General features: G+C 41.3%; 3 protein-coding genes across 5 annotated transcripts; all 3 read right to left on the bottom strand.

Annotated features, from left to right (window-relative positions):
- Positions 1-33185: 33185 nt before the first annotated feature.
- CCDC34 (coiled-coil domain containing 34) lies at positions 33186-73294 on the bottom strand. Of its 2 annotated transcripts, none has more exons than XM_048854618.2 (8): positions 73093-73149; positions 72463-72701; positions 64255-64384; positions 60729-60836; positions 53073-53231; positions 50562-50703; positions 48474-48628; positions 33186-35870 (listed from the first exon to the last, which is right to left on the bottom strand). In XM_048854618.2, exons 1-8 carry the CDS (start codon positions 73102-73104, stop codon positions 35589-35591), a joined length of 1227 nt encoding a protein of 408 aa, XP_048710575.2. In that variant the 5' UTR covers positions 73105-73149; the 3' UTR covers positions 33186-35588. The 2 variants fall into 2 exon arrangements, with proteins under 2 accessions (XP_048710575.2, XP_048710576.2); XM_048854619.2 differs by lacking the exon at positions 73093-73149 and adding an exon at positions 73160-73294 and having other exon boundaries at positions 33187-35870.
- A 14163-nt stretch (positions 73295-87457) lies between these two features.
- On the bottom strand, positions 87458-210693 carry LGR4 (leucine rich repeat containing G protein-coupled receptor 4). 2 transcript variants are annotated; one of them, XM_048853995.2, is made up of 18 exons: positions 209820-210693; positions 152301-152372; positions 127530-127601; positions 125262-125333; positions 108995-109210; positions 107958-108029; positions 105791-105859; positions 105131-105202; positions 104967-105038; positions 103863-103931; positions 102979-103050; positions 100740-100805; positions 98707-98778; positions 97127-97198; positions 96714-96839; positions 94584-94705; positions 93407-93481; positions 87458-90247 (listed from the first exon to the last, which is right to left on the bottom strand). In XM_048853995.2, the coding sequence occupies exons 1-18, from the start codon at positions 210002-210004 to the stop codon at positions 88971-88973; spliced, it is 2853 nt and encodes a 950-aa protein (XP_048709952.1). In that variant the 5' UTR covers positions 210005-210693; the 3' UTR covers positions 87458-88970. The 2 variants fall into 2 exon arrangements, with proteins under 2 accessions (XP_048709952.1, XP_048709950.1); XM_048853993.2 differs by having other exon boundaries at positions 93407-93487; positions 209820-210692.
- Positions 210694-227961: 17268 nt separating this feature from the next.
- LIN7C (lin-7 cell polarity scaffold C) lies at positions 227962-250711 on the bottom strand. The gene is made up of 5 exons (XM_048854183.2): positions 250580-250711; positions 236544-236662; positions 235019-235090; positions 234489-234698; positions 227962-230740 (listed from the first exon to the last, which is right to left on the bottom strand). Exons 1-5 carry the CDS (start codon positions 250614-250616, stop codon positions 230585-230587), a joined length of 594 nt encoding a protein of 197 aa, XP_048710140.2. The 5' UTR covers positions 250617-250711; the 3' UTR covers positions 227962-230584.
- Between the last annotated feature and the right edge of the window lie 25385 nt (positions 250712-276096).

Below are 276096 nucleotides of genomic sequence, written 5' to 3'. Positions count from 1 at the left end.
CTAAATTGAATTGGAATGTCAAAATATTGAGATTTTTCATCCAACAGAAAGTTTTAGATTTCAAAATTTAGATTTTGAAATGTTGAAATGTTTAATTTTGTGTCAGTTTGACACTGGATGTGTCCACTTGAGCTGCTACAGTGCCTCACTGGAGTTGTAGTCTGGGTGCCTCAGGACCATTATCCTCTAGGGCAGGGCTCCTTGGCCAGACTACATCTCCCATGATGCATCAGAATGCATCATAGTGGTCCAAAAAGTGGGGTAACTGTATTGCATCATGAGAGATGTAGTCTGACCAGGAAGCCCAGCCCACTGAGGCACCCAAACTTAAAACTCCTTTAGGGCACTATAATCTGTGTACACCTGAGCTGTTAATGTCAAACTGAGCTGGAATGAAACATTTTTATTTGATTCAAGATGACCCACCCCAAAAAGGCACATTGGTGAATATTTTCAACAAAATCAAAATTTGAAAGTTTTCAAAGTTTTTATGAAGTTTTTAAGGTCATATTTCCACATGAAAACTTTGATTTTGTGTAAACTGCACTTTCAGTTAAAAAAAAAAAAGAAAGAAAAAAAGAGTGACAGAAAATTCCTGACCAACCATTTAAAATAATGTAAGAGGCAATATTCTGATCCAGCATCTTCTCAACCATAAAGTGTTTTATGCGATAAACTTGTCAACTTTTAAGTGACAGCTGGAGGTGGGCTAAGCTAGTATTTGAATGGGAGACATCCAAGAATCACTTCAGTGGTGGTGTTCATCAGTAGGTGGTGATTTTCTAAGGTCCCAATCCTGCAAGGAGCTCTGCCCAGTTAGATCTCTGGCTACAAAATGAATCCAAATATTCAGAAATGGAAAAATACTACACAAGCATCTTTTTATGATGCTTTTCACTTGCAGATCATGAAAATATCATTGCTTTGACTTTACTGAAGCATGCAGCATCTGCATGTAGTCCCTGGTGTAGTCAGGGAGCAAATCAGTATTGATTATAATGCCATCAGGAATCACTGATGACTCAGTGTGGTGTTTGGAGTCACTGTGCTGCTGGAGAAGATATGAGTCCATAGTCCATTTTGAAAGAAAATCTTAGGTTAGATGTTCAGGCCAAATTCAAGCTTTGGTAACTACTTTCTTCCAACCTAACTCATCCCTGGAGTTGGATAAAATCTTCTTCACTTGCTTTGGTAAAATGTTGGGTTGGATTGCTGTGAGCTGTTAAACAGCTGCTGCAGTCCATCAGGAGGTGGTTGCATTTCAGTGGTGGATAAAGTGATTCTTGTAAGTGGAAGGAAGGAAGGAAGGAAATCCTGGCTTTATTGCTGTCTATGGAGTTTTGCCATTGACCTCAAAGGGATCAGGATTTCACTCTAGGTTTCTAAAGTGAAACCTTTGCAATAAAAAATTATGTTACAAATTTCCCACATGAATGTAAGGTGTTGTAAATGAAGAGCACTTTCTTCAAAAGCACTTTAGAACTGAAGTTCATCATGGGTTAGTTTACAGTACAAGGGCTTGATCAGTACAGTCTGACAATTTGACCAAGTGCTTGATTTGTAGTTTAAAAAGTGTGAATTGGGAGTGCTTTGTTCCAGGTGAGCCTTAAGGGGGCCTGACTGTTATAAAAAGCCAATCAGCTGCGAACAGCTGAGCGGCAAACAGCAGAGAGGCTAACAGAGGGAGTTTGCCTGGGAGTTTGCCCAGGGAGAGCCCACCGAGGCTTACATCTTGCCGGCTTCTCTGAGTAGTTACTACAACTCCTGAGGAAGCTCGTAGAAGGAAGGTAATATGGATGGGGAGCGTTCAGCTGTTGTGACCTGCACTGGATGTGCAATGTTTGTCTTTCTTCCACAGGACAGAAGCGACTTTGTCTGTACAAAGTGCAAGCTGGTCTCCATATTGGAAGAGAAGGTTCAAGGTCTGGAGAAACAAGTATCGACCCTGCGTTGCATAAGAGAAACTGAAGATTTCTTGGACTGATGTCAGGATATGCTTCTACGGGTACAATGTTCTGAAGATTCAGAGCAGGCTGCACAGCGGGGACAGGAGGACGGTGAAGAAATTTGGCAGCATGTGACCTCCAGAAGAAGAAAGGGGAGCGTCCATGTACCAGCAGCACAGATACAGGTAAGCAACCGTTTTCATATTCTCTCCACAGGTACCATTGCGGAGAGTGGACCAGATGATACATCTGAGGGAAGGGAACAGAAGGAGACTCTGCCGATTGGAAGGCATGAGATGCACTGTCCTAGGGATGGGGGTTCCACGACCACCGCTCCCAAGAGGAGGTGGTGGTGGTTGGGGACTCTCTTCTCAGGGGGACTGAGTCATCTATCTGCCGCCCTGATCAGGAAAACCAAGAAGTCTGCTGCTTGCCAGGAGCTAGGATTCACGATGTGACGGAGAGATTGCCGAGACTCATCAAGCTCTCGGATCGCTACCCCTTCCTGCTTCTCCACGTGGGCACCAATGATTCTGCCAACAATGACCTTGAGCAGATCACTGTGGACTACGTGGCTCTGGAAAGAAGGATAAAGGAGTGTGAGGCACAAGTGGTGTTCTCGTCAATCCTCCCCGTAGAAGGAAAAGGCCTGGGTAGAGACCGTCAAATCGTGAAGTCAACGAATGGCTACACAGGTGGTGTCAGAGAGAAGGCTTTGGATTCTTTGACCATGGGACAGTGTTCCAAGAAGGAGGAGTGCTAGGCAGAGACAGGCTCCATCTAACGAAGAGAGGGAAGAGCATCTTCGCAAGCAGGCTGGCTAACCTAGTGAGGAGGGCTTTAAACTAGGTTCACCGGGGGAAGGAGACCAAAGCCCTGTGGGAAGTGGGATACCAGGAGGAAGCACGAGCAGGAAAGTGCAAGAGGGGAGGGCTCCTGCCTCATACTGAGAAAGAGGGACGATCAGCGAGTTATCTCAAGTGTCTATACACAAATGTAAGAAGCCTGGGAAACAAGCAGGGAGAACTGGAAGACCTGGCACAGTCAAGGAATTATGATGTGATTGGAATAACAGAGACTTGGTGGGATAACTCACATGACTGGAGTACTGTCATGGATGGATATAAACTGTTCAGGAAGGACAGGCAGGGCAGAAAAGGTGGGGGAGTTGCATTGTATGCAAGAGAGCAGTATGACTGCTCAGAGCTCCGATCCCTGCAGAAAACTGCAGAAAAACCTGAGTGTCTCTGGATTAAGTTTAGAAGCGTGAGCAACAAGGTTGATGTCGTGGTGGGAGTCTGCTATAGACCACCGGATCGGGGGATGAGGTGGACGAGGCTTTCTTCCGGCAACTAACAGAATTTACTAGATCGCAGGCCCTGGTTCTTATGGGAGACTTCAATCACCCTGATATCTGCTAGGAGAGCAATACAGCAGTGCACAGACAATCCAGGAAGTTTTTGGAAAGTGTAGGGGACAATTTCCTGGTGCAAGTGCTGGAGGAACCAACTAGGAGCAGAGCTCTTCTTGACCTGCTGCTCACAAACTGGGAAGAATTAGTAGGGGAAGCAAAAGTGGATGGGAACCTGGGAGGCAGTGACCATGAGATGGTAAAGTTCAGGATCCTGACACAAGGAAAGAAAGGAGAGCAGCAGAATACGGACCCTGGACTTCACAAAAGCAGACTTTTACAACCTGAGGGAACTGATGGGCAGGATCCCCTGGGAGTATAACATGAGGGGGAAAGGAGTCCAGAAGAGCTGGCTGTATTTTAAAGAATCCTTATTGAGGTTACAGGGACAAACCATCCCGATCTGTAGAAAGAATAGTAAATATGGCAGGTGACCAGCTTGGCTTAACAGTGAAATCCTTGCTGATCTTAAACACAAAAAAGAAGCTGACAAGAAGTGGAAGACTGGACAAATGATCAGGGAAGAGTATAAAAATATTGCTCAGGCATGCAGGAGTGAAATCAGGAAGGCCAAATCACACTTGGAGTTGCAGCTAGCAAGAGATGTTAAGAGTAACAAGAAGGGTTTCTTCAGGTATGTTAGCAATAAGAAGAAAGTCAGGGAAAGTGTGGGTCCCTTACTGAATGAGGGAGGCAACCTAGTGACAGAGGATGTGGAAAAAGCTAATGTACTCAATGCTTTTTTTGCCTCTGTCTTCACGAACAAGGTCAGCTCCCAGACTACTGCACTGGGCAGCACAGCATGGGGAGGAGCTGACCAGCCCTCTGTGAAGAAAGAAGTGGTTCGGGACTATTTAGAAAAGCTGGATGAGCACAAGTCCATGGGGCCAGATGCGCTGCATCCGAGAGTGCTAAAGGAGTTGGCGGATGTGATTGCAGAGCCATTGCCCATTATCTTTGAAAACTCATGGCGATCGGGGGAGGTCCCGGATGACTGGAAAACAGCTAATGTAGTGCCCATCTCTAAAAAAGGGAAGGAGGAGGATCCTGGGAACTACAGGCCAGTCAGCCTCACCTCAGTCCCTGAAAAAATCATGGAGCAGGTCCTCAAGGAATCAATTCTGAAGCACTTAGAGGAGAGGAAAGTGATCAGGAACAGTCAGCATGGATTCACCAAGGGCAAGTCATGCCTGACTAATCTAATTGCCTTCTATGATGAGATAACTGGCTCTGTGGTTGAGGGGAAAGCAGTGGATGTGTTGTTCCTTGACTTTAGCAAAGCTTTTGACATGGTCTCCCACAGTATTCTTGCCAGCAAGTTAAAGAAGTATGGGCTGGATGAATGGACTATAAGGTGGATAGAAAGCTGGCTAGATTGTCAGGCTCAACGGGTAGTGATCAATGGCTCCATGTCTAGTTGGCAGCCGGTATTAAGTGGAGTGCTTCAAGGGTTGGTCCTGGGGCTGGTTTTGTTCAATATCTTCATTAATGATCTGGAGGATGGTGTGGATCGCACCCTCAGCAAGTTTGCAGATGACACTAAACTGGGAGGAGAGGTAGATATGCTGGAGGGTAGGGATAGGATACAGATGGCCTGAGACAAATTAGAGGATTGGGCCAAAAGAAATCTGATGAGGATCAACAAGGACAAGTGCAGAGTCCTGCACTTAGGATAGAAGAATCCCATGCACCGCTACAGACTAGGGAGCGAATGGCTAGACAGCAGTTCTGCAGAAAAGGACCTAGGGGTTACAGTGGACGAGAAGCTGGATATGAGTCAGTGTGCCCTTGTTGCCAAGAAGGCCAATGGCATTTTGGGATGTATAAGTAGGGGCAATGCCAGCAGATCGAGGGACATGATCGTTCCCCTCTATTCGACATTGGTGAGGCCTCATCTGAAGTACTATGTCCAGTTTTGAGCCCCACACTACAAGAAGGATGTGGAAAAACTGGAAAACGTCCAGCGGAGGGCAACAAAAATGATTAGGGGACTGGAACACATGACTTATGAAGAGAGGCTGAGGGAACTGGGATTGTTTAATCTGTGGAAGAGAAGAATGAGGGGGGATTTGGTAGCTGCTTTCAACTACCTGAAAGTGGGTTCCAAAGAGGATGGATCTAGACCATTCTCAGTGGTAGCAGATGACAGAACAAGGAGTAATGGTCTCAAGTTGCGGTGGGGGAGGTTTAGGTTGGATATTAGGAAAAACTTTTTCACTAGGAGAGTGGTGAAACACTGGAATCCGTTACCTAGGGAGGTGGTGGAATCTCCTTCCTTAGAAGTTTTTAAGGTCAGGCTTGACAAAGCCCTCGCTGGGATGATTTAGTTGGGGATTGGTCCTGCTTTGAGCAGAGGGTTGGACTAGATGACCTCCTGTGGTCCCTTCCAACCCTGATATTCTATGATTCTATGATCCTGCTCCCTCTGAAGTCAATGGCAAAATTCCCATAGACTTTAATGGAAACAGAAACTTGTCTTAAATGTGCCCTTTAAAAAAAAATTAACACAAAACTAGCTTCTACTGTATTTAGCTCTGTATTCATAATGCACTCATGGCTATGGTATCATAGTGCCTAAAGCTTTATTTTGAAGGCTTCCACTTAATTTTCAGTATGGGTGAACTAGAATGGTATCTAATATTTACCCCAAAAAAGAGAGTTTGGGAGGCAAATACGTTGCTTTGAGGCAGTTCGGAATTTAACATTTTATACTAGTTGAAGGATAGTTGGTACTGGATTATTTCTCTACCATGTGATATTTAGTAACACAACTGAGAAAAACTAAGTAATTAAACATTTCCTCTGCCTGGAGAAGTGAAGCATACACTGTACATTTAAGCCAAAATTTTCAAATTTGGGTGCCTACATTTAGACTCTTAAGTCTATATTTAAGTGGCTAAAAATAAGTGGTCTGATTTTCAGAAGTGCTGAGAACCTACAAACCCCTCTGACATCAGTGGGAGTGGCAGGTGCCCAACAACATTGCAAATGAGGTCACTTATTTAGATGCCTTTATAGGAACTTAGGAGCCTAACTTTAGCCACCCACATTGGGCAATCTTGGCCTAAATGTACAAAGCTACCTGATACTTCTAGAGTAAGTAAATTTATTTGCCTCTTTGTCTTACTGCAGGCCTGATCCAACACCTACTGAAATCAATGACAATCTTTCTACTGGCAATGAAGGAGACCCTGTAAGTGCATAACACTCATTGACATGGGTGAAAATTATACATAAGCAACACAGGGAGAATAAACCTCAAAGTGTTTCAGTGAATCATTGTTAGAAACCCTAAGAGGACGTCATATTAAAACATGGCCTTTGGAAAACAGTGAATAAGAAATCAAACAATGCAACTATCTCCCTTTTAAAATCAAATCTCCAAAGGGTTAATTACAGATCCGGTATAGGACTAACAAAATAAAATAGAAGCATGTGGAAGGCATCAAGCTTACAATTTTCAACATGAGCAGCACTAATAGACCTTTTCTAGTGCCAGGCACAACCCCTGTAATTCTACAAATTAGGCTGAGCCCCGGGGAAATGTGTGCCTGCAGCTGCTACACAGATGTGTGGATGAAAAATGAGGCAGATTCATCCAAATAAAACTGGATGGTTTTGCAGTTAATAAAATTACCACTAATCTAGTGTTAACTGACTTGAGTCCCACATAAAAAAGCCATGCATTTCTTTTTAAGGCAAAACATATACAAGGTTGAAAGGCAATGTAGCATGAATGGGAAGAGAATTCAATTCTTCTAATTTCCATCTTCTAATTATTGATTCGCTGCTTAACTCCTCTCCTTCGGGAAAGTAAGGAAAGCTGCTGCTTATCATGCTCTTTGGGAATCATGTCCACTTTATAGAAATCCAACTCCTAGCCAGGCAGTGCATGTCTAGTAAGATAAATGCAAACACTTTCCTGAAGTAATTTATTCAAGATACAAACACAAACATAGATAGATTAGCACTCTTTATCCATGTGTGCTGAACAGAATGTCCCCTGCCAGCCTATGCTGCTAGCTAAGCATAAAGGCCAGACATTATGCTTTTGATAATGGAAATGATTGCTACACTTTACTGACCACCAGGTAAGGGTTTTGTTTTGTTTTTTCTTATAAATTCTGAGCTTTTCACTGGTACACAAGACAAAACTTTGATCCTGCAGTGCGTGTGCGCGCGCACACACACACACACACACACACACACACACACACAGAGGCTGGGATTTTCAAAGGAGCCATAGGCATCCGAAACCCATTAAATTTCAATAGAATTTCAGTGTCTTTTAGGCTCTTTTGAAGAACCCAGTCATGAGGACTGCAGCATGTGACTATTACATGTACACATTTTTAGCAGGGATTCAAGATAGTGAGTAATCATAGCATCTTTTATTCAGATGGATCGCAAAACAGCTCTCCACATTCTACCAATTTGAAAGTGTATATAGGTCAGATAAATGTATACACTGCTGAGGTCCAGGCATCACTAAGATGGAACTAAGAGTTTAGGACATCACGTGAAGAAGACTCCAGTATCCAGTTGTATCTGGAATACTTAGCCCATTCAAATAGCTTATGTTTGAAATTCCCAAACTGAATAGAACATCCCCTCTCTGCTGTAAAGAAGGTAGAATCAAACTAAGACAAGGCAGAAAAAAACAAGACCGGACAATAGTTTAGAAGAACCCGAGTGGGGATTAAGTTGAGGATGGAGGGGGTAAAGTGGTGAGTTCAGAGGTAGCAAGGGAGTTGGAGGACAAAGGGAGCTAGACAGGAGATGAAGTAATGTCTTCTCACTCCCTTTGAAGCATCTGGCACTGGTCACTGTCAGAAGACAGGATGCGGGCCAGATGGACTATTGGTCTGACCAAGTATGGCTGTTCTTATGCTCCTCTTAAGAAAGAGGGTGTGGGTATGAAAGATGACCTTGGCAAGCAATAATTATTTCAATTTTGTTTTCACCTTCACTGAATATACTGATCTATTCTGTTGAATCAAATCTGATCTTATTTGCATTCCTTGGAGCTTCATCAACATGACTGGTCAAAACAAGCCTCACATGTGTACATCTACACAGCCCAGGACAGTGACTCTCAGTGCCCAGGGCAGCAGACTCAGGTTCACGCTACTGTCCTAAAAATAGCTTTGAAGACATTGTTTTGAGCCCTGAAGCCCACTTCCCTCCCTAGGTGTCAGAGCCCAAGCTGCAATGTCTACACAGCTATTTTTTTAACTCAGTAGTGTGAGCCCAAGTCTGTCCACCCAGGCTCTGAGATTCACTGCCACTCACTGAATGGACATATCCTTAAAGCTCAAAAGCTATTACCTAGAAGGCTCACTCTTGGTCTTGAAATAATTCTAATGGCCTGCAGACTTATGTTAGGTTGGGATCTTATTAGCTGTCATGAATTAAGCAGTGCCTTGCCTGGTATATAGCTGGATGGAAACCTCCAAGAATACCCCAGGGGCTGCAGGGAGAGAGATGGGTGTTTCTGTAGTTGGCACTCCTCCCTGTGAGTTGGTACTGAGTTAATGCTCCTTCAAGCAGTTGGGGGACACTTCTTCTTCTTCTTCTTTCATATGGCTTGGGTAGGTAGCAATAACTACAAATTTATATCTAAGTTTGATAGCCAGCACATTGCCGCAGCGGTGAGCTGGTGAATGTCCTTCAGGCCCCCGGCAAAAGAACAAAGGGAACATTCAGATATGATGTGCTCTATCGTTTGTGACTGGTGACCACAGTTGCATACAGGTGTTTTCCTCATTTTCCATTTAAAGAGGTTGTGACAGATTCGTCACAGAGACCCCCTTGGGACTGTCACCTGACGTGCTGAAACTACCTCTGAGCCTGTTTTCCTTATCTGCTTGGGACTCCAGAACCCTGTCTTATTGAGCCAGACACACAAGCCTGCTGCAACACAGACCCAAGGTCTAAACCATGTCCCCAAAGCTTCAGGCTTTAACTGAAAACAGCTTAGCAGGTACTCCTGTCTCCAGCATCCAGACACCCAGCTCCCAATGGGATCCAAACCCCAGATAAATCCTTTTCAGTCTGTATAAAACTTATACAAGGGAAACTCATAAATTGTCCGCCCTTTATAACACTGATAGAGAGTTATGCGCAACTGTTTGTTCCCCCTGGTATTAATTACTTACTCTGGGATAATTAATACGAAAAGTGATTTTAATAAGTATAAAAAGTAGGATTGAAGTGGTTCCAAGTAATAGACAGAACAAAGTAAGTTATTTAGATTATTAAGATAATCAAAATCAAACAAAACACGCAAGTCTAAGCCGAATACATTAAGAAACTGAATACAGGTAAATCACACACTCTGAGATGTTCCAATAAGCTTATTTCACAGACTGGACTCCTTCCTAGTGTGGACCCAATCCTTTTCAGACCAAAGTTATAGTTTATGGCCTGGGTCCAGCAATCATTCACACCTCCATAGTTACTGTCCTTTGTTCCAGTTCCTTTCAGGCATCTCTTTGGGGTGGAGAGGCCATCTCTTGAGCCAGCTGAAGACAAAAAGGAGACGCTTCCAGGGCCTTTTAATTCTCTCTCTTGTGGGAGGAAACCCCTTTGTTCTTCTGTGAAAAATCACAGCAACAGGATGGAGTTTGTAGCCACCTGGGCAAGTCACATGTCCGTGAATGATTCAGCTTTTTGCAGGCCGACACGATTGTTTACATGTTAGTTTGAATGTTCCCAGGAAAGCTCAGATGTGGATTGGCGTCTCCCAAAGTCCATTGTCAGCTGTTTTCTTGATTGGGCACTTACTCAGAATAGTCCTTTCTCAAGAAGCTGACCAAATGCTTCACTGATGCTACTTAGAATCAAACACACTGAGATACAAGTACATAGCCAATATTCATAACTTAAAATACAAAAATTATACACACATACAGACAGCATAATCATAACCAGCAAACTACAACCTTTCCATATACACCTTACTTGACCTCCTTTGTACAAGATTCGGTGCAACTATAGAACCTTCATTGCAACAATGATCTATACGGTCACAGTTCATGCCAATAACATCATAGAGGGTTTGTACACATCTCCCATGAGGTGTCCTGATGTGATTCAATCTGCACCAGTCTTTCCAACATAAATCAAAACCCAGTAGTTCCTCAACAGGATCAACGATGAGCTGCTTGTTTTGAGCAGTCAAAGTGCTCCATGTGACTCTCCATTGAGCCTCAGCATCAAAGTTGGGTGTAAGGATCTTCATATGGTTCCATAGAGGGTTGCGGGATTTTAATCTCGTCTTTGGCAGGTTCTACAGGTCATGGTTCAGTGGGATCCTCGTATTTGCATTGACATGTTTAAGAAAGCGAGATGTCTGAGCAGCATTTCTTATCTGTGGAGGCCGGATGTGTGGTAGGACCAGGAGCCAGTCATCTGGAGTAGATTTGAGCATTCCCGACACTATGCACATAGCATTATTGAGTTGAATGTCAAGGAGTTCAGCGTGACTGCTATAAGACCACATTGGTGCAAAATATTCAGTTGAGGAATATACCAAGGCAATTGTTGTGGTTCGTAAGGTCGGTAGACTGGAGCCCCAAGATGTTCCGATTTTCTGATAAGTGCGACACAAGACCTGACCTTATGACAGGTGTTCTCGAGGTGTTGTCTAAAGGTCAAACTCCAGTCCAGTGTAACACCAAGATACTTTGGAGTAGCTTCATGGCTGAAGTTCTCACCACAGAACTGCTCATCAAGTTTGGTATTAGCCATTTTATTGTTCAGATGCAAAGCAGTTACCACGTTTGTTTGTTTTTTTTACTAAGCCTAAGTTTCCAGCATTGGAAATAATCAGCCATTGTGCTAGGATCTCAGGTTCGGGTGCAGCTGATGGTATGGAGGTTTGTAAGCTGAACAGCTAGGGCAATATCATCCGTATAGATGAATTTCCTTGACTCTGTCGCTGGTATATCCGTGGTGTATAAATTAAAAAGTATTGGGGCCAGGACAGACCCCTGAGGGATGCCTGAGTTAAGAGTTCTTGGTCTACTGATCTGGCCATGAAGATATACCTTAAAGTGGTAGTCCCCAGTCATCTCCACCAAGAGGCGGATCTTTGCCGGCACTGAATGATGCGGAAGACCTTGAAGTGGAGGCCCTGTCTCCAGACAGTGTCGTATGCCGAGGACAGATCAACAAGGGTGATTCCTGTCTTCAACTTACATTGGAATCCTGCCTCAATGTGGCTGGTAAGTGAAGCTACTTGGTCACAGTAGTTCCTCTTCAGGCGAATCCTGCCTGCTCCACTGGAAGGATGTCTTCAATAATATCAGACAGATGGTGGAGCAGCGCCCATTCCATAAGCTTGCTAGTGGTTGAGAAGAGAGAGATGGGGCGGTAGCTGGTTGTGTCCTCTGGGGGTTTCCCAGGCTTCAGTAGGGCAACCACTGTTGCCTGTCGCCAGCTTGTTGGCACTTTTCCGGTTCTATGCACGGCAGTAAAAAGCACTGCCAGCCATTTCCGTCCCCATCTCCCCAGATTCTTGAGAAACTCTGGAGGAATGTCATCAACCCCTGCAGCTTTCTGACTTTTGGTTTCCAACAGTGCAACATTGATCTCCTCAACAGAAAATGGGGAAGAGAGTGGGGATTCCTCTGGGCATTGTTGAAGGTTTCTGCGGAGTTCCCGCTGGACCTCTTGGCATGTAATCTTGTCTGTTGGCATCTTGCTGTTAGAAAGAAGATGAGAGGCAACAGCATTTGCTGTCACCTTTGCTTAGCATTGTGTTACTGGTTGGGATAACTCCAAGTTGCCACAAAAGGGCCCATGCCTTACGGCTCGAATGGGTGAAATCAAGGCTTTCAACGGTATCTTTCCACCTTTCCAGGTGCACTGAATTCAAGGACTCAAGCAGCGCAGTGGCTTTATCTGGGTTGCCGCTCTTTTCATATTCCCTCCGGAGAGGCTCGGATTCTTTTGTCCAGCAGGGAGTGAAAGTCTTGTGGTGACCACGTGGGATGTACTTCTTAGCGGACGATTTTAGTATGTTTGTAAAATGACCAAAGTTTCTAGGTATTGGTTCGAGCCATGGGATCAGAGATTCTGTTTCTGAAGTGTAGGCGGGCCAGTCAGCCTTATGGAAACTCCAACGCGGCTTTGGCACAGACTGCAGAAGAGGCACTTCCAGGGCAATCTGGAGGATGACTGGGCAATGTTGGCTATGCAGGAATTGGCTTAGGATGGTTCTGGTTGTGGCCAGTGGGACACCTGCACTATTACGGGTCACAAAACACAGGTCAGAGTTGCGATCCATTGTCCACCTCCCAGACCAAAAAGATCCAGATTGCTTCAGATCATAGAGCAGGTGGAGGTCTTCAAGGGAGGCCCATTCTGTGATCTGCCTCCCGGCTGTCTCATTTGAGTAGTATCCCCAGTCTTCATGATGACTGTTAAAGTCACCTATGTAGATGGCCAGTTGAGGAACGGAAGGGAAGATGGGATCAGGCCACACGATGTTAGGTGGCTTGTATATGTTTACTATAATGATGTCTCTAAATCTAACCATGTTGATCTCTCTTCTACTAGTCGAGAATTCTTCCAAAACTTCCACATCCTCTAATCCATTTCGCATGTACTCTGCTAGCCCATGTTTTGTATGGTTGACAGCAGCAATTTTGGTATAGCCATAGATTTTATGTCTGACAGCTTTATCTTCTTCTTTCATGTGTGTTTCTTGGTGGGCCATAATGTCAATGTGATGGTCTTTGAGGACCCTCGAGAGATCATCCGCTTTTTCCCTGGACATCCCTTCTACATTAAGTTGGTATATTCAGAGGACTGGCCCAACTGTTCTCTTTTGGTCCTGGAAAGGGCGATTTGAGGAAGTATAATCATTGCTACGTTCACTGGGAGGTTGGTAAAATGACATCCAGTGGTCAATTGACAACACTGGTATGTTGGTGGATTTGCACAAAACAAAGCACAAAAAAATCAGCACTTAACAGAAGCAACACGTAAAGATTGTCGCCTTGCTCCCTTGGGGGACACGGGGATGCTAAATGTGACTGCCTTGGGGCTTAGTTGCATGGTTGTAGCTATCCTAACATAGCTACACCACTGCAAGCCCCTAGCATGGTTGCACTGCACCAGAGTGAAATGACCCGCACTAGTACAGGCTTATCCTGGTTTCAGAGATCCCATAGCACCTTTTACTAGTGTAAGATTTTAACTGTGGTGTCCTAGCCACCTCCAAATTTGTATAATTAAATCCTTCCTACCTTCAGTTCCTTGTATTAAGCTGCTGTTGTGCACTGGCATATTCTACCCCAGAGGGGCCACATTCGTTCCATTGATAGGTGAAAGTAAGCCAGCTGGAGCCCCAGGCCCTTTAAATTGCCTCCAGAGCCCCGCTGCTGCAGCCCTGGGGTGCAGGGCTCCGGCAGCTATTTAAAGGGCCTGGGGCTCCCCTGCTTCTACCTCCCGGGCCCTTTAAATAGCCACTGGAGCCCCACCGCGCTACTCCAGCGGCTATTTAAAGGGCCCGGGAGGTAGAAGCAGGGGAGCCACGGGCCCTTTAAATAGTCCCCGGAGCCCTGGGGCAGTGGGGGCTCCAGGGGCTATTTAAAGGGCTGGGGTTCCAGCTGCCTGTGCCGCCCCGGTCCTTTAAATAGCAGCTGGAGCCCCGCTGCTTCCCCAGGGCTCCCGCAGCTATTTAAAGGGCCAGGGCGGTAGAAGGGGGAGCCCCGGGCCCTTTAAATAGCCCCTGGAGCCCTGGGCTGCTGCTGCTACCGGGGGGGGAGGGCACTTACCTTACAGGGTGGGCTGTGGCTGGCTCTGACCCCCTCAACTCCACCCCTTCCACCCTAGGCCCCGCCCCTTCCAGGGGCCAGAGATGGCCCCAGAGTACCAGTAAGTCACTCGACTTACTTTCACCCCTGGTGAAAGGATTCATATATCACATGTTGGTTGTAAAGCTCTCTGGAATAAATAGAAGACGGGATCATTAATTATTAAACTCTCAAGGAAAGCAAGCCTGAAACCAAAACATTACAAATTCTGACACCTAGCTCACGGGAAATGCATGCACAGCTGAAACCTAAGGCAGTGTTCAGAATGATATTGTAAGAGATGATGCTGTTGCTAACCTGAGCCCTGGAGACCACCACAGACACATGTGTATCTGCTTCTGTATGCACTCCACAGCAGGCTTAGGTTTGAAGGAACCTATTATTGTGCTTGTTACCCTACTTTTTATGGCAGAGACTTTGGCTTTAAGCTTAGGCCTGGCTGCCACTCCCACTTCTTCTATTTCCTCTCCACAGAAACCACAATCACTAGGCTGACCCAGGCATAAATAGGACTCCAAAACACATGGTGCAGCTGTTGATTCTCCACACACCCAATCCCAGCAGTGCAGGAAGAATGTTGTAGTAGCCACTGCTGGTGTTTCGGCTGTGTCTGCCTCTTTTACAAGAGGAAAGTCTGGAAGGCTAGATGACTCGGGGAAATGGTAATAGGATATAAAACACTGTCTCAAAATCACTTTTCTACGTGCTTCTAACTGAGCTTCCCACTTCCCTTGACATCAGTCCAGGGCTGCAATAATTGCAGAACAAGGCTGGCTGCTTTATTATTATTTGCTTGTAATGTAGTAACATCTAGAAGCCCCAGCCAAAACCAGGACCCAATTGTGGTGGTCACAGTTTTAATACATACTAAGAGACAGCCTCTGCCACCAAAAACTTATCATCTAAATAGAGAAGACTGATGGTGAGATTAAAAATAGAGATAATTTCCTATTATGGGAAATAAGAAACTTGCCCAACATCAGACAAGGAGTCTGTGGAAAAGCCAGGATTTGAATCTGTATCTCCTGCATCCCAGTCCCATGCGTTCATCACAAGCCCCTCCTTCCCTTCAAACCTTTGTATTATGACCTCTACCACAGGTGTCCAGTAGGGTTTGAACCCAAGAACTTCAGCACGAAAACATAGGCCTCAAACACTTACACTGAAGAAGTGACTTCATTAGCTTGCAGCAGTAGTGGACTCTTATCCTCTGTGCAGACTAGCCATAGCACAGGGCATATGCTTCATTGGTGCTTCAGCTGAGTGATTTGAGTTAGTTCAATTCCTAAGGTAGCGATATCCACATCACACCTGGCACTCTTATTGGAAGTTTCAGCAAAGACTGAAACTGCACTGGGGCCCAGCCAAAAAATGCAGAGCCAGCAGAGCTCAGGTGCAGTCATGAATCAGGTCCTCTATGTCTGTACAAGATCCCTAGGCAGGATAGAAGGTAACAGCTAAAAACATCGTGCCATTTTCTGAGCCAATTCCCCATCAGAATACCCAGTACCACCTTACCAGAATACCAGTCCCAGGGAAAACCCACCAATAGGCTCAACTTCCCAGGGTTATAACACACACTGGGCCAAATTCTGAGAGGCGGTGAGTACTTGCAGCCCCTATTGATTTCAATACGGGTGCTCAGCGCAAAGTTAAGAGAAAGCTCCAACAAAGACATTTATTTTTTTACCACTCCCTAAACAAGACAATACTGGCACTCTAAACAGGTCCCTCTCAAGAGTTCATTCCTACGGTCGGTACCTTCTCTAGAGAACTCACACAACTCTCTTCCTAGCCCATATTAAATCAGAGGACCTAACAGCCACAGGGTCCCATTAATCACAACTCCTATGGTATGTAATCTAAAGCAAATCTACACTCCCTTCATTTTAGAGTTTAAGCAAAATAATTAGATATCTGTGCTTCTTTCTAGAAACTGAGAAGAAAGAATGGAATTCCCCCCCCCTTCTTTTTTTCTTTTGAAGGTTAAGAAGAGCCCTATCATTTCTTTTGCAGTCAATAGGAAGTGATGTCATTTTGCAACAAATGCTGAAGAAAAACTAGGTTGAGTTCTCAGATCTTTCATATAGTCAAGCAGCTCAGGATCATGGTGCAAATGTTATAAAACGAGGACAGTGCTACTTTTGCATCCCAGTTCCCCCTGGAGCCTTGTACATTCTTTTCAGTTTTGTTGAAGATATACTAAATAATACCTTTCCTCCCATTAGCTACACTGTCTCCCCCCATGTAACTGATTCTGTCCAACAAGTCCGGCCCTTAGTGTACAATAACTCATTTACTGCCGAGCCCAGGCAGTGGCCTGCTGAAAGCACATAGCAAAATATTTCTTCTGCTCTCTTCCCGGACTTCTTAAACTTTAGGTGACCCAGAGTAAAATCCATTTTAATGGGGCCTCAGTTAAACTACTCAACTGAGTCCTTGTTGAACTGGGCAACATCATGCAGAAATTAAAAGCACACATCTTTGTTTTCTCCTTAGAGTCTGGATTCTTAACTTTACCTTCCTTAGACAGCTAGGAAAGAGGAAATAATTTTATCACCTCTAATCCTCGCTTCATAATAGAGCTGCCCAAAGATTATTCAAATAATAATGCCGTTATTCATTAAATAGTATTGCCATTAAATAATGGTTAGTTGTCAGCTTGTCTCATATTCAGTATTCAGCCTGTGTCATAGCTGGTCAGATCCTGTTAGTCAACTGACTAAATTATTCAACAAATTCCTGTGATATTGGCTGAATAATTTATTTAATGAATAATTTATTCTGATATTGAACCAAATCCAGGTGGCAGCAACTGGGGTTGAGAGATTATTAAACCCTCTCTTCACTCTCGTTTGAACACCAATCGTAGCATATTTTAATGTTGTTTTATTACAATGGCTTTCATGCAAGCCGTATCCCAACATGCGTCACAGAGGTGAATGATTCAGTCACAAAGTTAAAGAATATCAGGGGGAGAGAGAAATTCAGAAGTACACGCAAGGGGGAAGAGATGTTTTAAACTGAGATGCAGTTTAGAATCAATGAGGAATCTGGGTGGTTGTTCCAGAGAGCAGGAGCCAAGGGGAAGTCACACCGCTGGTGAGGCTGAGGCCTTGTCTACACTAGAAAGTTTTCCAGCTTTAACTACGCTGGTGTAGTTAAATAAAATTATCCTAATGCATATTCTGTTACATTGCTATAAAAGTGCTTATAGCAGTCTAGCTTATGATGGCCTGAAAAACAACAAACTATTTCAATCTAAGGCACAGTTATACCAGTAAAAAGAAAAGGAGTACTTGTGGCACCCTAGAGACTAGCAAATTTATTTGACCATAAGCTTTCATGAGCTACAGCTCACTTCATCGGATGCATGCAGTGGAAAATACAGTGGGGAGATTTATACACAGGGAACATGAAACAATGGGTGTTACCATACACACTGTAACGAGAGTGATCAGGTAAGGTGAGCTATTACCAGCAGGAGAGCTGGGGATGGTGGGGGGTAACCTTTTGTAGTGATAATCAAGGTGGGCCATTTCCAGCAGTTGACAAGAACCTCTGAGGAACAGTGTGTGTGTGTGGTGATGGCATTGTGTTCTGCACGGCTGAGGTTATAGGGTAAGTGATGCTGCTTTTCCACAATTTCAGCCCTTGCACGTCAGCAGAAGCACTCTATGTAGAGGTCCACTCTGTTGTTTCGACCTTCAGGAGGAGTCCACCCAGAATCCTTCTTTTTGTAGTCTTGGTAGGAAGGTCTCTGTGGGTTAGTATGTTGTTCAGAGGTATGTTGGAAATATTCCTTGAGTCGGAGACGTCGAAAATAGGATTCTAGGTCACCACAGGACTGTTTCATGTTCGTGGGGGTGGAGTGGCAGAAGGAGAGGCCCCGAGATAGGACAGATTCTTCTGCTGGGCTAAGAGTATAGTTGGATAGATTAACAATATTGCTGGGTGAGTTAAGGGAACCACTGTTGTGGCCCGTTGTGGCATGTAGTAGTTTAGATAGTTTAGTGTTCTTTTTCTTTTGTAGAGAAGCAAAGTGTGTGTTGTAAATGGCTTGTCTAGTTTTTGTAAAGTCCAGCCATGAGGAAGTTTGTGTGGAAGGTTGGTTTTTTATGAGAGTATCCAGTTTTGAGAGCTCATTCTTAATCTTTCCCTGTTCGGTGTAGAGGATGTTGATTAGGTGATTCCGCAGTTTCTTTGAGAGCGTGTGGCACAAACTGTCAGCATAGTCTGTGTGGTATGTAGATTGTAATGGATTTTTTACCTTCAGTCCTTTTGGTATGATGTCCAACTGTTTGCATTTGGAAAGGAAGATGATGTCTGTCTGTATCTGTACGAGTTTTTCCATGAAGTTGATAAATTTCCACTCCGTACAGCTAAATTCAGTGCCTTGCATAATGACAGGTTTCAGAGTAGCAGCCGTGTTAGCCTGTATCCACAAAAAGAAAAGGAGGACTTGTGGCACCTTAGAGACTAACACATTTATTTGATCATAAGCTTTTGTGAGCTACAGCTCACTTCATCGGATGCATGCAGTGGAAAATACACATCTACCAATGTGATATATGCCATCATGTGCCAGCAATGCCCCTCTGCCATGTACATTGGTCAAACTGGACACTCTCTACGTAAAAGAATAAATGGACACAAATCAGACGTCAAGAATTATAACATTCAAAAAACAGTCGGAGAACACTTCAGTCTCTTTGGTCACTTGATTACAGACCTAAAAGTGGCAATTCTTCAACAAAAAACCTTCAAAAACAGACTCCAATGAGAGACTGCTGAATTGGAATTAATTTGCAAACTGGATACAATTAACTTAGGCTTGAATAAAGACTGGGAGTGGATGTGTCATTACACAAAGTAAAACTATTTCTCCCCCCCCCCACACACACACACACTGTTCCTCAGAGGTTCTTGTCAACTGCTGGAAATGGCCCACCTTGATTATCACTACAAAAGGTTTCCCCCCCGCACCCCTTGCTCTCCTGCTGGTAATAGCTCACCTTACCTGATCACTCTTGTTACAGTGTGTATGGTAACACCCATTGTTTCATGTTCCCTGTGTATATAAATTTCCCCACTGTATTTTCCACTGCATGCATCCGATGAAGTGAGCTGTAGCTCACGAAAGCTTATGCTCAAATAAATGTGTTAGTCTCTAAGGTGCCACAAGTCCTCCTTTTCTTTTTGCGGATATAGGCTAACACGGCTGCTACTCTGAAACCTGTCATTATGCAAGGCACTGAATTTAGCCGTATGGAGTGGAAATTTATCAACTTCATGGAAAAAACTCGTACAGATACAGACAGACATCATCTTCCTTTCCAAATGCAAACAGATGGACATCATACCAAAAGGACTGAAGGTAAAAAATCTATTACAATCTACATACCACACAGACTATGCTGACAGTTTGTGCCACACGCTCTCAAAGAAACTGCGGAATCACCTGATCAACATCCTCTACAATAGGGCTTATGCCAGTATATCATGGGGGGGGAGGGGGGGGTGAATAGCTCAGTGGTTTGAGCATTGGCCTGCTAAACCCAGGGTTGTGAGTTCAATCCTTGAGGGGGCCATTTCGGGATACGGGGCAAAAATTGGGGATTGGTCCTGCTTTGAGCAGGGGGTTGGACTAGATGACCTCCTGAGGTCCCTTCTAACCCTGATATTCTATGATATCTGTACTGATAAAAAAAATTACCCTCTAATGACATAGCTATATTGATACAGCTTTTCTGAGTGAAGAGACAGTGAAAGGAGGAGAAAGACAAGTTCCATGAGGTCAGTTGGAGGACATCCATGAGGATTTTTAAAAACAGGAAGGTCAACATTTAACGGTATTCTCTAATGCGCAGGGAACCATCACCAATTTTCCACAGGTTACTGTGAGCTTCATGTTCTATCCATGACCCTGGTGACCCTCCACAGATAGTTAAAGGAGAAAATCTCTTTTCCTGAAAACACAAGAGAGCCTTAACCAGTTCCTCACCCCTTACTTAGACTCAAATCCAGTGTGTTTTGTCCATATGATGATAACAAGCATGTCCAAGTTGTTCTTAATACCAGTGGAAAGTAGAAGTTCTCTCTCTTTCTGCACAGAAGTCCCAGCATCTTTTATTTAATCTCTTCTTTCAGCCTGATGTTTTGCTGAGACAAACCAGAGATATTATAGTAGATTAATTTATTGTTTTGTCTAAACTGCGTTTTCCCTGGGCAACTGAGCTAAATCCTGCTCAACCGTATTGCTGATCTAGTAAGTTTGAGGCCAAGCTGTGGGATGAATGTATGTGGGATAGATAAATCCTCTTCAGAAATCTGTAGCATTATTAGGATCATGAGGTCTATCTTTCACAATCAGCTTCCTGTGACTGTGGGGTGTGTAGTACATTGGTGAAAAGCTCTCCTTCCCCTCATCATCTTCTGTAGCTTCTATGAAAATTCTTCAGCCTTTCACCAGTTATTAGACATATTCACGTGAGGGGGGTGGATTTGCAAGATTGGACTTTAGAACTTCTGTAGATACTAGTCTGTCAGTGAAGTATGAAGAGATTAAATCACTCCTTTTCTACTCATTAGTGTGGTCTTTCTTCCAGGGCATCACACCCAGTTGCTTACAGGAGGCTGTAGAATTATGGCGTTTAAAGTAATAAATTGCATTGTACGCTGACCAGTCATGCCATGTGGCCCCCCACTCATCTCCTGGGTTTCAAGGAAAGATTAGCAGGTAGATTATGTACCAATTCACAGCTACATAAAACATACTTCCTTTATTCTAAAATGCATATATTTGGCCCCATTTTCAAAAGAATTCAGCTTCCACATAGGCATCTAAATGAAGTGGCCAGATTTTCAGAAGTGCCCAGCAGCTTAGTTTTGAAAATCTGACCACTTTGTTTAGGTGCCTAAATGTCAGGTCAGCTCTTCTGAAAATTTGGCTGCTCTGCATAAGCCCTCAGGCAAATTTTCTATGGATGGACAACAGACACAGAGCTCCCTTTAATAGGACTTGCGAATTTAAACCACCATATATGTTGCTGAAATTTAGTCCTGCTTGGTATGTTTACTGTATCCCCCTGGAGCCGCGATTTTAATCACCTTTTACACAGTTATTCTAGATTTGCTGTATAGATTTTACCTAGGGGTCAGAAACTACTTCATAACAACCACCCCAGCAACAAGACAAACACCATTTTGAATGATGAGCTTTAATTGGGGCTTGAAGGGTCAGCATTTTCACCAACAAGGACTCCCTTTCACACTCCTTGTATTTATTTATCAAACTAATTACTGGACTTTGCTTCAACAAAGGGCACTGTGTTCCCCCACTCCTGCCTGTGTTTTGAATCCTGGCCACTATGAAATTTGATGTCATACAGAAACAACTGGCTCCACTTAAGAAAATGCAGGGTTACTGCAACACTAGCTGGGCTGTGTTTTCTGTTTCTTCCCCCCTCCACCCCCGCATAACTTAGATTTATTATATTTAGGTTAAACAGCCACAGTCCTTAAAATAAAATAAGACGCTTGTCTCCTTCTACATGCTTTGTCTAAAACTGATCACAGTCCTCCATCTTTGTGAACTTTACAACTTGTTGGATTTTTCTTGAAATGTGTCTTTCTATTCTTAAAAGCCAAAGCCATGAAAAAATAACTGAAACCAAATGCCATGTCATCGGGGCCAACCATAACACATGGGAGCCCTAAAACAACAGGAGAGATACTGCGGTAATGCCTGACCTTCTGAACTGTACATATGGGTTGAAGCAGAACAGCCTATATTCATTTCTTAAATGGGGCATACTAATAGTTTATTTGTAATGCAGAAGAACCAAGTTTACAGAGTCATGATTTTAAAACTGCAGGGACTTGCTTTAGGTGCCAGAAATGACATCACCTTTTGGAATAAACTTAAACAGGGTCACAGTTGAACTTTATTAACTTATATGGTCAGAAAGCAAACCTCTTCAGCAGTATGACAGGCATGTTTAATGGTTCCACTCATCCCCTCTTTCTTCTCTCACATTTTTGCTTCAGAAAGGAAGGTGTATTGACTGACTTGCAACTCTGACCATCTTTGAAAAATGGAGCCATTTTGGCCAGCCTGACTACCTGTTCTAGGCTTCCATTTAAACCCACATAAGCAACCCAGTTCCAGCAAGAAATGTCTTCTGCAGGTATGCCCTCAACTGTGCTCAATGCTGTGGACCTAATCCTTGCTAGGGAAAACTCCTATTTTTAAGGGTCTGATCCTCCAGATGGGAGGCAGGTGACTATATCAGGCCAGATGTGTCAATTTGCTTCCAGTGGCTTAAGCAGGAAAATGATATTATTGTTATTGGCAAAGATCACAGTAGCCTTCATTACAGCATGCAAATGATAGAGCAATTAGAAAGCTTACTGATGTGAAACAATGAGGATACAGTAAGAATCAATGTTGTTGACAAAAATCAACAATTTTAGCCAACAAAAGAATGACAATGTGTCAAAACAATGATCATGGCTATTTTTTTTGGAAACAGGAAATCAGGCTATGAATTAGATCAATAATAAGGCTCGATAAATGTTACTATAGACTAACTATACTGGGTATGAAAACAACCAACAGCTTTCCTTTACACTAAGCACTTAGGGTGAAATTTTGACCCAACTGAAGTCAATAAGAGTTTTGCTATTTTCTTTACCGGGGTTATGATTTCACTCCTTATATAGGATTTGCATCATTATATATTAATTGCTTAAGAGTTTGATACAAAAATAAAACTATGGAAAGTATTCTCTTCACCCAGCACACACACACACACACACACACAATTGGGCAGATTTGAACCAGCAGAAGCTGGCAGACTCGAAAAGTCAATGGCTGAAAGACTTCCAAAGGTGCTCACATCTCTGTTACCAGCCAGTCTGCAGCTGAGCATGGGTCTCAGAAGTGAGTGGTGTTGACAGGAGAGAAGATATGACTAGGGCAGCCAAGGGGCAAACTAAGTGCATCTTCCCTGCAGCCTCTGTTGGCAAGGCTCTCAGTCCTAAAATGCCACCTGTAGAAACCCATCTGCCATTCCCGAGAAAGTGAGAGGGCAAGTCCCCTGTGCAGCACTGCAGGCCACACTGACTCAGGAAAGTGCAGCTGAAACCCCACTGTACCAGCACATATAAGTCTGGCCCCAAACATTTCCCACATTCCATGCACACCCTTTTGCTCTGTAGGTAATGGGTCACTTGTAAATTATACACAGAGAGCCTGATTCCCTTTTACACTAAGGTCCTTTACATCACTCAGACAGTATAAAGGGGCCTTAACGTGGAGGCCCCTTTACACTGTCAGGGCTGTATAAAGGGGCCTTAGTGTAAATGAAAATCAACCCAAGAAAGAACACCAAGTTTAAAGGGAGCAAAAAGAAAGGAAGAAGGGTAAAAAAAAAAAAACCCGAATAGGTGCAGGAGTAAAAAATGGAAGCACTGTGTATAGGTCAGTGCAGCTAAAGGGCGACAGGAATTTATACAATTCTTCTCTACAGAATATAACAGCTTTCTTTGGTTGGGATTTTACTTCAACGTACTATTTCCTTCAGCGCCTGGGTGTTGAGGGTCACCGCCAGCCTTAAGTCAAATTACTAGATGAGAGTCAGAGCAATCACCTGACCAGAATAGCCTAGCACAAGAAACCTTTCAAATTGAACTGCAGGCCTCAAGTTTGATTACAGGCTCCATAGGTCTCCTGTGTGGAAGTGAAAGAAATCTCACATGTTACTATGGTTTTGTCAGATAATCATGCTTAGAGGGCCTGATCCAAAACTCACTGAAGTCAAGGACAGGATTCCCATTGACTTGAATGGGCTTTGGATCAGGGCTGTACTGATCAAGTTTTCATTATAAATATACTTTTGCTTTGTTTCATTTTTACTTTCTGGCATCACCATTCAGTAATTTTCATTCTTTTCTTCTGTCTTTTGGGCAAAACTCCTTAAGAATTATGGTCAAAACTCACAGCCAACAGCCTGGTTCAGTCTGAAAAGTAGAGTGCTTTTCTACCTCCTAGTACAAATAAGCAGTATGACAGAAAAATATTAACGGGATGATTTCTCTTTTCTAGGCTTTCAGGCATTCTCTGTACCTTATGCCAAACTGTCCTATTCACAGTGCTCCTAATGCATTCAGTATGACTCTGTAAAAGAGAGGAATGACTCAGCAGCAAAAAAAAAAAAAAAAAAAAAACAGACAGGTGAAAGGTCTCTTCCTTTAGGGTCTGTGATTATAACAATAAAGTGAAATTATTTAATATGACCAAAAGACAAAGGAGAAATCCTCCAGCTTTGGGGGTCTGCCCAATCCTATGAAGCTGAGTATGGAGCTTGATCTTCACAAAAGCATATTCTCTCCCAGCCCCAATCTGTTCGAGCCCTTCCCCTAAGTACTTGTACAATAGAAACAGAAAAGTAAGTTGAGGTGATATTAACCTCTTGTTCACTGCGCACCAAGTAATCCCCCTATATCCTGTCATATATTTTTATAAATATATGTAATAAAATAGCTACTTAATTCTTACCAATTATATGTAGTCTATAGCTTCATTCAAAATAACTAGAGTGACTAAGGCCTCTGATTTCAGAACTTCTCATTGTCACCTGCACAAGATTTAAAGATTTCCTTATTTCTAATTTCAACCAAATCTTTTGGTGTACCTGTATCCTGTATCCCTCTTGTCTCTAGGAACAGCTTCAACTCAGTGCCTCAGAGGTCAGTCACAGAAACAGGGGTGGTTCTGAAAATGTTTCACCTCCTGACCTCACCGCACTCTCAGTCCTTTCTGGTGCTGGAATAGCGCTCAGACAATGGTGAAATTCCTCTTTATGCCACCAGCATGGTACATCATTACAGATTTTCCACTTTAGAGCACCCATGGTATCTTTGGCTACAGCAGTGTCCTATACTTTAAGATATAATGTACACCAGAGTGGTTCAAAGCAGCCTTAGCAAGGACCAGAATGTGACCCTCTATGTTTAAAATAGCTCATCAAGCTCTTTCCCATCACATACTGTACCTACCAGGATGGAAATTAGTATTAAAAAATTATTTATACTTGCTACCTGATCCTGCTGAATACCCTTGCAGCATCATGTCCACCTTTTCTATGCTTCAAGAAATAAACAGGTACGTTAAGAGACTATTAAAAATAGTCTGGGATCATAATAGCTCATGGGTATGCCCGTGGTATTAGCAATTTTTAGTAAGCTCCTTTTTAAAGCAAGCTCTACCTGCCTGGTTGACATGTCCATATTTCATGTGGGTTGGCAGAGTTGGCTGTCTATTCTGACCAAAATCAGCTGGGTTTTTTTCTGTAGTTTGTTATTAAACTTCTCAAGAATGGAGCCCAAGCGGGAAACCTACAACAAATAGCCCCACTAAGAGAGGCTGCTGCAGAGCATCTGGTTCTCATAAAATGCAGAGAAGGAGCAAAAGTCTCCTGGCCCTCCCTTACCTGCATCCTACTGCCTCACTAACATAATTTATTCTCAACTAGTCTGTCTTTGTTCCTTGTGAAGAGATTGAGTCGGAGAAATTATTGACAGCTCAGTGATTGGAGATTTTTTTAATCACTCTGTAGAAGTTAAAACATCCCCCCAAGTTTGATACATTAAATGGTGAGAAAGAGGCACTGCTTCCTATCACTCTTTATATATGTTCAGTAGTGGAGGAGCTATTGTCTGGTGTCTGAGTATCAGGAGTCGGGACTCCTGTCCTGGGTTCTATTTCTGATTCTTCCATTTAGTTGCTGTTTGACCGTGGGCCAGTGCAAATTTTCAAAAATTTCCATTAATTTTGGGTCCCCAACCTGAGATAGTTGGGAACCTAAAGTTAGACACCTATCTCCATATCTAGGCTCCTGAATAAAAGTAATAAGTCCCTACAACTCAAGTTGATGGGAGCTGCCACTTTTCAACATCTTTAAAAAACAGGTCAAGTCCCAAAGTGTGGATTTAAGAACCTGCACGCATATGCCCAAGTTTGAATCTGTATACTTGGTCTTTGGCTATAAAAGTAAAATGTTCAGATATGAGATTAGACATTTTCATAGGCATTATACAGATTATATAAACATTTTATCTTATTTAAATTTGGAAAACAAAGCAGGCTTCCTTGCCAGCTACTGAACTCATCTGCTTTTAATTTGTGATACCTCTTTAAAATGTGCAGATGAACTGTTTTGTACAGTACTGTATCCTAGCACCAATATTCAGAACTGCAATGGAAACAAAGGACATTGAGATCAACTCCTCTTTCTTTCTTTTTTTCCTTTCAGCAACAGTTCAAGTTCTTTCAGCATTCAATGAAATATTTTTACCACTGAAAATCTAACGTCTGGGACTCTAATTGGGCAGCGAGCCTTTTGATCCCCTGCTGTTCACGTAGAGCTAGGTTAAATCAACGAGATCCATCTTTGTGCTAGTGATGAAAAGAAACACAAATGCAAAATTGCAGTGTTTGCCTTATTGCTCTGATAGGTTCAGAGTGTTCAGATATTTTACATATGTCAGTGATACCACCCTCCAATATTGAACATAGCTTAAAAAATACTGCATGACTGTCCAATCTCATGTATGGTTTTCATATGTTATAGATATGTATTAAATTGTTTGTTTGAACTGTCTGGATAAATCTAGACTATGAATTCTTTTGGCCAGGGCCACTCAGTTTTGTACCTTGTTTAGGACGCTGATGACTCACCTCAAACAATGTATAAATAAGATATTTAGACCTGTTGAAACACAACTACTGCACATTCATGAGTCCAGGGCTAGATACCACACAGTGAGGTTAATTCACAGATACTCCTCTGTGTGGGCTAAGTGTGTTACTTATACCCAACCCCGCCCTGCTCTGCTGTGTGGTAACACAGCTGGGGTCACTCTCTGAGCCTTAGTCACTAGGATCAGTGGAGTTGGGAGGGGGTTAGAATGAGCTCCCCAGGATAAGTGCTGGAAGGCATGCAAACTAGTGCATTTTAAAGGCAAAACATTTGCTCTTCAAAGTATAGTCAGGAGGCAAAGATAAACATCACCACTGACAGAAGATTTTAGAGAGGAATAAGCTTCCCCACATACAGGGAAATCCCACTCATTCCCATCATCACCTTAAGTCCAAGCCAATTGTATGAGGAATAAATTAGTTTGGAGCCTTCATTTTCCTATTACATGTTTTCATTTTTATTTTCAATTGACTCATGTGTTTTGGAAACACTTTACAAGACAATATTGATATAAATCAGCTCCAAAATGTACAATATATTCACTTCTTCACACTCATGAGCAAAAAGCTATCCATTTTATCCACAGAACATCACCTCTTTTCAGATCATGCACTGACAGATCTTTGAAAAGGATCAAACAAAACACTCACGTTACCTTCTCCAGACCTGGAGCAGAGCTCCATCTAGTTGGAAAACTTGTCCCTTCCACCAACAGAAGTTGGTCCAATAAAGGTGTTACCTCGTCTACCTTGTCTCTTTCATATCCTGGGACCAACACAGCTAAAACAACACTGCAAACAACTAAATATCTACCGACATGAGAAGAGTTAAACCAAAGCAAGAAAGCAATAACCATCGGAGATCATTGGGAGCCTATTCCCAGGCATTTTATCACTCGTTCATGAACACTTGGTGCCAACTACAGTATGTTTTTAAGAGAAACAAATCTAAAGCCATTTTCTTACTCAATCATATTTCTAGCCATGTTTTCTCAGATTGAAAAGACGAGAAATCTGTAGCACAATAACCCAATCTAAATATTAGACAATATTAGACTTTTGCTTCCACTTTGTATGACAAATGGGATACATTTTGCAAAATCTTCATCAATAACTAGCAACTACTGCTTCATATTTTCACCAAAAACAGTGCAATTTCTTATAGCAATTTTCAGATTCAAAGTATTCCAAAACCCTGTTAGAAATGCAACATTAGCAGAGGTGGTGGGTGCCAGGTGGAATTCCAGTCATCCTTAAACAGGAGGCATTTATTAGGAGGAAACAATGAAACTATACATAACAACCATGTTGCCTACTGTCATGATTTTATTGTGCATCTTGAGACATTTGATGTTTTTCTTAAAGCCCTAGCTTCTGGAAGCATTTGACTAGGTGAGAATCTCAGCACCTATTCTCTCACTCTCTTTTTTCATTATTATTATTATTATTATTTATAGAGAAATAGTTATAGAGAAAAGCTAGCCCTCATAAGGACTCAAAAACCAGAAGGCAAAAAAAAAAAAAAAATCATGATTTTTAAGCCAATGTTTTTTTGAAGCCTGATTCTTGAATGCTTGGGGTTCGCATTATTTATTATAATAAACAAATAGGCTTCCACACAACTTGTGTTTCAGTTTTGTCTTCCCTTTTTACCAAGAGCCACACGCAGTCTACCAGGAACTGTCCATTGTCTGGAATGGAACATACCACAGAGTTATCTAGTTGCAGAATAATATATTGCAAGTACACAGATCATTGCAATATGTAAATAAACCTAAGTATGATTGTAGCTGAGCATTGGGGTCTAGAATACTATGGTTACACAATATTCTTTTCAAATTGCACCATGCAATCCTTAGCTTTCATGTGGACAAGAAATAGGCAACAAGGACTTGTGCTGAAAGGGACCACGGCTGGATCTCTAACCCTGTAATTCATGCTAGCACTGTATTTCAGGCTCAGCGCTAGATGTAAAGCCCAATTTCTGCTACAGAAGATAACCATTAACTGGGCACTAATGACACGCTTCTGCAGAATAGTCTTCTCCTACAGCTTGTCTGAAATGGCTACTCCATTCTTCAGTGTCTCTGAATTTTGTTGCATGCCTCGGTCAGGAATGTTCTTTCACTTGGCTTTCTGTTTATATATTCTTCTTGTTGTTTAGCTGAACCTGGCTTCCTTCAAGCCCCTGCTGCTCAAGGATTCAGAGCAATGGTGTTCATTTATGTTTAAGTCAGTACACGAGTATTAAATAGATGATTAGTGGCCCCATCCTCATAGCCCAGATTTGTTTAAACTGAACACAAAAATTAACGTTCAGACAGGGTGGCAATATACCCGACACAGGGCACTTAAAGCCTCCATTCCTCACAGGAAAGAAGTGTTTTCCCAGCCTCATTGGTCATAAAGAGACATAGCAAAAATCCAGACTTTGGGCTTCATTATGATGAAAAGATCAAATTCACTAGTTTCATGTTGGGTCTGTCACACACAGTTCACGCAAGCTACACACTTCAGCCACAGATACACCAAACCATCAGCCACATCAAGGTGCCAATAAAATATTCAACATGCAACAGGATAATTAATCCACAGGTCACAGAAACAGCATCCTCTGTGCACTACAAGCAAGACTAGAGGAACAGGAAGGATTCATGTTAAATCTGCAACAATTAAATATAACCTAATATTGCCAACCCCACATGTTCAAAAATCATGAGGATTTTTTTAAATGATAATTTTTGGGTTCTTTCTTTTTGTTTCTGAGCTTTTGAGGTGCACTCAGGTACGTTTTCAAGCTTTTCTCTGTAACTATGAGGGCTAGAAACTTACCTTTTTAAAAAAATAAAAACTGAGATTCTCATGTAACCGCTTGACTCCAGGAGATGGGGCTTTATGAAAAACACCAGATATTGCAAAGTTCACAATAAAATCACAACACTGGCAACCACTGAGAATCATCCAAGCTCTCCATTATTGAAAATTGGGTTATATTCTCTGATTTACATTATTTGCACAGACAAGCTCCTCTTTTATCTATTTATCCCAGTAAATTCCACATCCACCTTCCTGTTCAGGTACATAGGAATTTTTCTGTAGATGGCCTCCATGTAGAAAGCATATCCTTTGGCCACAAAACTGTTTCGAAAATATTTTTCCCCAAGGACAAAAAAACTTGAAGCAACATCTTTAAATCTTTCCACTCCACTGGATACCAAACCCTGGTTAATGTTCAGAACAAGCAATCCCAGGAAGGACTTTGTGGGGATCTCTGCCTTATCAGGACTCCCTGATGGGAGAACCCTTCCCTGCTCATTCCTGCACAACAGGCAAAAAGGTCTAGCAGTGCTCAGCTGAGGTGAAGCCTGCCCCCTCACAGCAATGGCCTGAGCCTCGGTTCAGCAATAGGGGTTTGTGACATTCCCCAGGATGCAACCTGGGCTGTGTCCCCTTAGCTTACTACTCTGGGATGCTTTTTACACAGCTTTGCTAGTGAACTGGGGCTCAGCACTTTCTGAAAACCAGGCCCCTTTAAGATGTGTCAAGCTGGGCACCCAGAAATGGAGGCACTCACAACCCCTAGCTATGTTTGAAAACACTGATTGGTATGGCCAATGCTAGATGTTGAACAAAGCAAGTGCCTTGAAATCCAGGACATGGACTTCACTTTATATTAGTTTTTCATCCTTCCCCTCCCTCTGTCAATAGCAGGAAGAACTTGCCTTTCCAAAAAAGCTGGATTTTAGACTACGCCTCAGGTTGCAGTGAGTCAGGTTTTCATACTGTGTTGGTGATGTTAGGTTTTGTTTGTTTTTTGTTTTTTTCTCTTTCCCTGTCTTGTGGTTTCTTTTCTTTTTGATTTCCTTATGGGATTTTTTTTGGAATTTAAAACAGACAAGTTATCACGATTTTCTCTGGGGCGGGGAGAGAGTGTGGGTAGGAAGCTTGAATAAATAATACCTTCATACATACTACATGTTTGTGCAGAAATTATACTTTACAATTGGTTATGGTTTGCCTTGTAATGCCAAAGATTCTTTCTTTAAAAAAAAAAAAAAAGAGGAGACAAGCCCTTTTGGCTTAGAGCACCAGTTCCAAACATTCCTTGGCCTGTTTATGCTCAACAATGAATCAGAAATATCTTTCCCTATATGTTGTTTCAGTCTTTTAAAAGCCTTGATTGCCAAAGACAAACTAGCTACCTAGCAATACGTCTCTTAAAACTCATTTTTCTTGGAATTATGAATACAGATTTCACAGCAAAAGTTAGAAACACAATTAAAGTTCAACCGTGGAGAAGCATTCAATGATCTGGTGTCAGAAATATAAAGGGAAGGGTAACCACCTTTCTGTATACAGTGCTATAAAATCCCTCCTGGCCAGAGGCAACATCCTGTTACCTGTAAAGGGTTAAGAAGCTCAGCTAACCTGGCTGGCACCTGACCCAAAGGACCAATAAGGAGACAAGATACTTTCAAATCTTGGTTGCGGGGGGGGGGAGGTTTGTTTGTGCTCTTTGTTTAGGTGGTTGATCTCTCTTGGGACTGAGAGAGGCCAGACAGAAATCCATCTTCTCCAACCCATCCTAATCCAAGTCTCCAATATTGCAACCAGCATAGGTAAGCCAGGCAAGGTGGATTAGTTTATCTTTTGTTTTATGTGAATTTTCCCTGTGTTAAGAGGGAGGTTTATTCCTGTTTTCTGTAACTTTAAGATTTTGCCCAGAGGGAGATCCTCTGTGTTTTGAATCTGAACACCCTGTAAAGTATTTTCCATCCTGATTTTACAGAGATGATTTTTACCTTTCTTTTAAAAAAAAAAAAATCCTTCTTTTAAGAACCTGACTGATTTTTCCATTGTTCCAAGATCCAGGGGTTTGGGTCTTTGATGATTTTGTAATAAATTGGTTAGGATATTATTCTCAAGCCTCCCCAGGAAAGGGGAAGGGATATTTTGGGGGAAGATATCTCCAAATGGTCTCTTTCCCTGTTCTTTGTTTAAAACGCTTGGTGGTGGCAGCATACTGTTCAAGGACAAGGCAAAGTTTGTACCTTTGGGAAGTTTTTAACCTAAGCTGGTAAGAATAAGCTTAGGGGGTCTTTTATGCAGGTCCCCACATCTGTACCCTAGAGTTCAGAGTGGGGAAGGAACCCTGACATCTGGTTACTATTAATAATCTGTAATGGCATCTGTGTAAATGTGAGAGTGTACTTCTCACGGTAACATCACTGGAGTTGAAGCAGGTAAGGGAACTCTCTAGGTTACAAGAAACCTAACAAATTGGCCTTTATATTTGAAATTCTCCCTCATCACTCTACTGTTTAACATTCTGAACCCATTATCTGCTCTATCCACTGTGTGGCTTATGTGGTAACCAAAAAAGTGTAGATTTATAAAAGCCACCGTCTTTCAGAAATAACTAGGTTCCAGTGTCATCAGCCAATGAGAGCTTGTTTTGTTGATTCAATGCTTCTGTCTTGTATTTCACTGGTTGAATTCCTAATCGGTCTATCGTCTGACAGTGTGTCGTTCCTGAATTAGCAGGAACTTTCACATTCTATCTTGCTCTCGTAGTTCATAATTTTCTCTTATGAAAGTTGTTTTTAATTCATTATTCCAAACACACACTTCCAATCAATGAAGAGTAAAATTCTAGAGCTGTGGTTATTTTATTCAGTTCTGTATTTGTATTGATATTGGATTTTGCATTAAAGCCATTCTATTTATTATGAGAAAAGAAAATATTAACGCCATTAGAATACTCTGAACTAAAATAGTCCCTTTCATGATAACAAAGCACCTGAAAAATATTCAGCCTTAATATCTGGAAGCAAATCCAATTTGTTTCTTCTGTTTTGTGGGCACAAGTTTCTATTGGCACATTTTACAATGTTTAACTATTTAAACTACCAAATGGTGTGAAATTGGTTTTTAAAAAATAGGTTTGTAGCTCATAGGAAGCCAAGTTGTGCATAGTAGATCTGTGGACTGTTTGCATACCAATTATATGTGGGTGCAAAACCTCAGAGATGAAGCTGGAAATCCTTCTGGAAACCTCTGCTTAAGTCTTAGAATATCTCTGTAATAGGCGTTATTATTCTTCTCACTTAAAAAATGGGTCAGCTTTGGCACAGGGAGTTTAGGTGACCTGTCCAGTGGCAGAGCTGAAAATACAAGCCAGGAATTCTAGAGCCAAGGTCCATGATTTAATCACAAGACAACATTCTTTACCAATTACATTATTCTCTGCAAGTTAATTAAAAAGTACATTCTGTAGTGCGGCAGATTTAGCTTCACAAGCACAAAGCCCAGACACAAGAGTTATTTCTTGAGATGGTCACGCAAACAAGTTTCATAACTACATGCAGTGCTCATGCTTCTTTATTTTCCTCCCCATTTGTTCTGTTTGAGAAACAGAAGCAACATTAAAGCATTGCCAACTGTTTTATTAAAATATATTTTTAGACATTTTTTAAAACTCCTGGAAAAGTAATGTTCCTAGTGTTTACACAATAAAAATTCAGAGTCATATGCACCCTTCAAAAAGGTCATTAAATAAACCAAAACCAAGTGTGGCCTGGTACTAGGGGCAGGGGAGAGAAACCTTGATAAACTTTGTTGTAGGCCCAGCTGTGAGAAGAGTCTTTTCTCTATGGTTTGGTTAGGGAGTTTTTGAAGGTTGAGCAGTTCAATATTTTAACTGACCATTGTCAATTAGGGCTGCCCAGAGATGTATGTTTGTGTTTAGTGAAAAATGTTGAGGTTTTGAGATTTGTTTCTGTTCAAAACTGCATTAATGCAGAACTCACCAGTGACTGCCTGTAGTCCTTCCTTTACCCTAGCCACCTATCCTGCAATGCAGCCAACCAGAATCCCAATCCCTCAAAACCCACCCACTTTGTATTTGTACAATCATTAGATTACACACAATTAGCAGTCAATTCAAATTCCACACCTCACCACCAGCATGCACAAAATCTGAAACTGATCATTCTAACCACCTTGCAGAAAGGGCACCAGACATGATGGACCCTGGTCATGCTCTTTTAAAGACATAAATAACTTTTTCTCCTCCTGCTAGTAGCCCAATGTGCAGCAAAGCACCCGATGAACTAAGGTCTAAGGTAAGGCTAGTAGCTACAGTGGAAGGTTCTCCATTGTGCTATTGCATTCTTACAACTGCACCATATTGTTTCTTTGTAAATCAGTCAGATTTAATTTAGATAATTGTGTGATCGCTCTAGCAACTGTTAACACTCTGACATTGCTGAGTTACTCATTAATGCAGTGTTTACATTAATCCTAGGACACACAAACTTACATTGTTTAAATTCATTACTTATGAAAGCCAAACATCACCTTCTATTGAATGCACACAATAGCAACTAGTACTATAACTTTCCAGCTGTAGTAACCACTAATCATAATTTGGCACTAATGATGCTGCAGTCATTCTGGCTGTGACTTCAATCCGAGAGAAAAATCAAGGTATCACTTCATGTAATTATATCCCCATCATTAACTTAATTCAGTCTTCCACTGATTTGACACCACAGTGTATAAATTCTGAAATTTAAAATCTGTAAGCCTCCCACCTTTTTGAGTCATCCACCTTGTAAATTTGACATATTCATGTATTTGCTTACAATCCAATGTGCAAACTTTTGCTTGACTTGCTGCTTTGTTATATCTTCAAGTGAACATTTAAGTCCAAATATGAAAAAAAAATTATATACATAGGGGAAATTTTGCAAATGCAAACGTTTACAATTACATAGGATGGTAGATGTCTAACTCCTATTTCAAAGCAGAATTAATTACAATTGCAAAAAAAGTGGGCACAATTTATATGTACAAAACAGAGGCCATTCTACCAGCAAATCTGTCCCAAAGCCAGCAAAGCAGGAGCGTACCCATAGTCCTATTGAAGTCAATGAGACTATTCATGTGCTTAAGTGATTTACTAGATCAGGGCCTTAGTTTCCATTTTCTTTAATTGGCATAACACTCATTATTTTGCTCAAGGGAACTCAGCCTTGGATTCTCACTTATATTTTGTCCAGCCTCCTGTAATTATATAAAGCATGGAATCATCCATATTTACAAAGAAGAATCTCTTCCTTCAAGTGTATTCAGGACCAAATTTGCTTTAATAAGTTGACTGATTACATACAGAAATTCATATGCAATTATTAAACATTACTTGTTAAGGGCCAGATTCTGACAATCTTATACACACTGAATGAAATTGTGGCTCCACTGAAGTCAAGAGCAAAACTCCCATTGATTTCAACAAGGCCAGCACGTCAAGGATCGTGTATTGCCTTTCTCTGCCTTTTGTGGGACTACTCCCAGGATTAGATGTCGTAGCCTGCTTGCAAGTTTGGCTTATGAATAATACTTTGTTCTTCTATAGCATTTTTCAAAGTACTTTACAACAGTTGGACTTATTCAGCCTTCAGGCAACCGGATGAAACTCCATTATTAAAGACCCTTGTGCAGTCATGCTATCATATTCTGCAGCTAATGAGCAATTTTCAAGAGTAACCAAATAAAAGACAGAATAATGCATTGGCTTCAGTGGCGTTTGTACCCACTTACAGCAGGATTGAATGTGAGCCCCGTAATTAGGTATCCCCATTTCACAGATACGGGGAAAAAAAAAGAGAAGTAACAGGACTTGGCCAAGGACACAAAGAATCAGTGTCCAATATCTTGAAAATTATATATGACCTTAACAAACGTAACGTCAGCAATTCTAGACAAACAAGTAGGTGGGAAAGAGTAAAGGAAGAAGAGGCCTCACATATGGTTATTTTAGTAGCATGTAAATGAAGATGCACTCTCCCAGGTTGAGTGATTGCTTCTAAGGGTTCTGCACAATATCTTGCTATGAGATTCCAGGAGCAGAGAACTTTGGAGGGCTGTTAATGAGAAAACACACAACATTCTTTAAATTATACCAGAGTTTTCTGATTTTATCTTTTTAAAACTTGAGAAAAATGTAGTGTAAAAAAATTATTTTTCACAGCAGCATGAAATTATAGCTTTCTTCAGTGTACAATCTTAAATTATGCTACAAGGCCAAAGCGTTTTTCTCTGTGGTTTGTATCCTGTTGGAATCAATCCAAACAATACTTTTCTTCTCTGCTCAGCAAAACCATTATGTTGATTGAATTGAAGCCAACATGCACACTCATGACCTATCTTGCCATAACCTTATTCATAATTTAGTTGGAACAGAACTGAGTTTATAACAATATTGATAAACTAGTGCAAGGGCTTTACTTGTAAAACTTCTATTTTCAGGGATTTATAAACCCATTTAAAGTTGTCTCTTTCTAGATTAAATATGTTGTGCGGATTCTTAAAAAATGATAAATTTTCACTCAGAAAATTTGGGGGAGGAAAAACTATATTAAGTCAAACCCTTGTGGTGGGAGAGAAGAGAGAATAAATGTAATGGCTTTTTGATTTTTTTGCATATTGATAAAACCAGAAAGCTGCCAGGTCTTTTAACGCCTACTTTTCAGCTCAATTATTTCAGCTGAGGAATTTGTTTCCAAAAGGTTCAGAGTAGCAGCCCTGTTAGTCTGTATTCGCAAAAAGAAAAGGAGTACTTGTGGCACCTTAGGGTGCCACAAGTACTCCTTTTCTTTTTTCCAAAGGGTGCTACTGTACACTTCAACAATCTCTGGTGTATTGAATGAGATCGGCCTGTACCAAAATCTCCTACCCATACACATTCAAATTTCATACATCTCTTCCACTCATGTACACTCTAGAATTGCCTGGATCCAGGATACAACTCCATTTATATTAGTGGAAGAACCCAAAGGAGCAATTTGTTCCATGTTATGTCAATAGGAATTTTGCCATTGACTTAAATGAGAGCAGGATTGAACCCTGAATCTGTTTAGGGAACTGCTAACATATTTCCTATCAACCCATATTCCTGCTTCAGTATATGAGCGATGATGTACTGCTACAGAAGAGTAAACAGTATAATGAATGCAAGATATTTCTTACAATGTTACACAAGAATTCAAACAGATTGGAACAGATTGTTTTACTAACATCCAGGTGCTATTTCCATAAAATTGCATGGAGAAAAAGCTGCCATTTGGGGTGTATCCCACAGAGTTACATCAATGTCCTAATCAAGATCTGTCTATTAATACAGTTTCAACATCGACTTCAGTGTAAATACAACCTCTTCCCTTAATATGAACAGGGGCAGAATTCTACTAGGCCATACAGATGGCAAACAATGCAGCACAGAGACAGTTCTTCCACAAGGTATCTTAGGGGTGAGGAGACGCCGTATATCAATGAGTACACTGATCCACCAGCTATCCCTCATATGGGTGCAGTCTAGTGCAGCCCTGAAACTTCATGCAGAGTTTCCTTCTGCCAAGCTCACCTACTCATGCTTGTTAAAAAGAACAAGCACTGACCCTTAATGCGTATGTGTGGAATGCAGATTTCTCCTAACCCTTTATAGCCAAACTAACGTCAGATACACAGCAGGGAATTTTTCAAGACACGAGAGAAGAATCTGGCTTTATAAAACTCACTCGCAACGAACCAGAAGTTTCTCACACCTAAAAATATGAAAACCTACACAAAACATTAAGAGAACATTCTAACAGGTCAGGTCAGTGACATTGTTAGGGCTCCTTACTCCCTTGCAGGAGACCTGGGTTAGACCCCTCAATTTATTTATTTATTTTTAAATGTTAGTTTGGGTTGCAAAGAAAAGTCTTAATCAGCATTATGTAAAAAGCCTAGCAATTCTTACCCTATGGGTTCTATAACATACATTAAAAAGGCACAGGGTTGTATTTGCTCAACAGACAAACATTCATTAACACATGGATTAAATACACACCCACACACACACGTTAATTAATTTTAGCCGATTTGTTCTATTACAGTGGTGTCTATGGGCCAACAGGGAACAGTGCCTTCTGGTGAGAGTATGGCCCATATAACCCAATTACAGTAAACATGAAACGTATCAGAGCAACCTATGTGCACAGACTATATCATCAGCTAGTGTACGTACATATATATTTTGCTCATACAAAACAGAGAGGAGCTCAGAGGGAGATGATTGCACTTCCCAGATTCAGGGCTACTTGGCCCCGCAGGAGTATCCCTAATTTATGTCACTTTTCCCCTGGAACGCCGAGACAATGCCCTTTCCTCCCCTTTTGCTGGAGATGAAGATGGGAAAAATGCAGAGGAGGTATTAGAGCAGCCTCTGCCAGCTTTACACCTGGGGAGAGCTCCCCTGTCGGGGAGACATTCTCCACTGACTGTCTCTGAGGCCACTTTGCACCACACCTCAGTGAACTGGCAAATGCAGCCCACAGTAGCCAGGCAGTGAAATGGTTATTCTACTTCCTAACGTTAGAAAGTTGTAATTGTTAGCCTTTATAAATGCACAGGGCCAAATTCAGAGAAAAGAAGAATCAGAAGTGAGCACACATGCCTGCAGTGAGAGCTCCATGTTTGTAAATGCATGTGTAGATAAGTAGTTGATCTGTCCCTATAACAACCTGTGAGGTAGTGAGTGTGTGCACCCAACTGCAGGTAGATGTCAGCATTTAAAAAAAAAGTGTCACAGTTGTATTTAGGGTGCATACTATTAGAGTTGGCATTTGTAACAGTGATATACTTTGTACCATATCCCAATTAAAATTAGGTGAGATTTAAAATAGTAAAGGAATTATATTTTACAAATAGTAAGAGGAAGAAAGCGATTAGCAACTAGGATCGTTGCTTGAGGATTACACAAGTTTAAGAACAGATCATATCTGACTGAATACAAAGACCACATAAGGGGTTTTTACTTCATTCTCCCCCAGACTAATAGGTTTAAATTATATCTTGAGCATAAGTATAGTGCCATGTATCTATATCCCATTAATATCACTAATTGCAATATTTAGTGTGGCTTTTTTATTTCATATAAGGTGCTTTATGGGAGGCAGAGGCGTTAGATTATTAGTGACTACCTTCCTTTTGATTCTCGTCTTTTTTTCCATTATAGATTAAGTGTGACACTCTGTACCTCAGAATGGCACCCTGGCTGCCTTGGGAGCTGAACTCCCCCTTGACACACTTTTTATAGCACAAATTAATAAGCATTAATTAGCTACAACATATGAACTTGCATTTTTCAGTCTGAACAATAAGTCAAGAGCATTTCTATTCACATGATTTTTTTTTTAAAAGCCATACAGACCAAACTGATAGTTGAGCCAAGTTTCAAGCTCACACGAAATCCATAAAATGCAGTTCCACTTATACAACATTCCTTATATTCAAGCAGAATTAGCAGTGCATAACTATAAATTCAAAAACTTTGGGTTTTTTTTTTAAAGCACTCAGATTGGTCCTAAATCTGCACCTATTAAAATCAATGGGAGTTTTGGGAACAAAGTTAGGCCAGTGCTGACTGAGTGCTTTTGAAAAATTCAATCCTTCAGTTAAAATTGAAAGCAAAACAATCATGTTTCTTGACTTCCCTGGTCTAATTTTATTCTTCATGAAGGGGTTCATTTTGTTTGCTTGGGATTTTTTAATATTTCTTTGTGCATATGAACACATCAAATCATATGAGCATAAGACACTACATAAGCACATTTTAACATGGCATATAAAGAAATAAACTGCATATGAAATCATCTGAAACTCAGTTTTACAGAACTCCCATATATTATCCCTGATTCACCTCTCACACTAGTTTTGCACTAGTCTAACACCATTGACTTCTGTGGACTTACACACTTATAATTGGAAAATCAGGCCCAATGTGCTCACAAGCCGGCCTGTTGAGAAAGAGGAGGTTACTCACCCTGTGCAGTAACTGACGTTCTTCGAGAGAGGTGTCCCTGTGGGTGCTCCACTTCAGGTCAAGGTGTGTCCCAGAGCCTTTGATTGGAGATTTCTACAGCAGTACCCCTATGGGCTGTGCATGCCCTGTGCCTGCCTCTCAAGCAGTCAGCGTTCTAATAGCGCATGCACAGCCCGCGCTCCTAAGTTCCTTCTCTACAATGGAGTGTTACAAATTCTGAAGTAGAGGGGAGGAGGGCAGGCAGTGGAGCATCCACAGGGACACTCATCTCGAAGAATGTCAGTTACTGCACAGGGTGAGTAACCTCCTCTTCTTTGAGAGAGATATCCCTGTGGGTGCTCCACTTCAGGTGACTGAAAAGCTGTATCCCTTAGGGTGGTAGGGACTTCGGATGAGGCAAGAAGGCTGTTGACAAGACAGCTCTACCCAATCTGCTGTCAGACGCTGCAGTGTGATTGGCAAAGGTAAGGTTCAATGCCCAGGTAGCTGCTTTGCATATGTCAGACAGTGGGACACTATGGAGAAAGGCCGTGGAGGTGGAGACAGCTCTGGTAGAGTGTGTTCTAATTGATGTAGGAGGGTATATTTGCCTGAGTTGGTAACAAAGGCGTATGCAGTCAGCAATCCATTTGGAAAGTCTCTGTGTAGAGATAGCGCTCACAAGGAAATGCTGAGTAGTAGAAACAAAGTCTGGGTTTTTTTCTAAATGGTTTTGTTCTATCCAGGTAAAAGGATAATGCTCTGTGAACATCAAGAGTGTGCACTGCTGTTTCAAAGGCGTTAGCATGAGGTTTGGGAAAAATGTTGGGAGCTGTATAGGCTCATTGAGATGAAAGTGTATCTTAGGTAAGAATTTTGGATGAGTGTGGAGTGTGACCTTGTCGCAGAAGAACGTGATATATGGAGGGTCCACCATAAGCGCCCCCATTTCTCCTACTTGTCTGGCAGACATGATTGCTATGAGGAAGGCGGTCTTCATGGATAGGTGAAGAAGGGAGCAGGTAGCCATTGGTTCAAAGGGTTTATCCATCAGGGCTTTGAGGACTAGGTGTAAATCGCAAGTGCAGCAGGCAGTGTCACATCTGGGTATAATGTCTGGATACCCTTCAGGAACCTTTTGGTGATTGGATGGGCAAAGACTGTAACGTTGTCAATCTTATGGTGGAAGGCGGTGATTGCCGCGAGGTGGACCTTGAGTGAGCTCACAGAGAGGCCAGATGTTTTAAGGTGTAACAGGTAATCCAGTATCAGTGGGAGTGAAGCAGAAACTGGAGAGGTCTGTTTGCCAGCGCACCAAGATGTGAACTATTTCCATTTATGCAGGTAGGTGGTGCACGTGTTGCGCGTTCTCCTGTGTAGCAAGGCAGTGCGCACTCAGTCCGAACATGTTAACGCCTCATTACAGAGCCATTAATCAGCCAGGCCCTCAGGTGGAGACGTTGTACGTCGGGGTGAAATAGTTGTCCCTGGCATTGATAGGAGGTTGCTCAGTGGGGGAAGGGGAATGGGTGGCTTGACCGACAGGCGCAGGAGAAAGGGGTACCACGGTTGTCTTGGCCATGCTGGGGCTATGAGAATGATGTTGGCTCTGTCTGTTTGTATCTTCTGAATGACTGTGTAATAGAGACATTGGTGGGAAGGCATACGTAAGAGTTTCAGTCCAAGGGAGCATAAAGGCGTCTCCCCCTGAGTGTTTTCCCAGGCCTGCTCTGGAGCAGAATGTCGGGCTTTTTTTGTTTGTTGCTGGGGCAAATAGATCCAGTTGGGGATAACCCCAGGTCTGGAAAATGTTGGAAAGAATGGTGTCATTGAGTTCCCACTTGTACTGTATGGGGAAGGATTGACTGAGCTTGTCTGCGGTGGTATTCTGAGAACCTGGCAGGTATGAGGCAGAGATATGTATATTGTGTTGAAGGCACCTGTTCCAAAGTTTTACCGCCTCTGTGCGGAGGGAGTGGGACCGGGCTCCCCCATGTCTATTGACATAAAACACGCACGCGATGTTGTCGGTCATGATTTGAATTCAATAGTTTTGGATGATGGGAAGGAAATGGAGGCAGGCATTGCATACGGCCCTGAGCTCTAGCAAATTTATGTCAAGCTTGGTTGCCGAAGCAGACCAGAGTGTTTCTGAAGCAGTCCTGAGTGGTGAAGTGGCCCATGTGTGCTCCCCATCCTGCGAGGGATGCATCTGTGGTGATGGTAATTGAAGGGGGATCTTGTCAGAAGGGAATCCCTGTGCAGAGGTTGATGGGAGAGGTCCACCACAGAAGTGAGTCCTTGACTTTCTGGGGCATAGTTAGTAACTTGTTTAGCCTGTGCTTGTTTGGTTTGTATACCGTGGCTAGCCAACCCTAAAGGCATTGAATGTACAGGCGAGCATTTGCAACCACAAATGTGCAAGTGGCCATATGTCCTAAGAGCTGCAGGGAGTCTCTGACTATAGTCTGTGGGCTGGCACATAACGGGGTAATAAGGTGGCCCATTGCGTGGAATCTGTCCTGGGGAAGAGATGCAAGACCAGTGGTGGAATCGAGGTGGGCGCCGATGAAGTCGATTTGTTGGGTAGGTTGTAAGGTAGATTTGTTTTTGTTTATTTGCAGGCGCAAGGTGCGGAAGCAGTGAAGGGTTGCAAGAGTTGCGTGGTTCACTTCTAACTGAGTGGGAGACTTGAAGAGACAATCATCCAGTAAGGAAATATGAGGATCCCTTTTTTTCTGAGATGTGCTATCACAACTGCTAGCACCTTGGAGAAGACACGTGGTATGGTGGAGAGGCCAAATGGGAGTACTCTGTATTGGTAGTGGTGCGCTCCAACAGCAAACATTAGGAAACGTCGATGGGCAGGGTGGATAGAGACATGAAAATATGCATCTTGGAGATCAAGGGTTGAAAAACCACTCTCCTTGCTCCAGCATCGGAATTATTATTGGGAGAGTAACCATCCAGAATTTCTGTTTCTTGATGAACTTGTTCAAACATCGAAGATAGAGGATAGGGCGCCAACTGCCATTTTTCTTTTCCATCAAGAAGTAGTGGGAGTAAAACCCTTTCCCTCTGCGTTGAGGGGGTACCTCCTCTATTACTCCAAGATGTAGGAGATGTTGTACCTTCTGACAGAGCAGTTGTTCGTGAGGGGGGTCCCTGAAGAGGGACGGTGTGGGAGGGACGTAAGGAGGAGAGGAAGGGGATGGCATAAGCCGATCTGATAATTTCCAGGACCCATCTGTCCAGGGTGATGGTCTTCCAGTTGGCTGGGAACGGATGCAAACGGTGTCCAAAGAAATGGTTGGCTGGAGTTGGCATTGGAGAGGGTGCGAGGTTTTCTATACCCTGGACCAAGACTTCAAATTGTTTATTTGGGTTAGGAGGGTGGGTCACCATTGCTTGCAGAGGGCGAAGTCATCGGTTCCTGGGCCTATGTCGCTGTTGTTGTTGCGTCTCATATGGTCTTAAAGGTAGATGTTGCGCAAAGGTATGGTAACACGGTCATTGGCATGGCTGATATCTATATTGTCTTTTCTTTGAGGCAAGTGTTTGGATGCCTAAGGATTGGAGTGTGGCCTGGGAGTCCTTTATGGAGTGAAGGACCTCATTGGTCATAGAGGCAAAGAGCTTGTCTCCATACAAGGGAAGATCTTCAACCGTATTCTGTATCTCCTTTGGAAAGGAGGAAGTAGTAAACCATGAGCCCCACCGCATGACGATGGCCATGGATCTGGCCACTGCGTCCGCAGCATCAAGGGTGGCTTGAAGAGCTGTCCTGGAGATCAATTGGCCCTCGAACACTACTGCTTTAAACTGTTGTCGTTTATTGTCCGACACATCATCAATAAATTGCATTACCTTAGCATAATTTTTGTGGTCATATTTTGCTAAGAGCGCCGCATAGTTCGCTACTCTAAATTGCAAAGTGGAAGAAGAATACACTTCGCGGCCCAAGAAGTCCAGACTCTTGTTATCTTTGTCCGATGGAGTGGACTGGAAGTGCCAATATTTGTTTTTCTGATTGGCCACGTTGACCACTAGCGAATTAGGTGAGGGGTGCATAAATAGAAACTCAGAATCCTTAGATGGGACAAAATATTTGTGGTCCAGTCTCTTGTTAGTGGGGGTTATTGTGGGTGGGGTCTGCCAAATAGTTTTAGCAGGTTCCATAATGGCCCCATTAATTGGTAGGGCTATTTTGGAGGAGATCGTAGCTTGCAGGATGTCCTTAAGCTCGTGGTGTATTTCAGGTACCTCCTCCAGGGTAATCTTGAGCTCCTCTACTACTCTCAAACAACTCTTGAAAGTGAGTGAGCTCATCAGTAATGGCGGTGGTGGTGGGGGTACCATGGTCTTGTGCTGTTATGGCAGTAAAGGTGTGCGGTGCAGTATCCTCTGCAGGGGTGGCGACCACTTCAGGTCTTATCTGGGTTTCAGTGTAAACCGGCAGTGTGGAGGGTCTGACAGCTTTCCTCCCGAGAGCCCGCAGAACACCCGAGTATGGTGTGTTGTAGGTCCATGAGCCCCAGTGTGGCCATTGCCCTGGCGGGGTGGTGGTGGGGGGCATAGGTGGTCCCATCCAGGGATTGTCATACCAGTGTGGATAGCCATGAGGATATGGAGATCATGCTGTAACGCATCTCCCAGTTGCGGGTAACTGAATCTGGGGAGAGTATTGAGAGGAAAGCATCTGTTCATCGTATTCCTCTTCCTCCCACACTTCACTGGAGGGGCTTGAAGTAGTAGAGGAGTATTGAAGGTAGGATGCTAAAGGTCTCGGTGAGAGACTGGCGCCGAGGAGAGTCAGGAGCATGAGTCACCCTTAATTCCTCTGGCTGTAAAAACTGTGGTGGAGTTGACTGACCAGGAGTCAGTGCCGGTGTAGGAGCCCCTGAGGTAGGCACTGCAAGGGAGGCTGGAGAGCTCAGGGCGGTTGGTGCTGAGAGCGGCTGCTGGAAAAGTGGAGCCACAAGATCAAAGGATGGTGCAGCAGCCGCCACTTGTACTGTCGGCACCGTAGTAACAGAGATGGCCGAAGGAGAGCTGAAGAGGCGGGCAACTGGAAACCCTGAACCTTGGCACTGTGTAGTGGGGCAGCCGACTCACGGTCGGTACCTGAGGAGCCTGCCGCATTGAAGGTGCTCAGCCAGAGTTAGCAGAGACCGGACAGCCAGTTTTAATTTTTCCCTGAGGAACAGCTGCTGAGGGGAGAGGAAGCTAGCTGTTTTTTTGCTTTCTCTTTGCCTCTGGAGGGTGTCACAGAGGTTTGCTGGCCAAGGTCAGACGCAGGTCTGAGGGAGTTTTCCAGAAGCAACATTTTAACTCTGAGCTCCCTGTCCTTGAGAGTTCGTGCTTTCAATTTGTTACAGTGGACACATTTTGGGGGTACATGAGACTCCCCCAAACAGCATACACACTGTGAATGCCCATCCAAGATGGGGGATGGCATCCTTACAGGAGATGCTTCTCTTGAAGCCTGGGGAACCAGGCATGTCCGAAACCACAGAGGGTCGTCTCCCACCCCCACAAATAAATAAATGTAACAGTTAAATGTGACTTATCTAAGTAGTAACTCGAATGACAAACTATCTAACTAAACTGAGAAACAAACTAACTAGCTAATCTCAGAGAGCACTGCTGAACTCCGTCTCTAGCCAGGGATGGTAGAGAAGGAACTTAGGAGCGTGGGCTGTGCACGTGCTATTAGAACACTGACAGCTCGAGAGGCAGGCAAAGCGCATGCACAGCCCGTAGGGGTCCTGCTGTAGAAATCTCCAGTCGAAGGCACTGGGACGCACCTTGACCTGAAGTGGAGCTCCCACAGAGACATCTCTCGAAGAAGAATACTAAGTTTAGTCATAGATCTGTATTGATATTATTAATAATGCTGTTGCACAAGGGAAACAGAATTTTTAAAATCTTAGAGGCATGTTCTTTTTAGCTGCCTGGTTAAAAATGGAGTTGGTAAAATAAACCACTGCTGATTTATCAGAAGGAAATATTTTATTTTTAGAAAAATTATTGGGAGGCAGGATAGTCTAGTGCAGAGGTTTCCAAACTTTTCTTCTTGTGTATCCCCTTCTGGATCTATCAGCTGCCTGGGTAACCTTACCCTTCTCATCACAGATACTTTGTGTGTTCTTCTTAACACTACCTTCTTAACACCATCTGTTCATATTTCACAGTTTCATACAGATGTAGTTATAGTGTGATGTTTACAAGCGAAAAAACCACATAAGTTCTGAGCTCAGTTAAACTGGACAGCTGGTGGGCAACCGAACCTGCTCTATATGGTGATTGTACACGAGGGCTCTAGTCAGCATCTCTGTGTTCTCACTGGTACATCTTAAAGTAAATTAACCACCATATTTTATATAACAGAGTTTTAAAGCTTTGTCTGAGTAGCCTATTATGAAAATGCAATAAATAATAAATAAAATCCACCATTTTACACTTTCTCCCACATACCCCTCAGAGGTACACGTACCACAGTTTGGGAGCCCTTGGTCTAGTGGACAGAGGTCTGGGCTGGGAGTCAGTCCTGTCTCAGACTCTGTCTGACTTTGGATAAATCACTTCACCTTCTCTGAGCCTTTGTTTCCTTTCCTACCTTTTATCTGGTTTGTCAATTTAGATGATAAATCCTCAGGGCAAGGATAGGCTCGTACCATGTACAGTGCCTAGCCTAAGGGGGCCCCCCCAATCCTCCAGATGCCACGGTAATACAAATATATGTTTCCAGTGTTGTTGTAGCCATGTTGGTCCCAGGATACTAGAGAGACAAGGTAATATCTTTTATTGGACACAATCTAATCCTCAGTTGCCCATTTCATTTCAAATGACCGCCTACAACATGCATTACCCATAATCCTTAACGATCCGTCCCAACATGTATTTAGCTCAGATACTCTGATTTCTTTCCCCAGACTTGAAGAACTCTGTGAAGCTCAAAATATTATCCCTTCCACAAACAAACTGTTTCAATAAAAGGTATTACCCTTACCCATCTTGTCTCTCCCATACAAAAAACAGCATTTATTCCCTAAAATAAAAGTCATTGCACTCTATAGCAATTCATTTTTAAAATTTTGATTTTTTGTAAAGAAAAACTTATGTCCACGATTCTATTTAAGTTTCACAGACAAATTAAATGGGTTTCAGGAAAACTTTCCACACTGTTTAAAAAACAAATGAACAAGAAGGAGTTTGTGAACATTTGTTTTAGACATCATACAAAGAAACAAGTTTACACATGTTAAATCATTTGACAAACTGTAACAAAATATCTATTTGCTCTAGCAACAGCTTACTGTCCTAAAGCATGTATCTTTCACAAAGCCATCAGACACCACTCTTTAAGGCTATGGCAACACTAGAAAGCTTACAGTGGTGCAGCTGCACTGCTGTAAGCCCTGTAGTGCAGCCACTCAAAGCCAACAGGAGAGAGCTCTCCTGTCAACTTAATTAATCCACTCCCAATGAGTGGCAGGGCTCTCCTGCCGACATAGTGCTGTCCACACCAGCGCTTAGTTGATGTAACTTATGTCACTGGGGGGCAGGGCACTATTCACACCCCTGAGCACCGTAAACTATACCGATATAAGTGGCAGTGTAGACATTGCCGACAGTGGAATGCAGCATCTTAGGCTGTTGGCCTTATCTAGAAAATATTATCTTACAAGTATACTGTATAAACTAACTTCTTTAAAAGGCAAAAAAACCCAAAACCTCTCAGTTCATTGTAAACTACAACTTGTGTGTTCTCCAAATAAAAGTTTAAAAAGCTTTCTTTCCCTCCATCAGCTAGAAAGGAGCTGAAGTTGACTACTATTCTTACAATTACGATCCACAAAGAATAATTTTACTTTAAAAGAAGCAGAATTATTATGTGGGGGTAGCGCAATTGTTTTTTTTTTTGGCAATCAATCAAAGAGTCTAGGGAAGTATAACTCATATAATACATTTACTGGTTAACACAACACTGAATTTGTAATATGTGTAATGGGTCCCATGTTGGTTCTGTAATACTTACTGTTTAGTTTGTAAATAAGTACTGGTATATTTCCTACTGTAGCATAAAGTTTGAGTCTCGGAAATGAAGTTTCGTTCCATTCCCCCTTATCTCTTCCCTCCCCCCCCCCCCGCCTACTCCTCCCCCAATAAACCACCTGTCAAAATTTGCTGCACCTGGCATGTTTAAAACAATGAGCATAATAGCCCAACTAACCACTGAAAACACATTTTAAAAAAACAAACAAAAAAAACACCCCACCACACCCTCTATGAAGACTCTCAAAAACTAATCACTAATGTTTTATTGATATCAAAGAGTGGTTTCAATATAACTGGCTACATATATATTTTTTAAAAATAAACTAAAAAAACTGGTTCACAAATTTTTGGAAGATAGTTTTCTAAGTGTTAAAATAACAGTTTAAAAGTCTTTGGAAAAGATATTCCTTAGCTAACATTAAATGATAACTATTAAAAGATGATAAAATTTTGTCTTTCAACACTGTATTTTTAACATTTAAAGAAACACTTAACCAAGAAATAACTTTTGTACTTTAAAACCTAGTTAAATCAAGCTAATAAAGTTATTTTGCTTCCTACACTATCTTTGTTTTCTGTGCAATGATCCAATACAAAGATTGTTCTTGGGCTTATGGATTACCATAGATGAGGATCTATATGACTGACTGGATATAGGTCTCTTATATTTTTTCACTGTAACATTCTGGTCTTCCTTAGGAGGTGGCACATGAATTGGTTTCCAGGGAATAGGGTTACAATAGGCTGGAGCTGGATATGAATTTCCATCAGGGTATCCTAAAATATTTAGAAAACACAAACAATTAGAAAAAGAAGAAATATTTATACTGAAAACACAATAAAAAATTGAAGTGTATTGGATAACTTTTGGATTAACCAGAGGCATTTCCTGACTAGCAATTCTTTCTTGGGCTAAATTAAATAACTTGATTATAAACAGTATCATTTAGAATAGCTTTAAGATCTTTAATGGAACATGGCAAGTAACAGTTTAGCACAATTTATCAGTCTCTACTGATGGCTATCAGTCATCCACTCCTGAATTCATCCAGTCAGTACATCCCCCGTTTGTATTTTTAAAGAACAGCAACATAAATATGTCAAATACTGTATAACGAAAACAATGCTTGTCAAGGCAAACATTAAAGGAGCATGTACACGGTTAGGAAGTTACCATTTGGTATTATTTTCAAACTTATAAATTAAGTGTTTCCCACAGCCTTGTCTCTGGAATTCACCTTTCTATTTCAATCTTTGCTTAATTGTTACCCTTCTTCAAACAAGTGAAAAAACATTCACTATCTGCAATTAATGATCTATGTGCCAAACCATGAAGCCTGAACCATGACAACAGGAATGTATTACCCTTGCAATGGCAAGCCACTTTGTCTGTAATGAAATTTCAACACATACATCACCAGGGTGGTCAAAACAAAGTCTGGAACATGTTCTTTTGTGTGAACTAAACTGGGTATAGAATTATTTTTAATAAATCACTTAGACAAGGGATGGCAGCTGTCAGCAAGTTATGAGATTCCAACACAAAGCTTGAAAGCAGTATGTATTACCATCTAAAAATCAGACTTAGCCAAAGAGCAACTGGTTGTGTGTCTGGTGTGTGAGCTGTTTTGTGTTCATATCTTAGAGACCGGTAGTCTCCCTGTCAAAAAATATTTTAAGTTTTAAAATATATCGTCAGTGATTTATAATTTAAGGAAAAATGCACACAATTAAGAAAAAGGAAGTATATATTCAATATCCATTAAGGCCTCACATTTATAATACAACATCCCCATTTGTAACAGTTTTCCATTTTGTCCTTCCTCCTGCCCCCACAACCCCACAGAAACTGAAGACAGAGGCCCAGGAAACTCCATGTTGTGATTATCATGGACATTCCTCTTATACTTCCCTCAGAGCAGGAAGACAATGAAGAATAGGGCTGTGGAGGTGGACAAGAGCATGGGCTCCATGTGGATCTCCGGACTTGTAAAGAAGGGCTGGCTCTGCGTGGGGATGACCTGCCAGGTTTCTGCCAGACCTCCTTTAGGAGTTATACTCCCACTGGCTCCACCACCTCCACAAAACACCCTTCTCTGAGAAGGCTGCATATGCAGTGAGAACATTAAGCTGCTTTTTGCACCATTAACTTTGGGAGGTTGTCCACATAGGATATCTACCCAGCAGAGCATGCTGGACTGTGGTGATGCCACTCTATGCCTCACAGTCCATCTAGGAACCATGAAGTGGGCACAAAGGGGTACCATCAGGAAGGTTCTCTCAATAAGAAGCCTCAAACTTTTCCTTTTCTGATTTTCATTCCATTACCCTTAATTGTGTCCCACTCTCTTCTCCTTTCTCCATCTCTCATGACATCACTGAATTCCACTATCCAAAGTGGATGAAAATGCACAGTAACCAAAAACAAAACAAAAAACCCCACAAGATCCTTGTTGTCTAATAATTCTGAATGAGTATAAAATGCATATTTCAATACAGTCCTTATAGTGCAAAAAGGTATTACATTTGCAATATATCTGTAATATACTGTATCTGTTATCTACTCACTAATGTGACAATATTAGATTCAGGATGAGAATGTCAAATTAAACTTCCATTTAAATAAACTGGAAAAAAGATACTATGAAGCCTGACATTGCCACAATATTTACATAGACACCATGGTATGTGTCTAGTACCAAGTACAAACCTGAAAGTTTCCCATTGGTATAGCCATAACTGTGTAAAACTGGGCGGGGTTTACTTCTGGCACGCTGTAGCCACTCTCTAAAGATCTTCTCTGATTTCTCTTTTTTCTCCTGTAATTCAGCTACCCTTTTTTGTTCCTTTTCCTAAAAGTGAAGAAAAATAAAATGTCCAGAGACAGAATTCTGTAGAAGATATGCAAAAGTTCTTTACTACTACAAGTCATTTCCCTACAACCAAACTTCTATCATAATGTTCAGCAGCTACTTGTAACAGATCACTTCACTTTTAAAAGGTTTCAAGTTTTTTGGCTAATGAAGTTATGTGTATTTTGTCATGATTTGCAACAGCATCAGTGTTTGCTACTTAGTCACATTCAGGATAAAACTGTCGTCATCGTGTAGAAAGATATCTGTTGTGTATTCATTTGCCGTAGCACAGTCAACAAGCAAATACCCTAAGGTTCAGAGACTGAAAAAAATGATAATTTCCCAAATGATATGGCCAATGTTAAGTAGCTTTTGTGCAAGTTAAATACTTGTGCAAGTGAAACCTGTAGAACATGTCTGCTTTATGACTGTTGTCCAAAAATAAACTTGATCATTGAATGAATATGCACATACACACAAACACTACTATTTCTATGCAGCTGCTAATAAATCATTGTCCCATGGATATCATTTGGGGTGGGCAAGTGCAAAGGGGGAAAATATGCCATCCAACAAGGCTCACTGTGGTAGAAAGACTAATTTGCTCCATCATCCAGCTGCATAAAATAATTTAACATGAGACCTAGGCCTTGTACTCCCATCCAATTAGAAGTCTCTAATATTTAAAATGATTTAGTATCAAATTACTATTCAGTCTGGGTTCACCGATGACCAAGATACAACAGTAAACATAGCAGTACTGCAAATGGATTGACTATATTTGTCCACCCCAAAGACAATGAGCAAGTCTTTACTCTAACACGTTAAAGAATGGAAACATTTACCATCAAGTGAGCCAGGGTGAGATCCTTACCTTCCTTCAACTCCTTTACACTGGGTAGAAGGGTTCAGCAGTGTAAAGAGATCTTAAAAGCCCATAAGCAGCTGAGGGAAGATTTCCCCCAACGTAAGTATTGTAGAAGAAAGCCATAAACTACCTTCTCAGGACCTTTTTACAAACCCTAGTGTAGTGGGGCATAACTCACAGCACCACAGATATTCTGGATAGTACTGCAGCCCAGAGAGGCTCCCAAACTTAGATCAGTCCCCAGCAATATTTAAGTTACTCCAAGGTACTCTCTAACACCTGGAGAAGTCCAGGATTAGGACAGTGCAAAGATGATTTCCTACAAGTTCCGTGCTGTGCCTCTGCGCTAAGCCGCTAAGAATCTCACCCACAGCTGCATAGGTTGCTGCCATAAATAAGTCTAGAAGAAATTACTTGGTAGGCAGAGGGTTTACAAGTTTGTTATAATAAAAAACCCACCGCACTCATTAAGTCAAGTGCCTTTTGTTTAAGTATAAATCAAATTTTTATAAACAAATTATTTTTCTCCTTCTTGCTATGAGCTCTCAGTTTTCTCAAGTATCTCTGACATCAATCCTGCAAATCACTAAAAGATTAACTGGAATATTTCAAGTTTTCAAAAGTACTTGGCTCTGAAATAGTTGTAAAAATCTCCCCCAGAGATTTTTGCTGGTATTTGCAGTCTGTAGCTTTGCACCTTATTAAAAATGACAGAACCACAAAGCTCTGCCAGCCTTAAGATGTACTCAAGGAGACTGTTGTCCCTGAAAGTAAGGGTGACACTACCTTCCTTGAAGGTAGCTTGACTTCATTCCTACTGGGAACAACTGGAGATGGTGGCCATTTCAAAGAGGGCCCTTTTTTTGTTTGTTTTTTGTTGTTGATGATTTCTAATAAAGATAGTGACAGCTCAGTTGCATTGTTCCCAGTGAGAATAATAGGAAATTGCTGACATTTTGAAAGAGGGCATTTCTTTGTGGAATTTTCTGTAGAAGAATATTTATCAGGCCCTGCTGAAGGAGAAATTTTCAGTTACAAAGAGTGGCAAGAAAATGACCATTTATCCTTAAAAAAAAAAAAAAAGTCTTGAAACTTTGCCAATGCACAAGATTTCAATGAGTTTTAATTATGTGAGAAGTTGGACGGGGCTGCATTATTAAGATCATTCAGGTCATAAAAGTGCTCTGACACAGGCTATAAATTTCTTAAAGAACCAATTTTTTAAATTAAGTCAACTAATTAACAGCTTTATTTATAAATTCTCAGAAAATTCATTCAGTGGCAAAGACTAAGTGTTGTAATTTCAAGAATATGTTGTATTAAAGTAGTTAAATTCCTGCTTTAAACTGAAACTCATCTCAGTCTTAAGTATGGAACCACAAGAAGGGCTTCCATACTGTGTGTATAAATTTTTTTACTAATGTTAATTTAATCAAAACAAGGCCACTCCATGTGTAACAGGCCTAACAAGCTGGTATCAAAGATGAATGATTTCTACCTCCTCTTTCTTCTTCTTCTCAGACTCTTCAGCTCTTTTCCTCTTTAGCCATTCTTTATACTTTCCTTTAGCTCTTTCCTGCAATTGGATTCTCTCTAGATCTCTCACTGCTTTTTCTGCCATCTTTTTGATGAGCTTTCGTTCCTTTTCCCTTCTTTCCTACATGAAACAGGTCAAAGAAACAGTCTTTTCAGTATTTTCAAAAGGTCATTATTGGCTCCTCATTATAATGAAAAGGGGTTAGCTAACTGTGTAGGAATTAACTCCAAGTAGAATTGGTACAAGCTGGAGAAATCACTGTTGCAACAGTTTAGAATTTTGGTTTGAGAAAAGCAGCTGGACATCACCTTTTGGAGATAAAATAGTGTTAAAGCATAAGGTTGGCATAAAATATAAGTGAAATCCAACTTCAACACTCACTGTAATATTTTATGTTTACTATAGAAGAAAACTAAACAAATAAAACACACATTCCAAACATAACATTACACTGAATAATAAATAAAGAATAAATGGCACATTTAAAACTGTATAATAGTTATTAATGAAGTAGCAATTTTATCAGTGAATCTCCTAGACCCAAATCTTTACCATTTTGACTTGGAGCCACAGAGATTTGTGGTTTGTCTGAATGCCAGAGTGTGAACTGATGTGGAAATCTAATTTCTTTTTTAAAGAACATGGCTCTAATGAGAACAGACTGATATTTCATGACACTTCATGATTTTTCATATGCAAAATGTACTTGTGAACCAGACTGACAATTGATAAGAAATCTATATTCCTTCTAAGGGATCATGAGTTTAAAGAGAGAGAGAGGCATTCTTTGGTCTGTAAACTGAAGATCAGATTGATCAATGTTAAAAGTATCCATGGATGAAATAGTGAAGGGAAATTTACTTCCCTTGTAATGCTCCTTCTCTGGAGAGACTTTTACTGGATTCTTACTCCCTTCCCACCTCCCCTTAAAGTTTGCAGATTTGGGAGGTTAACACTGATGAGTGATTGTCAGAAATATAAAAGGGAAGGGTAACCACCTTTAAATCCCTCCTGGCCAGAGGAAAAACCCTTTCACCTGTAAAAGGTTAAGAAGCTAAGATAACCTCACTGGCACCTGACCAAAATGACCAATGGGGAGACAAGATACTTTCAAAGCTGGAGCCGGGGGGGAACAAAGGGTCCGTCTGTCTGTGTGATGCTTTTGCCGGGAACAGAGCAGGAATGCAGGTCAGAACTCCTGTAAAAAGTTAGTAAGTAATCTAGCTAGAAATGCATTAGATTTCCTTTTGTTTAATGGCTGGTAAAATAGGCTGTGCTGAATGGAATGTATATTCCTGTTTTTGTGTCTTTTTGTAACTTAAGGTTTTGCCTAGAGGGATTCTCTATGTTTTGAATCCAATTACCCTGTAAGGTATTTACCATCCTGATTTTACAGAGGTGATTCTTTTACCTTTTCTTTCATTAAAATTCTTCTTTTAAGAACCTGATTGCTTTTGCATTGTTCTTAAGATCCAAGGGTCTGGGTCTGTGTTCACCTGTACCAATTGGTGAGGATTTTTATCAAACCTTCCACAGGAAAGGGGGTGTAGTGCTTGGGGGGGTATATTGGGGGAAGACTTCTCCAAGTGGGCTCTTTCCCTGTTCTTTGTTTAACACGCTTGGTGGCAGCAGCATAGGGGTCAAGGATAAGACAAAATTTGTACATTGGGGAAGTTTTTAACCTAAGCTGGTAAGAATAAGCTTAGGGGTTCTTTCATGCAGGTCCCCACATCTGTACCCTAGAGTTCAGAGTGGGGAAGGAACCTTAACAGTGACAAAGAAATAATTAGGAAACTGCATGCTAAAGAGGTCATGAGCCATTGAACAAGATTTAACAGGTTTCCCCATTGAAAATGAATGCAAAGTGCCACAAAGGCAGTACCAGCCTCCAAACTCTTCACTGGCTGACTTCATATAATCAGCTTTACACATGAAGCACTAAGCCCAAGGATAAGCCATCTACTTTCCCTATCTTATTGCCGTAAACATTGACTCTCACTCATCTGAGAGGAGTACTGCGCAAGATGGCATGAAGTTAACTAATGAACGCTTTATGTTGCATAAGTATCTGATTAAACATCTGATTAAAAGTGAGCTGCTGTGAGTCAATATTCATCAACAAAGTCCAGGTCCAATGTATTTAAATGTAAATGAAAAGTTTCTAAGTTAAATACAGAGTATGGTGGGAAACAGAGAATATATAACTTGTTCATACTAGGTGTAGTCAGATTCCTGTCACAGTTTCCTTGGATTCACGTTCGTGATCAGATTGTGTCTGTTCAAACTGCTGGGGGGGGGGAGGGAGAAGGGGCATGAAAGGTATTTCGTGTGGGTGTCAGACTCATAAAATCCCAGGGGGGTAGGTGCATTTCTTAAATCACTTCCTCTGCTCCTGGATGAGCACCATCACAACAGAGTCCCCATAAAACCTAGCATCACACACACACACCTTAAACCCTTCCTCCACCCAAAAATGATGAATATCAAAAACTAACTAAAAACTATCCTAACACTAAAAATGAACACCATTAGAAATTAATTAAAATCTATCTAGAGATAAAGTCTGACCAATTCAGACCTGAGTACTGCCTGCAGTTATTACACTGTCTATGAAAGTAAGAAAGGAACTGAAGTGGTTAGGGCTGCACCTCTCTTATGTAACAATAAGGACTGGAAAGTTCAGTGTTACAAAACAATAATGCTGCCCCCGCAAGAGATACTGCTTTGTAAAATGTTTCTAAAAACACACCATTGATCCCAGTGGGAATATGCAGAGGCCACCTCAAAGAAGTTAAAAACTATTTAAAATATCACTTCTTGTACATAAATCAGAAAGTAAAATGAAGAGGAAAAGTGTGTGTTACACACACAGAGATCATGCTCTCAGATGCTAATTTATGCTTGGTCATAGCAGAATTGATCTGAGAATCTAATCCTTTTGGACAATTTCTGAACATAGTTTTCTCCTCATATTATAAAAAGATGGTTAGCTATGAATGAGAACTTACTAAGTCTTTGTTGATGCACATGAACTCCCCAACACAGGCTGGTACTCTCATCTCTGTTGACAGAACAAGATCCCTGGAAGGAACTATCCACCAAAGGAGGTGTTCTTGAACTTCCTGAAGCAGTGCCAACCCTATTTGCAGGATACCCCTCTCATAACTGTTAGTTAATCAAGTCTGCGCCTGGTAAGTCACAAACGCAAAATGCCATCTTCTATGCAAGTCACAAAGAAGAATGGAGTCTCTGCATTTATGGAGTGCTTTTCATCTTCAACACACAAATCACTAAAGTGGGTTCATTAATCCTCCAAATAGTCCTGACAGGTAGAACAACAATGGAAATAAACAGTGTACATAGTTGTTAGATCACTACAAGCTATTTAAAGAATCTAAAAGTTGGATGTTGGACAGTGACTTCTTAATACATTATATCGACTGTTACAATTTAAGTGAGGGTTGATTTAAGAACAGTGGCATAAACTTGAATGAAAAAAGCTGACAATTATTATAGCAATTTAGAAGCCAATACAATTTACACACACACACACTTTATATAAGTTTACCATATCCTTGCTTGAAACTAAATTGAGTCCCAAATTCACTTCATAAAACATGCCTTACTTCCGCAAGTTTTAATAATTTCCTTATATGGATGGTGCAATACATTCTGAACAAACAGTGGTCTGAGTTACATTGGTTTCAAGCCAAAATAAATTATTCTCTATGCCAGCAAACTTTACCCTTTTAAAAGTTGTTAGAATTATCAGAAAGAATAAAGTTAATAGATTCATAACCTTTAAAATTAAGGAAAAACTTTTTAATAAAAGGGAATTTGAGACCCATGAAAAGGGCCCAACTCAAGTTCTCTATTTACAAAAACAAATTAGATAAAACACAAATAACTGTACAGCAAGGCAAGTTTCCCCACAAATTAACTCTGACCAGGAGAGATAAGACAGTAGTTTGTTTTCCACACCCTGTCAAGTCTTAGGCCTCTCTAATGAGATGGCAAACAAGAATGTCTTTAAAAAATGCACATGTCCACTAAGTACTGCCTTCAGAGAGCTCTATTTGAGACTGGGGGTTATATACAGTACTGGACTTGACAAACGCATACCTAACATAAACCAGAAAGAAACTGTAGCAAAAAGTGCTCTCTAATTACCTGCATCAGATTTTAATGGCTGTGTTAACCTATTTCCAATTCCTGTGCCAGTCAGTTCCCCCTAAAGTAAAGGCTATTTTAACACTGAAATGGCTTGTTGAGTGTGTACAATCATAACTAATCTGCTTATACATGGAAATCCACAATACCTTATGGTATTTTTATACATAAATCAGAAAGTAAAACAAGATGAAAAGTGTGTGTTACACACACAGAGATCTAAAACAAGACGAAAAGTGTGTCTGTTACACACACAGAGATCATGCTATTCTCCATTTCAATCAAATGTTTCCACTGGATTCAAAATAGTATTCTGTTGGTTTTTGAGGCTAGTGTGTTTTGATCTGTGTTCTTTCGACTTTGTAAGCAGTAGAGACATACTACAGCTTAACCAACACAAGTTAAATAGATAATCTGTCTGCCCACAAATGACTCAGTACTAACTTGACAGAAAAACAAGTCTCCATTTTAGCTCGATGGAGAGTTTTAGACGCACCCACTGGCCAAGCCCAGAGGGGATCTCAAAGCCCAGGCTCCAGCCCAAGCGTTTATACTGCAATTTTATAGCCCAGAAAGCCCAAGTCACCTGACCGACACCAGCCATGGCCAAGTCGCAGGTCTTTTATCACAGTATCCTACGAGTACTGTATACTAAGCATTTGTTCCTACTGAAATACAAAATTTCATGTCAATATAAATATCTTTCACAACTGAACACAGTGCTTTTTGACAGCTCAGTGCCATAAAGCGTTATTTTTAAACCCACAAACTACCTCTAAAAATTGCAAATTATGTTTACACAGAAGCATGCCAACTGGTGAAGTTAACTTTATTTATTTTCCTATAGTAATTTAAACAAGATGACTAAGAATGTCTAGAAGTCTCCATTGAGTAAGGTATTATATATCATTTTAAAACAGGAAAAAAAAAATCCCTCACTGCCAGCTAGCAAAAGTCTCCAAATTTCACCTTCTAGCCATTTCACCAGAGTGCTACATTTCACACGTGGGACATCATAACTGATATGTATTGTATATTAAAATGCAAGAAAAAAAACAAACTGTGGTTCTTCGAGATGTGTTATATACATGTATTCCACTTCTGGAGTGTATGTGCTCCATGTCCCTGAGATCAGAATCTTTTGTCCAGCAGTGTCCATTGGGGCGACGCATATGCCACAAGTCCTTCATGCCCAGTACTGAGGGCACAAAGCGGGAGACCAGGCCCAACTAGTTCCTTCACCAACACAAAATTCAGATGTTCTAGGATTCCATGGTAGCAGGAAAGGAGGACAGGTATTGGAATGTATGTTGACAACACATATTAGAGAGCCACAGTTACAGTAAGGTAAGTAAGTTTTCTTCTAGTCATTGTCAACATGTATTCTACTTCTGGTGACTCACAAGCACTAACCGGATGTGAAGTAGGTGGGTGTTTGAAGTCTATTTAAAAGATTTCAGGACAGAGGCATCAGACCTCAGTGCCTCACAAAGATATAGACCAGGGGTAGGCAACTGATGGCATGCGTGCCAAAGGCAGCACATGAGCTGATTTTCAGTGGCACTCACACTGCCCGGGTCCTGGCCATCGGTCCCGGGGGCTCTACATTTTAATTTAAATTTTAAATGAAGCTTCTTAAACATTTTTAAAACCTTATTTAACTTACATACAATAGTTTAGTTATATATTATAGACTTATAGAAAGAGACCTTCTAAAAACGTTAAAATGTATTACTGGCACACAAAACCTTAAATTAGAGTGAATAAATGAAGACTCGGCACACCACTTCTGAAAGGTTGCCGACCCCTGATATAGACCAAGCCCCACACAGAGCTTTCTCATGCATGTCACAGAAGCTGCCTGAGCCCTTGTGTAGTAAACCCTAATCTGTGCTGGGGAATCTAAACTGGCCTGCTTATAACAGAACTTGATGCAGTTAGACATCAACTTAGTCTCTGGGTTAAAAAAAAAAAAAAACAACGACACTTTAACCTGTTTGTAAATGCCACAATCTTGAAGAGTCTCTAAGTAGAAAGGACATCTAGAGAATGTAGTCTAGTCTCTCCTTGACTGGAGTGTAATATAGGAAAAAAGTTTGACAAATGATTCATCTGAATGAAAATCAGACTACTTTTGTAAAAATCTGGGTGGGGGCTTAAGGGTGACTTTATATCCTTAGGTAATATGGCCACAAGTGCTTATATTTCCCCTATTCTCCAGGATGATGTGACTGCCACCAAAAAAGCCATTTTCATGGATAAGTGATGAAAGGAGCGAGTTGCCAAGAACTTAAGAGTGTGTCCCGCATTAAAAGCGCCAGGACTACATTAAAGGTCCCCATGTAGGAGCAGGCTGGGGGAAGAATGCTTCTGGCAGCCTACCTATTGTTGCTTAGGGAGGTGAAGTTCTGACAGCAATAGAAAAACCCCTCTGTTGCTGTAGTCCGCGCCCATGCTATGCGCGTTAAACGGCTATGCCGCTGTAGTAGTGTAGATAAGCCATAAATCCTGGTACTGCGGAAAATTTACTCCCAGAGTCAGAGAAAAAAAAAAATTACACTTAAAATTGCCAACAGGCACACTATACTACACATTACTAATCCTAACATTATTTACTTAACAAACGTATACACAAAAGTTTTGGAAACATGTTGAAACATGGACATTGCAGTGGCGCCATCTTGCAGCCATGGGCAGCGAGAAGGGACTGTGGGATGGATGGGCCTGATCTGCCCTTTATACCTTCTGTACGGGGCCTCTGGACATAAGCACATCCACAATGGATGCTAAAGACAATTTAATGGACAAAGACAAAAATATATTTTTAAACTCAGCACTGGCCATACCTGTGGATACCCAGAAGTCCAGAAAAATAAAGTTTAATTACTGGTCACTGGACAAGCTAATGACTCCATCACAAATTGACTTACTGTTGATTCACTTCAAGATTCAGGTCAGGTGTAAGTGGCCTCCTATAAATTCCACAAGGCAGAACAAACATATGATTTGCCTGGTTGCCCTGATACTTATCTAAATCTTTCTTGGCTCTGCTCTACTAACTGCACCATATATTGCATATAATTAACGCATATGCTCTCCCGAAGTTCTTTTGTAATGGGGTCCTAGACACTCAGCAAGTGAGACACTTTATCAAAAAAACAAAACACAGGGACAGAGCAGGGTAATGTGCCAGAACAGTCAGGTTAGCCATTAATCTTCTGAGTTTTCAAATACAAATTTCCCTTATCAATTACAGCAAGAGTGAGCCACAGAACATTTTGGGATACAGTCTTGAACTTCAGGGGGGTGGGGCTTTTTTTAAGTTTCCTATTAAAATGTGTGCTCAATTAGTGAAAGAAATATGGATGCTTGAAGAGTCTGAGAAAAAAGGACCGATTTAATTAAATTACTGGATATTTGAGTATTTTGAATTAATGCAGTATTTACCTCTTCATTCTTTTGCTGCACCCATTCCTTGTGTTTCTCTTCAGCAATCTTTTTTTTCCTTTCAAGCTCCTGCTTTTCTTTTCTTTTCTCCAGTTGTAAATTCATTTCCTAATTAAAACAAATTTACACACATAAGTTATTTTCAAATATAAGCCAAAGTCATTTGAAATGTATAAAATTCAGATTTAACAAAATCATTAAGCTGCAGTGATTCCCAGAACTAGCTTATCATAAAGAATTTCAGTTCCTTTTATATAATATAAAATTTAAAGTGACAAGCAATTCTTTAAAAAAAAAATATTTTTTTTTTAAGGAGGTGCAGAAAATAGTTTTTCAGATATGCACATTACTGGTTGACAATAAGACACTAGTCACTGCTAAGCACCACTTTCTGAAATCAATTCTTTCATATGTATGCCTTGGCACCATTGAAAGTCACTGGTACCAGTTCAAGAGTTCTAGTGATTTTTTCCCCAGTAGAAACTGCTTCAAATTTCTTGCAGTTACAAAGGCTGTCAAATATATAATTTCTACATGACCAATTCCGTAATGTTTACAGAAGACATAGGGCCAATGTAAATCTGCACAAAAATGCACCAGCAGTGGATGGCCTAACGCAGACAGGGTGCTGGTTGATGCTAACATTTTAAACATCATTTCAGTTACAGCTGTTCTGAGCAGAATTAGGTGGGCTAGAATTTAAAACAGTCGTGACAGCCCATTTACACTAGCACTTTCAAAGCTGCTAATGTTGGTGGTGTTAAATATGGTAGGAAATTCCCAAAAGTTTTCCATAGTTCAGAGAGGGTTAAAAGTCAGGGAGGAGGGAGAGCAAGCAAAGAAGGAAAAATCCTTGAGGAATATTTCAGTTTCTATGAGCTGAAAATGTTTCCATTAATTTAGAGTCAAACAGCAAAATGAACTCTGCTATCTCAGCTTATTTAACTGCCTCTTCATCCATCTGCACACATTGTGGCAGGACTTTCATGGTAAAGGAACATACATGGTAAACCTAACTGCAAAAACCAAGGCGATTCAGAGGTAGATGGCATGTCGCTCAGCAGTTGTGCGTTTCTATCAGTGATAGCATTACAGGAATGTAAGGGCCTCGTGGAAGCCCAAAGCCCACTGAAGTTATTGGAAGGATTTGTTGATTTCAATACACTTTGGATCAAGCCCATACTCATGTGGAAGTAGGTGTTCTGAGTCTCTCTCCTCAGGACACAAGTTGGTGGGAGTTACTCATATCCTGCCAGGAGGACTGAGTAGGAGTAGTGTGGGGACAGGTTGGGGGTGGAAAAGGAGGTTTATAATCAAGTCCAAAGAGTTTATTCTGCAGTCAGATTGCAGCAAGTCAGATCAGGAGGTGTGAACAAGATTTCAGTGTAAATTTGTCAAGTTTATTGTCATCGCCAGAAAGGCTAGAATGAAACTTCATGTTTTTAAATGAATTGTTTATATTATGGAAAATATTACAGAGTCTGTATTATTCTTTCTATATAGTTATTTCCCCAACACAAATTTTTATGGTCCATATATTACAATCAATTTTCAAGTGAGAATTTCAATTTCCAGTGGCAATTCTTGGGTTTGAAGTTAATACAGATAAAAAATAATTTGCCCCTAACTTTTGTAAGAGCCCCAAAGAAAAAACAATATAGTCATTGTTTAAAAAATTAATTAGCGATGTATTTTAACAAGAGCCAGGCAATTACCACCTCATTAAGGACCTGAGGAATCTGCGCTGCAGGCATGTTCCTCTGTTAGAGTGATACCCAAAAGAGTCCTAGGACAGTGGTTATCAACCAGGGGTCCACACAGCCCCTGGGGGAGCCATAAGGCCACTCGGCTGAAGCCCAGCTTCCTGCGGGACTAAAGCCCTGAACCCTGGTGCCCCCCAGGGGGTCTTGGAGTTTTTATATCATGCTGGGCGGGCCTCCGAAAGAAAAAGGCTGAGAACCTCTGTCCTAGAAGATATATGCTGAAAGAAACATCCATTCCAAATCACTTTCTACATATTCCCTTTGTTTAGGATAGTTTTAATGTCACTCATTCTAGAAAAAAAAAAAAAACACGGACGCTTCTCAGGATCTTAGTCTAACACTATTAAAAAAATCTAATGTGAGATTTTAAAAACAGATGTGCTTTTCTCTTCTTACAAAGAAGTTTTTAATCAAAATCATTGCAAGTGTTAGGAAAATGAAGGTTCCTAATGTCTAATATTTATAGAACTATTAAATTAATTAAATTCAGAATTTTGTTTTTTCCCGTGCTATTGTTTTCTTTGTTGCTATGTACTATTTTTACCAGGTCACTAATTTTTAAAATCCATTTAAAACACAGTGAGACATTCCAAGTTGTGTACTATATAAACATTCCATTGTTTCAAGCATATAGAAGTAAACTACTTTGGTTCTGATCCAGTCTTGATGAGTAAAGGTTATATATGAATCACATTTTTCCTACATACTACCAGAAATTAGCTTGGATCAAAAATTTTTTTTTTGGGGAGGGGGGGGAATGGAGTGGGGAGAAGAGAGGAGTGCCAACTTAAAATCTAAAAGGAAGTCCAAAATATGTGCTGAAAGTTAGGGAAGTTAGAACACATTCCTGGAGTTTACCAAGTGATTTTAGGTTTCCATTGACCTTTAACACAACACAGAACACTTCTCTAGAGCTTTCCAGCTGAAGACTGCAAGTACTTCACAAACACCAATGAGTTAAGCCACAAAAAAACCACCTGTGGTGAATGTTACTCATTTTACAGATGGAGAAAATGTAGCACAGGGAGGTTGACATTTGCTCAAGGTACGTGACTAGCCAGTGGCACACGTTAGAAATGAACCCAGTGATCCAGCTTTGATTCTATTGCTTTAACCATTATGATATGCTTCCCCAACGTGATTGTAAATGCTAATAAAGCTTAACCAACAGGACTGCACACACACCAATTAGGAAAAGGTGGCTCACTTAATTCTGCCACAGTCCTACTATTCAGGAGTAGGTTATTTATAAGAAAACAACAGATGGATAAAGGAAAAGAAATTCTGGGGTGGGAAGCACTTATTGTGAATACTCTGGGAAGAGGTATCAAACAGTTGTATAACAACATACCTAGGTGGCTGTCAACAACATGCCTCATGTCTAACCATGTACCTTGGCGTTCCTATACACAACACACGCCCTGTCGTGTTTTATTGCTTAAATGCAGGCATATGTAACCATGAGGAAAATCAAGGTACCAATTACACAGATATGTTTTAATCCTTTAAACCTGAACCATTACCAGTTGGATAAGCAAAATATATACACCACATTTCCAATTAAGCATAACATTTAGCAAAAGAGAAATGCATGGGACATGAATCACACTGGTTTACCCAAACACAAAAGCTAAGCATGTCTAAAGACATTAAAGATAAAGAACAAATATATCTTGTTTTCACAATAAATAGAAAAAAACCCTGCAATTCAGTGTCTGTTAATCTGCTGTCAAATCTAAGGGAAAATAGTCAGAAATATTCACCTCTAAAGCTCTGGCTTGTAAGCGGACACGTAGCTCTCTCTCTTTGCAAATGAACCATTCTTCCCATGGTGAGAGATTATCTGTCGGAGGCGACTGCTTTTTCTTTTCTGTTACATTACAGCTTTCAGCACTACAGAATTACAAATGAGAAATATAAAGGGAAGAATGTTTGGTGGATACTATTTTCAAATCAAATTTATTTCAAAATTAACCAGTGCAACTGACATTAAATAATGACATGTATTTATACCGTGGGTATTCATGACAACCATGAAATAAACTCCTTTACTTCTGCAACTCTGTGATAACCTGTAGACCCAAGTGATAAATTGGGTTTTTTAGCACTTGCCCATCTTCTTAAGGACTAATTTTAATGTTCCAAACAGCTACCATTTAACAATAAAACAAAAAACCTGTTCAAGTGTTTCCTTCCTTCTCCTGAAGTAGGGAAAAGCAGGGAGTTAAAATTACATTTGGTATATTCCATCAGTAACAAGTCCAGTATCTCACATCGCTTCACAGCTAGTAACAGATTTTCATGTCCCTTCAAATCCTGGTTTCATAGTACCAAGGCACCTGAACTTTGAGGAGACACACAAACAGTCCTAATAGGATTTTTTTTTTTTTTTTTAAAATCCTTTCTAAAACCTTTAATAGTTTATTAGAACGTATTTGGGATGCCTCATATAACTCATCCCCACTCATGAGTTAGGTAGCCATCCCAACCTCATGCCAATAAAACCTTTATGATAATACCACCATATACACACACTAGCTCATGTGTGAAAATATATGTATGTTAGTTTTGATCAGAACGGAACCTAACTTATAAAATACCAGTGGGCTCATATGTGAGTTTTCTATGTATTTTTCTAATTAATGTGACTGATCCTCCGCTGGTGTCAATCAGTCTAGCTCTGTTGAAGTCAGTGGAGCATGTTTATTTACAACAGCTGATGATCTAGCCCTCTCTTTGGATTCACATTTACTTTGTTTCTAGCATGAAACATGGGAGAATAAAGGCAGAATTACATAAACTAGGATGCATAAATATTGAATAGTACAAGAATGCAAAAAAGTGATCATATAATCATAGAATGTTAGTTCAATAGTACCGGTGCTTTAAACCAACTGAATACTTCTCAAAAACTCTCTTCCATTCATACATACAAGTCTCTTCCACACATTTGAAAACTTACAGTAGCACAATAAGTTTATAAAGAGCTTTGTGTATTTTTATAAAATAGAAAATATGTAACTGTCTCCCAATTATACAGAAACTTCTCTTCTTTCAGCCAATAAAAAGGGAAAATACCCCCCCCCCCAGCAATTTATGCCAGATTTCTTCGGTGTCTTGCAGACACTTACCTATATTCTTAACATTACTACTGTGAGCAGTCCCACTGATTTATTAGAATGGACATCCAGAAATGCATGCTATAGTAACATTATAAAATAAATTTACTCTATTTAAATAAAGTATAAACAGAGCATTCCCCCCCCCAATATAAAACGCACTGAAGGTTCAGCTACTTCAGTACTTGTTCTTCATATCTAACAGAATCCTGCCTCATTTATCATCATTAATAATCAAATGGTAAACATAAGTATCATTCACAGACAATACTAAACTGAGAATTGTTGTAAACATTAGTGAAAGCAGAGAAATATTATAAAGGGAACAGAGTGATTAAACATACGGGTAGAAAATAATGTGAGATTTAACTTGAAAAATGCAAGCTAATACAATTGGAAGAAAATCTAAAATTTAACTATTCAGTTGAGGGGGGCAACCTGAGGAGTCATAGTGAAAGAGACCAGGATAATAGTGGCTGTCATTTGATACAGCAGGAAGAGAGTCCAACAAAATTCTGTGCAGACATTCTGTGAAAGGTGGCAGGGACAATTCTTCAATATAGGACTCTGGTTAGACTGCATCTGCATTATTGCACTCAATATCAGAAAAAGACTGAAAAATTAGAGGAAGTTTAGAGAGGAGCTACAAAACTGAAGTGTCATTAGAGGAGGTTTTAGAACAAATTAATAAACTGAACAGTAATAAGTCACCAAGACCAGATGCTATTCACCCAAGAGTTCTAAATGAACTCAAATGTGAAATTGCAGAACTACTAACTGTAGTTTGTAACCTATCATTTAAATCAGCTTCTGTACCAAATGACTGGAGAATAGCTTATGTATCACCAATTTTTGAAAGGGGCTCCAGAGGCGATCCCAGCAATTACAGGTGGTAAGCCTGACTTCAGTACCAGGCAAACTGGTTGAAACTATAGTAAAGAACAAAATTGTCAGACACATAGATGGACATAAATTGTTGGCGGAAGAGTCAACATGTTTTTTGTAAAAGGGAAATCATGCCTCATCAATCTACTAGAATTCTTTGAGGGGATCAACAAGCATGTGGACAAGGGGGATCCAGTGGATATAGTGTACTTAGATTTTCAGAAAGCCTTTGACAAGATCCCTCACCAAAGGGTCTTAAGTAAAGTAAGCTGCCATGGGATAAGAGGGAAGGTGCTCTCATGGATTGGTAACTGGTTGAAAGACAGTAAACAAAGGGTAGGAATAAATGGTCAGTTTTCAGAATGGAAAGAGATAAATAGTGGTGTCCCCAAAGGGTCTGTACCGGGCCCAGTCCTATTCAACATATTCATAAATGATCTGGAAAAAGGAGTAAACAATGAAGTGGCAAAATTTGCAGATGATACAAAACTACTCAAGATAATTAAGTCCCAAGCAGACTGCGAAGAGCTACAAAGGAATCTCACAAAACTGGGTGACTGGCCAACAAAATGGCAAATGAAATTCAATGTTGATAAACGCAAAGTAATGCATTGGAAAACATAATCCCAACTATACATATAAAATGATGGGGTCTAAATTAGCTGTTACCGCTCAAGAAAAACCTTAGAGTCATTGTGGATAGTTCTCTGAAAACATCCACTCAATATGCAACAGCAATCAAAAAAGCTAACAGAATGTTGGGAATCATTAAGAAAGGGATAGATAGATAAAGATAATAAGTCAGAAAATATCATATTGCCTCTATATAAATCCATGGTACACCCACATCTTGAATACTGAGTGCAGATGTGGTCGCCTCATCTCAAAAACGATATATTGAAATTGTAAGAGATTCAGAAAAGGGCAACAAAAATGATCAAGGCTATGGAACAGCTGCCGTAACAGGAGAGATAAATAAGACTGGGACTTTTCAGCTTGGAAAAGAGACGATTAAGGGGGGGATATGATAGTGGTCTAGAAAATCATGACTGATGTAGAGAAAGTAAATAAGGAAGTGTTATTTACTCATTCTCATAACACAAAAACTAGGGGGTCACCAAATAAAATTAATAGGCAGCAGGTTTAAAAACCAAACAAAAAGAAGTGTTTTTTCACACAACACAGTGTCAACCTGTGGAACTCCTTGCCAGAGGATGTTGTGAAGGCCAAGACTACAACAGGATTCAAAAAAGAACTAGATAAGTTCATGGTCCATCAATGGCTATTAGCCAGGATGGGCAAGGAGAGTGTCCCTAGCCTCTGTTTGACAGAAGCTGGGATTACCTGTTCTGTTCATTCCCTCTGGGGCACGTGGCATTGGCCACTGTCGGAAGAAAGGATACTGAGCTAGATGGACCTTTGGTCTGACCCAGTATGGCCGTTCTTATGTTACAGGAAAAGTAACATGAAGGAAAGATATAGCTTGGTGAATTAAGGAAATAGATATAAGTATTTAAAGGGTGTAAAAACCAAATCAAAAATTATTTAGGGTGGTAAGAGAGAGTAACTATGAGTAAATCAGATCAAGTTAAGCACAGGAAAATATAGGCTGAATATGATCATGAGCCATTATACTGGTAAGATAGGACTTTCAAAAGATCTCAAAGGCATTAGCCTAATTCTACTCCTATTGACTTCAACTCTCCATAGGAGATGGGGTAGAAGCCATATCTGGGATCTTAAGACTATTATAGACCGGATAAAACATATTGGCTGAAAGAAGGGAAGTTTCTCTATAGCCTAGAAAAATACGTAGAAAATTCACAGATGAACCCACTGGAATTTTATAAGTTAATTTTGATCATAAGCAAGAACAGTTTGGCAAGCACTTTTGCACTGGCAAGGACAGAGTCTTTTCCATCTTTTAGATTCACAAACAAAGAATTCCCAAAACTTCAGCCACTAATGTATCAAATCCAGAGCAATTTTGGGTAGCGTATTTTGTTAAATCACAGAGCTTTTGCCTGAAAACATCAGGCTCATCTTACAAAAACACCCTTTGTAACAAAACAAATTGTTGTAATGGAATCTGAAACAGGGATGCGGTAATCTTAAAATTCAATTATTTTTATTTTATATTGCCACCTAAACATGCTGTATTCTGTACTGTCTACCAGTTGCGATTCATTATCAGCTAATGATTTTGTGATACGGATGAGCTGAATACTGCTTGCCGATGTCTGAATAACGTAAACGTTTGGTAGAAAGTCATAGGCCCACTTTCTGAAGTAACAGAACAGTGGTTTTCAACCTGTGGTCTGCAGGCCTATGGGGGTCGGCAGAATTATGTGAAAGGGGTATGCGAACGGTGATTATGAATTAAGTCTCAGATCCCAGAAAAGGCATTCCATTTTCTCTGATCAAAAGTATGCGAATATCCCCACCTATAGGTCAAAACCTGGAAATGTTGTCGTTACTATAAAAGTCCATAGTTTAGCGCCTTTTCTCACACTGCATCAAATGCCATGCTGGGCATGTGCAACTTTTATAGTTGAATTCTATTCAGCCAGTTTTCAGTGTAAGAATTCTATGGTTGGCGTCCATGGACCATAGACTGAATTTCCAAAATTTGTATTAGATTAATTCCCTAACTCAAGTTATATGTATTGAGACAGAAGAACTGAAATTTGATTAAATAAAAGTCACTAAGCTTTCTATAACAGTACATTCACTAAGTCAGTATATCAGAGTAAATCTATCAAGATGCATGCAGAGTGTAAGTGGCCCAGGATCATAGGTGGAGCTAGCAGTAAAACCTATAACTAAGGTTGCCTAACATTTTCCATTATAAGACCATTTTCAGTTGTTTATAAAACTTTGCCAAGCTTTAATTGTTTCAGCTGAAATATCCAATGATGAATGTCTCCCCCCCTTTTTTTAAAAAAAAATTCAAAACAAAGATTCACCTGTTAAAGAAATTGAGATTAGAGAAAAATACATTGTTTTACCAATGTTTAAAGATTCTTAAACGTTTCATTCAGAAGTTCCAGAAACACCATGCTTTGGATCAGAGATCTGAAATTTGGCCAAGTTGGCAGGAGGCTAAAGAGGTGCCTTTTGCAGTTCCTGTAATAATACACCCAAATTTCGTGGAGTTGTAAGTGTCTGAAAATTGTCATATATACATGCTCAGTAGAGGTATGTTAGAGTTTGACAGCAAAATTATCCAAAAGTTCTGTCAGTAGCGAGTATACTCTATCCCCAGGGAGCTAACCAAGCATATTCCAGAATGGGACTGAGCAGGGACTCTGATGGGATGTCTCTGCCCCACACTAACAAGCAGAGGTTGAGGACACAGACAGACCCTTTGTGGCAATAAGAGGGTTAAAGAAGCTTGTGGATCCAGCTGACCCCACCCTGCTATATTTGCAGCTATCAGGCATGGAAAGGGGAACTAAAAGAGGGAGAGCTAGGCCACTCCAGGGCTGACCAGGAAGGAGAGAAGAACTATGCTACTTCTTTGACAAGGGAAGCCTGGGTCCAGCCAAGAGCCTAAGGCAGCTTGCTTCCTGGGTGAACCATTTGGTGGATAGGATGACTAAGATCAGGAAGACCAATCAAAAGGGATTAGATGCTGTCATAAATATAAAGGGAAGGGTAAACACCTTTAAATCCCTCCTGGCCAGAGGAAAAACCCTTTCACCTGTAAAAGGTTAAGAAGCTAAGATAACCTCACTGGCACCTGACCAAAATGACCAATGAGGAGACAAGATATCTTCAAAGCTGGAGGGGGGGGGAAGGGAACAAAGAGTTCTCTCTGTCTGTGTGTTGCTTTTGCCGGGAACAGAGCAGGAATGCAGGTCAGAACTCCTGTAAAGCGTTAATAAGCAATCTAGTTAGATATGCGTTAGATTCTGTTTTGTTTAAATGGCTGATAAAATAAATTGTGCTGAATGGAATGTATATTCCTGTTTTTGTGTCTTTTTGTAACTTAAGGTTTTGCCTACAGGGATTCTCTGTGTTTTGAATCTGATTACCCTGTAAGGTATTTACCATCCTGATCTTACAGAGGTGATTCTTTTACTTTTTCTTTGATTAAAATTCTTCTTTTAAGAACCTGATTGCTTTTTCATTGTTCTTAAGATCCAAGGGTTTGGGTCTGTGTTCACCTGTACAAATTGGTGAAGATTTTTATCAAGCCTTCCCCAGGAAAGGGGGTGTAGGGCTTGGGGGGATTTTGGGGGAAAGACGTTTCCAAGTAGGCTTTTTCCCTGTTATTTTTGTTAGACACTTGGTGGTGGCAGCAATAAGGTCCAGGGACAAAAGGTAAAATAGTTTGTACCTTGGGGAAGTTTTAACCTAAGCTGGTAAAAATAAACCTAGGGGTTTTTTCATGCAGGTCCCCACATTTGTACCTTAGAGTTCAGAGTGGGGAAGGAACCTTGACAGATGCCCAGAAACAAGGTCTGAAGCAGACAAGCAAGAGTCCTTTCAAGAAACCTACAGATGACACTGATTCTGAAGCTTAGGGGTTCTTAAGTTTTTGGACTCTGACACCCTAGAAGGGGCAAGAGCATGCCACAGCCAGAGAGCTAAGGGGCACCAAGCTCCATAATCTGCAAGGGGTGACACACAGGGACCCACAGTCGGGTGAGTCATGCTCTGACCAGCCACAAAAGGGTGCTGCTCAGACAATGTGGTTACAAGGACTTTTTCTGCATCGGCATTCACAGCTACCAGGGATTGCTGTAGTAATGGAGCATCAGAACTGAGACCTATAGAACGGTTTCTTTTGCGCTCTCAGTATTCCCCCAGCTGGTGTTCAGGCAGCATGGAGGAAGAGACAGTAGCTTGCCATGAAGGCTGAGGAACAGAGTGCTTGGACAAGCTGGTGGGTGGGTAGTGAAAAGAGGAACAAGGACAGGAGTAAAGTGAAACAGGGACCTGACAATTTCCCTCAGGGCTCTACAGATGCCTGGAAGGGGGACTGGGCCAAGCTTTATCAAGTAAAGTGCTACGTTTACCATTCTTTTTGGCTCAGTCCTCTCGAACCTGGAGAAGTTTTCCTGGAGTCATCATCTTATAGATAAAGCAGGATGAAAGTTCTATGCAGAAATTCATAATAATGAGATGTGTAATGCTTCCTTGCCAAGTACTTTATATTTTCATCTCTCAAGTGGAAATGCTTATTGGTATCCAAGCAAGCTTTTGAGACCCATGCATAAGAGCTGAAGAGACTCATTTATTTGAAAGAGAGTCCCAAATTTTACAGAACCATGCTGTCTAGCACACACATTTTGACTAGTGTCTCGCTAACTGTGCCTATTCTTAGCCAAGGTGTAGATATGGTATGCTTTTCATTGGAAAGTGTCCTGGCTGCTAGGTCTTGTCAGCCACCTTTTGAGGAATGCATCAGATTATTCAACACAACCCTGTTCCCAACCATTGGAGTGGGGAGAGGAAAGAAAAACAGAGGGGGAGGGAAGAATTATTTGAAGAAAGGGAGCAATTAAAGAATGAGAAATGGGAAGTCCAAAACCCTAGAAGCCAACGCTGGTACAATTAATACACCTCAAATCCCTGTGTTGGAAGTAATTTTATGTATTTGAGAGAAAATAACTTCTAACCCTCAACGCACATTTGAAAAGTAGGCAAGTATTATCGTTCCCTTTTAATAGGGGAGGAAACTGAGGCACTTAGACATAAATAACATTTTCAAATCTTGGATGTTTTCAGTCCCAAATCCATTGTCTAGGCACCTACAGTAGTGATCTGATATTCAGAGATGAAAAACCGAGGACCCGAGACTCCCACTGACCTGAACAAAATGGAAATTATAACTCCTCACTAACTCAAAGTTAGATTGCCTTCATTAGGTGACCACATAAGCATTTAGCTGTCTAACTACCTACTGGGCCCTTCTATTTTAGCAAAGACAGCCAGGGAATGGGAGTGCATGAAGATTACCTATTGTGTTTATTCCTCTTGAAGGTTCTTTTCCCCCTAGCTGACGGTGCAGCGTCCTCCCTATCCTCCTCCTCTTCCTCCTCATTGCAGCTCTGGAAGCTCTGATGGTAAATGGGGGAGAGCAAGGAATAAGTGGAGGAGCTCAAAGGCTGCTCATCCTCAGAGGTGGTTGGGGACGAAGGGGTGGAGCAGGCCACCCTACTCCTGGGCCGAGCACTGAGCATGGAGGCAGTAAGTACCTGTCAGGAGAAATTAATAGGATAAGGGCAGTACCCTTTCATAGGTCTCTCACCAATGCATCTTACCCTCAAGCTACACCCCCTCCATTAGCCAAAATCCTCAGCCCTGCCATCCTCATCTCCTACTCTGCCAAGCCACAGGCCCCCGCCCCCAGCTTCCAACCCACAGGCCACCCCTCCCAGACCTCACCCCCTTTCCCCAGCTTCCAACCCACAGGCCCCCCCACCCCCAGCTTCCAACCCGAGGCCACCACCCCCTAGTCCCCATACCCAGTCCCCCCCTTCTAGGCCCGCCCCCAGCTTCCAACCCCTCTGCCCCGCCCCCAGCTTCCAACCCACAGGCCTTCGCCATCCCCGGCCTCTCAAACCACCCCCCAGCCCATATTCCTGCCTCCAGTCCCATCAGCGCCCTCCCCGAGCCCCGCCATAGTCGCGAGGCGAGGACAGGGCCGCTCTACCTAGTTGCCGCTTTGAAACTCGCAGCGTCGGCTCCGCGCTCCCATGGGCCCCCGGGGCACCGCCCGCTCCGCCAATCACCGCCCGCAGCGGGTTCCATGGCAACGGGGACGCTTTGACCCTGCGCAACGTCTCCTGCCGCCCTACCTCCCGCCAGCCAATCCCCTTCTCCCGCAGCTCCCCTCTCTTCCGCCCCCCCTCCCCCGCGCTGCCTCCTTGCAGCCGTGGTGCCTCCCGGGTGGGCACTGACCCGTGCCAGCGGCAGCCCCCCCGTCCCCATGCGCGCAGGGGCAGGTCGCTCTGTCACGGCGGGGCTGGGTTAGTGGGGACGGAGGCTGGGGCGTGACTGAGCGGGACCAGACACGAGAAGGGCTCAGCATCGTTGCCAGCCCCGCTGGGCGACGAGGGTGCAGGGGGCTCATTACCCGAGCCCAGACAGAACTAGAACCAGGGGCTGGAACCAGACCGGAAACCCCGTGGAAAGTTTTTCCCCACTGTGACAGGAATTAGCCCTTGGAACAGCTGCTGAGGCTTGATGAAACTCTCTTCCCTGTGTTATGCGGGAGGTCCAATTAAATGACCATAATGATCTCGTCAAGCCTTAAAATCCATGATATTATACCCAGCAGTGATCTGACACGTATGTGATGCCTGAGATGTAACTGGGTCCTCAAGTACTGCAGTCACCTTGGGTGGAATCCACAAAGGTACCTAGAGACCAAAGTCCTGTTTTTAGGCACCAGGGTACACCACAAAACTCAGCTCAGCAGCCACCCAACCAGGCAGGCACCTAAATTTTTTGCTTCTGGGCTCTAAGTGCCTGGGCACCGGCTCCTGCTCGATCAGACATTCTACTGCCTCCTCATATGCAGCTGCCTGCCACCCAAGTCCTGGAGCAATTCACAAATTGCCCACATGTGGGGCCCTAATCCAGTAGCTGCCCTCTGAGCATAGCTACCACATCAGGCCCTTCACCTTAGAAGTGGCAGGTCCCTCTTCAAATTCCTTCACCCCTTACATGCTGTGTGAGAACTGTATCCACCAGGCTGAAAGTTATAAGGGAGCTGCTTTCTTTCAGGCCCTACATGAGACTGATGCAGCTGAACACATCTTCATGGACCGCTGGCAGAGCTAGGCACCTAGGGGGCAGGGCTTCCTGTGATTTTCTAGGCACTTAAAAGCTAGGTACTTTGACACTCAATATTGCAATGCGTACATCCTTTTGTGGATCCCATCCTCTAAGTAGAAGGGTAGGTATTAAATATGTACAAATCACTTTATCCACCACTGAAATGCAGCCAAATCTGGACTGGAATGCTACATCCACTTAACAGCAAAAAAAATTTGTCAAATTTTAATGACAAATGCCCTGATCTTGAAAAAGCTTACTTCACATGTGCATAAATGTTTGCAGGAATGGGGCTAAAGATAGTATTAATCTGAAATAGGGGGAATTTAGAAAAAGTAATTTTCAAAATTAAGAGTTTGACAAAGATATGGGAGTTATACTGCCAGGATTTACTCCCTCTACCTCTACATAGTCCTGGAATGTGTTCTAGTAGATGCTCCCCTTGTATATCAATTTCTCTGAAGAATCCCACAGGAGTTGGTGGTGCGATTTTGTATATTCAGCGTGACCTGACCCCGTCTCATGACTACCTACAATTGGCAATTGTAAAGCCTGAGATTTTCCTCTTGAGCCACCCCATCATTATGCTTAGCTTTCCCTTTGCCTTTTGAAAAATAGTTGGCATGTCAAATACATTTTTATATCAGGAAAATAAAACCACTGCTTTCTCAAAAGGAATCTACACTATAATGAAAACTGTCCCCTTTGGGCCTATCTGGACAGGACCCCTCTCTCTTGCTGCTTTAGTCTATTTCAGTGAAAATTCCAGGTTGCAATGCATTTGGACTTTCAACTCATACCACTTCCAGCCACATCACCATTAAAAATTCTGAGATTTTGGGGTAGTTGTGAAATCCCTTAGAAGCCCAATTCTTAAACCAAAAGCCCTTCCTGCCTGAAGATTCCCATCACTTCCCGGTACAGAACTCTCCAAGGGGGCCCAGATTACCTCAAAGGCAACTCATCTCCCTTCCACATTGGCATGGGCAGATCTGGGCACAGAGCACTCCCTCTATGTATGGATCTGTGGAACCTGAACTGTTTTCTCTCTCTTTTAAATGTTTATACCCCTTTCTAGTGTCATTTGATCTCAAAATGAAAGAGAATGTGCAGGAAAAAAATGAAGTAATTCCTTACCAATTTCTTTAGACATATTTCTGCATTAGTACTGCTCTGCCATGTGCTTACCAGAGAATTGGAAACTGAGTAACAGTTGCAGGATAATGACAGGTTTCAGAGTAACAGCCGTGTTAGTCTGTATTTGCAAAAAGAAAAGGAGTACTTGTGGCACCTTAGAGACTAACCAATTTATTTGAGCATAAGCTTTCGTGAGCTACAGCTCACTTCATCGGATGCATACTGTGGAAACAGCAGAAGACATTATATACACAGAGACCATGAAACAATATCTCCTCCCACCCCACTGGCCTGCTGGTAATAGCTTATCTAAAGTGATCACTCTCCTTACAATGTGTATGATAATCAAGTTGTGCCATTTCCAGCACAAATCCAGGTTTTCTCACACACACCCTTGTTTTTTCCTACCCCCCCCCCCCCCCCAACCCAGACGTTCTGGTTAAACTTGGATTTATGCTGGAAATGGCCCACCTTGGTTATCATACACATTGTAAGGAGAGTGGTCAGTTTGGATGAGCTATTACCAGCAGGAGAGTGAGTTTGTGTGTGGGGGGGGGGGTGAGAAAACCTGGATTTGTGCTGGAAATGGCCCACCTTGATTATCATGCACATTGTAGGGAGAGTGGTCACTTTGGATGAACTATTACCAGCAGGAGAGTGAGTTTGTGTGTGTATGGGGGTGGGGGGTGAGAAAACCTGGATTTGTGCTGGAAATGGCCCACCTTGATTTTCATACACATTGTAAGGAGAGTGATCACTTTAGATAAGCTATTACCAGCAGGAGAGTGGGGTGGGAGGAGGCATTGTTTCATGGTCTTTGTGTATATAATGTCTTCTGCAGTTTCCACAGTATGCATCCAATGAAGTGAGCTGTAGCTCACGAAAGCTTATGCTCGAATAAATTGGTTAGTCTCTAAGGTGCCACAAGTACTCCTTTTCTAGTTGCAGGATAATGGTATTCTTTGCAGTCTGTTTAGTCCACGGGTAATACAAAAGAGCCAGAATCTTCAGCTGGTGTAAATCAGCACAGCTCTACTGAAGTCAGTGATGATCTGGTCCAAGATATTCATTACGGGCGGGGCAGAGTTTCACGATCTGGTTTGATCCTGCAATACACTGAGACATTTTTCCTGCACAAGGACTGTAGGAGTGGGCCCCTACGTATTTTAACTTGAACTCGACGATAACAGAATGTCAATAAATAGGACTTCTTGGCATTGGTAGGGTACCACCACATTCAAAACATCACAAGTGGGATATTAAACTAGGGTTGCCCTCCATTTCTTCTTTATTGTTAAAATATATTTTTCATAGAAACAGAGTTTATGCAATTTTTGGTCCCCCTGTCCCTCTGTCAATGCAAGATTGTTCCATACAATGTATTTTCTAGTGATTTATGCAATTTAGTTTTAAATATGTCACACACTTCCACCTCTTCCCTTGGGAGACTATTTTACACTCGAGCAGATCTAATTCTCAAGAATAATTTTTCCTAATATGCAGATTTTATTTTCCCTTTCTTAATTACATCCCTTTACTTCCAGCTATACATCCTTTGGACTACCTTAAATAATTCCTCTCTTCTCATGATGTTTTTACCCATTATACAATTAGGGTCCAGTTGTATTCCCAGGTACTCCACTGAGACAGGATTGGCCACTTACACTTACATTGGGCACTTACAATTTCAGCATAATTGTCTCTTAGTCACACTATACATATATAGCACTTTAATCTTTCCTCATCAATCAGTCCTTCCTTGTTGCTTTTCTGTGGATTCTTCAGTTTGTCAATATATTTACTGTATTCATGTGTCAAGAATTAAGTGTAATATTTTTAGATAAAATTGTTCTCTCTCTACTCCATGAGATATATTCCTCTATATATGCAGGAAAATATTCCAATGGCCCTTTCTGCTGCCAACCATCAGACGTAGTTTTTTCAACATTACTGCTTTCCACATGTCCACCTCCAACTGAATCTGTTTCAGCTATTTCCCCCCAAATTTACTAACAAGGTGAATTTTCTGTCATTGTGTCTGTGTTTCTAATCTCATTGTCACTTTGTTGTTTAGCAAATTTCAGAGTATGAATTTAACAGGCCTATAATTGAAGGAAGTGGTAGGAAACAAGCATTTGAATGGCCTAATAGTGATGGTTCCAAGGGTACCCAGGACTGAGAGTCACCTTGTTAGGTACCTGCCTGCAGTAAGAGGGAGATTTAACTGGGTGTCAGCAACCTAACACCACCAGCCTTTCACCCACCAAAAACATCTCCTCTGGACTCTACCAGCCCTTAGTTTTCTTTGCAGGTTAACGATATAGTTACATCCCATTCCCCAAGCCCCTTTGAAGTGTCCTTGTGACAGGGGACACTTCACCTCTTGTGAGTGTCTCCAGTGGGCAGGGTGTGATACTGCACTCTTACCTGGTCCTCGCAAAAAGAAAAGGAGTACTTGTGGCACTTTAGAGACTAACCAATTTATTTGAGCATGAGCTTTCGTGAGCTACAGCTCACTTCATCGGATGCATCCCCCGATTTCTTTTTGCGAATACAGACTAACATGGCTGTTACTCTGTTACCTGGTCCTGGCACCCGTTGTAGGTTGTTGATCCTGCTAGGTGGGTCTTGGGTGCTTTTCCCTCAATTTGCTCATAAAACTTACCTCCATTGTCTTAATGCAGAGCTGCAATTAAATCTCATGCTTCAGGGCTACAGCCAGCATTCTGCAGGGATCAGGAAGGAATCTTTTTCCCCCAAAGAACAATTGACCAGATGTATTGTGGATTGTGCTTTGGTGTTTTTTCACCTTCCACTGAAGCATCAGAGATTTGCCACAGCTGGAGATGGGACATTGGACAGGGTGGGCCACTTGTCTGAAATGGTGGAGAGAATTCTCTTTTTTAGAAGCTTGGCTGATATATCTTGCTCACAAGTTCAGGATCAAACTGGTTGCCCAATTTGGGATTGTGAAGGAATTTTCCTCCAAGTCAGATTGGCTAGGACCTTGGAGGGTTTTTCACCATCTTCTGTAGCATGCAGTGAGAATCGCATGCTAGGATCATCCAGACATTTTACCTTGTCTATTCTCTGCCATTGCAGGGGACTTGGGTATTGGTGACACCTTGGTCTCTCCTGTTCTCTGCGTATGGCACACAGCAGTTTAGACTCCTGAGGACTGAAATGCTTTAGTCTACCTAAAGTCATTGGGCTCAATATTGAGATATTTGGTGAAATTTAATGGCCTGTGATATAAAAGGTGGCCAGACTAGGCCAATAGAAGATAGGGTTGAAACAGACCTCAGGAGGTCATTTAGTCCAACCCCCTGCTCAAAGAAGGACGAACACCAACTAAATCATCCCAGCCAAGGCTTTGTCAAGCCATGCCTTAAAAACCTCTAAGGATGGCGATTCCACCATCTCTCTAGATAACCCAGTCCAGTGCTTCGCCACCCTCCTAGTGAAATAGTTTTTCCTAATATCCAACCTAGACCTCCCACACTGCAACTTGACACCATTGCTTCTTGTTCTATTTTCTACCACCACTGAGAACAGCCGAGCTCCATCCTCTTTAGAACCCCCCCCTTCAGGTAGTTGAAGGCTGCTATCAAATAACTCTTCAAATAACCCCCTAACTCTTCTCTTCTGCAGACTAAATAACCCCAGTTCCCTGAGCCTCTCCTCGTAAGTCATGTGCCCCAGCCCCCTAATCATTTTCGTTGCCCTCTGCTGGACTCTCTCCACTTTGTCCACATCCCTTCTGTAGTAGGGGGACCAAAACTGGACACAATACTCCGCGTGTGGCCTCACCAATGCCGATTAGAGGGGAATAATCATTTCCCTCGATCTGCTGGCAATGCTCCTACTAATACAGCCCAATATGCCATTGGCCTTCTTGGCAACGAGGGCACATTGCTGAATCATATCCAGCTTCTGGTCCACTGTAATCCCCAAGTCCTTTTCTGCAGAACTGCTGCTCAGACAATCAGTCCGCAGCAGTGCATGGGATTCTTCCTTCCTAAATGCAGGACTCTGCATTTGTCCTTACTGAACCTCATCAGATTTCTTTTGGCCCAATCCTCCAATTTGTCTAGGTCACTCTGGACCCTATCCCTACCCTCCAGCATATCTACCTCTCCCCCCAGTTTAGTGTCATCTGTGAACTTGCTGAGGGTGCAATTAATCCCATCATCCAGATAATTTATAAAGATGTTGAACAAAACGGGACCCAGGGCTGACCCCTGGGGCATTCCGCTTGATACCAGCTGCCAATCACTACCCGTTGAGCCCGACAATCTAGTCAGCTTTCTAGCCACCTTATTGTCCATTCTTCCAATCCATACTTTTTTAACTTGCTGGTAAGAATACTGTGGGAGACCATATCAAAAGGTTTGCTAAAGTCAAGATATATCACATCCATTGCTTTCCCCATATCCACAGAGCCAGTTATCTCATCATAGAAGGCAATCAGGTTGGTCAGGCATGACTTGACCTTGGTGAATCCATGTTGACTGTTCCCGATCACCTTGCTCTCCTCCAAGTGCTTCAAAATGGATTCCTTGAGGACCTGCTCCATGATCTTGCTGGGGACTGAAATGAGGCTGACCGGTCTATAGTTCCCCGGGTTCTCTTTCTTCCCTTTTTAAAATATGGGCACTACATTTGCCTTTTTCCAATCGTCCGGGACCTCCCGCAACTGCCACGAATTTTCAGAGATAATGGCCAATGGCTCTACAATCACATCAGCCAACTCCCTCAACACCCTTGGATGCACTAGATCTGGACCCATGGACTTGTGCACGTCCAGCTTTTCTAAATAGTCCTTAACCTTTCCCTAACCTGTTCTTTCACCACTGAGGGCTGCTCACCTCCTCCCCATAATGTGTTGTCCAGTGCAGCAGTCTGGGAGCTGACCTTGTCTGTGAAGACCCAGGCAAAAAAAGCATTGAGTACTTCAGCTTTTTCTACATCCTCTGTCACTATGTTGCCTCATCAATTCTGTAAGGGTCCCACACTTTCCCTGACCACCTTGTTGCTAACATACCTGTAGAAACCCTTCTTGTTACTCTTCACATCCCTTGCTTGCTTCAACTCCAACTGTGCCTTGGCCTTCCTGATTGGACCCCTGCATGCTCTAGCAATATTTTTATACTCCTCCCTAGTCATCTGTTCAAATTTTCACTTCTCGTAAGCTTCCTTTTTGAGTTTAAGCTCACTGAAGATTTCACTATTAAGCCAAGCTGGTCGCCTGCCATATTTGCTATTCTTTCTGCACTTTCATATTCTCTGTGTGTATATAAAGTCTGCTGCAGTTTCCACGGTATACATCTGATGAAGTGAGCTGTACCTCACGAAAGCTCATGCTCAAATAAATTGGTTAGTCTCTAAGGTGCCACAAGTACTCCTTTTCTTTCTGCACTTTGGAATGGTTTGTTCCTGTGCCCTCAGTAAGTCTTCTTTAAAATACAGCCAGCTCTCCTGGACTCCTTGCCCCCTCATATTAGCTTTCCAAGGGATCCTGCCCATCAGTTCCCTAAGGGAGTCTAAGTCTGCTTTTCTTTAATCCAGGGTCCGTATTTTGCTACTCTCCTTTCTTCCTTTTGTGAGGAATCTGAACTCAACCATCTCATGGTCACTGCTGCCTAGATTGCCACCCACTTCTATTTCCCATACCACTTCTTCCCTGTTTGTAAGCAACAGGTCAAGAGGAGCATAGTCCGTAGTCGGTTGCTCCAGCACTTGCACCAGGAAGTTGTCCACAACTCTCTTCAAAAACTTCCTGGATTGTCTGTGCATTGCTGTATTGCTCTCCCCGCAGATGTCAGGGTGATTGAAATCCCCCATTAGTACCAGGGTCTGTGATCTGGAAACTTCAGTTGTCCGAAGAAAGCCTTGTCTACCTCATCCTTCTGATCCAGTGGTCTATAGCACACGCCCACCACAACATCAACCTTGTAGCTCTCACCTCTAAACTTAACCCAAAGACTCTCAACAGGCTTTTCTCCAGTTTCAAACTGGCGCTCTGAGCAATCATACTGCTCTTTTACATACAATGCAACACCTTCACCTTTCCTCCCGTACCTGCCCTTCCTGAACAGTTTATACCCAGCCATGACAGCGCTCCAGTCATGTGAACTGCCCCACCAAGCTTCTGTTATTCCAATCACTTTATAGTTCCTTGACTGTGCCAGGACTTCCAATTCTTCCTGCTTGTTTCCCAGGCTTCTTGCATTCATGTTCATACACCTAAGATAACTAGCCAATTGCCCTACTTTCTCAGTATGAATGAGGAGGCTTCCCGTCTTGTACCCTCCTCTTTGTCCTTGTGTTTCCTCCCGGTATCCCACTCCCCACTTACCTCTGGGTTTAGGTCACCATCTAATGGTTCCTTCTGGCCTGCAGTTCTATGAAATGTATGAAATCATCATTGAAATGTAGCTGTAATGATAATTTAAGGCCTGGTCTTCATCTAAAACTCATGTCCAACCTAGGTACGTCACTTGGGTGTGTGAAAAATTCACACCCTGGGAAAGAGACAGATAGGTCGACCCAAGTCCCAGTACAGACACTGCTAGAATTCTTCTGTTGACCTAGCTACTGCCTGCCGAGGGCATAGTTTAATTACAGTGATGGAAAAACCCTTCTCTGTGCTGTATCAAGTATCTACACTCAGGCACTACAGCGCTGTTGCATCTGTGATGTAGACATACCCTAAATCCCTGTTCCAGGAGGCATTCACTAAGGAGACATCTCTTTTGGTGATTTGATTATGCTATGTCTTTCTGTTGACTAGTGGGCTTTGGCTCAAACCCTCTAAGATCAGGCTACTTATTAGTTACATATCTTTTCTATTGCTTATTTTTTAAAACTATTTACAAATTTTTAATTACAACTACTCAAAGTTACCCATAGAAAAACTGAAAAAGTCCTTATTAGATACTAGAAAATATATGCTACTAAATAATCGTACACAAAATAACAATTAAGAAAAAAACCCTCCTATAAATAAGGGAAGAAAGGGGGAAAAAAGGCGACTAAAATATTTATGAACAACAGCATTTATTACCATGTTGACATTTGGAATGATAATAAAGATATTTAGATTGTTATAAAAAATAAACCCTTTCATTATATTCTTATTCTCTTAATAGCATAAAAATTTAAAAATAGGGTAAGTAGGCATTAATCTCATTCCTAGAAGATCATGATGATTTACACACAGCAGAAGTAGTCAATTTAGACTAAAAATTTCTTTCGGCGGAGTTTCAGATGTATTAATCCTTATTTAAATGTGCAATTTTGCAGATGAAAAAAACATGTTCTCTGTATACCACTTCAAGGCTCAGACGTTATAGCATTCATATTTTCTTTCTGTGGATCTGTCTGATGTGAAGAATCTAGAAATATAAAGACTTCCCAATTCACCAAAATCTTGTTTCTGAATTCTCATGCAAGTTAACAAAAATGGAGGGAAAGATATCATCATAGTTCATCATATTTCACCAGAAGCAGCATCAAATTAAAATAATGTAGACAACTTATTCGTAACTGTATCTAATAAAAGGAAACATTAAATTAATATTTTATATTTTTTTCATAGATTCTCAATACCAGGAAGTATGTCTAAATCTTGAAAATCTTCTTTTAATACCACATCTAAAAATTTTAGATTCTATATATTCCATTTTTTTGACTGTCCATATATTTTGGTATAAAATTATGCTGTCTAATCTGTTCATTTTCACCACCCTCAGACAAATCCACAGATTTAGTATTTGGTCTTTAAATCTTCAGAGTTTCCAGCAAAGGGAGGAATAGCAGTCCTTTGAGCTAGGGAGAAAGCCACTTGGCCTCATACTCATTACCCCAGCAGACCAGGCTCTGATGGGCCCACTCTGCAAGTGTCTACCTTTGTGAAGATGTATTGGCTGCTTTTAGTTCTTTTGGGTCATATTTTTTCAGAGGCTGTGGAGTTTTGGGGACCTTAATTATAGCGTGTTTTAGCATCTCCTCATATCTGGTATATTTAAAACTTCTTTCCACTGCAATGGGAGTAGCCAAAAGATGGGGACAATTTCTTTCTTCTGTGGGAAAATTCTGAAGGAATCTGTATGGATTATTCAGAGTGAAATCCATGGCAAGACTCCCATTGACTTCAGTGGGTCAGGATTTCACCCCGAGGGTACCTCTACACTGCAGTAAAAAAAATCCATGGCACCAAGTCTAAGAGCCCAGGTCAATTGACTTGTACTGGGTTGTGGGGCTAAAAATTGCAGTGTAGACATTCAGGCTTAGGCTGGATCCTGGCTCTGAGAGCCACCCCCCTTGTGGGCTCCAGCCTGAGCCTCAATGTCTATGCTGAAATTTTTAGCTGCACAGTCTAAGTCCAAGTTGGCTGACCCCCAGTTGTCGCCATGCCCCAGGTCTTTTATTACAATGTAGATGTACCCTCAGTCTATATGCTCATGCTAAATTAGTCTCATTGTTTTTAGCATTATTTACAGGTCACTATCAATCAGTCAACCTTGTGGACCTTTTTTCCCTTTGCAACAAGTCTTCACTTGAATGATCATCTAATTGGAGTAAAAACTCCAATTAACAATACGATTCCTTTTTTTAGAACTGATCATATGGTTAGATTGAGCATTTCAGAAGAAAATGCAGGTAGTGCCTTGTGGCTTTGCAACCCAATGACACACCATATTTTGATATAGTAGAACTCTGCTTATCTACCTAGAAACAAGATAGTCTACTCTATCCCCAACTCAAAAGAAAGATTTTATAGTAAATGCAGCAGTATACTTCATTTACAAAATCTATTACCTCTCATTTCATATTATAAAATACCTTTAATACATTAAAACAAACTCGTCCATATCTAAGTTGTTATGGTATGTGAATGCCTCTACAATTTACAAAAAACAATATGATGCAATATCTTCTCTTTTCAATTTTTTTCATTTACTCAATTAATTGTATAAAATTCAGTCATTAGCAACAGGTGTCCCAGTCTTTAGTGGAAATTAATAAGATTCTACCGTGTATAACAGTGACTAAAAAAACCTCCAGCCAAAAAAGAAATCGAAACTTGGAATCTAGCAGTAAGAGATCAAAAGCACCTAGATAATTAACAATATATAATTATATTGAGAGTATGATATTTGAGATATGGATAAGCTTCTGAAGAAAACTAGACATGTTTTGATTAATTAAAAAGTACTAGCCTGCAAATTAGAACAGAAGGCTGGTAAAAAACTGTTCAATAAAAGTCAAAAGAAAGTGAGAGAAGTTAGACATAAAAGGATTTGTGTGCAATTTTGAAAAACCTATTTATAATTACAAAATTGAACACAGGAGATTCAGCTGGAACGGTGCAGCTTGAACTGAAAACTTAAGGGATGTAATTGACAACTTGAGACTTTTATGTAGAAAAATGTACATCACTTAAACTGCAAAAATGGCCCTACATCAGATTAAGAAAACAACATTTGTACATGATAGATTTAATTCTGCAGGTTAAACTAGTGTTTGAGTTTAATTTTTTTTAAAAGCAGAATACAAAACCCCATTTTTGTCTTTGATCTATGTTAATATTTTAAATGTTCTTATAAAAGCATGGGCTTGCAGACGTTACTTGTGTAAAACTTCCATTGAAGGAATAACTGCATGAAGTCTGCAGGAATGGACTCCCAATTACAGATTTTAAACTCCAGGGGATCACTCAGGCACAACAGCAAACTGCCGAAATATTTGAAGTAGCTGATTTCAGTAAGCATCCAAAATGGGAATGCCTATTTTTTGTGCCTTATAATACATTTCTTTTTAAAACAAATAAAATTAACTAAAAAGTGAACATAAAAGGTTATTTCTAAGTGGAGACCTTATTACACAAAAGGTTTAGCAGTTTCTGTCTTCAGTATCCTATGACAATCTAAACAAAGGTACCCCCCACCAGCAGGAGACAAGAAAAATAGCCAAAGTTCTCGTAGTGTCACTACACCTATAGAATGTGATGGATAGATGACCCGGCTCAATTGTTTTCCTGCATCTCGCATATTGGGTAAGTTCTTTCTGACAGGCTAGGTTCCATTTTCTTTGTGGGACTTCTCTCCAGCGCTTGTATTTGGCAGGATTTAGAAAAAAGCTCATCCTTATCCTTGCTGTGTGGATGGTTTTAAGTCTGTCCTAAAGTAACGGGAAGGGTTAGAAAATCAGGTGATCTGTTTGTTCTGTTTCCTGCAGAAACCAAGAAGAGTTTAATTTCGTACGATTTCAATTACTTTAAGTTCAAAACTGCAGTCAGGAAACTATTGTTATCAGAAGAAAAGAGGTTCAGCCTTCAGTGAACATTAATTCTGTAAATAAAGTTTTACTTGACTGAAAAAAGGTTACGCGCTAAAACTATGTAAGACACCTCTGTGTCCTTATTATATTCACCTCTTCATATCATTATGGGGGATAGGGGAGCCACAAGATGACACTTTTGAAGGGTGGATGCTGACAGCTGTATGCTTTGTTGGTGATTTTTCCTGTACCTACCCTGTGGTTGTTCTAGCATTGAGGATTACTACTTCAACTAACTTGTGAGGCATAGGACATTGTTGGCAGACCTTTCCTAGCATTTAACTGGATTTCTCCAAGTTCTCCTGTGCAAGCCCATACCTGCCACCTTTATCTTGTGTTGGTGGAGTTGGGCCCCAGCTCAGTTTTGCAGCCCTCTTTCTCAAGGGAGTGGCTTCAGGGGACTATTGCTTGTATTTCCCACCCACCCCCCCTTCTACCTGATGGTAGAAAGAACCTAATTCATGTTGGCTAGCTTTGGAAGAAACTGGGAGGAATACAATTAACAAGCATCCATTAAGTCACAGTCACAATTAACAAGCACATTACAAACCAATATTTTCCAGGGTTGAAAATGGAAATCTTAACGTATCAACTGAACAGTATCTGACAATTTTACTAACACTATAAAGAAAGCTATCAATATTTAATAAAGACTGATTTTTTAAAATAAAAAACACTTTGTTGCTCTATACCCTATTTCAGAGGTTCTCAAACTGGGTGTCTGGAACCCTCAGGGGGTCGCGAGGTTATTACATGGGGGGTCGAGAGCTGTCAGCCTCCATCCCAAACCCCGCTTTGTCTCCAGCATTTATCATGGTGTTAAATTTATAAAAAAGTGTTTTTAATGTATAAGGGGGGGTCGCACTCAGAGGCTTGTTATGTGAAAGGGGTCACTGGTACAAAAATTTGAGAACCACTGCCCTATTGGAAGCTTGATAGTTTTTCCTTCCCTACTGACTGTATTTTTCCATTTTCCTCTTTTCAAATAGAGCTGAAAGTAGCTACATATACATCAAACAGTTATTTAACTGCTGCTACATTGCCAACAGAAGGAATGTTAAACAGATTGTGCATCTCTCACATAATAGTGGTTCAAAAAAAGTGCATCTTGGCAATGAAATGATGGGTTTTAAAAAAACAAATATTTAGCATCTGGATGACCTTCCAAGTCATACTAAAAATGTACAGGTACCTTTGGGCTTAAATTCTGTACTTCACAATGAGGAGTGCTTTGTAAACATCCAGAGAAGTGTTTGGCTTTTTTAACTTACTGCAAGTCTACAGCATTAAGTTTAGTTCATAAATTCACATTTAAACCGGCAACTCTGTTGTTCTGTTGGCACATCTCTTTCCAAAACTCCCACCATATGTAATGCACTGTATCTGACACCGTATTTATGAGCATAATTTCCCATGCTGATTTTGTGCATCTGGAACATTTCCAAGATCTTAAGCATTTTTGAAGAAGTGTCATTTCTAGAAATATCCATGTACACTTTATCTGCTTTTACTGAGACACTCCATGCCAACTTAAGATGAAATATTTATGAGTATAACTATAAGAAAGCTAAAACTCTGGGACGGTTTACTTCTCTATGCTTTTGTTTGTTTTTACTTGATTAGTTTGGCTTACAAAAATTACAGCATACAGTAAATGAAACCCTCCCAATATTTTGTACAAACTACATGATTTGATATACAAGGATTCTGTTTTATTACAGTGACAATGTACAACCATGTCTATTTACAATGCAAAAAAGTATATAAACCACAATTACTGGCAGCCACTATAGTTTAGGAGGTAGCTTTAATTAACAAAATGAACTGAAGCCATATTTCCCATCATGTGTTCTATCAAATAATTTACAATACAAAGATAAAAATTCATTATATGCACAGTATGTACAGTTTAATTCTCAAAACAGCAATCTAGCTTAAATCTTAACAAGAACATTTCCAGAGTAACTGGTACGGCAGTGGATTTGCTATTGATTCAGCATATTGTTCAAGAAACTTCTATAATTACTTTGATCATGCATTCATAACTTCATGTTGATCAAACTTCAAACTAAGTACAGATAAAAGGATAATTGATGGTAATTAAGCGATACATGGGCTTAGATGCTTAAGAAAAAATTTAAATTACCGGTAATTTACCAATTCACATGAAAATTAGTCCGTCTCACCACACTGTACTTTACTCGGAGAAAAATAATTGGCAGAGATGAAGAAGTTTCTATATTGAAAACTGCTTTTCATTGCCACCCCTTCTGGTAAAGTCTCAAGATGATCAGAGACATCATTGTGTGTATAAGCACTGTTGCAAACAGTGAATAGGGCTGGAAAATATTTTAGCTTCCCTCTCTCTCTCTCTTTCTAAATAAGCATGCTAACCTCACACACAGACAGCACTGATGATATACACTGTCTAGCCCATGGAAATTCCTTCTGGTAGTATGATCTTACATAATACTGAAGAATGGTACTATGGTTTTCACCTGAAGCAGTGTGTCTCCACTGAAAACCATGTTCAGTTCTACCGACAACTGTTAATATTCTTATTTCATACAGTCTGCAGATCTTGACGGATGACAAAAGATTTTTTTAAATAAAAATAGTTATCTTATTAAGATCAAATCTTAGTTTGAAATATAAAAAACAAAAACGTTATACCTATATTGCTCTCACAGTTCTGTATGGGAGACTTAGTCCCTTCTTTTGGCCCTGCAGTAAGTCATCCTGAGATTAATGCTGAAAATACTATACAAAGCTAGCAACAATTTTTTCTTAATTATAGAAAATCACATTTAAAAATTATTTCTTAATATTAACAGCTGTCCCTTATATTGTGCTTAACCAGAAAAATTGACAGAACTTGCCTCACACAACAGTAGAAGCAAAATACAATGGGAGTTCAACATGGAAACAGACCTTTAGCACATAAAAACTGTATAAAAGAAACCACTATTGCTTGGAAAGAATAAAAATATTGGTTACAAGTTTTAGTTTACCAATTATTTACAGTTGGCAACTTTCCCCCCCCCTCAAATGTATGGCTCAAGAAATTTACTGCCCACTTCCCTTCTTTACAAGTGACACCACACAATGATTACAAAAGTGCTTCCTGGTTGAAAGGTCAGAACAGGTATGGTCTATGAAACATTGTACTTCTTCCTTATGAGAACAGCTTACAGCAAAGCCTCTCAGTCTTTAATTCTTGGTATATTGTAGGCATAACGAACCAAAGGGAATCCTCTGCTTTGATAGAAACATGCGCGACCACAGGCCTGCACTTGGTCTGAACTGTCCGACACAAAAGAGTCGTCCTCATCCGCATAATCAGAATGGGCAGACTGCGTGCCACAGTCTGACCAATACCCATCTGGCCGTTGGCAAGGCACCACTGCCAGTGTAGGACAACTGTGTGATTTTATTAAGTGTTTGCATGGTACAGGTTTGGATAAAAGAAGTGATTCACAACATTCACACATGGTAAGGTTACCCTGCAAATGTGAATACATGCCACAGTCATAGTAGAAATCCTGTGTCACACAGCCACCTTGTGTATTGACAGCAATTGCCACTGCTCCATTTTTTTTGGTGATACGCCGTCTGAGTAATTTCCAGTCTTCCTTGAACATTGGGTTGAAAAAAACGTACAGGACTGGATTCAGACAAGCAGGTAATGGGAAAAATATTAGAGTAACAGACTTCATTATTTCAGGGCTGATAGAGATTGCAGTTATCAGTGGTGCAAATGAGAAAAATGCAACAGGACAGAAAAAGATGCAGTTGGTGAAGATTAGCCAAGCGACATGCTTAATCATGCTGGATTGTGTGTTTTCTGAGAGGTCCTCTTTTTCCAAGTTGCAGTAAAGTTTAGTATAAATAATAGCCATTAGCAAAAACGCTAATGAGTTTAGGAGCACTAAAGTTACTGTAAACCCTAGTGAAGGTGTTTCTCCAGTGGGGAAGGGCAAGCAGAGGGGTGAGGCTGAATACTCCCCTTTATGGAAAAGTGGTAAGCATCCAGCTACCATAGCACACAGGAAAGCAAAAATTGCAGCAATTTGGAATTGTTTTACGTGATTGCTTTTCCCATTTTTAATTATCTCTTTTGCAGAGAAGCTTCGTTCAACAGCTGCCAACATCAGGAAAAAAATGGCACTCTCTGATGAAAAGATTGCAAGAAACCCAGCAACTTTACAACCACGGCCAGTCTCCCACCATATGCCAAATTCAGCAAATCTTCCCCAAGAGATCGCATCCAGGAAAGTTAATATACCGGTATAGATGCCCATAAATAAATTAGAGACAGAAATCAGGCCTATAAACAGTTTGGAGGAAGACAATGGAGTACAAGATGCAAATATCGTTAACATGACAAGCAGGTTGAAGAACAAGGCAACCAAAAAAATAAACCAGACAGTAAGTCGAATCATCCAACTTCCCAGTAAATATTCACAGGGCTTAAAAGCACCTAGAAGAAACACAACAAAAAGGACACGGGAATAAGAAAAATAAAATAGCATTGAAAATCTTGCATAATTAAGCACTATTACAAGCACAGAACTCATTATTTCTAGAATAACAGCACTCATCTGAAATCCTAAATAGGTCAGTTGAAAGTAAACTGTGCTGCTGAAGCTATTTACAAATTAATTAAGCCTAAAGAGATAATTACTAGGAAGAATGGTCATTCAGGAATAGTTTGTGTAAACAAAATAATTAATTAAACCCTAATTGTCTTTCTGCTACTCAACAGAGCTTTTATTAAGGTCACCTACATAACTTTTATTTTTACCTCCATACTTTTTATAAACACATTGGTACAAAGAAATAGAAACACTTTACTGTTCAAATTAATCCTGAAAAATTTGCCCCACTCCTTTTTTTAAAAAAAAACCAAAAACCAAGTTCCCAAAATATGCGGTTCACAAACAGTCCCTTTGGAGTAGCTCTGGGTTATTTTAAGTTGTCAGTGTTTCTTCTTTAAAAAAAAAAAAGTTACAAGGAAACACTTTTCTAAAAAGCCTGCAAACTCAATTTATTTACTTAAACAGGGGCAGGATTTCACCACAAGTTTTCTGTTCTCAGCCCTGCCAGTAACACACTGTGTTACCTTGGGGAAGTCACAGAAGAAAATTATACTCTACATTTTTTGCCATGGAGATGAAGAAATGAGAGATAAATCAACTTAAACCATAAATCTGTCACAAGAAAGGGATTGATCTTAAGCAGCACCATTGCTCCCACACTCCCTTAAATCCCCTCCAGATGAACTCCTATAGGAGATCACATGGATGTCATGAAGGTTATTTAATGAATCTATCTAGTGCATTTTGAAAGTCAATGATAGATGTGCACGCTCTCTCTCTCTCTCTATTTATTTACCTATATATCTACATATGCAAAGTAATACTCTTGAGAGTCCTCAAAAACGTTGTGATAGGCCTTGGCCCTTGCTGTGTCCCAAGCACTGAAAGCTATACTAAACGTCGTAAGTGGCAATCCCTCTTGCATATGAGGAATCTCAGACGGCCCCAGCTCTATGCCACGTGCCAGTGGCCATTGGGTGCAGTGACTCTTTTAGGGCAAGGGGGAGCCTGGGCAGAAGGTGCTACCATCTTGAGCTGGTGAAAAGCTGCTGGAGGCTGATCCAGCCAGCACAAGATAACCCCAATTTAGAGCGTCAAGGGCCACAAATGGCCCCAGGACCACACAGTAGATACAGTCTACTCCAAACTCTGAGTGAAAGAGTTATTGTGGAAAAGCATCAAAAGGTCAGTGCTAAAATCCCTCAAGGTCTTAACTGCCTTTTTGAACTCTGTTTCAGAACCCAGTAGAATTTAATCTTGCCTCTAGTTTATAGCCAAGACAAATGTTCTTCTGCATTAAGGAAAATCAGTTTACATAATGGTACAGTTGGATCATTAGATAATAGACCAACCAAAACAGATGACAAATTTAACTTTCTTGCAGGCATACCCAAGTAGTAGATTCCTCACTGAATAATTATTTTCAAACCATATTTTTTTCATATCACATGAACATACTAATGTTAATCAGAATACTACTTTAAAGCAAAAACTGCATACTATTTAGGAAAATAAAAAGGGAACAAACAGTGTTTACGGAAAGGGAATTCAATATTTCCAAAACCAAATTGCAAATCACTTTCTAACAGCTGTAGGATATGCTAGCGGCTATCTCTACCACTTAGACAGAAAAAATCCCCTTCAGCCTTCAACCACCTTCATCCGCTGCCTTCTCTGCCACCTCATGCTTCTCATTCCCCCAGGAAAAGTCTTCCTTTTCCCAGTCTCAGTGCAAGCACATGGGTAATGTGGGGAGGGACGTGTTGTTGATGCTTCTTATTGCTGGCTCCATTAGTTAAGTGACTGGCAATCTATTCTCTGCAGCTAGGCAAAGTGAGGAGTGGACCTGGCGTATGAACAGTGATTCTGAATTTACACAGAGGGCAGGTGTCCTTGAGATCAGAGCAACATCTTGAACTGGGAAGAGATTATGAGCTGGGGGGGCTGGAGGTATGCAGTAAGCTTAAAAAACAAGTAGCTGTGCTTAGCTCCTTAAAGAGCCAAAGCATCACCAGCATGTGCAAAATGAGAGAGCTAAAGGCTGTAAAGCTTTTACCAGAGCACATGAATTAGAATTCCTTTGAGCAACCTAATAATCTAAAAGCAAACAAGCAGAAAGCAGCACAGGTTAAATTCATTCCTAATGTAACTGATGAGTTCAGTGCAGCTACACCAATGATGAATTTTTCCCTATAATCATAAACTGCTTTTCCTGTGACCCAGGAAATCTCTCTAACACTCCACATATGAAAACAGAAGCTGGCACAAAAGGCAAAAGCCAGTCTGGTGAATCCGAATAATGGATTCAAAATATTGCCATGAGAGGAAGAGATAAAATAGGTGTAGGCCCCTCTCCATCTTGTGGCAATTGCCTTGACAGTACGCCTCTGTGCAGGGAAGCAGGGGGATGGGAGGGGAACGCAAAGTTGGCAGGTACATGGCAGGAGCCATATTAGCTGGCTGGAACAATGTGCAATGGTTCTTAGCAGGTCTGCAGTGGGCAGGGGCTTACTCGGTAGTATGTCTGAACCTGGCAAGGACCTGGCCAGGGTGACCTGGCAAGGAAGGAGTAGCAGCTATGGAGAAGGAAGATAGGTGGGCAGGAAGAGTAGCAATGGAAGCTGTCTGTGGTGTTTCTTTGTAATATAAGAGAATTTCAGCAACTCCACAAACCCTGTAATCTTTTATAGTTGGAGCAGTTCGGATGCACTACTAATGTGGAGAGTTGGTCCAAAGCATTAAAGGACAATAAATACTCTCAACTCTAAATATAAAGGTTAAGACTCTGTGTGCACTGAGCTTGGGAACCGCACATGGACTTTTCCCAACATGGCTCTCTACTACAGTGCTAAATTGGGCCAAATCCTGTGGTATTTACTTACCCAAAGATACCACTGACATCAGTGGGAGTTTCACCCAAGCACTGCAGGACTGTGTACACACAGGGACCATGACGCATTACAGACATAATTCAATAGACAGCAAAAGCACAATAAAAGGCTAGAAGTTCAGAGTATAACTAAAGTGGTTGTTTTAATTACCTGTTGTGGGTGTACAATGAATAATTGTCTGACCCAGTTCTTCATTCTCATCAGTGTTTGGAACATCTGCATCTGCTGTAGCTGAGTAAAAGCAGGAATTTTAGTCCTGAAGTAGCATGAGTTTGATTTTTTCTAATATTTTTAACCAGATACTACTTTTTTTTAAACCACCCAATTGAGCATGAAAGTATTTTTAAATCATAAAGCAATTAACTCCTTTCTCTGGGGATTATATATGCTCAATGCTATTTTAATTATCTATCTATCTATATTCCACTCCCCGCCCTCCAAACACTCAGACTATTTAGATTCTATTTTGTTCTGAGGGACTTGAGGAACTCTGCGAAAATCCCCAAGACAAATCCCATGGATGCTAGGAGTTCAAGAAAGGAAGGGAAGGAGCAGGCCACTTACTCCCTTCCTCCTGTTGTTGCTCCACCCCTACAGTAATCCCATTACATCTTGTTTCTCCCCTCTTTTATCCCCTTCCCTGTACAGTACTACTGGGCCCCTAAGATGAATGCTATGTGGGAGAAAGAGTTGGGAGATGCACTCCCACCAGCAATCCCTCTCCTCTCTTTCCCCTCCACATTCAGCACTCCCTACTACAACCTACAGGCAAGGGTTCTTGCCAGCAATCCTTAGTGCCCACAATGACTTGTGGGATCTGGCTGGCTCCTGGAAAAGAAATACAGATGGACTTTGGGTCCCAGGAGTAAGAAAGGTTAAAAACTACTGCTTTAAGCCAAGGCAGCCCCAGCCTCCATATTGAGAGGAGAACGTGGAAACCTGAAACTAGGGATTGAAAGCTCACAGTTAAGACCCTGTCTCTAAAGGGAGATGGAGATGCTAAGACCAGCGGAATATTTCTTAGAGAGAGCTCTGAGGAGCAAGTGAATGGCAAGATAACTGACCCTGCCAATTTAGAACAATGGAAGAAGAAACATTTATTTTCTAACTGAAACAGGGAAAAGCCTATGTTATCCAACAAGAACATCCCACCTGTTTGGAAATAGGAATTGGATCATATAGAACCAACTATTTTGTAGCGGGTTCTCATATAATAAAAAGTTTTTAAATGAGTTTCTACATCTGTTTGTTGGAGAACATAATTATCTCCCTGGTCGGGCCTAACTTACGCAATGCAGCGGAACACCTAGTACAATGGAGCACTCACCTCTATCATGATCTATCAACACACTCTGATCATGGTGGCTGGAATCTTCCATGTTAGAATTCAAATAAGAGTCACAACCCCAAAATGCACAGCACTGGTAGGCATATGGAACAGACAGAGACCTGAAATACAGGCAAAACAATGAACAATATTAGCTGGCAGCATCTATATTCTTTTTAAAAGTGGGATGCTTCAAAGCTAAAACTGTTCAAGAGCAGCTTCTTTTTGACACATTCATTAATAAAGACCAACTTCAAACTGGAATCAGTTATGACAGTTTCTGAAGAGCTTTTACTTTAGGATACTAAAACTGACTAGAAAGGGTGTTCTTAATTTTGCAAAAGAAACACTAAAGCAGAGGTGGTTTGGATCAGGATTCCATTTCATCCAAGCCCTCAGTCTGTGGTGAAGGTAAAGAAACATTCCTCTTGGTTTGGCTCAACTCTATCTTATGCAAAGCAAGTTGTTACTAGTATTCATGTTATCACTTGTATACATAGAAATGAAAACTAATCAAGCTGGCTGAAGAGAAACTTTGTTGCGCAAGTAAGTTAATTCCCAGGTGACCACGTTATTCAGCATGCATCTGTCATCCTTATTGTTCATTTTGTTTAAATGAAATCCTTCACAGTGTAAGTCAGGATTTCCTGGTATGCACCTTCCTTTCTGCCAGTAATGGGACATGCTAAAAAATCAGTGCAAAAAAGGACGGGAGGGGCTGGTCACATATAAAGTTCAGCACTAATCGGTTGCCGTGAAAATCTATGCAAAAGCAGTGGCCTCATGGAGCTTTATCTGAATTTTTCAGGTAAGATGATGGAGCCAACCTGATTGCTAACGATGTACGCAACTGTTCTGCTTCTTCTCAATCAATGGAACAGATTATATTGCTAACATTGAAGGTTATTTTTCTCTCAAGATAAAAGAAAATTAAGGTGGAGGGGTGGGGGGAATAGTACAATAAACCACACTTATAGGAAATGGGGCACTGAAGAGATTTAGAAAAGGGGTGCATATTCAAAGAACCACCACAAGATTAGTCAGGTAGGTTGCACTTTGATTTCTGAAGCATGGTCTCTGTACTCTAAAACAGTGGTGCTTCCTCACCACTCTGGTAATTCCTACATATGGAAAGTGGAATTTTACAAGGTTCATGTCAAAATATGGTAACTCTTACCAGTCTAGAATGCCCCTGTGCTAATCAGTATTAAGCAATGTACATAGGTATACAGTATTTTGAGATGGGCATACTTCTAATTACCCTTACAACAAAATCTCACAAAACCAACGTCATTCTGAGTCAAGGCTATAATAGAAATCCTACAAGAACTGAATTGTGCCTGGACACTATTTATATGCTCATCTTGGAGGAGTGTCAGAATAGAGAATGCCATGCTACAGTAGTTTCCAGCTTGTGGATCAAAAAAGCTGAGTCTCTTGTTAACACATGACTGAATATCACGAACTTCTGGGATTGAATCCTAGATGTCTCTGACTCTTTCCTCTGGTCTTGGGCAAGTAAGTGTCTTTGCCTCAAATTGTCCCATCTGTAACAATTCTTACCTGCCTCAGAGGGGTCATAAGAATTATGTTTCTATAGATCTTTGAAAATGAAAAAATCTACATAATGGTCTGATCCAAAGCCCACCAAAGTCAATGAGCGTGTTTCCATTGATTTCAACAAGCTTTTGGATCAAGCCCTAAATGCCTACTGTCGTTATTGTGCTGGGCCTCACAGAATAACCAGCATTTGTATAAAGGGTTGGGGTGGTGGAATCATAAAGCCAGCTCCCATCTTCCAGATTCTAGGAAGTTGACATGCTCAGTCACTAGCAAATGGGTCTTCACAGGTGTCCAGAACTCCATCCATACAACGACTCCAATTCAGAAATAAGGGGTGGGGTGGAAGTGTGTCAAGGATTCCAAGAACAACAGGTGAGAGGAGCCTTATGGAATAAGAATGGTCAAGATCCCCCCGACTTACTACAAAACTCCGGCACAACTGAGCTTACTTAACAGGAACACAGTGGCCTTAACTGAGTTGACTTGACTTGTGTCACATTGTTTGTTCATCTGAATGCTATTTTAAACGTTCACCTGAACAGTCTGTAGTTTTATCTACCAACATACCGGAGCTTCACAAAGTCCTTTGCTGCCAATGCGTCTTTCAGCTCAGAGTTGCCTGCAAGTTTAAGCTGGTTTAGTCCATTTAGTCCCTCAGTTGGAAATGAAGTCAGCTCGTTGAAACTTAAGTCTCTGAAAGGTGAGTATTAAAATTGTTACACACAATAAGTCTGAAGATCCCATGGCGTGTTTCATATGAGTATGGATCTGGTCTAGTGTTTTTTGGCTAACGGTCAACAGGCTAACGGTCTCCACACAAGAGAGAGGAGTGCCTCATTTCATTGCTGTGTGCATGTAGTTTGGGGATCTATAGGGATGAAAAGTGATATGAAATGCAAACACACATCAGGTTGGAGTGAGAAAATTTTTACCATTTCAGAAATTTAGGGCTGGTTTATTGCACAAAATGGCCTACTTACAGATTAGTTATAGCACCAAGTGTAGTAAATGCCTCCTTGTGAACCTGCTGGATCAAGTTTCTACTGAGATCACTGCAATTAATAAAAAATGCCATTTAGTTAGCAATTTCACTGAAATTTCAGAATAACCATTGTTTGGGAGCTCGGCAAGTGGCAGTCACATTATACCTCTCACAGGAAAGCCAAGTAATCTGTATGGTTTAACAACATTTTGGTATCTCCACGACATTTTCCATATAGAATCATGTATATATGGGCTTAATCCTGCTAGGTGCTGAGCATCTGGAGAGAGGTGAGAACATAAGCTCTTTGGGACAAGAATGCGTCTTATTTTATATCTGTACAACACAATGGGACTCTGACTGGAGCTTTGGAGTGTTACTGTAATGTAAATAAGATGGAGAGAGCAGTGAGTTTTCACATGCAGGATCAAGGCTGGAGGCCTTACACTGTAGGGACTAACTGCTGCTATTATTTACTTAATAGCAGCTGTGAATTTCTGGGATCTCATATCTCCCTTTTATTAGCCCCTCAATAAGCAATGTACACTTTCGTATTATCCACCACATTTTAAGTCCTAATGTTTACCAATAAATTGTTTCATATTATAAATCTGCCAACATCAAGTAAAACACAGACAGTAATGCTCCAGTAAAAACATTAACATGATAGAGAACAGTCAAAAAAAATCTCCCAAGAAATTTAACCTTGATAGTTCTCAAACACCTTACTATTTGTCCACTCAAAAGCAGACATGCCAAACCCATGGAAAAAAAAATGCAGAAATTGGGCTTGTTTTTGGCTTAATTGGCTCGTGAGGGTTTGAAGGTAATAATCTGTCTTGTATTAATAGGCTAGATGTTCTATATCCCAAGACAAAGCTAACCATGATCTAGTTTTTGGCTTGTAGCTTGTTTGGCTTGTAGCAGCTTATTGCTTCATTTTTTTTGATCGGCTCCCGACAAGTAGGGGCCAGAGGCAAGCAGGTGTGGGGGGAAGAGAGTCGGGGTGCACAGTGGGCCCACCACAGTCCCTGACTGCACACTGAAGGGATCTAGTCACAGAGTGTTGAGGTTCTTAGAGACTGGCTTGTTTTGGCCTCATTTTGAAATGGGATTCGCTTGATTTTTGGCTTACTGTGAAAGTCAGGTGCTTATTTATTGCATGAAAGTTGGCAACTGTGTTCATGTTTACTACTTTAGGTCTGAGAGAATAACATTTGCCCTACTTTACTTACGCTGCTTTTTGCAATTTACTTCAGGTAAAAATAGTTAACTTAATTATAAAAATAACAAGAACCACTTTTTACCAAACTTGGCATGTAAAATACATATTTTCTTGCAATGTATTTATATGAATATATAAATATTAAGTACAGAAAAAGAGTAAAACTGGTGCCTAATAAAAACAGTAATTATCATATAGATCATGGTTAGCTTTGTCTTGGGATATAGAACATCTAGCCTATTAATACAAGACAGATTATTACCTTCAAACCCCCATATTTAATTATGAATCATAATTTATGTCCCATAGTATTCAGAAAGTAAAAATAAGTAAATAAAAATATATATACTTACAGGATGCGTAGGGAAGTTAGTCCCTGAAAGGTGTCTTCTTTGATTTCCTGGATTTGATTATGTTGTAAGGAACTGGAATGCGGGGGGAAAAAAAAAACGTTATTTGGAAGCTAATTTCCGCCAAAATGAGGGATATTTGGCTTTTGTTTTTTCCCTCATCTATTTGTACATTATCCTCTACTGCTTTCCCCAGTCTGTTGCGCTACAGAACTAAGCAAATCAGAACAATGGGAATAAGATAAGATACTAATCAATACCATTGACTGAGGAAATTATTTTTCTGATCATCCCTCTATTTTGAGCCCACTGTTTAAATAACTGTTCTCCACTTCACCATAATAGGCATGGCTATTTTCTCTTGAAAGGTTAATTCAATATTTGGAGCCCCCTTATGGAGTTTCTAGCCCATTTTATTCACAACCCATTTGGCAGAGGTGAACACTGACAAAGTGAGGTTTGAACTACCTCCAAGCCATAAGTGTCACTTTGTGACACAGATGCACCTTGGCATTTAAAACAAACCTACTCACTTCCAGGTTGAGATGATTTAGGCCAAGCTCCAACCCAGAGTAAACTACTACTTCTTAAAATATGGATTTATAAAAGGAAAACACTGAGAGACCCTTCATTATGCAACAGCTAAGGGGCAGGTTATCTTTCCAATTCATTCTCTTCCTATGTGCCCACCTGATAGTCAACATTCATTGAGGGGCTCCTGCATTCTAGGCAATAGATCTGAACTCTAAGGAACATTTTGAAAGCAAGGTAGCTTTAGCAGAGCGCAGCTGGCCCCAGAATTTGCTGCCCTTGGTAGAAAGCTTGATCTCTTTTGCACTGACAGTCAGGGCACAGGACAAGATTAATCTGTTTATTCCACCTGCTTGCCAGTGGATGAAATATTAACACTTTTCTCTAAGGGCAGCAGGGGATGGTGCATTTTTATGCTGCCTTCAACCACAGGACTGTTTCTGGCAGTGGAAGAAAGTGGTGGAGATTGGAGGGTTGTTATTTAAAAAAAAAGATCTATTTTTGAATCAGGTAAATTTATCCTTATTAAAAATCAAATTATGTGGTCTCATAAATTTGAGCAGGCACTTTACAATGTACAACATATTCCCTGCCCTGAAGAACTCACAATCTGAGGGCCTAAACCTGCAAGGTGCCTACTACCCTCAACTCTCAGTTATTTCAGTGGAAGCTGAAACACTCAGCATGTTCCACGATTGGACTCTGACAAGAGAGCACATGACAAGAGAATGAGGCAAGAAGGAAGGCAGGCTGGCTGGCTGCTTGTAAAAAGTAGGTTTTATGGGGGAGATAATGGGGTCTTGACAGGCTAGGATTTGGAGACAGATCCAAGACTAGAGGGTTACACATTGGAAGGTGCAAAGCTGAGTGAAAGAGAGTGAAAGAAAGACGAATGGCACAAGAAGAAAAGAAGACTGGGAGAGCACCCGGGGTAGAAATGGGAGCAGAGATATAAGCAGGGGAAAATATTATATTGGGCCTGGAAGGAGAGGATGAGGAGCTTTATCTGATATGGTAAAACACCGGAAAAACAATGAAGAGATTTGAGAAGGAAAAGTGTTTCTTGGACAGGAAGAGGACTTTTAACAGTGCCATGTTGGATAGATAGAGAGGACTGAGAAAACTTGGGTGGGGAGTGGTGAGATGTAGGGAAGAGAAGGTTACAGTAACCCAGGGATTAAGAAGTAGGGATACCAAGGATGAGGATTGCCTATTTATAAATATGACAAGCTTGCTATGAAAAGCAGAATTACTGAGTCTTTCATTCTTTTTGTGTCTAAATAGGAAGAAATGTTAAACTCTGACTATGTGAGTGAACTCAACGGGTGAAATTCTCTGGCCTATGTTATACAGGGAGTCAGACTCATTGTAAGATTCTCTTCTGGCCCTAAAAATCTATGACATTTTCTTACTGTCAAACGTTAAGTACAAGAACTCATTATTGGAAGCTGTAGACTCAGTACACTAAGGGTTATTAAGGATAATTAACATACATTTCTACTTACATTTCTTCTAAGGAACTGCAGCCCTTAAAACTCGAAAGCTCTTTTATGTTATTATAAGACAAGTCCCTTGAAATAGACAATGGGAAGAATGTGGTTAGTTTAACTCTTCTCTATTTGAAAAGTTACTTTACTCCAACCATAAATTCAATAAAAATCATCCTGAATACAAACCACCCTGCTACCACAGTTCTAGAGAAAAACTGAAGACATTTTAAAGACACACAAAAGTCAGGGGATTTACAGCTATGCTCTCCTCAGCAACCGGCCCCCATTATGTATACTGGCTCTACATATTACAGACAAAAAGCTATGAAAAACAACGTAAAGGTTGCAAAGTCAAGCTTCAAAAGTGAGGAAATGCCAGAATCAAGGTTGCTCATAAAGCATTCCTGAATCCTAGCTCCGTGTTTTAAACACAAGAGAACATTCTCTCTGCTGTTGTAACATTGGCAAAACCATCTATTTTTCACTCTCACTCTCTTAAATGGCTAACCATTTTTACTTAAGACTTTTCAGAAATATTCAGCCCGAGACAGACAGCAAGCATTAAAAAGAAATTCAGCCCAAATGGCTAAAGTTTGGCAAAATTATAAACAACTGAAACTATATAATGGAAAGCGTCAGGCGAGTATTAAATGTAGGTGTTGCTATCAGTCCACATATAAAATAGTGCGCAAAACATGGCCAACTAACCCATGCAGTGGAAAAATAACTACTGTATAAATCCCCTCAATTTTGATAGTTCAAAATTAAAGGTGCATATTTTCCACAAGAAACTGAAGGGATGTGGATGTAATTCAGATCTGTTGAAAGGGTGCAGCTCACTCCCCATCCAAAGCTGGGAAAGTTTTCAGATTTTTTGGGGGTTGGGGGAATGGGACAGAAAGGGGCAAGAAAGGGGGCTGGAAACAGCCAAACTACCATTAAACTACAGATTCAAAAAGCCAATGGTTGACAGAAAAAGCACAAAGCTCTGCTGTCTTTCCCTTCTATAAAAAAGAAGACATATTCTCCTCCCGGCGTCTTTTTCCGTGAAAAGAATTTATCTTTTGCGATCATCTTTTCCCTACTCCTCCAAAACCTATCCTCTTTCTTAAATACATTTTTATTTTCTAATTTGCCCTCTACCCATCATTTACTTTTACCTTCTGAGTACATGCTTCCCCTCTCTCTCATGCACTTTATCATTCTTTCCCTCCACCCCCACTTTCTATTCTCCATTGGTCTCCTCTCCTCCACCACAGTAATTACATAATTACCACTCTTTATTCTCTGTGATACATGGGGTGCGGGGGGGGGGGGGAGGGGAGGAAGAGGAGGAGTAGCTCCCTTTGATGGATACCCAGCCAGCCAGTTAGCTGTAAAATCCCTCTTGGTAGCTGTTTTCTGCTTGCTTTACATGTAAAGGGTTAACAAGTCTCCCAGGTAAAGAAAAAAGAAAAAAGCAGACCAGCCATGCTATAAACAGCTTAAACCAGCTATGATCATAAATTATCAGATCATGCCTAGAACTACTTATCTGAACTACAAATATGTAAGTAGATCAGAATGTTTAGTTAGACGCAATTATGGTTATTTCTTTTATTTCTTATTGGCTTGTGAACTCCTCTGTGCTAACCCCAGATGCTTTGTTTGCTTGTAACCTTTAAGCTGAACCCCGAAGAAAGCTAGTTTGGGTGCTTTGTTTTTGGAACTGCTCTTTTAAAATCTAGAAAAAGCCTCAGTTCCAAAATGTATTTTCTTTCTTTTTGTTTTTAATAAAATTTACCTTTTTTAAGAACAGGATTGGATTTTTGGTGTCCTAAGAGGTTTGTGTATGTTGTTTGATTAGCTGGCAGCCACAGCTAATTCCGTTTGTTTTCTCACACTCTCCAAATGTGGATGATGAGTGTGGTCTGGAGAGTGAGTGGGTGGCACAATGAAATGTGAAGACATTCCCATGCAAATGCTGTTACACTGACATCCTTACAGCGGTACACCACCACAGGTGAAGAAACACCAGGTACTTCAATAAATGCACTGCTGTTTCAAGGATTTGATTTAGCACATCAACATACTGCTCTGCAGCACCAGGACTCCAGAGGACTCAAAGAGGGATCAGACATTTGAACAATTTGGGGGGCTACCAACGTTGACAGAGTGACTTTGAGCAATGATACTTTCTTTAAATATAGTGCAATAGTTCTCTATCAAATTATTTTTACTATTGGTAAAACAGGAGCAGGAAATATTCACTTACAAAGTCCGAAGCATCTTTTGTTCTTGGCATAGGTTAATGGGAATGCTGCTTATCTTGGTGCCTGTAAAAGTCCTGTGTTAAAAACAAATAAAAACACACATACATGTTTGAATGCTCAAACAGTACAAAGTAGGTCTCAGAAATGTAGGACTGTAAGGGACCATCAGAGGTCTTCTAGTCCAAGACCATGCACTGGGACAGGACCAAGTAAACTTCGACCCCCTCTGACAGGTGTTTATCTAACCTGTTTTTCAAAACCTTCAATGATGGGGATTCCACAACCTCCTTTGGTAACCTATTCCAATACTTAACTACCCTTATAGTCAGAAAGTTTTTCCTAATATCTAACCTAAATCTCCCTTGCTGCAGATGGGGTTACATTACTTCTTGTCCAACCTTCAGTGAATTGTGGAAAACAATTGATCACCATCTTCTTTATAACAGCCCTTAACATATTTGAAGATTTATCAGGTCCCTCCTCCTCAGTCTTCTTTTCTCAAAACTAAATATGCTCAGTTATTTTAATCTTTTCTCAGAAGTCACGTTTTCTAAACCTTTTATCATTTTTGTTGTGCTCCTCTGGACTCTCTCCAACATATCCACATCTTTACAACATGAGGCACCCAGAATTGGGCACTGTACTCCAGCTGAGGCCTCACAAGTAAATATATTCAAAATTGTGAGGCACTCCATTACTTTGGTAATAGCAGTCATATAATTACCTAAAATAGATAGGCAGGAATAGAATCCAGATCTCCTGGCTTCCAGCCCCATTCACTAACCCACACTTCTACCATTGGAAGTTAATTTGTAATACTAATTGTTCCAAGAAGAGACAGAACAAGAAATTAATTTATTGGCAGTGTTTGGTAGAAGATACTTACAGGCTCTCCAGATTACTGGTTCCTGTCAAATTAGGAAACCACTGCACCATGCTGGCACCCCGAATGACCCTAAATAAACAAGATCTTCTGTAAATTATATTATGGAAATTGTGAGAGGAAGGGGACAATTCTTTTATACTGTTATGAAAGCTTTCATGAGAAAGTTACATACTAATAAATTGATTGCCTCAATGAATTTTGTTTACACCATAGGTCTAAAGACACTTGTTGAATACACCTAAAGTAAAAATATGTTTAATCAAATGCTATGAAAGCATGTGATATTGCTCAGTGGGTTTGACGTTCTGCCAGAATCATGCTTGGAATTCAGAACACTGCTAACGTGCTAATTTTCTGCAGATGGTGCTGTGATCCAACTTCCATGGCTGCTCCATTCCAACAAATAAGATCAGTGCTGATTTTTAAATACGTGCCATTTGAAGGATCAGCACGAAGGAGGCATCACAGCAGTTCTGCAAATATCAGCCCCCATTTAACATACTAAAACATATTAGTCTTTGATTAAGAGAGTCTGGGATTGGCACCCAAGTGGGATCGGCACCCAAGTGGGATCCCGCATTTGTACCTAAGCAGGATCCATCCACTTGAACGTGCCACTTAGATACACATTCTGAATATAGTATAAAGTATGCAGTATACTATAAAATCTTTTGATTGGGGCTCAAATCTTGAAGTTTTTAAGTCAGTTTTTACTTATTCATTACTCAGAACTCCCAGACTAGAAATCTTTTTTGAAATGTGCATGTACTTGCCTGCAAACACATTCCCAATGTCCATCCATATTCAGAAACATACATAGGCTCCACTGGCTTCAGTGGGAATTTGTCTGGGCAAGGACCTGAGCATTTGGCTTTAGGTTACTTTTTTTATGCGAGTTAGCCAGGAGAACAAAAGATTTTAAGACTATCCAACAGACTCTCAAACTACTGGACATTTCAAGAACAAAGAGCAAAGTTTACTAAAACTAAGTGCAAATAAAAATTGTGCATGAAGTAACATCTGACCAGCAAAATCAGTTATTCTAGGGGCACAGACATGCTATTTCACTTCAGATATTCTTTTATAAATTGAGACAGTACTTACAAGGAGTGCAGATCTGATAAATTCTGAAATGCTGAGTTCCCCACAAAAGAGAGAGGATTATCATACAAATGTCTGAGGAATTAAAAACAGATTTCAGTCTCCCATCAGTTCATACCATCACTGTCTGGTAATTAGATCACAAATATACACATAATAATACTTACATAGTTCTTAGAAGGGGATTTCCCCCAAATGCACCATTGGGGATTATGGAAATGTAATTACTGTGAAATCCCCTAAAAATATATTGACAAAAGAGAAATAAATCTTAAAATATAGCATCATTAGAGTTGATCAACCGTCATTTTGCTTGTGTTCAAATAATACACAAACTCAGGGCTCAATCCTGCGAACAGTTGCACCGAAGTCAAATGGGACTATGCACAATTGCAGGAGTAATTCTGAAGGATCAGACCTTTGTCTACTATATAGCAGTAGTTAAAATGGAAACATTTTGGGGAGAAAGCTACACTCTGCATAAATCTGTGATAAATGTTTTTTTTAAAAAGCATAATGATCAGTAATTACATAATTTTGCTACTGGAGACCGCAAAACAGTGTCAGAATAGCTGATGGTTAAGATCTATGTTAATGGCTATCCTGAATAATTTGCTTATTTTTAATCACTCCAAAAATAATAGGCTCTCTCACTAACTGCTGATTACGCTCTCCTGTAATTAGAGCATTGCTTAGCATAACCTCATCCATTTCAGACTACTGGGTAATGAGACAAGAGAGGCATTCCTAACCTTGGAGTTAGGATTACTTTTTTATTTAAGAAAAGGATAAAGAAAATGGGTAGAATAAGATGTAGTAATACTCACAGCTCCTTTAGGCTTGGAAGTGCTTTAATGGCTTCAGGGAATTCTACCATGTTGTTATAATTTAAATCCCTAGAAGAAACAGCAGCATCAGCAAACACTCAGTGCTAGCTACAGGTTTTTACACTGGACACCTCATGTTAAATTGCTTGATCTCTCTCTCTCTCTCTCTCCATATAGTGAAGCTATATACTTCTTTAGACAATGATTTATCTTGATGATGATTTTATCCTTCAGAAGCCTTTAAAACGAAAATATAGTCTTTTAAAACACCCAGAAAAGTGCAGGTCTGAATGACAATTTTGCATAGCCTATTCAGAAAATCTCTTCGGTTTTATAAAATATACACCAATATCAGCCACGAGAGACTAGCAGGAGCTACAGACCTTGTAGTAAAGACAACTATTATAACTGAACAAAAGAAGAGGTACAGTCAAATAAATCCTAATATACTTGTTAACATTAGCAAAGTGGATTTGTTGGAAACGTTTACTGTTCAGCTACACCAGAGGTGGGCAAACTATGGCCTGCGGGCCACATTTGGTCTGTGGGACCGTCCTGCCTGGCCCCTGAGCTCCTGGCTGGGGAGGCTAGCCTGCGGCCCCTCACCCACTGGTCTCCCCACCCTCGCAGGCTCAGTGCACTGTGCCACCAGCACTCTGGCCCGCCGCTCCCGTCAGGAGGCACGGGTGGTGTGGCTGCGAGCTCCTACTACTCTGACTGGCAAGGGGGGTGGGGGGGGTGGATAGGTGTGCGAGTCCCGGGGCGGGGGGTCAGGGGCAGGGGTGTGGACAGAGGTTGGGGCAGTCAGGGGACAGGGGGGTCGGAGAGGGGGTGGGATCCCGGGGAGGGGCACGGGTGTGGATAGGGGGCGGGGCAGTCAGGGGACAGGGAGCAGGGGAGGTTGGATGGGGCAGAGGTTCTGGGGTATGTGTGTCAAGGGATGGGGAACGGCGTCAAGGGATGGGGAGCGGCGGGGGGGGTGGATAGGCATGGGAGTCCCCGGGGGCCGGGGTGTGGATAAGGGTCGGGGCAGTCAGGGGACAGGGGTCCTGGTAGGGAGTGGTCAGGGGACAAGAAGCAGGGGGGGTCGGATGGGTTGGGGATTCTGAGGGGGGTGGGAAGTGGGAGGAGGCAGATAGGGGGCAGGGGCCAGGCTGTTTGGGGAGGCACAGCCTTCCCTACCCGGCCCTCCATACAGTTTCACAACGCCGATGTGGCCCTCAGGCCTAAAAGTTCACCCACCCCTGAGCTACACAATAAAATAATCACAGTTGCTCTGTCACCATTCCAGCTCAAGAGCCAGTCAAGCTCTCAGTTTTATGCTGGCTGTTTGTTTCACAAAAATGCACAAGGAAATGTCAACGGGCAAAATCGTGCAGCTCTTCCTCAGACTACATTCTTATTGATTTTTTTTCTGAGAAGGACTGGGCTCAAAGAGTGTACTTTTCTTCCAGCTGAGAAGTAAAAGATTTATTTAAAAAAACCAAAAACCCTAGAACTGGTTTCTAACTTTAAAAGATTATCAAATTACAAATTTACCCTGATAACTGACTGTTCTAAATATTAAATAAAGATTTACAGGGTTTCTGGAGCAAGTAAAGTTCCAATACTCCTCCAAACCCTCACAAAGTAGGAGTAAAATTCCACCACCTCCTTTTAACTAGTGGGAGCTGTCACTGGTTCAGTGTGGCCAGGATTTCATGATCGATATTTTTTGCATTTTTTAAATGTAACAAATTTTTGTGTTAGTGAAATATTGCTTACTAGACATTCACGAAGCATGCTGAAAGGAAATCTGCAGTCCATGCAATATCATACAAAACACTTAAATGGCTATAAATTTTGCTTCTGAGCCCTCTATCTTAAACTCAAGATTATTTTATCCATTGACATTCAAGCATATCTCACTATTACACAAAGACAGAAGTAATTAGTATTGTCAAAGACAATTGGCAACATATTTTTGCAATATGTTTTAAATGAGTTTATTGCTAAAAGTAAGTTGAGGTCACAAGTATTTATTAACTATAACACTAATTATAAACATAGGGATATCTGAACAATTTTTTCCAAGTCTTTTGTCAGAAGTGCTAGTTTCCATAACTAGTCTGGGTACAGAGATTTCTACAAACACAGACCAATACATTAACACAGAAAATGTACTTACAAAGTTTCTAGGTTGTCTAATCCATCAAAACAATGTTTTCCTATTGTTTTTATTTTATTGTTATGAAGATGCCTAAAGAGACAACAAAATCAGTTTCAAAATAATCAGTTTCTCATGGATAAGTTATAAAATTAACATACATTTGACTATTTGATATTACAATAGCAGGATGTTTTAGAAAAACCGTTAAAGGGTGAGGGGAAGTGATACTTTACAAAAGAATGCCCCTATTACCAGACAAGAGATGTCACAATCTAGGATGAGAGCAAGATATTGGATATAATCACAATTACCTACCTGAGACCCCGTTCAGCACTCCTGATTCTGACAAAACTGCAATTAATTTCCAAGTGTTGAAGTGGGGCCTTCAGATTATAGCTAAGGCTTTTAAACAATCTTCAAGCAAAAATGGTGCAAACAATTAGAGCAGTTCCAAAACAAAAACAAAAACCACCTCCACAAAAAGAAGTCATGAAAGTTTAATTATTATTTTTTGCTGGCTTTTTGAAACTGACAGAGCTTTTTGAAAACGGAAAACTTCCAAAGAGCTTTACAGTTAGTTGAGAAACCCCCAAAAGTGTGATGAAAATTTGAATTAAACAAATAAATTCAAAACGTTTGGACCAGCTCTACTGTTAACACCAGTCCCAGGCACATTTAAGACTACATAAAGCATTAGAAATATATCCCATAAGGAACAAACCTGATGAAGAGGATATTTCCATCTCTAAAAACTACAGTGCCTTCTTTTGCCAACATTTTTCAGTTGTCAGTTTTCAAGAATGAGTATGCTACCAAAAAGAAATGCAATCAAAAATCATGGAGCAATCTCAGTCATGGCATTTTTGATTTTCTGGTAGCAGACCTGTCTAATACAGATGATAATTGTACCAGTTTGTGGTGTTTCTGGGTTACAAACTATTAGCCACCTGAAGTGAAACAGAACAGCACACACTTCTCATTGTAACCCTAGCTGAATCAGGTCCACACTTGGAGGATCAAACTGAGTTTTAAAGTGAAATGCTGCTAATACTCACAGAACGACGAGACTTGAAAGGTTTGTAAACGCAAAGTCAGGAATGTGTGTTATTTTGTTGAGAGCCAGAGTCAAGGCCTGCAGAGAAGGAAGATTGCTGAGTGGATGAATGGGAACTTCTGTCAAGCTGTTGTCATCCAGCCACAGGTGACGTAGCTGGACAAGACCCTCAAAACTGTCTTCTGGGACTGCAGTAATATGGTTAGCATCTAAACGCCTAAATGGAAACAAAAATAACTGAAATTAGTGAAGTTCACAAGCCTTTGTTAAGTACAAGTATGGATTAAAACACACGAACAGATTTAAAAACTCAAATAGTTTTACTGGAAGAATTCATCATCTGAAAGTTTTGAGAAGCTGCTGAAAGGGGCCTGAACTTTTTTTTGTCTAAATAAACAGCTCAGATCATTCAAATAGCAAAATTATTCTTTTCCTGTCCATATTTAACAAAGTAAAATAATTCTTAAAATTACAATCATCTTTATAAAAATCTGAATGGATAACTATTTTACAGAAGACTCCACTATGCACAGCAGTACACATTACTGGAACAAATTTACAAAGAGATGGTTTTAATGCATTAAACCACATTATCTTGACTGAAATTCTCTCTGTAGGTACACTGTAAATAGTATTAGATACTATTAGTGTGTTGCTTTCTGTTATTACTGTACTACTCACGTGACTGATGTCAGAGAATTATTAAAAATATATTATTGAACCTCCTGTCAGAACAATGAATCACATTAACAAATAAAGGATTGTATCACCAACTAAACTCAAAGATTTCCCTCTTTCTGGCAGAGCATCCTTTCCAACATACTCTGGGGAAAAAAAACAGCAGCAGAGGGTAACACTATCAGTGTTATCTGTACAGGATTAGCTTTGCCATCATATTTTTCCCAAATTAATTCTGATCATGGATATTAGCAGCAATAATGCATCCTCATGTGGAAAATGACTCATCTCTTTCAAAAAGAGTAGCAAAGGACTTGTAGCAATTAGTTTTTGCTTTAATTACTAACCCAGCTAAGCTATCGAGTTACACAACGTTTCTTTAGGTTTCAGGGAATTTAAAATGAGGACTTCACACCTGAAAAACCTAGGTGGCTGAATGTCTGCCATCAGTTTCAGACTCCAGATCTGAAAGTACTCACGACAGAAGGTGTAGTTTTTACTAGCAGAATCCAACTGAAAGATCTAAAAGTTAACAAAATGGTACTACTCCTTGCCTGATACCTTGAGCCTGATAGACTTTGCTTGCAAACAGACTTCGTATTCTTTTCCTGCACAAAACTACACTCTCTACCAACTTACTTTCCCATTTTCTATCCAATGGCTACATTCACTTTGAGAGTTATATTTTAATACTGTTTCAGTATTTAGCATGCTCTCTATTCCAGTGGTTCTCAACCTTTCCAGAGTACTGTACCCCTTGTAGGAGTCTGATTTGTCTTGCGCACATCCCAAGTTTCACGTCACTTAAAAACTACTTAATGGGCAGTAGGTGAACCCTGGGCTCAGGGAGGCTAACCCCTGGCCAGGACCACCCCTTCTGCCCGAGGCCCCCTCCCCACTGGAGCCAAGAGTCCCCCTCATCCCTGGACGCCGGACGGGTGAGCAGCACATGCCCGCCCCCCCCAACCCAGAGCACAGGCCAGCTCCCATTACGCTCCTAGCCCCAGCTGGCCCCGGGCAGCTGGGGACGACACGGAGAGGGTGGGAAGAGCCTCCCAGGAAACACGCAGCCCAGGAAACAGGAAGCACAAGAGCACAGCCCAGGAAACTGGAAAGGGCCTGGGGGCAGAGTGTGGGTGGGGCCACGCAAGGCTGTATGGGGAGGCACAGCCTCCCCCTGCCTTCAATACCCACCGCCCATGCTACTTGCTTACAAAATCAGACATAAAAATACAAAAGTGTCACAGCACACTATTACTGAAAAATTGCTTATGTTCTCATTTTTACCATATAATTATAAAATAAATCAACTGGAAATAAATATTGTACTTACATTTCAGTGTATGGTATATAGAGCAGTACAAACAAGTCATATGAAATTTTAGTTTATACTGACTTCGCTAGTGCTTTTTATGTAGCCTGTTGTAAAACTAGACAAATATCTAGATGAGTTGACGTACCCCCTGGAAGACCTTTGTGTGTTGTGTGTCCTTGGTTGGGAACCACAGATCTATGCAACAAATCAGCAATAAATTCTTATCTTGAGTTGTGAATCATACAAATGTAGGGCTCGAAGGGACCACAAGAACTCATCAAGTCCAGCCTCCAGCACTCAAGGAGGACTAAGTAATCCTAGACCATCCCTGATAGGTGTTGGTCCAACTTGTTCTTAAAAACCTCCAATGAAGGTGATTCCACAACCTCCCTTGCAAGCTTATTTCAGAGTTTAACTACCTTTCTAGTTAGAAAGTTTTTCCTAATATCTAACCTAAATCTCCCTTGCTGCAGATTGACCCCATTACTTCTTGTCCTACCTTCAGTGGACATGGAGAACAATTCATCATGCCCAGTTATTTTAACCTTTCCTCACACGTCAGGTTTTCTAAACCTTTTATCATTTTGATGGTTCTCTGCTGGACTCTCTCCACTTTCGTCCACATCTTTCCTAAAGTGCGGAACCCATTGGACATAGTACTCCAGCTGAGGCTTACCTATGTCAAGCAGAACAGGGACAATTACCTCCCTTGCTTTAAATACAACACTACTGTTAAATGCACCCCAGAATAATAGCCTTTTCGCAATTGCATCACATTGTTGACTTGTACTCAATTTGTGATCCACTATAACTCCCAGATCCTTTTCAGCAGTACTACTGCCTAGTCGGTTATTCCCCATTTTGTAGTTGTGCATTCAACTTTTCCTTCCTAAGTGAAGTACTTTGCACTTATCTTTATTGAATTTCATCTTGTTGAAATCAGAGCAACTCTCAATTTGTCAGGGTCCTTTTGAATTCTAATCCTGACTTCCAAAGTGCTTGCAATCCCTCCCATGGTGCCATCTGCAAATTTTATAAGCCTACTCTCCAATCCATTATTGAAGTTATTAATAAAAATATTGAATAGTACCAGCCCCACGACTGACCCCTGCATGGCCACACTAGTTTGACAGGCCTTCCAATCTGCCAGCAAAACATTGATAACTATCCTTTGGAAATGGTCTTACAATCAGTTGTGCACCCACCTTATAGTAATTTAATCTAGACCACATTTCCCTAGTTTGCTTATTCAAAGAAAGTTTGGTGTTCAAACAGTTCAAATCTTTAAGACTTTTTGGGAAAAACAGCAGAAGTTGAATTCCTGTTTAATAATAAAAGCTATGAAATGCAGCAAAGTAAGCCACAAGTACACGGGCATAGGAAGTGGAAAATTTAAATGTTCTGAAGCCCAAGTTTTGTTTTGTTTGGTTTGGTTTTGGTTTTAAGATGAGCAAGGTGCCATTACCTCTAAAGCTATACATCAAAGAGTTAATTCCTATAGTTCATACACTGGCAACTGCATATCATTGGCCAGCCCTATGAGCTGGCAGGTGTGTACACCCTTATTTGTGAATACTTTTAGCCTGCGCTGAGACTAGGACATTTCAGAGAAATTAAATGACTGGTGATAAAAAAGCCTACAGCTCCCTTAGGGGAAAAAAAAATCAACTAGAAATTACCTGTGTCTCTTTCTCCACCTCCGAAAGTCACACACCTCCCTGAAGATCAAAAGAATTATTTTCCAATGGAATAAACATCTCCAGCTCATTTCTTCAACAAATGCCCTTGTTCTTTTTTCACAAATCAACATACTTTTGAGACACATGCCTCTCGGTCCTTGTGATTACTCATAGACAGCTTTCCTGTTTCTGCTGCAGGGAGTTGTGTATTTTCAGAGTCTCTTTTCTAAATATGTTCACCAAGTTACATTTGCTCAGGCATATTCGACTGTAAAATGTCTCAGTGAGCTGTCAACTCTACAGCTAAAGGGCTGAAAAAGGACGGAGCCACGCAATGTTACGGTTATGATGTAAGCCAACTACAGCGCTGAAATTCAGAGTAAAAGATGACCGATACTTCATCCCTAATTATCTCTGCTAAATTCTATCATAACATGGATGGCATTGGGCTTAATCTGCAGCAAGGAAGATGTAGGTCAGATATTAGGAAAATGTTTCTAATTGTAAAGTAGTTAAGTTCTGGAACAAGTTTCCACGGGAAGTTGGGGAATCCCCAGTTTAGAGAAAGGGGACGGAGGGGGAGAAAGGGACTGGATGAGGTGACCTTTCGAGGCCCCTTCCACCCCTACACTTCTACAAATCTATGCTCAGACACTGTTCTGAGATTCTGCAAGGCTTAGAACCTGAGCTCCAAATGGGATCAGCCACTGGTTTGAGTATTTTACTATTTTACTGTTCCCATATCAGTGATGTTCAACCCCTGCCACTCAAGCCACCAATGACTGTTCTAGGCCCCAAGGAAGAAAAAATGGTTTTGACTAGTCCCTTGCATCCAAAAATTTGGAAGAGGGTAAGCAGAGGGGAAAAAACCTCCCTCAATTCTCTCTGATAGAAAGATGCAAAAGGTGACATGGGAAATGTGTTATGGAGTCATAGGGAGTAAGAAAAATAATCATTGTGTCATGCTGTTAACACCATATCAACATCACGGGTGAGCATTAAGTATTGATGCAAGGTCATAAAGTCAGCACCGCAAAGCAGTGTTAGAACATTTTTCTATGATTATTTTGCGCCTCTCAGCAACTCTCCAGTTACAAAGTGACTTTCCATTTCTTTAACACTGAGTGTCATTACCCTAGGTTTTTCAGAGGTCCCAGGGGCTGACTGACAAAACACTTTGGAAATATAAGTATTACGCCTAGACTTTTCATAGAAATTCATTTTTATGGTATTAGGGATAAACCTATGCCACAATACTTTGTAAAATGATATTAAAGAACCAATCTGGATATTTTTATGGTTACACAAAATGGATGGATCAAGCTGCAGCTGTGCCACTGTAGCACATAGCATAGACGTTACCTGCCCTACACCAACTGGAGAGCTTCTCCCATTGGCATAGGTAATCCACCTCCCCGAGAGGTGCTAGCTAGGTGGACCGAAGAATTCTTCAACCTAGCACTGTTTTTGCCAGTGGTCAGGTCAGCATAGCTACGTCTCTCAGAGATGCGGATTTTTCACACCGCTGAGAGATGTAGTTATACCGATGTAAGTTCCTAGTGTAGACCAGGCCCCAAAGTGTTACATTTCTGTTTTTGTTTTATGGCACTCAGAACTTAACTAGATTTTAATAGTTGTGCTACTTTTTGTTTCCCAGACTCGGATCTTGTATGCCAATTCAGTCAATCTATTTTTTCCCCCTTCAAATGACGAATTCTTACCAAAAGTACTCTCAAACAGGGCTACAATGCAGCTATTGAATCTGAACTTGCATTTTTTTTATTAACCTGTGCTATAAATGTTGGTATATCTTTAGGATCAAACTGAAAAGAAAAATTAAAAAAACAAACCCCTAAATATTTGGTAACTACTATATAATATTCTTCCTAAAGAGAACAGTCAATATTCTTGCTTTTTGGAAGGTGGGATAGGGAAATGTTTACTCACACTAAATAGCAGAAAGAGGCCTATAGTCAATGGACTATAGGTTTACATAAATTGTCTTTTTTGTCCATTAAAACATTAAAGATAAAATTTCATGTTGTTTAAATTACAGCTTGCAGCATACACTTAAATTCCTTAATCTTTTAGAAGCCACTCCAATTCCAGCTTCCCTATAGGCATTGGCTTGCGAGAGGCCTACTTTAAATTCTAGTTTATAAATTCAGCGTTTATTTGCTGAGCTGTCATCTTTACTATTATTACTTGTCAGGTTCCATACTCGCATAAGCTCAAACTGCACAAATGGGGAGGGAGGGAGGGAAAGAGAGAGGGAGAGTAGCAGAGAAGCCCAGGTGTCCTGTAGTTCTCATAAGAGCACAACATTAAAATTAGATTTAAAAGATAAACCAAACCTGTAAGCTTAACAGCTTTCAACTACCATACTAGCTTTGTTTAGAACTAAGCTGTCAAAAAACACAAGGAGCTGCTGTTTTATCCTTTCCAGATATTTCTTACTCTCTCAGAAGTGGAGACCAAGCTGGTGGTTTTGAATTATCTTTTTATTGCAACTATTGCCTGCCAAGTTATGGTTTTGAATCAAACACATTTAAATTGCTTATAAAAACTCTCTAACACAATCTGCTGAGGATGCATCAATCATGGAGGGTGCAACGCAATTCTGGGATAAACATGACACATGGACCACAACTTTCCTGAACTCAACAGGAAACAACCTTTAGTACAAACACAGATAACCCCTAAATAAAGAGGCAAATGCAGTGGCTTTCTGTTGCACAGGGAGCCCAACAAAATGTAAAACAAAGCACCATGAGGTTGCCTGTACGGTCCCTTTGGAACAAGCCAACCTTCCTCAATTGCAGCCTTAGAAACCAACCCTACAGTAAAAGGCTCCTCACAATCAGTACTGACAGCTTGATAAGACAGTGGCTTTTTGAGACATACAATGGTAGAGTGTAAACCATCAAGGGCAGGTCTACATTACAAGTTTACATCGGCACAGCTTCATCGATACAGCTGCGCTGCTGCTGCCCATCTGGTGAAGATGCTTTAAGCCGACAGGACAGAGCTCTCCTACTGACATAGGGGGGCTAAGGTCGGTATAACCATGTTGATCAGGGGTGTGGATTTTTCATATTCCTGAGCAATGTAGTTATACCAAAGTAGGTAGGTAGTATAAACTAAGCCCTAACTAAATACAACCACATAAGAATTAGCAGTTCCCCAATAACGCTGTAACAACAGCGGATTACTGTAACATACATTAAGCACATAATGAAAGGTCACACAGCGGGAGCATTCTAACAGAAATGCTCTCCAGCTGAGGGTTCTGGGGAGCACTTCGTATCAGAGCCAGGAGAGGAGCTCAATAGGTTAAAGCCCCTTGGTCATCTGTCCAAACGGTGATGCCCTGGGATAGGCCTATTTCTTCCTGTAGCAGGAGTATCCCATATTTGGGACTTCTCCTGTGACAGCCTGTGAGCCTTCCACTGCCTGCCTAGTCCATTCTGCGTTGTTTCCCCAGCCAGTTCCTTTCCTTCATTAACTTCTGAAACATGACAGGAAGGAGGAGTCATGCACTCACAAAAGGAGAGTTTCATGCTCAGTTTAATTTGTATTCCTCCCCCCACCCCCGACTGATGCTCAGTTCATAGCTGCAAGCCTGCATGATTGTCAGAGCAGGGAGCCCTAACAATTAGAGTGAGTGATTGATTGAGAAGCACAGGATGGCACTTTGCAGGTGTGCATGATGCCAGCAGGATTGGAAGGAGGTGAAAAACTGAGGGACAAATGTAAAGCAAGACAGGACGGGAGGGCAAAAAGCATAGCATGAGGGGGAAAAAAACAAAATCCAAGTCTTCCTCCAGTTCTGTAGTCTCCCTTCCAGCACTGAGCAACTCTCCATCCAGCCTGTAACTGGTATTTGCCAGCTCTATTTTATCTCTTAAAGAACAATCAATCAATCAATCAGATGGCCCATCACCCCGGTTGGCTTCAGATCTCCCTTAACAGACCCGGGCCACAGAACCCCAGCAAAATCCATCAGGCCAAAGTGGCCAACAGATCAAAAATCTCATAAGCATGATTTTGGTAACGTTAATGATAAATGTATTCCCAGCAATTGGCCAAACCCCTCCCTCACACACATTTTGTTTGTGTTGTTTTCTTTAAGATGGAAGAAATCTGTTTAGAACTAAGCTCTCAAAAAACACAAGGAGCTGCTGTTTTCCTTTCCAGGTAGTGTTTTCAATCACACTACTCCCTCCCCATTCTTCAGTTTACATGGTTCTGGAAATGTAACAGTATTATACTAACAGGGAAAGTTAAATGTTGATATTAATAGAAGGCAATCACTACTGAGTGTACACTTGTGTTAAACTACTTTTGGTCAATTGCAATCAGTAATGAACTTTGCTCCTTTCAAGTGCTACTTCAAAAACCACAAGGAAAATCACTCAAACAACTCTGGAGTAGATTTTAGATTTTCAAAGTGAAGTACTGTTAAGCCTGGATACAATGGAAATTCTGTTAGAATGTAGGACAACTAAATCCACTGTGTCAAGAAAAAGCACTTTAAAAAATATTCTAATAAAATGACTTCACAAGTACCATTTGCTCATTACATCCAGCAGCTGCTCGCTATATCTCAAGTACTAAGGGACACAAATACATGGATTTGCTCCACTCAAAGTATGGAGATTTCAGCAAATATCCAAGTATTTCATAAACTAATTTATTCAATAGACAAGTTTGGTTTGTCAGGTACGTTTTTCCATATGTATGATCTCGGAATACCACCATCTGACACATTTAAAATTTGCTGCAAGTTATCTCGACAAGTTGGAGTTGTGTTGGGTGTTAATCTTTCACTCACATGTCTTGTAAATAGAACCATAAAACAACTGATAGGCCAATCGGAATGACTACTACTGAGGTGAACAGTCAACTGTCTTCTGCAGTCATAGCTTAAAAAAAAAAAAAAAAAAAAAGATGCTCATGCATTCAGTTTCTAAATCACTCACTCCCTGATTCTTCACTCAAACATTTAGAATGTAAGTAAACCCAATTAGTAGATAAGGTACAAAATTTGAAGGGATTCCTGAAGCTAAAAAACGCCCCACAATTCAGATTAAAGTGAAACCAGCTCCTGAAGGTACACACACTGTATGGAAACCTCACTCAACAATTCTGTAAAGTCCATAAAGGAATACATTTAAACAGCCGCATATTAAACGATCATTTATTTCCTTTAGCACACAGCTCAAACATTTACTATTCTTAACAAATGTAGGGATGGAGAAGCAAATTCAGTGTATCTGAACTTGTATTTCTTTTGCTGGTCAAGAAGGATAAACATGCTGAATATTCTCTGTTCCCCACCACCTTCCTTCTAGCCTGTCAGCACAATTCTAGTTTAATATACATTTACATTTATAAGCAGATAATCTTTAACCCTTCAGTAATAGTGGAGAAACAACAAAATAGAATTGAAAACTTCAAGGGGAAAAAATCCCCCCAGATTAGTTAGTTAAAAAAAAAAGAAAAAAGGACTGCATCAAGCACAGTGATGCTGATTACCTTAAAATAGCTAGTGGTGCTCACTGATCTATCCCTTAAATCCATCATTCTTTAAATCCATCCGAGATAATGCTATAATTTTCCATTCAAAGATCTTTGATCCAGAATCATTATAGTAATGATACAATTAGTAAAACTCCAGTTTTACTCATGCATTTTCAGTCTTCATTCATTTTTAAGATGTTCCCTCTTCAAACTATCACGTCTAGTGAAGTCTACTAAAATACAGTTGTGTGTAGCAGCATGCGTTTTGTCAGAGTAGACAAATTAACCAGAACCTAGCTCTATTACCCACAACAAGAACACTATCAGCCTTTTTTATCCAGAGTATCCATTAAGCTAGAATGATTCACTGCAAACGAAGTGAGCTGTAGCTCACGAAAGCTCATGCTCAAATAAATTGGTTAGTCTCTAAGGTGCCACAAGTACTCCTTTTCTTTTTGCAAACATAGGTTATCCCATTTTACCAGGTTAGCCATCCCCTCACAAGCAGTTCCAAACTGCTAGCAGTTTAGGTTACACTGATTTTGTATCTCTGCAGTTCACCCTCCCATATGGATGCATGAGGATTTTATTCCCCCCAACCTAATCAAAATATTAATTCATAAAGATAACTTACAAAATAATGCATTAGTCTAGTCTTGGGTCACAGCAACTTGAGCCAGGTCTCCACTAGGACTGCTGTGCGAGTATAGCCTTACTATAATGAATGGCACAGTGTTCCTGCTACACTTGTGTAAGTATAGCTTATTCCAGTCCAGAGCAAAATAAGCTACCGGTAAAATTGTAGTTTTGATGGTGCAACTGAATCTACACTGAGGGCTTTTGCTGGCACAGCTATATTGGTTAGGAAGCATACTTCATCACTACCTTTGCCAGAGAAGTTTGTTGTATAGATCCAAGCCAGTGAAAATATTTTGTGTGCGTGTGTGTATCCGTATGTACATGTGTGTAAATTATATGTATAGTGAGAAAAGCAAACTTTAATAACTAAGACTGCATTAAATATCACCTTTTAAAAATGTTTTAATGCAAACAAATCTACCCTTCTTAATTAAAAAGCCTGTGAAATTGACAACTTGGCATGGCAGGAAAGACTACACTATGATTACATAGTAATACAGGGAACATTTCATCTTTGGCTTGCTTAGATCACCAACGCAGTGAATTATGAGTACTGACATTGTAGTCACTACATGAGAGGTTGTTTCCTACCACTGATATTTTGGAATTGAAGTTTTTGATTTAAAAGATGTATTTTCATTTCAAGTCAGATGAAGGAGCCAAGAGGAGATGGGAATTCATTTACTTCCGAAAGCAATTTATTGGGCTTCCTCTATTATGCTAGATATTTAAACATAAAACACCCCCACCACACCTTTCCCTACCCAATCTTCCTGCTGCTTGTACCTGACAAGTCATAATTCTGTTTATGATGCAACATTGTTACATCGCTGGAGGAATGACAGCCATGTCAAAATTCAGCATTATCACTACAGGAACAAACAAGAGAAGAGAAACAGAGGTCTTTTAAAGCAGATTTTTGGGGACAGATTCTGTCATCTTATGTCCATGAGTCATTGGGACAACCTGGAATAAGGTACTATCCAACATGAGTAATGGTAGTGGAATGTGTCACTTTAACAGGAAGAAAAGGAGTACTTGTGGCACCTTAGAGACTAACCAATTTATTTGAGCATGAGCTTTCGTGAGCTACAGCTCACTTCATCGGATGCATACCGTGGAAAATACAGTGGGGAGATTTATATACACAGAGAACATGAAACAATGGGTGTTACCATACACACTGTAACAAGAGTGATCAGGTAAGGTGAGCTATTACCAGCAGATGTCAAGAATTATAACATTCAAAAACCAGTCTGAGAACACTTCAGTCTCTTTGGTCACTCGATTACAGACCTAAAAGTGGCAATTCTTCAACAAAAAAACTTCAAAAACAGACTCCAACGAGAGACTGCTGAATTGGAATTAATTTGCAAACTGGATTACAATTAACTTACGCTTGAATAAAGACTGGGAATGGATGTTTCATTACACAAAGTAAAACTATTTCCCCATGTTTATTCCCCCTCACTGTTCCTCACATGTTCTTGTCAACTGCTGGAAATGGCCCACCTTGATTATCACTACAAAAGGTTTCCACCCCCCACCCCCTGCTCTCCTGCTGGTAATAGCTCACCTTACCTGATCACTCTTGCTACAGTGTGTACAGTAACACCCATTGTTTCATGTTCTCTGTGTATATAAAATCTCCCCACCTTATTTTCCACTGTATGCATCCGATGAAGTGAGCTGTAGCTCACGAAAGCTTATGCTCAAATAAATGTGTTAGTCTCTAAGGTGCCACAAGTACTGCTTTTCTTTTTGCAGATAAAGACTTACACGGCTGCTACTATGAAACCTTTAAGAGGAAGTAAGCCAGGAAATAATGGCATTTTAAAAGTGATTTAAGTTTTAACACACACACATTTGAATATTTTTTCACACTTCTCACTAACTTAATATGTAAAAATGTTATAAAGACGATAAGCAAAAATCCTTTATTAGCTACAGCACATTGCAATGCTTTCAGCTACTATAGAATACAATAATTATTCACATATATATAGGGGAAGGCCACAGAAGGAGTCTATCACTGCTGGAAGAATAACGGGATTTCCTGTACTGCAGTTATGCAAAGTCATCAGTACAATGAACTTCTTTCTCTGATACTCTGATTGCTACTGGCTAAGATTTTTAAAGCCGACTCATGGATTTAGACCCCCAAATCCCATTAAAATGAATGGGAACTAAGTGTCCAAATCCTTTAGGCAGCTTTGAGAATCTCAGCCACAGTGATTATAGAGTTGAAAGTTAGGATCTTGAGGGAAAAATGGAAATATGGTAGAACCAGAAACAAGCAGGAGCGAGGTTGCAGGGACTGACCTCCATATACAGACAGCTCTTTTCCTGTAACTGAAGGACAAATGATAGAGTAGTTCTGTTAACCCAACTTGAACATGCCTCTTGTCCCTCCACTTAGCACACCTGAACTCTTCCACTACAAATAACTCCATGCAAAACAGTGAAGCAGGAGCTTCTACTTAATGCTACTTTAAAAATATTCAAGTATTTGAGAAGAACTTTAACGTTCTGTTCAAAACGTTAAAGATGGCCAGTTTAATTTCCTTTCAGGAAAATGATATCGGTCAATGCTGTCTGGGTTTTTTAGAACAGCAAAATCTGTTAAGCAAAATCTGGGTCTCTATTCCCTGCTGGCCTACTGAGCCAAGCCCTTCACTTCACTCCTATGTGGAATAATGGGGTAATACAACTTTATAAAACATTATAAAGTCCTTGGATAAAAAGATTATTCTATTTTGCATACCTAAATGAGGCATATCAAGGTTCATTATATAATTTTAGCATGTCAGGGTTTCAACACAGTTAGGGGACCTGAGGAGAAATCCTCTGCTATGACTCCATCCTTGGAAGAGAGTTGGTAAAAGTTGCTTTAAATTTTGGACTGGCTGGGGGCTGGCATGGCCTTTGGCATAAATCAGAGTAGTACGGGGTTGCTCTAATTTACAGCAGCCTCCCAAGGACTCCCTACAATTTGTATTACAACCCAAAAATCAGCAAGTGCTATAGAGATACCCACTCTCCTGTCCCAACATGCCTCTGATGCTGTGGTTTCTGAGGTGGGCATGTAGGGCTGCCTACGGTGGCTCTGTGCAGGCCCCATACCAGGCAATTCTCCATTGGTTCCCGATAGCCACTGTAAGCTGCTGGAGCTGTGTATATGGGTCAGAGTGGAAGAGAGACTCTCCTTCGGTTTCCATCTTTGGCACCTCCACTGACTCCTTTTGTGACCCTGAGCAAGTCTAACTTCTCCGCATCCATTTCTAATCTCAGATGGGAACAAGGTCACTTTTCTACCTGTGTAAGCTACGGATGCCAAACACTGTAAGTGACAAGCATATACTGTTAATATTTGGCAGTAAGTCAAAAAGCAATTCATTAATTGGGCTCCACATTTGACAGGTTCCTAACACCAGGTATAATTTCGATGAGAAAAAACAAATTGGTACATTTTGTCTTGGTAATTTACTTGAGAGCCATGTTTTTGCTCAAAGACATCATTGCATCTTGCAATGTGAAAACACATCATTGCAGATAAAGCATTCTGAGGTGTTTCCATTCACTGTAACCCTTCATTTTGGTAAACTGCACTCTTCATAAATAATGACCATATTCTAGCTTTCTTCAGGAAAACACACTTGGGAAAATAGCCAATATCAACAGAAAATATAGATTTGCCTCTGTGTATTCAGAACCACACTGGCTACTGTCCAGCTATCACGCAAACATTAAGAATTGTAAAGCTTCTGTAATTATTTTATTTATTTTCAACCAGGTACATTTATGGGAATCATGAACACATACAACGTGGCAACTATCTATGCAGCCTGCATCTTCGTGCAATAAAACAAAAGCTATACAGCTATGCAGGAACCGCAAACCAAATGGTTATCAGGATATTCTGAAATGTTAAGGAAAGAATAAGTTGTGTCTTCACCAAGAAAAAAAAATCTCCCTTAAAGCTTCCTTCACAGCAAGTTGTGGGCCTGCCAAGAGACAACCCATTAATTGATGTTTGAACGTGTAGTTTTTGAATGGAGATTATATAAATAAATAAAAGTCAGCAGCAATTTTCTAGCATGCATCATGAAAACAGCTAGCTGTTTTATACAAAGATCATCCCAGCTGAGTGGCCAGAGATTTTTTTTTAGGGCAAATTCCTATGTCAAAGGTCATCTTATTAATACAGAAGCACACTCATATCAATGTCTTTATATTTTCTGACATGGAAATTATGTGCCCAATCCTGCCCACTGTGAACTCTGTGACTTGAGGGTTTGCAGGATCAATCCCTAATTTATTGTTGTTCTATTATAAATGGAAACTTTAGTATCCACGAAAGAGATAGTATATTCTAAGGCCCAGCACAATTTGCCTTACATGTTTTTTCCACGTACACATCTACCAATGCACCTGTCTCAAACTAAAACATCACCACAGTGTTGATATCAAGTGGCTGCCAACTGTAACAAGTTGTGGTGTTTGTATTGTGGTGTTTGTGTGGAGTGAAAGAGAAATCTAACTTGAATCCATCTCTCTAGAGAAAAAAATAGTCTGAAAAGCGACTGCTAACATGTCATTGTGGGGTTCCAACATTTATGCTCAATGACATCCAGATGCTTAATACATTTTCTAACTGATAGTCTTGTAAACTCAACTTGGGATCTGAAAAGGGGGAAAAATAGGGTTTTTTTTTTTGTTAGTGTCCTCCTCTTCAAACTCTTCAACATTCACATCACCTATAACTCATCCGTCCCCAATACAGCTGCTAGGGTGACTTTCACTTCATTCATTTAATTTTAATAAACACATTATAAAGAATGGCTCTGCATTAATTTGTTCATTCACTGCTGTTGCCTTGGGTTTTTCTTCTTTCCTTTTAATCACAAATTGTTATCAAAACCATCAACTGCTGGGTTAAATAATCTAAGGCTTAATCAGAGGACTGTTTAATCAGAAATGCTGTATGTACTTGAAAACAAAAGCATATTCAGTACAGATCAAAAGTATAGATTCCAGACCGTGAGACTATTAATGGATATAATCTTTTCTGCAACACCAGCAGAATATTGATAACAAGAAAAAAGAACTTTCTACTCGATAAGGAGCACATCACAACAATGAAGCATTATTTGAAGTGTTTTCTTCTTAGCATGAGACATCCCTAGACACCAGCGTGTAGTCCTTTTAAATTCAGGCAGATAACATACACTGGAGTATAATCTCTCCAGAGATATGTACAGTAGTTCCCCATGAAAATTAAAGTGGTTCACTTGCATGTATCAAGAAAAGGCTGCATAACTGATGGGGATGGGGGATAGCACGTATCAGCCCTACTCTTGGATCCACAGAGGCTGGATGGTCTATAGACTGACTCACCAGCAGCTGTTGAGAAATGCCTATGTTGTATTCTGCTGTGCTCAAGCTCTGCCCACAACCCCAACCACCTTTCGTGTGTGTAGCATCCAAGAAGCAGCAGAACAGCAGGGGGAGGCTGCATAAGTCAATGCCACACACTTGCACGCTGTAACCCACTGCTCCACAGCAGCGCATGCTGTAGCCAATCCTTAGACTGTCTGGGGCAGTCTCTTTTGGTTTCCAGAGAAGGGGAGAAAAGGCGGGGGCGTAGCAGAGCACAGCCCACAGGATCACAACTATGAGACTGCAGTGCCCAAGATCCCTGCTTATGGAGTGGGGAAGCAGCTGTGCAAAACTTGTAACTGGTGCTCCATGACCAACTGCAGAGTTGGAGGGGAGAGGACCTTTGTGCAGAAACCAGGATTTTGGCATGTGAGGAACAGAAAGTAGATAGGGAGAGGGCAGAAAAACATTCACCTTGTTCAGAGGTGCAACTGACCATCAAGATCTGATCAAAATGCCCTGCAAGAGGAGCCAAACCACCAAAAGCCACAAGATAATAAAAGCCCCTGTACGATACTTTGTGGGTGGCTGGAAATAATGGTGGTGATTTCCTTAGCAGCCTACAGGATTTAAATGAATTCCATTAAAATGAATGCTATGAAAATCTCAACCAATCAGCAAACGCGTCCTCCCAACCATGAAAGATTCGCAAACTTCTGCACAATTCTTTAAGTTGCTTAATACCTTAAGACATGCTGGACCATCCAATGTGGACCTTCCATATCTGCACTGTATTTACATTCTTTCTGATGGACGGATTTATGAAATTATTCTTTTCAGAGATAACATTGCGAAATTCCTTTCTATGTTTGATTGAAATTTCTGCTCCACTTCAAATTAACATATTAAGCCCACAAGCATTATTTTACATAAATCATTGCATTTCAATGTATTCTAGAATGCAGCAAATATGTATATAGGGTTGTGGAGGCAGGGGCAGAAGTGGAAGAGAGATAAACAGAGAGAGGGAAGAGGAATAAAAAAAAAAAACTTACAGGGATTGTAAACCACTTAGTCCTCTAATGGCCTCATTAGGTACAGTCTTCAGCTGATTGTTCTGTAGGGTTCTGTAGAAAAATCTTTGTTAGTGAAAGATTTTCACAATAATCTTTAAAGTATCTTCTATTTGACATAAGAGATCATATTCCTCGTTAGTGGACTTTTTGCACAAGAAAACGCATTTTGGAATTCTCAAGACAAAATACTCAACGACAATTTTAAAATAATCGTGAAAATGTCTTGCTTCAGCTACTTACACAATCACTCCATTAATTAAACAATCTACATAAATGGGCCAGATTTCTTGAATATAATGGGCCAAAATCATCTCTGATATAAACTGTTGCAATTCCCCTTGACTTCATTGGGAGCTGCAACAATTTACATTGGAGCTCAATTTGCTCCAATAAATGGCATTTTATTATTTACCAGTGCTTGCATTTTCATGGTTGTTTCTACTGATTCCTCTATTTCTAGAAAAATGGCACCAAAGTATAATTTATTTTAATAATTGCATTTGCATAGTGTGCTGATTATAAAGCATTTCTGGGCACACAGAAATGTTAGTGAATAATGTCAGCAAAAAAATACAAAATGGTAGAGAGTCTGCAACGAACTATTCAGGAATCCAGCCTGTTCTCTTCACCATTCTCTATAGCCTCACCCACACTTACCTTTGCTCCTCCATTTTGTTCTATAATGGAACCATACTGTGAGATGTACATTGTTGATTTTATAGAGAGATTTCTAAAGAAAGGTAGTGACAGGCTACATTAAGTTATATCAATTCTTCTATAAGTTACCTTATAAGACAACGTTTTGGTCGCGGTGAAGAATATTTTTTATCAACAGCATTTTAATGGTTGATCTGTTTGCTGTTATGAAACGGGTCAATAGATGGTTTGTGTAAGTGTAACTATGCAAGTACATTAACAGTCAGCTAATATACTTAGGTTTAAATTTTGTAAGAATTGACAAAAATGTTGGATGCCCAGCTTCAGATCATAGGCACTGACTCAGTGGGTGCTCTGGGGCTAGAGCACCCACAGGGAAAAAATGGAGGGTGCAGAGCACCCCCGGTAGGCTCCCCTGCTCCTCCACCAATCAGCGCCTCCCCCTCCCTCCCTCTCCACGCCTCCCACGATTAGCTCTTTCACAGCATGCAGGAGGTGCTGGGTGGGAGGGGCATGACACACTCAGGGGACGGGGTGGAACAGAGCAGGAAGAGGAGGGGCAAGGCCTTGTGGAAAGGGGTGGAGTGGGGGCGGGGCCTGGGACAGAGCCAGGGATCAAGCACCCCCTGGCACATTGGAAAGTGCTGGCACCTGTACTTGAGATACCTTATAGGGGCTGATTTTGAGTACCTTCCCTGCATTTACCTTACAAAACCGCCTGTAGCACTGTTGCAGATGAGGAGTTTCTCAGTCCTCCCCTCTTACTCCTGGGCCTACGCTTCTTTCCTCACTGAAGATTTCCCTTTCTTCCCCTCAGGGGCCATCCTCTTTGTATCCCTGCTCTATTGGGCCAGTCTTCGTTTAAACGCACCCCCGTTACCCAAGCGCTAAAACTTCAGGACAGAGATTGGTTTCATTTTTAAAATCTGGTTTGTAACAGGAAGCTAGTTTCAGCCTTAACTGTAGAGCAGCAGCTGTAGTGGATATTCTCATTTGCTGGGGACAAATAGGGCACAGCAAGAGTGGCACTGCCTCGCTTAGAAATCCCTCTACTGGTCAATTTCAGTTACAGGAGTTACTGGCAGTGTTATATATTTTCTAAGGGAGTTGGAATGGCACCCCAAAACTATTTAGGCTCTCATACTACATACATTACAGTAGCATCTGAACTCCTGACGGGATAGAAGGAGAAAAGCCTAGGTGGCTTCCTCTGAACCCTCTTGGGTCCATTGTTTCTCTCTCTTTTGGATAGCCAGAGAGGAAGGAGAAAAAGAGAGACACCCTGTGGTCTAACAGTTAGTATTTTTCTACCACAAGACATATCTGGGAGTCAAACATTATTACTCCAATAAAATGTAATAATTACAGTTTAATCCAGGTGACAACTGTTTTTATTATTGAATGCACATCGTCTTCAAGGTTAGCACTCCCAAGGGATTATGGAAAAAATAACAAAGCAGCAAAGATTTTCATGTTAGTGTACTGTCTGAACAAAAAATTCTGTTTCTGTCCAGCCTATCAGTAAACATGCTGACTGTGCAAGAAGAAAGTACACAGCAAGCTGTGAAGCTCTAAAATTTGATTACTTACAGCACTTTGAGTTCTTTCAACCCAGACAAGGCCTTCGTATGGATAAAAGAAAGGTCATTGCCAGCCAGTCGTCTGGAAAAAAATTGTAATAATAATTCAGACTCTGAAAATACACTATATTTTACTGTCTAATAGATGAAACCATCAATGCATCAAAACTTGCATCAGATTATACCATATCTGCGATCCTCACATTTACCACCATTCACTCACAATTACACATTTTCAGTAAAGCATAATGCATTAAAATCACTTATCTGGAGCCAAATTTGTGATCAACCCATGTAATCATATACTTTCCTCTTACTTTTACTATAGTTATCGGATTAATGCAATACATGAAGAAGCAGCTCTCAGAAAGTAGAGAGCGCTCACACAGACTCTTTCCAACTTGAGGTTTTCCTTTATGATAATTTAAGAATATGTTTATATTCCCACCCAGCCACCCTTGCTCAAAAAATCAATAAAGTCTGGTATCACCCCAAGAACATGACCCTGTAAAAAAATCAGAAGGCTTCCTCATTCTTCAGCCCCTTATTTATAGCAATTAAAGGAGAGACTGAAAATGTAAAACTAACACACCAATGGATGAGTTAAGATTCTTCTTATGAACCTGGGTTTGAAAAATGAGTTAACTGCTATCAACATGTTCCTGAGGCTTCCAGCATAGTTTAGGTGAAAAGAATACTCAGTTATCCACGTTTTTAATCTAGCCACCAGCTTCTAAAGAAACTATGCAGTCAAGCAGCAAGAGTTAGTTGCTAGACAGAAGGATGTGGAAAAAGGTGTGTGCTGAACATCTTAAAATTCAGATGACGTTCACTACTAGATTCGGAGCGACAGCCTGGGTCCACTGAAGTCAATCACAAAGCTCTCATTGATTTCAATGAGGCCAAGTCTCTCCTAGATACTAATGCAATCCACCTTAACAAACTAACATTAATAATCACTATAATAAGTACAGAAGTTTCTTCAGAACACAAGGTGAAAAAAAACACTCAAGCAACAGAATTTCAGCTACTTATTTTTCCCCTTGTATTTTCTTCAAACCTTTTGCCAACTTCCAGATGGGTACTTGCTGCGTGGTCTAACTTTGCTGAGTTCCTAATATTTGCGACACTAGATATTTTATTAAGGTAAAAGATAAAATGCAGGCCACCTGGTAATCCCTAGCTGCCAAAGAATGAGAACATTACAACAAAGGATCATGTCAGCCAAAATATTAGCTTCCTTATTTGCTTTATTATCTAAATTGAGATCTGAAGACATCAGTGTAGATTATACAATGGAAACATACAATGGGATCATTTATACAAAACAATAATTGTTTCTGACTTTTTCTTTGTAAAAAAAAAAAAAAGTTAAGAGCAGATTACAAATGATCATCTCTGTTCCAGATAATTGTAAATTGATCCAGCATCAAGGGGAAAACACTAGCATATTGTTTCTAAAGGGGAGATTACAGTAATAGCAACAAACCCATCAACCTGATTAATAGGTAGCAGGTTTAAAAATAACAAAAGGAAGTACTTCTTCACATAATGCTCAGTAAAACCTATAGAACTCATTGTCATGGGATGTGGTGAAGGCCAAAAGTATAACTGAGTTTCAAAAAGAATTAGATAAATTCATGGAGGATAGGTCCATCCATAGCTGCTCATCAAGATGGTCAGGAATGCAATCCCATACTCTGGCTATCCCTAACTCTCCAACTGCCAGAAGCTGGGCCTGGACAACAGGGGATGGATCACTTGAAATTGCCGTGTTCTGTTCACTCTTTCTGAAGCATCTGGCATTGTCAGAGACTCTATAGTGGGCTAGGTGGACTACTGGTCTGATCCAATGTGGCCGTTCTTATGTTTCTTCACTCCAGTCTTAGAGTGGTAAAAAGGTAGCAAAATTACTATTTTGTTCATCTCATCTTTGTAATCTCTCACTGTGTGTAACAGATCATCCTAGACATTAATTCTGTCTGCTATGGAAATCTGCCTATGATTGAATGCATGCCATAATAAACTGCTGCATATTAATTAGCTTCCAGTCCACCTGACAACAATAATATTTTTGTATATAAACAAATGGAGGAGTGACTGTCCTTCATGAACAGGAAGGCGATGGTGTAACAAGTGTTATCCGTGTCCATGTACTAGCAAGCCAAAGAAAAAGGGAGTTTATAATTTTTGTGAATTTGTTCCACAAATGTCACTTGGGACTCTGGTGGCATGAATAAACCCCCCAGGTCTAAGGTTTGACAACATGGTTTACGTAGTCATGGTCAGAATCCATCAGAAGAATTGCAGCTGTAGACCCTGATACTCCAAAGATTGAAGCAAGAGTGTAAAAAGCATGCAAGAAAAGAAGTCTTACTGAAATAAATGGAACTATTCAAATCACAAAGACTTAGCAGGATTGGAATTTTAATATGCATAGTTCAGGCACACTACTTTTTTTAAAAATTACAGTAGCACCTAAAAGCCCCAATCAAGGCCATGGCCCCATTGTGCTAATTGCTGTACATGTTTTCCAGATTCAAAAAAACCTTACTCTTTCCCACACTCTCAAATACAACAAACTGCAGAGGTACAAGTATGCAGTGTTGCCAACTCTGTATTTATTGGTAGCATTACTCTAGCACCTAGAAACCTTAGTCACGGACCAGGACCCCATTGTGTCAGGCACTGTGCAAACATGGAACAAAAAGATGGTCCCTGCCCCCAAACTGCTTACAATGCAAGTATAAGACAAGAGAAAACTCTTGTAATTTTATGGCAAGTCACATTGTCACCGTGTGTTGTTCTTAAAGCCCTGTTTCCTGGAGACAGGTAAATACACAAGACACTCAGCTTTTTTTTTGTTTGTTTGTTTTTGTTAAAATCAGTTTCTAGCCCTCCGGTTACAGAGGGTACAGAGAAAAACTGAGGACGTGCCCCAAGTGCAGTCTAAAGGCTTTGACACCAGAAGGCCAAAAAACCTAAAAAGATCTAATACTGATCAATATATTTTTTTAAATCTCATGATTTTTTATTTTTTAGAATTCAAACAACTGAAAAACTTGCATGGCAATGAAAAACAAATAAGTTCAATGCTATGTTTCCCAGCCAGTTGCTGTAAATGGTTTGTATTAAATTTAGATTTTACATTTTTTTTCTTGAAAAAGCATGCAGGTCTTTCTTTTTAATGATTTCCTAAAAAATGCACTGAGAACTAATATGTATAAAATGTGTTGGCTCCCTGCAAAGTGTATGAGCACTTATGAACCTGCATTTTGCCAGTTAGCTCCAAAACACAGCTATTTATTAAAAGAAAATGCAAACTGATTTTTAAAAATCAAAACAGAAACTCTTACACAAACAGAAACAAACTGAACATATAGCCCCAAGTTATATCAGCTGACAGTTATTGATATTGATAATCTAGCATTTATTAAAAAAAAACCACCATTCCCCACAAATTTATGAACAGCAGCAGTTGCTTTGGGATTTGGTCAAACATCTGCTACAATATTTTTTATTAAAAAAAAAAAATAAGTTGAACACCAATACCATCCACTGTCACGGAAGCAACATATTGTGCACTAGAAACAAGATGCAACGAAGCAAAAGCAAGGCTTGCGTGACTTTAAATAGGAATACTTAGTCTACCTTAAGGCAACTCCTGTTTATTCAGCCTGTTGCAACCAACCAACAGAAAAACTGCAATCCATTACATTTCCGTTTAGCTTAAGTCTGGCAACTTTCCAGGAAACAGGATGCAACTGGCCAAGTGTGCAAAGGCTGTACTAATCAGTTTTCCAAATATACATTTATCATGCGTGTACTAGCCTTGGGGACCATGGCTTCTCATCAGGAGGTTCCAACTATGGTTACCCAGTTGGCTAAGACTAAAATATTATGCACCATTTTAACAAACTTTCTTCTGCTGAAGCGATCAGGATGGGGATATTTTTCTTCATAGAATAAGGTTTCGTTCAAAACCAGCCAAAGAGAAATGGGGGGGGGGATCCCACATCTTCACTTGTTTTGCATATGTGCTGTAACTGAAAAGCCCGAAGTCAGATTCTCAGCGTTATTCTTAACACATGTTAGAGAAGGAATGAATGGAAGATCAACAGATTGTTTGAGCCATGCCCAGGATTTTTGGTGGAAGATTACAAACTAAATTAAAAACACACACAATCAGGCTCAATTTACACTTTTAACTTCTATTGGCATAGCTATGTTGTGTCAGAGTGTTGACTGGTTGTAGGAAGGCCGGAGACCAGTCAAGAGATTCATCTCCCTACCCGTATCTATCATCGGGGTTTAAGATCGCACAAAATAAAAACCAACAAGGCAGTGCAGGAGCAAAACACAGGTACGTTTATTAGATCAACAACAGGTGCACAAGTAAACGGGGTATACTTTAAAGGACTCCCAACACAGGTGAGTAAGGTAAATAGGTAAAGGTGGCTCTACAACTATACTGACTGTGACCAAAAAGGGTTTTCTCCCTCCCTAAGACAGGTCCCAAGTGAGGGGTATGGAAGACTTAAAAGGACCCTACCATTTCTTGCAATTTGCGTCTGGAGCCTCATGACACAAATCAGGTCTGGAACCAATCAGGTCGCTCATTATGGTGAAGAGTGGACCTCAGGCAAGAGGCAGGCGAGAACTCTGCTTGATGCTGGTGATTCTTCTTTCTCCCTCCCTGCGTCATCGCAGGTGCAAGTAAGATCCCGATGAGAGAGTGGCCCCTAGCAGCTCACCCTTGCGTGCAAGTGTGTTAAACCCTCTCACCACCCTAAGGCGCCGTGCTCTGGCTTACGCACCCAAGTAGTCCACACTGCTGTGGTCCAGCACTCAGCCACTCAGATGGGCAGCCCCGTCCTTCTGGTGTGCTAGCCCCTATATGCCCTGCTGTTCCCGGGCAGATGACATGCCACATGGCTACTTGGTTTCCCACCTTTTCGGTAGAAAGGGTGGGAAACTATACCTGAAGTGGGGGAAGAAGGGCAGCCAAGATGGATTCCTAGCTGTTGTTGCCAGAAATTCAAGATGGGCATATGGGTATTAATGCCAAAACAGAAATTTCCCCCCAACAGTGGGTATGAAAAAAACCACATGAACAGCAGACGTAGCTATAGCAACAAAAACCCCAGTGTAGACTCAGCTACGCCGACAGAAGAGTGGCATTGGTAACATTGTTCGTAGAGGTGGTATTCCTAAGCAGGCAGAAAAACAGTTTTTGTTGGTTTATGCTGCATCTACACTAGAGGGCTATGCTAGCATAGCTGTGTCAGCTCAGGCTCTGTAGCGTAGTCATGGACTATCTACCATCTATTTGCGTGTCAGTTTGTCTCTGGAAGGAAAAACCAGAGCTTTATCAAGGGAGAGATGTCTCAAAACTAGGGAGGTAGTGTTGCCAGACCAGTCCAGAGCATTGCTCCTGGATGTTGGAAGCAAGTGGAAAAGGAAAAGGAAAAGGACTAGGGGTGACAGTGGACGAGAAGCTGGATATGAGCCAGCAGTGTGCCCTTGTTGCCAAGAAGGCCAATGGCATTTTGGGATGTATAAGTAGGGGCACAGCGAGCAGATCGAGGGACGTGATCGTCCCCCTCTATTCGACATTGGTGAGGCCTCATCTGGAGTACTGTGTCCAGTTTTGGGCCCCACACTACAAGAAGGATGTGGATAAATTGGAGAGAGTCCAGCGAAGGGCAACAAAAATGATTAGGGGTCTGGAACACATGACTTATGAGGAGAGGCTGAGGGAACTGGGATTGTTTAGTCTGCAGAAGAGAAGAATGAGGGGGGGTTTGATAGCTGCTTTCAACTACCTGAGAGGTAGTTCCAGAGAGGATGGTTCTAGACTATTCTCAGTGGTGGAAGAGGACAGGACAAGGAGTAATGGTCTCAAGTTGCAGTGGGGGAGGTTTAGGTTGGATATTAGGAAAAACTTTTTCACTAGGAGGGTGGTGAAACACTGGAATGCATTACCTAGGGAGGTGGTGGAATCTCCTTCCTTAGAAGTTTTTAAGGTCAGGCTTGACAAAGCCCTGGCTGGGATGATTTAATTGGGTATGGGTCCTGCTTTTGAGCAGGGGGTTGGACTAGATGACCTCCTGAGGTCCCTTCCAACCCTGATATTCTATGATTCTAAGTGGGTGATGTTGGGGGCTGTGGTCGGTGGGATGTATGTCAGGACTGCTGGGATGGGGAGGGGGCAGGAATCTTCAGCATAAGTGGGAGTTGGTAGAAAACCACTATAAACCTGCTCTGATCAGCTAGTTAAATTAGCTTTATGGAGTGGCCCAAAAATAGCTGAAGCATACCAGTTAATCCTGCCCTTATTTGAAGTTTGTGGAGACTATTTATGTTGCAAAAACAATATTTTACATGCACCGTTAATGGGCTTTTTGACTAACTATATGTGTACTTCAGATGTGCCTTGCTCAGGGGCGGCTCTACCAATTCTGCCGCCCCAAGCAGTAGCCACCGAATTGCCGCTGCGGGACACGGACTGCCTCCCCATTCTAAATTCCGCCCAGAAAACCTGCTTGCAAAGCTGGTGCCTGGAGCCGGCCCTGGCCTTGCTACAAAGTCTGGCACATAAAAGCTGGGTTATGACTGTTTTATCTTGATATAGTATGCGTACTTATCACCAACAGATACAGTCGCATAATTGCTATTGCACAGATTTTCAGTGAAATAAAATTTACTGGAAGACGGTTAGATGATGAATATGAGTGCTTTATTGTGTGTGACGTCATCATACAAGAAAATCTCCAAAAATTTCTTCACACATGACAGAATTACCTTCTTCAGGTCACGTCTGCAGGGCTCCTGCACTATAAAAAAATACATCATTGCTTAGTACCCCTGAAAATTCTTTAAAAGAAAAAGGGTGGGAGCTAAATTTTGCTGTAAAAAAAAAAAAGTACAATATTTACCCAGTCCAGCGAGGTGTTGAGTGCCTCCTCCCTGCAATGGAAGCGGATGACAACTCCACACCTCAAAGGAGTTCTCCTTACCTTGAAGGACTGGTCCCTAAATATCTATAGTTTAACACAGAAATCAAACTCTTTTCTCCAGTTCGTCAAGAATAGTCTTCATGGGCTAGATTTTGACCAGCCCCAAAGCAGCCAACCAAGGGAGTAAAGAGTCCCTTCCTAGGATAATTACATTAAGGCTACTTAGCTCTTGCCGTGAGTGCTGGGGGGAATGCAGGGGTTGTGCATCAGATGTCCCCTCCCAGGAAACAGACTGTATGGGCACTAGGCAGAGCTATTATTCCATTGTCCTCCTGCCAGGCTTGGCAACAACACGGGCCGGCTCCATGGTGGGGCCGGGGGAGGGAGTCCTACACCTTCAAATGAACTGTAGCAAATTCCTCCACCCTGATAACAACAGAGGACCCTGGGAAGAATCAGGCCTCTCAGAGGTCCAGTGGTTCGTGAGGCTCTTCCTGAAGCAGCACAGCTTATGCCCTTTCCAAAGGGCTGCACTAAAATGCACAATCTAGCCTAGAGTTGTTTTTTTGGTATCCCCTTAATTTCTTTGGCAAAAGACTAATGAAAAATACAGTTATGCTGCTGAGTGATGAAGCAGAAGGAAATCAGCTATCAAAAGATCTTGATTAAATGCAAATATTTATACCATAAACGACAGTGCAGGGAATGGTACAGCTGCTAAAAATCTCAGTAACACTACTTTCCCATACAACCTTGCAAATATTTTGCAGATTATTCTGGCTGTCATCACTTCTGGCTCTAAATACGCTTTCACCTTTCATTTTCTGAAATTTTTTAAAAATTGAGTTTGGCTATTTCATGTGCCACTCTGAGCTGAAAAATTAAGCATCCTGACGTATGGAGGAAGGTTTGTAATCATGCACTTACTGAGAAACATCGCTATGAAAGAATCACTAAGAATTTCCTGTTCAACACACTGTCCCATGGTCTGTTCTCCTGACGTCAAAATACAGTGAATTAGACACTTCCAAACTCTCCAGAATATCACACTTAGTGGTTCTGCTAAGAACACAGATATACGGAGTTAGCCCAATGGTCTCGTCTTAAGTGTTTGCCAGTGTCATAATACACAAAGTTAATTCATTGTCTCTTACTTCTCAGGCAGGAAGGGGAAGGAGTATTGCAAGGACCCAACCTGAGGTGAGAACTAAGTAGTGTCTTGCATTGTTCAGAAAAATCACTACAGCCAATAACTCCTTGGCCGGAAGTGAGTGGAACTTTAAGTAAAATTGTGTGCCTGAATAACTTGGAGGCTCCAGCAGGGAAGTATCTGCCCCCAAAGCCTGGGAAAAAGATTAAAAAGAAAATGGATGGGAGAGTCCCCAGGCCAGCCACTGAGGAGAAGGGCATAGGCAGACAAGGACAGTTCCTGTGAGTCAAGCTGTTAATAAGTCAAGCAGACTGCTTGCTACAGAGAATTCAGTTGATAATGGCTAGTGTTTAATGCAGCTAATTAGCAACAAGGGCTGCTCCCAATTGCCTTAAAGATACTTTTGAAGATGAAGGAATGTGGCAGGGTTACACCAGGCATTTTGATAACCTCATCTCTTATTATCAAAGTCACTTCCGAGAGTACTGACTCAAGAGGTCAACACTTCAAAGAATGACATTGAGAGCACAGAAATGCTGATGTGCTGGTATTGCACCATCAATTCAAGACATGCTATTTGGGAAGTAACACTGCTATACAGATTACAAAGGCTTGGTCTACACTTAAAAATTAGATTGACCTAGCTATGCGCTCAGGGTTGTGAAAAATGTTGCATCTTGAGTGCCATTGCTAGGTTGACCTAACTCCTGGTGTAGACATGGCTAGGCTGACGGAAAAATTCTTCCATCAACCTAGCTACTGCCTCTCAGACAGATAAACTACATTGATGGAAAAACCCCTTCTGTTGACGTGGGAAGCACCCACATGACGGCACTATAGCTGCAGTACCATAGTTGTGCTGCTGTAGTGTAGACATGGCCCTAATGCCACTAGCTCCTGCAGGTATATGGCATGCAAGCGACTGGTTGAAAGACACCTATGTATCAACTGACGAAAGTGTACTTCCTCTGTGTTCATCACAGGCATCCTATTGCTACATCGATGGAACTGCTACTTATAACCTGCACTAAAGGAACTGCTGCATTAGACTGTACAGCTCAGAGTTGTAAGAGTAAGACAAATTACATTTAACTACTTAATGATGTTAGGTTCTCTTTCATTCCTATTATTATCTGTATTACCATAGTGCCTAGGAGCCACAAATAGGGCAGTGCTTCCAAGGAATAAAATATTGAGGGAGAGAAAACCTTTGCATTTATATGACTATCAAGATCCACTCTGTTATGATTATCTAAGCTCGCTGGTTGACTAGTGCGCTCAGAATAATTCAGTCATTCATAGTATCCCATTGTTGTAAAGTTGAACAAATTCAGGAAGTGGCCCATTGCCCAAAAGGATTGGATTTTTGGGCAGTAGTAGGTAAGATAAATGAATGTGTGTCTCATAGGATGGCACAGCATTTTTTGTTAGTCACAACATGCATCCTTGGTAGGAGTCCAGCACCATAGATTATTTTACATGGCATAGCCAGTGACCTCAAGTCCAAATGCACCTTATTTGTATTATGAAAAGAGGATTCAGAATGGCTGGGGAATACCTTCCACGACATCATCTTCTGAGAGTTTGATGCCAGACATAGCACACTGAACCAAAGCACTTCTGGAGGCTACAAATTCCTGAGTCCTCTCTCTTTTGGTAAGTTAAATGGTACAATTATGAGACAGTCTGACAATCCTGCTACCGAATTGTTGGGACACGTTAACCACCGGTGTAATTCTACCAAAGTCAACAGAATGGACTCAGGGATAGCATTTGACCCATCATTCAATTAAAAATTGATTAAAAACATCACTCAGTCTTCTCTCTTATTCTTGACCGGATGCAACATGAACCCCTACGAAGCCTTCTGTTCTTGTTTTTCAACCCAGATGGTGGTGAGCCTCAAGATATTTGAGCAAGGAATTAGGTCCCCTCCTCTCTCTGTGAAAAGCTTCATGCACAAATGTTTGCTGTAATTTTCTTTCTGCAGTTTTCTGGGATAATTCCCACCCTAGCTGTGTCTCTTGTCTCTGTAATAGCTTGTTGGCTTTTGTATGTCTGTAACGGGTTTGCTATATAAATGCATATGAGGTAGTGTGCATTGCCTGCCATCACCCACTGGAAACTGGTATTCCTTGCTGCAAGTTAGAATATTGGTGAGGAATGCAACACCCATTTGTTGTAAGATTAATAAGTAATGTGTCCTTTTCTTAAATTTAATTATTGTATTTTGGCAGCACGCCTAGGGATCCCAGTCAGGAATCAGGGCCCTACTGTACGACATGCTCGACAGACAGATACCATAAGATGTATGTTGGTGTATTAGCTCTGATTGTGAAGCAGCTTTGCAAGCAAGATCCAAAGCAACCTTCCTGATCTTTTGCATCTTAATTTATCACAGGTCCTCTACACCTTGTGTGATAAATTGGGGGGGGGGAGGGGGACTCCCTTTTGTGGACACCCAGCCAGCCAGTTAGCTATAAAATTCCTCTTAGTAGCTGTTCTCTACTTGCTTTACCTGTAAAGGGTTAAAAAGTCCACAGGTAAAAGGAAAGGAGTGGGCACCCAGCCAAAAGAGGCAATGGGAAGGCTAGAACTTTTTAAAATTGGGAAAAAAATTCACTTTGTTCTGTTCTGTTGCTGTTCTCTGGAGAGAAGGGACAGAGCAGAGACAGGGCTGGGACTATGCTGTAAAAAGCTTTTTGTCAGGTATGGAAATCATCAGATCATACCTAAACCCTACTCATAAATCAGAAAATGTCTAGAAATGTTAGGTTTATTTCTGTTTATTTCTTATTGGCTTGTGGACTTCTCTGTGCTAACCCCAAATGCTTTTTGTTTTGCTTGTAACCTTTAAACTGGACCTCAGGAAGGTTATCTTTGATGAATAATTTTTGTAAGTGGGTTTTTTAAATCTAGCAAAAGCCTAAGATCCAGATGTATTTTCTTTCTTTTTGTTTTTAATAAAATTTATATTTTTTAAGAACAGGATTGGAATTTTGGTTTGTACCAAAGAGGTTTGTACACGTTGTTTAATTAGCTGGGGGCAACAGCTAATTTCCTTTGTTTTCTTTCTCAGCTCTTCCCCGGAGTGGGGGTGAAAGGGCTTGAGGGTACCCCACAGGAAGGAATTCCCAAAGGCACCTTCCTGGGTTCCGAGGGGTATTGCATTTGGGTGGTGGCAGTATCTACCCATCCAAGGTCAGAGAGGAGCTGTAACCTTGGGAGTTTAAGACAAGCCTGGAGTGGTCAGTATTAATTTTTAGAATCCTTGCGGGCCCCCACCTTCTGCATTCCAAGTGCCAGAGTGGGGAATCAGCCTTGACATCTTCTCTATGGACTCCTTTTCTTTGTTCCCTCACCCAACTCCCATCTTGTGCTTGCATTTTTGCTGACACCCTCTACCCCCTTTCGGACATACTTCTGGCACCATGTAATTATTGCTACTACTGTCTCCCCACCACTGTCCCTCAGGTCCAGCTCCTCAGGCCTCCTCATGTTGCTTGAGTTGTGCTTCTTGCCCCCATAACAGCAGTCCCCAGCTGGACCTGGGGCACAGAAACGCTGTGCAGCAGTCCTACTAGTGAACTAGGCATCAGCCCCATTCAGCCCTAATAAGACTGCCCCAGATGTCCCTCAACCCCAGCACAGCATCTGCCTTGAGTGGAATTCGATTTTCCTGTCAAATGAAGATGTGCCTAGAGAGTGCTGCCCTCTGCTTTCCTTCAGCTGGTGAACGGTCCCTTGGGGACCGGAGTCATCTGGAGCAGAATAAAGCAGTTCCTAATCTGTTCTAACCCACACTAGGGATCTGTGGATAATCAAGGAACCATTGCCAACTCCCTGATGGCCCCCTCATGGTGTGTGTGTGTACACCAAGGCACAGAAAGAAGTTATATAAAGGGTATGCAGTTAGAACCAGTACCACAATCACAACTGTATAAACCATCAAGTTTTGAGGGGGCCACTTTTCATTCTGAACCCCTTTTTTGGGTATTAATATTTTTCTATAAATAAATGATCCCTGAGATAAAGAGTCTTTCATCGTTCTTGACTCAGACATTTAAAATGGCTTTTCAATGGACTACACAATGAAAAGCTTGAGAATTAATGTGCTAAATTCTGTCCTCATATCATAGAATCATAGAAATGTAGGATTGGAAGGGACCTAGTACAATCCCTTGCACTAAGACAGGACAAAGTATTACCTAGACATTCCTGACAGGTGTTTGTCTAACTTGTTCTTAAAAAGGATGGAGATTCCACAATCTCCCAGTGGAAAACTTATCCAAGGGCAGATTTTGGCCCATTATCTTTGGTTTGGTTTTAAAATAAAGGAATGTTGCTTTTGAAGAAGGCAAACATTTCAGTCTACAAAAAAGGTGCATTCAAATTCTACTTACAAGTGACATCTATATTTTAGCCAGACTTCCTTAAGAGGATAGCCCACAGAAAATATGTAAACTACTACCTTTTTTAAATGGCAAAGTACACAACCATCAGCAAAGATTACGCAATCTGAACTGTCAGAGCAAGTTGTCATAGCAATTCAGTCATTTATCCTCCAGCACCCATGCTGCACCCATGTAAGAAAACAGTGTGTTATGTCCTTTAAAAATAGGTGACTAGTAGTCTACAGTGGTAAGTTACAGCACTGTAAACACTTTGGACTTCCCAAGCATCACTGATTTTGAAGCAAGAAGAAAAAGAGCATATTTTAATAAATGCCTCATTTTCCGATTTTCTTTCCACTTTCTATTTTTGCATTACAGTCTAAATATGAACTTTCCTTAGCTCTGCCCCAGTCTGGCTGAAGACTATCCTTGATGAGGGGGATGGGGACCTTAAAGCATTAAAAATGCCCTTGATGAAGGATGATTAGGGTGGAGATGGCAAGTTCTTTGAACTGTCTCATTCTCCCCACTGCCATATCCTCGATCCTCCCTGGGTTTGGTTTCAGCCAACTACTCTTCATTTGTGTGCTGACGGTTTCCAAGCACTCCGTTAGTTGGGAAACGGTGCTGATAGTGATGACAAAATATAGAGGTGGGTACGATGTGTGTACTTGTGGCACCTGACCCTCTGTTGCAAGTCCACCAAAACAATTTCAGATAGAGATTGAATGGGATTGAGAATGAATCTTATGGAACTTCATAGGCGAGGGCATAGTTGCATATCATAGTTCTCCAGGAAGGGTCTGAACTAGGTGACCTGTAGACTTCTCCCAGGTGCAAATCCAAGATTTTGAATCAGGATCCTCTCCAATTACATCAGGGATTGGCAACATTTGGCATGCAGCCCGTCAGGGAAGGGCGGCCAGCCCATCCCTCGGCTCACGCCGGTTCCCACAGCCCCGATGGGCCTGGAGCAGCGATCAGCGGCCAGTGGAAGCTGCAATCGGCTGAACCTGAAGATGCTGCAGGTAAACAAACCGGCCCAGCCAGCCAGGGGCTTTCCCTGGCAGGCCGTGTGCCAAAAGTTGCCGATCCCTGGATTACATCATCATCTTTGGGTGAGAGTAAGGGAAACATTTAGGAGGACAAAATGTGCCAATAAAGAATACCTCAGAGAAACTGATTTAGTACTTAAAATAAATGTACCCTCTCTCTAACTGTTATATTGGTCTTGATTTCACATATAGTATGGCAAGTGGAGAGGGAGGTGGAGAGGGAGGTGAACTGAATTTAGCTCCATATCATTTCTTTGTGTGCAAGCTTACTGTCAAAGGCTAAAAAGCTGCATTCAGACCTAGGCAATCTTTCTTAAAGAGGGTGTGCACAGGGACTATGTGGCTACTGCCCATACACAGAGAGTGCCAATTCTACTCTGACTTATCAGTGGCTTTTGTAGAGCTGGGTCTGACTGCTCATGGGTTTATAAGAAGCTAACTATTTTTGTGCGTGTGCGCTCACAAATCAAGTGGTCTCCTACTCCATCCCCAGTAACAAAATGGGGGCAGACTGCACCACACGTTGTTTTTTTGGGACCCACAGCTGTAGAGAATTAGACTAGGAGCTGCTGAGGCTTCCACAAAGCCTCAAGAAATTTCTTATCTATCTTATGCTTCAGGGCAGCCCCATCCTGTTGGCTCAGGAAAACAACTAAATCCAGTATCATAAGGGGGTCTTCAGCTTAACAACACATAGTGCTACCTCCAGGACACAGAGCTGAGCCAGATAGTTTTCAAATAATGCCAAAGAGGTATTTGTGTGCTGAAGACTCAGTCATACAAAAGAGATGAGCATAAGAAAGGATCTTGAAAGAGGGAATTCAAAAAGACCATGCTGCAGAGTAACTAGTTTAGGTAATACTAGGGGCCTCATACACAGTCACTTGGAGGTTGAAATTAACTTGTCAAAACAAGAACCATAAGGGAATTTTAAAAAGACTTTCCCACCCTCCCAAAATAATACAGTTTACTGAGCTCACTAGCATTTTCTCTTGAAAAAAGGAAAACATAGGAGTTATGAGCTTTGTTAGAGGTTTCTAGAATACAAAAATCCTCTTCTTACATTGGCAGGGTTGGAGTTCAGCTAGAACACATTCATTTAAGGCTCATTTAGACAGGAAGTGATTAATTAACATGGGTCGGCCAATATGTTTTTCACCACCACCTAGGGTGGACAAAGCCAGTGATGTTTAGAAACTTAGTTAACTGGTCGTGGTTAATCCTACTGGGAAATCTTTGCCCAAGGGTTTGCCTTGACTAGAATTTAAAGGTATGTGTGAGACACATTCCAAGACTCTAGGCTAGACAAGGCAATGTATACATTTACCATGTGCTAGCTGGTTAAGCTGAAGCCTGGGCTATATCCCCAGGTGTGTCTCTAGACTTGCCAATGCTACAAACTTCCTTGTCTTCACTAGGACGTGACTACAAGTTAGCTAACACACACATCTTTTTTCCTAGTGAAGACAAGGCCTTATTTTTGCAGACTTGACAGGCTCTTTGTCTCTGGTTTCCCATTCTGAATTCTGGGATCCTCTATCTTTATGTTAGTGAGGGAAGAATTATTCATCTTTTTATTATCACCACTTTAAACACCCACTTTAAACAATACCACTTTAAAAAGGGTGTGCTAATGCTATTCTAAACCACCCCATTTAAAAGTCACATTTGCTTACTTTCAGATGAAACACATCTTCCACCAGGGGCCCAGAAAGATGCCTCTTCCAGCCCAGGCTTCTTCTCATACTAGCAGAGCTCAGCCCTGGTGGCCTTGATATAAAAGCCACACACTATTACTTGTAAAACCAAACTGATAACCAAAAAGGGAGGAGACTGCAGCTTAGTGCTGATGAAGAAATAGGAACAAAAGGGGCATCTAAATTACACACTGAAATCGATACTATGAATGCAAACAGCTGTGAAATTTCAGCCAGGTGGTCATCTTCAGCTACAGCCAAGAGGAAAAAGTAACTCTAGTCTTTTCCTTTGCAGATACTCCCTGACTGCAACCCTAAGGCGAAACACCACACACCTCATTTTCTACTGTCAGCGTGTATTTTAATTAGTTCTTTTGTTCCCAAAACAAACACTGTCTATTAAATGCAATGCTCAGAAAATTCTAAAGCAGAGACAAGATGGTTAATTCCGACCAAGAGCATTTAGTGCAGTAAATTGCACAGAGGCAATTAAACATTCAAGCAGTTCTTCATTCTCCCTTCCCTGGTAAATTACTGTTACTTTTATATCTCTTGCTCCATTTGCCCATCTCAAAACAAGAGGTCAGCCTTCCCCCCTACTCTTACAAAAAGGAGAAAGGCCTCACTTGTCCTATTCTAATAATTCACCAACAGCTTCAATGCATCAACCAATTCCCTTAACCCTACATATTTTATAGCTGGAGAAGTCTTAGTCTAATTTGGCCTTTATGGATACAAATTTAAGAGTTGCTCCATAAAAGATTTTGTATTCCTGAGCTAAGTTGGTACTGGTGATGAAGCTGGTTATATTTCACAGTATATGGACTGGCCATGAATATTATTTGTCGAGGAGCATATGTACACAAGTGCATGGGGAAAAATTAGCGGGTGCTCCGCACCCACCGGCAGCCAAGCTCCCCCCCTCCTCCCCTCCCTCCGAGCGCGCCGCGTCCCCGCTCCTCCTCCCCTTCCCTCCCAGCACTTCCCACCCCCTGCCGCCTAACAGCTGTTTGGCAGAGCTTAGGACTTTCCAGGAGGGAGGGGGAGGAGAAGAGGCAGGGCAGGTTCAGGGACTTGGGGGAGGGGTGTGGAATGGAGGTGGGGACTTTGGGGAAGGGGTGGAATGGGGGTGGGGCGAGAGCAGTGCAGGGGCAGGAGGGGTCAAGCACCCACCGGGTAGAGGGGAAGTCAGCACCTATGCACAAGTGTAATGTCACTGTCCATTGTTTTCCCCAATAGTTGTATTATTGAACATGATATACTTCTCAATATTTTCACATTCACAGGTCAGTGATCTAATGGTTACCACATGCAACCTGGAGACAGAGATCCCAGGTTATATTCTCAGCTCTGCACCAACTCACCATGGGTATGTCTTCATTGCAATGTGAGAACATGCTTTAGCCCAGGCTCAAGCCTAACCCCCCCCCCCCCGCCCCTTGCATCTACACTCCAACTGCACTAACCCAGGACTCGGACCGAGACTCCCAGAACCTTGCAGGGCTGGAGGGGCTGAGCTCAAGTTAAGCTGGGACCCAGGGCTTGAGCCCTATTATTTTGCAGTGTAGACGCAGCTCCGCTTGACTTGGGTCCCAGGAGTCTGCCGGAAATATCCTACAGTTCCATGGGACAACTTCCTTAGTCCTCTCTATCCCAACAATCTGCAAAACATTCTATGGAAAACAGAAGCTGCCATCCTCCCTTTGCAAATGGCAGCAGCTCAGGTCAGTATTAACCCATTCTCTTCTGATCTCCAATCTGCAAGCACACTATCGGAGAGAATCCTGGGCTTGCAATGGAGAGCAAACCGAGCAAGTTGCAAAGTGAGCTGCTTCAAACTTCCCGTAACATGCAGAGCCAACAGTAAAGTGTTCCCAGTGCACCATGGTCCTAGGGCTATAGCAGCCACATTTTGGGAGTGGGGGGAATGCTAGGGACTCGGCTGTGGTTACTCTGACTCGGGTTTGCACACTACAGTGTGGACACCAGAGGCCTAGGTTTGAGCACAGATTAGAAAAAGGGTTAAAGTACAATCTAGACTCTCAAAGCCAGGGTTTCCCAACATGGATCAGCTGACACAAGTCCCACTAATCCGGGGCTTACACTGCAGTGTAGACATACAACATGTGTCCTTGGTGAAGACATTTAAGCTGTTTCTGCCTTAGTATATATATATATATACAAAATATATATTATATGGCCAGAGCTGCTCACAGCCTGGCTGTGTTGGGTTCACAATGGTTTTATGGAATAGCACCCTGCAATTTGGTCAGGATGAGACGAGAAGCAAAATAATCCCTTTAGGACTGCCTTGGAGGTTCAAGTCTAACAAATTTCAACCTTTAAGGAGCAATATCTCCCACCACTTACTGGATCTCTCATTTTGTCCCCACCCATAACCTCAAAAGCCCCGGTATCTCTCAACTCTTCAAGAAGTCTCAGTGCTCCTTGCTGGACAAAATAGTCCCCCCCCCTTGCTCTTTGGAGAGTTCATGAATTTTGCAGCGGAGGGAGCATTCTCCCCATACATTAAGGCAATGTTTAGAATACACACCCCCACGCTACAGTTGAGTGGGTTTAGAGCAGGTTTCGTATACAGGACCAAATGCTATTTTGACCCAGCAAAACAAAAAATTAATAAATTACTGTGGCAAATATGGACATGAGGTACTGAAACTCCCCAGAGAGAAGCAGCAGGACAAGCGGCTTGAATTAACTACTCCCTACCAGGGGCACTTACTTCTCCCCTACCAGCCCTCATGTACGGATAAGATCCAACACACCAGTTCCTTACCACTTAAAATTACACACCCTCCCAGGGTAAATAAGGAGCCAGAGGTTTAAAAAGCTGAAACTGGAAATGAAAACAAACTAAAGGTCATAAAGTCAAGGAGACATTCTGTTTTGAATAAGTTAAGCCTCCGCATTCACACCATAAAGTTATCTGCAGTTACATGTCCTGAAAATGAAAAGCCTTTTGAAGAACTGATGGGTTAGAGTACTTGGGTTCATTTGGTAAGTCATGCAACAAACAAAGTCAGTGGAAATCACATGGCTAAAACCCTGCATGCCACTGTAAAGAGGGGTTAAATATCAGAAGGAACTAACAAATCACTTAGAAATGCATCAGGACATCATTAAGCCCGATTTTTCAGTTAAGAATTCGTATTAGCAAACGGTTTATGCTTTTCAAAAACACTGTAGTATCTGCAAAAAGAAAAGGGGTACTTGTGGCACCTTAGAGACTAACCAATTTATTTGAGCATGAGCTTTCGTGAGCTACAGCTCACTTCATCGGATGCATACCGTGGAAACTGCAGCAGACTTTATATATACACAGAGAATATGAAACAATACCTCCTCTCACCCCACTGTCCTGCTGGTAATAGCTTATCTAAAGTGATCATCAGGTGGGCCATTTCCAGCACAAATCCAGGTTTTCTCACCCTCCACCCCCCCACCCAAATTCACTCTCCTGCTGGTGCTAGCCCATCCAAAGTGACAACTCTTTACATAATCAAGTCGGGCTATTTCCTGCACAAATCCAGGTTTTCTCACATCCCCCCCACCCCCATACACACACAAACTCACTCTCCTGCTGGTAATAGCTCATCTAAACTGACCACTCTCCAAGTTTAAATCCAAGTTAAACCAGAACATCTGGGGGGGGAGGGTAGGAAAAAACAAGAGGAAACAGGCTACCTTGCATAATGACTTAGCCACTCCCAGTCTCTATTTAAGCCTAAATTAATAGTATCCAATTTGCAAATGAATTCCAATTCAGCAGTTTCTCGCTGGAGTCTGGATTTGAAGTTTTTTTGTTTTAAGATAGCAACCTTCATGTCTGTGATTGCGTGACCAGAGAGATTGAAGTGTTCTCCGACTGGTTTATGAATGCTATAATTCTTGACATCTGATTTGTGTCCATTTATTCTTTTACGTAGAGACTGTCCAGTTTGACCAATGTACATGGCAGAGGGGCATTGCTGGCACATGATGGCATATATCACATTGGTGGATGTGCAGGTGAACGAGCCTCTAACACGGCTGTTACTCTGAAAACTGTAGTATCTAGCTGCATTGCTCTTGTAGCCGTCTATAAATACTTTATAAGTTTGGTTAGGAAACTGCGGCCAAATTCTTCCAGGATTTTAAGTTTCCATATCAAGTTCAGGGATGTAGCATGTTAATGTTAACATTTGGTAGAGAATATACCTCATTAACTGCTGTGGCAAAAGCCTTGGTGGTCTGCTCCTCAGCGACTTTGACCGCTGCAGTTTCAGTCACTTGCAAATTACTTCCAGATGAGTATCAGTTACAGCGAGATAGAGAAGTTTTACAACAACATTTATAAATATTGCAAGAATCCTCAAGGCATATGATAAAGTGCACTGTGAGCTTCTCTGCAGTAAATGTATGGGGCGGGGGGGTGAACAGCAGCAGCTACAGCACATATACCCAGAGGCTGATTTTCAGCTGAGAATTAGTTGGGCCTACCCTATTCGTACCTGTGATTATTTGCATGTAGGATGTCATTTAATCATCAAATACCAATGGACTGGGCTTGCAGATCAGATACTTAGTGATGTTGACTGCACCTTTAATTAGGAGATAAGCTTTTACATACCTAGCACTAAGCGTCTGCTTTTAATATTGTTAATAGTCATCTTAGCATTTAAAAAAGGATCCTGTTTAAAATCTGACAGGCCTTCAAACTATCCACTTCCCTAACGCAACGAAAATAGCTGCTTCAAATGAACCTTACTCCTTTTGTTATTCCCCCAGCAAGGCTCAGGGTCCTAAATTATGCATCTATCCGCCTCCATTGAGGCATCATAAAATCCTGTGACGTTATTTGGCAATTTACTAGATTGTGAGATGGTGGGATAAACCGAGGTGTTGCAAAACCGAGGAAGCAGAAGGCAGGCAGCGGCAGGTGGGGCTGAAGCACTGTCTTTTTGGAACAGCAGGAGGATATCTGCAGGGGAAGTCTCCTGCATGGAGAGCTTTTGAAGCCCTGTAACAGTCGTGCTCTATTCCTGTATGATTTAGGAGCTGTGCAGCAGGAGGCAGCAGCTGCCATCCAGAGCTCCTAAGACCGATTAGAGTAGAGCTCCATTCCTCCATGGCTTAGGAGCTGCACAGATGGGGGATTACCTGCCATCTGGGGACCCCGACTTCTGCAGAAGTGCAGTTGTTGCCTCCTGCACGCCTCCACTCTACTTCCTCTATGGCAGTGCTGCGCCCGGTTTTGTCACTAGTGCCCATGGAAATTTTCCACTCTCCAAGCTGGCCACTTGGTCCTCTTGCTCCAAACATCCGAAAATGGCAGGGGGGCAAGCTGAGGACCTAAAAAAATGCCCTTTTGTTTGGATTTATCTGGCACAATGAGGTCCTGCTCATTAAGTATTTATGAAGCACCTTTCAAATCAAAAGAATGAATGCCCATATCAAAAAGGAGAGGTCCCTCACCATTCCTCTCTGCGAGGAGGTGCAAAGATGGGTTTTTGGGTCAGTTTTAAGGAGGTCATTCCTAAGAACTAAGTTAGCAAAGAAAAGGTGCATCTCACACCTAGAGCTCATCAGGCTTTGCCTCTGCCGCTCCTCCTGTGGCAAGGAGTCCCACAGGGTAACAGTTCAGTTTTCATTTAACAAGGCTCTCTAAGATCTTGCTGGTTTTGTTTTTGAAGTGGACCTCTTTTCCACAGCAAGCTGCACTTGGTCCTAGAAGCACGTTTAGACCTTCCAGTGGATTAGTTAGATTGCTCCACAAACCAGTTCAGCTGTCAGTTATCAGCTAGCACAACTGCGTATGAAATAAAGAATCTTTTATGGCTTACAGCATTTGCCTACAGGTGGGCCTCAGCACTACATGGACTGGTGTGGAACATATTTTGTGCCATTGGTACTCCTGTAAGCTGTTTTCTTGCTTCATTTTATATAGGTCATCAGAGAACCACAGGGACCTGCAAGACAAGTGGTTATTTTGGGACTAGTTCATTGATGGTTTCAGTCAGCAGTTGGGTAATATTTCAGTAATTCATCAACAACTACATTTATTAGATGAGGAGCTTGTCCCTTTCAAGATCTTCTGGTCACAGAAAATGTCCAGGTGGCTCTGAGGGAAGAATCAGTTCACTGAAGGGGAAAGAATGGGTACCTCTTGAGAAGTGCTGGTGGTGGCCCTTCCAGGAGTATGGTATGCTGTCAGTGCTTCTAAGTTCTGGGTCAGGCATGCATCTAGCTGCACATGCAGTCTGAGACGGCCTGGGCAAAACCCTGGTCAGTCATGGCTCATAGCATATCTTGGGCTATTATGTCAGATTATTTTTCTGCATGGAATTTGAAGTCTCCCAGGACAATGAATCTCAGCTGAAGCTTGACTAATTCTTCTAGAAATGTGGCTAAATTCTTGTCAAATGAGCAAGTCTGATATATAAGTTAGAAGAGTCTTCATGATTTGTTGCCACTGCAGTCACATTCCAGCTGAACAGACTCAAATACTTTTATTTTGGAGATAGACTCTTGCTTGTTATCGTAAACTGGATAAAATTATGATCACACAGCATCCACTCTTGGCCACTCTAAACCCACGATGTATTAGGTATCTCACAGAGACTGGCTGGGGCTTCTGCCGGTTTGGCTTCATCATCAAACTCAATTTTTATGATGCATGCCAGGTCAGGAACCTTGTGATCAGTTCATAGACGATTCTCACATTAACGAACAACCTTGCATTCACCTGTACAAGTCTAAGGTAACTGGTTGTCAGCTGATGCAATTCTACCAGTCACTGTGGCATCTGAGAGGTACAGAATATGCAGCAGTTGCCTGTTCGGTGTTGATCACCTTGGGGCTTTTTTCCTTGGGTGGAGTCTTCTTGTATCAGTGATAGGTTAGACTGAATAGGTTGGGCAGTTTTTAGTTTCAGTGCTTCTGGGGATTGCAGATGCTGCACTCTTGATTCCCATGGTACAATAATGGTGATGGGTGCTTTTTGGGACAGGGATAGAGTGGTGATATAGCTAAAATGGTTGCTGCTTGTGGAGTGGGGGTGCACATCTCCCCCCTGCCCCATTGCCATGCAAAGCAAGGAACGGAATAGCCTTAAAAAAAACAACCTCAGCTCTTGGGCCTACGTGACTCGCACATAAAAAGGACTCTAGGATTGTTTCTTTTGCAACAAAGGTATGAATGTGTCAGAAATAATGTTTGACAAATACCAATTTTATTCTAATTTTTGAGTTGTTTATTTGGATACATCAAATAACCACGCTAGCAAGGATTTAAAACATCCAGATGTTCAGAACTACAGCCTAGTTTAAAGCCAGGTCTGATTGGTTTTTTCCCCTTCCAAATTCCAGCATTACAGTTTGCAATGAGATACTTTGTAGAGTATGGTTCTTGAGCAATAAAGCACTAGTATATGGTGGCTGAAGGCTCTGCCTTTTTTCTCCTTACTTCATGACACACCCCAGGTTTATGGAGATTACATAATGAAGTGCACACCCACCCAGTTAGGTTTTATTGCTTCATTACTTATAGGGAAAAACTGAAGGATCCCACAGTCTGTGTGAAGGCGGGTTTTTCGGTTTTTAAATTTAGTGTGAAATATGAACAGATGAGGAATTTGAGAAAGAACCCTGGACAGAAAACAAAACAAATAAGATACATTGGAAACTTAAACACACAAAACCCAGAAACACATTTACATCTATTATAAAGCACTTAGGGAGGGGTCAGACAATCTAAATCCTGAGCCAGCTGAGCCTTCCTAACCCTGTAATTTTGCATGTAGTCGGCACCTCCTGCCATGGCACAAACTTTTCTTAAACTGTTCCATTTTCAGTGTAGCACTGCTACATTTTAAAAATTACGGTGTGGGAAAGAACACTGTCTGGAATCTTGAAAGCAACTATATTACTTCACTAAACAGTTCTAGATTTTATTGACATAGGGGTGTCCAGAGCCTGATGGGAGAGGACAGTTCTTCTGAGTACATTAATATAAGGAATCTCATTTACAGTTAGCCTGGGATGAAGAAACTCATCTTTGCTTTACAGGACTATTGACCTGAACCAGAATCATGTACAAGACACAGTGAAAATCTTGGGGTCACGTGTACTTTTATAGTGAAATCAAAACGCACTGCATCACCGTTTCCACATTTTTGCACAATACCTCAACCCTACCAGGGAAAACGTGTGATGCAACAGTTGGAGTAGGACACTGGGAGCCAAAGGATCTGCAATCTATTCCTAGCTCTGCTACTGACTCACTGTGTTATATGTTCTTGTACAAATGGCTTTTCCTCTGTGTGCCTTACATTCCTCATCTGTGAAGCAAGGATAATGCTTCCTTACCTCACAAGGCCATTTTCTAAATGGGGAAAATGAGTTGTGTTTGAAAAATGTATTTAAAACATTTTAACCAAGGGGATTTTAGTTAATACATTTTGAAATTCAATTTTCTTTCCCAGTCTAGACAAAATCGCTGACAAGGTTAACAACATTTATCATCTCAAAGCACTTTTAAAGACTGAAATTATTAAGCAATTCATAATCAAGGGGCCAATAGAAATTTCACTTGTATATTGCTTTTTATTAGAACACCTCAAAGCTCTTTGCAAAAGGTGAGTAGCATTATCCCCCTTTAACAGATGGGGAAACCAAGACAAATAGTGGCTAAGTGCAATTTATTACTGTTATTGAAGTGGTAATTCTGACTAAGATAAAGGCTTGTCCCTCTTCCTGTTGAAACACAAAAATTATTAGAAATATTTAGAATAGAAAATAGAATCTACATCATAACTTTTTTGCTTCATTTTTACGGGGGGCTTCAGCTGCTGCTCAGAATTCTAAATTAAGGCCCCAATTCAGCAGAGTACTTCCGTGAGTGAATAGCCCATTCAAGTCAGCAGGAATACTAATGTGCATAAAGTTAGGATCATGCTTGAGAGACTTATTGAACTGGGGCCTAATGACGAGGCTGGATGTGAGGTAGCTGAGCGATGTGTGGAGGGGGGAAGACAGGATAAGGGAAGATGCACTGCTAAAACTAAGAACGAATTATAAAAAAGAGGTTGTAAACACAAGGCCTCTATTTCTTTTCAAATACATCCTGACCTACACCATGCTGCCTCTGTCACCTATAGGAGTAATGGGAGTTAACTGCACAGTAACTGAAACAATGTATTTATGGAAGCTGTGCAATAACTATACTGTAACTCCATTGGAAACAATGGCAATTACACTTCTCCTATGTTATCTTTGGATAACACTATAATTAGTATGTGTCACCACTGTAGTCATGATTAAAATAATTACTGTAAAAAGTCTCTCATTACTAGCATTAACCACTCTGGCTTCCAAACATATATAAGTCTTTTTTTAAAGGTATAATTGCTCTCTCTGTTCACAGCTCATCCTAACACCACAATTTGCTTTCCCACCCATTTTCAGGTTAACTGCACAACCACCCCACAGCACTGTAAAAACAGCCCTGACTTTACATGCAAAATACTTACAGCTCTTCAAGATAAGGAAAGTTCTTAAATGCATCCTCTGGTAGCTTTGTGATATTGTTCATACTGATATCCCTGGGAAAGAAGAACACACAAATGGGTCAAAAGATAAGCAATGTTACAATTTAGAACATGAAGTAAATTTAAACAGATCAGCTGCTGAGATAATAGAAAAAGCTTTTTCCAGTGTAATGTTGTGGTATCTGTAGGAGTTTGCAGGCTAAACTTTCACAGTGTGGTGATCTAAAAATATAGCGCATCATGAAGGATTGATACCAAAGGCTTTCTTCTGACAACCAGAAGGGGGAAAATATATCTTGAAGTTACAAGAGAGAGGAGGGGAAAGCCTATTAGAAACCTATTTTCTCCAGTCCTGATTTTACTGACTCCTTACACACACACACTCTTGATGCATGTAACTAAAACCGCTCTGAAACCACTGCCTGTAAAAAATGTGACCACCCAGTGTTCAAATATTCATACCGTAATGTCTGTTGTTTTTTTTAAAATAAATAAACACATGCACTGAGACTTGATAAAATAAAGACCTTCAGGCAAGTGTGGCTTTTGGAGCAGCTGAAAAGAATAGCAGAAACATGCCCCAGCTCTACCGCAGTCATATTTTCTGCAAAACCTATAAAAGTCCTTGAGGTAATAGTTTTAAGTATAATTCATTTTTAGCCCATAAGCACATGCATGCAAGCAGCAAGTGCTTACATGATCGGTATGCAGACCAATTCTTTCTTGTTTTTATATTGGCAGTAAGTGGCAAACTAAACTCTACCAACCTCAACTCACGCTGAGTAGCACTTTGCTCCATGAGTAGTGGAGTGAATAGGAAAAAAGCCACCACACATTAGTTGCATGCCTATCATGAAATCAGTGGGACTACTCATGAAGTAAGGTACTACTCAACCTGAGTAAAAGCAAGAGAACATGGCCAGAATCAAGAATTTGATTTGACAAGTATTAGTTTAAACTAACAGCTGCCAAATTTATTTTTTATTATTTAACCTTTTTATTTTTTACTTCCCACTTTTACTGCCCTTCAATTTTAATTTTTTTTTTTTAAAAAGTGTAAAGACAACTTAATACCACAGCTGCAACTTTCTTCCACTCTCCCTTGCATCATCGGTCTTCCAAATCAGAGCAAAGCCTCACTCTGGCATCAAGCTTGAGAAAACTTTCTTTCCTTATGGAATGCACAGCAACACCTATCACCTAAACAATGCAAGTTACATGCCTTCTTATTTCCACAAAATGTGCGGAAGACATAGTCGGCCTAGAACCACCAGATGTTCCTGCATCTGAGTACAGACAGAGGTGCGTCTCATATCAGCAATACACAAACAAGTACATCTCTCCTTTAGCCAATAAATACATGGATGTCATTTATTTTTTCTTGTCATTCCACACACCCTATTTGCAATTAAAACCAGACCAGAGGGTAGTCTGTTATTTCAACCACTGGGAATGGTATCTGTTTGGTACCGAAGGGCTATAGTCAGAAAAAAAAAATTGCCAGGATCTTCTATATCTATATTAGACCTGTTTAGTTTGAGATCCTGGCTCCATAAAAGTCCAGCCAGTCCAGATGAGCATTTGTTCTGAAGCAGAATCCTATGATGGAATAAAACCAGAAACACTGACAAAGCCAGAAGTTGAAGGGCTCATCAGCCAGGGGAGCAAGAACTACAGGCCATGAGCAGTTGCGGAATTCTACAAGCATGTGTTTATAGCCTGCACCATCGCTACTTTTGAAACTCTCCACCTGAAAAGCAGAGCCACTACTTCTGGAAATAAAACAGCTGAGCTCACTCAGATACCACCCTACAGAAGAGTGTGGCACAAATCCCTTATCAGCCATTTCGTGGCAGCAAAAGAAACGTATTCTGCTGAAGAATCAAAAGCAGTTTCCATGGCCAGAGCCAACTCTTTCACTGTTTTTCTCAATAGGAGAGTTGGCACTAACTTTAACAGGTGCAGGCTCCTAAGGAGCAAAGGAAGTCTCCAGAGTCTCTGAGGGCTGGCAGGCACAAAGGTCATTTCATGAGGGAATATACCTCCAAGATGCTTGCGCCCTGCCTTGTGCCAAAATAGGAGATGAAAACATGTCAGCTTCCATATAATGTACATTAAAATATACCCTCAATATACCAAGTAGCTTTTTCCTGAAAACACTACAAGTAATGTCCTTGTTATTCGTGCAACTGTCAGGCCACAACATCTAGTCATAGTTCATAAAGAAAAAGGTAGCTCTATTTATACTAAACATCCAAGTATGTTACAAGGCCAATAGGCCTGCTGAAATCACAAATTGGTTATTGAAAGCTATCCTATTTTTTGCCACAGAGAAAGAGATCAAACTGGCACTTGATGGAATTTATATCAGGCTTTCTTTGCTCACCCAGTGGATAAATAACCAGTTGCTGGTTTGCTGCTCCCCTGCTCCTTAACTTCCACACACATGCGCACAGAGCACTACCAGAATGACAGCAAATAATTCTCATATACACTGTGCAACATCGCATTGACCGGCAATTGCCTCTTTCACCAAGATGTTTGCCCAGGTCTGATTTCACCTGGGCAAATCAAGAATCACCCACTGCAACTGACAGAATTACACCAGTGTAAATCAAGAATACAGGAGACCAGAATAAGATGTAACAAACCCAGCTGTGAAAGTGACTAAAACATGAACCCCAGTCCAGACTCCCTCATTAAATTCATGGAGTCAAATGAGAGGTGCTTTATTGGCGAGCTCTACAGTCTGTTTATAAAGGTGCTTTGTATCTCAGCAACAGCTTGGGTACCATGGGATGTTGCAGTTGCTGTGGGTGTACATTTTTCTTCTTGTGTAGAAAAGTAAATAAAAGTATCAGATACATGAATTGTCAGCTGTTTGCTCCACAGGAGGCTGCAACTTTTACTCTCCTCCTCCCCTGCATTTTTCAAATTGCCATGAATGCATGCATTTCACACACCCAGGCTAGGCCATTCCTTTTCCAGATGACTCCACATCCCCTTCCAGTGCTTAACTAAATAAGCATTTATGAATTTGGCAAAAGAAAAGGGGAAGGAGGGGAGACCCAGAGGAATCACCAGTAGATAACAAATTATACAAGACCACCACAATTCATGTTATTTTAGTAGGGTCTCCTAAAACAATATCCATGCAACATAGCTCTTGAAATTATTATTAATAGTTTCATAATTTGGGATGGCAGTAATAATGTTTAGATAGTGCATATTATCCAAAATGCCCTTTATATACATACAGACACACACACAAGTCATTTCATTCATGATTTGAATACAGCCACTTCTGAGGTAAAATGTGACAGCTGTTTAACAGTGCATGGTAACACTAAACAGTTTAGGATAGGAACAGGACACCGTATCCAGTTGAAACCAGTAGTCTCAACAAAGTAGAGGACAGAATGAAAATTTTTACAGCTATAAGGGCCTGATTTTCAGAAATATCAAGAACTCATGACTCCAACTGAGTCAAAACTACTGAGATTTAAACACTCGTAGTTTTTTCCACCAAACCTCCAAAATATGTTATATACTGAAGTCTACTTTTAATGAAACTCCATTCATAGCAAAGTAGAAAGACTCAGATTGTTTCGACACATTATAATATGGAAACTTTTGCTCCTATATTATGGAGTCAATCTCCAGTCAGAGCAAAGTTGTTCCGTGGAAAAACAACTGATTTTACTACACAGAGTTTCACTGCGTTTTCAAGTTGCTAATACGGCAATGTTCATATTGGAATTTACTTCTGTGTTACATGTGCCATCTTAGCTCATGAACATGGTATAACCAGTTTCTTAAAGGATTAGATTTCTGGTGAGTACTCCAAATGCTTTCCTCCAGAAGAACAATGCTTAACAGCAAGCTGAAACACAGATATCAACATAAAAAGCAATTAATAAGAACGTTTTCGACAGAAAAAACAGGACTAAATTTTATCTCCCAAATGAATACAAAGTCAACAGAATTTTAGTTATAGAAGAAAAATTTTCTGCAACAAAAAAGGACTCTGTGTATACATTGCAGTCAACAGATGTTCTTATCTGCTTATATGGAAATAATAAGTCACTGAGTTTAAAAACAAGAATTCACAAGCAGTATTTGTAACATCAATATCTATGCTTCAAGTGTGAAGTCAGAAGATTCAATCACATTTGTTAATGCTCTTTTAATTAGCAAGGACATCATTTAAAATTACTTACTCTTGTGGGAAAGCTGTATCAACACCACAAAAATTAGTGCTGAAGTAATGTCAGACAATTGGAGGCATAAAAAAATGGAAAATAAACTGAATCAAGTGAGGTTTTTTTGTTATTCAGATATTATTAAAATATGGTACTCCTCAAATGTCATGGAGCAAATCAATCCAAAGAGAATCTAGGAGGCTGCATGTTTAATGAAGATTAAATGTCAACATCTGAATCCTACAAAGAAAGCCTTATGGAATGACCCCATAGCCTACATGTTTCTTTTGCAAGGTCGGGGCCTTAGTCAATGGTACATTAACAACTTTAGACCAAAAACAAAACAAAAAAGACAATTCTGGTAATACCAGAAGTAATATTAGAAAGTGTTACTCTTATCTGTAACTCTGCTGTGTAGTGAGATAAGTACTTGGTAATACGATTATTACCATACACTAAACTGATCACGTCAGCACCAGTTGTCCCATGCCATATTTCAGCACAAGTACAGCAATATGCTTTAATTCATTCTGGGACTAAGTTATTACATGCAGAAATAAAACCCCCCTTCCCCTGAACGGTGCATCATTGAAAACCTTTTGATCTCTATATGGAAAAAAAATCAATTGCGCTAAATTTAAATGGTATACTAAAAATTGAGAGTGGGAAATAAATGTCTGGAGAGGTTTATCTTAAATTACTTGTTCTTTTACTAAACTTGAGAACAATTAACAGCATAATCAGTCATTTAGAGCAATATGGCAGAACAAAACGTCAAAATTCATCCATACCCAGCCCGTAAGTTGGGCTTCCCTGGGAGTTCATATAAGAGAGTGTGCGTGCGTGCAAGCAATAGTCCCTTTAATCCCCTGCCGGAGTGGACCATTTCCATGAGGGGAGAAAGTAAAAAAAGAGATGATGTTGTGGCCTGGATCCTGGAAATGGTAAAACGGCCTCCCTCCCTAGGAGGCCTGGTGGCCTTAAGAGTGTGGGAAGAGCTAGGGTTGCTCATGCTTGCTCTTCCCTACACTTGACATCGGTGCTGCTGCTGAGCATTACTGCCGTATTCCAGTCCACAGGACAGCTGTCCCAGCGAGCTTTAGACCTGGTCTACACACACAGTTGTAGTGGTTTAACGTAAATCTGTTTTTAAAACCAACTTACTTAGGAGATTACAAAAGGCAGGGTGAACGGATTTAAATCAAGGCAATTTAAATTATGATTTATATCACCAAGTGAAAAGCCTTGAATTAATTCAATTTTAATCAACTTTTCCAATTGTAAAAAGAAAAGGAGTACTTGTGGCACCTTAGAGACTAACAAATTTATTTGAGCATAAGCTTTCATGAGCTACAGCTCAATTCATGCATCCGATGAAGTGAGCTGTAGCTCACAAAAGCTTATGCTCAAATAAATTTGTTAGTCTCTACGGTGCCACAAGTACTCCTTTTCTTTTTGCAGATACAGACTAACACGGCTCCTTCTCTGAAACAAGTCAGGCCTGATTCACATCATCTTGGATGGCATGAGAGAGCTATAGCTACAAAATACAAATGACCAGAAACCATCGTTCTCCTCACAGTTGTGATGCAATGTGATCCACTAAGTCACGGAGAGGCCTAACCTTTGGGGACACACCCAGAAACTAGACTTGTTTGGTGAGAGTTTTCCCAGACATACTTAGCACGGGATTGAAGACAAAATCATTTATAGTAACAATTCCTATTTCATTTATAAATCCATCACCCCATCCTATTCCCCTCCCTTTTTGTTCTTTCATAATGTCTTTTAAGCAGATGTTAAAACAAAGCCAGTACACTAAAAGCACGTCTACACTTACCTCTGGAGTGATCGATCCAGCGGGTGGTCGATTTATTGCGTCTAGTGAAGACGCAAAAAATCGACCGCCGAGCGCTTTCCCATCGACTCTGATATTCTACCGGAGTGAGAAGCGTAGGTGGAGTTGATTGGGAAGCGTCAGCAGTCGACCTCCCGCAGTGAAGACACCACAGTAAGTAGCTCTAAGTACATCGACTTCAGCTATGTTATTCACGTAGCTGAAGCTGTGTAACTTAGACCGACTTAACTCACAACCCTCGCCCCCCTGTGTAGACCAGGCCTAAGATTCCTTGAATTTTTCAGTATAACTCAGAGTTCCTTTAACCTGAACCCTTTGTGTTGGGTCCAGTCTCCTTAATACCTGATTTTTACAAGCCACATCTGAATGTGAAATGAGGAGAATGGAGTTTAAGCATAACTTAGCATTTTCTGTCTTTAGTCAGCTTCAGCATGTTCCCTTCAGGATATTCTGACACTGCATATGAACATTGCCTTTGTTGTTTTGTTTAATATTAATTTTAATGAAGCCATCCCTCCCCTTGCACTTGCTATGAGAATGTAAATATATTTAATATACTTTAAAAAAAAATCTAAACACTGATCAGTTAGAACATTAGCAGCTGTGAAAATCTGCCTGTATTTAAAATAGATATACAACCAGCTAAATCATCATGGGGAGGAAAAAGAACAAATGCACTTGCTGTATGCAGTTAGCAGCCTGCAACATTGGATCTCCTCTCTCAGTGCTGAAGAGAGAGACTTGAGAATTAAGCTTCGCCTACGCAACTCGCAGCAGTGAAACAGAAGCCTTGATTTGCGAGACAACATATTGCACTAGATGAACTTTATAACAGTGCCCTTGTGCAAAACACACATCGTTAAAGAAATTTGGGCTGTTAAAATAGACAGGAAGTAATCAGAAAATCCTTGGATAAGGGGTCCATGCCCTCCCACACAGCTGCATCTGTGCCTCCCTGTGCTCTGACAAGGGCTCTTGCAGCTCTCTTCTCTATGGCCTCCCCAAGACAAGCTTTCCCAGACTCCAAGATGAGCAGAAACACAGTAGCCTGATGCCTCACATATAGCTGGAAGCAAAATCACATCATGCCCATCCTACAAACGATTCCCATTCCATTCAGGATCCAGACCATTTCTAAAAACCCCGTGCAGACTTACGATAGCCTATCAAATTGCTCAGCAAATATCAGCCTTCTCTCCGCACCTTCACAGAATCTCCCCACTGTTAAATTGCCTGTCTATTGCCTCAGAGTCATCATTACGTTTCACATTTCAAATGTCAGAACATGGACTGGCACTCCCCCTGCAACTTATCAATGAAAATTACCACATCCCAGCTGAAGGAATCTTCCCATTCACTCAGCACTGGGGGAGTGGATGTACGGTGGGGAGTTCTGCCTGAGTAATTTCACACAGGGACCCTGCACTAGTGCTTTCTATTCCCAATGTTTTCCTTCACAAGGATTTACTCTAGCCTATTATTGACTGCACTGAGCTAGGTGGCATAGATACTTTACTGCAAGAGTTTTACACTGCGTTTAAAAAACATGCTGATTTACTTCAAATACTGCAGCTTGCAAGAATGTGCAGGAGTCTGAAGACATGAAATGTCCAGCTATGAAAAAGGAGAACTGGATCCTAGCCAGAGAGTCAGCACTAACCAATTGCCTAGAGGAAATCAGAAAGACTTCAATCTTTAAAGCCCCTCATGCTTTATGAATGGCTAACCTCTCCCTTTCACCTCTCCAGCTTGTCTCCACCTTTTGTGAAGTTTAAAAGGTGGGGGAGGGGGAAGTGGCTATTGAAGGAAAGAAGATCATCATGTTTCAACAAGGCACCTTTAAAACCCTGTAAAACGCTCCCTCTGAGCAAGCTTAACCTGTTTGCTGAAAGATAATAGCATGTATTACTGTAGGCTCCACTGAGTCTTTTCCAAAATCTGGGCCCTCTGCCACCGAATTATTTAATTATAACACTTACAAAATAACTTAGGCAGAGTTATCTACATTGGAATAAAGTCCTCTTCATTGTACAAAAACCATTAGATAAGGCAGTATCTCTGTTAGCAAAGGCCTACTTACACAAGGAACAGCCTCTAAAAATTCCCCACATTTGCCGCTGCTATTTCAGCAATAATGGGACCCCTAGTATGGATAGGTTGCCTATTTGTTTAAACATGTCACAGAATCTTGCCAAGTGCAGCTCTAAATCAATCTGGGGAGGAAGAAGTAGACGTGGTATATCTTGACTTTAATAAGGCTTTTGATACTATCTCACATGACTTTCTCATAAACAAACTGGGGAAATACAACCTAGATGGAGCTGCATAACTGGTTGGAAAACTGTTCCCAGAGAGTAGCTATCAGTGGTTCACAGTCATGCTGAAAGGGCCTATCGAATGGGGTCCTGTAGGGATCTGTTCTAGGTCTGATTCTGTTCAATATCTTCATCAAATGATTTAGATAATGACATAGAAAGTACACATATAAAGTTTGTGGACAGGACCAAACTGGCACGGGTTGCAAGTGTTTGGAGGATAAGATTAAAATTCAAAATGATCTGGACAAACTGGAGAAATGGTCTGAAGTAAACAGGATGAAATTTAATAAGGACAAATGCAAAGTACTCCACTTAGGAAGGAACAATCAGTTGCACACACACAAAATGGGGAAGGACTGCCTAGGAAGGAGTACTGCAGAAAGGGGTCTGGGGGTCATAGTGGACTACAAATTAAATGTGAATCAAAAAAAGCAAACAACTTTCTGGGATGTATTAGCAGAAAAGTTGTAAGCAAGACACAAGAAATAATACTTCCACTCTACTCCATACTGATTAGGCCTCAACAGGAGTATCGTGTACCATTCTGGACGTCACATTTCAGGAAAGATGTAGACAAATTGGAGAAAGTCCAGAGGAGAGCAACAAAAATGATAGAAGATCTAGAAAACATGACCTATGAGGGAAGATTGAAAAAATTGGGTTTGTTTAGTCTGGAGAAGAGAAGACTGAGAGGGGACATGATAACAGTTTTCAAGTACATAAAAGTTGTTACAAGGAGGAGGGAGAAATGTTGTTGTTCTTAACCTCTGAGGATAGGACAAGCAGCAATGGGCTTAAACTGCAACAAGGGCGATTTAGGTTGGACACGAGGAAAAACTTCCTGTCAGGGTGATTAAACACTGGAATAAATAGGAAGGTTGTTGGAGATTTTTATGACCAGGTTAGATAAACACCTGTCAGGGATGGACTCTAAATAATACTTAGTCCTGCCATGAGTGCAGAGGACTGGACCAGATGATTTCTCAAGGTCCCCTCCAGTCCTATAATTCTATGAACAGTTAGCAGCTCATCTACACTAGCACTCCCAATGTTGAAAATGCTGATTGAGATCAACCCATGTTGCCAATGGTGGGAAATTATCGGAGAATTTTTCTAGTGTAGACTTGGCCAATGTTTTGATATTACTTCTCAGGTTAACTAAAATCAGAAAGATATGGGACTACATTGTGCTGGTACTGGGGATAAAAAACCTTTCCCTTTTAGGTCACTGGTTTGAATGCAGCCCAGGACAGGACAACAGTAACCAACATAACTCTCAAATGCGTCTCCCTTTGAGGATATCACTCATGGTCCCCAAATTACCTATGTTCCATGAACAGTACCTGGTCTCTCACTTTTATTATGGTTAATTGTTTTCCGTTTGTTTGGCTTTTTTACACAGCAGACAAAGAATGACCACTAAGATTACAACAAGAGTCATTCCCACATTTTAAGTTTCTTGCATGAAATCTGTGTGTGCACACCTCATTATAGATCTTTAATATACTGAGTCTCTGCAGGTTCAAAAGAATGATGAACAAAGGCTTTGCGGTGGCTGAAATGGGTCTTGTGGTCTCAGTTCAACTCCTAGTAGGAAATGTTCACATTACTGAACCCACAACTTTCAATCAACTGCAGTCTTAGCAGTGGACAAAGTGAACTTTTTTTTTTATTATTTGTATTACCATAGCAACGAGGATCCCTAGTTATTGGCTAGGATCCCATTGTGCTGGTGTTGTACAAACTAGATCTCAATCCTAGAACTACCCTCCCATCTATCTATCCCTCTGGAGTGTAGCAGAAGGGCATAGGGACAGCACAGGAAAGCTTGCACTGACATGGTGTTGCGCTTTATTCATGTTCTCTGCATAAAGAAAGGATCTGTTAGCCTCTAGGACCATCAACAAAGCCATGTTCGCAAACCTTAAATTCACTCAGTTGGAAAAAAATGGAGGCAGACTTGGTATCTTCCAGATAACAGAGACCAACAATTATCTTAGAGAGTCACACTACTTCGCTTCTAAAACTACTATTTTATACTGTAATTGTATGGGCTGTGAAGCAACACACTACAGTAGTGTAACAAACTTGTGGACATATTCTACAGAAGGATGCCAATCCCAATGCGTAAAATCATGAACAGGAGGCAAGGAAATATCAGGCAGGGGGAACTCTACATCATAAGCTTGCACTTAGAAGCTTTTGTTGGTTTGCATTTTAAAAACTGAAATAGTATTTTACTCTGATCAACGAGAGAGGCCCTATTGTAGGGGGCTCTGCAATACATTTATTAAATAATTACACTGCTTGCCCTTTTGTAACAAAAAAAAAAGAAAAAAAGAAAAAAAAAAAGAAAAAGATGTTCTGGCAAGATAACCATTTGAATTCATACTCTTAAATTTCCCTGATAAACATCAGTGAAAAATTTATCACTACTATACTAAAATATAAAACTAAGTTTTAAATCATTCCAGATATTCTTGCTTATGTCCATTTGTCCTTCTGGTAAGCCATTTTGTTAATCTACTGTAGGTACCATTATACAGCACCCCATTATCACAGTACCTGAGCACCTCAGTGTTTACTGTATTTATCTCTCCCCATCTCTGAAGTAGGGAAGTGCTATTAACAGATAGGAGACTGAGGCACAGAGAAACTAAGACTTGGCCTACACTAGGAAATTAGGACAGTATAACCACGGTGCTTAGGGGTGTGAAAAATCCTTTGAGTAATGCAATTAAACTAAACTAACCTCCAGTGTAGACAGCGCTATGTTGACAGGAGAATTCTCCTGTAGACTTAGCTACTGCCTCTCGGGGAGGTAGAGTACCTATGTCAACGGGAGAAGCCCTCCTGTCAGCATAGGTAGCGCCTTCACTGAAGCGCAACAGCTGCAGCATTTTAAGTATAGACAAGCCCTAAGTGACAGTCACATAGGAAGTCTGTGGTAAGAGTCAGGAAATGAATCATGGTATCCCAAGTCCTAGGCTAGCACCCTAACCATTGTACCATCCTTCCTCGGTTTGTTAATATGATGTTCAGCTTTTTGGTAAAAGCAAGGCAGGTAGTTATTGAAAAGCTTTAAAGCATGGGTAGTCAACTTAGAGTTAGGGATTTCAGCTTCACTCGTTTTCTTTATGGCTCGGTGGGGGCGTACGTGAATTGGGAGGGGGGATTCTTTAAACAAGTTTAAACTCAAGACACTATATAAAATAATTTTATATCAATAGTTTATTAATATAGTGCATGACCACCTACAGGAACATAATATCTGCTTGTCAAAATGACAGGTTTTTTACTAAAATTACACAATTCCCACCCTACCCCATACTTCCATTTTTGGGGGTGGGGTAGAAAGGGTAAAGGAGATTGTTTTTAAGTAAATAGCCCATTCATGAATTTATGAATGATTGACAATTGTGTATAACAAAAATCAACACCACCTTTGCCAGCGGGGTTTATTAAACCAAGCACAAGAGAGCAGAAATATAAAAAGAAGAAATGCATCTCTAACCATAAGTGGTCTATATAGGTGTATAATATATAGGTGTAATTTTCATTGAGACCCTAACAGGCATAAGGACAATATTTCCACATTTTTTGGTTTAGTTTACTTACGTCTTCTCCATAAAATTCTTTCAACATCAACTGCAAACTTAAACAGCTGTTAGGTTAAGCATCGGCACAGAAACAAAAAAAAATTCCTTTTTGTATCCATTTTCCACTTGATGTTGACAATAAGCACCTTACATGCAGAGATTCATTCATATTTTTCATTCATGGGAACATTTTTGAATGCTTGGGACATGTTTTCTTTTCCATAATACCTGTGAGGCACTTGTGAGATAGGAAATAACCAAACATTTAAACTTTCGTCCAAATCTGCCATGATGCTCTAAATGCTTCATATTAAATATTAGGCCACCACATTGTTACAGTCCCACAACAGCAAATACATTTGCCACTTCTCAAGCACTTCTATCTTTCTTGCAATCACAGGGGCTTATTACGTATTACATTAGTTCTGGATGCCTAGTACGGTGCAAACACATTGTGATGGGTCCGATCACAGAAACCCCCTTGGGACTGTCACCTGATGTGCCGAGATTACCTCTGAGCCAGTTTTCTCTGCCAGTTTGGGCTTCCAGAACCCTGCCTTGTTGAGCCAGACACGCCAGGGTCTGAACCACATGCCCCAAAAGTGCAGACTTAACTGAAAACAGTTTAAGAAGTGCTCCTGTCTCCAGCACCCAGATACCCAGCTCCCAATGGGATCCAAACCCCAAATGAATCTGTTTTACTCTGTATAAAGCGTATGCAGGGTAAACTCATAAACTGTGCACCCTCTGTAACAATGATATATATATATATATATATATACACACACAGCTGTTTGCTCCCCCAGGTATTAGTCACTTAGTCTGGATTTAATAATAAGCAAAAGTGATTTTAGTAAATATAAAAAGTTGGATTTAAGTGGTTCTAAGTAACAATGGATAAAACAAAACACGCAAGGCTAAGCCTAATACATTAAGAAACTGAACACAGGTAAATCTCACCCTCAGAGATGTTCCAATAAGCTTCTTTCACAGACTAGACTCCTTCCTAGTCTGGGCCCAATCCTTTCCCCGGTGCAGTCTCCGGCTCACGTGGTAACTAGAGGATTTCTCATGACTGCAGTCTCCTTTGTTCTGTTCCACCCTCTTTTATAGCTTTGGCCCAAGGTGGGAATCCTTTGTCTCTCTGAATCCCCACCCCTCCTTCTAAATGGAAAAGCACCAGATTTAAGATGAATTTCAGTATTAGGTGACATGGACACATGTCACTGTAAGATCTCATTCTTCATTACCCACAGGATGGCCCCCAGGTCCACAAGAAGGCTTGAAGGTAAATAAACCATGTACAGCCAATTGTCCTGATCAATGGGTTCCATCAAGATTCTAAACTACCATTAATAGACCACACTTTGCATAATTACAATAGGACCTCAGAGTTAACTTCATATTTCTAGTTTTAGATACAAGAATGATACATTCATACAAATAGGATGAACAAACTCAGTAGATTATAAGCTTTGTAAGGATACCTTACAAAAGACCTTTTACATGAAGCATGTTCCAGTTATATTATATTTCAAACTCATTAGCATATTTTCATAAAATCATATGGAGTACCACGTGACACACAAAACGAGACATTCCCTACCTAGAAGAACTTGCAGTCTAAATGAATGAGGCAGAGGAAACAGAAGCACAGAGAGATGAAGTGACTTGCCCTACATCACCCAGCAGGTCAGTGGCAGAGTGAAGAGTACAACCTAGCTCTCCTGTTCCGTATCCCATCCACTAGACCAAACTACCTCCCAGGATGTTCCTTTTACAGACACACAAGCAATGAATGTAGACGGTTAACTAGGATTGAGTTATAAAAGACTGAAATGCAAGGTTTAGTAAAAGGGCGGGATAGAACAGAGGAACGCTTGGACAACTGTCAGGTTGAATACAGCCCATTGTAGCCTACCACACCTCAGAGTGTTAACTGAGAATTCTTTATTCAATATAATTAATACACAACCCACAGATGTGGCAACACCATATTGGTACCAACGGAAGTAAGTTACACTTGGATAGCTATTCAACATGCAACACGTTTCTACCCCCTTCCCAGTAGACCATGACTCATTTGGCACATGTCAGCGCTCGTGTGTTTTACATGCTTTCAAAGAGAACCCACCAGTTCTCAGAACAGCAGCAAGTCCTAATTTTTTAGGGGAATTGTGACACTCTTCTCAAGAAGCTCTAAGAAATAGAACACAAGCTTCCTATATAGCAATATATGCTACAATTCAGCAACACCTCAAGCACATGCTGAAGTCTATCACATTCAGCAAAGCATTAAAGTGAGTGCTTAAATTCCACTGACTTCAATGGGACATTAGGCCCTGATTCAGGAAAGCACTGTATATAACATTACCACTAGGATAGCCCCAAAGGCTATGGGTTTTTTGTTTTGTTCCCCCCCCCACCCCCGCAGACAAGTCTGTTCCTGCAACAGCAGTCAGTAACTATTTGTTAGTAGTTATTTTTCTTCTCCTCATTCCCATGTCACGCCATCCTGTTTTTCTTCCAACATGTCGTCTTAGCTTTCTTTCAGACACAGTAACTAGCTCTAATGTACCCTATTCATATGCCAATCAAGCCATCACCAAGATCTTAGAGAACAATACTTGTATCCAAAGACTTATTTTGAATTAGTTTTTGAGTCACTGCATGCCAGCCATTAAGCAATCACAAATACTGTTAATGTTCTACATTAACAAATGGTGTGGAATTAATTGAGAAAAAAATCAACTGAATTATTGTACAGATCATAGCATGGAAGAGAAATCCAGTGTAAGTCAACATGCTCTCCAGGTAGACAAGGTGGGCGAGGTAATATCTTTTACTGGACCAACTTCTGTTGGTGAGAGTTCTGAAGAGACCAGAAGAGGAGCTTTATGTGGCTTGAAAGCTTGTCTCTCTCCCCAACAGAAGTTGATCAAATAAAAAAATATTACCTCACTCACCTTCTCTCTCTAATATCCTGGGACCGACGTGGCTACGGCTACATTGCATGTTCTCAGCAGTAAGTTTAAGAACCATAGTTTTGTGCATTATACCAAGCTGCTTGTTAGAAGTAGATCACAGGGTGAAGGGCAAATTTACGGTAGACTTCAGAAATAAACAACATCTCTTTCAGTGTGAAAGCATTTCCTTTACATAGTTAAAGATTATTTACAATAGAAAGGACCGTGATGCATTGTTCATGATTTTATAATTAATTATTATTTTTATTACAGTAGTGCTTAGAGGCTCCAATCCAGATCAGGGTCTCTCTGTGCTAGGCACCCAAAGAAAGTAGTAATCCTGTTCTGAAAAGCTTACAGTCAGACTAGACAGCCAAAGGTTGGGAGAAAAGAATTCTCCATATGAGAGCTACGCCTACATCAGTTAAATGACTTGTGCAAGGTCACACAAGAAGTCTATGGCAGAAATGAGAATCAAGCCCAGATCTCCTGTGTCCCAGTCCTACCATGAAACTTCATCTCAAATCTTGCCTTCCCCAATTCAATAAAGATCCTTAGTATGCTGGCTTTCAGTGCAATGCACCAAAGCTGCTCTCTGGTTTTAACCACAATTAACGCTTTTTACAAACTAAAATGAGTAACACCATTAGATAACCCACGTGATTTAAAACAAGGGAGCAATTTATAAACAAAATCTATTTGTAAACAAAACCTATTTGACCCACAGCTGCATTAGAGGACACTTGCTGCTCTTATTAATCAGAGATAATTCCTTTGATGGTTAAAAATTGTTATGTACTAACAAAGTCTATAAAAGAGTCACTTCAAAGTAGCTCAGCGAGAGACTCAATTTATCCTGCAATTAGCAAGGTGGCTTTTGAGGGGTCAAATGTGAGTAATACAATCTCATTAATAGAAGAGTGTAGTGGAATACTTCTAAAATCAGTGTGAATAAGCTTATTTTACATTCAAATGGTTACCAATGCTATTATGAGAGGTACCAATACATCACAGTACAGCTCCTATACTGTGCAAAATGTTCTTACTTCTGTAAATCGGTGTGGGAAAGAGAATGGGGGTTATATTCTATGACCCTGAAGTGTCAGTTTGAAACATTACTACCCAAGGACCCGATCCCGTATTTCATGGTATGAAGAGCTCCTATGTAGTCAGTGGGGCTCCCTGCAGGTTTAAGACCGTCTACAATCAAGGCCTAAGAACGAAGGGTGCCACAAATGTGAGAGTTGGAGCCTAGGCTCCACATTTTACCTCCTGTTAAAAGGAGGTTAAAAAAAAATTCAGTCGTGTTAAATATCTTCTCAATTATGGAATATGAATCAAGTTAAAATGTGTGTGTGTGTGTCTGTGTGTGTGTGTGTAATTTGAAAATCCCCCTTCTTGTGTTATCAATCAAGCCTGAAGTCTGTTAAAAGAGACGGAATATTAAAATTCTAAAAACGTTCATTCCACCATTTATCCTACCGGTTTGCTTTTTGCACTTCATTCAGCTTGCAAATGAACACACACTACACTTGGTCTCTATTGTTTCTAGTCAGTTTCACGTTCAGGCTCTCATGCAGGAGCACAGGAGAAGAGTGTTTAGATTACAAACACTGTAAAGGGACTGTTTGGATCTAAATATAAAAAATCTGCTGATTTTTTAAAATGTCATTAGACATTTCTATTGATATTGGCTCTCTTTGTGCACTCACGTGCATGTTTGTTTGTTTGTTTTTTGAAGTCCTACTTGACAAAAATCCCAATTCATTGTCTGGGATATCGGCTCCCTAGGACAGGTGTTGAAAATGTGGGAGTGTCCCAATCAAACCAGGGCTGCCAACAGGTGTGCCTAAGCTCTCTGTGTTCCTTTAATTTGTGTGCAAGAGGTCATTTGTAACAGCAGCTGAACATCAGTGGAAGTTTCTCACTCCATAGGTCTTGCTCAGATAAATCCCTGAAATCGAGTCATATCACCAGGGAGGGGGAGAATGGGATAACACTTAATGCTTACATATTTAAGGCCTTGTCATGCTCACCATGAATTCAGCAGCAAAACTTCATAAGGGATTTTTGTGGATCAAACCCTGAGTGTCTTCCTCTGTAAGGTTAAAACCAAGTCTCTATCCAAATGAAAGTAAGTAGGAAACAATTATATATTATGAGTTGGTCGTCCTTGTCTCAGTCTCATCCTTGAAATAAATGTTGCTTAAATTACTCTATATTCCCTTTTCTGAGGCAGCAAAGTGGAACCAGGTTAAATCTTGGAGAATTTTAATTCAAAGCACATTTTTACTGCTAAACGAGACGAGACACGAAACCAAATAAGTCATCCAACCGAGACCCTGACACTGTGGTTACTTAAAAAATCTCAATTATTTTCTGCCTATCAAAACCTTGTGGGTGCTCATTGTTAAAATATTGGCAAGAACATCTCCATGCTTAGCTATACAAGAATAAGGAACTTTTCTTTTCTTTTTTTTAAAACTACACACTCAGGTGCTTAATTCCGTACCTGTTTTAAATACATAATTAAAGCATAGAATCATAGAATCATAGAATATCAGGGTTGGAAGGGACCCCTGAAGGTCATCTAGTCCAACCCCCTGCTCGAAGCAGGACCAATTCCCAGTTAAATCATCCCAGCCAGGGCTTTGTCAAGCCTGACCTTAAAAACCTCTAAGGAAGGAGATTCTACCACCTCCCTAAGTAACGCATTCCAGTGTTTCACCACCCTCTTAGTGAAAAAGTTTTTCCTAATATCCAATCTAAACCTCCCCCACTGCAACTTGAGACCATTACTCCTCGTTCTGTCATCTGCTACCATTGAGAACAGTCTAGAGCCATCCTCTTTGGAACCCCCTTTCAGGTAGTTGAAAGCAGCTATCAAATCCCCCCTCATTCTTCTCTTCTGCAGGCTAAACAATCCCAGCTCCCTCAGCCTCTCCTCATAAGTCATGTGTTCTAGACCCCTAATCATTTTTGTTGCCCTTCGCTGGACTCTCTCCAATTTATCCACATCCTTCTTGAAGTGTGGGGCCCAAAACTGGACACAGTACTCCAGATGAGGCCTCACCAATGTCGAATAGAGGGGAACGATCACGTCCCTCGATCTGCTCGCTATGCCCCTACTTATACATCCCAAAATGCCATTGGCCTTCTTGGCAACAAGGGCACACTGCTGACTCATATCCAGCTTCTCGTCCACTGTCACCCCTAGGTCCTTTTCCGCAGAACTGCTGCCTAGCCATTCGGTCCCTAGTCTGTAGCAGTGCATTGGATTCTTCCATCCTAAGTGCAGGACCCTGCACTTATCCTTATTGAACCTCATCAGATTTCTTTTGGCCCAGTCCTCCAATTTGTCTAGGTCCTTCTGTATCCTATCCCTCCCCTCCAGCGTATCTACCACTCCTCCCAGTTTAGTATCATCCGCAAATTTGCTGAGAGTGCAATGCACACCATCCTCCAGATCATTTATGAAGATATTGAACAAAACCGGCCCCAGGACCGACCCTTGGGGCACTCCACTTGATACCGGCTGCCAACTAGACATGGAACCATTGATCACTACCCGTTGAGCCCGACAATCTAGCCAGCTTTCTACCCATCTTGTAGTGCATTCATCCAGCCCATACTTCCTTAACTTGCTGACAAGAATACTGTGGGAGACCGTGTCAAAAGCTTTGCTAAAGTCAAGAAACAATACATCCACTGCTTTCCCTTCATCCACAGAACCAGTAATCTCATCATAAAAGGCGATTAGATTAGTCAGGCATGACCTTCCCTTGGTGAATCCATGCTGGCTGTTCCTGATCACCTTCCTCTCATGCAAGTGCTTCAGGATTGATTCTTTGAGGACCTGCTCCATGATTTTTCCAGAGACTGAGGTGAGGCTGACTGGCCTGTAGTTCCCAGGATCCTCCTTCTTCCCTTTTTTAAAGATTGGCACTACATTAGCCTTTTTCCAGTCATCCAGGACTTCCCCGATTCGCCACGAGTTTTCAAAGATAATGGCCAATGGCTCTGCAATCACAGCCGCCAATTCCTTCAGCACTCTCGGATGCAACTCGTCCGGCCCCATGGACTTGTGCACATCCAGCTTTTCTAAATAGTCCCTAACCACCTCTATCTCCACAGAGGGCTGGCCATCTCTTCCCCATTTTGTGATGCCCAGCGCAGCAGTCTGGGAGCTGACCTTGTTAGTGAAGACAGAGGCAAAAAAAGCATTGAGTACATTAGCTTTTTCCACATCCTCTGTCACTAGGTTGCCTCCCTCATTCAGTAAGGGGCCCACACTTTCCTTGGCTTTCTTCTTGTTGCCAACATACCTGAAGAAACTCTTCTTGTTACTCTTGACATCTCTCACTAGCTGCAGCTCCAGGTGAGATTTGGCCCTCCTGATAACATTCCTACATGCCCGAGCAATATTTTTATACTCTTCCCTGGTCATATGTCCAACCTTACACTTCTTGTAAGCTTCTTTTTTATGTTTAAGATCCGCTAGGATTTCACTATTAAGCCAAGCTGGTCGCCTGCCATATTTACTATTCTTTCGACTCATCGGGATGGTTTGTCCCTGTAACCTCAACAGGGATTCCTTGAAATACAGCCAGCTCTCTTGGACTCCTTTCCCCTTCAAGTTTATATATATTTGAACAGCATATATTGAACAGTTCCAAGGGCAGTTATAAATAACAAGTTGCCTAAAAAAGAGTGTGTGTGTGTGTGTGTGTGTGTGTGTGTGTAGACCCTGAGTTTATCCTTTGGGTATCTCTGAATCCTTGGGTATCACCACGTAGTCGGAGTATTTACCACCATAAATACACAGAAGTTGAACACTCCTCTTAAAGGAGCAATGGTCTCCAGGTTAAAGCACCGGACAGGGTTACGGGCATCTGGGTTCAGATCCTTGATCACTCTGACATCTTGGACAAATAGTTTTGTTTCTCTGTGCCTCCATTTCCCCCTACTTGTAAAAAGAAATGAATCTTTCCCTGTCCCACCGAGGATCTCGTTAACGTCTGGAAGGCCTTACATAATAAGGTGACAGCTGCTGCACAGGCACGAACTTTCCAAAGTGCTGGGGGGTGCTCGACCTCCGGCTCTGCCCCAGGCCCCACCCCCACTCCATTCCTTCCCCCAAGGTCCCACCCCACCTCTTCCCAAACCTGCTCCACCCCCACCCAGCCTCTTCCCGACCAGCTCCACTCCCTCTCCTGAATGTACCGCATCCTCATTCCTCCCTCTTCCCCCGCCCCCGAGCCTCCTGAATGCTGCGTAACAGCTGATCACAGTAGGCACGGGGTGGGAGGTGGAGGCGCTGATATGCGGAGCCTGCTGGCAGGCAGGACACACTGGGGGGGGATTGAGCTGATGGGGGGCTGCCAGACAGTGCTCAGCACCCATCTTTCCCCCTCCTCCCGTGCGCTCCAGCCCTGCAGCACCCATGGAGTTGGCGCCTATGAGGTGCTAGATGATTAGACTATGTGTGCTACTGTATGCTTTTGTTATAAATAGCATCTGCTATATTTTCACCCTGTTGCAAAAAGGGACATTAAAAACAACTACAACCCAAATCTCATCAAATGCCAAGTTTAGTAAGTAAGTATTTTCAATTTTGACCATTTTCATACAGTTTATTTTGGTCTTGTTGGCCCCACCCAATGTTTAGAAAGTAACATGAACCTGAAATTTTGGGGTAAGTCTTAAATTTTGCAAAGCCAATGCAAAATAAATAAATAAATAAAAAGTTGGCATATAAACACACCCACTGATATAGTTAAGCCAGAACACACAATGTAAACACTTCCATCAGTCCAAGCATACATACAGTAGCTTTTATGTTTAAATGTTTTCTTGTTTGCATTTAAGATATTTATTTTGAAGTAACTAGGAATTATTTCTGGCAAAAGAAACTGCTGTTGCAATACAGCATTATAATTATCTATATATTGTGGGAAAACAAAAAGCATACTCCAGCTTTCTACTGTCAAAATAGATTTCATGGCAGCACCCGGCATTGCCACTACAGAACAGAACATTGTTTTACACAGCAGCTTCCAAGGCATCTCACAGTGTCTGACTAAGTATAAGCTACATTTTTTTAATAAGATGTAAAATAGAGGTCTTGAAAACATCTGATCACCAATGATTCCATAGCACTTTTATTAAAGAGCAAAGTTTTGTCCAGGACATTGGAATTGTTAAGTCTGCCTGCTGACATGTCTTCTGAAGATTTCATTTTCTTTCTTAAATTGTTGTACAGTGTTGCTGCGTGCAGTTATATAGCTCTGTGTTTCACCTTAGAAATGGTGCAATTCAGTGCAGTGATGAAGAGGGGGCTGTATATTGATAGGAAAGATGTCAGTGATTAATTCACAACAAAAATAAAAAGGTATCAGGAAATCTGGATTCTGTCCCCAGCTCTCTCATGAACTGCCTATAATTTTCAGGGTGGCATTGATTTTAACTATATTTTTCTCCTTGGACTCTTATGCGAGCTATGGCCAAACCCTGTGCATACATGAAAATTTGGGTTGAGCCTCCAGCTTACCTTGCCAAGCTTGAGAAAGCCAAGACTAAAGAACTAGCCACCAAGCTGGGCTAAATGTTCTGGATTTACATTTTTCTGAACATAAAAAATAATATCTAAAATCGTGGGGGGAAAAAAAAAACAACCCCTAACCCCAGACATGAATTAGAATGAAAGACATGCAAAATATTTTCCAGGACACCTAAATTCCCTCCTACTCTTGAGTAGACACATGGGACCTTCAACTTCCACCTCAACAAGAGCTTATAGACGGGGCACAACAAGGGATTTCAAATGAACAGCCTGCAACTGATGAAACAATTTACAATAGTCCCCACCATCCAGCATTGCTCTGGAAGCATTGGTATTACAAGTTTACATCACAGGCTAGAACTCTATGACCATCTGTTTACACGTCCTATGTTGGCTGTTTCATTAAAAGCTTTGGATTTCATGGTTCTGTAATGCAGCCATTTTAATTTCCATGATGGCAAGACTTGGCTCAACAGATGCTCAATCACTATTTAAAATTTCTGTATAGACCTCAACTTGATAGAATACTTTTATAACATAAGAAAGTGCTCTATCTTGCTCCTGCCTAAATACCTAAAGATTGCGCTAACATTCCTCTGAAGTTGAATTTTACAGGCGTTATTGCCTTGTCATCAACAAATACAACTCTTTCCTCCTGGTTGAAGTTATTTAACGTGGAAGAGTTATTTTCATGCTGCATTAGCTATGTTCCTTATGGAGAGTTGATACGCACCAGCCCAGTGACAACAGCGAGAGCTGAATCAGGCCGCCAGCTATATCATTTCAAATGCAACTTCTAATTTCAACAGGAGGGGTTTTTATTCAGGATAATCAGGTTGCAGACCTGTCAGCTGTAGCCTGTTCTCATTCAAGCATTTCCACCCCAATGGGCTGCAGCCCTGGTGTCATGGCCATGTTTAGGGGCAACATGACCAATTCTTGCTCACTCGCCCGCTCTTACCTCTCAATAGATGGCAGCAGTCAGCCAGTGATACCACTCCTAAGGACATTATTGGTTGGCTTGCTAAATCCTAGGAGGACATCCGATTGGTAAGTATGTTGTTGGGCTACGGCTTTTAAAAAAAAAAAAAAAAGGCCAGTTGCATGAAGGAAGTACTACTTCCTCTCATGCTGAAGAGATAGTCTCCCCTTCTACTCCCAACACTTCTCCACCAAAATGGACACATACAGCTTCAGAGGACTGTTCCTCTGTGTAAAGTTAGTCACGTGTATAAGTATTTGCAGAATCATGGCCCTAGCTTGGCACTGCTGCTGACACCAGCCAACAGGTGGCGGCACAACAAAGTTCCTCAGAGAACGTAAACTTCGTGAGGATGTCGAGAGTTTGAAATAAGGCAAGTTATGTTTACCTATCCCTACAGTAAATGCTATTTATTTCTAGACATTAAGTGCAAAGCTTCTATATACAACACACACACACGATCTAAAAATCACTACTGAAATGGTACTTAAACTGTATAATTAAACTTATTTGAAATTAACTGAGTACATGTGTCCTCAATACTTAAAATTACCTTACATTCCATTTGCATGTTCACCTTCGGTTTTTAAATATGTGACACCCAGTTTCGGCGGGGTGGGGGAATCTCACCTTGATCTTTTTGTCATCTGTACAGAATTTCCCTTTTGCTCCCATGATATGGGCAGGTCTAGCTCTTCCAAGTTTTTCACACCATAAGTAGATGTACTCCATCTCCCGTAACAGCATTTTCAAGGGAAGAAAGGGACAAGCAACTAGGCACAGAGCCCACCTCCAGTTTTGTGAGAGTCGAAGCTAGACCTCAGATGAGGAGTGGAAGGGTAGATATAGCAGGGGTGTGGAATGAACCAGATTTGGAAGGATCAGCCAGATTTAACCCTGCTTTGGAGGGACCATCTCCAATGATAGATAGGTCAGTCTGTGCACTCTGCTGCCAAGAAGGATGCCAGACAACTGAAGTAGTCACAACCATTAGGAACTGGATTGAGAGCACAAGTTCATTTCATATAGGCCACATTACCTCAGACAGACAGTAGTGGTACTTTGGCTACCACTGACCAAAGCCTGTACAGCTCTGCATTCCATTCCCTATCACCACAAGAAAGACAGCCCTCTTGCACTTAATATTCATAGGCAGCTTCTATAACTGGTATCCATCCATCCGTCTTAGAAACATAACAGGAACTGGCAAGAGCAGCCAGACCTGCATATTTGGGGATGTGGGGCAGTAACAAACCTTCTATTTAAAATTTTCTTCATATAGGTTATTTTTCCCACATGCCATATAATTGAAAGTGCACACACTTTGCTGTATGGCTTGAAATGTTGCCTCTGCGACAACAATGAGTACTCAGTACTCCCCAGGATGTTAGGGCAGACCCCTCTTTCTCTAGCAGAGGAAGAGCTTTTGTCACAGAGCTGTACTAAGATCAGGTCATGGCCTTTTCTACGCTTTAAAAGCCTATACAAAGCACTAACGACCCCAAAACAAACTACTGTGCTGCCTGATATGCCAGCCACAGCCAACTCAGGAGCTTGTCCAGTGCACCCAGCTATGTTAGATAATCTTTAGAGATGGAGCCTGACTCAAACAAACCTTCAGCGGTGGGAAGTAGGGGAAAGGAGGACTGTACTCCAGAATCCAAAAACAAAATGCAGAACTGGGTCTTATCTCTTTGAAGAGCCAAACAAAAGTTAGACACAAATACACTGAACTTTCAATAGGAAGAAGAGAAATAGATGGAAATCTAGAGGCAAATTTATTTTGCAGCTCAAACCTATAACTAACCCCAGCACTGTTCACATATATGGACAACAGACAGAAAAGCAGCTGGCACAGTTTGAGCCTGCAGCCACAAAAGGGTTAATGAAGACTGCACATTTTATTTAAAAACTACAGTTAAAATTAGCCATGATTGGGAAAAATCACACACACACACCCCCAGTGTACATTGCTAGTGTGGAGAAATCCAACCATTTTACCTGACTCCATTCCAAACCAGTACATTCACAGTACCTTCCAATAAACATCTACACAAGTAGTTGGGGGGGTAGAAATCTGTTTTCTTTCATACAGTTCCACAAAAGTAACTGTCATCACAGCCATCCTTGTGACAGAAAAGTTCATATTTGCCTGCAGTTAAATCTGTCTGCAGCTGCCCTGTGGAAAAAACAGCCAATAATTGGCTTCTTTCACCTCTGTTAACCACGAACAAAAGTGTCATTCAGTTTCAAAACGGACAAAATGCACCAATAGATGGTCAGCTAGCTGAGCCAATGGGGTGGAATAACAATAACCCTGTAGCATTTTCTTTTTCCTTTTGTTTAGTCTTTCAAAGCCCTTAATTAAGACTTGCACAAAGCACCCCTACAGGCTTTTTTCAATGGGACATTACACGCCTGTTTTCTTGTATTTAAAAAAAAAAAAAAAAAGTAACAGGGATTTCTGAAACACATTAAGCAGTATACACAATTTCCATGTATTCACAACGGAAATACTGTAACATTTTAGCTCTTAATATTATAGCCATTAACCGAAGTTCAAGTTCACTTTCTCCCCCTCTTTGCAATACAATTTTTTTTAAATGCATGTATCCATAAACTGGAAATAACCAGAATTGTTCCTTCAACTCCATCAAAGGCCAGCACTCCCAAACTGAAAGCAACAGGAATGCATGTTGATGAAACATTCTGAGGCATCCTGAAGCAGACAGCTGAGAAAGTATTTGGTAATCCAGGGAACTAATTTGTTGAGACTGAACGCAATACTGCAGCATTGTCTAAAAATGAGTGGTTTTGAATGCTGGGTATGAAATGATATTTTTAAAGGGAATTCTTATACAATGAATATGCTTGAAGCTAAACTGTATCTGTAAATGTATTACCATTAACCTAATGTAATAAAAGCAATATTTTAACATAAACAAAACATTTCAGGACTGTGTCTATTTTCAGTAGGAAGGATGTTTTGGCTTAACAGAAATTCATGTGAAGATTATTTGCAGTTAAAAACACAAAACATTAGAACAGACTATCACAACTTTATAAATAGGAAGCTACATAGTATAAAAAAACAGAGAAAGAAACCAAAAACAAAATGCATTTGGATGAAAATAAAAATAGTTAGAAGATTACAATGAAATATAATCCTCACAGTCCCAGACTAGTCTGGCAAACCCACATTAGTCTCTACCCTCCTTCCCATTCTTAAAAATCCTCTGAGTGACAGGTTAATGTAATAGCTTTCTTTCTGTAGGTCACCAAGTGTGGGGAGGTGAGGGGGATGAGAGGGGGTCAGGTAGAACAAATACCTAACAAAGCCATCATCCTGGGGAGTTACTGCCAAACCTTCAAATGTAATGTGGTCTCTATTCTCTTGTAAATGTGCTTATTCTGTGTAAACCAGCACATGGGCAGCTTCCTTTCAGGGGACTGGCTGAGCAATAGAAGATGCAGTCAAAACTACCAAAATGATTATTAAAGGGCATTTTTCACATCAAGGAATCGCAGGCTAGTTCGAGGTGTTAGTGATCCGTTATATGCTTACTCACTAGCAGCAATACACCAACAGTATTTTTTATAAATTGACACACACAAAAAGTTGGGGAAGAAAACAAAAACATCAATTTAAAGCAACTAGAAAAGTAATAGTTTTAAACCTCTCTCTTCTCAGAATTTCACAACTGTACCCAGCAGCAGCGCCTTAAAGTTTCATTGTATCTAAGTTAATAACAAAAAAAAAAAAAGGTTGAATTTGCCTAAGTATAAATACATTTCATAGGTACAAATCAAGAATTTTAAAAAATAAGTGCCTAAAGGCTGGGCTCCTGAGACCGTATTTAGACATTTAATGAAGGGTCTTGACTTTCAGAAGTGCTAATCTTTCAGCAGCTCCCACTGACTTCTGGAAAAAATCAGACCACCTGTTTGGGTGCCTAAATACCAGAGCCTATGCTAATCAGGTTCTTATACTGCACCAGTCATCATGGTAACCAAGCACCTTTCAATAATGCATTAATCAACATGAGTTATCGGTCCCAAGTGTTAAAGAAAGAAGAGGAATATTTGTAGGACTTGAATTTAAAGCCTAACTTTAGGCACACATTTTTGAAAATCTTGTCCATAAGCTTTTATTAGAATCCATTCTATAACTAACCTTGCTAATGCCTAAGCAAAAGTTTGCTCGAGTTATACTACATTAACTACAGAAATGCAGATATCTGCCATAAGACTAAAAGAGGAGATGGTTAACAGGGAAGAGCAAGATTTAACTATCTGTTCAGGATGAAGTTAATCCACTGCCACACAAAGTGCATTTAACAAATAAGTGATAAGTCAAATATTATATAGTGTTAAGTGATAAAATGTCTTAAGTAACTTTGATATAACATGCTTCAAAACATAACCCCCACTAGAAATGTTCAAAGGGTGTACAGTACATGTATATGTATCTGTACATGTACAATACATAGTGCGATGGGGTCCTGAGTTCTGACTGTGAATCCTAAGTGCTCTTGCAATACAATTAAAAATAAATAAATGGCAGTTCGAAGTATCATAACACATAACGATTAAGAGAGTGGGCTGTCTCTCGCTATATGCACTCCTAATGTGGATACAGCTTACGTGGACAACGCTGCGGACTTTGGCTGGTATAACTTATTTCATTCCCTCCCCTGAGCAACATAAGCTATGCCAGCAAAAGCACAGCTTTGCTAGTATAACTGCACCTCCACTATGAGCTTTTGCCAGCACAGCTGTGTCGGTCATCACACCTTGACAACCTAGCTATGCCAGCAAGAACTTGTAGTGTAAACCTGGCCTTGGATTTCTGGGTGCTGCTTTAATATGAATAAATAAGAACAACACATAGGCAATGTCTACACTACAAACTTTGGTGAATGCAATTTCATGACAGCGTACAGCCAGAAAAGTTTGCATATTGCTCATGCATGCCAACACTTGGCTGCTTGTTTCAGCATTGTATGTACTCACCAGGGGTGCTTGCATCAATGTAAAGTGCAGTGCACCACAGGTAAGTATCCCAGTATACCATGTACCACTCTCCAGCACAATGCCTTTTGGAACATTTTCACAGTGTTTTGTGGGATAGTAACAATTTGCACAGGGATTTCTGGGAGCTAGGAGTCAAGTTCCCAGTAGGGATACTTTTCCACAGTTAGACAAGCACTAGTGGATCACTGGTTATACTTCACTGACATCAGTCTGGGTTAGTTGAGGAAGGTACATGATGCTCGCATCTTTAAGGACACAGGACTATTCAGAAAGCAGGGACATTCTTTCCCGAGAGGTGATTTACATGGGTGATGAGGAAACGACCATGGTGATTCTGGAGGACCCTGCCTACCTCTTGCTTCCCTAGCTCATAAAGCCATACACTGTCCATCCGGACAGTGCCAAGGAAAAACATCTGCTGCAGGCTCAGCAGGTGCAGAATTACTTTGGTACACTGGAGGGTGATTTCAGTAGACTGAAGGGTCACTGGCACTGTTTACTCACTAGATTAGATCTCAGTGAGAAAAACATCCAATGGTTATGGCCGCATGTTGTGCCCTGCATACTACACGTGAGGCGAAGAGAGAAAAGCTGCCACCAAGGTGGAGGGGTGAAGTGCAGCGGCTGTCTGCTGAATTTGACTAGCCAGACTGCAGTGCTATTAGAAGATCCCAACGTGAAGCGATGTGTTTGAGGGATGCTTTAAAGGTTTATTTTCACAGTCAGCCACAGTCATAGCTCTGATGTCTGTCTTGTGTAATTTAAATCATGTATTTTTTTGATTTTTGCCGACTGGTCTCAATTCTGTTGTGCCTGCTGCAAATTATAAATACTGCTGGGCTTGCAGCTTTTCCTGACACTATGAACAGCGTGGTGCTTGCTGTACGTTTATAAAGACGGCTAGGTGTTTTCCCTCATGCAAGGAGTTCTACAGGGCTTGGTTTCCATTTATAAGTAGTTTGATTTCTTGATTGCTGCTTTGCATTCTGTAATATTTATTGTGAAACTAAAAAAAAAAAAAAAAAGAAAAGAAAGATAGTTTGACTCTCCAAAAATACAACTTTATTGAGTGCAAGAAATCAGGACACCAAATCAAAGTGCAAACACACACACATACTATGTTATACAAACTTTCAACAGAACTTGAAGTGAAACATAAAATACCTATTGAAAAGTAAACACATATGTCCATTTGCATAAACAAAAAGGTAGTTCAATGTAGACCACAGTGACCTGTGAAAACCACAGACTGGTGTATGTGAAGCTGTGGTTTTCCTGGCTGAACCCTGGCATGGAATGATAGGAGTCTGAGATACCACGTATATGGTAAAAGGTGGAGGGAGCAGTGACCATGGAGTTCTCCACGGACTGAAAAGGCTGACAAGTCCAGGATTTCTAGACCAGGTCAACTAGTGTCTGCAGCATTTGGGTTTGCTGCCTGAGAAGATCCATTATGTCCTAGTGCATTTCCTGCTCCTTGTCCTGCTGGGGGTACCTGGGCCTTTTGCCTATACTCTGTCTTTCTCCATGCTCTTGCATATGGGCCCTACAAGCCCTTTGCTCACGGTCTGATGCAGCACCGGCTTGCAGGATCTCGCAGAGGCTATCCTCCCTAGACCTCTTCCTTCTCCTCCTCATCGGGAGCAGGCATTCTGCAGTTGCCTTTATGGAGTGCATTCTGCAGGTGTGTATGGAGTGCCCCTCAAAGCCACCACACCAGAAGCTGCTGATAAAAAAAAAAAAATACAGATGGACCATTAGATTTACAGTCCCATCAGAAAGAAAAATACATTGAAAAATTCCCTTCCCTTATTCCTATACATATTTTTGAGAAGAAATGCTTATTGGCACTTCAGCTTTGGCGTGCCTTGACACAGCACCAATCTCCAGTTCCAACCATGGTGATCACAGCTGGAAGTGGGGAGAGAGGATATTCTGTTGTATGAAGCTACAAAATTCCAGCCCCTATTCCAAGGGCATGAATTCAGGGCAATGGCAGTGAATACTGGCACTGTTTTTCACAGGCAGTAGTGATTTTGACTGATGTCTCACTCCTGAAGGTCACAAAGGCACAGAGAACACAGTTGCTACTGGCACCCTGAAACCATCTGCACCCGCATGTCACTAGCTGATTTCCTGCGATGGTGCCAGCTGAACTCATTGCTGAGTGGCAGGGGAAAGTGTCCTTTCATGGAGGAAAAAGGGCACTCATCCCCAGAAACCTTCAGGAGAGGACTGCAGAATATCTCCATAAACGTTTCATTGAGATCTCTCAGGAGAGATAAAAGGAACATCCCTATTCGCATAAACAAGCTCCCCCACCCCCCATCCCAACCCAGTAAGGGAATGAAACAGCAGATGCCGACTCTACGACTATGTGAGCACGGGACACTGAACCAACGTGGATTGTGCAATCAGACTGCCATAGTACTGGTTCAGGAATTTGTTTTGAATTTACTTCCTCATTTTTATTTTCTACAGAATACCAGTCAAACCCCTTGTCTTCTACACTTGATAATGGGCCAAGCACCACCTTGAAATGGTGGGGAGAAGATAGGGAAGAATTAAAGGCAAATAAAACATTGCAAGGAAAGTTGTGTGTACACACTTACCTGAGCTTTCCCTTTCATCAGCGGGCTCACTTGCACTTGCCTGGCAAGAGTGGCTACACTCCTGCAGAGTTTCAAACAGGTCACGGCTAATGGCATGGTTGGAGTCCCCTGCCATGTCTCCTTCCTCTTCCTCACTGTTTACAGCAGGAGTCTCCATCTCACACTCCTCCAAAGTATACACAGTGACCCACAGCATGCTGGTGGATTCACCACCAAATATGACATGCAGTTCACTGTAAAATCAGCAGTCTGTAGGGCAGCACCAGACTTCTTGCTGCCCTCCCTTGCCTTGTGTTTCTCCTTTGCAAAGTTCCTTCACTTTCACGTGGCACTGCTGTTGATCCCTATCGTACCCTTTCACATGCATCCCTTGTGCAATCTACTCGTAGATGCCCATGTATCTATGGCAGTTCCTCTGCTGTGCTTGCACAGTCTTTCCCCCCATCAGCCAAGGAGATCAGATACCTTCCATCTACTCCAGGCAGGAGTGTGTCTAATACCTGTAATGTATTCATGGCGCCAGCATGGTTGATAACACAGTGAGCAGTTGAGCACCTCTGGGTGCTCACCCAGGAGGGCAACCAAAAAATGGCATTTCCAAAACAGGCAGGGTTTGATTGGTTGGGGGGGAGGCTGGGGGGAGGGAGGATGGAGTGGGAGCTTCCAGACTCTGGGACCCCTACGTAGTGGAACTTAAAATTTTGAGCAAAGAGGTCACTGTCACAGAGACAGGAGCACAGCTGCTGGAGGACTCTTCAAGTCAATACAGCTTGAACTGTGTATACACCTGCACTGCGTCGACCAAAGTAGGTCGACCACGGTTCTACTCCATTCAGGGAGGTGTATTGGGAAGCTTATGTTGGCCAGAGACAAACTGAGCATAGACACATGCATTTAATTGGTCAACACAAGGACACTTATATCAACCTAACTTTTGTAGTGTAGACCAGGCCATAGTTTGACCCAGCTTCTTGCTGCAAGATTTGGCTACACTTGGCAAATATGCTACCATCATTGTGTTTTGGAAAGCAACAACATTTACCACACCTTTAAAATTTGTGCCAGTAGCCAACCACCAGATCTGCACTTGAGAAGCATAACAATGAAGAACAGTTAGTGCACTTTACTGGATTCTTAAAAAAGAACAGTATGTAAAGTCTGACAACTTCAACACAAACCCTCAGCCACAACAGTGGACAGCCTTCACCTGTGGTTATAAATCAAGCAGTGTCAAAGAAGCACTTTTTATTACCTTTATTTCAAAGGTAAGGCTGCCCCTTCATTTTAACACTGCTGTAATTTATATGATGGCTGTAAGACAATTGACACCTTAAAACTAATGAATTTTCATGGCTAGACAGTCGAAAAAACAACTTCTTTCGTACAAGTATTGATGTGAAGAAGATATACAGTGACTATTCAGCTCTGTTCTCTTAGGGATGGACTTTAAGGCTTGACAAGTTTAATCAGGTACATAGTAGCAGTACTTCATATGTACATACCCATTGCATATGTGTGAGAGGAAAAAAAGCCCAAACTAACCCACAAAAGATAGTCACTGAAATTAAATTTTTATTTTTACTACAAATATGCTGTATTTGAAAGGTGATCTGCAAACAGGGATGTCATTTCAGAAAAATTCTTCAGAGGGGCAAAATTGTATCACCATACAGAACACTAGATATGATTACGTTCTATCCTGCAAAGTTTTGGAGGACAGGTGCGGGGCAAAGAGTGGAAGACAAAATGGAGCCTACAAACCTATGAAAAATCAGGGGAGAGGAACCAAGGTCTGAGGAGCAGCAAATGCCCCCCCACACTCTATAGCAAGTAATGCCCCTGACTGCAAAGAGTGAGGAAAAAGGCCTTGTGAACAAATTTTTGTTTCTTTGGCTCTCTTTTTACATCAGAATTGCTCATTCAAGTTAATTCTCGCAATGTAAGACCCTAGTCGAGACAGGGCACCAGCAGTTTTTAACTCAGTGCAGTGAGTTGAGATAAAACACAGAAATATATTTAAAATAAAAAGGCAAGATTCACACACAACTGTATACCTTCAAGAAATAGGGCTTGCAGAAAAGCACCAAATCTCTCACTATTAGTGATAAAAACTGCAAGATTTGGCAACTCCAGAATTATGCAGCTAACATCATGATTAGATCATCCATTCATAAAACTGTATAGGGAAGAGTTACACATTGATTACGCAGGGCTAATTATATCCAGGGATCAGCCACTGGTTTGAATGTAGTCTAGATGTACAAATGCCACACAATATTTGTTGTGCTATCAAGCAAATTTTGCTAGACATTACTGACTCAGCCTCCCAACCGTGAACTTTAATAATAAAATTCCAAAAACTTATGAACTGTAAGTGATGCACATTAATCTTTTTCATCATAAGGAGAGCTTATAACAGTGGATCTCAACTTTTCCATACTACAGTCCCCCTTTCATGAGTCTGATTTGTCTTGCGTACCCCAAGTTTTACCTCAGTTAAAAACCTACTTGCTTACAAAATCCGACATAAAAATAGAAAAAAAAGTGTCACAGCACATTTATGAAAAAAATTGCTTACTTTCTCATTTTGTCTGTATGAAATTTTAGTTTGTACTGACTCTGCTCGTGCTTTTTATGTAAGCTGTTGTAAAGCTAGGCAACTATCTAGATGAGTTGATGTGCCCCCTGGAAGACCTAAACGTACCCCTTGTTGAGAACACCGCCTTTATATAGTGTAAATTTAAAAAAAATATTTTGAGGAACCAAATGTAACCATCTTTATTATTTAAAAAACACAAACAAAATAGGCAGGCCCCCTAACATTGGGCAAGCCTTGGATTTGTTATTTTAGCACATAGTATATTCACAGGGGCAGAATACAGTCCCAGTGAGTGATTTCTCTGATACTGAACTGATACAGAATTTTGCTGTTTCATGAACAACCAACTTGGCAGTACTGCACGACATTCATCTTCAGGGCCAGCCCACAACATCTTGGCACCTGAGGTGGGGAGCTCAAATGACGGCCCCATGCCCCCTCGCTTGGGCCAAAACTTTGAAAGGTCTTAATTCTGCCTTCTTCCTGTTCTACTCCTCTCATGGTATTGCTCTGCTACCTACCCCAATAAAGGAGAACTAACAACTTAAAATGCCTTGTTCAAAATTTGTAAGTAACACTTAACTTTCAAACACCTGAACAGCAAATGTAACTTTTCTTGTCTGTACAGTAAACATTGGCATTTTTATCTGTTTGAATAATCAAAGTGGTGCTTTCCGTACCTTCATTGTTGCAAAGATTTGAACTGCTTCCTGCTGAAGGTCCACAGTCTGGGCCAGCTCATGCTCTACTGAGATGGTTGCAAGGCTGACCAGCCTCTCCTATGTCACTGTGGAGCGCAGATGTGTTTTTATTAACTTCGCCGTGGAGAAGCTGCCTTTTCCACTGGCAACTGTTACAGGAAGTGTCAGAAGTATGCGCAGAGCAACAAAAGCATTTGGAAAGAGGGTGGTCATCTTATTTGTGCACACATATTCCAGAACAGCCTTTGGAGTTGATCCTGCTGAAATGTATCTTGAAAGGGCTTTCAGTTCATCACCTAAATCACTCGCATTAATATCGCGCATGTCATCATGTGTCAACACTGTCTCTAGTGCCCTGCATTGCTGGTGTAGGTCTTCTTCAAGTATAGTGAGGAGTTTTGGAATATCATACAACATCCCAAATATGCTGCTGTCTTCCTTGAGCTGCATGAAACATTCTTCAACTGACTATATTGCACAGTCTAGCACCTGGTTAAAGAATTCAACTTTGAATTGTTGTTTGGGGTCTCTTCTGGGATTATCCCATGCCTCGTAATCAAAATGTCTTCTTCTTCGGTGACTCTTGTATTCTTGAATGGGTGGGAAAATAGCTTCACTGTGAAGTTCCTCTGCCAACTTCCGTGCACTCTTCAGAAGGTTTTGAAATCCTTCATCTGACCGGTAAGACTGTAGGTATGACTTTGCTTTGTCCAGTTGTTCCATTGCTTCAGATATGTCAAGGTCAACACCTTGGAGTCTCTTGCTTACAACATTTATTTCAAACAGTATGTCATGCCACAACACTAAGCCACACAGATATTTGAAGTTATGTATGTTTCCGGTGATTTCATTCCTCTCTGCCACTGTTCTCCCACGAACAGTTCCTGTCATAGCATTAATCCTCCATAAAGGCAACTATGGCATCATCTATCTTCCCAATTTGGTACTTGATAGGTTTTATCACCTCCACTCAACTTTCCCATTGTGTGGCACTCAGTGGTTTCAGTGTCAGAGAAGATGGTCCCAGATGTTGCTTCAAAATTTGCCATCGATGAGTTGATGCAGAAAAAAAATACATAGATGCTTTGAATTACATTAAAAAAATTCAGCAGCCTCCCTAGAAGTTGATGCTGCATCACTGACCACCAAGTTCAATTAATGAAAACTGCATGGGACAAAAGAAAAAAAAAAAAAGTTCGAGGGTTTAACTTTCGGATCCGTGTCTGCACGCCTCTGTTCTTTCCTCTCATGTTGGCACTGTTATTGTAGCCCTGACCTCTCATGTCAGCTATCGCAATTCCTGTATCTTTCAGTTTTTTAAGAGGCACATTTGTCATACCAGTTCCTGTAGTATCATCAATGTCAAATTCTAGAAAATGCTGACAGTCACCTTTGCAGGGACATTTTCACTAGGTGGTTGTTGTTGTTGTTACAAAATGCAGCATTAAAGTCATTTGTATGGCTGATGTCAGGTGTGCAGTCCAGAATAACAGAGTAATATCTTGCTGACTTCAGATCTGCCACAATCATCTGTTTGACTTTTGTTGCCAGTAACTTGTTGATCTCATTTTGAATTGTTTTTCCAAGGTAGTGGTGTGTGTACATTTCTTGGGTGGTGACTCTTCTTAGATGATCCTGGAGTACAGCATCAAACTCAGCCATCAGCTCCACAATTTTAAGGAAGTTTCCATTGTTTGGCACATACAGCTGATCTAAAGTGCCACGCAGTGCTAGGTTTTGGGTAGCAAGCATTCTTGCAATGGCAATGAGGCTTTTGAGAACATTCTGCCAGTAAAGAGACTGATGAAATCTTCTCTTGATGCGGATCATCCATGGTGGCCTTTAACCTTAGTCTCATCTCAAGCTCTTTCCACCTATGGAATGCCCTCTGATGATTTGCTGCCTTCTCATGCCATGCCAGGTTTCTAGCCAGATGTTTCCAGTCCTTTGTTCCTGTAGAACCCAATGTGGCTGGAACTTTAGACTGGAAGAGTTTGCAACAAAAATGTATGCAGCATTCTGGGTTTTTGAGTACATAAGCCGTGTCCTCCCCACTTTGTCACCATTGGGGATTTCACGCCAGTAATGTGTTGGATGGAAACTTCTATTTTCATTGTCTTTGGGGAACATGAAGTTTTTCACTTGCTGTGGCCCAGGCAGTACAAGCAAGTCCCTCAGGCTACTGCTCACGTGGGTCCACAGTCCTGGATCATCTAGACTTAAGGAACTAAACTCAGCAGCAGCTGTTTCTTGCGCCTCCACCACTCTTCTCTGAGCTCCACTTTTTTTCAGGAATGTGCATGGTTAATCCATTTGAGAGGGAGATATGGATGCTGCAGTAGCTGCCAGGTCACCTGCACTCTGACTAACTGAAAGATCAGGCATCTCCTCATCACTCACATCCTCACTGGGGCCGGAAGGCGCACCATGAACATTTGTCTCTATGTATCTCAGGAGAGCTCCTTCCTGCTTAGGTAGAAAAGCTTCCTTTGCTTTCTTTCTTTTTCCGAATGCTGCCCCAGAGGGGCGTTTTCTTCTTTCATTCGTGACTGCTGTTTTGTGACAGCTCTCGTAGCTCTCAACACTCAGCTGAACGGGACAAATAAGCAGGCTGGTAGCAGGGCCTGACTGAGGGAAGATATCAGCATCTTAAGGGCCTAACTGGCTCCTAATACTTCAGTTGACTGCCTGTTCTCCTCAAGTGGGTTCAGGGAAGCAGCAGGAAACAGACAGGAAGCTCCCTGAGAAGCTGGTGTTAATCAGTCCAGGCTCCTGAGGGGTGCTAATCCGACTTGACTATGTAAAGAGTTGTCACTTTGGATGGGCTAGCACCAGCAGGAGAGTGAATTTGTGTGGGGGGGTGGAGGGTGAGAAAACCTGGATTTGTGCTGGAAATGGCCCACCTGTTGATCACTTTAGATAAGCTATTACCAGCAGGACAGTGGGGTGGGAGGAGGTATTGTTTCATATTCTCTGTGTGTATATAAAGTCTGCTGCAGTTTCCACGGTAAACATCTGATGAAGTGAGCTGTAGCTCACGAAAGCTCATGCTCAAATAAATTGGTTAGTCTCTAAGGTGCCACAAGTACTCCTTTTCTTTTTCCTCCTCTCTCTCTCTCTCTCTCCCTGCAGCTCCTGCTGCTTTCTGTTATTCCCTCTCACCTTTTCTCCTGCCTGCCTGTTATGTCTCTTGTGCCCTCCTTCCTCCAGCACAGCACTCCACCATCTCTGTGCATCTAGAGCAGAGAGAATACACATGCACCAGCAGCAGACAATTTTCTACACTCTGGGTCCTAGTGGCACCCCCTCGTCCCCAGTCTGGCACCCGAGGTGGCCACCTCAGTTCGCCTCATGGTAAGGCCAGCCCTTTTCATCTTGTAACTAGGTAATTCTGTCTTAATACATTCAGGACTAAAAAAAGTTAACATTGGAAATTACAATACTGAAGAGGCTTGCAAAATAATGAATTTTTATTGGCTAAGCACAGCCACCAACATTTTTGCTCATAGCCAGTGGCGGATTAGCCACTGGGTCAACAGGGCCCATGCCCAAGGACTCTGCCCAATTGGGGGGGCCCTGGAAAAATGGGCACCCCAGCTCCCCAACCTGCACTCCTGATGGGGAGAGAGGTCGGAGTGCGGGGGCCTGCCCAGCTCCGCCCGCCCAGCATTCCAGCCAGCCGAGCAGGCAGAATGGGGAAAGCCCCCACGTCCTGACCCCATTTCCCCGGCAGGAGAGGGGCAAGCCCTTGTGCCCCAAACCCACTTCCCGGGGCGGTACCCCACTTGCTATGGCCCAGGGCCCCACAAAACCCTAATCCTCCCCTGCTCATAGTACTGCAGCATATTTGCTATAGATTAATAAACCAAAGTGTGATACAGGCTAATAGTTCACATCCATCTCTAATTTCTTTAGAGAACACAGAAATTCTACAATGCATTAATTCAACACATCTAGCAGAAGTGTTTCAGGCACTGAGGCCTAACATACTATGTCAAAGGTATAAATTATGTTTCCAAGACAGCTTCAGGCACTGCCTTGTTTGGAATTGCTAACTGAGCAACAATGTTTCTCCAAACAAACTAATGTGCAAGAGGCTAAAGGGCAGTGAAGGTAATTATTGGAAGGAAATTTTTCACTAGGCCAAAAGGGAATAATTAAACCTGTGAATGCTAAATCACATCATGAACATTAACAATGAAGTAATCAAGTGTAAATGATGGTAAAATCCTATCTACACAACTCTTGAAAGGAAATTAAGGCAGTGAGTAACCTAGACTATGGTTGTTTAAGCAACACAAAAGTAGGATCCCCAAACTTCATTCACTATTCTTTGTAAAACGAAATTGCTGAAGAATAAGTGGTTAAACTGCATTCTGCAATTCTAGATCCAACATAGTTTACTTATTGCTCATTAATCTCTACAGATATCTTTTTCCAGTTAAAAATGGATAAAATGTGACCAAAGCTTTCCAGCATTTAAAATGCACGTTATGCTTTCAGACCACAATTGTACGTGGAGGGTTATTTTGCTTAATTAAATACAATACATGAGAATAAACACACTGAGTTCTAGTCCACTCCTTCCTCCAATGCCTTGGGCTACAGTGTGGAAACTTAACAAAAAGCATTTGCGCAACTCTGGAGAGATCCTGAAGAATAGCTGGAATAGGAGTCTCTCATTTTAAGTGAGTCAGAGTTCTGGAGCAAAGAGATCTTTAAAAGGTTTAGCAATACACTATCCATAGCAAGTAGTTCATGGTTATTTTCATAGTCCCAGATGCCAGCTTTGGGATAATCGGTAAATATTCTTTTTAAAAACAAGCAATAGGTGCAAAATGTTGCTAATGGATAAGGCCGAAGGAACACGTCTCCATATTTCTAATGTCCTAAGCATCTGATGGGAGTTTCAAGCAAACAGACTATAAGAGTGTTCATAAGGACTATGATCCAAAGCCTACCAAAGTCAAATGGCTTTCGATCAAACTTCAGAAGTTATGCAAGGTGTTTATTGAAAAGAGACTCTGCAGATGTGTATCATTCAGAAACTGAAAGGTTTAAAACTCTTAGCAGAGAAACTATGGAACTGAATATGTGCAGCGACTGAGTAAGGAAATGGAACAGCTTTAAGGAATTTGCTAATGGTACAGATTAATGCTCAAGACTGCCTCTCTTGCTATCTAAAGACAGAACTATAAACCAGGACACTAGGATTGTCTTGTACTCAATGGAGTTCATATTCCATGGGATCTCAGACATGCTCCTGGACAAGCAGCAGACAGAGGCAGAAAAATTCTCTGCTCACCATTGTGCTGAGGATGAAGATTTCCCCCACCCCACCCCCAAAAACTGCACTAAGGAGAGAGCACTCAGAAAGAGCCCAAGTGGACTAGAACGTACTGTAAGTCAGTGGTTCTCAAGCAGGGATCCGGGACACCTTGGGGGGCCGCAAGCAGGTGTCAGGGGGTCCTCCAAGCAGGGTCAGCATTAGACTAGCTGGGACCCAGGATAGAAAGCCAAAGCCCCACTGCATGGGGATGAAGCCCAGGGCTCTGAGCCCTGCCACCCAGGACTGAAGCCAAAGCAATGTAGCTTCGTGTGGGCCGCTCTGACATGGGCCCCTGGGCAATTGCCCTGCTTTCTCCCTTAACGCCGGCCCCAGCTTTATATGCAGAAAAATAGTACTTGGGACACAGATGGGCCGTGAAGTTTTTATGGCATATTGGGGGGGTGGGGGGTGGGGGAGCAGACTCAGAAAGAGAAAGGTTGAGAACCCCTGGCCTATGCAACTGTTTGAGATCAAAGATGGAAGAGGCCTATCACTGAAAATGATCATATTTATGGTGACTATCTCCAGAATTATTGACTCCTCTATGGTCTCAAAATGCAGTAGTTTAAGGGACACCACAATTTGAAATGTAGTCTGTAAAAAAAGGTTTAAAAAAAAAAAAAACCCTGCAAATGCTACACCTCCCCTCCAATTTACTGAATTTCATAATCATATTTTCCTTTCTTCTTTTATTAAAGCAATTTCCCAGAAAGACCAAACCACAAGAAAATGCCTACACAGGATCAGCAGTGTGCCAGAGATCCCTGAAAGATTTAAACACCTGTGCAGGAACTACGGCTGGAAGCCCTGTATCTATTCTGTGTCCCTCAAAGAATCCCCAGGGAATATAATAAAGGAGAGGGGATAACTGCTCAATAATTATGCAAGTCCTGGATGATTACATAAGGGTGGACAGGCAAATGCAGGAATTTTCAAAGACTGTTTGTTCTCTGAGAATTCAGAAGGGCTTTCAACCAAACAACATTGATATTAATGCTGTCTTCATCTCCACTGTGATTCCAGGTGACCCTGTATACCTACCTTTTGCCTTGTCTAATTAAACCATTCCCAGATTACGCAAAGAGATACAGATCCAATGGTATGCTCAGTAAGTATGGGATATAGTTTTTGGCAGACAAAGCAAGGTGGAGAGGTCCACTCACCCACAATGACAACTCATTAACTAACTTAGCTATTACAGCACTGCATGCTGCATTTTGCAGGTCGCATATGTGAAAGAAAAGGCAATGTCTTCTAAGAATACAAGTGAGGAGACAGCAGGGTTTACAGCAACAGATGTAATTTGGGACAGGCAAGCTGATCCATCCAAGATCAGCATGATGCCCAAATTAGAAGTATTCTGTGCACACCTTTCCAAACCATTAACAGAGATGGAACAGAACTAAATATTACCCCCTTTTTTCCTGTATTAGGAGTCATTTATAACAGTCTCTTCATTTGTACAATGAGGGAGTTCACGGAAGAGGGATTTCATGCGGTACTGATATGGCAGTAATCACTGACAACTTATGCTACTAAATGGGATTAAAAGTTATTATGATGCTTTTGATAGCCATTTATTTTTCTCTTGCTTTGTTATTTGTATTAGTTATGGTAAGGGAATTTATGGGGATACAAGTTGATCTTTTGTATTGATACTGAACGGTATGTTCAATGAACAAATTGCACAGAAAGTACCTTCTATACAAACAAGCTAGCAGGACACCAGTGCCTTCATATCAGCCTCAGGCCAGCTGGCAGCATGCTGTGAGGAAGGCCTCCTCTGAGACATGCAGGTGACAGAAGGAAAACAAAATCAACGACATTGATCTCTGTGAGAATAACACAAAACTGAGCTCCACAGTGCATGCAGCATTATTTGCACAGGTAAGTGGCCTCTGGGAAATACGACCCCGTGTAGCGTTCAGAAAGCGAATGAGACAAGCCATTTAGGCAGCACCCAGTTTATTGTGAGGTAGTATTGGGAAGACTGTTTGCATTGTTTGTGCTATTATGCCACTGGTCCCCATGCACACTGGAACTTCATTAGTGGAGATTGCCATGGGGGTTAGCATTGCTTGCAGCAAGCATCACTGTTAAGTAGTGACACAAACATCCACATATATTTGTATGTGCGTGAGTTAACATGAACTGTTTTACAGAAGTGCTTGGAAGAACATGCTGATGGCTACTGTCCCGCAGTTTCTCATGTGGATGAAGATAGTGACTGTCCAAGCAGACGTTCTTACACAGGATTTGGGGTGCCTGACATGCAAAGCCACAGCAATAACTTGTGGCATCACTCTGGATTTATTCTGATGGCCCAATGTCCTGAGGCAGTTTGTAAGAGAGAGAAGCTGACTCTTGATGGTAAACATGGATGCTTTAGCTGAAGTTCTAAAAACTGTCCAGAGGCTACTACATCCACTAATTTTCCTCTCAGTGAATCCACACCCTACATAAAATGTCTGAAAATCAGGACGCTAGACACTATTGGCCTGGAAGTTAGAGGCACATTGACTCCCTTTTACCACATTTTTGGGAGGAAGTGGGTATAAACGTATATACGTAAACTAGCTCAAGTTCTTAAAATGAAATATTTCAAGCAAGAGTATGTCAAATCAAAATAAATGATTAATTGACCTGGATATCTAAGGGATTTAGTGTCTCCAGTAAACACTCAACACGGTTACCGTGCCAGCAGATTTGCCCTTGGAACAGACATGACTTTTCTACACCTTACGAGACTCAACACACTAGTTCTGTAAAATATTAACAGTTTGGTCAATATTAGCACTTTAAAAAAAAACAAAAAAACAAGTGTTAAAATCAACAGCAGTAAGAAAGTATCAAAAGGTAGGACTGTGTCCAACTCCAAATCTCCAGCTGCCACGTGTCAATAGTAGAATCCCACAGTACTGGAACATAAAAATCTGCATCAGATCCTTCTCTCTCTACCAGATCTTTTCACTCAAAATCCATAAAGGACAGTGGGACTTGGGACCAAGTAAGGACAGCAAGAGCTGGCCCTATATTAAGAGTAGTTGTTATGCCAGTTTTAAAACAGTTGCTTTTCAAAATATCTTGAAGTAAAAGTTCCAAAAAGTGTTTAAGTCCCATTTTCATGTGACTTGTCTGAAAATGGGACTTAGCCACTTTTAAAAATAAAGACCCCTGGTAAAGTTTTCAAATAGCCAACCATACATTAATCATTTCATAAACTACAAAGCACTACTCTTCCAGAGTAAAAACAAATTATTAAAAAAAAAAAATTAAAACCCACATGGATTTTTTTTCCCCCCCTTTCTCACTTATTTTCCCCGAGGAATCAACAGAACCATGATCTATTGGAGGAATCAGCAAGAGCAGCACCATTAAATGAACACTAATATAGACATTATGGGGGAAATGGGCTTTGTACAATTTCAAGAATTCCTAATAATTTAATTTTAAGGCAAATTACAGACAGTGATCTTGACCCTGAAATTTTGAGCTCAATGGGAAGCGTGCACACAGAGAGCCGGCAAGACAAGTCTTATGTAGACACAGACATTCATGTGTATTGATTTTAGAAATCAGAGACAGAGACACTCCAATATCATTTAATCCAAGCACTGGAAAATGTCACAGAATTGTTCTCCAAATGATTTACCCTGTGTAATTTTAATAAATCCTTCTAGCAACAGATTTCCATCACTTCTCTTGACAACTTTTAGGCCCACGACCCAAAAGATCATACAACTGGGACATTTTCTGCCAATATCCAGCCCTCATTTTTCTCTGTTCATACCATTAAGTATATGTAAGTTCAGCTATCCAAAGGAACTGCCTACAGAACATGAACAGAAGAGAGCCCACCACTACCTTTGTAGCTATGAGACCAGGTGATCATTCCCTTGTAAACTCTTCAATGGGAGTCCTTGGCACAAAATGGCAGCCCCATCCAGCTGTCAGCCATTTTACTTTTTTAGGAAGCTGAAGTTCGACATATAAAATATTGCAATATTTTGGTTACTGAATGGTCTCTGGCTTTCTAGGCTTATAATTAAAACAACCTGCTAAAAAGCCCTTAAAATTAAACTTTTCAGGCAATTAACATGGACTTGAAAGGTTTGAAATTAAAATAAACCTCCACCGCAAAACTTGAAAAGAAGCCACTTCACAGGACATCTTGACGAATTAACCCCTCCAGTTATGCTTGGAAATAGAGTTCCAAGCTCTCCAAGGGAAGCATTCTAGAGGGTGGGGTCCCTGGCCTGGAAGGGGCAGTGATCTGGGTGGGGTGAGGGAAGAGGAAGACTAGCAGGGGGTTTTGTAGGATGCAGCTCAGACAAGACTCCCCAAACTTTCCTGAGAGAATGTGTGTGTGTGAACCTCAGCTCATTCAACTTCTAAGGCAAGACTCAACTCAGTGAGTTCAAGGATCAGCTCAGACTAATAGAACTATAGGCCCTTTCCTGGTCTGATTTTGGGCTTTTGCTAATTAGAAACCAATATGAATTCTAGATCCTGCAATCATGTAACCTGGGAAACAGGACAGCTTCTTTCCTGTTTCTGGGTGCAGGAAAGGAATTCTAAGGGAATAAGTACTGGATCTGTCTAAATCTTGCCTAATCTAAAAAGAGTCTAGAAGGGGGACTGGAACCAGCAATCCAAGTGGGATTAGTTTTGCGGTTCCAGCATGGGTCTGCACTCCAAAGCTGCAGATTAAATAGGCTCTTCACCTGTCCATCCTCTACACTGCTAAACCTGTATTTGGAAAAACAGCAGAATCACCACCATAGTAGGAATTACTTTAAAATCATATTTAAACAATTCAAAATAGTGCACAAGTACAAACAACATGGAAGAAATTATTGGAAGTGACGAGAGGGGTAAATTCCCTGAATCCTCGCTGAACTATTTCATATATTCCAGTGGCAAGTGTTTTTTTCATTCCTCCCCCAGCCTTACAATGGCTTTTCTTTCCCTTTGGTGATGAAATAGCAGTGTTGTGCCTTGATTTCTTGCTACGCTCCTGACGACTGAGCACTAACCCACTGGCTAGAGTGGAATGCAACAGCAAACTCTCACTTTGTTACCACACAATAGAAACTTTAGAGTCAACACAGTGCGGTGTTTGGTTCGGATGATAGGAAACAATTGGTCCCATTTTGTGGCTTGAAAGGGGACATAATGAATGTAAGGGGAGACAGCCCCCATGACTTGTTCCAGTGGGAACCATGCATCTGTGTTCATATCTTGTGTATCTGCCAAGCAAATACCAAACATCAAACACTGACAACTACAGTGTCCAAATATTTTAGGAAAATTGTCACTTGGTATCATGTGTCATTAAAGATTAAATGAGACCATGGAGGAGTCTGCTGCTTACCTAAATTATTAATATTGGATTGCTGAAATGGATTTGTTCTACATCTGGGATTCTATTCCCACAGCAACACAGTGTGATGTGAAATAATAGGACTTTGGCAAAAGCACTTTGATTACTAACAGTAAACCTTGTGGTTAACTTACCAATTTACCATGAAGTTTGAAGCTTGCAGCCCTTTGCCCTTACAGCCCCACGCCCCGTTTGCAAAGACAGGAATGAAATATTCCATATGTTTTCTTTGTCAGTAACAGGGCTATCGAAAGCAGGGCCACATTAGTCTCCCTGCTGAGGGACTGGGTCATGCTATTCATGTGTAACCATGCAGATGTCAAGAAAGTAATGGGAAAATTCTTCAACAAAAAACATTTTCACAGAACGAGGTTACAAAATGCACAACTCCATTTGCAGCATTATTCAATTAAGCTAAATTAAACAGGTTTGGCAGTATTATTAAATTAAACTAAATTAAGCTGAGTAGCTCTGAGGTCACACAATGTTTTATGATTCAGTACCAACTGTGTATTATTTAGAAGTCAGAACACAATTTCTTGAAGTTTTATGGGGAGACATTTAGCAGGCTCATTGTTTTTCTATTGTTAGGTTATTCAGTTTTTAAAATAAGATGTTTTAAGTTTTAAAAGGGAAAGCTTAGCTGAACAGCCATTGGAACACAGTGTACAGCCATTTCGTTCTTTACGGCCTGATCCTTCAAGGCAATAAGCCCTCCCAGAAGGGGCTTAGCAACTGCAGCCTCACCGTTGGGCTTGTCTTCATGGGGAAAAAGCACAAAATTAAAAACAAATAAACAAAAATGTACAAGCTAGCAAGTGCTGTAAACACCACAAAGACACAACCCTATTATTGCTAGTGCACTGTGCCTCCCAGGCGGTGCTCAGCCCTATGCTGGGTCTTTATGGCGTGAGCCTTCCCCTGCATTTTTATATACACAACAAGTAGGAACCAATTACTAATTTAAAAAGGTGAAATTCCACAAGACTCGTAGCACTTTACTTACATGCAGTACCTGAAGATAGGATCGAGTCCCAAGTATTTTAAACTGCACGTCAGATGATGCAAAATAGTGGTTTCAAAATGGAAATTAACCTTCACGACGCAGAAATCTTACGGCGCAATTCTCAAAACCAACAAATGACTGGAGACTGCTTAGAACTAGTAGATCCTACAGACGTCATTATTAATGTAGTTATAACCACTGATTTCTGTCCTTATCAAACACTTCCTGAAACTTAGTTCTTCCTCAGTCATTTGTCCAACTTTGGAGAGCTTCAAAACAAAAAAATACATCACACCTATTTTTCTCCTCAGGAGAGTTCAGAATGTGGGACTGACTGGCTCCTATTTTATAAGAGGAAGGAGTTGCTGCAAGTCAGAGACTTAAGTGGGGGATTTTTGAGGCGTTGAGGACCTTCTTGGAGTCTGGAAGGGAGAGGGTGAGGCACAAGTTGACAGGGAGAGGGTGAGGCACAAGTTGACAGACTGATGTAACCTGATGATGATCCCACATAGACGGTCTTACCGTTTGTAAATCCATACCACATTTATATTGACAGAATGCCATGTTGAAGGATCCCAAAGCTCTTTACAGATACGACTCCAGAGATGGGTGTACACAGCAGATGATTAACAGTACACAGTAATTTAGGACAGGGCAAAGACTGAAAGACTACTCCAGTGCAGCACTCCAACAGCATTTCACCCTCACCATTAAAATACAGACAAGATCTGAATTACAAAATTCATCTCGCTACATATTAAAGCGTCAAGCTTCCACAATTGTTATGCCATGTTATAGTAAAATACTTCTATCTAGTTGTATCAAAAACTGCATTCGATAAGTTAAGTGCAATGAAACGACAAGTTCATATTTTTAACTGTGCATAATACACTGCTCCAAGCTCTCAGTATAATATACCTTACTTTTCAGATGTCCTCATTAACATAAGTCTCCTCAAGTAGAAGTCCCAAAAAAAAAAAAAAAGCAGTTTCACTTTATCTCTGTCATTACATGGAGTCCACAATATTTCAAATATGTCAGTCTATGTTTCAACTAATGTTTTCTCAACAGCCAAAATGCATTGAACAAAACACTCCTTTAATGGGTTGGTTTCATTTTTAAAGCTCAACTGACTTTTTGTGGTTTTACTAAGCCCCAGGACACCATATCAGTGTGCAGGTATAGGACAATGACAACTAAGAAAACATATGACTTATCTATAATTCCAAGTAGACAAATACAAAATACCAGAGGCATGAGATAAAAAAAAAATCACTTGATATTTGTCAAAGTAAAAGCAAGTTCTTTCACAGATGTCATACTCCAGCCAATTGCAGAAAATATGCCGACACCATAAGCTGTTCAGAAACAACTCCTTTTTGTTTTTTTAAGCATATGTTATAATATTGCTATGCCCCAGTATATAATGTTGTCATTAGTCTGCACAAAAGACCCGTATATACAATAGGGAATATTGATGGACTACACACACACAAATTACTGTCACATGCATACAGTAAACAAACAAATACAGAAACATTTTATTTTCCAATCTTTCAGTTGTAATAATAAGCATTAGCAATACAATGTAAAATCATTATAAGTTTGGAGGTGTCTGACATGAAAGTCAACAGGAGTAACAGTAGCTCAGCACCTCTGAAAAATCAGGTCACTTCTTTTGCCAAGCACACCAGTCATCCCAGCATTAGTCTCACCAGGCACTAACGTATGCAGTTAACTACAGGACATTCTACACAGGCTTGATATCGCACCAGCAACAGGAGTTTAGCCATTTACTTCAATGGGAACCGGATCAAGTCCTGTAACATGTATTCTCAAACATTTCCAGAGTGAGGACAACACTAGATCGTGACAGGGACAACCTTCCCTCCCATTCAAAATTGTATGGACAACCTTCCTCTCTCATTCACGGTGACATAAAATCCAGTGGCAGCTAAAGCAATTGCTTACATACCAGTAGGAGAGAGATTAGGAAAGCATTTAATCCATTTTTAGCTGACTTGTAATGCAATTTAGCAGCTGGAAATAATGAAGAGCCAACTTCATGGGACCAGATACCCTTCTACAGATCACAGATTGAGAACTTCTCATTAGTAAATAGCAGCAGGGTTGTTGGTTTTTGTTGGAGGGGGGAGGGAGAGAGGACCAAGAATGCCAAGAGGCAGATATGAAAGATGAGGGTAGGTAGGCTTCACCCGCAAGGTTCAGGGACAGTGTCCAGATGCAGATGAAGTGCCCAGCCCAGATGCTGGGAAGGTGGCTGGGATTTCTAGAAAAGTGCTGCCCATTAAACTCAAATTGGGGTCTCTCTCTTATACCAGCCTTCTGCTAATAGGTGTCTTAAGTTTGGAGCTCATCTCTTCTCTAACTTCCAGGAGAGAGAAGGAGTTTTCTGTCTCCTCCTTCTGTCAGCCCAGCCTCCTGGGTGTAGAAAGACTGTCTGGATACTCTAGCCTCCCTCTCTCTACACCTCCCCCACAGCGAGGGTAATGAAGGAGAAAGTGTTTCTGCTATTCTAGCCCTCCTACATTCTCTTTCAGGTTCTTTATCTTGTCTATGAACAAATCCAATATCCGAGCTTTTTCCAGGTGGCAGCAGCATAGAATTGACATGATTTTTGACAGTTTCACCGCTGCCTACAGAGTTCAGAGGGCAAGGTGAAAGCTGCTCAGTCTTGCTAATTTCACTCTGTTGAGGCTTTGGAAAACTATGAGCAGCAGCAGGGGCACTGGAGCTGTCTGTAGGCCCTCCACAATACAAATACTGCACCAGCTTACATTTGATTCCCAGTAAGAAGGCAATCTTCACTGATGAAGGCTAGAAACGCTCAGTCTGATTTCCCAAGGGACCAAGAACACAGTAGCTCTCCTTCACCTTACAGGGAGGTAAGAATGCTTTGCCCTTCTGGAATCTAGGCCAGTAACTTTCTCTGTGTTCATAAAAAAACAGGGGAAGTGTCTCATGAATGTTTTTTTGAATGCCTGAATTGCATACTCCAGTATTTTTCATGTTAAACACATATTTACTAGTAAAAGCCTATCAAGGGTTAAAGGGAATGATTTACCAGTACACACTTGTTTTAAATTAACGTCCTGAAATTTTTCACACAGCAAACTGATTTCCATGCTCCCTGAAGTCACGGTTCTGAGCCTCTGCTAGTCAGCATCAAACAAGAAATGACATATGGCTGACAATAATGAACTCAAGGTGCAAAAATAAGTGTCAAGTGCCTGACAAATTAGACACTGTGGTAGGGCATTGATTTTTGGGGAGAAGGAGAGGCACACAAGAGTTTTATTGTCAATTTCACATTTTACACTTTTTTCCTTAACACCTAAGAACCATAAAAAAATCTCTACCTTCTCCTGTAATACCTAGGACTTCATATTTCTTATAGAAGAAAGAAGACACACGAAAAATTATATACTTTAAATGCCCCAATCTTGCAACCAGATCAGCTTGAGAGACCCCTCACTGAATTCAGTGTCACTCTCCACAGCTACAAGGATCAGCTCAGGTGGATCCAGCTGCAGGATCTGGGCTGATATATCCACTCCAGTGTTATTAGCCCAGACCCACGAAGAGTCTTATACTCTGCTTGGGTGCAGAGCTCCGTGGTAGCAGATCAAGAAGTATTCTGACAGGGTTTTGTTTCATTTTATTTTTACAGTCCTTTTAACACTTCGCTGTTTATGCTGTTTTTAATTTTTGTTAATGAATAATGAAAAATAGATTAGTCAGTTTCATTTCAGTTTCCCTCTTGGTTCTCATCCATTAAAACAATGCTAGAATGCTGAAGGTGGGGAGATGAAAATATTTCTTTTTAAAGCAAAACAGTGTTTTTATTGTTGTCAAAATTATTTGTTATATGTGTGTGGTCTGTCTTTTTCTTTAAAAAAGCCTTAAAAAAAAAAAAGAAAGAAAGAAAAAGAAAGCAAGCTTCCAGACATGCCCCTTTTAAAGAAAAAAATGAGTCTTTACTATATGAATAGAAGTGGACTTTATCACTTATCACAGTATGTGGCACAGGCAAGTGAAAAATTAAAGTGCAAAGCCTTCAAACCTATAATGAGATAAGGCTTTTCTATCTCAGGAAAATTATTATTATGCTACATTTTCCAAACTGAAGATCATGCCTGGCCATCCTTGCTTTTCAACATATTCCCTCTGTTAGACAATGTTCATTGCACCTAAGCTGGCTCCTCACCATTCTAATGCAACAGTAATGTTATGGATCAGTTACAAGGCAATGCCTTGTACATGCTACCTACCATTGGTTTAAGCAAAATGCTACATAAAAATTCCAGATGGAAGGGGAGAGGGGAAAAAAAAAAAAAAAAGACATTCAATTATAAAAACACACAAGTTTTGTTGGATCCAGCAGGACCAGTCAAGTGATTATATATATTCAGCAGGATTATAGTAACTTAGCCAAAAAAGCCCAGTTGGACCAGATTCAGGTGCAACACCTTCTTCGAGATGGGTACAATAACATTACAAATGCAGAGACACCAATTATCAAATAGCTAGACCTTGCTCATTTAAAAAAAAAATTTTTGATTTTGTGAAGCTGCAGAACAACTGTAGAAAATACAGCATTGAAACGGATTGTTTTAAAAAGTCATTTAACCTGATTTTGGCAAATAGCAAAATTAACATTTCCTTTTTCAAAGTCTACTAGGAAAAAAAAAAGACATTTTTTTTCTTTTGTGAAGTGATGGATTTGGGAGAAAGGGAAGACTAACCAAATATGCACAGTAAGAATAGAGTGCATTTAAAACAAAATTAGGCAGCAATTGTGTGTTTTCGCCATGCAGGGAGGAGAGTAGAGAATAAAAACCAATGCAAACAAACACGTGAAATGGGCTAGTCATTTATTTTTTGTCAAGGTCCAAATTTCTTGGTCAAGATATGCCCAAGGTCCAGACTCCAGAGAAACATTTTTCACATCGCAACAACAATAATGATAATAATAAGTAAATAAAAAGATTTCACAGTCCATTCAAAGGTGTTTGGAGTTCTGGATTTGGCCCACGATCTGCCTATTGATTACATCAAGATTGTGCCGAATCATGTGGACACTAGAATGCCTATGGTCTTGAAAACATACACACAAAAATTTGAAAAACAGTAAAATTAAAGCAAAGTAACCAATCCCCCCAAAATTGCAAACACTGTCAGGAAATAATTTTGTTTGAAAGAAGTTCTTGGGAAGTAAAGGGAGTGGATTACTTGCAATTTTAAGCTTTCAAAATTTTTCGGCAAATCTTGAAACATAATGCTATGTATCCTAACAATCATTGGCAAGAATAAGGATTATATTTATGGATAGGTAATATACTTTTCATTTTTAAGATACTAATTAAATACTATATTTTATTATTTAAATGGGCTGGGATTTTTAAAAAAAATAACTAGTGATTTCAGAAGCACAACTGAGTCACCGCAAAAGAGCCTGATTTTCAGGAGGTATCAAACACCCACCCTGTGAACATATCAGACCTATTTAAAGTGTCTGAAGTGGGGAATCCACATATCCAAGTTCCCAAAGACCACTAATCACTAATCAAAAATCTCAGTCAATGTGTCTCCACCCTAGACTTGCACCAGGATTAGACTTGAAAGTATAGTATTTGGGGTTAAGGAATACCAGCAGAAATATAAAAGATGCCCTCAGCATAACTTGCTTTGACCACAGAGAGAATATTTTCTTTTACATAACATATTGCCAGGTCATTGACAACATGCAAAAGATCAGTAGTGTAGTGCAGGGTAAACTCAGTTTATCCATTTCTAATTTGGGGAATATGGAGTTAAGTTTAAGTTAGTTTATCCACTTCTTTGGTTACCACTACACCACTGAGTAAGATCATGTCAAAGAACACACTGCATCAATTTAAAAAAAAACAAAACCTCATAGATAGATTCATAGATATTAAGGTTAGAAGGGACCATTATGATCCTCTAGTCTGACGTCCTGCACAATGCAGGCCACAGAATCTCACCCATCCACTCCTGCAATAAACCTCTCACCTATGTCTGAACTACTGAAGTACTCAAATCATGCTTTAAAGACGTCAAGGTGCAGAGAATGATCCAGCAAGTGACCCGTGCCCCATGCTATAGAGGAAGGACGAAAAACCCACAGGGCCTCTTCCAATCTGCCCTAGAGGAAAATTCCTTCCCAACCCCAAATATGGCGATCAGCTGAACCCTGAGCAAGATTCACCAGCCAGATACCCAGGAATGAATTCTCTGTAGTAACTCCTATCCCACTCCATCTAACATTCCATCGGGCCTATTTACCATGAATAATTAAAGATCAATTAATTGCCAAAATCATGTTATTCCATCATACCATCTCCTCCATAAACTTATCGAGTTTAATCTTGAAGCCAGATAGGTCTTTTGCCCCCACTGCTTCCCTTGGAAGGCTATTCCAAAACTTCACTCCTCTGATGGTTAGAAACCTTCGTCTAATTTCAAGTCTAAACTTCCTGGTGGCCAGTTTATATCCATTTGTTCTTGTGTCCACATTGGTACTGAACTTAAATAATTCCTCCCCCTCTCTGGTATCTATCCCTCTGATATAGATATGGAGAGCAATCATATCTCCCCTCAACCTTCTTTTGGTTAGGCTAAATAAGCCAAGCTCCTTGAGTCTCCTTTCATAAGACAGCTTTTCCATTCCTCGGATCATCCTAGTAGCCCTTCTCTGTACCTGTTCCAGTTTGAATTCATCCTTCTTAAACATGACAGACCAGAACTGCACACAGTATTCCAGGTGAGGTCTCACCAGTGCCTTGTATAACGGTACTAACACCTCCTTATCTCTACTGAAAATACCTCGCCTGATGCATCCCAAGACCGCATTAGCTTTTTTCACTGCCATATCACATTGGCGGCTCATAGTCATCCTGTGGTCAACCAATACTCCAAGGTCCTTCTCCTCCTCCCTTACTTCTAATTGATGCGTCCCCACCTTATAACTAAAATTCTTGTTATTAATCCCTAAATGCATGACCTTGCACTTCTCACTATTAAATTGCATCCTATTACTATTACTCCAGTTTACAAGGTCATCTAGATCCTCCTCATTAGCTTTCATCTTAACATTTCTGCTTTGGCATAATCAACTTGCTAGATAACAGTTATTTTGCAACAAAGCAAAGCCACAAAGCCTATGATCAGGAAAAAAACATGTAGCCGATTGTATAATTCTGACTTCGGGACCCAACTAAATTTTACCCAAAAAATGGCTCCCTACAGTAACTGTATCAACAGTCTCTCTCCTCTCTTGTTCCTCCTGATACCCACTGGATTCACCCGTACCTCATCTACTCTAATCCCCTCTGTTCATATACTTCTACTCCACTCCCTTCTCTGTTTTTTTTTCCCCCCCAGGCTGCCTTGTTCATGGAATATCATCCAAAAAAAAAAAAAAATCCCTGTTCATCAAAATACCAGCCTTCCTCATTCAAATGCATCATCAACAACAAGAACAATAATAATAAACTTCCATGTCACCCAAAAGCCATGAGTTATCCTCTTTTAAAAAAAAAAAAACCCTATCATTATATGTTTAATGGAAACATCCTGCTCTGCTCATACCATAACTGAGAGTACGTCTTCGCTAGCAATGTTAAAGCGCTGCCGTGGCAGTGCTTTAACGTGGTTGTGTGGTCACGGCGCAGGGCTGGGAGAGAGCTCTCTCAGCGCTGTTAAAAAAAAAAAAAACAAAACAAAAACAAAAACCAACCACCACCACCCCGACGAGGGGAGTAGCTCCCAGGGCTGGTGCACTGTCTACACTGCCACTTTACAGTGCTGAAACTTGCAGTGCGCAGGAGGGTGTTTTTTCACTCCCCAAGCGAGAAAGCTGCAGCGCTGTAAAGCAGCAGTGTAGACAAGGCCTAAGTAACTAGATGATCTTGTTATTGAAACCCCAGTCCTTCCTTCCTTCATCCCCAACCGCTACCACTGTGTGGTATTCACTGATTTTGTCAGATGTAAAATTAGACTGTAGACACTCCATGGCAAGGGACTCAATAAATCCATTAGACTCTGTGAAAAATAATACAGTTTTATGAGTCGTACAATAATAATTAAGTATAGTAAAATAATGGATGAACTGTGAACAAAACATACCAAGAGGAGTATCCAGTCTAGGTTACTCAATTGACCATTGTAAGGTATCAGTACAAGCAGAAATAGGAAGAGACAGGAATACAAATGGACATCCACTTGTGATTCTATTCAAGCTAACCTGATATGGAAGATCAGGGAATACATCAGTATATTTTTATACAGATAGAATGTAGTATTAAAGATTACACAGTTAAAAGTTATCAAGAAATGCAGTGTAGGTCTAACAATGTTGGTCCCAGGATAGGTGAGGAGAGAGACCTACAGAAGTTGGTCCAATAAAAGATATTGGACCACCCCTCCCACCTTGCCTTCCCAACATCAAGAAATGGAAGACTTTACGTTCTTGCAGGGTACAGGGCAGGCGAAGGATATGGCCATTGTTTGTCTAGAGAGACCATTTTCTGCAAGCTTGGGTTAATAAGGCAGCAGCACACCACAATGACAGTTTCTTGGACAAAACAAAAATGCAAACTTAATTTTGTTTCTAAATGAAAGTTTAGAACTCATAGAATATCAGGCTAAGATGATGCTTACCAAGTATGCTGAATTTTATATGTCTTATAAAACTATTATTCTGCCTTTCCCCCCACATCCAAAACTTGGGAATAGCTACGCTCCAAAACGGAGACTATTTAAATGCAAAGTTTCAAAAAGCAACCACTGTTGAGTTCTGTGTTTGAAAAAATCAAAAGCAAGGACAATAACTGGCATGCGTGTGGGGAGCATTTTTAACTCTTGCAGAACAACAGAGCTAAAAGGATTTTGCTCAGGCGTAGACTGCCCAAACACCAACACATATTGCAGTATGTATCACATCCCACCTTCAAACAGAAACCAAGTACGGAATAAGTCAGCCCCAGAGGTGAATTTCCGGAATCTTATCAGCATATGAAACCAGGGAGTTACAACTGAAAGAGTTTGGCAACTATATCTATAGTGGGTTCTAGTTTTAATGGCTTATAACCACTTCTGGACAATAAAGGCAGTCTCACAGATATACAGGGATGATAGCCTAATAATCGTAACCCCAGAGCACCTTTCTCCCAAGAATCTTAAAGCACTTTACAAAGTTTGGCAAGATCCCATTTTACATACGGAGGAACTAGGGCACAGGGAGCTTATCAGCAAGTCTTAGGGCATGTCTACATAGCCCTGCAGTTCGCACTCCTGGGGCGTGAATAGCACTGCGCATCAAAGTGCTGCGCTATAACTCCCCCAAGTGGATACTGCGAGTGCGAACTAACATGTTCACAGTTCACATTCATGTAGACCTCCTTCAAACAGTACTACACTAATGTTAACGCAAAGTAGGAACCTTTTCGTTTGGCCTGCAGCAATTAGGGGGAGTTACAGCACAGTACTTTGCTGCACAATGCTATTCACACTGCCATAGTCTGAGGCCATGTAGACATACCCCACGCCTGCACAGTAACAGTGGCAGAGTGAGATCCTGGTCCTCCTGTCTTCCAGTCCCCTGCTCTTAATCATGAGAAACACTGCCTTTGCAAGAGAAACGCAAGGAAAAAGCCAGCTCCCACTATTACATGGTACTACTTTGCGGTCTTACTGTACAATACAAAGTAATTGCTAAATAATATTTATTCACTGAAATATGCAACTTCCTGCTAACAAGTAAAAGACTCATAAGATTTCAGGCTCAATAATCTGCTCTACGCAACCCAAATGATAAAAATACCTGCATACCTGGTACATGAGAGAAATGGGACATCTTTTGCTAAGGTAGAAACTGATGAACAAGTACTGGTAAACCCTGATAATTCATGCTAAGAACCAGGAGACTCTTTACATAGTCATGAATTTCATGAATAAGAAAGTAAATGAACACACAGAAAAATAAAGACAATTTCATCAAAGTGTAGTTCAGTATTGATTTATGAGTATGCATCATAATTTCCTATAATGTGCACTGTAATACATTTTGCAACAGTAGTGAGGCTTTAGTAATACAAAATCTCACTACAGCCCTCTGCTATTAAATCTTTGCTGAGAAGTGGGATAAGCCTGGTATGTTTTACTGTGAAACTTAACAGGTTTGTGGATTAGCAAAAGTCTACCATAGTGAAAGCTCCTAATCCCTCTTCAGTCATCTCACTACACAAGGGAAATGTACAATTAAAAGTTTATAATAAAATTACTGAATATTTAACACAGATGCCAACTAGCAAATCTTGCCTAAAGTGCCAACTTTCATGCAGGACTTTAAAGAAACGATCAAAGAGACAACCTAAGGTTTAATATGAAAGGAAACTGATTAGCCAAATTCAGGAGACTATTAAAACAAAGTAAATAAAGCTGTATCAGAGATAAAAGTTTTCTCGTTCCACCTTATAGACGCAATAGTTTGAACAAATTAACATTTACTGTGCTTAATTAACAACATCTACCTCCACTACAGACTTGAAATGGTATTTTGGCAGAGGAATGGTTAGTGTTGTTTATGGATGGACTACCTAACTTACCTTCCAGAAAAAAGAGCTTAAAACTTTTGCTGGGAGCAGCACATCTAATTCACTTGCTAGCTAGTTAAATACACTCTGAATTAATATGAGGATGTTGCAAAGGATACAAATACTTGACCTCTTTCCATATGTTAAGGTGGAATTCTGAATTAAGGCAGGTAATGTAGTTACCTGCTATATTTACCTCATGTTTAACATTTACCTATTATCCTATTCTTTTTCCTCATTTGTATGCAAACCATCTAATCCTCCTTGGCCTTGCATACCTGAACAACAATTAACATTAACCCTTGAACTTCTCTGCTCCTTTGAGCAATATGATACTGCTACATAATTCCATTTTCAAATGTAAGAATTGATTGTTTTTCTCCCTCACCTCCAGCCTTCTCACTTGGCATATTCTGCAGGTAGTCGGTCTCCTGCCATTCTAGATACCTAATCTGCACTTCACTGCCTGAAGTCTATACATCTCTTGTTGTTTCCTTTTTCAGCTTTGGACCTTGCAGAGGCAAAGTAAGTAAATGAACCTGCTTCGGAAATGCCAACTGGGGAAAGTCATCTCCTGCTCTTGATTGATACAAACAGACTTATGGATTTCTTCAACAATCTTTTAGGAAATCCTTCTGTAACCCCAAATGCTTACAACCCAAACATTCAAAGGGAACGCCCCAGGTGGTTAGATACCAAGTTGATAAACACACTTTAGAAACACTGAAGATAGAGAGTTCCCAAGTAAAAAAAAATTAAATGTACATAGCACTGCTCATTTTTTATTGTTCTTAGATAATATGGTCTCCACTTCATAAGGCTGGTTTGACAGACAGAAGGGTCAGAGTTTGCTGTACTGAGACCCTAGAGCCAGCAAAATCAAAGTATTTGCTTAGTAACAGTGCCTGGATCAATGGGTTTTTTTGTTTGTTTGTTCTTGTTTTTTGTTTTTGTTTTTTTTACTGATTATTCTTGAATCCAGGTGTTTCCTCACCCAGCATGCCCAAATTTGGCAGCACAAGAATATTGTCTCATTGATTCTGCCTTGCTCAGTTGATAGTCTTTGCTTGTTGACTGGGAATGGGCATGCACCAACCAGCACGGTCTCGGGTTCTGTTTGTTTGACACACACTAAAAAGGTGTCTAGGTCCAACTTTTACCCAGATCTGCGGATACCCGGCCTCAAGATACTAAAAGCCTGTAGGATGGGGACAAGGAAACACGGACACAACGAGGGGTCTATTTCTCGGGGGAAGGGGCTCTATTAAAACAGAGACAATATCTCCTCTCTCCTTCCTCCATCGGGCGGAATAAGGTAGTAATAAGGTACAGCCCACCCTTCTCCCACCTACTTGTCAAATGGGATGCAAGGCCAGGGGAATTAAGATCACCAAAAAGCCTGGCGGAAGGGCGGGCTGGGCTCTAAAAAAAAAAAAAAAATCTTTTAAAAAAAAATTCCCGAGTTTGTTTTTGAAAGCCTTTGGCATTAACCAAGCCCAACCCCAAGTGCCCAGACGGTCTCCGTACCCTGCCACACTAACAGGTAGGGCAGGCATCTGCCCAGGCCATGCTGCCAACGCACCCATCCGGGAAACCTGTTTGGGAAAGTCTAGAGGCAAAGAGGGACCCCTTCTAGCTCCCCAACCAGTCTCCAGCTTCTTCCCTCCCCCCCGCCGCACCGCGGCGAAGCCCCTGCTTGTCCCCCGGACTTACAGGGCGTGAGTGAAGGCGCTGAGTCCCTCGGGCAGGGCGATCAGCCCCCTGCCGGAGCAATCGACTCCTCCGTCCCCATCGCAGCTGCAGGAAGCCGGGCAAGGAGGAGGGGAAGCTCCGCCGCTGGGCCCAGCCGAGCTCCCGAAGCCCCAGGCGAAGAAGCCGAGCAGAGCCAGGCACCGCATTGCGAGCCCCCTCCGGTGCGTGCGGGAGTCTCGCTCCAGGGAGCGGCGAGACTGCCCGGGCTGGACGCTTCGGCTCGGGCCCTTTGCAGAACGAGTCCTCCCCGCGCCCGCGGCAAGGCGCCTCTCCGGCTGCCCTGGCCCCGCGCGGAGCTGAGCTGAGTCCTTGTTCCCGCAGCTCCCTCCCCACTTCTGTGCCCAGCGCAAGCGGCGTGTCTCGCCCTCTCTCCCCCTCTGGCTTCCCCTCAACACCGTGCACACGGAGCCAGCACTTCAGCGTCTCTCCCTCCTCCCTCCCGCCCCATTGAAAGGCAGCAGCTCCCTTCCCTCTGCGGGGCTCATCTCAAGCTAGCAGGTAACGTGCGCTGGGCTTTGCCTCCGCCGTGGCGCTCTCCCTGTTGTTGTTGTTGTTGCTGCTACTGCTGCCGTGCCTTGCCGTGCCGTGTTGCAATGCCTAGGAAGTGAACCGTGCAGCCATTCTAGCTCCTGCCTGCCTCTCCTGCTCCACTCCCCTGCTTGCCAGGAGCCAGACACACCAGTCCAGCTCCGCAGCCTCCTTTTCCCTTCTAGGGTTGCACAGTGTCGGGGCTCCGGCGGTTGCTCTATGCAAATCGACTAGGTGCGGGTTGCGGAGAGTGAAGCCGGCGCCCGCATTGGTGCAGAAGAAATCTGTGGCTGATTAATATGCAAAGAGGAGCCTAGCAGCAGCCAACGGGCGAAGGGCGCCCTGGCCTCTTTGGTAAGTGGAGCACTTGGTGGGCGTTACCCCGACAGATGAGTGACAAGGTGGTGGTTCAAGTGGAATCCCTGAGCTGGCTGAATTGGTGATTCAAGGTTGCACACAAGGCAGCAGAGGTGAAGGTGGGGGGGTGACTGGAAAATGCAAGCTGCGAGGAGTGCGCTGAAACAGAAGTGAATTCATAGAAACTCGAGTCACCTTAATTATGGTAAAGGGAAACATTAAAATTAACATTTTAAACATCGGTTTCCATTTCCTGCATGACAAGGCACTTTAACTATTAAAACCCAAAACTGTTTTTAAATCTGATTTTTTCAATTTTTGTTTAAAAACCATGCATGAGTCCTGTACCACCTGAAGCCCACTCCTCCAAACACTGACTTACCTCAGTAAGCCCTCCTGTGTATGATCCAGGCCTAACTTTACTTCCATGAGCAATCCCCATTAATTTTCCCCTGTATAAATACTCATTTTATTATTTGTGTGGGTCTTTCATAGGGCAACAGGATAAAATATTTGCTTTAATATGGAAATGTCATCATAAAACCACAGAAAAATTGGCAGGGAGTTTCAGGGGCAGGTTTAATACCCAAAATTACTTTGAACTCTTCTTTTTTAATTGACTGTATTTTAAGTTTATGGTGTCCTTTTAAATGTTAAGGTACTGGTGTCATTGGGATGTGTAATATAATTGAACACATTACTAGTCTGTGTAATCATGTGTCTATCACTTAAAGAAAAGGAGTACTTGTGGCACCTTAGAGACTAACCAATTTATTTGAGCATGAGCTTTCGTGAGCTACAGCTCACTTCATCAGATGCTCACGAAAGCTCATGCTCAAATAAATTGGTTAGTCTCTAAGGTGCCACAAGTACTCCTTTTCTTTTTGCGAATACAGACTAACACGGCTGTTACTCTGAAACCTGTCTATCACTTGTCTTCCATTCTCTGTTCCCTTGGTTGGTTGGTTTCCCTGGCCCGGAATTAAGCCACATTCTGCAATGAGCTCCACGTGCAGGGACTTGAGCCTGCATTGAACAATGTGCAGGATTGGCGCCTTAGATCATAAATTCTGAGGGGCAGGGATTACCTCCAATATACAGCACCTCGTCCAAAAGAGTCCTGACTCTGCTTAGGCATCCTGAACAAATACAAATAAATCATTATTTTTATGCAGTTTGTTTTCTTACTTTCTATTTGCAGCATGGAAATAAATAAACCCTGTTCACTTTTGCTTATAGCCAATTTCTAGTCAGTTTCACTTTCTAGTTTCCAGACTGCAAGGACTGGGTTACAAACATTGTAAAGAATTTTAAAATAATAAATGTGTCCTTTGGCATAAAAAAAGCATGGTAGCTTGTTTTTATAAAACCTACAAATGTTGGCCAAGTTTGCACTGGCTGGGGTCCTGTATTGTTCATTTCTTACTTCCTTCAAAAACTTCTAAAACCCCATTTATTCTTTCTGTAATAGCCATATGTCACTCTGTGTGTGTTCTGCATTGTACTAACTTTTTACATACTGTCTTTTTGCCTTCAGGCTGAATGGGGATCTGTTACTCGTTTAACTCAATTCACCTATTGTACACCACAATATATATTCACTATATTATTTAAAACAATAATAAAGATTGTGACAGCACTGTAATGCTACTTTACTCTTTTAATCCAAAAATCTCAAAGTATTTCACTCACTAATGCCCTGATCCTGTAATGGACACTGGGCAAGTGGACCCTACAACCTTGTGGGGCCCCATTGAAATCACTGGGCTTCTGTGCAGACACAGCCATCTGCCCACAGAGTCCATTGCCTCACAAGACTTCTCTACGGTAGATAAATATCATTATATCCATCTTACAAACCAGGAAACTGAGGCACAAAAGTTAAGTGACTTGCCATGGTCATGTAGCCCCCAGTTCTTAGGCCCAATAAGATACACACAGGTGAACCGCTGTCTCTGCACAAAACTCCATTGATTATATTGGGGCTATTTGTGAGTGTAGTGGTCTGCTTCCACATATCTCACTGCTGGATCAAAGCCTTAGGGCCTGATCCAAAGCCTACTGAAGATTCCCATTGACTTCAATGGGTTTGGCTCTGGCCAAACCCTGGAATCCTGCATTTCAGTTCTGTTCTCTAAATACTAGCTAGACCATACTCACCTTCTTCCAATGCCCCATAATCCCAACAGGGAGATTGAAAGATAGAACTTGCTTACACCATGTATGAGGCAGAGGTTTGGTTAAACCCTGCAATGACTTTTTGGGGGAAGATTATTAATAGATATTTGGTGAGATTAAAACAAATGGAAAAAAAAACAAGGAGACTTTGAAACATCAGTACACTAAGTAAGCCACACTCTGGGACTCTCATTGAACTGTAGCAGTGACCCTAGGGACATTTGTGCACAGCAAGCCAGTGCATCGTAGATTCACACCATGCTTTGCCACATACTAACTCGCTGTGTAGGAGACCGTCAGTTCTACTACTGCCTCACTGCGTGAGCATGGCCAAGTCACTTAACCTCTGGGGGCCAGATTCTCATTTGCATTCTGGTCCATTTGTGCTACCAGAAGAATGCAAAGGGACTGGAAAGTAGCTGAATTTGGTGCTGCGTGAGGAGCTCTGAGGTGGAACCGAGCCAGCATAGCTAGGCCCTGTGCCACCTCAGCTTTGGTGCAGGAGATGGGAGGGAGTGTATCCAACAGGAATGCTCTAACCTTTGCCAGGGCTCTAGGCAGTGCTGAGTCACCCAGTTGTAACTAGCTCCCTGATACCACCTCTCTTGCTGTTGTGGGGTGCACCAACCAGAAAGCTCAGCTCACCCGAGACTCTGAGCCCTTGAGGATTGTTTCCTGTCTGTAAACTGAGAATAACATTTATCTCCCATCCTGTCACTCTTATCCATTTAGAAAGGGTCAAAAAAATTTTTTTGGCCCCCAAATGTCCTTTTTTTAAAAGAAAATGTTCATGAAACATTTTAAATTGTCCATTTCTATGACAAAATTCTGAAAACATTTTCTGCTTTTTTTTGTTTATGGGCTGTCAGATTTCCCCCTCCCCCCGCAGTGGCAAAATGGAAAAAGGGAAAAAGTGTGCATGGGGAGGGGGAGAATAAATCCTAAACACTTTTAAAAGAATCACATAAATGAAAAATCATTCCTTTGTGAAACCTGTGGAACAAAAATATTTCACAATTTTTGAGTTTTGTGTGTGAAAACTCTACCACTTTTCAATGAGCTCTACTCATGTTGAGCAGTTGCTTACTCTGCAAGTAGTCCCACTTTACTCTCCATGCATAAGAGAATAAGGCCCTTAACATCTGCATGGTGTTCTGAAGTTCAACAGTATTGTAATATATTCTTTGTACTGCAGTGAATCTTTCATTTGCAATACCTAGAGAATTATTCATCTGAAAAATGTCAACAAAATATTTCTAGCAAAAGCAAAATAAAGGAACCCAACTTTTGACTCTTTATTTTAGAAACTACTTTAATTTCTCCTTTTCTACACTTTCACATTCCTTCCTTCTGCCACTTTCTTCATCTTCTTTCCTCTCCATCTTACCAATTTTAGTTCCTTCTTCCAACATTATTCCAGGGCCATCTCTCCCCTTTCCTCCTCAGCTCAGCAATCTACCTCAGCTCATCTTGTCCCTTCCACCCAACTCAGTAATTTCCTAATCTGACTACCCTGACAATGGTTCTGATGCTATTCCCTAAATTCTTACTACTCATCTCAGCAACATAGCATGAGTTCCCTCCTACCATATTTCATCAACACTCCCCCCTCCAATAGCATTGTTCTAGATCCAGTGCCCATTCTTCCCTTACACCCATATCAACAACCCACTCAGGCTCCCACCTCTCCTTGTTGTTTTTAAGCTACCAACTATTTTTCTTTTCCCCTCAAAGTAAGTAGCAGAAACTTTTGTGTTGGTTGTAATGGTGGTTTGTGGAGCTAAGGGGTAAGTAAGGTAAGGTTTTTTTTCAACAATTAAAGTGTATAGATTCAGTTTAGCAGTTGCCTTGTTAAGTAGCTGAAAATTGTACCCATAGGCTTTGAAAAGCTGCTGCAAAAATGGTTGAGACCAAAGTCTTGCTGTAACAGACTAAGAATTCTGAGGTGCATTTTTGGAAGTAAATCATGAAGCAGCAAACAACGGGCCTACAGACAAGGAGGAAAGAGGGACAGAGACAATGAGTTGATAAGTCAGGTGAGGGAAATAATAAGAGGTTGGCATTACTTGGGATGACCCACTGACCAGGTTACAGATCCTCGTGGGGAACCCCAATCACTTTCCTGAAACTATCAGAAAGCTGAATAAACCTGCCTCTGTGCAAATGAGATCTCTAGGATTTTAGAGTCCAATATGTAAAGAATGTGCCTGTGAAAAGGGTGACCAGACAGCAAGTGTGAAAAATTGGGACAGGGAGTGGGAGGCAATAGGAGCCACATAAGACCCAAAAATTGGGACTGTCCCTATAAAATCAGGACATATGGTCATCCTACCTGTGAAGCATTTGCCAGGAGGTCTCTGAGAAGGCATTAGTGAGAGTTTTGAAGCCATGGAAAATTAAGGAAAAAATGACAAAAATCTTGATATGGGATTTTTTTTGCTTCCCCTACCACAAACCCACTTCCTGGACTTAACTAAAATTCAGCTTAAAAAAAAGCTATTTAATTTGTATTTGGTGGGCGTCTGTAGTCAAATGACAGACAAATTAAAGACATGAAGCAAAGGAGTAAAAATATAAAGCAATCTACACTTAGATAATAAGCATAACATTCCTCAAAAGTAGAATTGTCTCATAAAGGCAGGACAGGATACTGTAAGGCCAACACTACACAAAAATTGCTCTGCATGGCAGGTTTCTTTCTCACTGTTTGTCAAAGAAAATGAAACATTATGGAATATGTGTTGTACCTACATCACACCAACAATATAATGCTCCAGATTTCTTTTGCATCATCTATTGATTTTGCTGGTTGGTGTAATGAAAGATGCATAGATTTAATAAAAAGAAAAGGAGTACTTGTGGCACCTTAGAGACTAACCGATTTATTTGAGCATGAGCTTTTGTGAGCTACAGCTCACTTCATCGGATGCATCCGATGAAGTGAGCTGTAGCTCACGAAAGCTCATGCTCAAATAAATCGGTTAGTCTCTAAGGTGCCACAAGTACTCCTTTTCTTTTTGCGAATACAGACTAACACGGCTGTTACTCTGAAACCTATAGATTTAATAGCTGCTGTCAGAATAATGCAAATTCTTAATGTTCTTCAATTTTGTAGCTTCATGAAAGGTGTTAGATAGCTCCAAAAAGCCTCTATACAGAGATGATGGTTTTGAGTTGTGAACACCTGTCTCTAAAACCATTGCCAATTACACACAGCAATTTCACCAACAAACAGACATCATATAGGAACAACTTTCTGGAGTTTCTCCTGTTCAGCACAGTATGGAGGGAGGTGGGAGAAGTGATTGAATTTGCAGGCCATCTATTGTTCACCTTTATCCTAAGGCTGATGAGGGACTGCTTTGATCTCAGATTTTTCAGCTGGCTGGGGAATTGCGGAATAGCCTGGCCCATACTCACACCCCAGAGAATGGAGCAAGGGGATTGGGTGGTGGAGAGCTGGCTACGATGACTGTAAGTCAATTTTAGTCCCCTTTTCAGCACTAGAGCAGCCCAAATGGAACTTAAAACTTGCACCGAGGATTGGGCTTTTAGTCTCTGCTGGCTCTATTCTAGCCTAGATCTGTAATCTAACAGATGAAGTTCCATAATCTCCTTCCCAATCCAATTCACACTGGACCACTCTTCTTAGAGAGCCATTAAAAATGATTGATTTTTTTTTTAAGCAGGGCTTTAAATTAGATTATATAGAGGTCTAACAACAATAGGAAATGCAATTTGTCCAAAAGTTGCTGTATAGAATCTGAAGGGCCATTTGAGTCACTTTATTTCCATTTTCAAGATGAGATACAACTGTACCATTAAGTTGAATGGAGACCATTTTAAACCTCAGTGCGGGGGAAAGGGATGAAGTTGTAGTTTAAAAAAAAAAATTCCCTCCGAAATATGGTCAAGCAAGTATACATTATAGACACTTTTAGCATAGCTCTTTCCAATCACACAACCATATTCTCGAACGTGAGTATGGGAAGTGACCAGAGGATAACAAAAACATACACCAACCTGAACACCCAGAAAAAAAGCTACAACTTACAAACAACTGAACTAGATCTGGAAATCGTGTAAAGAAAAATGAATAGCCCATGAGAGAGAGAAGCTTGACACTAGTTCAAAACTTTGTAAGGTTGTCACAAGGTCATTGCAGGCTTCCTCCCTCTTGAGCCTGCGCCCTGTGTTTAGGCTGGTATAATAAAGAATTTTCCATGCCTTCTTTTGCTGGATCACCCAAGTGTCTTTCTTTACAGTGTTCATGCAGTTTCCAGATCCCCCAACAGCTAGTGCCCCACAAACCCTCCCCAGGGTCTCCTGGCTTTTAAGGCATCCTTCTTTGGTAAGGAGACAGCAGTACCATCCTCTTGTCTCCTCTCAGGCTAGCCTCCCTCTTGAGGTTTGCCCAGGACTTTTATAGCCCTCTTGTGCCTCAGCCCAGCTGTCAGTACTTAGCTCAGCATGTTCCTCGGAGCCAGGCCTCATTAGGGCTTGCAGCTGGGCTCCCTGCTGAATACCTGTGTCTCTAGCCCTGGCCTCCTGGCCAGAGGGCAGGCTGCAGCCAGCATTTTGGCAGGGCCTTAAAGGGGCTTACTCCTGCCCTGCCACAAAGGTGTGTGAAGATCTAAACTCTGATTCAAAGCCAAAATTAAGACACATTTGTAGTCTTGCATAAAATGGCTAAATTGAAAAAACTCCATATACAGAGAGCTCTGTTAGAAGAATGAAAAACTGTTTAAGACAAGGAGAATTCAGAGAGAGAGAGAGAGAGAGAGCGCAAGAGCAATGTCAAGGCATATTTTTAAACCTTTTTGATATAAGGGAAAGGATGTCAGAGATCAGCAAGGACACTGACCCTTTCAAAAAAAATCAGTGAGAAGAACAATAACTTGAAGACAGTATGCAGCAGAAGAAAAGGGGAAATATGACTTCAGTACTGGACAAAACTGGGGAAAGTATCTGACAATGTATTTTAAAAAGAAAAAAGACAGAAGCATTTTTGTAGGATGTGAATGAGAAATGCATTTAGCAGTATCCACTGCAATAATCCTGTTTGCTTTCATCCTCACCCACTTAATCAACTTTATCTCCTTACAATATCAATCATGTATGCATCTATATTTTACTGTCCAGGTTTTAGCTTCTACTCCATCTTCCCATTAATTCCTCTTTCCACCTTATTCTGTATATTGCTACTGGCCCTATATTAGATGCCAAATTCTTCTGAGGAATAGCTTGCTCTTCATTCCTGCAAAGAGTTTGTGATGGAACCATTAAGTCTTCACTTCAGCTGGCTTCCCTAGATTCAGATAAAATATTAGCCATGCTAGGCATAAATCCTTATCAGGTCTCAGTTATTTTCCTCACAGTGAACTTTTCTTTTTCATCCTTGCAATGACCACAATTTTTAGTCTTCAGACTATTGTTTCTGAATTCTTTACTGTTTATATTCAGGTATCTTAGGGTTTCTTCAGGGTGTATAGGTTTCACAAAAATGATTAATGCCAGTCTAAAAGGAGACACAAACTCTAGTAATGCATTCATTATTATTCAAAGTTTCAGAAGACCTTCTATAGGAAAGAACTGAAGGGTCTGGGCAAGATTAACTACAACAGTTTGAAACTCAGTGTCTGGTCTGCATGAAATTCCAACATTTCAAAACATATTTTGTTTCAACCTTATCAGAATGACATATTGCAGTTTTTTGTGTGGATCATTTCCACACAATAAATTGAAACAAATATTTCATTCTGATAAGGGTCAAATGGAATGCTTCAACCTTATTAAAATATCTCATTTCAGTTTTTTTTTTCAAAATGAAATTTCTTTGAAATAGACATATTCCATCCTAACCTTTTTGATTTTGACTAATCAGCTTTTTCAGGCAGAAGAACAGCTTGTGAGAAAATTGTCAATCAGTACCAACTGTCACCTTGTAATAAACTTAATCTCTTCACTCTCCTGATCGCAGTTAAATGTTACTCTGCTATATATATATATAGTATACTTGTGAACAGTTCCAACTCCTACCGCCTCCATTTTCCAGCATTATTTCTATAGTATCAGTTGCTTTTTATCACTTAAATTGTGTGCAAAGGCTTGTATTTTTCAGAAATAGATTCACTGAGTCAGATTCTGATCAGTGACCCCCAAAAGCTATCCTTAGATTCCAGTGGAGTTGCTCAAATTTACACTAGAGCAAGATTGAAATCCGTCCCTTTTTTCTACTCCAGATTTTTAGAACTGATTAATTTCTCAGGCATTTCTCTGATCACAAGTCCAGAAATCCCCACAGTCTAGTCACTGATGCTTTTGTGACAGTGGAGCTCTCTAGTAATACTGACAATAAAATGACTGGACTGTAGTTCTTCAGATCGCTTGTATTTATGGGGTAATACCCCTGTTGCATATACCACTTTGATGGAAAATTATTTCCTTCATGTATGTGGCAAATAGTTTCTATAGAATATCAGGGTTAGAAGGGACCCCAGGAGGTCATCTAGTCCAACCACTGCTCAAACAGGACCAATCCCCAATTTTTGGCTCAGATCCCTAAATAGCCCCCTCAAGGATTGAACTCACAATCCTGGGTTTAGCAGGCCAATGCTCAAACCACTGAGCTATCCCTCCCCCCATACTCATTTGATACCTTCTGATGGACAGTTAATGCACATCATCTTTTTAGGATTTTGGCTCATGCTATGCATTTAGGAGGCCCTTCTGCAACTTTTGTTGAAAACTTCAGATGAAGAGACATCTGCTATCAGCAGCTACATCATCTATTACAATTTAACTTTAAAGAAATATACAATTTTCATAATGTTTAGTCAGTAACGTCTTATTTTTGTGTAGAACTAAGTCATCTTTATTCCTGTCTTCCTCTGCACAAGGTGTTCAAACTATTATGCTCAATTTGTCTTGAGAAGATTTTGTTGATCTTTCTTATGGTGTTGCAGAGGTTTAAAATAAATAGGGGTGGTCCATGCTGAAAATATCTAATGTGCACTTAACTGGCTATGTTCTTAAAGAATCCCCCCTTTATTTTCTTTTAAAGGATAACTTACTTCCAAACAATAAATTGTAAAGATTTTACATACCTATTCCTGCATGAAATCAATTGACATTGGAGACAAAAATGACACGATAGCCAAAAGGAAAGAATCTTTAGCTGGTACCAGAAAGTTAGTAGATAATCAAACAAAGCAGGGTGGCAAAAGAAAAAAAGTACTTTTAATCTAGTTCTGACATACAGCCACCAATGCTGAGAGATGGAAGGGGTTGGAGGGCTCATCATCGCTATGACCAGTGGAAAACAAGCACCTGTAACAGTAGAATATGGTGACACAAAAACTGCCTATCCTTTTTCTTTCTCGGTGTTCTAGAGCAATTTATATATTTTATGTACCTTTGTATAGCCATACAATTTGAAACTTATTGAACCAACTCTCAAAAGGTTGGAATAGACTTCTGAGGGGAAAAAAGCAGCAGGCAGAGGAGTAAAAGATCAAGGAGAATGCCAAAATAATAAGTAATTCTATAAACATTGTCAGCATTCACTATTAACAACTAGATTATTACTGGCAGCCTTTGAAAAATCCACACTGTAGCACTTTGGCAACACCTAGTGGCAAAAGGTAACAAAAGATTGCATATGCTTTGGAGATATATTTTGTTCTGAATGAACTGTTGCTCTGCCAATACTCTTCTTGCAAGATCCTCAAAGTTATGCTCTAGTTTTTAATTAGAGAAGATTTTTCTTGTTTATGAAATTAACCAACTTTGTTTTATCCTTTGTTCTTTCTAGCAGTTGAGGCACAGTCAAGTAGATCAGCCTAGTAATGAAGACAAGAAATTGCAATTCTTCCATATGGCAATAGTAGAGCAGTGAAAGCAGTGGTGTGGCTACAGCTGGATCTTAAGGTTTCTTATCCAGGCAAGAGCAGAGGGGGTAGGTCATGCGAATGGCTGCAACACCTCCAGAATGAGCATAAATTGGGTAATTGTCCATGAAGTGTCCGACAGTTACACTATGTCACAGTTGCAGTTCAGCGATTCCCTCACTTTTGATCTATGGAGTAAGTATGCACATCTTCCATATTGGGTTCGGATACAGTTTAGAGCTGGCCATATGCACCATGGGGAAGAGAAGCCCAACACTTGCAAAATTGGGTCTTCGGTGAGATTTTCGTTCAGTAAATTGGCAGCCGTCCAAGCTTCAGACCATCTTCTGAAACATCCTTAACTTCCACAAGCAGGGTTGTGGCACCAGACCAGAAAGGTTTTCCTGATTTTAGTCTGTGGCCAGGCGGATGTTCTAGGTCACGGTGGAGCAATAGTGTGATATTTACCAAGATCTTTATGTACTCCCTAATTGTCACAGCATCTCATCGGATATTTGCTGGCACAATGTTAGCCAATACTGATAGCCATGGAAGTGGCATTGATGTGAGGGTGCCGTTAATTATATGAAGAGAGGAAATTATTTTGGTGTCCACTAAAATGGTATGTATGCTTCCGCTCCATATTGAGGCATAGCATTCCACTGTGGAATGGACTACGGCTAGTGTCGACATTCAGAATCTACAGGCATCACTTCCCCAAGATGTTCCTGCAAGCTTCTGTATGATGTTGACCCTGGCCTTCATTTTCCTTTTTGGTTTGTTCAAGGTGGCAATGGAAGCTGAGCACGCAGACCAGAATTATCCCTGCGTATCATGGATTATGATCATGTGTCAATGGTGGCCTACAGAAATTGATGTTTAATGTCATCTCGGCCTGGCTATTATTCAAATGGAAAGCTGAGACTACTGTTTTTGAGGCATTTGGCTTTAACTGCCATGCCTTTAAATAGGTTTCTAGTGTTTTTAGGTCCTGTTCTAGAACCTTTTCTGAGGTTTCAAATGAGGAAGCCTGAGTAACCAGTGTGATGTCATCTGCATACATTAACTTGTGGGAAGATGTTGGTGGAATATCTCTGCTACATAGGTTGAAAAGTCTGTTATTCAGCCTTTGCGGTCTGCTGACAGCCTCACCGAGGTACACCATGAATCTGTGGTTGCTCAGCATTTCCACGGTGAGCCAAATTGTAGGGCAACAGGGCATGGCTATTGCACGTTTCTATAGAAGTCCTTTTCACCAGACTGTATCATATGCGGAACTAAGATTGATAAGTTCTGTTGCTGTTTTAAGTTGGTGTTGGTAGCTAGTTTCTGTATAGCTGGCCAGAGCAAGGACTTAGTCACAACCGTTTCTGCCTATTCTGGAGCTAGCTTGTTCTTTGGGAACCAACTCCTCCAACAATGGCTTCATTCTGCAAAGTAGAAGCTGCTCCATCAGCTTATAGCAGCCCCTAAGAAGTGCTAGAGGTTGACAACCTTTCACGTTGGCTACCTCTTTTCCTGGTTTAAGAATTGGTATAATTTTTGCTCCTTTCCATTCTTTCAGTATTCTCCCTGAGGGGTGGCTGTTTGTAAAGAGAGCAGCTAGCCATTTCCTTGCTCTTGGGCCCAAATTCTTTAAGAACTCAGGGAACATGACACCTGCTGCTTTTCCAGGTTTTATTTGGGTGATGTCACTGTCCACCTTCTCCACTTAGTAGGCACAGAAAATTGGGGAAATGGTTGGTATTGTTTGAGGGCAATAAAGTTCTTCATGGACTTTACGCCGGTGCTTTTGTCAACTGGGACTTTTGAGTTGTCAATTAGTTGTCTGACTGACTACGGCATCTTGGCTCACCTGCAGGAGTTTGTAAGCTATAGGCACTGCTTTACCAAGGGCATGGAGGAGACACCAGGCCTTTGGGTTTGACTTTGAGAAGTCAAGGGCCAACACAGTGAAATTGCACTGATAATTTAAAATCTAAATGTTGTAAGGGCGAAATTCTCCCCTGCACATAGGGCTGACACCAGAATTATGTAGCACAAATCAAAATTAAGCCCTTTTTTGAAGATTTAAAATGGAACCTAAGTGGTGCCCGGAGGTGAATTTTACCTCAACAACAAAACCATCATGGTTAAAATCACTCATGGCCTATGTGACCTAAAGAATTCTAGTAAACTATGAATAAATTTATTCCTAGAGATAGAGGTTTCATATAATATAGAATAATTTTTTGTGCAGTCCATGTATCAGAGATGAGAAGCATAGCATAAAACAGAGCTTTGAAGAAAATGAGTGTATAACTCAGTGAACAGGCGAGACCTCAATTAAAATAGGTTCTGTGGTGAGAGCAGGTTAAACAATCTTGCCCTTATTTAAGCCCCTGTACAGTAATGAAATTCACACTGCTGTAATTACATCAATGTTGTCACACCATTGCAAATCCCTAACAAAGACAAACCATCCAGATTCAATGTGGAATTTACAGTGGTATAACTTAATCCAGTAACATACCAAAAGAGGCTGTACTTATGTAAGACCTGCTTTGCATATCTACATTAGCTGTTTACAACAGTGGAACAACATTGATGTAGCTACATAAGGGCTAATTTCCTTATTGTAGGTTGAATTGAGAGCTACTGAACTTTCATATACTAAAATGTCACACTATTATAGGTATGTAACTCCTCATTATCTGCTGTGTAGCCCTCCATCTTTCCTCTCTTTTGCATTCAACTGCTGTAGTGAAGTAGTGTAAATACAGCAATATTGACCAGTTATAAAAATTCAAACTTTCTGAATTGGCTATTAATGTGAGGTTTCTGAATGGCCAACTTTAGACACTTAAGGTGGGATTTTCAAAAGTACGTAAGGGAGTTTGGTGTCCTACTCCCATTGAAACTCAGTGGGACTTGGGCTTCTAACTGCCATGGATGACTGAAAACCCTGGCCCTGAAAACTCTAGCATTCAGCATTTCTGAAAATCAGCCCTTACACATCAACATGGGTCATTAAAAACCCAAAAACAAACAAACAAAAAAAAACCCTGAGCTGCTCAATACAGCTTCCAAGCGTATTACCTTTCCTGTGGACTCCCTTCTGCACCAGACCACCCCTGAGAGGGGGCTCTGAAGGGAGTGGCTGTCCAGAGAAGCACTTAGTAAAGCTCTACCAAATCTGTACTTTATCAAGGAAGGGAGAATTGCAGGAAAGAATACAGAAGCACTGGTTTTGTGCCTGTATCTCAGGCAGTCTCTGAATGCTGAGGGGCCCAAAACACCCATTCATATTTTGGGGAGGTGAGATGGAAAGTGACTGGGCCTGTGATTAAATGATTGGGGGAAAACTCCACAAGGGGACAATCTAGTGTTCATTTACTAAATTTATTTTTTGACACTCAGAAACACCCATCTTACTACAAAATACAAATATTAGTATCTGTGATCCCCGTGTCACAGATTTAAGCTTTTTTGCGGGGGGGGGGGGGGGAAGAGGTGGAGAAACTGACTTTGCTGTGTTTGTACAGTGCACAGTACAGTGGGGTCCAGGTCCATGACTAGGACTCTTAGGTGTTACCGCAATACAAATAATATATCACTAGCCTTAGCCTTTTATCCACCACTCAAACTAGGTGAAAAGCTCAGTAACTTACTACCAGCCCCAGCCATCCCATCTCCTATACAGATTAGATTCTATTCGGACCACACTACTGTACTGCTCATGCAGAGGAGAACCTGAGCTGTGATTAGATAAGAGCTACACACAGGCGGTTTTGCTTACCACTTAGAGTACACAAGTTAAGGCTCTATACCAGTGGTTCTCAAACTTCATTGCATCGTGACTCCGTTATGATAACAAAAATTACTACATGACCCCAGCAGTGGGGGGAACAAAGACCGAGCCCACCCAAGTCCCGCTGCCCCAGGCGGGGTGGGGGTGGGGGGACAAACCTGAAGCCCAAAGGTTTCTGCCCTGGGCAGGAAGCATATAACCTTAGCCGTGGGCGATGGGGCTTGCGCTTGGTCTTTTGGGCTTGAGTCCTGGACGGTGGGCCTTGGGCTTCAGACTTGCTGGGGCCCAGGGCCAACACCAGCCTTGGCAACCCCATTCAAAGGGAGTCCCAACCCACTTTGGGGTCCAACCCACAGTTTGAGAACCCCTGCTCTATATTGTTCATCAAGTTCATTCCCCTCTCCCCAGTCTATATCATCAAGTGGAAGATGCTGGAACCAAGACACGGAAGAACCCATGGCAGAGAGCTAAGGTTACATGTAAGTCATACAGTGGACAAACACATCCAGAGTTAGCATGTAATTTAACAGAGAGAGAAAATTACAGCCCCCACACCTTTCGGGCAGATGCCTTTGTCTTCCACTTTATCAAACTGAACTTGCTAGTTTGAGGAGAAAGCAAACTCTAGGAAAGTTAGTGTAAACAAAGGAGAGAATTCACACACACAAAAAAAGTTAAAATAATTTTTCAGCCTTCTACTGGTTGCCATCATTTTACTACAAAGTGAGATTTTGTGATACTATGAGTATGAAAGTCCAGTAATATTGAGAAAAAAAAATCAGCTTTGCTCCTGCTTTTATATTAATATCCCTGATTTGTCTACATGGCAAACATTTACAGCTAGTGTTATAGTTATGCAGGTATATAAAGGTGTATGTATAAAGGGCTTCTGCTCAGTGGAGCACTTTATTTTTGGAATTCATAGCCCATGTTTGCTGACCTTCAGGCTAAACTGCAAAGCCTATATATATATATTCCCCTTCCACTTTTTTTTTTTGGGGGGGGGGCGGGGGGGCGGAGCACGGGGGCGAGATTTGTGAGAATCTGGCCAGTAGGGAGGGGAAAGGACTGTTGCAGGGCTTAGGTTTTGTTTACACTTTGTTGCTCATCAGAGTACTCTGTTTAGGAAGCAGAGGGCAGGAAGGGGTGGAGGAGTCAAATATTTAAACTGTATATTTACAAGATTGTCAAGGGCATGCTGACCCTAGGATGGGTGGTTTTACGGTAGTATAAATCAAAATAACTTTAAACTATGTTTAGGATCAATTCAGACAGCCTTTCATTGGACTGCTAGATTATCATGAGTGTACAGTAGCAGATGTCATTTAACAGCAGGTTCAGAAGTGCCAGTGATAATTCTATTGTAAAATACACTGCTTACCTTCGATATGTGCATCAGTATGCCCAAGGAACATAGTACAGAAATCCATGTTCCTCCATCCAATGGATGGGACCCAGGTACTATGATTCGAACATCCAGGCTTCCTGAATTCAGCACTCCTCATTTCACCTCAAACTGTGGCATTTCATGCCCATGAGGTGTTCGTGGCATGGGCTGAATTAAGATTTTTTTTTTAAAATTCAAGTCTTAAACAAAGCTCAGGCAAAAATAAGTATAATTTTCAGCAAACACTGTAGAAGTCCCTTTCAATTAATTTTAAATAAATATTAACTATACAGCTTTGGTCCATTAAGTATTTTAAAGATCTACAAATCTGTAAGTGTGTGGGTGTGAGCATCTGACAAAACTTGGAACTGGGAGAGAATTACACTAATACTCAATCAGGCCAGCCAACCCAAGATGGCTCTCAGGGAACCAATTTATCCTAGCGATGGTGAATGACACTGATTGAATTCTGCTTAGTTAGGAGTTAAACAAAAATTCTACTTAATAAGGGTGCATTCTGCAAAGCCACACAACAGGATAAGGGTATTGCAATTTAAGGGGTTCACTGTATTTTGTGGTTATATTCTCAAATTTAATGTGCATTAATTTAGGTTTTGACAGAGAAAATATATCTATTCCGGGTCCAATCCAATCCCCCCTGAAGTCAGTGGGCCTTGAATCAGGTGCTATGTGTTTTGTACAGCTAATTGTTTTGTTTGCTAAAGGTGGGGGTATGGTCACATTTAGAAATCTCATGGTTTATGAATATGGATCATATTTTGGAATGTAATTTTCCATTATGACAAAACTGAAATTACATATTAGCTCAAGAATTCAAGCAGATACAAAGCTGTTTATGCTGCTTTCAAGACATACTACAGAACCCATTTAGCTCCATATGAATTATTCCAGTCTCATAAAAGGCAGGCTTTCAGAGTTTATTCTAGAACAGCCTTAAGCCAAATGTTGGCTATGAATTAGAATGTTACTTTAATAGTAACCTAACTTACATTAAACTGAAAAGTTACTTTCAGTCTTGGTAGGTCAGAGGAAACTAAAACAGCATCTCCTGTCCACATTCTATTATGGACCACCGTAACAGTAATGAATAGATAGATAGATCAGTGAGCAGAGAAGCTATTTTAGCTATTAAGTCTATTTTTCAGATTACAGGCTGCATGACTAAAACATGACTCAACAGGAATAAAGAGATAAGGAAATGTTTATTCAGGAAGTACAATTGACTACAGAATACTTTTGATCTTTCAGCAATCTTCCCCCATTTTTTCCTTGCAACTGTGCTAATCTATGTCCCATTCATGCTATTTTGCTGTTCAGATGAAGACATTATCTTCTCTATTAACAGCCAGAACGTCAACGATACAAGAAGTGAAAATTAAGGACTTGTGTATTTACTTGAATACACAATCCAGTCTAGTAAAACACAATATCCTTTTAATAAATAAGTTTGAACACTAAAAATCAGCATTTTGTTCAGTAGTGAAGTATTATATCCCAAGCCAGGCATATTTTATCAAAGAAGATAATGAACCTACAAGGTAGTCATAACAATTCAGATACTCATCTGAGACAGATGGCAGTAGCACCTCTATAATCACAAGAATTTTTTCCTAGTCTTTCTATTAACTCCAGACAGACGGCAAAATAAGGGGGAAAAGTGAGACCCTCAAATCCTACCCAATCAGCTGTTAAGAGAGCACACCAATCCAACCTAATCAGCTGTTAAGAGAGCCGACCAAAATGTAAACTCGATAGGATTAACTTCCACACATGCATTTTAATTTGCATAGCCGTATTCTCCTGATATGAATACTCTCAGCTCCAGGAGCGATTCTGAATTGCCAGTCACAGGTAGTGAAATTTTGAATAGCCAGTCACAACACACTCTTTCATAAGGCTCACTGGAAGTAGAGTAGCAAATGAGGAAGCAAAAAAAACCTACACACAAAAATGTGTAATTCCACCTCTTTATTTTCTGTGTTCCTAAAATCCAGGGACTCTCAACAGCAACAGATGCATAACATCATCCACAGAAATTATTTCTGTCCTTACCTCATGATGGTGTGCCCAAGTATTGCACGTGTAGGGACTGTGTACTAACACAGTGCAGCCCCTGCACCTACTCAGTAGTAGTTAAGAATGTAAGTTTCTTGGTGATTTTTAACCCATCCTTACTTTAAAAATTACAGAGAGTTTTCAGACCATGCAAGACGACAAACTGCTAATGTAATAATTGCAATTTTAGAACAACAACAAAAAAAAGGTAATTTCAATTGTTTTTTTAATTAACCTATCCCCCAACACACACATACAATAGCATGTATGCCAGGCTTCAACCCAAAGAGTTTTGGAACAGTTGATATAGTGAATTCAAAAGCCATAGTTTATAATGGAAATGCTAATGCATTTACCTATAGCAGCTCCAGCTACACTAAAGTAAATATTTCTTTAGGGTAACAAAACACATTGCTTTACCCAGTAACACAAGGTATACAAGTTTTATAATACATATTACTGTCTTTACTTGTACTCATACTTCTCTTTAATATATAAAGCTCTAAAAACAATTCTCTACTATTTTACAATTAAATTAAAACATTTCCATGATTGGCCTAACTACTGATTTTGGTCTAAATATTTTAAACATTAACCATTCCATAAAAATATACAGTTCAAAACATGGTCCCATCAGTAAGACGCAGCCTTCTGAAACAGGCTAACGATACTCAACCATGCAATTCAGTGCTCAATATCATCTAATTGATAAATATTCATATTGCATTTCAGACTCTACTCTCAAAAATCTTTAAAATATTATCTTTAAAGTCTTACAATGCTTACAAACATCCAGAAAGGGTTCACATTTCTAACTTGCTTGTAGCAACCATACAAGTGTTATTACTTATACACTGGGCCAGCTAAGCATAAACTTCATGCCATTATTTTTAAAATTTTTAACCTTTTACCATCTTTCATACAGTGGCATTAAGTTTACAACTGACTTCATATTGTTCCATGTGAACACAGATTAGAGATGAGCCAGACACTCAGAACTGCACTTTTCCGTTTAAGCCTCTAAGAACTTACTTGTTTACAGTCAGTAGGATGCACTTAAAGCTGCCTTTCAATTGAACAGACACCCAGTGTACTGTCAAGCTACCTCTAGGTGAAGTCATTACAAGAAAGGGCACAGTCCAGAACTTGGTAGATTCCAAGAAATATGTAGCTGTTCAAAAATGTAATCATCTCAACTGTGCTTAAAAATAACACTGCACCACAACAGAGAGTCATTAGCCACTTCGCATCTGGCGGCATCTGATCTGCAGATTTTCTCGTTCCTACCCCAAAGCAGGTAACACCACATTCTCTATTCATGGTATATTATGATGCTGCTCATTCTGGACTAGGAACTAGAAGAATCAGATTTCTCTAGATTAGAAGTAGCTAATAGTAAATCACGTTTTGTTAAAATACAATGTTATCATTTTGGAATCTTTTGGAATCTTACAGATAATTTTGTGAGGTTTGTTAACTTTTGCAGGTCACTGTAGCTGTCAACCAGGATATCCCACACCACTGTTTAGTCTCGCAAAAGGGAAAATCTTTATTAATTTAAGTATTAACTGCCCCCAATCCTGTGTGACTCATCTCTATAAATGATAGGATTGCAATTGGATAAATTCAAATTCCAGTTAGGACAAATACCTTTTAAAACAAGAAGTGGAAAAGTCAGGGAAATACATATGAAATTCTTTCTGCATTGCATTAAATATATTGTACTTTTTTTCTGAATACGAATAGACATGGATACAATCAAGATGAATAGCAATCAATATACAATTTTTCTCTAACTGCTCAAAAATTAGTATAAAATAATATAAATTATAGGAATGATTGTTCCAGATTTTTAGATGTCAATTATTAAAAAAATCACTAAGTGAATGTTCATTGTAAATTATTTACAGACGAGGTAACAAAATTTCCAAGTTAGTATTTATCATACTGAGTTATGACCTACCACATATGTAAAAACAATGCACTCATCAAAAATTACAAAATCCAGTACTTATTGCCAACTACACAATAAGTCATGATTAGCTTTATGTAGCTGATGTACAGTATGCTTTTAAGAAGAAAAGTGCCAAAAGCTTCATAGGTAAAAGTCTTTGATTTTTAATCAGTAAGCACAAATTTTTTTTAAGAAGACTTTCATCAATTTTAAAGTAATGCCAAATGAAAATCTTTAGAAAAAAGAATGTTACAAATGTAGAAGTACATCTTATTAAAAATGCATTTAAAAAAGTCTATAAATTTGTCTCACAGTTAAAGATTTATTTGCAAAAGATCTGTAAGAACAACTGGATAGAAATGCTTGTGTAAACTATTTTTTCAAGAAGCATTTGGGTGTTTTAGAACTAAGCGATGTTAGTAATGAAGGCATTTATAAAATTGCAAACAGATTTTTTTTTAAAGGACAGCATCTTTTATAGTTTAGGGCAGTTCATGTTAGGTCACAAATCAAACTGTTAATTGTAAAACCAAGTATAATTTTCTCCATAAATTATAATGTACAGTATTAGTTCTGTTGCCTGCGTTTTGCCGATCTCATTTTTTCAAATCGTGACTCCATCTCTTCCAGGACCTTTGGTGTGTAACGTACAACTAACTTAACCTTTCCTTGAGCTGCTTTCAGCAGTTCTACTGCTTTTTCATGGTGTTCTCCTTCAACGCTCTGTAAAGCATAAACCATTAAATACTACATTAGCAAAGAATACAAGTGTTGCAGAAGATTCTTTAGCTCCTTTGTTACACAAAATATTTCCATTATAATAAAAAACTAGAAGTATGACAGTTTTGAAACTGTAATGCAAGGGGCGCTATCACCCAGTTGAAGACCTGAAGCTTCAACAAGACACCAAACAAATGGTGATGGCAGACTTTGTGTTTTCTTTTCTAACTAGTGTAAAAAAAAGTAATGTGGAAATGGGTGCCAAGCAACTAATTTATCATGGGAGACAGGGAACAAGCAGACATACTGAGAGTCCCTAGATTTTATGTTTTACACACACAATAAGCACAATAAGAGAAACATTTTAAAACATGGTCCTTTACGTTTTAAAGTCTACATTTAATAGAATTTATGAAATTTTCCCTCCAGACAAATAGTATTTAGCAACTTCTCCCCACCACTGCATCCGTTATAAGATCCAGGCATCATATCTTTTATCATTAGTCAGCAAAAGTTATTTCTCTCAACTTTATTATAGTTATCAAACACAATGACATTACTATCCCAAGCCTACCTCCCACTGCTGCTATTAGAAGCTAGAAGGCAGGTGGTGTACCTGTTGATTGGAGGGTTTCCCCGTTACTATAAAGTTACTTACAAAAAGAAAGACAACAGTTAAAAAAAAAAAACACCAAGTTATTTCTCTTCTATTAGATTTAGAAAATGTGCTTGGATATTTTCATTTTTTGTTATTCAGTTGGATGCACAAGTCGTTCTCTTTTTAAAAATCACATGAGAAGCTTATAAGGATATATGGTGTCAGTAAGAGATTTGAAAAAAAATCAATTGCAAAATAATGTGAGATTGCTTACAGTTTCTAAACTATGTCTATACAAATATATTTGAATTCTGTTGTAAACGAACAATATACACTAAATGTTACTAGTATAAAAATTCTGGAAATGTCCATTAAAAATATTTTAATGGACAAGAATCTAGTTTTCAAAATATTCTCTATTAGCTAGGTTCTGGCAAAGGCATAAACATTAAAGCCTTTGCAACAATATACTGAGCCTTGTAAGTGCTAAGTGTGACAGATATTGCAGCCACATGCAGTATCTTTGGTGAGCATATTGCATTAAATTTATTAATATTGTATATATTATTGTGAGCCAGAGACTGTATGCAACTCTATGAGGAGAGGGTTACCACAGGTCCTTCAGGAACTAAAAGCAATGGGGTGTGCGTGTGTGTGATTACTACAGTTCCTGAGATTGTAAACAGTTTGCATATACTGGTCCAGGCTGCATTTTTCCAGAAACAAAGAAAGGCCTTTTGGTATAAACGGATGAGCTTGAACTGACTTGGGGTCTTCTTTTTGATTCAACAAACAGGCAGGAACTTGGATCCAGGGGAATTTCAATCCTTGGTCTGAAAGGTTGGAAAGACTTTGGTCTACTGGTGCTCCATAAGACAGATGAGCAATTCCTGGTATGTTTAGTGTGGGGTTTAAATCTATTTATTGTTGGGGATCTTTTTTAATGTTTTCTCTGCAATACTTTTGACCTAAGAATAAATGTATTTTGCATGTTACAGTGCATGGTCACTGGTTAACAAAAAAAAAAACAAACAAAAAAAAAAACCAAAGCAAAACAACACTGCCATTGTCATCAGAGAGAAAGCAATGCACAGGGCAGAACCTTACACAAATTAGCTTGCTGGAGGTATCACAGGGTAAGGCAGGCAACTGTACAGCCTAAAACTCCTCATCAGAAAGGAGAGAGCCATGAATCTCCATCCAAGAAAGGTGACTAGTAGGAGCCTGAAATGGTAAGTGGGCACCCTTGAGGGACCACGGAGGGGGAATACAGGTGCAGTTACTCCTGAAACTGTGACACTAAGTTAATTCTGAATACAGTTATTAAAAACAAGTCTGTTGCATATTATATGTATTAAGATGTTAGGAACATGCTCAGAGGCATGAGAAGAATATTTCTTCATTTAAAATTGGTAACATACAACCAACATACCATGCATGTGCATACACACACATCCCAGTTTTATTTATTGTTATAAATATATATTTAAATTTATGCCCACTGTCTGTTAAGCAGGGTGGGTTTGTTTTTTTTGTTTTGTTTTTTTGGAGTGTCTGTGTGTGAAGAAGGCAGAAGAAGCCAGTTGAGGCTTGTGGATTCTGGTGCCAGTTCTATACTAGTCTCAGTATATTTTAGAGCAACTTGGGAATTTCTATATACACTGGCTAGCCCAAGGAACCATGGTACCAACACAGAACAACTGTAGCACTTTGGCCATGATCCCTTCCCATTCCATATGCTGGGGACTGCAGAACCAGGTGGCTTAAGAGATGACTATGCCTGTTGGGGACATCTAATAGCTCTCCAATTACCTTTGCATCACATGCGTGGCTATGGTTACAGACTACATGATTGAATTAAAACCTAAGTCATAAAATAAGGTTAGGTATGTACAAGTAGTTACTAGAGCCTGAATTTTAACTAGTACATATAAATTAAGAGTTTTTGAAAGTACAATCAAAACTTGTGTAGTTCACTCAGAGCTGTCTGACAGTATCTGAGGAGCAAGAATTGTTCTATAAAAATATACACCAAAATAATTTAAAATCCCTTTAGCAGTCACCTTTTTCTCATCACCCAGAAGGCCGCAGGTTGGTATTTTATGTGTTGTGGCTGAATTTAAAAAAATCAGTGACTGAGTTTAAAGTACATGCTCCTTTTTATAAGAAACTGGAGGAATGGTTTTTAAAATCTCAGCACTTAAGTGAAAAAAATCACAGTCCCTGCAAAAATTACTTCATAGCTTGCACTTTGTCATAGTTTTCAGTCTCCAGCAGCATTTTTATCAGGACAATGACAACATGAAAGGACCGTCACATTATCTTGCCTTAGATTGAATGGTTTTGATACTTACCTTACAAGTTGCAAAAATTCACATTATTAAAAGTCTGCAACATCAGGGACACATGTAGCAGAACCACTTTAACACCATTGTAACTAGAGCTTAATGAATAATTGCTTTTTAGGTTTGGTGGCCAAACCAAAGAAATCCCCAAAAAATTGCAAACTAAAACTGATTCCCCCACCCCATTTTTCTTGCTGAAATAAAAAAGCAAAAAAACCTCTCTTTGGTCAGTTCAAAATGGCATTTTGAAATAGTACAGGCTGATTCCAAACAGTTTGTTTCAAAAATTTCAAAACAAACCATTTGACTTTTGAAATTTTTTCTTCAATTTTTATTCAGCTGAAACTATTCACTGGATTTGACCCCAATTTGCAAATAGTTTTGGTTGCACCAAAACAGCATTTTTCAGCAAATTTACTATTGGTTGAAAAAATTATGCCCATCGGTAACTGTAAAACTATTTCATAAGGCAATAATACAGTTTGCTTCAAAATAGAGTACCTAACATCTGAGCTTATTTATCCTCCCATGCTCTGAAATATTGCCTCAGGTAATGGTATACTTGTATTACCATTTAGTGAATTCACGTACAATAGCAAAGCATAGTCCAAGAACTCGTGTCGTACTCAAGTTTTTGTCCAATATTCTAGTCTTGCTAATTATGAATCAACGGCAAACAGCAGGATGAAATTTCTATCACTTTGCCAACACTGAAAAAAGGCACCAGGCTTATGCAGACTACAGTCTCTATACACCCTCAAGTGGACACAAGTAGTTACTACAACTGAAAGTTAAAGCCAATTCCTACCACTCCGTTTACAGAAAGAAGCTGGTCTCCACGTTTCAGTCCCCCATGTCTATCAGCTATACCGCCTGGGATAATTCGAGAGATATAGATTGGAGAGTTTTGCTCTTTGCCTCCCATAATGTTGAATCCAAGACCTTCTTCTGTTTTTGGCAGTTCAACAACTCTGGGATGTGAATGACCCTCACTGGCAGCAAATGCAGCAACTGTGGCCTATAAGAAACAAAACTATTTAATTTTTCTTAAAATCAGAATCTTAGAAAGTCTCCATGTCTTATAGTCAGAGGTGGTAAGCATTTGAAAAGGTTTTTGAGACAGACAATTAAGTAAACATAATGTGTATCCAACATCAGAATACGAAAACTAAGGGGCGTTTTGAATAAAATAAAAATGAATGTCATTTTAAATAACAAGTCTTTCATATCTTGTTCATACAACTTACAGATTAACAGGTCATATCAGGAGGAGACATCTATATCACACTTTTTGTGACAAACTATTACATTCTATTCTAGTTATAGTAAGACTTTTACCTTTGCTGTAGCATTAGCTCTGACTTCTGGGCTACTGCTGATGTCCACGGTTTCATATACGTGCTCATATACCTTTAGGACAAAGTTATTTAGTAGGTACATAATTTAATGGGAAAAATGAATATATAGGTTTTCTGCTTAGATGGTGTGACAAATAATCTGCTGTGTTAGATGTGTGACAAGAGATCGATACTTCTGCTGCTACTCTCAAAATTGCATTTCCTAATTTACAGAGAGAAAGGGTATGTGCCTGAAAGACAATGAATCTGCCCTACTGGAAAGTCACCTCTAGCTGAGACCACGTCTATACGTAAAGCACTGTAATGGCACAGCTGTATCGACACAGCTGCATTGCTGCAGCGCATCTGGTGAAGACGCACTACGCTGCCAGGAGAGCTCTCCCATTGGCATAAAAAAACCCACCTTCACGAGCGGCAGAAGCTCTCCTGCAGATATAGTGCTGTACACACGAGCACTTATGTCAGTGTAACTTATGTCACTCGGGGTGGAATAGTCACACCCCTGAACAAGAAGTTTTGTAGACATAGCCTGAGACAGGACTGCGATAGTAAGTCACACCTTCCCCTGGGCCTACTGAGTGGGCCATTAAAGCACAGTGAATATTACCATTACAACAAAATAGCATTGCTATCACCGAAACCAAAAGCAATAGCTGGATCTGCAGCTACTCCCACCCATGCCCACACACCTGGAAGAACCATTCCGAGTGCAGGTAAGGGAGTGAGAGCCTTGGGGAGATAATAATTAATACTAGAACAGAATGTTAATCAGAAGGCGGAGATAGAAGGGCGTTCAGATCTGTACTGACTCAAGAGCTTGTCTTCACTACTAAAAAAAAAAGATGCATTTTTTACCTCAGAGTAACTAATGCACATGAGCTATCCCATAACAATAGCATGAAGACAAGACACTTTCATTTTACTGCAAAGTAAACTCACTGAGGTCAAACTCTGGTGAGTTTACCTCGTGGTAAAACTGAAGTGTCTTGTCTTCACTGTGTCTTTGCCTTGTGATAGCTCATGTGTTAGTTACCCTAAGGTAAAAAACACAGCCCCTCCCTCTCCCCCCGCCTTTTTTTTTTTTTTTTTTTTTAGTAGTGAAGACAAGACCTCACTTGCACTGTAGGGTACAGATGCTTGTAGCTGACAGGAAAGTCAAACTCTCAAGTTCTCTCTTCAAGAAAGGTATGAATTATTAATTGGCTTTCTGTAACCTAAGCTAATATATCCTTATCTAGGTTACTTTGGGGCAAAATTTAAATCTAAGTATGTTAAGACAATTGTTCATTTTGTTTTAAATCCTTCCCTACTTTTTTTTTTAAATAAAGAATTAAGCCCCAAAATTTGCAGATAACAGATTTGAGGTCAAATTAAAAAGTAATTCAAAACAAACTCTTGCAGCACCTAGCTTTGTTCCTGCTTAGCAGGTACAACAGTACATATGTTAGAAGCCGGCATATATCTGGTATTTTTGGTAGCTATTTGTTTATGCCAGGTTAACTTACCTCCCTCACAGCATTACAGAACTCACTTTGAAGGACCCTTTGCAAAGCCTGCAGTTTTTGTGGTGGTACTTCTCCACTCCTCTGCAATTTTTCCAGCAACTCAATAGCTCTGCAGATGTCTGGGAAAGATAGAATTTTGATAACAATGAACACTTGACTTTTACTCAGATAACGTTCTTTTAGTGCATTCATGCACACGCATACACACCACTTTGTAAGTCAGAATTAAGGATGCTTAAATGACAGGTTTCAGAGTAGCAGCCGTGTTAGTCAGTATTCGCAAAATGCTTAAATGTGTTTCCTTTAACACAATCACTAAATACTACTGAGAAGACACCAGTTAATGCATCAACATCCAGGCCCTCCGTCCTCCAATGACTCCTTGCATATCTCATCTTCAAGATCCTCATATGTTGAAATCTACTTGTCCCTCTGATCCTTTGAACCCGTTCCTAGCTGCCTTTACCACCTTCCATGCCCCATCAATGTGTGCTTTTTATGATCCCTGTCTCATTCTCTATTCTACTTTGTTTAAAATCAACATTGATCAATATCAGCATTCACACATGGAATGAGGAAGGCAACTACACAGGGTAGGAAAAAAAAAAAGAATTGAGCAGAAGAGCTGGTATGGGTATACTGGGTAACAGTGCACACTGTTTCAGTTACCCTGATGATTTATCCACTCTCCATCAATAGGGAGACCCACTGCCCCACATAGCTTCCTGGTCACTGCATATTCTGACTTCCTTGACTTCCTGGCTCTACTTGCCTTCCCAGTTACAGCCCCTACAAACCTCTGAGTCTTGTTGCCTCTATGCCTCCCTTCAATCCATATTTATCCACTGTTACAGAATCTACCCATGTTCACACCCTACATACTATTGTAATAATTTTTGTACAAGGCATGTCTTGTAACCATTTCTGACTTTTATGTCTCATTACTTGTATTCTCTCTCTTTGTAGTTAATAAACTTGTTTTATCTAATCCAGTGTGCTCAAGTTGAAGTGCCTGGGTAATGCCATTTGGGGTGACAAGTTATGTGCATATGATTCCCTTAAAGGAATAATGGACTTACAATATTGTGTACTCTCTGGGAGAGGACCAGGCAGTACAGTATAAATTTCTGGTAGAAATATGAGACTGGGGGTATGTTGGGGGTGACCCTGCAGTATAAGCAGGGCTGGTGAGAGCAAAAGTGTAACCCAAGTGTGGTTGGCTACCTGCAGTTACACGTAGATGCTCAGGGTGTGGCTTGCAAGCTAGAAGGCTATTTGTGAGTGGCCCAGGTGAGAGCTACTTCACCAAGACATTGTAAGGCACCCAAGGTTGCAGGGCAGGGGTAACACAACTGCTCATTAGTCTGGACTGTACCCTGGTATGTCACACCCACCCATCTCATCCATGATAAATATTGGCAATGGGAGCTCCTGTCTGGCAGATCTGAGATCTACTGTGACAAACCACCAGGGCTTTGCTATATGGAGGAATTACTTGCATAGCAGAGCTACAAGTTTCACCTGCCAGGCAACTCTGTACAAGCCTCCCACACTACTTGCCTACATTGTTAAGGCTGAAACATGGTCAGAGGTGGCAGAGAATCTTACAGGAAAATTGTCTGAAAAAGCAAAGTTCATTGCTCTGCTTATTTCAGGTGGTGGAATCACCTATGGATTTTCTGAGTAGAGTTCTGGTCCAACTGACTGGGAGTACAGCTGACTAAGCTTAAACACTTCATAGGAAGCAGGTATGGACAGAAGAAGGGAAAACAGCTAAGGTCTGTTACTGGGCGACACTGGCCCTTTAAGAGGAAGCAGGGCCAAAGCTGTGCCATCAGCTCACTTCAACTGGGCTTAAGTGGGGGGAGAGGGGAAGTAGAAGAAAGCTGGTGAGTCAGAGCAGCCTGAGAGCACTGACAAAGAGATAGAGAAGGGCAGGTGAGAGCTGTCTGAGGAGGAACAGAGACCCAGGAAAGAGAAGCAGCAGCAGAGGAGAGCTGGTAGAAAGCCATTGAGAAGAGCGAAAAAGTTGATGGTGAGGACTGACCAGAGCTGCGGAAAACCTGCCAAATTAAAGGAGAGCTTGTCAGAGGTTCCTAGGAAAAACCACCACCATCCTGGTTAGGAGAAGCTGAGCCCAAAACAAGAGTTGATGCTGGAGAGTGGATCTCAGAGCAGGAATAGGACTCATAAGCAAAGAGGCCTGGATGTGTGGAACACTGTGGGAAGAACTCCTTGCAGCAGGCTTGAGTGGAGGGCTGCAGGAAGCTGAGCTCCAAACAAGGGGTTTGTCATGCAGAAACATTCCCTGAGCTGGGTTATGACTCACAGAAAGGGAGGTTTGGCTGAGTAGAACAGTGTGGGGAGTTCTGTTGCAGGAGCCTGTCTCAGGGCTATGGGATGAGACTTATGGGAGGGAAGCAGGCCTTGGAACTCTCAGGCAGAAGACCTGGAGAAGAGGGCCCTGGAATAGCAGCTGAATGAACCATGATAAAGTGGTTACTGACTCTCAGATGGGTGACCTAGGAATCATGACCTTCGAATGGGATTGAAGAGCTGATGGACTGCAACCTTCTTTTACTTCAGGGTTTCAGAACGATGGTTTTATCATGAATTCTGTGGACTACTACTGCTATACAGCACCATTCACTGGGGCCAGAGACAGATAAAAATAGCTCTCTCTCCTTTCTGGGGGCAAGATGCTACACAAAGAAATTCTTACATGGAAGATAGTTCACCTCGCAATGACTTCATAAATATCTGCTTCAATTACCTTTAGTAAATGAAATACCCAAACAATCATTCATTTTCTGATATAGCTGTAAAACTAATCTGAAAAGTTTTCAAAATAAATCACTGTTTAAAAATGAATATAGTGTGGACCTTCTAAAAATGAAACCTACATCTATCTGTGAGTTGTGAAGAATATGTATTAAGATTAGAACAACCAACAAGAATGCACTTTTATGTAGAAAACCATGATTAAATAGAGTCTTCCTGACTAATGATTTAAATCAATTTGATTTAAATCAAATCCACCCTGCTTTCACAGGAGCATACACCCTTCCAGTTTTACAAGTACCACAGGGGAGCAAAGATCAGAAGTTTTCCCTCATGCAAATCTACATATACACACAATACATTACAGCTTTATTTATAAACTGTTCATTCAACCACAAATGCAATAACTTTTGCACAGGCTTAAAGGTATTTAGTTATAGGAAGAAATTAGGCAGAGAATGATAAAACTTATTTTTAAGGACAGCTGATAGCTCCACTTCTTCCAAACAAAGCTTAAACAGCATAGTGTGAAAGAGTACCTGAAAAGTTAGATTATTCTCTTTGTGACACTGGCAGACCAGATGCCAGCTCTTGCCAATGCTTTAGGCTGCAGCTGAGCACTGACAAAGTCATTGCTGGAAACCAGTCCAGCTCACCTGCGTGTTAGTATGGTTAAGATGAGTATTGGACTTATAACTATCTGTCTGGATTTTATGAATTACTAGTAAATTGCTAAACATATTAATCCTTCTTATAATGTCTGTATCCCATGCTAGAAGATGATATTTAAGTATTTGCTATATAGTTCAGAACATAACCCACCAAACAAGAAAAAACTTCACTTAGTCAACTAAATCCCTATGAAAGATGATTTCCTCTTGCCCATCAGGAAGGACTATCAAAACTAAATGGGCCATTGTGGAACATCACAATACAAAATGTTGCTAATTGTTCCTGCACAGGCTATGTGCAAAAGGGCTCATCCCATCATCTTGAATTCTGGAAGAAGGAAAAAAGGAGAGTGAACAAGAAAATTTGTCATCTCTTTGCTGTTTGAATTCTGACAGGGCTGGAGCTAGGAAACAGATGCAGAGATCCCCCATGGTCAACCTGGGTTACCCCTAATAGACATTCAGTGCCAACAAATTGGTACAACTCTGTCACCTTTTGGACCCCTAGACTGTAACTAATTTGTGTGTGTATGTGTGTATATATATGTATATATATATATTATACACACATACACATACACACACACATATACACACACAAAGGATTTATTAACTATTCATTTCTTTTTCCTGGTTAATAAATCCTTAGTTTACTTTAGGATTAGCTATAAGCAGTTGTCTTTGGTGTGATATCTAAACTACCTATTAACCTGGGATAAGTGACTCATCTCTGGGGAGTGGAAGCAACCTGAAATCTTTTGTGATCTTTGGTGTATGGCAACCAACTATCACTAAATCCAACTTGCCTGGGTGACAAGATAGACTGGAGTGCCCAAGGAGACTGTTTGCGACTCCATTATAAGACTTTACAGTGCTTCAGGGATTCATATTTGTTACTGGGTTGGTGAAATCTAATTACTGCTGTGGGAATTGTGCACCAAAAAATTAAAAATTCTGTGCACAAGTTAAAATTCTGCAAATGTTATTGGTCAAAATAATACTGTATCATCTCACCAGTTTCAATTATTTTGGAAATTTATTTCAAAATACCTGTCAGCAAGTATGTCTGTAAAATACAGACATACACAAAAATTCCCTCAGGAGTAACGAGTTAAAGAAACCCCTACGACAACCCAGTTCCTATTTCTCTGCCTCCTCCCTGCCCCCAGCCCAGCCACTCACACTCCCTACCCTCCAGAGGCCAGCTGCACATTCCCCCTTCCCCCCCCAACACTCAGACCCCCGAGCCTTAGAGGCCAGCTGCAGCCCCCCCCCCATCCTGGCCCAGACATTCACACCCTCTACTCCCCAGAGCCCAGCCACCCCCACCGCCAAGACACTCACATCCCCTACCCCACAGAGACCAGGGATCCAGAGCAAGAAACAGTCCTTTGCTGGGTCCCAGGCTTGCACGGAGTTTTCTGCGTGCTGCCATCTCCTTCCTTCAGTGCTGGGAACTGTAGCTACTGGGAACCCTCCAGTTCCCTTCTCCTCCCCTCAGCTTTGTCTTTTATTTGCAAGCTGGGCTATGCCAGGTTCAGCGGCCCCTAGTAGCAGCTCTGTAGCCCATTTTGGGATGTGGGGGGGATTTCTGCAAAATTCTGCATTGCGCAGTAGCGCAGAATTCCCTCAGGGCTATCTAATTATAGAACACACATCCAATTTGGGGGGTCTGCCCTGCTTTTTGACAATTTGCCCTGAGGTTGGCACTCTCAGTCGTGAACCACTCCAGACAGTGTGATGCTCTTTTAGTGAACATTTAAGGTTGCAGAACAAGACTTAGAATGCCTGGAAAAAAAAAAAATATATATATATATATATATATATTTTAATAAATGCAAAGTTGATTTAGTAAAATTTTTTTCAATATCGAATCAGGCTCTGTTAACATGTTCCTCTGACGCAATAAAAATTTCCCACCAGAATCAAACACTGCATAAATAGAAAAGGAGTACTTGTGGCACCTTAGAGACTAACCAATTTATTTGAGCATGAGCTTTCGTGAGCATAAATAATTACATTATATAACCATAATAGTAGTACTATTACATGTGCTGTGGAGTCTAACATTCCTTTCTGTAGCAAGTCTTCCATGGTTTGCACCTCATGCTGAACTAGACTGAACTGTCCATCCCATCTAAAGCATTTATAATCAGATTACTAATATCTGGATGCCTAATACTCCACTTTGAAACAATTTTTTTTTTTTTTGCCAAATGGATATCATGCTAGGGTTTGACTACCTCCCCTTCATTCTCCAGTTTCTACTATTCAAGACAGGAACCTGATAAAAGGGTTGCTTTTTTTTTTTAAAAGGGGTGGGGGGTTGTGTTTTTTTTTTTTTTGCAAAAAGCTCAGAAGACAGACTAGATCTTCTCTGGTAAGGTATTCCACAGTCTAGGATCTGGAACTGAGAATGCCTTGCCTCCAGCTCCCTGAAATTTCATCCTAGGAACTCAATTTCCATATCCCTCTGAATGAAACTGTGTTCGTCAGTCAAAAAAAGGCAATCTCTGAAGGACCCTGGCCCCAGCCCAAAATGTGTTTCAAAGATTAAACTAAGGATGCAAATAGGGAGCCAACAGAAGGTACAGGGCACTGATGTAATGTTCTTTTGCTTGTAAGTTCCCCAAAAGAGTGGAGAGGCCACACATTGCGTTATATAAGGTGGAGTAGGATTTAATTTATGTCTGTAGAATGCTCAGAACCTTCAGACACTAATTTTGAGATCCAGTGTGTCTTTTACACAAGTACAGTGTAAGGGGCAGTACATAACTGTATTGCCCCAAAAGCAGCTCAAGCCTGGTTGATGCATAAATTTTGTACCATTATAATTATTTCATGCACTCAGATTCTAAGGCCAGAAGGGACCATTGTGATCATCTAGACGCATCTCCTGTATAACACAGACCACAGAACTACCCCAAAATAATTCCCAGAGCAGGGGTAAGTTGATTATTTTTTGTCAAGGTTCAAATTTCTTGGTCAAGATATAGTCAAGTTCCAAACTCCAGAGAAAAATAATAAAAAATAAGAATTATGATGAGTAAATAAAAACATTTCGGGGTCTATTCAAAAGCGTCTGGAGGTCCAGATTTAGCCCGTAGTCTGCCTATTGACTACCCTTATCCTAGAACCTATCTTGATTTTAAAATTGCCGGTGATGGAAAATCTACAGCCCTTGGTAAATCGTTTTAATGGTTAATTACCCTCACGTAACAATTTACACCTTATGTCTGGTTTGAATTTGTCTAGCTTCAATTTCTAGACACTGGATCATGTTATACCTTTCTTGGCTAGACTGAAGAGTCCTCTATCATCACATGCCAGCTTCCCAGGTAGGTACTTAAAGTAAGCTACTTATAAATTAATCAAGGCACCCCTTAACTTCTTTTTGTTAAGCTAAATAGATAGAGCTCCTTGCATCTATCATTCTTCAGTTTAACATCATTCTAGACTTGTTGACACCAGAATTGGACACAATATTCCAGCACGGGTCACAGCAATGCCAAAGAGGGAGTAAAACAACCTCTCTATTCCTACTTGAGATTCCCATGTTTACGCATCCAAAGATTGCAATGGCCCTTTCGTCCAGTTAGGGGGCGTGATTTTTTAAAACAAAAACAGTTATACAGGTGTAACTGGTATCCAGAGGGTGAATGCTGATATTCCAATATAAGCACTTTTATGCTGGCATATCTTTTTTCATACTAATACAGTTAATGCAGTACAACTTGTGTATAGACAAGGCCTCAGTCCCAATCTCTCTCCAGGTTCTCCTGGTGCTCTGAAGAGGGAGTAAACTGAGCTAGGTCTATAACTGGAACAACATGCCTTCCCAAGTGTAGCTATGTCTCCCCCACTCCGATCCTGCCCTATTCTGCCCCATTCACTCCCACCCACCAGCATGAGGTTGAGGAGGTGGGGGAGATACAACAGTTCTATGGAGCCTTCCTGCACTGCTACCCATGATGTGGTTAACTGGGCACTTTGTGCTCCCTTTCACTGCTACACTAGGTATGCCCCAATTTGGGCCATTATTCAAAACAACAAGAGACTAAACTGGATACTGAACTGACTCAAGAGGGGCTTTAAGGAAAAAACCTCACACACTTGGAGATAATGCCATTAAAGGCAGCAAATTAAAATAATTAACAAAAGCAACCAAACCCACACCACACTATTTAAAGGATGGATTATATTTGCAGCAAGCAGATATACTGATTATCACACGCACTTTAAAAGTGAATTTTTGGTGACTGAGGTAGGAACTAGACTGACAATCCTGGAGGTAAAGTTAACTAGAACAGAGGTATATTAAAGACAGTAGCAGTGCAAGGTTCTCTACACTATTCTACTAGTGCCACCACTCTAAAAGATAACCTCAAGGTGTGAGAGGTTAGTCGCTCATCCTTGGCCTCCAGTGAAATTGCTAAAAAGGGTGTTGGTTGTGATTCAAGCAAGAGAGAAGAGATTTCTTCTATATTTGCCTCTGTATGCAGTATCGTAGCCATGTTGGTCCCAGGATATTAGAGAGACAAGGTGGGTGAGGTACTCTCTTTTATTGGACCAACTTCTGTTGCTGAGAGAGAGACAAGCTTTTGAGCTTTCAGCTCTTTTTCAGGTCCTGAAGCTTGTCTCTCTCACCAACAGAAGTTGATCCAATAAAAGATATTACCTCACTCACCCTGTCTCTCTAATATGTGCCTCTGGTTAGCAGATTTAGTCCTGTTGCTAGTAAACGTGTGGTAATTTTTTAAAACATTTTCCCTCATTTCCTAGGTTACATACCAACTCTCTGTAATCAGTTTATTCCCTTACCTTGATAATATCATTTAATTATCCAAAGTCAACACTACCACAATTAACAGAGGTTGGTTATTTCTGCAAATAGTGCTGCCTGTCAGTAGATGTCATAAATACACACACAACTATACAGTACTCTTTCCCCCCCTCCTTTCTTAAGAGGCACGACCAATATGCAAGAAAACATAAAACAGTTCTTTTGTTCCACTGATTCCTACTAGACAACTCTGCATAGATTTGTTTATTTTCATGGATAAAGCACAATGGCAGTTTAATGAGGTGGAGGAGGATGCTGCCCCAGGTTTTACCAAGAGCAGCTAATCCCATTGCCAAAGCAGCTGCTCTAATTCGCAAGCTTTGGGGGAGGGGAACCGCTACAAGTGATTTATTTGTGGAACAGGGAGAAGAGAAGAAAATAATCAGAAAGTTTCAAGAGCTGCATTCTGAGGTAGACAACATATCTGAACTAACAATATATGCATTTACTCTCTCACACACAAATACATTAACTTTGAGTTAAGACTGTGTATCTCATAACCCGATGCATCCGATGAAGTGAGCTGTAGCTCACGAAAGCTTATGCTCAAATAAATTGGTTAGTCTCTAATGTGCCACAAGTACTCCTTTTCTTTTTATCTCATAAATGCACACTAGTAAAAAGCAATGAAATAGGCTGTTAAGTTATCCACACTCCTGCTCATTTCCTTTTCTACCTTTAACTACCTCCTTTCCATCACCCAAATACCACTGCATCCCAAACAATCAATATTCAGCCTAATGCCAACCACTGATTATGCATTAGTATGTTCAGAGACTCAACTGAACATACTAATGTGTGGGGTTGATGTGACTTTCAAAAACTGCACTGTACCTGTACAGGGTTTTGTACTGATGTGACAGACATGGTGCTAGACTGAAAATAGTCATTAGAGAAGGAACTTGAACTTAAGTCTCTCTCATTTCAGGTGAGTACCCTGACCATTATGCTACAAACTCTCTCAAACGGTGTCTCTCTCTTGTTGACCCAATGGCTATTTAAGTATTTTCTACAAAGTGGAACAGCTTCAATAGAAGAGATAGACAGCCTCATCCCAGAATCCACCATATCCCAGTGGTTGGGCTACTCACGTGAGTTAGAGATGGGGGCAAGCCTATGCTCTGACTTGGGGCTTTGAACCAGGGGACCCACATCCCGGTGAGTGCTCTAAGCACTGGACTATTAGGTATAAGGTGGAGTACAGGCAGAAGCACCACCACCTCCTTCCCCCGATAAGCTTACAGCTTTCTATGAATCCCACACTTAGACTATGTCTACACTAGAGAGCTTACAGCTGTTGTACCAGTGCAGCTACGCTGCTGTAAGATCTCTCCTGTAGCCACTCTGTGTCAACAGGAGAGCGCTCTTCCATTGACATAATTAAACCACCCCAATAAGCGGCGATAGCTATGTTGGGAGAGGGAGAAGCCCCCCCACAGCGCTGTCTATACTGGTGCTTCTGGCAGTGTAACTTATATCGCTCAGGGTTGTGGTTTTTTCACACCCGAGCAACATAAATTATACCAACAAAAGCGGTAGTGTAGACGGAACCTGAGGTATTTAACTCTCCCTATGTACTGTATAGGCCTAGGCACCTAATTCCACTTAACAGGGTGCCTATAAATCAGGTGCTGCAGTGCTCAGGTTGCATCCTAGCCTGGTTGGTCAGGATGAGTGGAAATAATATGAACTGGGGAGGGTGGGAGAGGATAGGAGAGAATTACTTAAAGTTGAATAGATGGTTTATTAAATGATATAAATGTCTATTTCCTTGTTTATTGCCTCCTTCACCCATTCTGACAATCTATCAAGTTTAACTCAAAGTTGAGAAGTTTTCTATGTGTAAAATTCCTACTATCGCTATCCCTCACAAGGTGTGTGCAAAACACTATCCAGTAAGACACAAATCCAGGATGGAGTGGATGGGGAAATTCTAACAAAATTGTAAAGGGAAAAAATTTTTTAAAAGTTTTTTTTCCCCATTGAAAAATGAAACTCAGCCTTGCAGACATTCACTTAAGTGATGAAAGCCAAAAGGAAAATCTGTGTCTAAGATTATCATCCGCGGGAGCCTGATAAGAAGGAATTAATTTCCTGCCTTGGGGGTAATTAGAGGAACCCCAAAAGAAAAGGAGTGCTTGTGGCACCTTAGAGACACCTCTGCCTTAGAGGAACCCATAGACGTGTTGGGGGGGGGGGGGGGGAGTGGGGAAGAGAAAGAAGAAGAGACTAATGGTTAAAATGTTTCTGCTGCTCCAACCAGTACTTCTCGCCTCGAAGATGTACAAGGAAAAGGCTTTAAACTAGGTTCACCGGGGGAAGGAGACCAAAGCCCTGAGGTAAGTGGGAAAGCGGGATACCGGGAGGAAGCACAGGCAGGAATGTCTGTGAGGGGAGGGCTCCTGCCTCATACTGGGAATGAGGGGCGATCAACAGGTTATCTCAAGTGCTTATATACAAATGCACAAAGCCTTGGAAACAAGCAGGGAGAACTGGAGGTCCTGGTGATGTCAAAGAACTATGACGTGATCAGAATAACAGAGACTTGGTGGGATAACTCACATGACTGGAGTACTGTCATGGATGGTTATAAACTGTTCAGGACGGACAGGCAGGGCAGAAAAGGTGGGGGAGTAGCACTGTATGTAAGGGAGCAGTATGACTGCTCAGAGCTCCGGTACGAAACTGCAGAAAAACCTGAGTGTCTCTGGATTAAGTTTAGAAGTGTGTGCAACAAGAGTGATGTAGTGGTGGGAGTCTGCTATAGACCACCGGACCAGGGGGATGAGGTAGATGAGGCTTTCTTCCGGCAGCTCACGGAAGCTACTGGATCGCATGCCCTGATTCTCATGGGTGACTTTAATTTTCCTGATATCTGCTGGGAGAGCAATACAGCGGTGCATAGACAATCCAGGAAGTTTTTGGAAAGCGTAGGGGACAATTTCCTGGCGCAAGTGCTAGAGGAGCCAACTAGGGGGGGCGCTTTTCTTGACCTGCTGCTCACTAACCGGGTAGAATTAGTGGGGGAAGCAAAAGTGGATGGGAATCTGGGAGGCAGTGACCATGAGTTGGTTGAGTTCAGGATCCTGACACAGGGAAGAAAGGTAAGCAGCACGATACGGACCCTGGACTTCAGGAAAGCAGACTTCGACTCCCTCAGGGAACGGATGGCCAGGATCCCCTGGGGGACTAACTTGAAGGGGAAAGGAGTCCAGGAGAGCTGGCTGTATTTCAAGGAATCCCTGTTGAGGTTACAGGGACAAACCATCCCGATGAGTCGAAAGAATAGTAAATATGGCAGGCGACCAGCTTGGCTTAATGGTGAAATCTTAGCGGATCTTAAACATAAAAAAGAAGCTTACAAGAAGTGGAAGGTTGGACATATGACCAGGGAAGAGTATAAAAATATTGCTCGGGCATGTAGGAATGAAATCAGGAGGGCCAAATCTCACCTGGAGCTACAGCTAGCCAGAGATGTCAAGAGTAACAAGAAGGGTTTCTTCAGGTATGTTGGCAACAAGAAGAAAGCCAAGGAAAGTGTGGGCCCCTTACTGAATGAGGGAGGCAACCTAGTGACAGAGGATGTGGAAAAAGCTAATGTACTCAATGCTTTTTTTGCCTCTGTTTTCACTAACAAGGTCAGCTCCCAGACTGCTACGCTGGGCATCACAAAATGGGGAAGAGATGGACAGCCCTCTGTGGAGACAGAGGTGGTTAGGGACTATTTAGAAAAGCTGGACGTGCACAAGTCCATGGGGCCGGACGAGTTGCATCCGAGAGTGCTGAAGGAACTGGCGGCTGTGATTGCAGAGCCATTGGCCATTATCTTTGAAAACTCGTGGCGAACCGGGGAAGTCCCGGATGACTGGAAAAAGGCTAATGTAGTGCCAATCTTTAAAAAAGGGAAGAAGGAGGATCCTGGGAACTACAGGCCAGTCAGCCTCACCTCAGTCCCTGGAAAAATCATGGAGCAGGTCCTCAAAGAATCAATCCTGAAGCACTTGCATGAGAGGAAAGTGATCAGGAACAGCCAGCATGGATTCACCAAGGGAAGGTCATGCCTGACTAATCTAATCGCCTTCTATGATGAGATTACTGGTTCTGTGGATGAAGGGAAAGCAGTGGATGTATTGTTTCTTGACTTTAGCAAAGCCTTTGACACGGTCTCCCACAGTATTCTTGTCAGCAAGTTAAGGAAGTATGGGCTGGATGAATGCACTACAAGATGGGTAGAAAGCTGGCTAGATTGTCGGGCTCAACGGGTAGTTATCAATGGCTCCATGTCTAGTTGGCAGCCGGTATCAAGTGGAGTGCCCCAAGGGTCGGTCCTGGGGCCGGTTTTGTTCAATATCTTCATAAATGATCTGGAGGATGGTGTGGATTGCACTCTCAGCAAATTTGCGGATGATACTAAACTGGGAGGAGTGGTAGATACGCTGGAGGGGAGGGATAGGATACAGAAGGACCTAGACAAATTGGAGGATTGGGCCAAAAGAAATCTGATGAGGTTCAATAAGGATAAGTGCAGGGTCCTGCACTTAGGACGGAAGAACCCAATGCACCGCTACAGACTAGGGACCGAATGGCTAGGCAGCAGTTCTGCGGAAAAGGACCTAGGGGTGACAGTGGACGAGAAGCTGGATATGAGTCAGCAGTGTGCCCTTGTTGCCAAGAAGGCCAATGGCATTTTGGGATGTATAAGTAGGGGCATAGCCAGCAGATCGAGGGACGTGATCGTTCCCCTCTATTCGACATTGGTGAGGCCTCATCTGGAGTACTGTGTCCAGTTTTGGGCCCCACACTTCAAGAAGGATGTGGATAAATTGGAGAGAGTCCAGCGAAGGGCAACAAAAATGATTAGGGGTCTGGAACACATGACTTATGAGGAGAGGCTGAGGGAGCTGGGATTGTTTAGCCTGCAGAAGAGAAGAATGAGGGGGGATTTGATAGCTGCTTTCAACTACCTGAAAGGGGGTTCCAAAGAGGATGGCTCTAGACTGTTCTCAATGGTAGCAGATGACAGAACGAGGAGTAATGGTCTCAAGCTGCAGTGGGGGAGGTTTAGATTGGATATTAGGAAAAACTTTTTCACTAAGAGGGTGGTGAAACACTGGAATGCGTTACCTAGGGAGGTGGTAGAATCTCCTTCCTTAGAGGTTTTTAAGGTCAGGCTTGACAAAGCCCTGGCTGGGATGATTTAACTGGGAATTGGTCCTGCTTCGAGCAGGGGGTTGGACTAGATGACCTTCTGGGGTCCCTTCCAACCCTGATATTCTATGATTCTATGAAAATTCAAAGGCCCCGGGAGGACCCGGCTCGGGAGAGGGAAGGGGGCCACCGAAGCGAGAGCCAGGAGAACACGGCCCCGCTGGGCACGCACTAGAAGACCCCAATGCGCCCAACCCCTGGGGCCGCCGGGCACCTCGGGGCTCGCCCCGCCCGGCCGGCGCAGAGGGACGTTGCTCTGGCACTCCGTGGGGACGTGTCACGGAATTGCCGCAGCCAGGGGGACGGTGGGGAGAGGGGCCCACCCAGGGCTCCGCCCCCTCGGACCGCGCCCGCCCAACAGCGCGGCCCGGCTCCGCTCCCCGTCAGGAGCCAGCGGGCCGGCACCGAGCGCTGCCGCTGCGTCACCCGGCGCGGGGAGCCGGGCAGAGCCCCGCACGCCGCTCCCGTTTCCCCGGGGGTGGCCGCTCTCCCCCGGGGAAACGGCGGCGAGGCTGGGCCGGAGCCGCGCTCACCTCGCTCCAGCCGCACAGACTCCCCCAGCGCCGCCATCTTCTCCTCGCTCGCACCCGGAAGTGACGCGCGCCGCGCGGAAGGCCAAGGCGCGCGGGAGCGGCAGGGCGGGGTCCCGGGGCTGGTCCCGCAGCGCGATGCTGGTGCGTCTGGCTCCAGGCCCTGCGGCTGCGCGGGCTCCGCTCCGCGGAATCCGTCCCAGCGCCGGGGCGGGCAGGAGGCTTCACAGCTGGGCTGCCGGCGGCGGCGGCGACGGGGGGAGGCCCCCGGGCGGTGCCTGCTGCTGCGGTGCCACCGCTGTGTCTCGGCGGCCTGGGGGAACCCTAGGGCACGTCCCCGCGTGCCATGAATCCCAGCGCAGTGTGCGTGGTGTAGTCTGCGTGTGCGCCGCTCCTCTGCCATCAATTTAATCTGTGTGTGGGGCAAGAGCCTTGCGTGGCGCTTGTGTGTTGTTAAAATGATCTCAGCAAGGGGTACAAGTAGGACAAACTCAGTGCGTGCCTTTCCTTTTGTGTAAATACGCACGGGACTGCCCAGAGGGCATGTAGTTTCTATGTTGTTAATCTAAGTGCATTATTCTCTGTGTTTGATTTTTGTTTTGAAAGAATAGTTCTGTTCACTCAAGGACCTTTTTCACAAGGGCATGCTCTCAGTTCTGGGATTCATTATGAGGTTTTCACTTCTCTTATACTGAGGGAGGCTGCTATCTGTGGTTCCCTGAGCCATTTAACATGAATGGAAATGGTTTGAGTTTTGCAAGTGAACGAAGTGAATGCTTGTGGACATGTTTTGAGTCAGAAAAAAAATGTTTTAGCTGCTGGGACTGTAAAAGTTATAGAACATTTCTGGAATAAAATCCAGATGTTTGTATTTCATAACGTCACTTGAAACTGTTTGTTCTGTTGCCTCAGTAGTAACTAACATGTTTAGGAGCCTTCAGGTGACATTTGCACAGCCATGTTTATAGACCATGGCACGTTTTCATAAACCTTTCTAAAATTTAAGATATATATATTCAATGCATGACGAGAATATTTTAAATAGCTCTTTAAAGTAAATATTTTGTCAATTCACACACTCATGATACACCATCCTTCGTATAGTCCCACTATCATGCTTGACTACATTCAAACCTAATGTCATATTATGAAACTAATAAAATCTGAAAAGCATAATTCTGTTGACTTTCCACCAGCATAATCCTGTGGAACTTTTTGCCTCTGGGGTGTGCAGTGATTTATAGCTTCTGTACAGGTGATATAGAAAAAAGGTTTGTGTCCCTGGATCATTTTTTTTTTTAAATGATGTATGAGGTCAGTCTTAAAAGTTTACTAGTCTTTGTATACTTGCTTGCTTTTTCTTTTCCATCTGATTATTTACTTTAGAAATTCAGGTCTTGATTACACAGGAAATTCCATGGATGACGGGAAGACTAGTGGGATTATGAAATTACAAGAGACTGAAAGACAAGGAATTGAAGGGAATGAGAAACTTAATCAGATTGCCTAAAACTTTTTAAAATTTGGTTTTCTTAATGCCTGTTTAACTCAAAAGCCTGAAAAACATGTGAAGAATATAAATCTTTGATAAAAATTCAATAAAATAAAAAGTTGTGACAGCTCACAGGACACATTTGAAAGCTTTAAGGGGTTTTCCAGGAAAACAAGGAAATCCCAGACTTGAATTTCTGATATTTATAAAGAAGAAGCATGGAGGGGAACCCCTCCTCCTGCCCCACAACTTCTACTTTCTGTATAAGCCTCCCTCCATAAGGCCCAAATCCACTTTTTCTTTAGCAAGTAAACTTTAAGCGTGTTGCTATGTTTCTGAATGATTTCCAGCATTTTTACAATATGTTGAATGTTATGGAGTTAGTAATTGTAAGGTGAAAATGTTTTAATGCATTCTCCTTTTTCAAGAAAATAGTAAAAGTATTTGTATCAAAAATAACCTCTTTTACAATTGATAAGCCTGACACATCCACTATAAGGAGTTTAGCTATTGAGTCTGTGGGGTGGTGCAGTTTGTTCAGGGTACACATGTGCACATGACAGGTGGACACTAAGACATCAGAATTTTGATGACAGAATATCTATGCCACTTTGCCTGCCACCTTGAGGAGGCTGCAAATAAAGCACTGTCCTGGAAAGGGGGGAGGGAGGGAGGGAAGGGGCAATGAATGAAATAAAATGTAATAAAGTGAAAAATACCAGACCTATCCAATTTAGTAGGATTGTTGATTGCAGGCATGGGCAAGTGAAGATTAGATTTGTAAGATCCTGTGCTGTTCCTCTGCTTAACATATGGGCACTTAAAAAAATACAGCTATTGAAAATGTAGTTAAAAGCTTCCTTAGGTATAGATTCAAATATACACCAGTTTCCCCTCACTTCTATCCAGGGTGGATTGCTTTAAATCAAATTGATTTAAATCATTCATTAGTCAGGAAGACTCAATTTAATCATGGATTTTTACATAAAAGTGCATTCCTGTTGGTTGTTACCAACCTGAAGATCCTGCATGTTCAGACATGTTCCTTTCATCACCTTCAGCACAGCTTCCTCCTGAAAAGGAACACTTCCCATGATGTTGTTTCACTCGGGAAACCAGGCCTTGCATTTCTTTGTTGCACTGTTTGCATTTTGCATGCATGCCTATCTTACTCACAGGTATTGTAATATTCATTAAAATATTCCCACACTGGTTCTCTTTTATGGCCTGCTGCCATTATAGGTTTTACCTTCTAGTGAGAGAATGGTATGTAGATATCAAATCAATGAAGGCTACACTCAGAAAGACCTCAAGACTTCTGGAATATGCTGCTCAAACAGTTTCGCTTTTGTTTCTACTGTCTGTCCCTCCCTTCTCACATTTATCGCCAGACTTCTTCTCTTTGTCCAGATCTATTCCGCCCCCAACAATCTTCTATTCATTGAACTTTTTGAAACTTTGCACTTTTAGAGAGAGGTAAGGGATTGACTGTGTACACAAATTTGTAGAGGGACAATTGGGTAGAGGTCTGTTATTTCTCACCTCTATATATTATTTATTTTAAACCATTTTTGCTGTTAACAAGCATGTTATCTCTGGAGACACAAATGCACAGTTTGAGAACTGCAAAACTAAGAATCTCTGATGGTATCTTCTGGACTGAGCACTGAGTCCCATTGGGTAGATAGAAAGATTAACCTAAATAATCTATACAGAAGCCCCTGGAACTAGGGTTACTATACGTCCATATTTTCATGGACATGTCCGGCTTTTTGGTTCTTAAATCGCCGTTTGGGAGGAATTTTTAAATATCTAAAAACATCTGGGATTTTGCCATTATTATTTTTCCCCAAAGAAGAGTTGATCATTCAAGAAAAAGAGTGAATGTTGATCACTCGATAGAGTGCCCGCTTTTCCCCCCTAGCTCCCAGCACTTGCGCCGCAAAACAGCTGTTTCGCGCGGCTGGGAGGGAGGGGGTATGCGGCACGCTCAGGGGAGGATGTGGGGCTGGGGATTTGGGGAAGGAGTCCAATGGGGCAGGGAGGGGGCGGAGTTGGGGCAGGGATTTTAAGGAAGGGGTTGGAATGGGGGTGGGGAAGGGGTGGAGTTGGGGCAGGGGTTGGGGGGGCACAAGCAAATACCTCCTCTCCTGTGGAGTGTCCTCTTTTTTGAATGTTCAGATAAGGTAACCCTACCTGGAACCCCATAAGATTGGGTCCCTAATCCATGAATTATTGGAACTCATTTACAAAACTTTTCTTAAACATTACATGAATATATTGTCTCATACTATAGAATTAGAATTTATAATCCCTATTCCATGATGAGATATCTTTGAGCTATAATGTATTTTAATTAAAACTAGATAGGTTTTTTCCTCAAAAAGCATTTTATAAAAAAAAATCTGATTTAAATTAAAAAAATCGATTTTTTAAAATTTTTTTTTAAAAATCATTGATTTTTATCCACCCTGCTTCTATCTGTGTAATTGCTTGGGTTAGTTATGTTGCAGCAAGTCTCTCACTTGAGGCTATATGTTTGAGAAAGGGAAGGCATTTTCCAAAAGTGAGGAATTTTTGTGAACAGAAATGTGTTTGGAATATTTTATCTGCACTTGCAAATGTAGCTACCATGTTAGAAGCTATTTGGCCTGATTTACAGAGATGCTGAGCGACGTCAATAGGAGCTGCAGGTGCTCAGTACCTACAAAAATCAGAGCATACTATATTAACAGAAAGTGCACTTGAGACAAAGGTACTTGGATCACATTTTTTTAAATTGGAGGCACAAACACTATGTACAAGAGAATGTGCTATTACTTTGATTACATTTGTAAATAGGACAGATTGTACAAGTGGCTAATTAGGTGCCGTGTTCTGACCACCCACTCTGTGCATACACTTGTGGTAGACGCATGTGCTTTATCATTAATCAGTTAATAGCACTGCAGGTTAACATGGTGCTTTATGCACATACACAAAAATATTCTCTGCCTGAAAGGGTACACAGTCTAAATTACAGTCCACATCTCTTTTCATGAATGATGAGACCTTCCCCTTTTAAAAATGTAGCCCTTGTGCTTTATTTCAGAAAGCACATTAGCTGTTAATATAAAACTAGCTACAGCATCTGCTATCTTCATAGTTGCTGAAGTGACAGATGCCATCACCACTATGTTTCCTATTGCCCCACAGCATAGAAGGGTCTCATTTGAACAACAGTGGTTGAATTCTTGGAAGTAGTACATCTAGGATCTCATATGTTGAATGCGGGCATTTTCCAATTGGAGTCAGAGGATAGCAGTTGCTGGTGAAGAGCAGCAAATCCAAAATTAGCAGGGATAAACAAGAATCATTTGTTAACCTCCAGCCCCATAAGCCACTTTCAAACTGTTTTAGATACATTGTCACTTCTGCTCCAGATATAAATAGCGACTAACTATTCCAACTTCCAACACTCAAAGCATTATTCTGCAATCTCCTACTGCATGTCCCAAAAAGTTTCCCAAACTGTGGGGGTATCCTGTGTGGGAGTGGTAAAATATGCTTGCAAAGGTGTAGCTGGGAGTATGGAAGATGTACAACATAGAAAGTCTATATATGTATATTATAGATGTGTATGAAATGATGTTTGGATGACACTATCTGTATCAGTCGAGATTGTGGATGTCTGTGATGAGGGCCTATCTGGGTATGTCTTCTCTGCAGAGGTAACCTGGGTAATTGGCAACTGGGTCCGAGCACCCAGGTTAGACCAGGTCATGTATGAGTAGCCACACCACAAACCCATATGCGAGTTACTAAGCCTTCACTGGTACTGTGTCCATCAAGTGTGTTGCCAAGACATTTGGAGGCACATCTTATTGTTCTTTCATGCTGCAGATGAGCTGCTCTCTGAATTTTTCCCCAGTGAATTGTGGGAGAACTTGCTTGTCTTTCTGGGTGCTTTTGGGGAACTGTGGGAAGGCATTGGAAAACTATGAGCAATCAAGGGATTTAGCCTGCGGCCTCACAGCCCAAGTGAAAATGGAACCCTGGCTTTAACCCTTATCCCTAGCTATGCCAGCTAGCCTGGGCTGAAAGACAACTACACTTGGATGAGAGGTTTTGATGTAGTGATGGGAGATAGGCTAGGGAAACACCAGGGTAAAAACATGAACTAACTGCAATGAAGACATACTCATATTGGAATGTGTATCCACTTAGGGTGACTTTTTTCAGTTTAGCATAAACCCCGTTCCAAACAAACAACAACAAAGCCACTCTTATACCAGAATAATCCCTGTATGGGCACTGTTTTACTGCTATAACTGTAGTGGGTTAAATTGAAAATATGAAGTAATTACAAGAAAGTACAAAAAGACTCTTCAGACCTTGTAGTAATCACATTAAGGTACAGTTCTAAGATTTTATAATCACAAAGACCTTTCCAAACTTGCAGCAATGCTGCTTAACGTAATTCTCTGATGTGTTGGTAGAATTTACTATGTGCCCAAAACACACACACATATTTACATTGATATAAATCTGAAGGATCCTGAAGCACTTTTCAAACTGTTAGCCAATTCTTGCAATGCTAACTTAAAAAAAACACCAGTTGACTTAATATATACACACACACATCCCACCAGCTCTAGGGCGGAGGCTGGCAGCCTTCTACCATATAACACACCAATATGGAAATTATGGCCAACAGTGAATTCCAGAGCACTTACAAAAAAGAAGTGCCCTGGAATCTTTACTGTCCGCATAGAGCAAATAACCTTAACGGTTGCTTTGGAAGGCTAAATTAACCATGGTAGGACTTTAAATTATGATTCCAGTAAGCGAAGAGAGTCTAAGAATTGGATTTGGACCATTAAGATATCTGTTTTGGCTCAGCACAACCATAATAGTAAAGTTCTATTGCTTAAATACAGCTGAATTTAATCCTTACAATCTTTGGCAGCTGCATTAGTGTCTGAATTTTTAGCTGTAGCTTGACCCATTGGCAGAGTCCAGAAAGAGTTTCACAGACTGCCACATGCTGATTGCTGTTGTCTCCTGTCAGAGTCCACAGTTTTGTACATGATGTCACACGTGTTCCATGATTTGTTATCGACACATTTACAGATTGCCAGGCATCATGATACAGAGCAGATTTTTGCTTTGTTACACGTGACAATGTGCATCATGATCAATTTCTTACACACTGATTGATTTGCTTGTAGGAGTCATTCACCATTTTCATCTGTGTCACACGATGTTTCTCCTGATTAATTTTTTACAGAGTCTGGCTGGCAAAAGTTCACAGAAAGTTTTTGTAGTCACTTCTGGCAAGCATGGAAGCATGCAGCAGACATATGGAAGGACCTTGTTCTTCTTCTGCTGTTTAGAATTATGATTTTTTTCCTGTTTGTGCAGATGAAAAAGCCATTTTTGATAATGCTGACATAAGTAGTAAAACTAGAATTCCGGTTAACTCCCCAAAACAATTTGTTTAGCACTTTGTATGTCCCTGCTTGATCTTAAAAAAGGAACACACCCAATAGTGTATTACAAGTATGTAAGAGCCCTTTTGGCATATATAAAAGGGGTCTATATATTTTGAAAGTGTGTATGAATTGAGACAGAGCCTAGCCTTGTTGTATGGTATCTTAAGTACACATTCAGTGCACACACACACACACACACAACTGCACTAATTGAGACAACTGTTGTCCCATTACATTGTATACAGGACAACATTCTACTGCTACAAAAAGACAACAGAAGAACAAAACAAAAAATACCTTAATTTTTAACTCCATTAAAAATAGAGAACACACACTTGATTCTCTGTCCCCATTTGTGTATGGATGATGGTCCAAACTTTAATCATGTTCTGTTCTCATGCAGAACTACTGTAGCCTTCAGTACACTGTTTGGAGACATGCAGTGAACAAGGCATTAACTGAACAGTGAGTTTAAAAGGATAGGTTTCAGAGTAGCAGCCGTGTTAGTCTGTATTCGCAAAAAGAAAACAAATACTTGTGGCACCTTAGAGACTAACCAATTTATTTGAGGATAAGCTTTCATGAGCTACAGCTCACTTCTTTGCATGCTGTAGCTCACGAAAGCTTATGCTCAAATAAATTGGTTAGTCTCTAAGGTGCCACAAGTACTCCTTTTCTTTTTTTAAAAGGATAGTGAAGGAGGTAGCAGTTTACTATCTATCTTGAAGGATGTAGGGGTCCTTTGGAAAAGACCAGAATGATATGCTATTATGTATACATAAAGTTAATATTGTACAGGCATCTTTGGCATTTTCTGATTTTGGAGTGCTTCACTGGGCAATCTCTTAGTGTTCTTTTAACAGTTTTGTATGCTATCTTATTTTACTTTAGCAAATGTTAGCTGGACACTCAGGATTTGGAGGTGTAATTTAAAAAAGAATTAGTATAGGAAAGATTCACAAGTCTTCATTGCCCTGGGGGATTTCTTCACATTCCACCCACACAAGGGTTTGTCAGTTAATCCCCTTGGTAGAAGTGTATCAGTTTTTAAAAGCACCCCATGCTTCCATGAGTGCAGAGGACTGCTGCCCAAGGATCATTGCTGGGGATGGGGAAGGTGTCAAAGGAGGAAGTGCTGCTTGTTTCCCCCCTAACTTTGCAAGATCTCTATGGGACCTAGGCTCCCAGCTGGCAGAATGTAGAATGCGTGAAATGTTTTCCTGGATTCTCCCCACAACAGGGGAGGCCAGCGCAAGTTATAGCAGACATGCTATGGTAACTGTGATTGCTTCCCCACCACAGTTTGGAACCATCAAGACAGAGGTTCTGAGGTTAGGTGCAATTGTGGGAGTCAAGCTCTCTAGGGACTGGTGGAAGCCAGAGGGGCTGGGAGCCTGTGCAGAGGTAAGGAACCTTCTACACAGACAAGGCCCTGTCTCCAGTGGAACTCCTCTTCCACCCCCCAGCCACACCCCGCTGAGTGCAAGTCTTGGAGGATCTGCAAGTTTCGTGTGTGGAACTTTCAGCTCATGGTGCACAGGAGCAAAATAAGAGTTACCAGGAAATTCCAGGAATCATCACTTGTGGAATTTACACTCCCCTATATGGGGAGAAGGTTTTTAACTAAGAAGTACAATAATCCCAAATAGACACATCTAAAGAATGCATATGGGATTCTGTGGAGTTATGTTATTTTATCTATACGACGTATAAAACTCTTCAGGGGAAAAAAAAATCTTCCTTTTCACATTTTCAAAAAAAAAAAAATTATTGCAATTGAAATAAAAAATAATACAGCCATCCTGGTAAAACTATCTTTAATTATTTATTAGAGTTAAATGTGATCTCACACCAGAGAATAGATCAGGGGTGGCCAAACTGTGGCTCAAAGGCTGCCTGTGGCTCTTTTACAGTTAAAGTGCAGCTCGCAGCACGCTCAGCCTTCCACCCCCATTCTCCACCTACCAGAGTAAGTGTGTGGGGAGCTCAGGACCTCTGCTTTGCAGTGGGGTGGTGGGGTAAGGGCTTCTCTGCCCAGTGGGGAGGGGAGTCTCACAGCTTCCACCCACAGGGCACACCTGCCAGGGCTCATGGCTTCAGCAGGAGCAGGGCTGAAGCCCCAACCCCGGTGGACGCTTCCCGCAGGGCTAAGGCCCCAGCTCTTGAACTTCTGAAGATTGTTGTATGCAGCTCTGAGGGTCGGTCATTTTGGCCACCCCTGGAAGAGACTACATATGCTTAGGATTTTGATTAAGATATTCTTTATTGGGAAAAGTTAGGGAACCAAATAGCTCAGAATTAAAAAAATATTGCATTGTATATCATTATGCAACACGAATTTTGCTGTTCCTCATCCTTTGAGGATAACTATGCTTAGCAGATGAACTGTAATGATGATCAGCATGGGCCATCATAAAGAACTAGTATCTGTGCAGTACAGGATCTTCTGTTTATTTGGACTGGAATTTAATTCCACCTTTTGGCTGTCTTCCCTCTGCACTGAACTTTTCCCAGAGAAAAACAACAACAGAACATTGACATTCTCAAGCTGAGTTTGAGACTTTCCATTGACTTCAAGGGGCTTTGGATCAGGCACAGTCTATTCCTGTATATACATTCAACACATTCTGTTCCAGACACAGGCTATTCCTGTATATACATTCAAATGCAACCATCTGAGACAAATCTCTACAGGATCAGAAAAGTCTGTAGAAAGCAGTGGTTTGGCTCATGGAATCTGAAAGTGGTACTGTGTATATTACTATGTCCTATACGCGACAGGATTTCAACCCAGCTCTGCAGAAGTAACTGAAGGAATCCCATTGACTTCAGTGGGAGTTGGATCAGACCCCAGAGGACCAGTCAAATTAAGCAAGATGGTTCCAGCTCAAATCCCATGCAAGTCAGGCAACTCTAACACAATTCAGATATATCTTCAGGGTGCAGGACTGAAGAACAGATGGACTTAACTATATATGGGTAACACATTTCTGGCTTCATTCAGAAATAATTTCAGTGCTTCTGGCCAAAAATAAAGTATAAATACAATTTCTCAAAGCTCTTATTGTTATAAAATGGATACAAACAGTGAATATAATATTAAAATGACACTATGAAACTGTTTAGGCCCAGACTGAAGTCAGCATCTTCCAGGGATCCTGCATGGGACTATCGACATAACTAGATCCTTATTTTTTATTAATAATGAAGATAATTCAAAGATATTGATTGGGCCCTCAGCCATCTTGGTGAAGGTTAAGACCAAAGAATGCTTTTAACCGATTGCATTTTTTACAACATATAGAAAAGAAACATTAAATATTTTTAAGTGTGTGAAAATTAGTCCCTTTTAGAAATATATAGGGCCCAATCTTAAAATGGTGTAAATCCACATAGCTCCATTGACTTCAGTGGAGCCACACTTTCTATATAGTATGCACACCAACTGAGTATCTGGCCCATAGAAAGTATTACAGCTACAGCAGCAATATGGAGAGCTCAGTTCTGCTTCCATGTGTCCAGGAGTTTTGCCACTGATTTCAATGGGAGTAAGACTGGGCCAATATTTGGTCAAATATGTAGATACATTATACACATAAGCACAACAGAGCTAATGAGAATATATATTTGTAGAAGAATGGATTCATGGCTGCTGTGCCTCCATGTGGCTAGGTATAGCAGCTCTCCTGTCTAGAGCCCCCTGTTGACAGTTGATCTGCTCCCAGGGTAGTCAGCCTTTTCTTGTGACTTTACCTTCCATTGAGGTTGGGATTCCTCTCTCCCATTGTAACAGAAAGTCCAAATAATTCCAAGACCTCATCAGGTCTCCAGCATCCAATGCTGGGCCCAGTACTTTTTATCCCCAGGCTCCCACTGTGCCAGCTTCCAGTTCAGGGATCCTATAACTAACAGCCAAGGTACACTCCACCAAACTCCTTGCTGCTGCCTTTATGGACTCCTTCCTACCATAGCCTTTCCTCAGACTCTTTCCAAGCTCTTGTGATGAGCCAGGCCTCCTAGGGATTCTCCCTAGTTCCAGTTCCTGTCCTTAGCTGTGTTCCCAATCCACTTCAACCCTCACATTAGGACTCCTGTGAGCAGGTTCCCTGAGGTCTCCCTGCCTGCAAGTCCTACCCTCTGTGTAGCTCCGCCAGGACCACCCTCCTGCTCTTGGGGTCAGCCTCTTCCTGGTTGAGCTCGCTCTTTCCCTGTTACCTGAGGATCTCACAGGATCTTTCCATCAGGGTTCCCTCGATTTGATCAAGTCCATCACAACCTTCATCATCACCTCCTGCTGCACCCACTACTACCAAGACAGTGGCTTCTGAGTTCTTCCCTTTCACCCTTCAGCCCCATACAGCTCCAGACTTCCTCTTTTTAAACTATAACCATCTAACTTCTTTGTCAGAGGAGACTCAATATGAGTTAGAGCTGGCCCACCCTCCAGGTGTAGCAAGATGCTTAACTGAGATCTGCAGCTCTAGTTAACTCCTTTGTCATCTGTGTGGGGTATATACCCCCATCACAATAGGATTAATCCACTTTCTGAACATTGGTAAACTATGTAGCAACCAAGAAAAGGAAAATTGATATTTTTATATCCACACACATTCTATTTTGATTGTTCTACATAGGTTAAAAGTTATAAAAAGGCCCAATTTAAAATGAATTAAAGATAAATATTGTATAAAAGTTTATTTTCAAAGGCAGCCCTGGCCAAGGATGCTGCATTTTGGGGTAACCCTTCTAGTACTTGTTGAAGGTGCCTAACTGACAGTACTAGAGGCTGAATGCTGCTTTTGTTAAAGTAGCCGATCCTGCCATGTAAACATTTATACAAGTGCTTATTTTTATATTCAGGTTCAGCAAGTTAACTAGGGGCATAAGTGGTTGCATCATAGGGGGAGCTATCAGTCAAAGTGAAGCGCTGAGTATTTGCAACTCCCACTGAGTTGCACGAGTTCAAGTATCTCAGGTTCAGGCCCTGTAGTTTTGTTGCCATTAGATCAATGAGAATCTTTCCATTGGGCTTGATCCAAAGTCCAGTAAAACCACTCTCAGGAATACCTTTTGTCCTCCTTGCATTAGCTTCAGAGTAAGGTCCTTATAACGGAAACTCATACCATAGCAAGGCATAGTCTGTCCCTACTTCTTGCGCCACAGAAGTCTGCTCAGCCACCACTGGTAGGATATCCACACCATGCTGTTTATTTAGGTTCCCTCCACCAACACTTTTTTTTGAAGCAGACCCATGCAACAGTGTTATCTACAGTATCCCCTGTGCTTTCAGCCCTTTCAGGTCAGCTTAAAAGGAGCAGAGATTTTTCTTTTCCAAGAGCACTATAAGACAGAGTTCAAAAACACCCTATTTATTCATTCTTTTTCTTTCTCTCTCACTTCTTTCCTGTGCCCTTATCAGTTTTGAGCTCACCCAGCCCTTCCCCTCACCTGATTACATAATTAACTTCAATTACCCCAATCAGCCTTTTCTGGGGAACTAATTGGTGGCAGAATGATCAGAGTACAATTTCACCTATTAACTCCCTGCACTCTGTCACAACATGTTTACATTTTTATGTGAAGAGGCCCTGGCAAGATTCAGGGATTTTCCATGAGCTTTACGAGAGTGCTTGACTTTTGTTGTGACAAAGCTATGGACCCTATCTCCACAAAAAAATATGATAAAAATACTGCTATCTCCATAATTATGTCTTGCATGCTGAGGAGCCCTGAGCAGCATTCTTCTCCTTCCCACACTCCCAGCAGGTTATGGCTATTCAAGAGCAGTGCAGCCAGCTCCCACTCTCAAGAGTCCAAACTTATCACTTCTCCTACTCACCCTGACATTTCTTTTCACCAAGAAACAGAGAAGGCTGTTGCAGTGAACCACAAAAAGAAAATAAAAAGGCCCAGTGGAATTTATACACAAAGAGAGGTCTTAGTTATAAAATTTCAGCAACTGCTTGAACCATCTCTCCAGTGCTCTGCTTTGTTGCCTTGCCACTGTCCACCTGGTTAGGCGATAGGCAATAGGAGAGTTTAGTAGGCAATTAATTCCCTGTCTTCCAGCACCAGGGCATGCCCCTTGCACCAAAGGACTGGATTTTCTTGTTTGCTATATACTCTTTGTGCTGCTTGAGCAGTGCAAAGTGGACCTAAACTGGCCCAAAAGGGCCAGTGGAGAATTTGTCCTGCTTAGGGGAGCTCTGAAGGACCTTATGCCAGTGATATAAATTAAAGCTACTCATCAGCTCTCATTTATTCTGAGGCTGGCAGTATGGGATCAGGGAGTAGCCATCACTTCCTTGTGGTTCCCCACTCTCCATTGCATCCAAATGGAGCTTGGGCAGGGTGGAGAATGTAGCCCCTGGTCTTCTAGCAAATTGCCTTCCTGTTCCTACCCTTACAGCCTTTTCTCCTGAGATTGCCAGGGCTTTCCTATCTGCATTCACTCTGTTTACATTTTTTCCTTCCACTGTAATTCCCTTTCATAGAATCATAGAATCATAGAATATCAGGGTTGGAAGGGATCCCTGAAGGTCATCTAGTCCAACCCCCTGCTCGAAGCAGGACCAATTCCCAGTTAAATCATCCCAGCCAGGGCTTTGTCAAGCCTGACCTTAAAAACCTCTAAGGAAGGAGATTCTACCACCTCCCTAGGTAACGCATTCCAGTGTTTCACCACCCTCTTAGTGAAAAAGTTTTTCCTAATATCCAATCTAAACCTCCCCCACTGCAACTTGAGACCATTACTCCTCGTTCTGTCATCTGCTACCATTGAGAACAGTCTAGAGCCATCCTCTTTGGAACCCCCTTTCAGGTAGTTGAAAGCAGCTATCAAATCCCCCCTCATTCTTCTCTTCTGCAGGCTAAACAATCCCAGCTCCCTCAGCCTCTCCTCATAAGTCATGTGTTCCAGACCCCTAATCATTTTTGTTGCCCTTCGCTGGACTCTCTCCAATTTATCCACATCCTTCTTGAAGTGTGGGGCCCAAAACTGGACACAGTACTCCAGATGAGGCCTCACCAATGTCGAATAGAGGGGAACGATCACGTCCCTCGATCTGCTCGCTATGCCCCTACTTATACATCCCAAAATGCCATTGGCCTTCTTGGCAACAAGGGCACACTGCTGACTCATATCCAGCTTCTCGTCCACTGTCACCCCTAGGTCCTTTTCCGCAGAACTGCTGCCTAGCCATTCGGTCCCTAGACTGTAGCGGTGCATTAGGTTCTTCCGTCCTAAGTGCAGGACCCTGCACTTATCCTTATTGAACCTCATCAGATTTCTTTTGGCCCAATCCTCCAATTTGTCTAGGTCCTTCTGTATCCTATCCCTCCCCTCCAGTGTATCTACCACTCCTCCCAGTTTAGTATCATCCGCAAATTTGCTGAGAGTGCAATCCACACCATCCTCCAGATCATTTATGAAGATATTGAACAAAACCGGCCCCAGGACCGACCCTTAGGGCACTCCACTTGATACCGGCTGCCAACTAGACATGGAGCCATTGATCACTACCCGTTGAGCCTGACAATCTAGCCAGCTTTCTACCCACCTTATAGTGCATTCATCCAGCCCATACTTCCTTAACTTGCTGACAAGAATACTGTGGGAGACCGTGTCAAAAGCTTTGCTAAAGTCAAGAAACAATACATCCACTGCTTTCCCTTCATCCACAGAACCAGTAATCTCATCATAAAAGGCAAATAGATTAGTCAGGCATGACCTTCCCTTGGTGAATCCATGCTGGCTGTTCCTGATCACTTTCCTCTCATGCAAGTGCTTCAGGATTGATTCTTTGAGGATCTGCTCCATGATTTTTCCAGGGACTGAGGTGAGGCTGACTGGCCTGTAGTTCCCTGGATCCTCCTTCTTCCCTTTCCAATGGGTTGCTGTCCAATTCAATTTTTCCCTGTCTATAAACTTTTGCATGTAATTTTGTACTGCTGTTCTTCCAAACCACGATGGAATCTGATAAAAGTTTTCATCTGCAAATCTAGAGAATACTGTCATGCAGACTTTCTGCAGTCATGCTTTGATTCACACTTACATGAGGAGATTCAAATGCCAAAGGACACATTCCCAGGGGGGTGCCATGTGCTTTCTGGTTAAAGGGTTTTCAGGTTAAACAGATACACCAGACAACCCCCAACCACCACTGCCACGCCAGCGAACACTGGCAATGTTTAGAACTGAACTCAAAGGAGAGAGTTCAAACAGAACAATGAAGACTGAAGATACTAAATCAAAATGGATAAACAGCCATGGTGAAAGAAATTAAATTAAATATGTGACATTGGCAAAAAAATGATGGATTAAATTGCCTGGTATGAGTAGAGTGAATAGCAGCCAGTTAAGGGAAAATGTGCTGTTTGCATGGCTACAGAGCAGACAAAAATGAGAGATCAGTTTTCTACCAACAGATGAGAAGAGCACTATGATCTGACACTGTTGAGCAAGCTCAGTAGGAGGAGTATTTCTTATTCAGACAGAATGTTAAATGCTTTGGCAGGGAGAGAATATTAACAATAAAATGATAAGGATTATTCTTCTGTCATCTCTCATTAACAATTTTGCATGCTCTGGTTTTAAAAATATTGCTAAAGCAAGTGGGTTGACAGTATCGTGATATTTTCTTTTTATTTCTGTTGAAAGACATTGTGATATACATGGGGTATATACATGCCCTTTGAAAGTCAGAGTAGAATATGTGGAATTTGGTTGTTCATAATTTAGGCCTCTACGCTACAAAGGGTTTTCAGGTATAGCTATACCAGTTAACCTAATTAGTGAAAATACAGCTAATACCAACAAAAGACTTCTTTGGCCAATACAGCTTATACCAGTTCCCTGAACTAAATAAGCTATACCAGCAAAAGGACTTTTGAGCCAGTATAATTGTGTCTACATTAGGATTTTTGCCAGAATAGCTATGTCAGTCCAGAGTGTGATTTTTTTCACACTCCTATCTAACATAGCTATGCCAGCAAAACTTTTTTGGATAGACCAGGCCTGAAGCTTAAAAGAATAATTATGTGAGCATCATATAGATATTCTAAAAAAATCCATACAAGGAATTCAAGAGCCGCACAGGAAATAGTAGCTTTTACCTTAGCCTATAATAAGTTAAGGTCTGATCCCACAAACACTACCGAGTGCAGGGCTTGCTACAGAGATCTGTCCCCTTAATTTCAGTTGACTACAATCTGTCCCCCACAGTGGTCTATATACTACAACTATATTCATCTTCAGAAAGATAGGACTGGAGCCTTTAAAGAATGATTATTCACCCAAGCTGAAGTCCACAGATGCCTCTAAAAAACCTCATTGTCAATTGTATTAAAAGACTGATTACTGATCTTAAAGAAACACTGTGACTTTCTCTTCATCCACTGTTAAGAAGAGATTATCAGATAATGCAGCCAGTGCAGTTTCAATCCCATAACCATGGCTATTACCCAGTTTTCCAGGGTCAAAAAAATCCTGGGGTCAAGCGAGTAACTGGACTCAAGCAAATGCCAGAGTTGCTTCACAACAACCATCTCTGTGACCTTCCCCCCAAAAGATTTAACAATATTTCCCGCATCAGGTGTTGATTTCTTGATCAGAGGCTGCACAACAGCTTTTTAAAGAACCACTGGCATCTTGTCCATCCACAGACAAATGCTGACCATTCCTATCAACAAGGGAACCAGTCCTCCCCTGCCAGCCAGGAAGGACAAGGGTTACACTCACAGGCTACAGCCTGGTGCTGCTTCAGCACCTCAAGTGAGCGACATTGACCAAAGCTCAAACTCAAAGACAATTCCTGCTCCCCCCCACAATAGTCTGGATCTGGGGAATTCATGCATATCTAATTAGGCCCTTACAAAATTCACCATCCATTTTGGTCAATTTTGTGGTCACAGGAGTTTTAAAAATTGTAAATTGAATGATTTCAGATATTTAAATCTGAAATTTCAGTACTGTAAGTGTTGGGCTCCTGACCCAAAAAGGAGTTTGGGGGGGGGGGAGTTGCAAGATTATTGTGTGGGGTGGGGGTATCACGGTATTGCCACCCTTACTTCTGCGCTGCTGCTGCTGGCAGCGCTGCCGTCAGAACTGGGTGGCCGGAGAGCGGCGGCTGCTGGCCAGGAGCTCAGCTCTGAAGGCAGCGCCACTTCCAGCAGCAGCACAGACGTAAGGGTGGCCTGGTGGGGCGCTGCCTTCAGAGCTGGACCCCGGCCAGCAGCCACTGCACTCCGGCCACCCAGCTCTGAAGGCAGCGCAGATGTAAGGGTTGCAATACCACAACCCTCCTACAATAACCTTGCGACCCCCCCCCCGTGACCCCTTTTTGGGTCAGGACCCCCCCAGTTTGAGAAACACTGGTGAAATCTGTATAGGGCAAAAGTGCTCAAAAGCCCAGATTTTGCGGGTGAGACCAGATTTCACGGTCCGTGATATGTTTTACATGGTTGTGAATTTGGTAGGGCCCTATATATGTAATCATACAGGCACTTTAGAGTTTACGTACAATAATGTAAAATAATACTTTGCTTTTATGTAGCTGCTTTAAGACAGAAAAATCCTGGAGTACTTCATAGTCTACTGGTAGAAAGTTCACATCATCTTCCACTATTTTGCAGTCATCTCAGAGGTGGAAACATACAGCCATTCTGTTCCAGTAACACTACACAATAGTATTTTTGAAGGGAACATGAATAATAACGTATCTAGTTGCAATTATGGTACAGAGGGTATTTAAATACTTATGTTTGAATTTAGCCAGTGTACCAGGACTAGTCATCCTAAAAATCACACTAATTGTGGAAAAGTGGGTAATATTAACTTTTACTTAATAGAATCCATATGTCTAATTCAATAGAGTATATGTACAAGTGCAGGATTTGCTAATACATCTGGTTGTATTCCCAACAGTGTGTTCAGAGAACCCCTTACAGAGCTCCAAAGATAACAAGGTGAATAACAAGGTGATGCTGAGATGCATTTTGCAGCAGTGAGTTTGAAGAGCTGCCATTTATTGCCTGTCTGAATCCAGTTACAGTTGTACTATGGGAAAATATTAATGTGCCTGCATATTTCATAAGAGGGCCCCTATTCCAATGAAGTGCATGCTTGCCAAATGGTTACTTAACATGGCATCCCCAAATGCATTAGTAATCTTTGCTTATCTTGTTTCGCTTCTAGTCTTGCATAATAACCTAATGACTAAGCGCCATTCCCTACCATCCACTGACTTGTATTCCATCTTATTTTATATATTGTGAAAACATTTTCCATTTTATATTCATACCATGAGGTAATGAATAGGCCTGCCTAAAATGATCCAGTAGTTTGTGCAGACTATTATCAGGGAACTCTCACAGCCCAAGGAAAGGCTTAATTTACCTACCTGACATTTCACTTGATGCTTAGGTTTTAGAAGAGAAGATTATATTTGTACAGCTCAGATTCTTACGCTCTTCCTAAGGCTGGATACCACTTTGACAACAGTACAAAGTCTATCTGAGATATTCATCAACTTGTGGAGAGGGGGCACCTGAATAATATAGAAGAGTTGCCTAACTTGTATAAGGAATGGTATATAAACAGTTTAGTTATGCATCACGCAAGTCATGGCAGAGAATACAGAGAATCAAAGCATTAAGGGGAAGTTACTAAAAACAGTATCTGGGAGAAGAAAGAAATCCTCCTTCACAAGCTATGGAGCCATTCTGGAGCCTCTTTGTGAAGGTAACTTGTGGCCTGATGGCTGAGGGAGCCTCTGCAGTCCCTTACATGGCCCCTCTTCCACATGGTGGGGGATGGGAAATAGAGGATCCGCATAGAAGCAAATTCTCTGGCTATGCCTCTCCCTGATTTGCTGATGCTCTGCCACCACATGCCCCTCCAACTCCTACCTCCTTTGATGCACAGTTTGTCATTGTTAATAAAAAAAATCAAGGACATTTGCTCCAGAATAATATTAGGCTAGACAAAACACTAGTTAATATATAATAGGGAACCATCCGGTACTGGCAAAGAGGAAGACTGGATAACCTAACATTTTGTTCTCCATTGCTAATTTATAATTCAAAGAGAAATGTCCATTGCTTGCTTTTGGACTTAATGTATGAAGTTAAGAATTATTCAGAAGAAAAGATTATGGGCAGTTTATATTTTTCAAAGGCATTTAAACCTTTTTAATTCAGAAAAATCATCTCTACTTATTTTTCCTGTTATTTTTCATACTTCAAAAAACTCACCAGTATTTATGCAAGGCACAGATTAAATTTTCACACATCAAAGATTGTTTCATAGGAGTCATTTGATGCAATATAATAAGAACCACTTAACCAAATACTCTGCAGAAGCCACAAACGACTTTAAATAATGAACTTTCTGCCCTTGAAAGGTAAATTATAACAACAAGTGTTCAGAATGAAAAAAAACAACCAAACTTCAAAGGTTAGTCTTTGAACAAAAAACATTTCCTATGTACTGAAAATCATAGAATCATAGGACTGGAAGGGACTTTGAGAGGTCATCTAGAGTAGACCATCCCTGACAAGTGCTGACAAGGGAAGTGAAAGTGGGATGGTGCTTTATTATGATAATATAAGGTAGCTGGGGGGTTATTTAGGAACTACATCTGGAATAGAAAAGGAGTACTTGTGGCACCTTAGAGACTAACAAATTTATTTAAGCACAAGCTTTCATGAGCTACAGCTCACTTCATCGGACTCATTCAGTGGAAAATACAGTGGGGAGATTTATATACATAGAGAACATGAAACAATGGGTGTTACCATACACACTCTAACGAGAGTGATCACTTAAGGTGAGCTATTACCAGCAGGAGAGCGGCGGGGGGGGGGTGGTGGTTAACCTTTTGTGGTGATAATCAAGGTGGGCCATTTCCAGCAGTTGACAAGAACATCTGAGGAACAGTGGGGGGGGGGGGGGGGGAGGGAATAAACAAGGGGAAATAGTTTTACTTTGTGTAATGACCCATCCACTCCCAGTCTTTATTCAAGCCTAAATTAACTGTATCCAGTTTGCAAATTAATTCAAATTCAGCAGTTTCTCGCTGGAGTCTGTTTTTGAAGTTTTTTTGTTAAAGAATTGCAACTTTTAGGTCTGTAATCGAGCGACCAAAGAGATTGAAGTGTTCTCCAACTGGTTTTTGAACGTTATAATTCTTGACGTCTGATTTGTGTCCATTTATTCTTTTACGTAGAGACTGTCCAATTTGACCAATGTACATGGCACAGTGGCATTGCTGGCACCCCCCACTGTTCCTCAGACGTTCTTGTCAACTGCTGGAAATGGCCCACCTTGATTATCACTACAAAAGGTTCCCTCCCTACCCCCCCCCCCCCGCTCTCCTGCTAGTAATAGCTCACCTTAAGTGATCACTCGTTACAGTGTGTATGGTAACACCCATTGTTTCATGTTCTCTATGTATATAAATCTCCCCACTGTATTTTCCACTGAATGCATCCGATGAAGTGAGCTGTAGCTCACGAAAGCTTATGCTCAAATAAATGTGTTAGTCTCTAAGGTGCCACAAGTACTCCTTTTCTTTTGCGAATATAGACTAACACGGCTGCTACTCTGAAACCTACACCTGGAATGAGGCAAGATGGATGGAGGAAGCATCGTTAGATTTGTTTTATCTGGAAAGCAGCCATATGTAAATACTATAATTAGCTCTGGAAGGTGGTGAGTTGGACTTAACTGTGCTCACAACCACAATTTCATTAGTTCAGTATTTGACATGTTTCCAGGAGAACAGCCAGAAGGCATGGGAAACATTTTTTGTTCGTCACCTGATACATTGATGGCATTCCTACTTTCACTAGGATGGCACATTTCAGCTTCCCTGTGAAGATGTCCATCTCCAATGAGCTTTATTTGTCTCAGAGCATGAACAAATGTGCTGGTACTGGTAGGGTTAAAGTAAAGTCCTTTTACTGCCTTTGTATAGCTTTTTTTGGGTTGAAACACAATGGAGAAATTTAGGGCAAACTGAACTGTGCTGATAATGATCTCCTATGGTATGTTCCATACTATACAGCGTACTATACAGAGAGAGGGAAAGTCTTATTACCCTTTATTATTATTATATTCTTTCTATTATCCTAGTTTATCACAACACAATAATTTCAACTTGATTTCCCCTTCCAAAACAGGTCTGAAAAACTGTTACAAGTGAATCTAGCTTTAGTTTAAGGTTTCCAGGAGTGTGTTGCTAAGAAAAACAATGATTTTAATTGCATTTTGGCAGCTTTCAATTATATTTTACACTGTTCAACATCTGCACTCTACAGGTGTTTAGACACAGCTTTTTCAGTGACTAAAAGTTTGGCAACATTTGTAGAATAGTTGGACTGGATTAAAATTCTAAAGTTATAGGAACATGATAGGGCAGCTATAGTGTAATAAATGCATTTTTTGTATTAAAATAGATATTGGCGGATGTACACATGATGGTAACAATTGCTTCATATCAGCATTTTATTTATGAGAGTCCAAAACCCCGAAGTCTTTACTCAAGACCTAATTCTGGCATCTGTACTTCCATTGAATACTTCACTGAAATCTATGGGGCTGCTGGCGTATGAGGTATTACTAAATATGAGGAAGAGCAGCAGAATTAGTCTTTTAGTTTTCCCTGAGTCCTTCCTCAGGCAAACTCCCATTGTTTTCAGTAGGAATATTTCCAGTGTTAGGACTAAGAATATCAGGATTAATGACAAATTTGAAGACTTTCATGTGATTTTCTCTCTTTAATTGGAGACAGCTGTGAGAATGCAAAATACACAAGATCTGTAGGAAAGCGTGGTAGAAATTAAGTGGGATACTACCTCGGAGTTTGGCTTGGTAAAGCATTTATTCATTGCTTGCGTAGAGTTTATTCTTTTGTTTTAAAATAAACAAAGACATTTACAGAATTATCTATCTAATCTACATATACCCACACATCTATCTAATGTATCTCTTATGATATTACCTTGGTAGGAGCTTGTCTGATATAAATTACTTAAATAATAGGTGGCATTTTGTTCTCATTACTCCAGGGAAAGCCAGTCAATACAGAGCACATCAATGCATTAATATAAAAGCAGAAGTCAAAGAAAATTTATATTAAATGGAAATTCAGGATCCATTACACTGGACATTACACCTCAATTTCCTGAACTAGACTTGACAAACCACCAGGAAATATCCAGTAGGGAATAGTCTTGCACTGGCTTCATGGATTAGATAATTTAATAGGTCTTTCCCATCTCCAACATCTATGAACATATGAAAATCAATGACAGCCCACTTAGTGAAAATACCTTGCCCTGATCTGCACAGATGCTTGGAGCCTTTTCCCGCTACCTACATTCAAGCACAGTCAAAGAAGTACTAACTGGGCGTTTTGCTTGAATGAGGACTCAGTTAAAACCCCATATGGACTCCATGCTTCGGATATTATTTTTGGCATTAAATGTTCTACTTTTAAAAGTGCTTTCTCTGTGCCCCAAATCCACAAGGTTTTCATCACATTTTACTCTGGCAACCCTAGTCCTGCTGCTGACTAACTGAGGTGTTTGAATCACAGCCCCGCCTGGAGGGGTGGGAGGAAGGGGCTCAAAGTGCAATAGCATGGAGGGCATTGTACCAGGCCCAGGAACAGGGTTGCCTAGGGTTGCCAACTGTCTAATCACACAAACCCGAAACCTGAGGCCACGCCCCTGCCCTGCCCCTTCTTACTCTATCGCTGGCTCTCCCCCTCTCAGGGGATTGGGGTGCGGAAGAGGGTGTGAGCTCTGGGCTGGGGGGTGGGGTGGGGCCAAGGGGTTCAGAATGTGGGAGGGGGCTCAGGGCTGGGGCAGGGGGTTCAGGTGCAGGAGGAGGTGAGGGCTGCAGGCTCTGGGAGGGAGTTTGGTTGTGGGAGGGGGCTCAGGGCTGGGGGGTTGGGTAGCAGGAGGGGGTGCAGGGTGTGGGCTCTGGCCGGGTGGCACTTACCTCAGGCGGCTCCCAGAAGTGACCAGCATGCCCAGATCCTAGGTTCAAGGGCGGCAGGTGACTCTACGCACTGTCCCTGCCTGCAGGCACCATCCCCACAGCTCCCATTGGCCGCAGTTCTCAGTCAATGGGAACTGCCGAGCCAGCGTTTGGGGCAGTGGCAGCATGCGGAGCCTCCCTGATTGCCTCTGTGCCCAGGAGATGCAGGGTTATGCTGGCTGCTTCCAGGCGGGTAGGGAGCCTGCGCCACCAACAAGACTTTTGGCTATTAAAATCTCCCGGATTATTTTTTATAGCAACTGGGAGATTGAAGCTGATTCTGGGAGACTCCCAGCCAATCCGCGAGGGTTGGCAACCCTAACTGTGCCTTCCAGAGTTCTGAGAGTGCAAGGGAACACAGTGCCACCATTTGCAGGGCACAGTGTCTAATCCAGGGGCCGGCAACCTATGGCAGGCATGCCAAAGACGGCACAAAGCCTGCCCACTGCTAAAGGATCCTCCCCCAGCCTAAGAGGGGGACCCACAGGACCTGGAAACTAAATGATTACGGGGGACAACTAATGAAATGACAGGGACAGGAGTGTGGTCAAAGGGTCAAATGAAGGGAACCAGACGGGGACACCGAGCAGAGAACCCCGGACAGCACCCACTGCTCCTCAAACTGCCGGCTACTGCTGCAGGGCAGGCAAGCTCCCCACTCCCCCGACTCTTCCCCCAGCACGCTGGGTTCCTGCCCCTCCTCCTCTCCCTCCCTGCCACCGATCAGCTGATGGCCCTTGTGAGGGAGTGGGGGAAGCGCACTTGCTGCTCCTGGGAGGAGGCGGAGAAGAGGTGGGAACAGGGCCTTGGGGAAGGGGGGTGGAATCAGGGCAAATCCCCTCCACCCCCCTGCTGTGAGCTGCTCTGGGCAGGGGGCTGGGAGCACCCCCACGACCCTAGCCCACACTCCCAGCCCTCTGCCCTGACCCCTGCACCCCCCCACACCCCAGCCCCCTGCCCTGACCCCTGCACCCCCTCACACACCCTCAGCCCCCTGCCCTGACTCCTCCACCCCATGCCCTGACTCTTGCACCCCCCACATTTCCACCCCCACCCGGAGCACCAAACGGGAGCTCCTGCACGCCCTCCCCCACATTCCCACCTGCACCCTCGCACCAAATGGGAGCTGCCCAGATAAGCACTCCACACCCAAACCTCCTGCCCCAACCCTCAGCCCTCTCCCTCATTCTAGCTCCTGGCCAGACCCTATACCCCAACCCCCAGCCCTGTGCTCAGTGCACTCCCACCCTCAGCTCAGTGCAGAGAGAGAGGAAGAGAATAGGCTAGAACCAGGGAGAAGGTAGGTACCCGCTCTATGTGGGCTGGGCCGGGATCGCAGACTGGCAGCAGGCTGAGCAGGGCCAGCAGCCGGGACCCTGGCTGGCAGGAGCCGGCTGATGGAATCCCAGACCGGCAGCGGGCTGAGTGGCAGCAGGCTGAGCTGCTCAGCCCACTCTGGTCTGGGGTTCTGGCTGCTGGCCCCTCGCCAGCTGGGGTCCCGGCTGCAGGCCCCGCTCAGCCTGCAGCCGGCCTAGGTGAACGGAACCCCAGGCTGGCAGCGGACTGAGCGGGCCGGTGGCATAAATTCAGCATTTTAATTTAATTTTAAATGAAGCTTCTTAAACATTTTGAAGCTTCTTAAACATTGTTTACTTTGCATAGGACAGTAGTTTAGTTATATAATATATAGACTTATAGAGAGAGACCTTCTAAAAAAGTTAAAATGTATTACTGGCACACGAAACCTTAAATTAAAGTGAATAAATGAAGACTCGGCACACCACTTCTGAAAGGTTGCCGACCCCGGGGCTAATCCCTTCCATATTAGCCAGCAAGGGCAGGGGGAAGTCTGCCCTCCTCACCTATATCAGAGGACTGTGAGGTACTTAAAGGATGTAAGCAATGGATGTGAAGGGTGGGCCGGTTGCACCTATACTCTGGTACTAAGCATGATCTTGTCCTGAGTAGGAATTTTCTCTGCATTTGTAAGACTAGATTAACGATAAAAAGTATCTTAGTAATAAGCAAGATAGAATTTGTATGTGAATTTCCACACTGACTTTGCAGTTCCCATTACACATTTGATTCGCTGAAGCTGTTTGCAGGCCCTGCTAGTATGTGGGCTAGGGCAAGCTTGCCTATTTTTTGTGCAGTGGGGGTTGCTAGAAAATCACTTTTCCACATCCAAGATTTGATTGCATTATTCATTGCCGAGTTGTCATTTTGTTTCATTCTCCATACAGAGTCCACTCCAGACAACAGCTATCTCTGGCAATTGCCATTCCTTCCCTAAATACAGACCTCTGCAACAATTTTTCTTTGTGCACTTCTAGAAGATAATGAAAATAATCTTTGCATATTCAATACCTGATCACATTGAATAATGAAATTGATTAAGCAGCATAAAAGATAGAGCCAGGAAATGTGCCTGATCCTGCATAGTTCTTGGCAAAAGCTCCCACTGAAGCCCATGTTGTACAATCACTGCAGGACTGGATCCAATTTTTGG

The sequence above is a fragment of the Caretta caretta genome, chromosome 6 (assembly GCF_965140235.1).
Source record: "Caretta caretta isolate rCarCar2 chromosome 6, rCarCar1.hap1, whole genome shotgun sequence".
NCBI lineage: Eukaryota > Metazoa > Chordata > Testudines > Cheloniidae > Caretta > Caretta caretta.
Note: the sequence above shows the minus strand (reverse complement) of the source record. Positions and strands in the feature narration are given on the sequence as shown.

Excerpts from the sequence above, each read along its gene's own strand:
- CCDC34 (XM_048854618.2), bottom strand. Across the intron at positions 60,837-64,254 it reads TACAAGCCAGAGCTTTAGAG|GAAATGAATTTACAACTGGA; the intron begins GTGAATATTTCT and ends TGTTTTAATTAG. Across the intron at positions 48,629-50,561 it reads TACCAATGGGAAACTTTCAG|GATACCCTGATGGAAATTCA; the intron begins GTTTGTACTTGG and ends TAAATATTTTAG.
- LGR4 (XM_048853993.2), bottom strand. The coding sequence starts at position 210,004 with ATGCGGTGCCTGGCTCTGCTCGGCTTCTTCGCCTGGGGCTTCGGGAGC. Across the intron at positions 105,203-105,790 it reads CTTCCAAGCCTAAAGGAGCT|GGGATTTCACAGTAATTACA; the intron begins GTGAGTATTACT and ends ATATATTTTTAG. Across the intron at positions 97,199-98,706 it reads CTAACTTCCCTACGCATCCT|TGATCTCAGTAGAAACTTGA; the intron begins GTAAGTATATAT and ends TATTAATTGCAG.
- LIN7C (XM_048854183.2), bottom strand. The coding sequence starts at position 250,616 with ATGGCGGCGCTGGGGGAGTCTGTGCGGCTGGAGCGAG. Across the intron at positions 234,699-235,018 it reads GAGCTAATGCTACAGCAAAG|GCCACAGTTGCTGCATTTGC; the intron begins GTAAAAGTCTTA and ends TGTTTCTTATAG. Across the intron at positions 230,741-234,488 it reads TTCTTTCTGTAAACGGAGTG|AGCGTTGAAGGAGAACACCA; the intron begins GTAGGAATTGGC and ends TATGCTTTACAG.